General features: G+C 51.8%; 9 protein-coding genes and 3 long non-coding RNA genes across 50 annotated transcripts; 5 read left to right on the top strand and 7 right to left on the bottom strand.

Annotated features, from left to right (window-relative positions):
• Positions 1-9,907: 9,907 nt before the first annotated feature.
• MEOX1 (mesenchyme homeobox 1) lies at positions 9,908-29,372 on the bottom strand. 3 transcript variants are annotated; one of them, XM_070561823.1, is made up of 4 exons: positions 29,141-29,299; positions 28,467-28,794; positions 13,032-13,204; positions 9,908-11,860 (listed from the first exon to the last, which is right to left on the bottom strand). In XM_070561823.1, exons 2-4 carry the CDS (start codon positions 28,588-28,590, stop codon positions 11,738-11,740), a joined length of 420 nt encoding a protein of 139 aa, XP_070417924.1. In that variant the 5' UTR covers positions 28,591-28,794; positions 29,141-29,299; the 3' UTR covers positions 9,908-11,737. The 3 variants fall into 3 exon arrangements, with proteins under 3 accessions (XP_070417924.1, XP_008541098.1, XP_008541099.1); XM_008542876.2 differs by having other exon boundaries at positions 28,467-29,372; XM_008542877.2 differs by lacking the exon at positions 13,032-13,204 and having other exon boundaries at positions 28,467-29,332.
• Positions 29,373-43,258: 13,886 nt separating this feature from the next.
• On the top strand, positions 43,259-66,896 carry LOC103566457 (uncharacterized). Of its 15 annotated transcripts, none has more exons than XR_011523319.1 (8): positions 43,488-43,702; positions 45,740-45,792; positions 46,028-46,984; positions 61,035-61,246; positions 62,506-62,565; positions 62,857-62,897; positions 64,062-64,200; positions 65,666-66,264. It is a non-coding gene; the product is annotated as an uncharacterized lncRNA (long non-coding RNA). The 15 variants fall into 15 exon arrangements; XR_011523328.1 differs by having other exon boundaries at positions 61,117-61,287; positions 65,666-66,263; XR_011523320.1 differs by having other exon boundaries at positions 43,532-43,702; positions 45,702-45,792.
• Positions 66,897-104,899: 38,003 nt separating this feature from the next.
• Positions 104,900-110,441, bottom strand: SOST (sclerostin). Its single transcript, XM_008542409.2, has 2 exons — positions 109,595-110,441; positions 104,900-106,879 (listed from the first exon to the last, which is right to left on the bottom strand). Exons 1-2 carry the CDS (start codon positions 109,947-109,949, stop codon positions 106,458-106,460), a joined length of 777 nt encoding a protein of 258 aa, XP_008540631.2. The 5' UTR covers positions 109,950-110,441; the 3' UTR covers positions 104,900-106,457.
• Positions 110,442-117,149: 6,708 nt separating this feature from the next.
• On the bottom strand, positions 117,150-129,833 carry DUSP3 (dual specificity phosphatase 3). Of its 2 annotated transcripts, XM_070560395.1 has the most exons (5): positions 129,710-129,833; positions 129,395-129,442; positions 128,160-128,299; positions 124,950-125,176; positions 117,150-120,823 (listed from the first exon to the last, which is right to left on the bottom strand). In XM_070560395.1, the coding sequence occupies exons 2-5, from the start codon at positions 129,440-129,442 to the stop codon at positions 120,618-120,620; spliced, it is 621 nt and encodes a 206-aa protein (XP_070416496.1). In that variant the 5' UTR covers positions 129,710-129,833; the 3' UTR covers positions 117,150-120,617. The 2 variants fall into 2 exon arrangements, with proteins under 2 accessions (XP_070416496.1, XP_070416497.1); XM_070560396.1 differs by lacking the exon at positions 129,395-129,442 and having other exon boundaries at positions 129,710-129,808.
• On the top strand, positions 129,720-135,489 carry CFAP97D1 (CFAP97 domain containing 1). The gene is made up of 6 exons (XM_008542410.2): positions 129,720-130,035; positions 130,602-130,672; positions 130,931-131,049; positions 132,022-132,145; positions 132,880-132,936; positions 133,408-135,489. Exons 1-5 carry the CDS (start codon positions 129,912-129,914, stop codon positions 132,934-132,936), a joined length of 495 nt encoding a protein of 164 aa, XP_008540632.1. The 5' UTR covers positions 129,720-129,911; the 3' UTR covers positions 133,408-135,489.
• A 2,601-nt stretch (positions 135,490-138,090) lies between these two features.
• Positions 138,091-171,074, bottom strand: MPP3 (MAGUK p55 scaffold protein 3). Of its 2 annotated transcripts, none has more exons than XM_070560394.1 (20): positions 170,930-171,074; positions 170,542-170,630; positions 169,682-169,743; positions 169,322-169,440; positions 168,988-169,065; positions 167,535-167,615; positions 167,156-167,293; positions 163,723-163,804; positions 162,459-162,544; positions 160,698-160,772; positions 157,766-157,962; positions 155,695-155,759; positions 154,313-154,333; positions 153,708-153,749; positions 152,450-152,614; positions 152,265-152,345; positions 149,786-149,879; positions 149,491-149,599; positions 147,965-148,087; positions 138,091-142,259 (listed from the first exon to the last, which is right to left on the bottom strand). In XM_070560394.1, the coding sequence occupies exons 3-20, from the start codon at positions 169,704-169,706 to the stop codon at positions 142,083-142,085; spliced, it is 1,758 nt and encodes a 585-aa protein (XP_070416495.1). In that variant the 5' UTR covers positions 169,707-169,743; positions 170,542-170,630; positions 170,930-171,074; the 3' UTR covers positions 138,091-142,082. The 2 variants fall into 2 exon arrangements, with proteins under 2 accessions (XP_070416495.1, XP_070416494.1); XM_070560393.1 differs by having other exon boundaries at positions 169,682-169,734; positions 170,930-171,056.
• Positions 171,075-171,486: 412 nt separating this feature from the next.
• Positions 171,487-175,892, top strand: LOC139073880 (uncharacterized). The gene is made up of 3 exons (XR_011522982.1): positions 171,487-171,618; positions 171,802-171,949; positions 173,008-175,892. It is a non-coding gene; the product is annotated as an uncharacterized lncRNA (long non-coding RNA).
• An 8,023-nt stretch (positions 175,893-183,915) lies between these two features.
• CD300LG (CD300 molecule like family member g) lies at positions 183,916-197,992 on the top strand. 15 transcript variants are annotated; one of them, XR_548425.2, is made up of 9 exons: positions 183,965-184,457; positions 185,403-185,738; positions 188,305-188,406; positions 189,148-189,433; positions 190,695-190,807; positions 192,187-192,239; positions 196,069-196,188; positions 196,396-196,477; positions 196,688-197,992. XR_548425.2 is itself a non-coding variant. In XM_008542418.2 (8 exons), the coding sequence occupies exons 1-8, from the start codon at positions 184,415-184,417 to the stop codon at positions 196,799-196,801; spliced, it is 963 nt and encodes a 320-aa protein (XP_008540640.1). In that variant the 5' UTR covers positions 183,916-184,414; the 3' UTR covers positions 196,802-197,992. The 15 variants fall into 15 exon arrangements, 14 of the variants coding, with proteins under 14 accessions (XP_008540640.1, XP_070416472.1, XP_008540636.1 ...); XM_008542418.2 differs by lacking the exon at positions 196,396-196,477 and having other exon boundaries at positions 183,916-184,457; positions 189,352-189,433; XM_070560371.1 differs by lacking the exon at positions 196,396-196,477 and having other exon boundaries at positions 189,172-189,433; positions 197,740-197,992.
• An 8,552-nt stretch (positions 197,993-206,544) lies between these two features.
• MPP2 (MAGUK p55 scaffold protein 2) lies at positions 206,545-244,872 on the bottom strand. 6 transcript variants are annotated; one of them, XM_070560369.1, is made up of 13 exons: positions 244,649-244,872; positions 230,719-230,782; positions 225,772-225,890; positions 214,264-214,416; positions 213,995-214,144; positions 213,384-213,611; positions 212,422-212,553; positions 212,206-212,311; positions 212,052-212,120; positions 211,689-211,850; positions 210,805-211,007; positions 210,342-210,470; positions 206,545-209,086 (listed from the first exon to the last, which is right to left on the bottom strand). In XM_070560369.1, exons 2-13 carry the CDS (start codon positions 230,747-230,749, stop codon positions 208,910-208,912), a joined length of 1,659 nt encoding a protein of 552 aa, XP_070416470.1. In that variant the 5' UTR covers positions 230,750-230,782; positions 244,649-244,872; the 3' UTR covers positions 206,545-208,909. The 6 variants fall into 6 exon arrangements, with proteins under 6 accessions (XP_070416470.1, XP_070416468.1, XP_070416467.1 ...); XM_070560367.1 differs by lacking the exon at positions 244,649-244,872 and adding an exon at positions 236,057-236,145; XM_070560366.1 differs by lacking the exon at positions 244,649-244,872 and adding an exon at positions 233,055-233,718.
• On the top strand, positions 243,582-245,031 carry LOC139073879 (uncharacterized). Its single transcript, XR_011522981.1, has 2 exons — positions 243,582-243,720; positions 244,849-245,031. It is a non-coding gene; the product is annotated as an uncharacterized lncRNA (long non-coding RNA).
• A 3,091-nt stretch (positions 245,032-248,122) lies between these two features.
• PPY (pancreatic polypeptide) lies at positions 248,123-249,705 on the bottom strand. Its single transcript, XM_008520566.2, has 4 exons — positions 249,661-249,705; positions 248,693-248,883; positions 248,416-248,487; positions 248,123-248,257 (listed from the first exon to the last, which is right to left on the bottom strand). The coding sequence occupies exons 2-4, from the start codon at positions 248,881-248,883 to the stop codon at positions 248,233-248,235; spliced, it is 288 nt and encodes a 95-aa protein (XP_008518788.1). The 5' UTR covers positions 249,661-249,705; the 3' UTR covers positions 248,123-248,232.
• A 7,351-nt stretch (positions 249,706-257,056) lies between these two features.
• On the bottom strand, positions 257,057-258,371 carry PYY (peptide YY). Of its 2 annotated transcripts, XM_008520568.2 has the most exons (4): positions 258,253-258,371; positions 257,638-257,825; positions 257,449-257,529; positions 257,057-257,299 (listed from the first exon to the last, which is right to left on the bottom strand). In XM_008520568.2, the coding sequence occupies exons 2-4, from the start codon at positions 257,823-257,825 to the stop codon at positions 257,275-257,277; spliced, it is 294 nt and encodes a 97-aa protein (XP_008518790.2). In that variant the 5' UTR covers positions 258,253-258,371; the 3' UTR covers positions 257,057-257,274. The 2 variants fall into 2 exon arrangements, with proteins under 2 accessions (XP_008518790.2, XP_070419848.1); XM_070563747.1 differs by lacking the exon at positions 257,057-257,299 and having other exon boundaries at positions 257,445-257,529.
• Between the last annotated feature and the right edge of the window lie 21,665 nt (positions 258,372-280,036).

The raw sequence follows: 280,036 nt of genomic DNA, 5'->3' as shown, positions 1-280,036 counted from the left end.
ATCCTCCCACCACTTCAGTGAAGCTGGGAAGAAAAAGGGGCTTTTCTTCCCATTATGTAGACCGTACACTGGGGTTCAGAGAGGGCCTGAGACTTGCCAACAGTCCCCAGCAGGCCTGTGGCAGAACCAGGTGCAGAAGGAAGTGTTCTCCCGCCCCTGCTTCCACCCACCCTGGACTTTTATTTTTTAAACCAGGAGAACGGCATTCCCATGATGGTAGGGAACTGTGTCTGTTTCCTGCCCCATGCCCACCTCGGTACCTTGCAGGGTAGACGGTTCCGCCTTCCCGCGTGCAGCTAGCCCTAGCTTGCCCTGCCCCACGGTGAGATCCTAGGGAGGCTGTGGACACAGCTTGAGAGCCTGAGGGCCCACGGTGGCCAGGGGGAAATGGGCTCCCTCGAAGGGCATGATGGGAAGAATGCCCCTGGGTCCCCCCAGCCTCATATATCCAGCAAGAGGAGCAGACCAGATCTCCTGGAAGGGGGAAAAAGAAAAGAAAAAAAATCTCCCATCTGTTGAGTATTAACCTATGAACCATTTAACCAAACATTGGCTTCTCTTGTCATTTGATAAGGTGTATCCAGCAAAGGGAGATGAGAAAATTGGGAGGTTATTCTTTTAAATTACATCAGCAGGGGGTTTGTTCCTGCCGCAGAGCTCGGAGGGTCCCGTCTGGGCCATCACATCACCAGCAGCACACTCAAGGACAGATTTGAGAGCTTTCCTCTGCCTGGGCGTTCAAGCATTCACAGGGATATAAAAAAAAGCAAGAGGGATTTGAAAATAAAGCCCGTGAGCGGCAGGCTGTCTGCCCTGAGCCAGCGCCGCAGCGACGGTGATTATGGAGGAAGGAATGGTTTGTGTCACCGTCACAGAGAAATGTCCGACAGCTTTTCTGCAGAGACAACACCTCTCAGTCTTCCAGAGACTCTGTGTGCAGACTTCCGGAGCTGTCGGGGACCTCCGAGGCCATCCTGCCCACCCCAGCCCCCCTGGAGTAGAGTTTCTTTGCGGGATGGGCCAGCAAGCAGTCTAGACAGATAGGGTCCGCCAGGGCCAGCCAGCCAGCTTCCGCTGGCAGATCTGACCAGTTGAGAGGACATCAGGCCCTGGACAGAAGGGCGGGAGCCCAGGCTTTGGCTGCTGTCTCTGGTCCCGCCTTCCCTCCTGTCCCTCTCCTGACCTCTAACTGACGGGAGCAGGTGATCCCCCAGGCCCCACCCAGGCCTCCAGGGAAGTGAACTGAGCACTGGAGGGAGTCAGGAGTCTGTCATGAATGCCTTGTATGACCTTGAACTAGTTCCTTCTCTTTGGGCCTCAGTTTCCCCACGAGTTAAAGGAGCTGCATGAGATGGTCTCCAAGATCCTGTCAGCTCTGCTCATGGTGGCATTTGTTCATAGGATTCCTCTAACAGGCAGGAAACACACGTTTTCTGCTTCTCCCAGTGACTCACGGCCCATTTGTCAGAAGTCTTCTCTGCTGTCTTTTCCAGACCTGGCTCACTGAATCCTCCCTCCTTTTCTCCGGCCTTTTCTTCTTGGTTGCCAGAGCCAATGAGGTCTCACCTCATCCTCCCCTGGACTCACTCGTCTTGGCTCTCACATCTCACTTCTTCCTTGGGGAAGAGAAAGGCAATCCACTCCCCCTGAGCACTGACTACACCCAGGCCCTGGGCTGGGCTCTTTCACGCATATCAACTCGTTTAATCTTCATAGCAGCTCAGAGCCAGAGAGGAGTCTCATTTCAGATGAGGAAACTGAGGCTTAGAAAACTTGGCTTGACTGAGTGCTCACACCAGGAAGAGGTGGAGTCAGGATTCAGACCAGATCAGTTTGACTCTAAAGGCCAGGTTCTTTCCACTGTATAACGCCTTCCTGTGTCACTTGGCCATCTCCTTCTTCCTGGGTGAGGCCCCAGGCTCCTTGAGGACAGGGGAGGCAGAATGGCAGAGCAGACAAAGCATGGAAGCTTGCTCCAAAGACTTGACTCCTCGGCAGACAGGGAAGAGGAAGACAAGTGCTCAAATCTCAGAAACTGGCTGAGACATGAGAGTAATGAACTTGAGCCCAAGCCTCCACCGCATGTGAGTTTACACTGATTCCATTCCCCATCTCAGCTCATGCCCAGTTTCGTTGACCAGCCTGGCTCGCCCGAGAGGGCTCTATAATGAGTGCCACGCAACAGCCCAAATGCTGAAAAGCAAGGTGCCATCCTTTCCAACACAGAGTAGGAGTGTGACCTTGGACGAGTTCCTCCAACTTCCGTTTCCTCCTCTGCATAATGGGTGTGAGATCTCCCTCCACCTCACAGGCAGCAACAGTGAAAAGCCTCCACTGGCTCACTGGTAAAGGCGTCCTCACCGTTTTTCTTCTTCTCTCATGCCCATCCCGTGTCACCTGTAGCACATGCCTGGCAGATATATGTTGGATGAATGCTAGTCACCAACCTTGGACAGCCCTTTCAAGTTGACTGAATATTTCCACACTTCCTGTTCCTGTTCCTGCAGACCTTTCAGAAGGCAGGGCTGTCCTTGCTCTTGGCCCTAGTTTACAGATGAAGAAACTGAGGCCCGTCTTTTATGGATCCCTGCCGGCTGAGGAGTGAGGGAGCTTTTCCCTAACAGCTCTCTGTCATCTTGTCATTTGGACAGAAAAGGCCTGTGAGGGCAGCTTTGTGGCCAGCTGTGGCCCAGATGTGGAGGCCTGGCTGGCCACAAAGGAGGTGGGTGGGTGGGAACATCCTCCCATTTCCTCCCTTGAAGACAAATGGCTCAGGGGCCACTGGAGGCTCTGCAGGCTGTGGCTGGACTGGGAGCCTCCCTGGAGCCTCCGGGAGGCAGGAGCTGTGCTCATCTTGAAAATAGTTCCTCCATGTGGGTGGCTCCTTGGAGGGTGACATCAGAGGGCGGGGGCTCTGTAAGCTGCCTCCCCATCCCTTCTCAGCACGACTCTCTAAATAGTTGTGTTCAGGCCCCGGGTCCTAAGGACCCTCATCCCGGTCTAGGCAAAGCCAGGCAGGCTAAAAGACAGAGCCATCTGGACCAGCATTTTGTTTGTTTGGGTTTTTTTGGGGGGGGTAGCATTTTGAGTTCTCTCCTATGGCTTTGGAGTGAATAGACACACACAGAAAACATACACACAATGCACACGCTCATGCACCCATACACATGTTCACACCTACACACACTCATGCACGAGTGTGTATGCACACGCACGGACATTCACACCTCCCAGGAGCAACTGTGGCTCCCTCCAGCCCCTAGAGCTCCCTTAAGCCCCTCGGGGGAGGAGGGAAGGAAGTTGGGTGTCGTATATCATTTCTCTCTGAACAGGCAGTGTCCTCTTGGCCCAAAGCAGGGGTGGGGGTGGGCGGCAGCCGCGCACTGGTCCCGGGAAGGAGCCCCTCTGGCCCATATTTCACAGACACCCCAGACAGAGCTTGCTGTCAGGAGCGCTGTCTAATTTCCTCCGCTGACTGCCGGCCCAGATCCCCCCAACAAAGAGGGGCATTGTGTCCTCCTCCCCACCCCTGGCATCTGCTCCGCAGAGATCCGTCGGGGACGCATGGAAGGGATTTGGGGGATGAAGGCTCTGCATCCTGCGCCGCAGCCCCCAGAAGGGCCACAAATTCTTGAGCAGAAAGAGCCTGGTCCTGGTTGAGGGGTTCCCCCGACTTTGCAGGCCTCGGACGCCCCAGCGCCCCCCACCCTCCCAGCAGTCTTCACAGGCCCCCCGGCTCTGGAATAGCTCCTCCTCAGGTCTTTCAGGGAAGAGCTGGGTGAGAAAACCATTTCAGGGGGAGTGGTTGAGGATGAAAAGGCATTTGAAGGGCACTGGGCCTCCCCTCCTGTCCCCGGAGGAACACAGCCTTCAGCCCTCGGTCTCCCCTCCTTGGGGGACTTGCAGGCAGGGCAGGCTGCTGGGAAGAGGCCACTGTGCCTGGTTTTTCCTGCCTTGGGTCTTTCACAGGTTGGACATTCTGGGAAGGAAGAGTGGGCTTCTGGGGGGCAGTGTCGAGGGAAGACAGCAGGAAGGGAAAGTGGGCGGGCCAGAGAGGGCTGTGGGGCCGAGAGCCACTGCAAGTCTTCCTAGGAGAATGCTGTCAAGCAGTGCCCTGGGCCTCCACTTTCTGGGTCCCTCCCAGGGACACCTCCAAAGAGGCCATTCCTCCCCAGTCCCAGGCCACTGGGTCAAGGTCCAATCAATGCCTCCCGTGGAGTATGTTTGTGTTGGTGGCGGGGCCGCTTTTAAAGCTGAGTTGCTGTCTCAGGTGCACTTGGGCTGTTGTGCGTGGCCACAGTGTGGAAATAGATGGGGGTTCTGCTCTGGGCCAGCACACCAGGAGAAAATCTGGACCGAGCATCCTCCAAGCCCTTGACCTTCATCTCTATCCCCTGCTGCTTCTCAGCAGAGCTTCTTATCTGGGCAGCTGGGTGCTTTGAAAGCTTGTTGCCCATAGTGTCTGTTTATCTTTTGTACTCAAGGCAGAGCACGATATTAAAATGCTCTGTTTTTAGAGAGTCAGGAAATTGGTCCAGAGAGGGTAAGTGGCTTGCCTAAAGTCGCATTGCAAATGAGTAGGAGAGTAGATAGTAAACTCAGGCCTCCCCCTCGTTCTGTGCTTTGGTTGTCATTGGGTTGCAGTTTTCCTGTAGGAGAAGCAACTCTGTCTGGAACATGGGGAGGGTGTGTGTGTCTGTGGGGGAGAGAGAGATCTGCCCCTAGTGAGGGCCCGCTCTGAGCCAGGCGCTGTACCAGGTGCACTGCACACCTCACCCCATTGTCCAGGGGACATGCCCAGGACTTAACACATAGTTGGCACTCAGGAAATATTTTTGTGGAATGAATGAATGAATCTAATCCTCCCATCAGCCTGTGAGTAAAATATGACCTCTACTTTGTGCAAGCATTTTTCAACAAATGTTTTTGAGCACCACAACTTCTGTAGACCACTGGGCTCAGAGAAGTTAAGTGACTTGATGAAAGCCACACAGCCAATTCATGGGAGAGCCTGTGTTGGACCCTTAGTCTGTCAGTCTCCAAAGCCCGTGTGTGTGTGTGTGTGTGTGTGCGTGCATGTGTGTGGTGGGAGCTGGAGGAGGGAGGGTGGTAAGGAGTAAGGGATTTCTCCCACTGCAATGCAAAGTGGAACAACTTGAGGAGAGTGTGGTCCCAACAGGCAGGAGGCCGGCTCAGACACAGGCCTGCAGCTCTCTAGCCAGGTGTGCTGGGTGCTTTAGACAGGATTTGTGTTTCTGGAAAACTGGTTTTAAATCATTTTCAAAAACGCAAGTAAAACCATCCTTTCCAGGCACTGGGGAAGCCTGAAGCTTGGGGGAAGGCTGCAGCAAGCTCCCTTCTGTACTGCGAGCAATTCTTTAGACTCTGAATTTGCCCTACTGGCTTTTCTCAAAGCATGGTAAACCTGCTGGATGGCAGAGGAAATTGTCAGGCTCTGGCCACGCTGAGCACAGACTCGACGGTAGCTGCCCTTCACAGGGGCTCTCAGACCGGCTGAGCCTGCTCCCTTCCCAATAATGCTGGAGTTAAGCCCAGCCGTGGGCCCCAGCTCCGGGGACAGGCTGCAGTCCTGAGCCAGCAGCTCCAGTGAGGAAATTAATAAAGAAAGAGAAGCTCTTGCAGCCAGGCCCATGGTGAGAGACGAGTTAGGTCATGTCTCTTTCTGTTCAATCGGATATTAGTCCCGACCCTGATGTCACCTTTAAGCTATTAAGCATCACCCTCAGAGACACACTAAAGCTGCTCACAAGCCTCTTATCAGGCGTGCCTCTGAGTCTCGCTGTTGTCAGTGGTCAGGCCCTGGATGCTGTTTCTTTGCAACTGCAGGTCAAAGGGGAGAGGCTCATTCAGACTTCTGACACGGCTCAAGGGTGACAGTGTGTGTGTGTGCATGTGTGTATGTGCGTGTGTGTGTGTGGCAGGAGCTGGGGGAGGGAAGGTGATGAGGAGTAAGGGATTTCTCTTCCTGCAATGCAGAGAATATTAAAGGAGAACGAGCTGAGGACAGCATGGTCCCACCAGGCAGGCAGTCCTGTGGCCAGAATCAGAGACAGTTTCCCTGGGCCACAGAAACAGGGTGAGTGTCTAGTGCCCCTGTTCTGGGCAAGGGCATGGCCTACCAGTGCTGTTGGGCTCTAAAGGCCTGGACTGCATCAAGCCAGCCAGTCTAACCAGCTTCTGGGCCAGAGCTTCCCCTACACGGTCCACATGGCCAGCAACGGGCACTTGGGAGCTGAGAAGCCAGGCGATACCACTAATTTAACAATTCTCCCGTCTACCCATCCATCCATCCATCCATTTATCCATCCATCTGTCCATCCATCCATCCATCTATCCATCCACCCATCCATTTACCCATTTATCCATCCATCCATTTATCCATCCATCTGTCCATCCATCCATCCATCCATCCATCCATCCATCCATCCCTCTATCCATCCATCCATCTGTCCATCCATACCATAACCACCTATTGAGCATTTATGAGGTGCAGGCATCATGCTAGTAGCTGGGAATAAAACGGTCAGAGACACACATCCCCTTTTCTTCCTTCCAGCTTGGAAAGCAGACCACAAATGAATAAGCAAACAACAAATAAAAGAATGATAAATTGTGGTGAGGGCCATAAAGGAACCCACACAAGATGGGAAGACAGGGATAGAAGGATAGCAGTGGCTGGGGGTGGTGGTGGCATTAGAGAAGGGCATAGATTTGAGATATTTTGAAAGTGTCTATTCAGGGTTTGCAGCAAACGGGACTGAGAAGGTGCAACCAGTGAGGGAAGGAACATGGTGAGAGCCCAGTGCTGTGGTGGCCAAGAGAGGACTCCATTGGCAATCCTGCGTTGGTAACTGTAAGGGATTAGCTGATACAGGCCCCCGGCCTGGCTGGAGAATACCTATTTCTTAATGGAAAACTTTTCCACTCAATACAAGGAAAGAAAGCCACCTAACACAGGTTCTCCTAGAACTATGGTGCTTTGGGGTCCAAACAGGAAACAGTGGACTCCTGCCTGACATCAGTTCTCTTCTTTGAATAGGGGCTGTCAGAAATACATGCATCCGTCCCAGGGCCTGGCCTAGCCAGGTGGGCAGATTTCTGAAGCCCTGAGCGCCCCCAGGCCTTTTCATTTGGAAATGGGTTCTCTACTTGCTTCATCTCTCTTTCATCTTTCTGCCTCTCTCCAAAGGGCAGCCACACACTTGCTCGTCCTTGATGTTCTCTCAAGGATGGAGGAATCCATTACTGAAAAGTTACTGTCCGGGAATTCTTGGTTGTCTGGATTCCTACAAAGCCACCATCTCTGGTTAAAGTGACTGGTTCACATCAGGGAGTCGCCAGTGGGTGGGCTTGATTCCCTGGCACAGCTTTGCACCCAAAAGAAAGCCGAGGATTTTTACCAACTTGGGGAGCAGCTGGTCCCAGCTACTGTTCACCCAGCACTGGTCGATCAAACGCCAAGGCTGAAGGGTGGGAGGAGTGGAGGGAGCGTTCAAAAGAAACCAGAGAACACTTGGGTGCACCTTCAATTTCATGATCAGACTCTCCTCAATGGACTTATTAACTGTGTCTATTGGGGAGATTAAAATTCTCATATTGAGAGAGCTTTTTTTTCTGTTGATTTTAGAAATTGGCTCATGTTGCTCCCTGATGTCAGGCATTGGCCTACTGTTGAAAATTAGTTGGGCCGTATTTACATGTTAAAACTTCCTCTGTGTTCCTTTCAAGTTGTTCCTGTAAGTGCTCCTGGAATGGGTAAGTTGGGGGTCCAGGTCTGGGAGAGCATTCCAAACGGAGAGAAGGAGCGAAGGAATGTAGGAGAGAAATCACATGGCGGGGTATACGGAAGGGGGAATGGCTTGGTATTGCTGGAGCATGGAGTTTGTGGCAGGCAGTGGTGGGACGAGGTTGAAGGGGTAGGCAGGGGCCAGAGCATGGGGCCCCTGGAGGCCTGTGAAGGGTTTTGGACTTCATTTTGTAGGTGATGGTAAGCCCTTGATAGGTTTCAAATTGGGGGTGACAAGATTGGATTTCTGTGTGTGCATGATTGTTCTAGAGGATGGACTTTGAGGAGCTTCAGCTCAGAGGGAGGGAGAGCTATCCGAGACTCTAATTCAAGTGAAAGCCGTTGACAGCCTGAACAAAGGCAATGCTGGGGGAAGACAAAGAATGCAGTGGATATACGAAATAGCTACACAGGAAGTGAAAGGGGCAGGACTAGGTGACTGATTGGTTCTGCAAAGCGAAGAGGTTAGTACCAAGGAGATGTCCCAGGTTTCTGCTATGAGTGAATGGGTAGGTTGTGGTGTTGCCAACTGAAACAGACGATTCCGAATGCAAGCAGAGGAGCCAGCCTATCTGGGGGAATAGAGACTCCCTTTCAGCTATTTTGAGTTTGAGGGGCCTGTAGTCATCAGATGGCAAAGGGCAGTAGACAGAAGACTATGAAAACTTAAGCTCCCAGATCCGGGTAGGGGAGTGTGGGCCTGGTGCCAGAATGCCAGGATCCAAATCCCAGTGTCATCACTGGAGTAGTCAGTTCCACAAGATGGTACAGCAGTGACAAATGACCCCCAAATCCCAGTGGCCTACACAACACATTTTTATATCCTCACTGGTATACATGAAGCTTGTGGGTCAGCTTTGGCTTTGCTCCACGTCTTTCTCATTCTTGAACCCAGGCCAGTGGTGGAACCTCCATCTCAGCCTGGTGCAGGGAAAAGCACAACAGCAGAGCCACACGATGACTCTAAAACTTCTGCATAGACAGGGCACCTGGCACTTTCGCTCACATTCCATTGGCCAAAGCAGGTCACACGGACAAGCCTGAAGTCAATGAGGTGGGAAGGATACCACGGGAGGTCCAGCATGTGGCAGTGGTCAGGGAGCAAATTCCCCTAGTGGAGAGGGAAGAAAGTAATTGGGCCCAATCATACATTCTACCACTAATTGGCTATAAAATCTTAGGGGCTTACTCAACTTCTCTCTGATTTGGTTACCTCATCTGTAAGACAGGAAGAGCAGTACTACGTGTTAAGATTGTTAAGAGAATTAACCTAGTTCTTACGTGTAAAACACTTCGAAGAGCGCCCAACACAAACACTGTGTAAATGAAGGTGGATGGAGGGGAGGGGGCGGGGGAGTTCGTGTTTAATGGGCACAGAGTTTCAGTTTGGGAAGATGACAAAGTTCTAGAGACGGACAGTGCCAGTGGTTGCACAATGTGAAAGTGCTTAATGCCAAAGAACGTACACTTAAAAATGGGTAAAATTTTATGTTATGTATATTTTACCGCAATAAAAAAAAATATAGGTATGTGGGATCATCTGGGGAGAGGCTGAAGAGGGGGAAAGGCAGAGGGCAGAACGAGGAAACCTTGGGAACCAGCAGTGAGGGCAAAAGCATTGAGAAACGGGCTTGCATGGCAGACAGAGAAGGAACGTTCTGGAGACAAGGAAAATCAGGAGAGGTTGATGTCCCTTGAAGCCACAGGAGCCGAGGTAGGAGGGAGTGTTGCAGTGCCTGAGGGTGTCATTTTTTCTTGGCTTTGAGCCCAAGCCTTCCCTTTGGCACCTTGACTTTCGTGGATCTGCTTTACTCTACCAGCACCTCATGATGTCATTTCTGGTCCCTGCCCACCCTAGGCCCAGACTGCCTCGGTGCCACATCCTGGGTAGCTCTCCTCTCCTGGCTCCCTCCTTCCCCTCTCTCTAGCCAGTTCTGTTCTATCCATTGTTAACATTTTGGTGTGACAAGTTTTTTTAATTAAAAAGGCAGAATTGGGGACATTTTTTCTTGTGTCATTTTTATTACTATTGGTGTATATTGTTTTATCCTGAAAAACAAAACTCTCCAAACTTTGAATTTAAAAATTAGGCACGATTACTTTACGGTCAAGATTCCTTTATTAACAAAAGAGTTCATCTTTTTTTTCTTTACGGAGCTCAGACTATAAGCCATAGGTTAGCAAAACTGAAAGATAAATTTGACAACGGGAAAAGAAGACAATGCAGCTGCATGGGAGGAAAGACTTTTTTTGACAATGACTACATTTGCACCCCCACATTTTGAAGAACATAAAGGGGGATACCTTATTCTAGATGATTTCTTCCCTTTTTTCATTGCTTCTAGAAACTGGCTGATCATCACTTGAGCAAGAGAGGATTGCACACAGAGCTGTTGTTCTCAGCTTTGCAAGGAACAAAGCCTGGGAACTTGGCTTTTTTATGGATTTTATTTCTCCGAGAGTTTTCTTACTAAGTGACTTGACCTTGCACGGTTAATTTGATGTAATCTTAAGAAAACATATGAAGTATGCTTTAGAAAAAGTTACACACGCTCTAACCAGCCATCTTATTTGGCAATCATTTTCCACGGCGTTTGTCCTTTCGGGATGGGACGGTGGGGTCCTTTTTACACGTGAATGTTGAAATCTACATACAAGAGCTCCAAACTCCTGCTGACCTCCTCTGCGGCACCGCTGGTACTGAGAGACAGAGCACTGAGGCCGGCAGGGGGGTCTCCCCCGAGGTCTCAGTCACCCCAGGCTGTTTGGCCATCAGTCCTGGAGTGTCACGCCAGAGGATCTGGGCAGTCCACACACACAAACTTAGCAGCTCCTCCCATAATATCAGCATTTGTGAAACACATAGGAGGGGCTCAGATGCATCCGGTGGAGAAGGAGGGACTGCTTGCTTGTCCCCGTTTGCAGTCAGAGTCCTTTGAAAGCACAGGACACTGCAGCGGGAGAACCTTCCTCTTCAGGGTTCCATGGCTCTAGTATCCTCTCTCCATTCTCAGAACACAGGGGACACTCTCCAGCCCTCAACTCAACAATGTGAGCCCCTGGATAGGTTTTCAATTCAGAAATTGCGGATTGAAAAGGAACAGCTGCTCTGTTGTTCTGGGGTGCTGCTCAATAGTCCCAGTTGTGTCCCTGAATTGATCCTGAAGAAGAAGGTGCTTTCCTGGGTCCATCCTCCCCCACCCAGCCAAGCCAGTGTGAACGGGCCCGTGTGGGCCACAGAGACTTACACCAGGCTGCTTTTCTGATTGTCTTCTTCCAGCCACTGCTCATAAACTTGCCCACTGAGCCAACAAATTTGGAGACAGGGACTGTTTCTGATTTGCAGCAGCTGAGTTTCTGTCCCCAACCTTCCTCACACTGATTTCCCCTGGGGTTTTAGGAGAACCGAGGCCGCCGCAAGCCTCAGATATAGAGCCCGGAAAGGAAGGGTGGTCTAGGGTGTGTGTGTGTCTCAGTCACTTCCTTTCTTTTGGAGCATTTTCACGAGTCGCCAGCTGGTCCCAAGGCTCCTCTCCCAGCGGGTCAGGTGGTGTCCAGACCTGGCGGAGGCCTGGCTGGTGCAGGAGAAAGGTGGCAGGAGGAGGTGTGGGTAGTGGCCAAGAGACCCTGAGAAGCGGTGTCCCTGGAGCTGTTCTCCGGATTCACTCGGGTCCAGTCAGGCCACTGTGTGATTTCATGAGAAGCATGGGAAGCAAAGACTCTGGGGAAGGGGTGCTAAGACACAGCAACGATGGACAGAACTTTCTGGGAAACTTCAAGGCTCCCAGGAGCACTGGGCAGCTTCATATCCAAGAGTCACTGCGAGATGTAAGGAGGCTGTCCTGGGGTGGGAGAAGGTGAAGCTGGGATTGGGGGAGGGGAGGTGGGCAGGGGGCTCAGTCCTCAGTCCTTTATTCTCCATGGAGACTCTCACTCTGAACTTGGAGAGGCTGCAGAGTCCCCATCCTCGGGGTCCTGCCCATGGGGGGAGATGGGCTGACCCCCCTTCACACGCTTCCACTTCATTCTTCGGTTCTGGAACCACACTTTGACCTGACGGAGGAAACAAAGGAGCCCAGTCACTTCAATGCAGGTGAGACCAGCTTCCCACATTGATGCTCAAGCTAGCCAGGGTGCAGCTGCAGCGACCTCAGTTCGAATCTCTGCTTGCCCCCCCTCACTTCTCCAAAGGCTCCAAGAATTGAGACCAAAGGAGGACACACCAATCTGCCCAGAGGCCTGTCTTGTGTCTCCAGATGCAGAAAGGCCGACAGACCTGGGAACGGTTCTATAAGTCACTCTGCATGGGCCCCACCCCCTCTCAGATGCCCTCCCCCCCCATCCTGTGCAACACCCCTTCCCTCTGGCTTCTATTACCCAAGGGTCTGGGAGCAGAGGATCACCAGCCTCATCCTTAGGCACATTTACAAAGCACCTTTCAGCTCAGACAGCTCTGGTCTGCACATTCTCTCATCTGAGCGTCTGCATTACTGCAGGGTGGGGTTATGACCCTGTTTTACAGATGGAGACCCAGAGAGGTTAGGAGACACGTCCCAGAGGTCACAGGGCTAGGAAGCGGTAGAGGCAGGATTTGAATGGAAGTCTTCGGATTCTAGATCCTCACTCTGGCAGAGTGCTTCAGCAACTACAAGCTGCTATCAGCTGTTATTATCATATTATTTTACTCCACGTCAGAGCATGGGTGTGGGTGGAGTGCTCTGAAGGAAAGCCCCAAACAAAGGGCTAGGAAGTTTCTCTGAGTGCGCCCAGGAACCAGCTGCACATCCGAGTCACCTGGAGGACTTATCAGAAACACAGATTCCCAGTCTCACTCATTATCACAGCAAAACCCCTCCCTGGAGCTCTGGAATCTGATTTTAAATCTGCATTTAAAGACCTAGGCAATTCCAATGCACAGTCAAGTTTGGGAGTAATGAGATCAGAAGGTCCAACCCTGGCTGCACATGAGAATCATCTGGGGGACCTTTGAAAAGTTCTGAAGCCTGGACTCCATCCCGGACCAATGAAAACAATCTCTAGGTGTGGAGCCCAGACATCAGTGTTCCTAAAATCTCCGAAGGTGGTTCTCAGGTACAGCCACAGCTGGGAACCACTGGACTGCGTGGAGGGAGAAGATTCAGGGAGGGGTGGTGGGAAGGGAAGGGGATGAGAAAGCGGAGGAAAGAAGGGCTGGCCAGAATTGAGGGGACCCCCTGGGCCACACCTGGCGCTCGGAGAGGTCCAGGTTCACAGCGATCTCGTATCTCCGGAGCCGGGTCAGGTAGTTATGGTGCGCGAACTCAGCCTCCAGCTCCCGAAGCTGCTCCTTGGTGAAGGCCGTCCTCTCCTTGCGGGCCTTGCTGCCGCCCTCCACTCTCGCTCGGTTCTCCTGGTTGTCTGGGGAGAGAGGGCCCCAAATGGGAAGATGTGAGCGTAGGGGCCTCGGTTCCCTTTTGTCCTCAAGCAGCACGGCAGCCTTTCCCTGTCTGTCTGATTTTTAAAGGATGCTAAGAAAGAATCCACATTGTCCCTTTATCATTCCTTCTAGTGTCTTAACTCCCTGAGAATTGGGTAGTTTTTTTGGTTCCTAAACTTAGGCGCCCCTCCAATTTTTTTTTTATGAGGAAGATTGTCCCTGAGCTAACACCTGTGCCCATTTTCCTCTATTTTGTGTGTGGGATGCTGCCACAGCATGGCTTGATGAGTGGTATGTAGGTCCACGCCTGGGATTGGAACCTGCAAACCCCGGGCTGCTGAAGTGGAGCATGCAAACTTAACCACTACAACACCGGCTGGTCCCTCCCCAATTTTTTTAATTCCCAAAGCACAAGAAGCTGCCCTTGGCTATTTAATGGTCTCTACCCCGCAGCTGGATGTTATTAGTGGCTGTAAGCTTGCGGGGCAAGATGCTCTGAAACAGAGGTTCTCTGTCATCAGCGACATCAGTATCACCTGGGAACTGTTAGAAAAGCAAATACTGGGGCCTCACCCAGAACTACTGAATGAGACGCTCTGGGAGTGGGGCCCCACGATGTGTTTTAACAAGCCCTCCAGATGATTCTGACGCGCGTCAGGTTTACAAACCACTGCTCTAAGACCTTGCTATTCAAAGGGTGCTCGGCGGCAGCAGCACGGCAGGAGCTGGTCAGACTCGAAGGATGTCAGGCCCCACCCCAGACCTACTGAAGCAGAATCTGCTTCTAAGAAGATGGCCCCGGGAGCAGCGTGCAGGTATAAATTGAGAAGTGCTGCTTTAAGCGTCTTTTCCCCCTCTGACACCGAGAGGGGCCTGGAAAGCTCATCTATGAAGGAGGCTCTGAGTTAGACACAGCAGGGGCTCAATCATAACTGCTAACAGGGGTGCAGGGACCACGCCCCCTAGTCGGATTAGCCACTTGATCCTCAAAATAACCCAACCAGGCGAGTTCCAGTGTCAGCCCTATTATATAGACCAGGAAACTAAGCACGGAGAAGTTAAGCAAGTTGGCCACGTTCATCCAGCCAGTGAGTGGCTGAGGCGGGAATCAAACCCAGGCAGTTTGACTCACATACTGTTCACACGAAATACGTGTAGGAAGGGTTTACAAACTGTCAAGCGCTGTACAAACAAAAGGGACTGTACCTTACCTGCTGAGCAGGGTCTACTCTACGTTCCCTTTGGTGGTGGTGGGTGGAGAGGCCACAGGAAGGAGACCCACACACCTACGTTTAACAATGCGCGCCAGGTGTCCGCCGGATGGCTGAAGGACCCGCCCTTCACGCGCGGCGCTACCAGTTGGAGACGTTCCCCTCACTGTCCTTGTTTTACAGACATGGAGGCCGTGGGACTGCCGCATGCTTTAGGGTTGCGTGTGTTCTGGGGGAGACTCTGCTCTCAGAGGCCGAGTCTAAACTGACCCGGTTTTACACCTTAGACTGGTATGGGGCGTATGGCGGGGAAGCCGCCCACAGTCCCCGCTAAGCAGCCAAATTGCGGGGCGGGCTGGGCATGTGGAGACCCTCGTCGCCCTCGAGTTCCAGTTGGGAACTTCGGCCCGCCGGTCCCTTCTTAGCACCTCCTTCTCCCGCTTTCGCTCGCTCGTTTGTCAGTTTCCACGTCCCCCGCCGCCTGGGGCTCCCTGCGCTGGGAGGGAAGAGCAGCGGGCGCCGCCCGCCCGGGAGCCCGAGCGGCCCGCCTGCCGGGTGCGCCCGGGGCCAGAAGGGGGCGAGTGCTCGGCCTGGGCGGCCTGCCCGGCGGCCTCTGGCTCGCGGCCCGAGAAGGCCGGCCCGGGCCCCTTCGGAAGCGCGAGCGTGGGCTGGAGGGAAGGACGCGCAGCCCCGGGCCGGCGCCCCCAGGAGTCCGCCGGTCCCGGCACGCGGGCCCGGGAGGGAGGGGCGGTCACGCAGCGGATGGACGGCCTTCCCGGAGCACAGTCCGGCGCGCGAGCCGAGAGAGAGGCCAGGAAGCCCGCTCATACCCAGCCCTTCCTGTCCCGGGGCTCAGAGCGGTTCCCAGCCCTTCCCTTGAATGGCGGAGGGATGAAAACCTAGCGGACTTGTGCCGAAGTTTGACTCCTGGACCTCCTCGCTGGAGCCTTTCAACAAGTCACTGAACGTCTCTGGGCTTCAGTCGTCTCATCAAGAAATTGGGAAAAACAGAGCACCTACCTCCCAAGGGTTATTGGGAAGACTGGATGAGCTAATGTGTGTGGAAAATGGTTTCAAAACTTTAAAGTTCTGAACAAATATAAAATATTCTTCAACTCCAGAGATGCCATCTGCGGGGCGGGAACAGTAACAGCTGGTGTTTCTTGAGGGCGTCTCTGCTCAGATTCAGTCACTGCTTCAAAACTCCCCACACAACAGCCCCACACAGCCTTAGGAGTACGTTATCATCCCCGTTAGCACTGTCATGTGGATTCGTGTGGTAATTTGATTAACAGCTTTCTCTCTCCCCCCAGGGACACAACTGCTTTTTCTCACTTGCTACTGTACCTGGCACATAGGAGTTACTTGCTAAATCCTTCTCAGTATCCAGAGGAGGAGGCAGCCTCAGAGAGGCCCAGGAACTTGCCTGGTGTGCTAGGCAGCTTTTAAGCAGCAGAACTGAGATTCGAACCCAGATCCACCTGTGTAGGGCATGGCGGTCAGCCCTGGCATGGGGGTCTCCATCTTGCATCTGGCCGGCCTGGGGCTGGACCTGGACCAAGCAGCTGTGCTTGTCTCTGCCTCCAGGGCTCCTGGGGGCCCTGTCTCTGGGTGATAGCCGCACCCACCCTCCCGTTCTCCCAGGCCTGCTTAGGTGTGCCCAGGTGCCCTATAGAATCCCCGAAAACAATCCCCCCGCCATCACCACGTGCACACACAGTCCTGCACATAATCTTGCCAAGAGAGAAGAGGGGAGATCGCGAGAGGAGCCCTCTGGAGCTGGTCTTGGACTGATTATGTGGGCAGCTGACCACTGTCAACCGAGAAGAGGAAATAGGACAAAGAAGCTTTAGCCGGGAGCTGAGTGTCTCACCACCGTGCAACCCTTGGGCAGCACCCACGAGGGGAGGTTGGATACGGCATTAGGACGTCGCTTGTTCCTCATCTGCCTCCCAGAGGGGGAGGAACTGCCATCACTGTTAGAGGTGACAAAAGGGCCAGACAGACAGCAAGCCAGTTATGAAAAATGAAGTGGAAGATGTGGTTCTCTTTGTTCTGCAAACTTTGCATCAAGATAGAAAAAGAAAGACAAAGAAAAAGTAGGAGCACTTTATGCCATTTGTGTCAGGGGGTGTTCAGTCCGCCGGCTCACGTGCACAGTTCACGTGCACAGTTCACGTGCACATTGTCCCCAAGAGGGTTTGATCCCAGGAGAGGACACCCCTGTTGGGGAGCCTCTTTCCTTTCTCTGGGCCTCAGTTTCCCCATGTATAGAAGATGGGATTGGGCTGGATCTTTCCCCTAGGGAGCTGGTGTCAGAGTTGTTTCCCAATACACAGCCCTGACACCCTCTTCTCCTCTCACTACTCCCTCTTCTGTTGAGAACCCCTGGCCTTGAACCTGAGGCCCCTTCTAGCAAATATTCTTGTCTTGGCCCCTAGTTCCTCCCTTCATTCAGATCTGGGGTTTGCTGTGCGATCTGCCCCAATGCAGTCCGCAGCCTTCCCAGCAGCCTCAGCCCAAAGATAAGGGCTGTGCTGGGGAATTTCTCTCCCTCTGACATGCAAAGCTCCCCGCCTCCAGCTGAGTAGAGGGGAGTTGTGTTTGCAGAGGTGTCTGAGGACCTTTTGGCGAGCCTAGGCCTTACCTGGCTCCAAGGAAGAGCTCTCTGACCTTGGGCAAGTCTCTTAAGTTCTCTAAGCCTCAGTTTCCTCATTTGTAAAACGAGAATAGCTACACCCACTGTGGTCAGAGGCTGTTGAGAAGGCAAAAGGAGGTGGGGAACATGTGTTGACACCCAGCATCTTGCCTGCACACTGCTGAGACTCCCTTGAAAGAACCATTGGAAGAGGTTCTACTGGAGATGACATTGGCAAGATGATTCATAGGCAGAGATTAGAAAAGATGCTCCTCAAGGTGCCATGTCTCCAGAGCTGTGTGAAAGGGATGCCTTTTAAATGTCTGACCTTTTAAGTATTTTCCCTTCCACGCTGCTTTTCTATGTTGTTGCTTGGATCTGTGTCTCTGTCTGCTATCGGCCACCGTTGCTTCAGCCTCCTGGGGTGGGAGGACATCATTCCAGGCACAGTAACCAACAGCCATCAGAATCACAAATTGGTCCTTCTGGTCCTGCTTCTCTCTCAGGGGTAGCAGGTTCCTCTTCCAGGACTGCACTGGGCGGCGGCTGGCACTCAGCTGGCTGCCTCTGTGGTTGAGGAGCCACTCCGCTCCAGGCCCTGCACAACCCTCAGAGCAGCAGGACCATGATGGAACAGTCGACGGTGCCCAGCGAAATGCAAACAGGATGCGTGTGTGTGATTGTGGTTTCCACCATGAGTTTTCACACCATCCAAAGTAAATTATTTCATCAATAGCTGTCATGTTTGGCAGGCCTTCCTAAAGTTAGCAGACAGCTTTATCGGAGCCGCAAGGAGGTCCAGACAGACCCTGGGGAGCTGCCTTTCTGGAGTTCTGTATCCCTACTCCCCAGCTCTTAGCCATTTTACATAAATTTCTATCCAAGACCAGTTAGAAAGCCGTATGCCCTGTATTCAAATAGCACTTTGCAGTTGACAATGGATTTCCTTCCCCCAGAGAGAACCTGCTTTTGGGCTTTCATATATCCTACAGAACCACAGACTAGTAGAGCCGGACGGGGGCTTAGAGATGATCTAATGCCACCTTTTCCTTTCACAGGTGAGCAGAGAGAAGGTAAGAGACTCGCCAAAAGACACACGGCAAATTAGTGGCAGAATCAGATCTAGAACCCAGATTTCCTTAATAGGAAGCTATTTCCACACTATTAGGCTGCTTCCTATTGTATCCTCTTATTTATTCTGTGAGGTAGGTAAGGTACACATTAGCCCACTGAACTGATGAAGAAATTAAGACCCTGGGACCAGTCCAGGGCTATAGCCACCATGTCACACTGCCCTGTGGGGACAATGAGCACGGAGGCTGTGCCTACTTCAGGGATGGCACCTGTGTCTGGGCCCAGGTCAGTCTCCCTGGAACTGTCCAGGGAGGGAGGCCGGAGGAGATGTTTGGGGCATGATGTCAGTAGATGAGACCTTGGCAAACCCACTGAAAACGGTGTCTGTGGCTTCCTGGGCTGTCACAATAAAGACCTTTGTTGTCTTCATTAGTTCTCATATTTTCAACCTCAGAAGGAGGAGTCAAAATGCATCAAAATAGACAAGACCTGGATGGAGCCAGCTCAAGACCAGCTGGGCGTTCGCATCCCTGGCTTCCTGGGATTGGCCTGCCTTTCTCATTGGGCCCCACTCACCTCAGTGTTGGGCCCTTCCCCTCTCCTACAGGTGCCTAACAAGACATGCTAGGGCTCCCTGCCTCTTTGAGGAGCCCAGCAGTGGGACGGGGGATTCAGGGTATGTTTTCCGGGAGAGAAGCAGATTCTTCTGGAATGGGAGTGCCTGGTGCTAGAGTAGTCTTTGCTGAGTCCCAGGTGGGGTGGGGCAGTGAGGGTGGGCGGTGGTGAGGGAGGGGGGAACAGACTGGGCCATGAGATGGGGTGTGGGGACCTCGGCGGGGGGTCAGGCGGGGGAAGCAGAGAAGTGGAGGGGGAAGGGAGGCAGTGGAAATGAGCGGTGGGAGCAGCAGCAAGCCTCCAAGATGGGTTGGGGGAGGTATGGGCACACTGGGCTTTGTTTGTGTTTATAAGTTCCAGATGTCGCCCTCAGCTGTCACCAAAGGAAGTGTGGGCTTCAGGACCCAGGCCCCACCCTTCTTACTGTTCTATCACCGCATTTAAGGAAAACAGGGGAAAACATGAAATATAAAAGGCTGGGGTGGGGGCTCGGGGAGGAATTCTGGCAGAGGCCAGGGGAACCTGATTTGGTGAGCAGAGAGGGCGCTGGGGAGGGGGCTGGCTCCGGGGGTCTGCAGGGGCCTCAGGTCCTGCCCCTCACAGAGCATGGGCTGCTTGGCCTCTGGCATCGTCCCCACCTCCTGGGCCCAGGTGCCCTGATTTAGTCAAGCTAGAGTTGTTCTTTCTCCAGAACTTGCAGACAGTATCTGGGGGTTGGGGAAGCTGAGCAGGCCCAGGCCCACGGCTTGTGCTGATGCCTCTCAGTGCAGACAACGGCCAAGGTCTGGGGTCTTGCTCTGGGCCCTGACCTCTGCCTGTCAGAGGAGGAGAGGCAGGAGCTCCAACATGCCCAGAGGGACGGAGTTGTGTCTCCTCCTCCCACACCGGCCACTCTGGACCTAAGGCTTCATCCTCGCTGGGGATTCTGGGTTGAAGTTGGGGTGAGAGGGGCTGCAGCAGGTGTGCACCCCTGAAACTGCACCCTGCCCAGCACCGCAACGATCCTGGGCCAGGGAGCCCACAGGGACAGGCAGGCCTGACTGGCCGCAAGGTTCCCTCTGAGCTCGGGTCACGGCCTACTGGGCTTTGAGCGTGGGTAACCTGGGCTGCAGCCAGGATCAGGGAAGACTTTGAAAAGAGAAGGGTGCTCACTGGTAGGTTTGGGGCAGGTGGGTTGAGAGGTTCTCGAGTGCTGGCTGTGGTCTTTACATCTATGATCTCCTCTAGTCCCACAGCCCCCTTCTGAGGTAGATAGATACCCTTATTCTCACTTCTCAGAGGAGGAGACTGGGATTCAGTGGGGTTTAGGACTCGCTTGAGTTCACACAGCCAGGAAGTTGTGGATCCTGGACTTGAATCAGGTCTGCCCCATTAGCACACTTAACATTAATCTCTCACCCCCGCCCCCATTACTAGGCTGCAGCCCAGCATGGGGGGGGGGGGTGGGGGTGGATATGAGATCACGCAGCGTGGCCCTCAGCATCACGGGGGTGGGGGGTGGATATGAGGTCACGCAGCATGGCCTTCAGCATCACTCCAGTGACTCAGGTGACACTCACTGAGGTCGGCCATTTATTTAGTTATCACCTCCTTTCCTTCTTCCTCTGTCAGACAGCCTGCTTCTTTAGAGATTCCTTCCTAAAACTGTCTCCACTTTCCCCTTCTCTCCCTGTGGGTACAAGGTCAGAATGCAGGGAGCTGCGTGTGTCCAGAGACAATGCTCTATCCGAGTGGAAAAGCTCTAGGAGCCAACGGGACCCCGGGCTAGGAAAGCTCTGAGGCGCACGTCCCTGAGACGCTGCTTTCCCCACAGGGGTTTTTAACTGGAGCATTCGTGCCACTGTTAGAACCTTGTCCCTGTCCCTATACCCCCTCTTTGTGGGCTGAATTTTGCCCCCCGTTAATGTGCTGAAGTCCTCACCCCCAGTACTTCAGAATGTGACTGTATTTGGAGATAGGGCCTTTAAAGAGGTGATTAAGTTAAAATGAGCCCATTAGGGTGGGCCCTATTCCAATCTGACTAGTGTCTTTATAAGAAGAGGACATTAGGACACACAGACAGCAAGGATGCCCATGGACGGAGGAAAGAGCATGTGAGCACGTGGCCAGAAGGCGGCCATTTGCAAGTCAAGGAGAGAAGCCTCAGGAGAAACCAAACCTGCCACTGTCTTGATCTTTAACTTCTAGCTTCCAGAACTGTGAGAAAATAAATATGTGTCATTTAAGCTATCCAGTCTATGGTATTTTGTTACGGTGGCCCCAGCAAACTAAGACACCCCCCATAGGCCGGGCTCAGTGGGCAGAGGGAGTGAGGCCCTGAGGGGTGCCTGGAAGGCTGATGCTAGGCCATAGGAGACCTCTCTAGATTGGTCCTTTCCTCTAGATTGGAGAACACGCCACACATCCATGTGACAGCTGGGCCCTCTAGCTGCCCAGCTGTGGCCGCCTCCCAACTGCCCCACGGTGGTGGGTCCATCTTATTGCCCAGCCACAGCAGCTCCACTTGCTTCCCAGCCGTGGCGGCCTTGGTACTTGGGAGCTGATCCCAGTACCCCGTGGAGGATTCCTGCAGAGTCAGCCCAGCCTGCATGTGGCTGTTTATGTGCCTTTCTGACCCCAGCACTCACACTGACCCTGGGCTGGTTTTCTGATTGAAGTCTGGCTCTCTGCACTTTTTCATGAGTGAGGCTGTAAAAGTGCTGATGCATTTTGCAGTAGAACACCACACATGGCAGAAACGCTTGTGCTGGACGGTGAAGCCACTCTCAGAGAAAGAGAGAAAATGAATGAATAAATGCCAGGCTGCAATAAAGACTATTGACCAGACATTGAATGAGATCCTCCCATGTGAAAAATTTCAGTAGGTGCTAGAGAGATTGCACAGGTAAATCAGATATCATTCCGGCCCTCCAGATACTTCAATTTTAGGGAGAAAGGCAGCCATATGCTTCTATAACTCTGGATGCAAAGCCAACTGTGGTTTGATGCTAAAACAGAGGTGTAAATAAGGCATGCTCCACATGTGTGGAAAGGATTCTCAGACACTCAACAAACTAGGAGTAGAAGGAAATTACCTCAATATAATACAAGCCATATACGAAAAGCCCACAGCCAATATCATACTCAATGGTGAAAAACTGAAAGCCTTTCTCTAAGATCAGGAACTAGGCAAGGATGCCCACTCTCATCACTTCTGTCCAACATAATGCTAGAAGTCCTAGCCAGAGCAATCAGGCAAGAAAAAGAAATAAAAGACATACGAATTGGAAAAGAAGAAGTACAATGACCTCTATTCATAGATGACATGATCTCATATGTGGAAAACCTAAAGATTCCACATAAAACCTCTTAGAACTAATAAATGAATTCAGCAAAGTTGCAGGATACAGAATCAACACACAAAAATCAGTTGTGTTTCTATACACTAACAACAAACATTCTGAAGAATAAAATACTTAGGAATAAACTTGACTAGGGAGGCAAAAGACTTGTACACCGAAAATTACAAAACAGTGCTGAAAGAAATTCAATAAGACACAAGTGAAAGACATCCCATGTTCATGGATTGGAAGACTTAATGTCGTTAAAATGGTCATACTATCCAAATTGATCTACAGATTCAATACAACCCCTACCAAGATCCCAAAGACATTTGCCAAAATAGAAAAAAAAAATCCTAAAATTCACATGAAATCTCAAAGAACCCTGAATAGCCAAAGCAATCTTGAGAAAGAAAAATAAAGTTGGAGGCCTCACACTTTCTGATTTCAAAATACTTTACAAACCTACAGTAATCAAAACAGTATGGTACTGGCATAAAGATAGACATATAGACCAAGGGAACAGAATGGAGAGCCCAGAAATAAACCCTCACGTATATGGTCAAATGATCTTCAACAAAGTTGCCAAGACTACACAATGGGGAGACAACAGTCTGCAACAAATGTTGGGAGCACTGGATCCCCACACGCAAAAGAATGAAGTTAGACCCTCACTTTCCACCATGCGTAAAAGTTAACTCAAAATGCATGAAAGACCTAAATGTTAGACCCATAAAACTCCTAGAGGAAAATATGGGGGAAAAGCTTCATGACATTGGGTTTAGCAATCATTTCTTGGCCATGACACCAAAACCACAGGGAACAAAAGCCAAAAGAGACAAATGGGACTACATCAAACTTAGAAACTTCTATGCAGCAAAGGAAACAATCAACAGAATGGAAAGGCAACCTGCAGAATGGGAGGAAATATTTGCAAACCATATCTCTGATAAAGGGTTAATATCCAGAATATATAAAGAACTCCTAAACGTCAACAATAAAAGTCAAACGATCTAATTAAAAAATGGGCAAAGAACTTGAAAGGACATTTCTCCAAAGAAGGTATACAAATGGCCAAACAAGCATATGAAAAGATGATCAACAACACCAAGCATTAGGAAAATGCAAATCAAAACCACAAGGAGATATCACCTGACATCAGTTCAGAGGGCCACCATCAAAACAAAAAACAAACAGAAAAACACCTCCCCTCCCAACACACACACGCAAAATAAGTGTTGGTGAGGAGATGGAGAAATTGAAACCCTTGTACACTGTTGGTGGGATTACCAAATGGTAGAGCTGCTGTGGAAAGCAGTATGGAGGTTGCTCAAAATATTAAAAATAGAATTACCGTATGAGCCAGCAATCCCACTTCTGGGTATACACCCACAAGAATTCAAAAAGGATCTCCAAGAGATATTTATACACTCGTGTTCACTGCATAATTATTAAGAATAGTGAAGAGGTGGAAGCAACCCAAGTGTCCATCAACAGATGAATGGATAAAGAAAATGTGGTATATACATACAATGGAATATTACTTAGCCTTAAAAAAGAAGGAAATCTTGCCACATGCTACAACACAGGTGAAGCTTGAGGACATTATGCTAAATGAAATAAGCCAGTCACACAAAGGCAAATACTGCATGATTCCACTCATATGAAGTACCTAAAGCAGTCAACGCTTAGAAAGTAGAACGCTGGTTACCAGGCCTGCGGGAGGGAAAAGGGGTGTTGTTGTTCAATGGATATGGACTTTTAGTTTCACAAGTAGAAAAACTTCTGGAGATCTGTGCCACAACAATATGCATATAGTTAACACTATTGTGCCGTACACTTCAAAATGGTTACTACGGTAAAATGTATGTTACATGTTTTTGACCACAATATAAAGAAAGGAGATTTCAAATACAATATGTCCCATGGTAAGAAATCTCAGGAGAACTCCTTTAGGAGGTTTTAAGCTGTATTCAGAAAATCAGCACAGGTTCTAGCAGATCCTATAATTGGAAGCTTAACTATGGCTTTCACTGAAATGATGCTATGTACCAATGGAGTCATAAAAAAAAGAAAGAAAGGATTCTTGGAGGGGGTGGCCTTTGAGCTGGATGTTAAAATAGTAGGACTTCAATAGGCAGAAGAGTGGGGAAAGGGAAGGGTATTCCGAGTGAGGGGGGAGAAAGAGCAGCGTGTTTTTGCAGGGCAAGTAAACTGGTGTGACTTGTGGCGAGGTGAGTGAAGGTGGAGGTGGGAGGGGCGGCCTGGAGGGAGAGCAGGTGGGAAAGGGCGACAGGGGCTGATTTGTGGAGAGTTTTTAAACCTCAGGCGAAAGCGAGAGTTCACGTGTTTGGCAGAGGCAGGCACAGATCAGATCTTGCGGGGAGAAATCCGGGGAAGGACAAGCCCCAGGGAGGCGCACGTGTTAGAGCTGAAGGAGGACGGGACAAAGCGAGTTGGATGAAGGCAGAGCGAGGGCGTGAGCCGCCAGCGGCCGTGCTGAGCCCAGCACAGCGGCTCTCCCAGGCGGCGACCAGATTCCCCCGCAGCCGGGCTGATGCGCAGCCTTCCCTTGAGCCCCGCCAGGAAATCACCGCGAAATCCCTCGTGCCCATAAATTAAAGACGACCACGGTAGCAACAACAGATTGGGGGCAAGCAATAGTGGCCTCGCAGCTGTCCCCGCCAGCAGGGGTTTTTAACACCCCCTACCAGGGGCTGGAGAGAGACAACATCACGCTGTCTCCTAAATCAGCCTTGTGCTGTGAACCAACAGAAGGTCTCAGGGTGGGGGCCTGGGACCCCCGCTTTCCTGGTCGTTTTCTTGAGCAAATCAGCTCCACCTCCAGTGGGAGTGACGCCGAGGCAGCTGGGGCTGGCAGAGGGGAGAGCAGAGAACGTTCCTCTCGAAACAAACTTTGAGTAACTTTCTGTTATTGGAGCCTCAGGGACCAGCCAGGATGAGACACATATGCCAGACACAACTCACCCCTCACCTCTCCAGCAGATCTCTGAGCTCCAAGCTCCTAACTGATGACAACTGGATTTTAGGGCCAACAGTGATTGCGAGAATTTCGGAGATAGTGTATTTGAAATATTCAATTTCATTGACCCCCTAAATATCAGGAGATTTGTCAGACTGTGTGTTCCGAAGGCTGGTTCTGGAAACACGGGCCTAATACCAATCACAGCTGCTATTTATTGAACTCACGTACTAGGCACAGGGTTAATTTCGTGGATCATTGCGTTTAACTTTCACAGAGACTCTATATGGAGGTGCTATTGTTATAGTCCAATTTTACAGCTGGGGAGACAGAGGCTCCAAGAAGTTAAGAACTTTCCCAAAGTCGTGCAGCTAAAAGTTGCAGTGCTGATGCTGGAACCTGTCTGTCTGACTATGAAGCACCACAGAGAACACGTTTCTTTCTTTCTTTCTTTCTTTTTTGAGGAAGATTAGTCCTGAGCTAACATCTGCCACCAATCCTCCTCCTTTGCTGAGGAAGACTGGCCCTGAGCTAACATCCGTGCCCATCTTCCCCTACTTTATATGTGGGACACCTGCCACAGCATGGCTTGTCAAGCGGTGCGTCGGTCCCCACCTGGGATCCGAACCAGCAAACCCCGGGCCGCCGAAGTGGAACATGCGCACGTAACTGCTGCACTACCAGGCTGGTCCCCAAAAATGCCTTTCTGATCAATGCTGGTTAACCCTCCCGAGGTGGCTGATAGGGCCCGGTGAGGCGTGTGAAGCACTCACGTTGGGCACAAAAAGGAAGGGGCACCAAAAACCTCAGAATCAGGAGAAATAGTATTTTAATGCAATGTTTTTAAAAATCAAAATTAATGCAAAAAAATTTATGGAAAAAGAGAGTATCAAAATTTTAAATAGAGAGAGAATCCAACCAGTGACTCAGGATGGGTGGGGTGGGGTGGGGGTTCTCTGTGGGTTTGTCTCTTGTGAACTGAATCCCAGATTCCCGGAGTTGGTTGTGAGCTTGCTCATCCCTTCCCTCTTTCTTTAGGCTCTTACAAAGCTAAGCTTTCCTGCCTTCTTCCCTTCAGCTAAATTCCAGAGGAAGACTCTAGCAACTGAGTGATAGAGATTTCCATGCTGAACAGAGAGTGGGCCTGGAACCCCAGAGAAGGGATGTGAGTCAGCTTGCTGCGCCCTGCCTGGTGCAACTGCTGCCATTGCTGCTGCGACTGAGGGGACCTCAAGGGAGAGCCCGGGGCCCCTCCTGCATGGGAACCTCCGCCAACCAGAGGCTGACTCTGAGGACTGCAGGGCATTCAGCAGAGGGTGTCCGTGTGCCCTTGGGGTGGTCAGATGCCTGGCACGTGAACTTACTCCCTAATGAAGTGCTATGGGCCACTGGCCAAAAGGGAAGATGGCACATTTGGGTCTTGCGGAAACACGAAATGATTTTGCCTAAGCCCAGCTGTTGGCTTTGCCCACGCCTTCCCGAGGCCTTGGCTCCCAGTTCCCTGGAAGGTGGCCGGAGGCAGCCGAGGGAGATGCGGCAGAGACGGAGGAGCCACAGTGGCAGGCGCCACGGAGGGGAGAGCTCTTCAACCAGGCACAGAGCCGAGTCTCTGAGAGCTCCTTGGAGAGAAGAAGCAGAAAGTGCCCGTTCTCAGCAAATCTCCAACGAGGGCTAGGAATAGTTCCGGATTTAACCGGCTGGGGGCTTAAAGGGCCCTTCCACTGAGCAGCCGGGAGGGCTGTGGTCATTATCATGCGCTGTGAACACATGGAGGGGCTTCTTCAAGCGGGGAGACTGAATATTTCAAAATGAGGATTCTGCTTGAAGTCTATCGCAGGATGTGGGCTTTGGGGTCTGAAGTCTGGGGTTTGAGCTCGCTTCTAGGGTGACCAACCATTCCAATTTGCCTGGGGCTAAAAGGGTTTCCTGGGACACTGGACTTCAATGCTAAAACCAGAAAAGTCCTGGGTGAGTTGAGATGCGTGGGTCACTCTATTTGGACCCCATTCTAGCAGTGTTCCCCTCAAACTTTCCCTCTGTCCTTTCCACACAGGTAGAACCGAGATGCTGATAAGACCTGCCATACTCACCTCGAAAACTTCTGAGACTCCAAAGTGCTAACATATGTCTCCCACAGCACCTTGAACCTCTGATCACAGCCTGTCTTCTGCCAGACAGGCCTCTGCAGGCCTCTCCTCCCTCTCACTGTGAGCTCCTTGGGGGAGAGACCACCCTATTCATCTCTGCATCCCCAGAAACTGGGCCAGTGCTTGGCAAAGAGAAGATGCTTGAGAAATCTGTGCCACATGGAAAGTTCCTTGTAAAGCAGAGCACAGAGCGTTCTCATTGGTTGGTTGGCACTGTCATTTTCTGCCTGCCCCTGGTTAGTCCCATGAGGAGGTCCTCCATAGGTTCACACAGACAGATGTTGCCCCTACAGTGGCTGTCAGAAGGACATAGTGGGCAGCGGGGGCAGGAGGCACAGGCACTGCCTTGTTCAGGGCAAAAGGTGCCCGGTGGTGAGAGAAGCCGGAGCCAGCCCCGTGTGAAAACAAGGAAACAGTGGGTCCCCACCACGAAGGGGAGATGGACTCCAGCTGGGCTCCTAACACGCAGGCCAGCTCCATCCTCTGGCTTCTGGGCCTCCAGGGCTGAGCTGGGCTTTACCTGCACGCTGAGGTCCAGAGCTTGCCCTGGCCTGCCTGCCTCCCTGCCTCTCCCCAAGGCTGGTGATCCCTCAAGAGGGCTCCTCAGACAGGTGGTCTTCCCTGGGGGCCACCCAGGCCTTAGCATGCTGATCTGCCCCCTTGGCCTGGGCACGGCCCAGCTGGCCAGGGTGATACCTCATGGTGGTCTGCCCCAAATCTCAGTGCTTCAGCTCCCCCTCCTCCCTTGCCTCTCACATCCCAGCCCTAGCCCTGCTTCTCTGCCGTTAGGGTCCTGGAGGGTCCTGGCTCTCCTTGACCACCTAGGGTCCCGGCCTCAGTCCCAGCCCTCTGAGCCTCCATCTCAGCCGACTCCCCTGGTGAGCAAACCCTGTGGCTCTGGGACTGTTTGGAGCCGGCTGGGGCACGGTGGGGAGAATCGTGATGCAGAGGCAGCCCTTGCCAGCCTGCACCCAGACACTTCACCCCACATGTCCCCAAATCTTTGTGGATCCTGTTTCATTCTCTTGCTGGTACATCCTTCCTCAAGCCCAGGAGTGTTGGGCACACAGACATGGCCCCCATTACCAGAGAATCCTAGAACTCTGAGCAGAAGAAACCCTGAAGTTAATTTGTGCCTTCAGGTAAGTTAGTATTGTTTGCAATTCATGGTCAGAGCAGCTAGGCTCAGAGAGGGCAAACAATCTCCCCAAGGTCACACAGTAAAGGAATGGTCAGCTGTTCCTCAGTTACCTACCTGAACTCTCCTTTTTCCGTCTGGTTGACTTCTTCTCCGTCTCATTGGCAGTGCTCCCAAGGACCTCATAGTCCTCGCCTGGGCCTCCCGTGGCGTCTACCAAGCCTGGGCTGCTGGCCCCCATCTCCCTGGAGCCCCCAGCTGGGCCCGGATTGGGCCTGCGCCGGGCCTCCGAGACAGGGAAGTGCCAGTCGGGGGGCTGTGGAAAGGCGGGGTGCTGCTCAGTGAAGACGCGCTCCTCCCGGGGCAGGCTGTGTGGGGTGGCCGCCAGGCAGGAGGCCGAGAAGTCGGGGTACGCTGCTGTCGCTGTCGCCGGGAAGTCTGGTTTCTGGTGGAAGGAGAACGGGGTCGGCGGGTAGTGGGGGAGCCCAGAGACCCCACTGCCTTCCGACTGGGGATTTCGAAGGCAGCCCCACACAGAGGCAGGGGGGCGGGGGCTCCTCATGCAGCTGCTGGCCACGGGATCCATCTGCCGTCTGCCGCACGCCTCAGTCTTTTCGGTATGATTCTTATACTTTTTATATTAAAGTTTTTTTTAATGGAAAAAAAAATCAAATAAGAGAGAAAAATGTTCAACAGAAAATTCACCCCAGGAACCAAAACCAAAAACAAAACTAGTCTTTCCTTAAAGTACGCACATATGTGGCCAGCTACACATATGCGTGTGCACACACCTATGTCAGACTTCACTCCTGGCTTGCCGTCCCCCGACACACCAGCCTGCCTATTGGGGTCCCCTGTACGTGTATTTGTCGCCGATGACACTAAACATTGTCACTGTCCCGGCCCAGATGCGCCAGCTGAGCGCTCGTCCTGGAGCCCTGCGGAGGGCTGGACCAGGGCTGCCGAGACACACTTTTAAATCCTGCGGTGGGGAGAGAGTGACAAATTTCTGAAGTGAAATGTGAGAGAGGAGAGGGAGGGGTTAACCCGCGCACACACGATCCCCTCCAACCAAAACCCGAGCAGGGAACTATTAATCATCAGAAACCTTATATGCACATCTAATGGGATTTGCAGATGGAGACTTTTAAAGAAACATTGTCTGTATTTTTTTTTTAAGGAGGGAGAGAAGCACACACACACAACTTCTTTAATGTGCCTCCTGTAACACTATGAAGTTATTTTATTGCACTGTTAACAAAATTCCCCGAGTCTTGGATTTGGAAAAAGCCTTAAGTCAGATCCAGAATCCGTCAAGTGCCAAATTCCAGGGAGTGAAGCGGGGAATAAGCGTAAGAGACAAGTTTGCTGATTGCATTTGATTTAAGGGCCCTTCTACCGCTGCTTGCAAAAAAGGAAGGTGGATTAAAGGAAATCTTTTTTTGCAAGTCTCAGTGGCCCACTATGGTCTGTAATATAAAGAAAGACACACTCCAGAAAAAAATGGTTTCTTTCTGCCCAAAGTGACAGACTCACTTTCTCAGTAACTTAAAAAAACAAGCAGATTCTTCCTTCCGCTCTTTAACCCCCAACTTACATGCCAATTAGCCACACTCTTCTCTAGAGGGGTTTCAAGTCATTTTTCTCTGCGGTAAAGGAAAGGCTCTTAGACGAGGTCCTTGAAGTTTCTCCAGGCCTCCCCCTCCCTCCCCCCGGCTCCCTGGCCCCCTAACCTTCACCCACCTGCTTCCCCTGCCCCACCCCCAGAGGCCAAAGCCTCCATGGAATCCGGAGCACGGAAACAGGAATCGGGGGGTTCTCGTTCCCAAAGGAATTGTCTTTGGCAAAGCATCACCCGGTCTTCCTGGCTGGTGCCTGGCACAGGAGGACCAGTGGCCATTTCAACCAATCAGTCTGCTTAGTCCCCATGGTCTCTCTGGAGGATGACATTCCAAGCACACAGGGCCAGAGCTCCTCTCCCACTGAGTGTTTCCACGGCCCAGAGCAGCAAGATCAGGCTGAAGTGGGCATGAGCCCCAATAGCCGTGTCTCTGCTGGCTGGTTCTGAAGATGCCCAGGGCTCCCTGAGGAGAGGCCGCGGGCCTCCGTTCTGCAGCCCGGAGGCTGCACACACTCTCTTCGTGAACTAGGCATCCTGCATTCTGGAAAGGGCAGCCATGGAGTTGTAGGCCAGTAGAGGAGATGGATTCATAGCCACAAACCAGACTCAGCTCTCTGCTTTGTCCAGGACTTAGCTGTTGCATACACGTTTCTCCTCTCAACCTCACAACTCCCCTATTATGGGTACAGTAAGAATTATGTTCGACATTTTACAAATGAGAAAACGGAGGCTCAGACAGATGCCGTGGGCTGCTCAGAACCACAGCTAAGAAATGGCAGAACCAGGGGTTGCCCTCAGGTGTCCCACTGTCCAGTCTGGAGCAGCGTGATGCAGAGGAAGGAGCATGGACTTTGGGGTTTAGACAGGTGTGAGTTCAAATCCTGGGTCTGCCACTTTCTGGCTGTGTGCCCTGGGACAAGTCGCCTCACCTCTCTGAGCTTCTGTTTCCTCATCTGAGATGATAGCCAGAGCTGACACTCACCCACTGATCATAGCACCTCACACATATCCCCCCAAAGGATCGCCACAAAAGCCCTCTGAGGGCAGTGCTTGTCACATCACCTCCGTTTTTCAGAAGAGGACTCGGAAGCACAGAGAAACTGTGTAACCTGCACAAGGTCACACAGCTGGGGAGCAGAGGATCCAGGATTCTAACCCAGGCAGCCTGGCCCCACTGCATCAGGATGCCCGCCCCATAGACATTCGAGAATTTTAAATGAATCATTTATGTGAAGTGCAAAATAGGTGATAGATAAATGCGGCTCCCTTTCTAGTTTAGCTCATTCTCTTTAAGTTGATGATTCCCAAGGGGGTCTGTGGGACTGGGGAGCACTGAGGAAATTCTACAGAAACAGCCCTGTGAGGGCCCTCGAGGCGTCCCAGGCTGTGGGGCTCTGGAAGGAATCCATAGGAGGCTGGAAGGAAGATCTGGCCTGTCAGCTTCCCTAGGAAAAGCTCCGGGGGTCTGGCCCGCAGGCTGTAACCGGATTCCTGCTCTGGCTTCCACATCTGGCCCAGGGACCCCATCCCAGGGAGGCCCAGCGCCTGGCCCTTTGCCCCTGGAAGGGGTGGGCCCTGGGTCGTGGTGGGGTGGGCGCAGAGGTCAGGAGAGGCAGCGGGCGGGGGGGGGGGGGGCATGGCAGGGTGCTGTGCGCTCTGTGCAGGAGGCCCTGGTACCCCGGTGCCCCGCAGCTGCTGGCGTCTGTCAGCCACCCCGCGGGGCGCGGCCGGGGGCCTGCTGGCCTCTACATCTTCCTGACAGGCCCCTCTTCTGAGGCCAGGAAAAAACAACAAGGGTTCCTCCCCTCATGGCAACCCATTTGTTAGATGAAGGCCGGGCACCAGCACCTTTAACCTCCTCAAAGTCAGCATTTCCCTGTCAAGGCCCCACAGCCCGCGGGACAGAGATGGATGGAAGTGGCTGTTTGTGGAAAAAAGCCCTGTGGCTGTGCGGCCAAGGGGAGCAGGGTTTTCAGGAAGGGAGGGGACCCCGTTTCTAGCTGTTGTTGGGGGTGGCAGGGAGAGGAAGAGGAAAAGCGTGCGTCAGGAGGAGGGTCCCTGTGGGGCCCTAAGGAGGACGATCTGTGTGGCCACACCTGAGCCATCCCAAAGAACTTTTGGAATTTCCCCCATTGTGCGCAAAAGCAGGCACGTCCTGGCGCCACAGACCTGCTTCCGTGCTTGGCCACCCCACCTACCTGTGCCTGGAGTCGCAGGATGTCTGAGGGAGAACCTGGGGCCTAGAGGCAGAAAACTCGGGTTCAAGATGTGGCCTTGCCTTTCACAGGCCATGTCGTCTCAGGAAAGTCACACATACCCTTTTTCTGAGCCTCAGTTTTCTCACTGGCAAAACAGAGATGACGGTACCAGCCTTGTGGCTGTTCCGAGGATAAATGGACTGATGTCTGTGAAAAGAGTTGTGAAAGGTTGTGCACATGGGGAATTATTATGCCTTTTCTTTCCTTACTCTGCTGGACCACTGGGCAAGTCATGTCTCGATGGAGGACGAAGATGGCTCATCCAGGGCTGGCCCCGTGGCCGAGTGGTTAAGTTCTCGCGCTCCACTTTGACGGCCCAGGTTTTCGCTGGTACAGATCCTGGGTACGGACATGGCACCACTCATCAAGCCATGTTGAGGCGCCATCCCACATGCCACAACTACCAGAAGGACCCACAACTAAAAATACACAACTTTGTACCAGGGGGCTTTGGGGAGAAGAAGAAGGAAAAAAAGATTGGCGACAGATGTTAGCTCAGGTGCCAATCTTTGCAAAAAAAAAAAAAAGAAGATGGTCCATCCTAGCCCCTCACCACCTTCTACGGCAGCATAACAGAGGGTCAAGAGCATGGCCTTGGGAAGCAGGTTCAAATCCCAGCTCTGCCACTAGTAAGCAGAAAGGATTTGAATAACTTACTTTATCACTTGAACGTCAGTTTCCTCATCTGTAAAATGGGGATAAACACTTTCTTCTTTCCCCATCAGGTTGCTGAGAGAAGTGAGAAAGCTTTGGTCACAGCCAGGTCTACCGTTCTTAGTGGTACTATCTGGATGATGATGATGGTGCTGATGACAACATCTGAGATTTTTGTCTGAAAGGCAAATCCGGAAGGCCCTGTGAAATATTGATATGCCACCCAAGAGGGACAGGATGAAGCCATTAGTATTTTTTTTTTTTTTGAGGAAGATCAGCCCTGAGCTAACATCTGCCAATCCTCCTCTTTTTGCTGAGGAAGACTAGCCCTGAGCTAACGTCCATGCCCATCTTCCTCTACTTTATATGTGGGACGTCTGCCACAGCATGGCATGCCAAGCGGTGCTATGTCCGCACCCGGGATCCCAACCGGTGAACCCCAGGCCCCTGGGAAGCCGAAGGTGCACACTTAACCGCTGTGCCACCAGGCCGGCCCCGAAGCCATTAGTATTAACTCTCATAGTACAACACAGTAAAACAGACGAGACACCTCTTCCCGAGCAAGACCTCAAGGGCTGGGACGGGAGACAGACAAGCTTTGAATATGGTGGAAATCGCTCTGGACTAGGCTCTTTACCGCCAGGCATGGGCTTTATCTGGAATGTATATGTCCTTTGCTTCTCAGAAGGCTTTGAGGCAGGGTCACTACTGCTCTTTAGGACTTTTGTGAGGTTCAAATAATAGGATGGATGGGACAGAGTTGAGTAAACCACGGAATACAGTTCTCATGACTGTCACAGCTGCCTGTGAGGTGGGGCCAAGACATTTCACCCCAGGGGACCAACGACGGGGTCTTTCCCTAAATCCCAGAAAACACTGAGTTGATAGAGACAGCTTTCTCAGATGAATGTTTTCTCTCGTGTATATGTTTTTAAACCTCTGGTGATGAAGGCCATCACTTGTCTGCTACCAAGATCATGGGCAGATGACTAGAAAACACAATAACATACAGAGCGGCCTGCATCTGAACCCTGGCTCGTGAAGGTCCCGTGACCTCGGGTTCCTTAACTGAAAGTGGAGGCTTGCTGTGTAGGCGACGTACAGGCTCTCAGGCGCTCAGTAAACATGCCCCTTTTGGGGCGTCTGTGCCTGAAGGGATTAGAGGCAGGCTGATCAAGGAAATGCTCTAAGTAAGGGCAGCCGGATAAAATACAGGGAGCCTGGTTAAGTACATCCCATGCAATATTTGGGACTTGAGCTAAAAAGTTATTTGTTGTTTATTTGAAATTCAAATTTAATTGGGTGTCCTTTTTTTTTCTCCCCTAAATTTGGAAACTCTAATCAAAGGCAAAACTCATCTTCGAGATGGAGAAGGCTCTGGCCTTACCTTCTGAGCCAGGATATTTGCACTTTGACAGAAGGTTCTGGAAGGAAACTCTAAAGGGGGCATTCCAGGGAAGGTGTGGTAGTCAGGGAGGTTTGCCTTTGGCCGTGGGCTTTCTGGTTGCAGGAGGAACCCAGGGTCCCCCAGGAAGTTCTCCGTGGAGGCCTTTGGAACGAGACAAAGCAGAAGGGGGTGGGGGTGTGCAGGTGGAGAGAGTGAGGACAAAGGTGAGTGCCCCTGGGCAGGAAGCGCTGAAAGAGAGGAGGGGGGAGGCCCCCAGTGCCTGGCAGGGTGCCAGCCTGGAGGACTCGGTCCGCCACTTCCGGGGGTGCACTTTTCCAGCCCCTGCTCTCAAGGCAGCAGTGCCTTTATTTGGGGGAACCAGCTAATCAGATAGGACAGCAGACTGGGGATTTATGTGGTGTGGGAACAGCTCGGTTTTCCCTCACTGTTTACCCAGCAGTATTTTTTAAAACAGAAATCAGCACGCGGGTAACCACAGCTGTGAGTTCCTGGCTCTGGCTGCGAGGTCTGTGGGGGGGTCTCCGCAACAGCACTTTGCTCTGATCAGCTTGGAAACCACTGAAGGCATGTGCCCCTCCCCAGCCAGGGGGCCAGGTGGGTAGGGTGGCTCTGGGCGGGTCCCAGGTGGCTCTCTCCCCTAGGATGAAGGCCAGGATCCCTGGGGTTGTTGCAAGGGGTCAAGGCCTAAAGCCTTAGAGATCACTTAGTCTAGGGGTCACGAACCCACGTGGGGCCAGGCAAGTAAACACAAGCCAGGGAAGCCAGCTGGGAGGGGGACACGGGGGTGCAAGGAGAGACAGAGGCACCCCAACAGCTACTTTGGCCAATTTTGCCTTGCAAGAACTTGGGCCTAGCTCTACCAGATCTTTCTATTTTTTCAAAAGACCCATGATTCTAGATTTTTATAGGTGATCCCTCAATTTTTAAATCTTGGTAACGAATTTAAAGCCCCGCTGGTCAATTAAGAGAGGTCTGCGGGCTCGATTTGGTTCTCGGACTGCAATCTCTGGTCTCCTCCAGGTCTGCCTGCTCTCTAATTTACTGAGGACAAAGCTGAGATCCAGGGATGCCTGGTGGCTTACCCAAGGCCACACAGTGTGCTATTGGGAAAGCCATGGGTCCAGGAGCCTGTCCGGTGCTCCTTGCCCACGCTGGCAGTTTTGCTGGCCGAGCCCGGGGTCCCACCAAGCAGTTCTCAAGTGCTTCCTGGGCATCTCTCATTTGCACAAACATGACATTTACAGACACACTCGTAGCTTACTTGATTCCAGCGATGACCCGGGGGAGCAGGGCTGGCATTCATCCAGTTTTACCGGTGAGGGAACTGAGGCTAGGAGAAGCTGGGTGAATTGCAGTCTTAGGAAGGGCTGGAGCCACGGCCTCCAATTACAGATCATGATTTTTCCACCCCCAAACTCTGTCATCCTTGGGAGATACAGCCTGAGATGGATAATAAACTCTGCCTACAAGGGAACAGAAAATGGATGGGATACTGGGTAAACGGAATATTCTTCGTAACTTAAAGTTAATTGAAAATCCATAGGTTATCAATTTTCCAAGCAAGAGAATAAAACAGAAGGTATTTCAAAGAGCAATTATACCAGGCGTGGTCTAATCTTTCTTTGATGATTCCGAAAGCATTTCTGGGGGACGTAATGCCGCAGGGCCTCATTAGGAACACCAATAATGACTGTGTAGGGCTCAGAGACAAGTTCTCATCAATCCCCTCCCGGCTGTTGGGGCTTCTAGGAGAAGTCATGGCGCACGGTGCACGGCGCTGAGTGTGTGTCTGTGTTCCGTGCTGCTGTCTCCGTCTTTGTCTGTTTCAGGCTGGTATTGTGGGATGAGCTGCGGTCCAGGAGGGATGTTGCCAACTTTCACCTTCTCCTGTAAAATGGGGAGAATACCTTCTACACTCACTGTGCAAGAGCCTACTTAACCAAGGGCTCCGGTCCCACAGCGTGAGAGCAGGAAGCAGCTTCAGATCACAGGGTGCACCGGCTTCACTTTACCGCGGAGGAGTCTGAGGCCCAGCGAGGTTAGGGGCCCTGTCTAAGGTCACTCAGCCAAGGAGGGGGTGCTGGAATGTGGGTTCTCTGCTTCCCAGACTTTCCTGAATACCACACTGAGTCAGGAAAGACCTGTGGAAACTGGAAGATTAACACATGGTCACATGTGCAAACAGAGACCATGGGGTCTCTCTGGTCATAGAGAGGAAAAAGTCAGATCTCCCCAGCCTCCGGAGAGGGGCTGCCCAAGTCTGGGGAGGAGGCGAGCCCCTTAGCTCGGGCCACGGAGGATGCCGGGCCTTGGGGAGCTGAGACACTACCGTGAGCTTTATGGTTTCATGAACGTCGGAGCATTTTAAAATGTGATAATTTCGAATGCGCAGCCTCTCAGGGCCTTCCTTCTTTTAATTGAAGAAATAAACAATCTTCCCTAAGGCACACTTGGCCAAGGAGAAAGGCAGGTGCAGGGTTCACCCGGGAGAGCGGCGGCCTGGAAGGACTCTGTCACGAAGAAGTAAAACATCCAGGAAATAGAGAGCAAGCTGGCCTTGCCGGAGCCCCAGGAGAGGCGGGTCACAATAAGCATACATATCACATATGCACACCTCCCGCCTGGGTCCTGAGAGTCCCTGTGGAGAGCCCATGCATGCGACCCATGTCACAGAAAAATGAACACAGAGAGGCTCGCCAGCACTCACGTGTGTCTGTGACAGACGCTCTCAGAGCTATTACCGCGTGTCCCACTCACCCTAATGGCAGAGCCCCTGTCGTCTGGGCAGAAGGATCACAGCAGGGGAGGCACACATGCATAGAATGGCCACAAATGCTCCATCCAGGTACCTCCAACTGCACGCACACACAAACTGGACACACTGGGTGGCACATCAGGACAGAAGTGTCCCCACATCCCTCTCCCTCTACACACGCAAACGTTCACCGTCACCGGGTGCCATGAGGAACAGTTTTATCAGTCCAGACTCTCAGACAGCTGGACACAGAGATGAGCCCTGAAACCCTGATGCACACGGGCTCTCTGGTTGCACGCACGCACACTCCTGCACACACTGTCCTCAGCTTTGGGTTAGTTTTGTGAGCTGATGTGTGGTTGCATTTTCAAACAGTAACAGCATTCGTCTCCTCTGGCGGCTTAACCCACATCACACTTCCACTTTCTGCACCCAGTTAATGTCCCGGTTCTTGGACCTTCAAAGCATCTCACACTCTGGTCAAAAGGTCCTGCCTTATAGTCTCTGGAGGAGCTTTCACCTACACGGAGAGGAGGAAGAGTGAGAAAAATCGGCTCAAGGGTTTAAGGCTGAAACCGGGAACGCGACAGTGGGCCATGGGGCGCCATCTGGTGGTGAGAAGGAGAACTGCAGCATATTCTGCCATTCTGCAACGAGCAGAAGCCGAAGCTTCCCCGTCTCCAGAGCGTGAGGACCTGCTCCTGACCCTAGAATGGTGGGAGGGATGGGGTGTCAAGATTCTATGGGCCCTGCGGCCCCACAGCTGCATGCAGACACAGAGGGTGGGAAGAGAGCTACCTGGAGGCTACTGAGCTCCTCCCCTCCCATACAGCCCCAGGCTCATGTCTGCCCCCACTTCTATTTTCTGGATTTTCAGTGTAAGATACACGAAAGCCGGTGGGCTGGATGGCTATCCCCACTAAAGGGCTGTGATGTCCCCTTCCAGTGATACCCAGTGGCAGAGCTGGGAGGCAGATGCTATCAGGGCCTGCCTCTGCCTTGTTTGTGTGCACACGGGCACAAGAAATTGCCTGGAACGGTGGGCATCTCTAATGTGGAAAGAGAATTCTCCTCCCACCAAGTTCAAGGACTGCTTTGAGAATTAAACATGATGATGTATTTTGAGGTCCTTTTGCTTTTTTCTTCTTTTTTTAAGACTGGCACCTAAGCCAACATCTGTTGCCAATCTTTTTCTTCTTCTTCTTCCCAAAGCCCCCAGAACGTAGTTGTATATTCTAGTTGTGAGTGCCTCTGGTTGTGCGGAGGCTCTTTTCCTATTGTAAAATGCTGCAATGTGGCTAAAGGAGCTTGGAGCGACCTGCTGCCTTAGGTGGACCACCGAGCTTGGCCGTGCCTTCCCACCAGATCCTCCAGAGATGCTGCAAGGGCAGACCCTGAGACTGGCGGAAGTCCTGGTCTCCGCTGGATGGTGGGTCAGTCGGCTTGGCCAAGAAGCCCTCAGTCGATGCTGACAATTAGATTCTCTGAGGCCTCTTTACTTCGTTCCACAGCCACTTACCGGGAGCCTTCTCCACTGCAGGCGGGGGCTAACTGGGCAATGGAGGGGCCTGTGTGGGGTGTGGAGGTGGGATGGGGAGGGGGCAGGCAGGGCCTGGGCCACAGGGAGCTCCTGAAGGGCTGAAAGGCCGAGAGCGGCATGATCAGATCTCCATGCTGGAAAAATCTCTTTGGTAGTATCACCCAGAGCATTTCCATGTTAGCAAGATGGAGATGACCATCACGCTGCTGAGAGCCAGACTGCACTCAGTTCTGTGCGTCAGGGTATTGAATGCTCAGGGCCCAACTCAACTCAGAGTCCAAAAGGACCAAGCAGCTAATCAACCAGTCAGTCAGACAGTCAACACGTCCAGGCAAGTGCAGGCAGGGTGGGCAGGCCGCCGGCCTGGAGCCAGGTAGCCAGCGTTCATGTGCTTGGCCTGCCTCGGACAAGCCGCCTGACCTTGGGCTTGTGGTTTAGCCTATTCAAGGTGGGTTTTCTTATCTATTAAACAGGATAACAGCTAAAACCTAAATTAGATACTGTGGGTGAAAGTGCTCTGTATATTGTATACAATTATGTAGGTTAACTGTACACAATTAGGAAGGTTTGTTTCTTTCTTTTGAAATGTGCTTATTTATTCGTTACTAGAGTTTTCCAAGACCTCATCAGCTGGCAGGTACAGATGGGGTCATGCTAACAGTTACTCCCCGCATTTCCCAGGCACTGTCCCCGCCAGCCACACAGGCCTGGGCGGAGTGTCACTCCAGCGGTGCCCGGAAGTCCATGTGGCGTCTCCCGAACTAGTCTGTCAGACACAGTCCCCTCAGCATCCCCACGCCCCTCCTGGTCTTTGCTCGGGAAGCTACTGGAGGGGTCCCCCCTTCTGCTGCTGCTGCCAGGGCCACCGAGGATGTGCCTCTGCCCGGGGAGGCCCTCAGGGCTCCCACACTGCTGATCCTCGAGGGGCCTGAGCAGGGTCATCCCCCAACCTGTGGAATAGAGGGTCATGGGGCCCTGAAGCCAAGCCCAGTGCCACGATGTCACCGAGGCCCTCGTGATCACTGCTCACAAGACCAGTTATGATGGAAGCAGAGCCTGGGCCAGCACCCTGCTCCCACCCTCTGCTGTTAACAACAGCCAACAGGCACAGAGTGAGTCCCCACCACGCTAAGTGCCAGATGAAGTTGCTGCCCTCATGGAGCTTACATTCCAGGGAGGGTGGAAGAGTGACACACACACAAATCAGACTGTGTCAGGGGGCTAAGTGCTGACATGAGACCTAAAGCAGAGGAAGGGGGTAGAGAGTTAGTGTGGGTGGCGGCTGTGTCCTCTCACATAGGGTGGGCAGGGATGGCCTCTCCGATAAGCTGACATTTGAGCAGAGACCTGATGTAAGTGAGGGACAGAGCGAGCCTGTTGATGTCCAGCAGAACAGTTCAGATCAAGAGAACAGCATCAAGAGAATGCCTCGAGGCAGAGGAGCACTTGGAGAGCTCAAGGAATGGCAAGGAGGCTGGAACAGAGTGAGTGAGGTGGAGAGCGGTCGGAAATGTAGTCAGAGACAGAGCTGGGTGGAGGAGGGGCACACACGGCAGGCCACTGTACATTCTCACCCGTATCTTGTTCCAAAATGGAAAGTAAGGCAGCTCTGGGTATTCACAGAGAAACTGCCCTGGGCTCAGCACTACCCTGAACACTTGGTGATATGAAACCCTAAGCCCTGGTCCCTCTGTCTGTCATACAGTCCCACTTCAGGGACGAGACATATTCATATAAAGCCATAGCAAAGCACACAAGACAACACAAGATGTCAGTGCTCAACAGTGTGGCGCCCACAGGCATTTGAGGCCTGGAAGGTCATTCAGGGCTGGTCACAGAAGTCCTGCTGGAGGACATGAAGACGTGAGCTTGGCATGGCTGCATGGAGGGGGAGGGGGGAATCAAGAGGCGGACAGTCTGGGCAAAGGATGGCAGGGGGTGGGGAGTGTCACTTTGAGAATGAATGTGCCACGTTTCAGGAACAAGAGAAAGTGTCTGGATCATTTATTTAATGTGTATTTCTTGAGCCAGACACTGATCCCCAGTTGAGCCACTTACTGACTAGGTGACCTTGGGAGAGTCCCCAAACCTCTGAGCCTTAAGGCAGTGTGGTAACAACACCACCAGCGAAGCCGGTGCACACATGTGGGCCCACAGTGACATGCTGGGAGCTGAGGGGACAGTGGGATGAATGGGACACAGTGCTGGTCCATTCGCAGTCCAGAGAAGATGGAAGACCCCTTAACTCCAGATAGAGATTGTGACTTGCTGCTGAGACCGGGTGAGGGGAGTCCACACTCAGGATGGAGTGGCCCTGCCTGCCTCTCCTGCAATAAACTTTTCCAAGCAGGCTTGTTCCTCCGAAATGCACAATGGAAATTTCTCAGAACCAATCTTATTCTCCACCCGCTGCTGCGGGAGCTGGCTGCTCAGAGAAGGCGAATGTAAGAATCACTGAGCACCCACCTAGGAAATCAGGGGAGAGGCCCTGGCCTCGGGCTCCTGCAGGGGCTCCCTGGGGGCCCAGGCAGCTCTTGAGTTACAGAAGGAGCCAAGGGAAAGGGGAGCAGGGTGTGGGGATTGTGGTTCAGAGGGGAGAGGGGATGGTCCAGGGAGGGTGGGGCTGGAGCGAGGCTGTGAAGGAGGGGAGGAGTCGGGAGGCCCAGAAGAGGAGGAAAGGGTGTGAGCGGAGGCGGGGTGTGTGTCAGGAGGGATGGGAAAGAACAAAGCAAGAATGCGCTGGGGCATCCCACTGTCAGGACAATGGGGAACAGGAACAAACCAGAAGGGAAGGTTCTGACGGAAAGCAAAGAGAGAGAATGTTGAAAGGTCACTGAGAGCCAGAATGCAGAATGGAGCATGCCGGGAAGAGTCCAGAGGGCAACAGAAGGCGCCCAAGTTGGGGGGTGGAGTGGGGGATGTTTGCACCAGGGCCTGGGCTGCCCCGAGGGTGGGGGTTGGGGGAGGCAGGGCCCCAATGGGGAGGGAGGAGGCAGTTAGGGAATTGGGAGACAAGTAGGGCCCCAGGGGCAGGTGGAGGAGGGGAAGGCAGCAGGGGGACGAGGGGCTCAGAGGACTCTGAGGAGGCCTGCAGCAGTCTCGTCCTTTAATGCCCCCCTTCCTCCCCCAGGAAGCAGCCATGGGTTCAACAGCTCTCTAGGATTTGCCACTGGAATGCCCCTCGGGCTGGCAGAAGGCTCCTTGTAACACTGCCACAGGCCCCTGAGGTCTGGGGGTCTCCCGAATTCAGGGGTTGGGGCACCCGTATCTGGACGGAGCAGTCCAGCCTGCCCCGAGTATCGAGTATTGTCACTGAACTCGCAGAGCAATCAAATCCCAGGCAGGAAGAGGGCCAGAGCGTTGCCCCCTCCCTCATGATGGGAGGACCAGCCTGGAGGACTCCGGAAGGAGCAGCTGGTGCTCTTCTGGCCTCTAACATGTCCTGCTCTCCGTTCTTCACTGTCTCCCTACCTCCTTCTTTCTTTCTTGACTTGAAAATCAGAAAAGCAGTTTCAAGGCCTGGCTTTGCCCCCCACTGGCTGTGTGACCAGGGTCAAGCCCTGCGCCATCCATTGGAGCCTCCTGATTTCTGGAAGCCCCGCCGCCCAGGCCGGAGGAGTAATGGAGCCAAGTGGGCTTTGAAAACCCCAGAGGGGTCTGCTGACACTCTTCAGCGCCCTCTTACTTCCTTGTTTGAAGACCTTTTCTCCTCTGACAGGGACCCCCACCCCTTGTGCCTCTGCGCTCACTCCCACCTCTGAGGGGTCATGCTGCAGTGAAAGGTCAAGGTGAAAGTTCAAAAAGTCCAGCTGCTGCTGCTTCCCTGGGGTGAGCAAGATTCCCAGGGAGGCTCTGAGGCCCGGGCAGTCCATGCAGAGGCTGACCCAGGGTCTGGTGAGGGGTGCCCGGGGTGACTGGAGGATTTGCATCTTTCCTCTGCCAGAGGAGGGTACTGTGGTGCCTGTTCCTGGGTCCTAGGCCACAACAAAGTCCCTCTGGCTCCCCACTGCTGGCCACACGAATGGCCTCCTCCAGGCCCATGTCGTCTCTCCCTGCACTGGAGGAGTTTGCTCGGCGAATTCCCCCCTTGACCAGGGGAGGCTGGTAAAAGACACTGCCACAGGGATGTCCCAAGCACCCCGATTTTCCTCCAGAGGAGGCCAGACCTGTGGGGCCTCACCCTCAGCCCATTTCGTTCCTCTGAGAACAAAGCCCTGTTTTCTGGAATTAGGTTTGATGGCTTTGGCAGTGGGGAGGACACAGAACGTCCAGGCTTAAGAGACTCATGACAATTTCTCCCTAGGGAGGAGAGAAGGAAGCCACAGAGGAAAGCTTGGCAGGGTTGGGAGAGCCGGAAGGGGATCCCACCTCTGCTGGCCACTGACTCCGGACTCCCCTGGACTCGGTGATTTGATCCTCTTATTTACCAAAGAAGTTGCATGTACTTGCATTTAAATTCTTCCCTATTTCTTGGTTTTGGATCACAGAGGCCACCACTATCTGCATGGTGGTCGCCCCTTGCCACTTTGCTTACTCCAGGCAGCCTTCCAGAGGGTAGATGCGCCCCTTCCTTTGGGTTTTCTGAAATGGCGGAGGACGACCCCCACCTCCTCCACACTCTCTGCTTTTAGGGGCTCAGGAGTCTGGCGTGAGCTAACCTTGCGATTTCACAGATGGGGAAACAGAGGCACTGAGAAATCCTCAGCCTTTCCATCACCGACTGGGACCAGAATCCAGGAGGCAGGCCCCGGGAAAGGTCCCCTCCTCACCGTGTTTCTGCAGCCAGCCTGCGCACGCCCAGGGTGCGGGCAGCGCTGTCCGGGGCACGCCCAGCTTCTGCATGCAAGAGAAACGCCCTGGCCCGCCCTTGCCCACGGATTTTGGCTCCAGAGCAGCTTCTGCGGGAGGAGCCGGGCTCTGGGCGCTGCGAGCCCAGGCAAGACAGCCTTTAGGGCGGGTCCGCCGACCCCCAGGCCCACGGCCACCCACAGCCTCCGCTCGCCCCCTGCCGGCCGAGCCCAGAACGACAGCCCCGCCGGCCTCGGTCTGTGGGCAACACCCCAGAATCAGCGGGAAGCGACCACCGGTCCCACGGGGATGAGGACCCGCCTGGACAGGTACTCTGCCTTGCTGCTTTTCAGCCGCATGACCTGGGACAAGCTAATTAACCTCTCAGAGCCCTACCTGTGAAGTGGGAATAATAGTGCTTACCTTTCAGGCTTGGTGTGAGGATTACATAGGAGAACATATGGAAAGCGCCCAGCACGAAGGAACTGCTGGTTTTCGTTTTGTTTTGTTTTGCTGAGGAAGATTCACCCTGAGCAAACATCCGTTGCCAATCCTCTTGCTTGAGGAAGACCAGCCCTGAGCTAACATCCATTTCAATCTTCCTCTACTTTGTATGTGGAACACCTCCACGGTGTGGCTAGTGGGTGGAGTACGTCTGCACCTGGGATCTGGAGGGCGAATCCAGGCCACCTAAGCAGAATGTGCAGAACCCTAACCACTCTGCCACCGGGCTGGGCCAAGTAGGTGGTTTTTAATGGTAACTATTATTAAAAAATGCCCATCTCATATGTTGGCTGTGAAAGAAATGAGGTCTGAGAAGGCTCCTTATAAAGATAAAATGATAACCACACGTTGATGCGAGGTGGCTGGTGTGGTACTTCCCCAGGTGGGGCCTCTGGGGGCTGTCAGGAGCCGTCCTCTATTTTATGATGGACACTGACCTGTTTTCGTTTTCTTCCTTTTATTTACTGCTTATTCTGGGGGTTGAGGGTGAGGAGAGGGCATGACTCCAAAAGGGTAGGACACAAATGCCTCACCTCCCCCGGAGGGTTTGACGCCCAGCCACCCGGCTTTCAGAGAAGGGCAAGTGTCTGTCCCTAGTGATTTGGATCTGGCTTTTAATAGGCCAACAAGATATATAGTGAATGAAAAGTGAAGGAGCTTTTTCTGTGGAGAGGAAAAAAGATGTGGGGTGGGACCCCAGTGGAGAATGAAGGGAGGAGGGGTAAGCCAGGGGTGCTGGGGGGGTGGTCCTGGACAGGCCTGGGGCTGTGGTTCCCAAAGCCCCTCCCTGAGGCAGGAAGGGCTGGTGAGTGGACGGTGGGGAGGGCCAGTGAGGACACTACTTGCCGGTCATCACCAGCCCATGCCCACGCTGAGCCTGTCTCACAGTCTGTACCCAGGGTCCTGCCATTGGAGCACCCAATCTGCACCCAGGATGGGACATCTGCTCTGTCTCCCTCTGTTACCTGAACCCCTAGAGCCCTAAGGCAAGCCCCGGGACACCTAGGCAGGTGTAGACAGGAGTTCCCACACTTGTACTTGGGGGGAAGTGCTCAGGGGGACACAGGGAACTCCCTTATACACAGGTCTTTGGAGGGTCTTATTCAAGGACTGAGTCCCCTGGGAGGAAGGGGTCATGCCTTCATCTGAACTGCTCAGCAAGCAGTCCCACCCAGGAAGGACCTGGAGGGTGAGTAGGGACAGCTAAGAGAGGCTGAGAGATGGAGAGAGGGGCATAGGGAAGAAGAGAGGGAGGGAGAAGCAGAGAGGGAGGGAGGGCATCTATGTTACTTCTTGGCGGGGGGGGGGGAGCAAGCCAATTTGCTGCTCCTCGACAGTTTGCCTAGCTCTTTTGGGGTGGGCAGACAACCCCAAGTTGGGCCACACTAGAGTGGCCTTCCTGCCCCTCCTCTGCATTCCTCGGCACTGGAAAAGGGCTGGCAGGTGGCAGAAGATGCTGCAAAGGGAGGAGGCACAGGCTGCCCCGGGCATTAACATGATTTAGGAGATACGCAGGTCACCGTCTCCTGACTGAAAGCCGTCCTAGAGTGAAGGTTTGCAGCTATTTCTGGGCAAAACCGTGTGATGAGATGAAATAGCTCAACTGCTGACCATTAAGTCAGAGAGGCCGTGGCCCTCGTAAATCTCATTCTCTCCGGCCCTCTCTGTGCCGCATGGGAGCTCAGCCCAGCCAGTGCCAGCTGCCTCGTGGGGTCCTTGTCTGTCCTGGCAGTGCCTCTGAGGACCCGGCGGGCTTTGGTGCCAAGCACTGTGGCTGCACTTGAAAGCCGCCTTGCATGTTGACTGTTTTCCTGGGTGACCTAGAATTCCTCCGAGTCTGTACCAGCTCAAACCCTCCACAGCTCACGTGGGACAAGCTGGCTTTGCCGCCGACATATCTGACCACTTTAGACAGGTAAGTTTGCCTTCCTGAATCTTAATTTCCTCATTTTAAAATGTCAGCAATGATAGCTCCCTGGCAAGGTTGTTTGTGAGGGTGCAATGAAATGATAAACACAGAGTGCAGAGTGCATCCTGGTACAAAACATGCCTTGTGTCCTTTTCTTACAAAGCCGGGCTCAATTCCGTCCCCTCTTCCTGGGGTGTCCTTCCCCTTTTGTCTTCCTGGGCAATTCCTACCCATCCTCCAGGGCCTCCTCCCTAGGGAGCCTTCTTGACTCACCTGAGCACAGCTGATCTCCTGCTTCCTGCTGTGACTGCACTTGAGACGCTTTGGTATGGTGGCTTCAAGATTCAGAGGCGAGGTGACTCTGAAGAATGGAAATGGTGGGTTTGCTTTGTGTTTGTGGAACTAGGAAAGGAAGATGGGAGATCGAGAAGGTAGTGGTTAGGGGCAATCTCAAATGGAGGGATTTGGGATTAGGGGAGATGGGATTATTGGAGTCGGGGGAGTAGCTCTGCTCCCTGGCTAGCAGATGGGAGGAAGATCCTGCCTGGTCCCTCCAGGACAGTAGGCCTGCAATTCCACTGGTGGCCACGAGGTGTCAGTGGTGTCCCTGGGGCAGCTGGGTTGAGAGAGGGAGCTGGTAAAACAGAAAGCACTGCTTTTTGAAAAATTCAGCATTTGTCCAATCCCATATTAATGAGGTTAGAGCTGCAGCTCTTGCTTCTCCTGCCCTGCCACAGCTTATGATGATATTCACTGGTCCCCATTCTCCCAGTAACCTACACTGGGGACTGGGCAGGGCCCTCATGCTGGCTGTGTCCACAGCCCTTTCTCCTGCAGTCAGGAAAGCCCAGAGTGTTGCAAACGAGTGAAAGTGACAATGCTTGAATCTGCCCTAATTTTTTTTTAAAAGTTCAATTATTCACAGACTTTGGTACTTTAACACGAGTAATATGATACCAATGACATACTTCAAGATGGTGTGTGGTGACATTGTAGGTAAGAAACACTGAGCTAGAAATGCTGGGCAGGTTGCCCTCCTGGGACAGCAAAACTTCCAGCCAGGGGGCCGTTGCTGTCGGGCTTTTCCTGGTTATCTTTTCAGAGAGGCCGCCGAACAGAGTGATCAAGAGCACGGCTCTGGAGCCAGGCTGCCTGGGAGCAAGGCTTTCTCTTCCACTCGCCAGCTCTGAGATCTTAGGCAAGACTTATCCTCTCTGTGCCTCAGTTTCCTCATCTGTGAAAGGGGAGTAATGATAGTCCTATCTCATAGGGTTGTTGGGAGGATTAAGTGAGTAATTACAATGTCAAGTGCTGAATCAGTGCCTGGCACATGGCGAGGGCTGCATAAGCATTAATTAACTCATTATTATTAGAAAAGGCCCCCACCTACCCACTTATTGTTCAGTTGCATCAGATGCTAGGTTCAGAGTATCGTTCTTTTCAGATCAGAAATGGAGAGATGGGTGGGAAGGGGTTGGTCAGAATGGACCTCTCACCCAAGCAGAGAGGGCTGGCTTCACGGGTGGGTGACCTGCACAGGAACACAGGGCCCTGCCCTTAGAAGGGCCTTGTGCCTGGTGTAATGCTCTGCTGTGGCTGTCTTGACATTCTTTTTCTTTTTTGAAGATTGGCACCTGAGCTAACAACTGTTGCCAATCTTATTTTTTTCTGCTTTTTCTCCCCAAGTCCCCCCAGTAATAGTTGTATTTTTTTTCTTAGTTATGGGTCCTTCTTGCTGTGGCATGTGGGACGCCACCTCAACGTGGCCTGACGAGTGGTGCCATGTCCGCACCCAGGATTCGAGCCAGCAAAACCCGGGCCGCCGAGGCAGAACGTGTGAACTGAACCACTCGGCCATGGGGCCGGCCCCTTAATATTCTTAATAACATAGGAAGAAGGGACCCCGCATTTTCATTTTGCGCTGGGCCAACAAATAACGGAGCAGTTCCTGCAAGCAGATTCCTCTGGTGCAGAAGCCCCTTGCCTTCCTCCTCGTCTGCTCACACTGGTTCCCTTCTCTCATCCCAGGCGGACCCCCCACCCGGGAGCTTTCCCACAGACTGAGCCTTTGTTTTCCTCCAACATTTTCATGAAAAAGTTCAAGCATATAGTGAAGTAGAAAGAATCGTAAACACCTGTACACCTGCCACCTAGGTTCTGCCGTGAATATTTCCCGTACCTTCTGCCTTGTGTGTCTATGGCAAGGCTGTTGCTGTCTTACCTACCCTCATCCTGGACCCTGTCCTCACCTACTGGCCTCTCGTCTCTTGCTGACGGCTCTAAAGCTTCCAGCCCCGCTGTCTGGACCCAGAAAGGCCTCCCGGGCTGGGGTGGGACGGCGGCCTGCAGGAAGGGGCTCTGCGGCTGCTGGAGAACCTGCTGGGGAAAGGCTGGGACCCAAGTCCCGCCAGCCCTGTGGAACCAGGTGCAGAACAGACTAGGATGTGTTCCAGAAGAGCAAGGAAGGTGCCATTCTGGAGTGCGTGGACTGAGATTCCTACTCGTGACCATAGTCCCTGTTGGTTCCTTTCATAGTTTCTTATGCCTCACACAGTCTTCCAAGCGTTTCTCACAAACCTGGTCTGCTGGGCAGACCCCGGTAGCCCTGGGAGGGAGGAGGGAAGAGATTTTTCTTTCCTCTTCACAGCTGGGGAAACTGAGCCTCAGAAATTCCTCGCTGACCTGCCCAAGGTCCCGGGGCTCAAAGAGGCGATCTGGGAACCACACCCAGGTCCTCCGACCCTAAGACCAGGCCTCTTTCTTTTGATCTCGTCGGAGGAGGGCAACAGTGTCACATTCCCCTGGGTAACTTGAGAGAAAAAGAAAAAAAACTTTCTCTCTAGGGAAAAAGAGGGTGTCTGGGCTGTGATTTACCTCTGGGAGCACTTGGGCCAGGAGCGATCACATTTCAAAGGGTTAGAACTCATTTCTTTACTTTTCCAGCTTGGGCCCAGAGCTCAGAACCGGGTGGGCTTCTCCAGGCCCCTCCCAGCATGCCCACCCCCTCCCAAGTGCCACAGGCAGGTGACACCTGTATTATTGCTAAGGGTTAAAAAGCCCCCGAATCAATAAAACCCATTAATGAGTGTTGGTACCTCGAAGGCTACAGATAAACCCCTTCTACTCGGTAAGTTCAATCCCATAAAACAGCTCTCCTCTTTCGATCCTGGCATTCATTTGATAGAAAATGTGCAGAAATTTTTAAAAGGTGACTTACTAATTGCCTGTAAAATAAAAGGCAGATGGAAGCTTTATTACAGTTGAAGGAAGTCGGGAATATTAAGGTAAAATGTCAAATAACAATTGATTTTCCTCAGACATAAAGGGGCGATTTATGGCTTCCTAGTTACTACAAATGAGAAATTATTTGAAGTTTTAAAAAGTATGAGGCGAAATAAAGATTAAATAGAAGATGAAATCATAGGGATTTCTCTGGGAGGTGACTTCAGTGCCCCTGGGGGCTAGAATTCGTGGGGGGGTGGGGCGCCAGGCCGCTGGGCTGGGCTTGGCATGGCGCTGTCTCTGAGGAGAGTCTGCTTTGCGGGAGGACCCAGGAAAAGGAGCTGGGGTAAGAGCTGGGGGCGGCCGGGGGCGATTTCAGACCGAGGGGTTTGGGATTAGGGGCGATGGGCTTATTGGATTTGGGAATACAGCTCTGCTCCCCAGCCAGCAGATATTGGGAAACTAGGAAAGGAAAGGGTGGGTTGGCCTCCCTGGGACCACGATGGCCTTCTTCCAGCCGGGTGGGGTCCATCATTGCTGCTCCCTGGACAACAGCAGTTGCACATGCCCCTCCAGGCCACAGCACAACCCAGGGCCCTGTGGTGACTTCACCTGGTCTGGGCTGACCTGCTCTCTGCACTGAGAGGCAAAGGGGAGGAGAGGAAAGAACGGTCACTTCCTGGCTGCCAGACCCCGCATTAGGGCTTGTCTTAGCCTGGGGTCCCCCAGAAGCTGACTTGAGACAAGGATTCAAAGGCAAGGCATTTATTTAAGAAATGCTCACACACAACTCCAGTAGGAGAGTGGGGGAGTGAGGCATAGAAGGGAGGACAACTCACAAAGGGTGTGTCGTTAGGCGTTACCCTGTGGGTGGCTGGGGCTCCACCTCGCTTGGTGACTTGGGTGGCCTCAGAGTGATCCTGCCTGAAGGACGAGGGAGCCGGGGTATTTATGCACCCACTCCATCCTGTTATGGGGCGGGCGAGCCTGCCGAGTGGGGTGGGCCTCATCCTCTGGTGCTTCCAGGCTCACAGGCTGTCAGAAGCTAGGTCCTTCGGGCTCCAAGACGATGGTGCTCCGGGGAGGGGGGCAGGGCACCCACAGCCTTGGCCTCTGTGCTTTATGTATTCATGTCAATCCTCGTAATTCCTGCCATGTGCATATCAGGGTGCCCCCACTTTCTGGAAGAGACACTGGGGCTCAAGATTTTCAATACCTTCCTCACACCAGGAGGGTTTGGCCCCAGGGTGCTGACTTCACGGCCTTTTCTCTAATTTCCGTGTAGAGGACACATCGGGGAGCGTGATAAACTGCAGGTTCCCGGGCCCACCCTCAGAGGTTCTGCTCTGGCCAGGGGTCGTTTATGGGGCGACAGGGGTGTTTGGGAATATGCACTTTAATAAGCCGCCAGCCAGGCGAGCGGCCACTGGCCAGCCTTCGAGAACAAGAACGACTTGCCACAGCCCCTGCGGCCTCTTTTGCACAAGGGCCTCCTTCCCTCCTCCCGTCCTTTTGGGTCTGCTCCCCCATCGTGCCGCCTGGGGGTTCTCTGAACCGCACCTCTGTCCCTGAGGCCCAGGGGTGGAGAGAGGAATCGCTAGACTGGAGCAGGCCCCCAAAGCGGCATGGAGAAGGGGTGGCCCTGCTCTCTGAGGCCATGAGGGGTGGGGGGGATGGCGGCTGAGAACAGGAGAGGCTGCAGGGGAAATGCCCTGGACGGGGTCTCTGTTTCCTTAGCTCTCAGAGGTACGACGGTCCTTGAGAGGAGGGGATGGGGGCCGTGAGGGTGCAGTAATAACCCTTGGTGGGGAGTGGGGTCAGGCTTCAGAAAAACTGCAGGTGAGGAACCAAGAAAACGGGAGCAGACCGCACTGCAGCCCGGCATGAAAGGGGAGAGCCACCAACAAGGGAAGCGCAGGGGGGAGGCAACGGGCCCATGGCCTCGGGACAGGAGGAGCCACCTGACGCCAGGGGTGACCTGGGGAGACCCTCGGGGGCAGGGGGCCCCTCTCTAGCACTGTCCGCAGACACTGCCAGGTGCAGTTTCCTGTGACAAAACTTCTAGCACCGTGTTAGTTTCCTCTTGCTGCTGTAACAGGTCACCACCAGTTTAGTGGCTTAAAACAACGCACATTTAATATCTGACAGTTCTGGAGGTCAGCAGTCCTGAAATCACGGCGTCAGCCAAGCTGCGTTGTTCCTTCTGGAAGCTTTAAGGGAATCTCTCCTTCCTTGCTTTTTCCAGCTTCCAGAGGCCACTGCATTCCTTGGCCCGTGGCCCCACATCGTTCTGGCCTCTGTTCTATCCTCGCCCCTCTTCCTCTGACTGTCCTGCCTCCCTCTTTCCTTTATAAGGACGCTTTTGATCAGAGTGGACCGTCCAGGATAATCTCCACATCTTAATCTCCTTCATTAATCACACCTGGAGAGTCTCTTTTGCCGGGTGAGGTCACATATTCACATCGGGGCAATCTGGGGATTAGGACGTGGACGTCTTTTGGGGTTCCCGTCTCACATGAGCCTTAGCAGTCTGGGTGACCATGAGGAAGGCACGTCCCCTCTCTGGGACCTTGGTTTCTCCACCTGTGCGATGAGGGTGGGTCCCTCCAGCTCTTTCAACCTGAGTTTTTCAGTGGGGGAGCGTCCTGGGGGAGAGTGTATAGTCGCTCCATTTCAGGACCTGCCAGAGTCCCACCATGGTGTGTGCTGTGTGTGGAGCGTGTGTGTTTAATCTTCTCCATTTGGATGTGGTCCTAATCCAATAAATGCTTAGGATATTTCTATAGAATAGATTAATTTTCACTAGAAAAAAATATAATTGGTTGATGTTAAGGCTAGTGCCCTGACAAATCCGCCTTGGCCATATATCAGAGGAAGCAGAAGACCCAATACGCTCGCACATAAATATGCCATCGTCCCCGCAGGCCCGCCGAGCGCTCCGGGGAGGCTCCCCTCACTGATTTATTCTTCATTAATAAGCTCCATGCTATATTAGGATCAGATTTATGACTCTGCCTTTCCAATATTTCTGACATTTCATCTGCAAAGAATTACAAATGAAATCTTGAAACTTTGCCGCTTCCCCTGGCTGGTGCGCGGGCACCGTGTGGCCGAGGGGAACAGGCAGGAGGGGAGGCCCCGCGGTGCGCGGCACAGAGGCGTGTTTCCAGCGGAAAGAAACGTTCAGGTTGACTTTGGGTGGCCTTGGGTTTGTGAACAGCTCAGGAGGTGAGCAGGTGAGGCTGGAAGGCTGCGGACCACGGCCACAGCCACAGCAGTGACACCAGCGACATTTCATAGAGGCCTGCCGTGGTGCCAGGTACAGGATTCATTCATTCAATCATTCGTTCGTTCAACAAATATTTGTCGAGTACTTACTGTGTGCAAAGTGCTGTGTGTGTTGCTTGGTGCTTGGGATGCAGGGAAGACACAACGAAGCAAAGATGAAGGCCCTGGCCCTCAGGTGGAGGATGCTCTAGCGGAGGCAGGGAGTGTCCAGCAAGAAAGCACGAATTTCATAAACAAGGAAGATATATAGTACCTTCTCGGTGAGAAGGGCCTTGGCAGAAAGAGCAGGGTGACGGGAGCCAGGGGTGCGGCGCGGGGCAGGGGGCAATGGTGATCAGGGAAGCAGTTCAACTCTTGAGCTCAGGGAACCGCGACCATCCCGTTTCGCAGATGAGGAGACAGGCTCGGGGGGATGTGTAGCTGCGCTGTGACGTGAAGCGGCGGTTTGCAAAGTGCTGTCTCAGCCCTTAGTGTCTGTCCTCCCCCTTGGCTGCACACCAGAATCCCCTGGGGACCTTAAAATTGCTGTTGCCTGGGTCCCACCCCAAAAGGCTCTGGGTGCAGCCTGGGACTTGGGGTGTCTGAAGGGCCCCCATGATTCTGTTGTGCCTCTGGGGCTGAGAACCATGGGCCTGAGGGCCAAGCTCAGGCATTGAAGGCAGAGAGGGCTGCTCGTGGGTTCCAGCACTGCCTCTCAGGCCTCCAGTTTCTTAAGATGTGGGCCAAAATATCTGTCCCTGTGCCGTGAGAGGATGGCATGAGGGTGACATGTAGTGAGTGCCCCAGGCCCCTTGTCCTCCTCCCACCAACCCCCACTTCCAATTGGCCCTCCTGACCCCAGAGTGGTTCTTTTTTTTTTTTTTTGGTGAGGAAGATTCACTCTAAGCTAACATTTATTAACATCTGTTGCCAATCTTCCTCTTTTTTTTTTTTTTGCTTGAGGAAGTTTGTCCCTGAGCTAACATCTATACCAGTCTTCCTCTATTTTGTATGTGAGACGCCATCACAGCATGGCTTGACCAGCGGTGTAGGTCAGTGCCCAGGATCCACGCCCGCGAACCTGGGCTGCCAAAGCAGAGCACGCAGGACTTAACCACTGCACCATGGGCCTGCCCCCCCCAAGAGTGGCTCTGATTATTTCACTCCCACGTCAAAGCCTCTGAGGCCACTTGCTCAGAGACACAGAGCTCGCATGTGGCTGATGGAGACAGAGATGCAGAAAGGGCAAACAACAGGTGAGAGAGGGGCAGAAGAGGAGCCCATGAGAGGCTGTGGATGCTAAACCAAGGGCAAGGAGGCTTCCCGGAGGAGGAGGGGCTGGTAGGGGCTGAGGGAGTGGGGCCAGGCCTGGGTGTTTGGAGGGTGTTGTGAAGGGGACCCACCGCCAGGGGGCCAGGGGCCCATGCAGAGGACCACCTCCATCCGCCGCAGTGTTATCTTCCTCTCCAGGGGGTGCTCTGCAGGGGAACAGCCTGAATGCAAGCAGGGAGGCAGGGCGGGTGAGACAGACGGAGGAGAGCCCCGCTGGGTGTTGGGAAAGGCGGGGAAATACAGGTGGAAGGGAAAGTGGTTCCAGGTTGTGGGCCTTGAAGCCAGGCCTGCACACCTGGACGTGATTGCTGGGGAGCCGGAGCAGCTTCCTGAGCAGGGGAGGGCAGGGCGAGACCCTGACTAGGGGCTGAGGGAGGAACCGAGAGGCCACAGGTCGCAGGAGAAAGCTGCACAGATGCTCCCGTTTTCTTGCTTTGTGGCTTGGACAGTGTGGCTGCCCCAGGCCTCAGATTCAGGCTTGTGTGCTTAAGGGAGATCTGACGACGAGGCTTCAGGATGCTCGGGAAGAATCAACAGATAAAGGACGGGAAAGGGGCTTTGAAAACTGGAAACCGCAGTGGGGAGTCTGCTGTCGCTGGTGTTTGAAGGACTCACCGGGGCGGTGGGCAGGAGAGTCTGGGAAGCCCCTGGGGGGGCCAGTGGGAGACAACTACACCCGCCTCGGGCCAGTGGAGGCGGAGAGAAAGGATGACTCCAAGGGAAATGCTGGGACGGAGACAGGACTTGTATGGGAGATGAAGGTGAAAATCCCCACTTCTCAGAGCTGGAGAAGGGAGGGGAGGAGCTGCCATTTACTGAGTCCCCCCAGATGCCTGAGTGGTGCCAGGCAGGTTCCAACAGCTGGGGAAACTGAGGCACAGAGAGGTTAAGTAACTGGCCTAACATCACCCAATTAGTAAGCAGCAGAGTCTGGATTTGAACCCAGGCAGCCTAACTCCAAAGTCTTTCTACTAAAGCCAGATTGCCCAATTTATCCAACCTGGGAGTTTATTACGAATGTGCATTCCCAGGCCCTTCCCTCAGAGGTTCGCACTGGATCCAGGACCTCCTGCCTCTGTCTGCTGCATTCCTCATGCTTCGATATTCCTCATGTTCAAATACAAGGTGGGTGATAGCTTGTCTTGGGCAGTGCAGCAGCCACACAACCAGTCCAGACAGGAATAATAGTAACGCCAATGATAGCTAACATTTAATGAGCACGTACAGGGCCGGGCTCCAGGCTAAGCATTTTATGCACATGGTGCCATTTAACCCTCACCACAACCTGTGAGGAGGTGTGTTAGCCTCACTTTACAGAGGAAGACTAAGGCCCAGAGAAGTTGTGTGACTTGCCCAAGGTCACACAGCTTGGAGGACCTGAGAGTTGAACCTGTTTTATCCTGGGTCTGAACTCTCCTTATCAGTCCACTCTACCCCATTCCCAGGTGGCATTTGGCCCAGGTGGGCACTGCCCAGCTAGAGGATGAGATTTCCAGCTTTAGGAAGTCTGTGTCGTGTAGATGTGTACCCAGAACTGTGTAAATCTTCTGGTTTTGAAATGTGTCCATGGCAAATATGTTCCCTCAAAGTACCCCTGCCTGCACTCCTGTCATTTAGTGTACGCTGAGAACCTGCCCTTGCCAGGCCCCAGTCGGGGGACGAAGGAGTCAGAGTCCCCACCCTCAGGGGACCTGAAGATGGGAGCCCTTTGTGCTCCCAGGGCCCCGAGCCTCATCAGTATTGGCATTTGGACTGGATCATTCTTTGTCGTGGGAGGCTGTCCTGAGTATTGCAGGATGTTCAACAGCATCCCTGGCCTCTGCTCACTAGATGCCAGTAGCACCCACCTCCTGTGACAACCAAAAGATGTCTCCAGACGTTGTCAAACGTCCCCTGGGGGGCAAAATCGCCCCAGCGGAGAACCATCGCATTAAAGGGAAAAAAATGACTCCCGTATTCTCTACCCGTGGACTAAATTTCACTGACATTGATCTAAAATGACCGATTCCATTTTGATGTTAATATTTTTCTACCAGCTGCCATTTTATTTCCTAATAAAGGACAAATCAAACTTAAGCGCAGCTGTATTTCCTTTTGTAAATAATGCCTAATGGATTTAGTTTTGTCAGCTGCCTGGAAAGTTCCGGTAGCTCACACAGAAGTGAAACACCAGTTGGAGGTGCTGCAACTGAGAAGTTCTTCTGACCAGCACCCCGGCACCCCCTTAAAAGCCATCTGTACTTGGGGTTCTCCGCCAGGCTGCCACGGAATCACCAGGGCCTAAAAAACACAGATTCCCCGCTCCCACTCCTTGAGGTTCTGGTTCTCTAGGTCTGGGCTCAGGCCCTGGCACCCGTGTGTTTTAAAAACTCTACAAATAATTTAGATAACCATCCAAGTCTATAATATAATGTTTCCCGGCATTCTTCACTGTCCTCTCCAGCTGCCCTGGAAACAGGCTGGAGTTTGGCTGGGGTGCAGTTCTAAAACTGGCCACGAGATGTCGCTTTTTAGCCACAATTCCCCACTGGGTGGCCCTGCGGGGAGGCAGGTGGCTTCTGCAGAGCAGAGAGAGATGCGGCCTTTGCTGATGGGCCAAGGCCGTGGCATCCTGGCTCCTTCCTGATGTACAGCTTCTGGAGGGATGTGAACTGTGCCCACTCCCTGCCCACCCCTGCCTCACACAAAGCCTCTCGGCAGACAAGAGCTGGGAGCTCCCACTGAGCTATTACTAGTTCCTACTGTGTTTGGAATCACCAAAGGCAGAATTATTAGGGCTGAAAGGGACCTCAAGAACCTCTGGCGCAGTGGGCTTCAAACTTTTAAATAAATGATGTGGTTTCAAACAAGTTATCTACTCTCTCTGCCTCAGTTTCTTCATCTGTAAAATGCAATAAGAATCTATCTTGTGCAAACAGTTGCTATGAGGACAGAGATGAGCGCAGGTGAGGCATGTGGCTATGTCCTCCATAAACGGAAGCTTCTGTTGATATTACCCTTTCACATATGGGTTAGCTGAGCTCCATGGAGGGAAGTGGCTGGCCCAAGTTCGCATAGCGAGATAGCGCTGGCTCTGGGGCCCCGTCTCAGAATTCCTGATTCCCAGTCTACCACTGTTTTCAATGCTCTGATTCTTCCCTTACAGAAAAATCCAAACCCCAGAAGACGGCACAAAGAACAATAAAAGATGGCTTTTCAGGCAGTGAGTTCTGCCTGGTGTTGGGAAAAGCCCTGATCCTGGCTTGGGGATAGCATAGTGAGTTCCACCTCAGCGTTTCTCTGGCTGGTGGGTGAGGATGAGTCTCTATCCTGGGGTTTGAGGAGAAAAGTAGCTATGCGTCCAGGGTGCAAGTGAGGATCAGACCAGAACATCAGGAAAGCATTGTCAGGGCGCCGGCCTGGTGGCGCAGCGGTTAAGTTCACATGTTCTTCTTCGGCAGCCTGGGGTTTGCCAGTTCAGATCCCAGGTGGGGACCTATGCACCACTTGTCAAGCCATGCTGGGGCAGGCATCCCACATGTAAAGTAGAGGAAGATGGGCATGGATGTTGGCTCAGGGCCAGTCTTCCCAGCAAAAAAAGAGGAAAAGAGGAGGATTGGCAGTGGATGTTAGCTCAGGGCTAATCTTCAAAAAATGAAAAAAAGAAAAGCGTTGTCAGATGTGAATCCTCAGTGTAATTAGAGAGCCACAGAACCCTTCCTCAGTCCCTAAGAGAGATGGCCTCTCTCAGGAGGGCATGAGTCTGAGACTTGGGCACCAAACTGGGAGCCCAGGGACCTCAGCCTAAATCTGGTTCTGCTGCAACTTGCTGTTTGGCCTTTGTCAAATCACTTTCATTTTCAAACTGGGGGAGATGGATGAAATTATTTGGGGGGTTTCCTTCTGGCTGTCATTGTCCTTACGTGCCCATCTCATCCTCTTCAATTTAGCTAACAGGCCCAGAAAGGGTTAAGCAATGGGCTGTCCTTCTTCCTACAGGAAGGTCAGGGGTGAGGCCAATACAGGAGGTGGCCCTGTCGGTGGAAATGATAATATTTACTTCCTAGACTCACATTTGTTCCCTCTGTCCGACACTTGCCTGCAGTGCCCTTGTAAAGACGTTGGAATGGGAGAGAGGTAAAGAGTGAGGGACACAAGAGAGGCTCGGCCCCCCTCTGAAGTGGATAAGCTGGTCGCACCCCCTCAAGGCTGGTCTCATTTGCCTTCTTCATTTTTAGACACATTCCAAACTTTTCAGCAAATTACAGTGTTTGCCAACTGGCTGTCTGGGCCCAGCAGAGAGGCTATTCATAGCCGTGCTGGGAGGCTGCCATCCTGGAGCAGCCCGTAAGAAATTGGGCCAGAGTGGCTGGGAGTGGTGTCCAGCACCCTGGGGAGAGGCTGGAGCTCCTGGAGCAGGGTGGCAGAGCAGCGCAGCCCTCAGCAAGGCCCGCCAGGACGTGCCCACACCTGGGCCCTGGGGTCTGCCCCCGACACCCTGCACACCAGGGGGCTGCCTCCGTGCCCCTTGGAGATCCCTGAGAGCCCGTGACAGACAGCCACGCAGCTATGGCACTGAGCAGAGTTAAGATTCACCACGGATCAGCTCTGCATCCTGCTGGTTGCTGCCCCATTTCACTTCGTTCATTCCCTCCCTCCAGCCTTCCTCAGGGGCTGAGTGCTGGCTCTGTCACTACCTAAGAATGTCAAATCGCCTTTGTGAAGCTTGATCTTCCCCATCTGCATAGAGGGTGGATCTGAGCGCCCAGGGTCTTCTAGCCATATGTGTGAGCCCCCCACAGGGTGTCTAACACAGGGGCATAATAAATGTGTTTGTGTGCCCTCCCTGCCCAGGGCTGGGCACTAGGGCACACAGAGGAGAAATAGGAATAAAAGCGCTCCTTGTCCTCCAGAGGCTCAGTACCCAGACTGGGATGCGGGCACAGACCAGGGCCTTGCCCAGGAGAGCAGCACGCCCTCGCATTTGTGCCGGGTGCCACAGTTCACGAAGGGTTTTTGTGGCATTTGTTCCTCCCCATGACTCCACAAGGGAAGCCAAGCGTGGCGATGCTCATTCGCCTGGGGAAACAGCATCTCAGAGAAGACCAACACTCGGTCAGTTCAGTATATGGGCAAGGAGCCGGGGCCCCTGGCACCTTTTCAGGGCTCCGCTCTCCACTCTAACCTGCTCTCTTGGACTTGCCACCCCCCAGACTCTGGCTTTTCCCTCTGTGCCCCCCAACCCAGTTTCCACTAAGAACTCGATTCTCTTATGTTCTCTCTTCTCCCCACCCCAGAAAATTCTTCCCACTCTCAGCAAAGGCTCTGATTAGGTCATTTGCACTGTAACCTGTGCCCAAGTTTCTGGCGTCCCCCACGCCGGCCTCATCTCCCACTGGGGAAGTCAGGCTGCTTTCCTCTGCTGGGTAAGGATGGTAAGGGGAGCACCTGGAGACACCTTTTTTTAAGGGAAGCCTTAAATATTCTGTTATTTTTTCCCTCTTTCTTTTCTGTATTTTTCTTATTTTCCACAATGAGTATGTATTACTTTACAATTAAAAAAAAGGAAATCTTCATCTAAAAAAATAATCAGGGGCCAGCCCCATGACCGAGTGGTTAAGTTCTCATGCTCCACTTCCGCAGCTCAGGGTTTCGCCGGTTCAAATCCTGGATGTGGACATGGCACCGCTCATCAGGCCATGCTGAGGCGGCATCCCACATGCCACAACTAGAAGGACCCACAACTAAAATACACAACTGTGTACTGGGGGGTTTGGAGAGATAAAGCAGAAAAAAAATAATAATCAGACACAAGGCAAGATATGCTTAGTGCCAAATGGCCAAATGACAGAGACGCACTGGTCACTGAGGCCCTGAGTGGCCCAGACGTGAGGGAGGGGTAGGAAGGAGAAGTGCAGGGGGGGCAGTGGAAGCACCCTAGGGGGCTCTGGGGACTGCGGGCTCCATGAGGACAGGGGTCTGCCGGGTGCACCTCTGCACTCCAGCACCATGGACAGTACCTTGCACACAGTAGGCTCTCAGTAATGCAGGGCCCTCAGACTGCAGTGCAAAGCAAAGACCTGGGTGCAAAGTGTGCCTGAGGCTGGGGCCGGGAGGGAGAGATCTATCTAGACTGGAGGGGACGGTTACCTGAGTGAGCTGAGACCCAACCGGAGAAGCCCCTCAGTGCCGGGCCCAGGAGGGCTCCTTCATCCCAGGAGGAAGAGCAGCCACCCAAGGCAGGGGCCCAGGAGTGACATTTTGAAATCAGCATTTTAGGAAAATGGGGCCAGTGGCCCAGCCAGTGCTGACTGTGAACTAGAATGGGCCCAGGAGGGGTCTATGAAGCTCCTAGGTCTCAGATAGTCCTCTGAGAGCCACTCCCTGGTGACAGGCTCAGTTTAAGCCAAGTCCAGTGTGAGAGGACCACAGGCCATCCCAGGGGACATGTCTAAGCAGGGCATTATTGGTGGAATGCTCAAAGTCCCAGGGACAGAACGGGGCTGGAGAGCTGGGAGTTATCCCACCTCAAGGGCCAAGTTGGGGCTGACAGGGAGGAGCAGAAAGCTGAGGGCTAGTGTCGGGGAAGGTCCAGTGAGGAGGGCGGAGCAGAGAAAGCAGTGAGGGTGTTGGAGAAGTGGGAGGGGAGTAAAGCTAGGGAAGGGTCACGGAGACAAGGTGGGGACAACCTCCAGGAAAAGCAGGGGGATGAGGGCTGGGAGAGGCCCTGGGGCCCCAGCACGACTGGAGACAAGGTGGGGACAACCTCCAGGAAAAGCAGGGGGATGAGGGCTGGGAGAGGCCCTGGGGCCCCAGCACGACTGCAGCCGACACTGGCCCTGTCCTTACAGATCCTAAACCAGGGGGCTCAGCCAGTGACCCCCTCCACCCCCACTCTGCCTCTGTTCTTGGGCTGTTTCATGAGACAGCTAGGAACAAGTTATACTAGATGATGCAAATAAAATTCCATGTCCTTCCCAAAGGATCTAGCCCCAGCCTCCTCCCTGAGCCGTCTGTCACCCCCGCCCTGTCCCCTGCTGGCTCCTGCTCCAGCCACACAGGCTCGCTCCTACGTGAAGCTTGTTCCTGCCTCAGGACTTTTGCACTCGCTATTTCCTCTGCCTGAAATTCCCTAGCCTAGATAACCACATGACTCATTCTCGACTTCCTTCAGATCTCTGCTCCCTTTTCGGAGCACCTTCCGTGGCTGCCGTATCTCGCGGCTACCCTATCTACAAGAGCACCCACGCTCTCTTCCCCTCCTCCAGCTTTCCTTGTCTTCCTGTTCCCTTCACCACCTGCCATGGTACATTTATTGGTTGACTTGGTTAGTTTCTGCCTCTACCCATCTTGGTCAGCTATTGCTGAAATAATGCTGTGTAACAAACCATCCCAATACTCAGGGACTTAAAATAACAAGCATTTATTTTTCTTATTTATAAGTCCAGGGGTGAGCCAGGGCAGTGCAGCTCCAGGCTGTGGCTTGGGTGCAGGTCTGCTCCAAGTGTTTCTTCATTCTCCTTGGACTAGCGGCTCCTGGGGCACATGCTTCTCATGGAAAACGGCAGGAACTGAAAAGCCAGGCCGACCCTCACAGCACATTTGAGGGTGCTCATGACACGGTGCTAACATCCTACTGCCAAAGCAGCGTCATGGCCAGGTCTGTTACAGTGCAGTGGGAAAGGATCTCCCCCATAACAGGTGTGCGAATGTCTGAGTGGGGCGGGGTGGCTAAGGGATTGACTATTTTCGTAACAATAATCCAAAGGATTACCTCCCCCAATAGCACATAAACCCCATGAAGTTAGGGCTGTAGCCCAGCTTTATCTCCAGCACCTGGATAGTTCTCCGTACTTCACAAGGGTGCAGTAAACACTTATTAGGTGACTATACAAACTAACCACTTGGCATGTGGATGACAAGGCTGTCTTTCCCCTCCCAGCTCCTGTGCCTGAAAGGGGCTGTCTCCCCATCTCCCTAGCGCAGCTCTCCTACCCCACCCCTCTGGGCCCAGGGATCTGCTGCTGTAACACAAGGCGTGGGAGCCTCCTGTCTGCCTTGGGCTCCCAGTACCTTCCAGAACCTGTGTGCCCCTTCTTCTGTTCACCTGAACTACCATCCCCCGGGACCCTCTGGAAGAAGCTTCCAGGGCACCTCAAACTTAGCCAGCTCTTACATCTGGCCCCACTTGTCATCCCAAGATTGGCCTTGCTTTCTGACCTAACCACAGCTTTATCCCTCTTACTGACTGCAGAGTCCTGGCCGGCAGCGGGGTGGGGGGCCAAGGGAGCCAACACCCTGGAACGCTAACTAATGAAGAGTGTGTCCAGCTGGATTGAAAAAAAAGTTGCTATAAAGGATGATATTGGACAACTGGTGGAATTTGAAAACGGACTGTATGTTAGATCCTAGTATTGTGTTGCCATTCAGTTTCCTGACGTTGCTCATTCTCCTGTCGGAAGGGAAGAGGACGTCCTTGAAATATTTGGGGGGAAGGTCATGATCTCCGCAACTTACTCTCAAACGATTCAGCAAAGTAAGAGACAGACTAATAACGTGTATATTATTATCTTAAATATACATACATATAGTGAGAACGAACTTAAGCAAATGTGGCAAAATGTTAAGAATGGGTGAATTTAGGTGATAGGTGTATGGGAGTTTATAATATTCTCGCGACTTTTCTATAAGACTAAAATTTTCAAAATCAGTAAAAACAAAAGCTGACAGGTGGGGCCTTTTAAGCACTCTCTGGGGGTGGGGAGCTGGGGCCCCCTTATTCTGTCCCTTGTGCTCTCTTGAGCATCACGGGGGCCCCCACCCCCACCCCAGGCCAGGGTCTTGTTTACTAAACATCTCAGCGATGAGCCATCGCCCCCTGATTTCATCAATTATAAATGTGCTTTCTGCTCACCACAGGGCAATTTGTGACGGACTGTGGCTTGCGGTGCATGCAGCACATCCAAGTTCACCGCAGCCGTGAGTAGAGAGGAGGGTTGGGGCCAGACACGGGGCCGCGGGGGCGGGCAGGGGCACCCAGGCAGCCCTGCCCCCTTCCTGTTTGTCAGCCAAGGGAGGCTGCAGAGGGCAGCGGGCAAGCGGGCCACTGCTCAGGCTGCTGCTGCCAGGCCAGCCTCGTCAGGGAGGTGTCCTGGCTCCCGGAACCAAAGCAAACACTCGGGCTAACCCTGCTTCAAGCGCCTATGTGTATAAATGCATTTAATCTGCAGAGCAAACCTAGCAACAGCTGTTATTATACTCATTTTGCAGATGAGGAAACTGAGGCACAGAGAACTTCCTCAAAGTCATTGGTAAGTGACAGAACCAGGTCTTACTCTCTTAATCATTATGCCTTATGGCTAAGTAATTTACACTAGTAGATACTATGTATGTATAGTTGACACCTAATGAGTAAAAGTCACCAGTAGCAACAATGTAACTGCTGTCTGATTGACCTGCCTGCACCCCACGTGGATAAGATCTTTTCTCTGTGTAAAAGCAGGCATTAGCTCCTACTGCCCATTTAAAAAGTAGAAATCCTTACTCTGTTCTACAAAGCCCTCTTTCTTATCTAATTTCCCATTTCCCCTCCCCCCTTCTTCTGGCAACACACCTTTCCCTATCTGCATTACCGCAGTTCAGTGGCAGTTGACCCCCCCCCCCCCCCCCCCGCTTGCCTCGCCTCGGACCAAACATGTGACCTGGGCCTGGCCAATCAGGGCACGAATCCCCTGCTATAGTGATTGGTTTAGGGAAGGACACATGACCCTTCAGAGCCAATGAGGATCTGCTCTGGGACTTCTCTCTGAGCTCCTGGGAAAAGAAAATCTCTCCTAATGTTGGGGCAACTGAGAGGCTGAAGGTGAGCCAGGAGCCGCGCAGCTGTTGTGTTGTTCCCCTCAACTTCCAAATCGTTTTCACTCCTTCTAACAATTCCAAATCTTACTTTTCCCCTACATTCTTCCTCTCACCAATAACATCACAGCACTCTAGAGCTTATGTGGTTTCCTAAGTTTTGGGGATTAAAAGCTGCCTTTCACCTTCTGGCTTTCCTGGCCACAGTGATAGATGGTCTGAGCCCCGGCTGCTTTCTGGTGATGGGGGATCTAGCCTGCCCGCCCTTCCTCTCTGGTTAGTTCTCAGAGTGCAGATTCCCCTCCTCACTCTGCTCCCACACAGGTAACAAAAGAGAGTCAGATCATGGCCCTAAAGGCATGAGCGGCTGGTGGTGAAGCAGAAAGCTCCAAAGTTGGGGCTGGAAGGCTTTGGCTAGAGTCTGAACTTTGCCACTTACTTACTGAGCATCATCAGTCACGTTAGTTAATCTCGCTGAGGCTCAGTTTCCCCATCAGTAAAATGGGTACTGCTGAAGGTTAAGTGAGATGGGGTCTTCAGAGATGTTCTCTAGACTGTAAAGCACCATGCCTCCTGACTGTTGCCCAAACAGAGATAGAAATGGGTTTCTCCTCTTCCAGGGTGTCACTGAGCTTCTGGTCATGTGAGATGGGTGACTGAGCACAGGTTTTCGAACATCCAGACAAGCTGCCTTCTATAACTCTGGAGCCTTCCCACCGTCAACCACATATGGACCCTGGGTCAGAGTTTGCGGAATGAGTGAGTAAATAATAATTGTGTCAGAATACAAATGTAGATATTGTCTTATTTTAGTTATCGTTAGTCTAAGGGACCATTCTTGCTACGGTAACATTGCATAGAGCCCAGAAATTCCAGAGTCTGAACTGAGACTTTGTTTGTGACTTAAAGTGAATTCACGGGAAAGTCATGGGCCTCCGGGAGTTTTCATTCAGAAACAGGAGAGATTATTCTCACTGAAGAAAATTTAAAGGAAGGTGGGAGACAAAAATAAAGCTGTGTTTTGATGATACTAGGAATTGTACTTGTTCGCTGTCCCAGTTACACCTGCCATTACAGAGGTTATGAATTAAGGACTCCAGGAGTCTAAAATTATATGCAGAAGGCCTCTGAGGGCATGGGAGCTGGGTGGGGGGGGAGCCTTGGTTGAAAAGTGTGAATTAAGCCCCAAGAGCCTTCCCAGCCTGTTTCTAGGGACCCCGTCCTTGAATCTCGCTGCTTCTCCCATAGGCTGCTAGAAGTCTGAATACACCCCCCAAAGCCCCTCCCCCAGGCCTCAGTCGTGGGAAGGGGGGCCCCTGAGCAGCAAGCCAAGCCCTGTTCGGCCTGGACCCCAATTCCCATCCACGGGGTGGTCTGGGCAGTGGCCAGCCAAAGAGTGGTAATGACTGCCGAGGTGCAGGGGGCTCAGGTGGGCCCCCCAGGCCCCCACCTCCATGTGGGCAGTGAATGGCCCTGGCCCAGGATAAGACGGTGTCAGCAGGCGCCTGCCCACCCCTCGCTGGGTTCCCAGGCCCCTGGAGCCCTCTTGTAACAGGAGCCATTTGCCCCATAACCAGTGGGTGACCAGGTTTTTAATCTTGCAGGCCCCTTGGATCTCAGCTGGGAAGTGGGATTTGTCAGATGCGTAGGCGGGGCCTGTCTGGGAATGCCAGAGGGCTTCTCAGCAGAAGGGGGTCGTCCGGGAGCAATATGTCTCCAGTCCAGACTAGTCCCCTCACCCCTCCAACCTACCCCATCCCCAGAAGATGGCTCTGCTCCTCCCGGGGGTCTCCAACATGCTCAGCAGTTGAGAATAAATGAAAGCCTGAATTCGATGTCGGGGTGGCTTATTTCTTACTAACTCAGGCACACATCAAATTGGGCTGCCTCTCTGCTTGACCCTCATCCTCTCTCCTTTGAAACTTCCTCTCTGGCCTGCTGCCCATCAACAACTGCCCTGTAAAGACCCTCTGCCTGGCCACTGAAGAAGCTGCCTCCTGGCTATCAGGAAGACAGCCGTCAGTGAGAACACTGGGCCAAACTCTGCCTACTCTCCTTGCTGTGTGACTTTGGGCCCATCACTTCCCCTCTCTGGGCCTGAGTTTCACTAGGGGAACAGACTTGGAACTTCTGGAGTGCCCAGTATCTACCAAGCTCTTGACACCCATGATCCCACACAACCCTTGTCAATGACCCTGTGGCATAAGTTTTTTTTTGGTCTCAGTTTACAGGGGAGAAGATGCCACCAGGGAGAGGTGAAGCTGTTGTCTCAGGCTGCACAGCAAGTTGGTCCAGGGCCAGGATCTGAAGCCAAGTCTCTCCAACGCCACTGCCTGAGCACTTTCTCCTCTGCTGCAACCTCTGTTGCTGGAGGGTGCCTTCCAGCCTGAAGGAGAGAGCTGAGATTCCAGCCCCTCAGCTTCCCGGACTTCTCCGTGGCATTTGCTGCCTGACCGCTGGCACCTTTCCTCCTAGATTGTCCCTCCCATCTCGTCTTTCCCGAACTTTCGCAGCATGTGCAAGCTGCCCAGTTTCCTTATCTGTAAATTCAGCTTCCCAGGGTCCATAGACTCAGATGCCACCTCCTCAGAGAGGTCTTCCCGGATCACACCATGGGACCCACAGCCCATCCCTCTCGCAGCGGGCGGATTATTTTTCACCTTCATTTGTTTCCTGCCCACTAGAATGGGCGTGACACAGAGGTGGGGGGTTGATCCAGCGCCCTCACTCTTGCATCCCAGCACCTGAGCCCATGCCCGGCCGCACAGTGCTCAGTATATAATTGCTGAGTGAATAAACAAACGAATTTATGATAATAACAGCCACCGTTTCTGGAGTGTTCACTGTGTGCCAGGCACTGTGTCGATCTTCATAACAACCCCACGAGGAAGGTCAATGATTACACCCATTTTACAGATCAGGAAACTGAGTCATACAGAGGTAAAATAACTTGCCGGTGGTTTGCCTCTGGCCGTCTGCATGTCTGACTCTAGTGCTCATCAGAATGCGTTGTCGCCTCAAAAGTGCCCTCAAACTCCAGTGGCTCGTATCAACAGAGCTTCTCCTGGCCTTGCTAAGAGCTGACCTCTGGCCTCAGTGGAGCCCCGTGCATGGCTCGCCCTCTCCCAGGCCCCTTGCTCTTGCCAAGAAGAGACGCACTGAGCCCCCACTGGAGCCCGGGGTACAGACATCCTTTCCCTCTCACGGGTGATGGTCCAAAATTGAAAACAAACACTTTAAAATAAAAGCCATATTAAAAAACAAAACCAACTTTCTGCCTTAAAATATTGTGAGCCAGGGGGCAATTAGCAATTATGCTGTATTTTATTATGAGAAGATGGAATTCTAATTGGACTGATTTGAATTCCACACACCTCCACAGATTGTTTTGGAAATTAAGGTATCAGTTGTATCGGTAATTATGGTTTACCATTAAATTACCCCCCCGCAGAAAACTGTTAAATTGTCTGTGACAGTGCTTAAATTTAGCCCAGACCCATGTCCTGTGAAGACTGTGCGAGCCAATACAAGCCACCCGCAAACCACTGGGTGCCCTGTGCCAGGCACTAATTAGGGGTTGAGGTTTCCAAAGTCTTATCTGAGACAGCACGGACAAGCCCTGGGATGGAGGACGCTCACGTGGAGGGCTGGGACGCCCCCCAGGGCGACATTCTTGGGTCCTGCCCTGCTTTGCTGGCCCAATACCTGAGCTGCCGCAGGCATTCTGGAAGGCAATGTGGTTTCAGCTGACGGGCGACACTTTGCCGAGGTGCCACCAGCACAGAAGGAGCCCTGGGGCAGTGTGGACAATGTGTGGCTTAGGGACATTGCCATGAGACACATGTGGGATTGAGTCCCTGCTCTGCTGTTTGGGGAGGGAACTCAGGAGGGCCATTTAATCTCTTTTGAGCCCCTGTTTCCTCATCTGTTGAATGGGTATACTACCAGCCTCACACATGGGTTGTTGTGAAGATCAACTGAGACTATTAATAGTGACAATGACCGTCTCTGGTGCCCGTGCGATGTGCCAGTCACGTTCAGTCATCTTTAAGCTCTACAACAAACCTGTTCATTGGACAGAAGTGCTGTATTGGGAGGACTGTTTGATTGCAAGCCATAAACCTGGATTCCAGCTCACCTAAGCAAACTGGGAATTTATTGGAAGGGTGAGGGGGAGCTCAGTGAATGGAGAGGAAGGCTGGAGAAGAGGCTTAGAGCGGACAGGACTCAGTGAACGCCAGCAAGCCTAAGGAGCTTGAATTCCTCATCATGCCCTCCCAGGTACCCCCAAGGGAAGGAACAATCTGATCCCCTCGCCCACCTCTCGGTCCCCACTCAAGACCATGGTTGAGTTGTAGAGCCCCCTTGGCTCCAGAAGGGGGAGGCAGCAAGAAGAGTTCCCAAAAGGCAGGCCCCTGGATTTCCTATTCCTTAAGACGATACAAACAGTGATGAGGGCAAATTCGGGTGCTGGGGAGTGGATACTGGGCACGATTATTACTATCCCCATTTTCTAGACCAGGAAACCAATGGTCAGAGCCATTCACTCACTTACCTAAGTTCACCCAACTAGTGAGTAGCAGACTTGGGACTTGAATCCACACCTCTCCTAAGAAATAGCTTCCTTTCTTCAGCCCCCTATCTGGACTTTTCCAGGGCAGGACAAGACATTGGCATTCAGGGCTGTGCTGTGGGCTCTCATGCCAATGTCTGGTGGTGGGGGGAACAAGGGGGTGGGAAAACCTCAGAATGGAGGGAAAGCCACCCTTGCCCAACTCACAGGACCAGCGGACCAGTGTGGGGATCTTCTTTCTGATCCTTCTGTGTGGGAAACAGACGGCTGTCAGGATGCGCCGGGAGGGAGGGCTTGTAGTCACAACATTGAAGAGTTTGAGAGGTTGTCAGATGTCCAGAGGTTGTTCTGATGTGTGAAACAGCTCCCCCACTCTTACCTCCATACTTTGGCTTCTGCTTTTTCTTCCACCTGGAATGATGTCTCTCCATCAAGCTTTTACAATCCTACACATTCTCGAAAGCTGGACCAAATTCCACATTATCAAAGAATAACGTGGATTCCTCAACCAGGGCAGACCTCTCCTTCCTCTGGTCCTTACAAGCTTTGCTCTCATGGCTCTGGCCATGCTCTGTGTGGCCAGGAGCTTGTTGTCCCACCTGCCACCCTGGCTGCAACTCTGAGAGGTCTCACCTACCCCAGCCTACAGCACAGTGTGGGATCCAGGGGACAATCACAGGGTGTGTGTTAAATGGAACAAAACTGCTTTTTTCCCCTATCAAATTGCATTTTTTTTTTTAGTACTCACTACATGCTGGATACTTTTATAAACCATCTTCTCCAATCCTCCCAACCCCTATGAGGGGTTATTCTCTGTTTTACAAATGAGGAAACTGGGCACAGAGAGGTTCAATAACTTGCCCACGGTCACATGACCATTAAATGGGGTGGCTGGGGTTCAAACCCAACAACCTAGCACCAGAGCTGGAGCGTGAAACCACCACAACAGATGCCCTCGCACCCGTCCCTCTGTCTGAACGTGCCTTGAAAGGATCCAGCCAAAGTGGGAGGCTGTATTTTCTCCTTTCAAGAATTCCCCCTACCCACGAAGAGTCTGTGGGCAGTTCCTTTCCCCTGAATGCAGAACCGAGACATAGGAAGAGGAAACTAGATTTTTAATACGCAGGTGCAAAGGAGCTGGTTCTGCTGTGGGCTCCCTGAAGCAACCTGCTAGAGCAAGGCTAAGACGAGCCACACCCCACGAACAATGGAGGTTACCATCCATGGCTGGGAGAGGGAGGTGATAGGGAATCCTGCAAAAAGGTACAGTCTTGGGGGAGATCAGGATCCGGCAGGGCATGGAGTGCTCCTCTTCCTTCTGGCGCCATCAGTGATTGACTCATGGGCTTTGGTTCAAGTCCGGGGTCTACCAATTTCCTAGCTGTGTGATCTTGAGCAAGTCACTAAACTTCTCTGATCCTCAGTTTCTTCCTCCTCAAAATAAAAACAGTGCTTGCCTTATACAGCTATTGTGAAGAATCAAGGAGATAATGAATGTAATGGGCCTCGTATAAAGCTTGGCATTTACTATGTTTTAGACATATTAGCTGTTTTCACTGTGTTATTCAAGGCCTCCTCATCTCTGCTGTGGACCACTGCAATAGCCGTCTTTGTTCCCTACATTCCAGTCACCCCAAGAAGCCTTGATGGCCTGAGCACCTCTGCCTTTCTCATGTCTCCATGCCTTTATACACGCTGTCCCTTCTGCCTGGAGCACCTTGCTCTTTTTTCTACCCCCTTGAGTCAGTCCATCTACTCAGCTCTCACACCCAGCTAGATGGCAGCTTCTCTGTGATACAGGCAGGCCTGCCTCTCCCTGGCCCTTAGCCCCTTAGTTTAGCCCCGCCCCCTGGTGAGGATTAGATGGGATGATGTCTGAGAAAGCCCTGGACAGTGCTTGACAGAGTGAGTGTGCCACAAATGACAAATGGAGCTGGGATTGCTTTCCCACCAGCTTCCCTGCCTGGCTGGGGCCTTGCTTCCTCATCTGCACATTCCAGCCCCAGGGGAGCCCCTGGCACACACTCAGTAACTGTTAGACGTTTGTCATTTGAGGGGCTGCTCAGCATCCACATTGGGGTGTGGAATCTCCCATGGAGTAGGCCTGATGGGGGAAGTCAGGGATCCCACCCCAGAAGTTGGGGGTGCCACATCCTCCCACCTCTGTCAGAGTTGGACACGTGACCCAGGCTTGGCCCATCACATAGTCCCCCATCTGGCCCCCAGAATTCACGTGTGGCAATCATCTCTATGGTGGTGGCAGTGGTGGCCAGCAGGGGTGGTGCCTGGGCAGCCTCCTCACCCAGTTCCTGAGATGTGCTGCCGGCTGGTTACTGGTCCCCTGGCCTCCCTTGCCCATTGCATCCTGGTGCCAGCCTTCCTGTGGACTCCTTGTGCTCACTAACATCCTTCCAATCAACTTCTTTGCCGCTTCTTAGCCAGTGACAGTTTCTGTCACTTGCAACCAGGAGCCTGGTCAGGTGCAGAAGGAGTTGGATAAGCAACTGAAATTGATTGACATGCATTTCTGAGCATGCTCTGAGAGGCAGATCCTGGACTCGGCACCACGGTGTCCAAATGATGTGTAAGACATGGGCAGTCCCCCTGGGGTCCTGCTGTACTGCGGAGACAGACTATACATGAGACCACGAGCAGGACAATGAAGTGAAACCAGGCTTAATTCGGTCTTGCAGACACTTGGAGAAGATGACGTTGAGTGCTCACTGGGTGGTGCCATCACCAAGTACAAAATGAATTAGAATGTGAGAACTGGAGGCACTCGGACAATTAGGGACTTGAGCTGAAGGAGCTGAAAATGGCTGAGTGGGGCAGAGGGGGAGGAATGGCTGCCAGGTAGTGCTTGTGCGAAACCATGGCCCAAGGCAGGAGAGGATCAGTCAGCTCCCCCAGGTTATACCATTTTCACCCCGTGGGGACCTAAGGGTGTACCATTAGCAGTCTAGGCAGCTCCCTGTAGGTGGGCTTCTGTTTGCACATGGGGCTGAGGAGCCTCCGAGAAGGAGCCTTGGTTGGAGCTCATGAGGCACCAGGCACCCCCTCCCCCCCCCACCGCCCATCTCCAGGCTGCTGGAGCAATAATGGCTTCCATCTGTCCTCTCAGGCAGAGTAGCCAATGGGCACGAAATTTACCCAAGGGGAGGGAGAGTCAGAGGCACAAGCTGGAGCTTGGGACTGGAGCTGGGGGTTTGGGCAGAGAGGTGATTCTAAGTGTGAAAGCCTCCAGTGACAGCTTGATGGTTTCCCAGCAGCCCCTTGGGAAGCAGACTCTGGAGACGGAGCTGTGGATGTGAGGGTCAGAAGAAAGCACTGTGACCTCTGTTCGGGCTCCTTGGCAGGTAACAGTTCACCCCAGGAGGATTCAGACTCCCCGTCCTGCCCTCTCCTTCCCCTGTCAGAGGTTCAGACCTGTCCCTCCCAAGCCCCCGCCTCACTGTCCATGCCCTGGGTCCCTCCTGCCAGGACCACCTTCTGTCCACTTCTCCATGGTGCGGCCAAGGGAGGAAGACCTGGGAGCGTAAATAAGACTCTGTCCTGGGCTTTCGGGTCCTAGGGACAGCACTGATGTGGCAGATCCATCCAGAACTTCATCTTATCAGCAAAGTTGGGACCCACGTTCCCTGAGTAGTTTGTCTCCATAACACATGGTTACTGCAGAGGAGGAGAAGTCAAGTCTGTTATCCCTTTGCCCAAGTGTCTCTACAAGGGCTTTCTTCCTACAGTGTCACCTGGAAAGTAACAAGACTGTCCATGATGTCGGCTGGGGTGATACCAAACCAATTGTGGGAGAAATGACATCAGCGAATCAGATAGTTGGGGTGTGGACAGCAGAGTTTCGTTGTCAGTTTCATCTCCCAGTCTTGGTCTTTGCAAATATAGAAGATTCCACCATACCCCATCCTGGCAAGGACTGGATGACATGGTCCACCCCAGCTGGTGAGATGGATGGCTGCTCCCAGAGCAAACCCCGATGCCCCTCCTTAGCCTGTCATTGAGGGGTTAGTTCTGCATCAGAAAAACCAAAGATGACAAGAAGCCAAAGGTGCGAATAGCTCCCGCGGGTTTCATGATAAGCTGGCTCAGCAAATCATGCTATTTCGGGGTCCAGGCCAGGCCAGTTTCCAGGCATCCCTGGAAGGAGGAACTCTGAGGAGAGGACAATGAGATGGGGGCTTGGGAGCGACAGATCTGAACATCTGACAGAGGGGACAGAGAGGGCAGGAGAGGGAGCTCAAAACTCAGGAAGCCTGCCCTTCCAGAAGGTACTGACACTAGGGTGAGGGCTCTCCCAGCACCCACCCTTCCCAGTCTCTTCACTTGTACCTCTGCCCCACCCCCAACTGAAGCTGCCCCCAGGGACCTGCTCTTCTGATCCCCAAAGTCACGCCCTTGGTGTGCAGATAGGGAAGTGGAGTGTACACATTTGGTTAGCTCCTCTGTTAAAACTGTAAATTATCAGACACCATCCTTTTGGAAAGCAATTTGGCAATAATACCAAGCGACATAAAAATGTTCATAGACTTTGGCCCAATAATCTTCCTCCTGGGAATTAATCCTAAGGAAATAATTCATCAGGAAGAGAGAACAATTCTGTATCTACGAAGACATTGACTGCAATGTTATTTATAATAGGCTTCAACTGGAGGCACCTCTCCAGCCAACAGAGAGGGATGGTCCTATACACGCCGGGCACATGCAGCCAATGAAATACTAGCCGCTGGTAAAAAGGGTAAATTGGGCAGCCGGCCAGTGGCATAGTGGTTAAGTTCGTGCTATGAGTTGGCAGCCCAGGATTTGCGGGTTTGGATCCCAGGTGCAGACTTGGACACCACTCATCAAGCCATGCTGTGGCAGCATCCCACATACAAAACAGAGGAAGATTGGTGCAGATGTTAGCTCAGGGCCAATCTTCCTCACCAATAAATAAATAAATAAATAAATAAAATGGTAAATTGGAAACTTACGTAACAAGAAGAAACAGTATTTAGAAATTAAAAGCATGTGAAAAAAGGAGCACAGCATTGTGTATATACCATGCTAATTAAAATGCTGACAAGTCTGCCTATGCGTCAGGGGTGAAGATGGGTGAGAAGCTAGAGAAATTAAAATAGCTGTTGTGTTGCGTGTAGGGGATGGGAAGTGGGTGTAACCGTGCTCACATGTCCTCTTCCATGGCTGTAGAGTCCTATTGAGAAATCATTTGTGTAAAATTGTAATTTGTCACCGCAGGTTTGGGCTGGCTTTATTGCCTCGTGGGAGGTGGCCGAAGTAGCCCACGTCAGCCCAGCCTCGGTCCACCTCCCCGCACAGGAAGATGCTGCAGCCTCCCAAACCCCCATTGCAGCGTCTCCCGCTTTACTCTGAGCTTTCCGTGGCAGACAGAGCCTTGGGCACTTTTTCGTGATCATAATTCAAATTACCTGTTTAAGTCGGTCAAATGAAAAAATAGCAGCTCCGCCCGCGCGCGGGCGCTCACAGCGCCGGGGCGGCTGCAGCGCGCTCTCGGCGGCCGCCGGGCGTGAGCTCATTTCCTGGGGCGCGCGCGCCGGGCTATTTCAGCCTGGCGCTGTGCAAACAGGACAATTTACTGCGGCCAAAAGGGGCCCAAATTACAATCGTATCACACACAAATATCCGCCACGCCAGGCCTCCGGAGGCCGGGGAGGGGCCTCTCTCCCGGCGCTGGGGGCAGCGCGGGGTCGGGGCTGGGAGGAGGGGGCGAGCGCGGGGCCAGGACTGCGGTCCCTGCTGTACCCGCTCCCTGAGGCAGGAAGGGGACCCCCGGGAGGTCATTCTGATCTGGGTTCTGGTGCAGAAAACGCTGCTTCTCCCCAGGTTTCTCCCTGACTTAGGGCCCCCTTTTATTCGGCTGCTTCTCTGCCCTAATGATGAAAACATCTCTCCATCCAGCGACCCCCAGAGTTCAAAATCCTATCTCCTTGCTCAAAACACTCAGTGCCTCTCCATCATTCTTAGAGAAAAGTCCTGAATCCCTACCCTGATGGTCAAAACACCCGTGTCCCAGCCCAGTCCACTTGCCCAGAGTCAGCCCCCCAAACCCCACCCCCCCGCCCCACCTTCCTCGAGCCACTAGGAGCACACTAGACTTTTTCACAGTTTCATGCCTTTCTATTTGCCTTTTTACTCCACCTAAATGTTTCCTGTTGTCTCTGCCTGGTGAACTCATACATGTTCTTGAAGACCCAACTCATAGGTCACCTCCTCCGTGAAGCTTTCCCTGCCCTCCAGGCAGAGTCAGCTCTTTCCCCGCCTAGCACTGTGCAGAAGCATATGGTGCTTCTCCCAACCTGTCATTATTTGCTTGCATGCCTGAGGTACGCTGTCCCGTTGTTCACAGTATTCCCTCCTCCTCTCTGGAGAAGGATACCACTGCCCTGACCCATTGGCCTCGCTCAGGCTTGGCCACGTGACTTGCGCTGGCCAGTGATGTGGGACATATGAGTCAGTGGGGAGCAGAAGCTCACAAAGCCAAGTATGTTTCCCCACGCTCTCTTTTCCCTCCGCTGCAAGGATGGCAGTGTCCCAGCCAGACACCACACTGCCAGCCGGGCACTGGAGTGAAGCAAGTGTGGAGTGGGGCAGGAGCCGACTCACGACACACAGGAGGTGTGAGAGAGAAAGGAGCTTGACCTGGGTGCTTGAGGCCTCCGAGACCCTGGGATCATTTGTTACTGTGGCACAAACCAGCCGATCTTGACTTCTGCAACCTCTGCCTCTTCCCGGGCTTTACTGTCACAACAGCAATCTCATCTGACCCACGTTTCAGGGCGGGCCTCCAGCCCACGTGCTCTGAGTGGCTGAGAATGTTAAAGCTTCGGTTTGTTGAGCACCAGTGTGCACTCGGCACCGTGCTCCGCCCTTGCCAGGCGTTACCCCATTTTACCCTTTCAGCAGCACCGGCCGACGCATACTGCCCTTATGGAGAACTTGCCAAAGAGAAAACGGGCTCAGAAGAGTTTAGGGGTTTGCCTGAGATCTTAAAGTTGAGAGAGGTGGGGCTGGTTCTTGAGTTCAAATCCGTCTTACACCAGAGACCTGGAACTTTCTGCCATTCAGCGGTATGTGTTGTCACTCCACCTACACTTCCTGCGGAGGACCTGTGGAGGCTGGAGGACGATGCGCGCTTGTACCCAACGTTCACACCTGTCTCTTCCGGGCTATGAGCTGCTTGACAAGAGGGGAGATGGCCACGATCCCCGATGTCCCGTTCATTCAGTTGGTCAATAGGGATTTATGAAGTGCTTATTGAGGGTCAGGCGCCATCTTATGTGCTGGGGACACAGAAATAAACAAAACAGATAAAATCTCTGCTATTAAACTAACCTGTAGTGATAAAAGGCAGATGATCAGAGTTTGTCTGGGGTGGGAGTGGGGATGACTGCAACTTTTGGGGGTGATGGAAAATGCTCGGTACCTTAGTCGTGGTGGTGGTTTCTCGGGTGATTCTCTAGTCGTCCAACAAGACTCAGGATGGTACACTTGAAACGGATGCAGTTTATTATATATGTAATGAGACCTCAATTAAGGTGATTTTTAAAAATCCTTACTCTTAGGGAGAAACACTCTACTGGAGGAAATAGGCAATAAGCACACAGATAAATAAAACATCTGTCAGAAGGAGGTAAGCAGTGCTGAGAAAAATAAGGCAGGGCAGGCGTCAGGAGTGCTGGGGTGCACTTTCAAGTATAGGGGCCCAGGGGAGGCCACGTTGAGACGGGCAGGTGGCGCTCCACCCAGCACACGGTATTCTCCCTCACCCAGGGGACTGTCCCCCCAGCCTGCAAGCCTTTTTGAGGCCACCTTTAGGGAAAAGGCAGGGAGAGATTGATTCCTAGATCCTGGAAATCTCTAGGAAAAGATAGTGTCCTTTAATTACCCCACAGCAAGCAGCTCTGAGTCCAAGATTCTGCGTGTGAAATGGCGTTGACAGACTTCTGGAGCTCTGGCCCTCCCATGGGGCTCTGATGAAGCTCTGTCACAAGTCTCCGTGCTGGGCCTCAGCGCAGCCCCCTGCACAGAGCGAGTCCACAGCACATGCGTGTGGGATGAACACACTCCTCTTCATCCGCCCTCTTTCTCATGCAGTCCACACGCCCTGTATCTACACACCCAATTTGGCTGCTTCTGATGCCACTAGTCGGTGTCGCCTGCTCCTCCTACTTGAAAGTGCACCTCAGAGGTCTCATTGTCAGCTCCAGGCGGATGGGGTCTGATGCTTCTTTATCTCCATACAACCCACCCATTCCCACCTCCAGGTGAAACCCTGAGCTAATTTTGGTCTTTCCTAAACTCCAGACTTTCCTTTCTGTGCCTCTTCCTTCCTTGTAAGACCCCCTTCCAGCATTTGGTTCTCTCTTTTTAGCTCTTTTTATCCTCTTACCAAGCCGGAGTTTAGGAAAGAATCCTTTATCAGTCATTTACACCCTAGTGGGAAATAATTTAGCCCAATGTGTCTCCTCTTCCAGGCAGTTACCTGTTCGGCCCTCTCTCTGATTATCAGAAGGAATGTTCACCTTTTGTTCTTAAAGAAATTTCAGGCGCAGCTTGGCTGGGGAGGGACGTATTTCAGTGACAGGACCCTGAAATTGCTCTGCAGAAACAGGCACTCTCCCTCTCCCCTGCAGGCTCTGATGGCCACACCCTCTCTGCTGCTCCTTGAGACCTGGGCTCAGCAGAGCAGGCTGGGCTCTTACCAGCTCCTTCCTACAGAACATGCAAAATGTGGAAAATCCCCAACACTCAGCTTTCTGGTCAGAGAAAACCCAAACATCGGCATGGCTCAAAATTCAAAGTGCTCTTCGAAAAGACAAGAGATAATAAGTGCTGGTGAACATGTGGAGAAAAGAGTAGCCTTGAGCGCTGTGGATGGGAGTGGCAGTGTATATTGGCGCAGCCACTGTGGGAAACAGTAGGGAGGTTCCTCAAAAAATTAAAAATAGAGCTTCCATATACTCCAGCAATCTCACTTCTGGGTATATACACAAAGGAAATGAAATCACTATCTCGAAGAGATATCTGCACCTGAATGTTCATTGCAGGATTATTCACAACAGCCAAGACATGGAAACAACCTAAGTGTCCGTCACTGAAAATGAAGAAAATGTGGTATATAGTCCACATACAATGGAATATTATTCTGTAATAAAAAAGAAATCCTGCCATTTGCAACCATATGGATGGAACTTGAGAATGTTATGCTAAGTGAAATAAGTCAGACAAGAACAAATACCATATGATCTCTTACATGTGGAATCTAAAAAAGCCGAATTCATAGAAACAGAGGGTAGGATGGCGGTTGCTAGGGCCTGGGGTGGGGGAAACAGGAGATGTTGGCCAAAGGGTACAAACTCCCAATTATAAGATGAATAAGTCTTTGGGGTCTAACGTGCAGCATGGTGACTATAGTTAACAATACTGTGTTACATACTTGAAAGTTGCTAAGAGAGCAATTGTAAGTGTTCTTACCACAAAAAGGAAAAGGTAATTGTGTGAGGTGACACAGGTGTTAACTAACCTTATTGTGGGAATCATTTCACAATATATCCGGGTATCAAATCATCACATTGTACACCTTAAACTTACACAGTTATATGTCAATTATATCTCAATAATCCGGGGGGGAAAGAAGATTGGATATATATTTTTGAAAAAAAAGATTTTTAAAAAATGCCCTATAAAGCATCCAAGAGAGAGAAGTAGGAGTCTGAGGTCATTTCAAAACTCCAAAGCTAAAATCTGTTACCTCTTCCAGACCTTCACGATTTGGGAATTTTGGCAGGTTCGTGGGCCCCCCTTGCCTGATGTAAACGACGGCGAAGTCATCCGTTCAGCCGTTGCTGATTAAGTGCTATGTGCCAGGCAGAGGGAAAGCAGCAATGAGCAGGGTCTCTCTTCAAGGGGCTCAGAGTCTCTGGGGAACAAGGACCTGTTGGCAAATTAGAGCACAGTGGTGTGCTGACTGCGTTAATAGCCACATGCAGGGGCTGTTGAGAAACTGCAGAGGAGGGAGCCACCAGCTCTTACGGGAAGCCCAGGAGGTTGCTGGGAGGAAGTCCGAGTTGAGCTGAGTCTTAAGGGATGAGGAGGAGTTCCTCACGTAGAGAGGATGGAACGGTGTCCTGAACATGCTAGGAGTCAAAACATTGAGTGCTTCCCAAACTCAGGTAGGTTGTATAAATGAACGGGGCAGGAGGGAGTGAGGCAGCAGGGATCGCTGGAGGTGGTAAACTGGAAGGCCCACATTCTGCCTACAGGGCCTCTGCTGGACAGACAGACTGGTCTGGATTCAGCTTCCATTAGCCCTATCTGCCAGGTGCCTTCATGCAGTGCACAACCCTCGCAACCTCACATGCGTGCCTACACTGGCCATCAGCTGCATATTGCCCTGATGAAAAAGAGGGCTTGGTTTTGCCACATTTTGCTTTTCCAAGAAAAGCCAGAAACTCAGGTTTTTATGTAAAGTTTTCTAATTTGTCAAACACTGTTGAGGCCAAACAGTATCCAGCCTCAGACTGGATCTGCCCTAGAGTTCTAGTTTGCAGCCCCAATGGGAACCAAGCCCCAGGATCCATCCCACTCTCTCTCTTTCCCGCTTATACCGCACAACACAGTCCTTCACTGACACTTGACAGGGAAAGACAGAATTGTTGCTGAATTGCCCACAAGCTGCTGCTAAGCCCTGGCGGAAAGACGGCATTGGCCTCTGAACAAGAGGAAAACAACGGGGCGCTTCCCGACAGCGGCCACCCCATAAGATCGGTGGGTAAAACTTTAATTTATCTGTGCACCTTGTTTGGAGAAAGCCTCCCCTGCCCTCTTGGCTGCCCCCACCCCCAACCCCTCCTGCTTTGCTAATGATAAATGACAAGCAGTGGACGTTATTAATTAAACTGGCCCCAGCAGCCAGTGTTAGAATCCAAGGCCACATGCGGAGGAGGCATTCGAAGCATTCCTGCCGCCCAGCCCAGGCCAGGCCCCAGGCTCGCTCCGCCCCTGGCTTGAGCAGGCCCCAGCGGCCACGGCCTCGAGCAATGGGCCTGCCTAGGAACTGTCGGGGCTCTGCTCTGTCAAATGGAAATCACCAACACGGGCCACACAGTAATTAAACTCTAGCATTCTTTTGACAAAAAATCTTCCTCTTAGGACATTCCCACAGGCCACTGAAGGACTGTCTGGGGCCTGCAAGCTCCCAGCTGATTACCAAGGGATTTTTGAAGTTGGCCTTGACTGAGGATCAAAAGGGGGTGAGCGTCCAGGGGATGGGAAGTGCCTTATAATTAAATTTATCATTTGGTCATTCAGCTTGAAGCGCCAACATCTGCTTCCCCAGGACCAAGATGGGCAGAGAGATAAAAACATATCTTCAAGGCCCATTTACTTATATTTATATTGCTTTTCACGGACGCATCCAAAGCACCTGAACAGAGCTGACATATGGTGGGTGCTCAGTAGATATTTCTTGGCTGATTGGCAGGAGATGGATGTGCTGATGCCAATTCTTAACAGAAGCGGCTATCAGGAGCAATTCCTAATTAAGGTCCTAGAACCAGTGGCTTCTAATTGTTTGTTGCCACAAGATTGTAAACACGTTGAGGACGAGGCCAGTGTCTTGGTCAACTGGCTGTCCCCAGCACCAGGCACAAGTCCAGAGCCTCACATAGTGGTTTCTTAACAGTGTCTGCTGACTGAAGGGCTCAGGGGCAAACCACATTCCAGGGCTGGGCCAGGCAGAGCCCCACTGGGACACGACCTGTGTATACTTAGCCAGGCCCTTGGGCTACAGCAGCAGCGGAGGCAGCGACTGGGTCACAAAGCCCAGGGATCAGACGCACAGTGGATGTCACAGCTAGCAAGGCCTGAGATCTCAGCCAGCCCTTGAGTGGACAGAAAGAAGAAATAACTACAATTTAGGGGTTTCTAAAAAATGCAAGTTAATTTCCATATATCTCTCTTTGAGACCTCCCATTGTGCCCAATAGCGGCAAACTTAATTTAATCAGTTTCAGCCGAACTCAAAAATTTCAGATTTAAATTCAGTTTATTCAGGATTTTCTCATCTCTCTCCCCAGGGCAGCTCCTTAGTTCCAGGGGCTTCTGTGGCACAGGAGGGGGAGCTGGAGGACGAGGGGCACTGAGCCATGGTCATTGGTATCTGTCCTCACCAGCCTCTGGAGCATGGTCATCTCACCTCATTGGTGTCTGCTAAATCCATGTCCTTTATTTAGTGACCATCAGTCCACACACTCTGCATCCTCCTCACCCTCCAGGGCCACCTGCCCTTACCCAGCACCTTCCATGGCCTCCTGGGGAGCATGGGAAATCCAGCCGACCCCTCATCACCCCAGGGCTCAGGGAGGCCCTCACTGCCCCTGGACGCCACAGTAGAGCAGGGTTACCAGCCACTCAGGGTCCCCGATGGACAGTGGGGACATAGTCCCCTCTGCTCTGATGTTTCCCAAGCTGGTTGGGAGGGTTCTGTTGGTGCCCCGCCCCATTTTGACCATTGTCTCTGTTGTGAACTGTGGAGGCGCAGGTAGGGGAGGGTCACCAGCAACAAGGAAATGCAGGGAGGGACTGCGGGGGGTCTTGCAGCGTTGTACCCCCTGAATGTCACATGGGGAAATGGAGGTCAGGCAAGCGGAGAGGACCCACCCAATTCCATACAGCACGATGAGCGTCAGTGTCCGGCCAAGAGCCCGGGACCTCGTGAACCGGCCCTGCGCCCCCTTGCTGAACCAGGCCCTGCCCCAGGTTCTAGCACATGCAGTTGCAGCCAGCAGGGCTTGTGGGACAGTTTTAAAACACGGTCATAAGTTCTCTGACTCCTTCTCTTGAGATGTGGGATCTATGCCTCCTTTCTTTGAATATCAGCAGGCCCATGACTGTTTCAGTCAACAGAGTATAGAGAAGGGATGCCACGTGACTTCCAAGTCTAGGCCATCATAGGCCATCAGCCCCTGCCTTGTTAGCTGGCACACTTGTCTTTGGAGCCCTGAGCCTTTGCGTAAGGAGTCCAATTATCCTGAGGCCGCCACACTGTGAGGAAGCCCAAACCCCAGAGAGGCCGTGTGTAGGCACTCAGGTTGACGTCCCTGCGGAGCCATCCCAGCCCGGGCACAGGACATGTGAGACAAGAAGCTTCCACTTGATTTCAGCCCTCAGCCTTTAGAGGCACCTCCAGCCATTCAAGTCTTCCCAACTAAGGCCATAGACGTTGTAGAGCCAGGACAGTCACCCCTTTTGGCCCCTGTCGAGTTCCTCACACTCTGAATCTGTAAGCCTAATAAATGGCTGTTTTGGGTGGTGGTTTTTACACAGCCGCAGATGACTAGGGCAGGGTGCCATCTCGGCCTGCTAGGATCCTCCAGTCTCGGATATCTATGCTTCTGCCGCAAATTAACCCGTATCTGCTCCCACCAGAAGGCCACCAAGAAGGCCAGGGAATGTGTGGTGGTGGCCCTTGTTTCAGGGAACTTGGGTGGATGCGGTTGTTGCTGTGCATGGCTGCGAACAAAAGATTCCGTATTCCATATACGCGGCCCTGTCTTGGGGAAGTAGAGGGAGAGAATGTACTTCACAACCAACCCCATTCCCAGCCCTGCCCATCCTCATCCCATTTACTCCACAAGGGGTCTTGGAGCTTCTCCTAAGTGCCAGGCCCTGTTAGGCTCTGGGACGTGGACACAGGCCTGGAGCCTTGTGGTTCTCCTAGTCCAGCCAGAGACAAACGTTAAACAGTTATTTAATGCACAGCTTTGAACAAAAAGCACAGGGTGTCCTGAGAGCGGGTGGGGACTTATTTCATCCTCATAACATCTTTCTGAGGTGGGTGTTATCAATCCTATTTTGCAAGGGGATGCTGAGCTCAGAGACATTAAGTGACCTTCCCAGGGTCACCCAGCAGAGGACACATCAGACTGAAGAGAAGCCTGAGCAGGGCCCTCAAGTACAATGAGAAAAGCACAGGCACAAATGGCTGACTCAGCTGGCTAAGTGGGACACAGCCGGGCCAGTGCCCTTGGCCGGGCGACTCTCAACAAGAGCTGGAACACAGCTTGGAAGCCAGGGCCACGCCCATCTTCCCAAGAGGAGATGGCCCTCTACAGGGAAGGGCTGAGGGGGCTCCTAAGTCACCTACAAATCCCTGGGCAGCTCTCATCACCTGTTAATGAAGGCAGGGACAGCTGGCTGAGGTATAACCGCCCCGAGGCTACAGCTGGGACCCCTAACCCATGTCTTGATTCTGAGTCCCAAGAGCTGGGGGAGGGACATCAGGAGGTGAGATGGGAGGCCCAGACTCCCCCGAGATACCATGGAGGAGTGGGTTCCAGACCTTGGGAGGTGCAAAAACCTCCCCGAGAACAGGTCAAAATGCTTGGCTTCCACCCGGTGGAGCTGGATTCAGTCAGTCCAGAGTGAAGGCCGGTGTCTGTATTTAAGTTCTTCCTCGTAGTCTGATGCCCAGCGCCCATGCCCCAGCATTTGGGGACCACTGCCTTAGAGCGTCCTCTCTGGTGCCCTTGGCAGACAGAAAACTGAAGGTAGAGAAGGGATGTGAGCAACATCCTCACCTCCATCAGCACAGGCACGGGGCTTCCCTCCCCTTGAAAGGGCAGACGGGAGGGACCAGTGTGGACATTCAGCCTCTGCCTCTGACCTCTAACTCCAGCCTTTTCCGATTCCAGGAGAAAGCCTCTCTTTTTTCATCTCACTGAAGGGAGGAGCTCAAAGTCATGGGCAGGGGAATCAGATCGGCTGGGTGTGAACCCTAGCTCTCTGCTCACTAGTAGCAGGATCCAGCAGCTTTGAGAAACAATCAGCAGGCCATTTAAAAGATATATCCTCAGATGAACTTTCTATAAAGTCCTCAGAATACTCAAAAGAAGAGGGAAAACAAGGATGCTGAATGATGCAAGCAGGTGATTAGGCAAATCAATCATTAGATAAATTGGCTTCAGGCTAATGGTTCCCCTCCATCCATGGTGCTGGGGAAGTTACTTATCCAATCCAAACCTTGGTTTCCCCACCTGTAAAATGAAGCTAATTAAACCTTTTTCATGGTGCTGTTGTATGGACAGTGTAAGATGGCATGAGCTATGTGCCAGGTAGATGGTAAACGTTCAATGAATTCGACTTCCCTCCCTTCCCAAGCGTTTGGACCACACAGAGGCCTCCCCTGCTCTTGGCTTTGGCTTTAAGGCTCTTGTGGTCACTGAGAGGATTTCGCGCTGGAAGTACATGCGTTCCAGATGGATACCTAACTGTATATTTTCCGGTGTAAACTATACGTCGACTCTAACTTTAGCCTGGGGGAGCGTTATTATTTGTTTCTCTTTCACGAAAGCTATAATAGAGGAAGAGAAAACCCTGCCTCCTACATTCCAATTCCTAAATACACAATTTACAATTTTCTGGGATATTATTTAAGTTTATTTTAGTTCTGGAGGCTCACCGTCCCTGTGGGGTGCTTATTTAAGTCCTGGGTGGGCTCTGGAAAGGCCTGGAATGTCTCAAAGGCAGGGAAGCAGAGCCTTCCCATGCATTAAATATCAGGGCCTGGGGTCTTTGCAGGCTCTGGGGCCTTTGCAGGCTCTGGGGCCTGGAAGCTTCCCTGATGCCAGCGGCGGGATCCCAGCTGGGGGCCGAGCTCAGGGCCTGGAGCTTTGACAGCTGGGCTTCTTTCTGGCTTTTCCATCCTCTGCTCATAGTGAGGCCAATGAGAGGGACATGCCGGACTGTGATCGGGCCAGTGGCTCCAGCTTCCTCCTTTCTTTCCGGAATGGTCATAGGGCCTAGCTGCCCGACCTGTGCCCCTACTTGTGAGAAAAGACTGCGGCTCTCATCATGTTCTCAGAGGGGCCAGGGGCCTCCAGAAGCATAAACGCCATCAGCCAAATGGTCAATGTCTACCTCTCTCCCGCCTGTTTCCTGCACTCAAGTCCCGTTCTTGGGTCAAGGCCTTCCTGGCACTCAACGGCAGGTCCCTGAGGATGCCCCGGCCTTGCTGAGCCTTGCCCCAGGAGGACTTTCACTCCTGGCCCCACAGCGAGTGCGTCCACAGCGGCGGAGGGTGGAGTGGGGCAGCACACTAGGCTTCTCCCGCCTTGTTCTTGTTGCAAATTATAAGCTCCTATTCTGGAATTCCCCACTAGGGCTCCCAAACCCCAGTGTGCAGAAGACTCAAGTGTGCTTTCAAAAGCACCCCAGGGTGTTCTGGTGCGGTGGACACTTGGAGAAACACCAGTTGATAAAGTTGCTGGAAAGCTGTTCTGAGTTGCTTGGTGTCTTTGAACTGTTCAAAGTCAAAAAAGAGTAGGTGTCCTTTAAGATGGCTGATCATGAGGTAGAAGACCCATTCTCAAAGAGGGCAGAGGGCAAGCCTCTGAGCACGTCAGCAGCAGTAGCAGCTGACGCTGATGTGGCACCACCACGTGCTGGGCGCTGTTCTGAGCACTTATGAACCGCAGCCCCAGGAGAGAGATGCTTTTCACGTGCTCATTTTACAGAAGAGGAAACAGGCACAGAGAGGTTGAGTGGTATATACAAGGACCCACAGCTGCCCTGGGGGCTGGATCCCAGTAGTCTAGCCCCAGAATCCCTGCTCTTCCCCACACTCCTGATGGGCTCAGGAGTCAGGGCCTCTATTTCAGGAAAGGCCACTTGGACCCTGCAGGAGAATGAGAGGACCAGGGCCAACAGAGCCTGGGTAGGTGAAGAGGAGCACCGTGAGGCTGAGAGAAGTCAGGAGCATTGAGCATTTAGAGAGCACGAGACGTGGTGACAGAATAACGTCCCCCTCCCCCAAAGCTCCATGTCCTAATCTCTGGAACCAATGAATGTGTTCCCTTACGTGGCAAAAGGGACTTTGCAGATTGATAAAGGATCTTGAGATGTGGAGATTATCCTGGATTATCTGGATGGGTCCTTAAGTGTGGAAGAGGGACGCTGAGGGGTAAGATGTGAGATGCCATGTGAGAAAGACTCGGCTGGCCATTGCTGGCTTTGAAGATGGAAGGAATCACGAGCCAAGGAATGCAGGCCACCTCTAGAAGCTGGAAGAGGCAAGAAAATATATTCCCCTCTAGATAGGAACACAGCCCTGCTGGCACCTTGATTTTAGCCCAGGGGGTCCAGTTTGGATTTCTGGCCTCCAGAACTACAAGGTAACAGATTTGTTTTGTTTTAACCCACTAAGTTTGTGATAACTTGTTACAGCAGCCACAGCAAACTAATAACAGGAAGAAAAGGAGCTGTTAAGAGAGATTTTGCACATTGCTTCAGTGACTGGAAATAGATGAGAAAACAGGGAGAAGGTGGCCCGGAGCGGAAAGAGGGAGAAACAGTCTCCCTCCAGGACTGAAAAGCAGTGGGGCTTCCAAACAGCTCTCAGGAGTTCGTGTCATGATGCTTTTCAAGACAGAGTGGAAATAAATCCATCTCTGGGCTGCATCTTCATACAGAATATTTATTCGGGAAGAATTATGGTGAGTCATTTGTATTTTTTTAATACTTCTCCTAGCCTGCCAAAAATCTGATGAGAGCCTGGGGTTCAAATCTCATTAAGAAGCTGACATCATTCACCTGGTACATTCTCTAAACTGTACACAAAACATCTGGGGAGAGTTTATCATAACACTTAATAGCAATCAATTGCTAACACGCATCCAGTGCTTGCCCTTTGCCAGGGACATTACACGCAATGACCCTTGAAGCAGGTCCTACCTTGATTTCCGTTTTGTAAATGAAAGGCATCGCGTCGAGATGCAGCCAACAGCGTTGTTGCCCATCAGCCTTCACTCTTCACTGTACTTGCCGAGACACCATTTGACGGTGGTCAAGAATTGGCCTTCACGTGCAGTGAAGTTTGACTAGTCTAAGTTAGTGCCTCTTATGCCCAACTAGGAGTGGTTAAAAAAAATCCCAATGCCAAGGGCCCACCTCAGAGCCATCAAGCAGAGATCTCTGGAGTGGGCTCAGGAAGTTGTTAAAAGCTTCCAGGTCATTCTAATGTGCAGCCAGGATTGAGACCCACTTATCTAAGGCAATGAGGGTAATACCTTTCCCCTCGGGCAGGGGTTGGCGCATGCACTATTCTGGCCATGGAAGCATGAAGTTTGTCTCTGAATGTTGTCTTCTGCAAATGACACGTAGTGTGGTGGCTATCTTGGCACCACGAACAGGAAGGAACCTGGGATCTGAAGGTCCTGCTGAGCAGCCATATTGGCCTTCCTGGAACCACACTATTTCCAGACTCATTGTTCTGCGAGGAATGAGTGTCGTCCTGGTTTAGGACAGGAGTTGGCAAATCTCAGCCCAGGGACAAAATCTGGCCTACTGCTTGATTTTGTAAATAAAGTTTTATTGGCCTATAGCCATGCCCATTCATTCACATACTGTCTACATACTGCTTAGCACTACCACAGCAGGGACGAATTGTGACAGAGACCTCGTGGCCTGCAAAGCCTAAAGTGCTTATTGTCTGAGCCTTAATAGAAAAAGTCTGCCTACTCCTGGTTTAAGGGTCCTTTGGTGGGTTTTTCTAGACCTGCAGCTGAGGGTATCTGTCAGTTTGGGGGTTTGAGAGTTTAGCTTCCCCAAGATGGCATTGTTAGTGACAGCAACCTTTGACCTCTTTAAGCCATTTTTCATGAGGGTTATCACAGAATGACCTTTCAGGGATTTCAATAATAGCATCCAATCCAACTCCCCATGGGGACACCGGGTGGCAGAATGGAGTCGCTGCCTGGACTGCAGACACACCTGGATTTATGGCCTGGTTCTACCATATAGAGCCAGTTGCCTTTGAAAAGTTCCTTAATCCTCTGATCTTCAACTTTTTTATCTAAAACGAGGACAACTATACTTATGTGAAGCTGGGTAGATGGAGGAGGAAATTCCAGACAAAAGAATCAGTGCTAGGAGGAAGCGTCCAAACCCTTGAAATTTCCCCCATGACGGGAGTGTCATTGTTATTCATGGTGGTCCCTTGGGTCGCCCTGTTTGTATGCTGACAAGGTGACACCAGGTGGGCCCTGGATAGTTTCAGGTTAGGGGCTGGGCATCAGAAGGCCCATGTGATTAGAGGGTTGGGACTTTGAGCCATGTGATATCAGCCTCTGGGGACAGAAAGGGACTAGTGACTGAGTTCAGTCATGTGGCCAATGATTCAAACACTAATGCAATGTAATGAAACCCCAATAAAACTCTGGGGCTTAAAAACAGCTCGGTTGAGCTTCTTAGGCGGTGAACACATCGATTTGCAGGGCGAGTCACACATCCTGATTCCACAGGGAGAGGACGTGGAAGCTCTGCGTTTGGGACCCTCCCAGACCTCACCCTATGGGTCTCTTCCCTTGTCTTGTCTTGATTTGTGTTCTTGGTAATATAACTGTAATTGTAAGAATAGCGCTTTCCTGAGTTCTGTGAGTCATTCTAGCAAATCATCAAACCTGAGGGGGTCGTGGGAAGCTGCACATTAATGGCCAGTTGGTCGGAAGTTTGGGTGGACTCTCAAACTTGTGGTTGGTGTCTGAAGTGAGGGCAGTCTTGTTGGGGACAGTGCCCTTAACCTGTAGAGTCGCACTAACTCCAGTGGTGTCATTGTGTAGTAATATTGTAGCCTTAGATGCGTGAATGCCTGATTCAAGAGATGGACTTCATTTGGTGGGTGGCTGGGAGTCACAGAAGGTTTATGAGAAGATGAGTGACAGAATTAGTAACTGGGATCCTGGACAAATGATCCAGCAGAGACTGAGGCTGGCCAGAGTTCTCCCTGAGTCCCAGACCCCCTTGGTCGTGCAGTCTCAACGTGGACGTTTAATGTTGGTCACCAAAGATGCTTCCTTTCAAAGAATAAAGAGCAGCTACAAAGCAACCCACACATGTTGGTAGGGTTGGTGCCATCCCAACGTAGCCAGCCAAGGAGCAGCAGAAAATGCTCACTCCCAGGGTGGGAGTTCTTCCCGGTTTACCCTCTGCAGACACTGAAGCTCACGTAAGAGGCCGGGATGCACACCCAGCCCGAGCCTTCTTTGTAAAGCGTAAGGGGTGTGCAGCAGAATTGGGGTACAGCTTCCCCTTGGGTGTTTGGGGAACCTGGAGCTCCTTTTCTTAAACTTGCTGTGCTCTCCAGCCTGCTTCTCTCCAGCAACAGCTAAATACTGGGAAATTATATTTCAACATTTCTTGAACACGCCCTGCAAGCTAGGCCCTGAGCTGCGTGCTCCCTCTCACGCGATCTGATTTTGCCTTCACTGAAACCCTGCCTGGGGTGATGACTTAATCTTTGGGCCGAGTGAGTGGAGCCACGAAGTTCAGATGGGTTTTGCAAGACAAAAACCTAAATCCATTTTGTGGCCGCCGCTACACATTCTGACTTCACCACATCCGTGGTCATTTTAACCGCAAACACAGAAGGCGCTATAAATGCTTTTCCATGCGGTATTTGATTGTGTCTGGCGTCATTCATTTCTTGATAAGGCGGCCAGTCAAAATAGCCAGACCAGGCCCGTTGATCCCGAGAGCACCATCCCCATCGTAGTATCCTTGATTTACTGACAGTGTTAGGTCTCAATTGTTTGCAGCTGTTTCTTTTCACAAACTCTATTTTCTCATTGACTTTGATGAGAAAAAAGTTTGAGAGAGTTACTAGTGACAAAGTTTGTGCTCACAGAAGCAGCAGTCTTTTTTAAAAAGTATTTTTATTAAATAATGGTCATCAGAGAAAACTTGAAAAATATGGAAGTATCAAGAAGAAAACAAAGTACCCATAATTTCATGACCTAGAGATAACCAGTGTTAGCTAGTTAATATCCTGGCGTGTTTTCTCTGTCTTCTTTCTAGGCACACACACACAGGCTTGAATGTAACTGGGAGTATCTACATATGGTTTCACCCTTGGTCCCAGCAAGCAGCTGAAGCATCACCTGGGAGCCTGTTAGAAATGCAGAATCTCAGGCCCCACCCCAAACCTACTGAATCAAAACCTGCATTTTAACAAAGTCCAGGGAATTCGTATGTGTATAAAGGTTGATGAGCACTGGTTTACCCCATACTGCTTGCACTCTGTATTATATTGCAAGTATTTCCACATGTCATTAAAAATTCCCCTAAAATGTGATTTCTAATTGCATAATATTCTGTCATGTCTATGAACTGCAACTTACTTATCTATTCCCCTCTTGTTTTCCATATTGTAAGTAACACTTCAGTGAACATCCTTGAATCCACTTTGCTCCCTGATTATTTCACTGGAGCAATTCCTAGAAGTGAAATTATAAGAGTAAAGGCTATGATGTTGTAGAGAGTGTCTCTCATGCTTTTGGACTGCTCAGCACCCTTAAATACCTTTCCCATATTTCATAAATTTCCCACCACGTGAGTGCCATCTCCCCCTGGTAAAGACCCAAACTCACTTTCTTGCGTTACTAGAAACTAAGGGTCAAGCCGGCCATCTGAGCTCCACTGGTGAGATGCACCGGGCAAGAGCCACTCAAAGGAGAGCAACGAGAAGAGGGAGGCACCCAGCGAAGTCCATTCTCAGGAGAGCATGATGGAGCCTTGCCAATGACTTTTTTGCAGAAATAGAAAAATCCATCCTAAAATTCATATGAAATCACAGTGGACCCTGAAGAGCCAAAACAATTTTGAAAAAGAACAACGTCAGAGGTCTCACACTTCCTGATTTCAAAACTTACTGCAAAGCTACAGTAATCAGTGTGGTGCTGGCCTAAAGACAGATATTTAGAACAATGGAATAGAATAGAGAGCTCAGAAATAAACTCTCATATATATGATCAAGTGATTTTTGACAAGGGAGTCAAGACTATTCAATGGGGAAAGGATAGTCTTTTGCGCAAATGTTGTCAGGAAAATTGGATACCCACAAGCAAAAGAATGAAGTTGGACCCTTATATTACACCATATACAAAATTAACTCAAAATGGATCAAAGACCTAAATATAAGAACCATAACTCTTAGAAGAAAATATAGGTGCTAAGGGTTCCTGGACCCAGTTCCAACGTGTGTGTGTAGGCTTCCCCACACCAACAAGCAGTTCTTGGAGGCCAGCAGAGTGTCTAAGAATTCAGCTCAATTCTGACGCTGTCTACCCGGAGATAGTGTCAGATTCCACAGGGAAAGGCCTCAGTCCCACAGGACGACCCTCCGCTTCAGAGGCAAGCCCAGGTTGTTACCTGTGCTTCAGACTGACTGACTACAAATGGGAGGTTCTAACAAGCCCCTCCAATCAGGATGCCAATCCCCAGCCCAAATTGTTACCTGACTCTGATCAACTGACTATAAATCAGGTTCCCACGACCCCTTCCTCTGGCTCAATTAATTTGCTAGAATGGGTCACTGAACTCAAGAAAACCTGTTTACTTGCTAGATTACTGATTTGTTACAAAGGGTATTAAAGGGCATGAGTCAACGGCCAGATGAAGAGATACATAGCATGAGGTCCTGAACAGCGGATATTCTGTCCTCATGGAGCTTGGGGCCTGGCATGGTGGCACACGGTAGCATTGTGATTCCCTAACATGGAAGCTCTCCCAAAAAGGCCCGACATGCTGTCCTTTGGGGTTTTTATGGAGGCTTCATTAGGTAGCCGTGATTGACTAAGTCATTGGCCACTGGCAATTGTTTCCACCTCAAGCCCCCATCCCTCCCTGGAAACCAGGGGGTGGGACTGAAGCTGGTTCTCCTGACAATCAGCCCCGACCCCTGACTGCAGTCCAAAAATCACCTTCATAAACAAGACGCCCGTTTCACCTTCAAGACCCTGGAGAGTTTTCAAGAACTGAAAACAAGAGACCAAACGTTATAACAAAAGATGCTCCATCGCTCTTACTGCCTAGGCAATTCCAAGGGTTTGGGGAGCTGTGAGGCAGGAACTGTGGCTGAAGACCAAATACGTCTGAGAAATATATACATCTGACTAACCAAATATATACGGTTCCTATAAATCACAATGTCGCAATAGGGGAATCATTCGGCAATGATTTTTTTGGATACGACACCAGGAGCACAGGCAACAAAAAATAAATAAATATATCGGACTACACCAAAATTAAAAACTTACGTGCATCAAAGGACAAAATCCACAGAGTGAAAGACAGCCCACAGAATGGGTGGACAAAAGTGAATGCATAAACAAAATGAACAACGAATGAATGGCGTACAGTGGAATATTATTCATATTATTCAGACTTAAAAAGGAAGGAAATTCTGACACATGCTACAACATGAATGAACCTTGAGGACACTGTGGTAAGTGAGATAAGCAAGTCATGAAAGGACAAATACTGTATGATTCCACTCATATGAGGTACCTAGAGTAGTCAAATTCATAGAGACGGAAAGTAGAAGGATGGTTGCCAGGGGCTGGGGGAGGGAGAAATGGGGAGTTGCTGTTTAATGGTATAGAGTTTCAAGATGAAAAGAGTTCTGGAGAAGGATGGTGGTGATGGTTGCACAAGAATGTGAACGTGCTTAACGCCATTAAACTGCACATTTAAAGATGATTAAGATGGTAAATTTTCTATGTATTTTACTACAATTTAAAAAATCAATTAGGCATACAGGTATAGGTTTGTAGAAGCTTTTAAAAAATAATTTTAAGTACATCTTTCAAATACAGAAAGAATACGCTATCTTTGGTTCAAAGTAAGTCACAAGAACACGTCTGAAAGTGAAGTTCCAGAACTACGGTGGTATTTTCTAGAACTTCCCTTTCAGGATTGCATTCTTGTCTGCTTCCCAAGGTGTATCTGCTAGAGCCTTATTGCTTAAAGTGTGGTTTCCGGACCAGCAGCATTAGCCTCACCTGGGACCTTGTTAGAAACTCTTTACCCCACCTCTGACCAGGGAATCAGAATCTGAGTCTGGGGTCCAGGAATCTGTTTCAACAACCCTCCGGGTGATTCTGTGATCACGAAGATCTGAGAAGCGCCGCCCTGGAGCAGGGGGCGGCAAACGTTTCCTGCACAGACTCCGATGGACAATTGATTGAGTCAGATAGTACGGAGTGTGGGCTTTGTGGACAGAGGCAAAATCAAGAATGTTACATAGATACCTTTTTTAGCAAGAGAGTAAACAAATTTCCACAAGTTTTTTATTGACACAATTTTAAATGTAATCAATAATAATCGGGAAAAATTTTTTGTAATGCAGGTTTACTAATGAGAAGAATGGAATTTTTTAAATAACTTTTCATTAATTGGGACTCATCAAATTGCAAACGTTCCTCTGAGGAACCATCCTTCGCTCAGAGGCAGGGGGTGGATTTGGCTCGTGCCTGTTCTTCAGTCGTAGTGCATGGCAACTGCCAACGTCTTAGCAGCTTGGCTGGTGGCGAGCTGATGCTTTTGCCTGCATCCTAGTTTTTCTTTGAGCAGTTACCTCTCTCCTGTTCCTTGCAGTCCCAATGTGACTGTCAGCTGTGGGGGGCTGGCATCTCCCGCCCCTGCCATCAGTGGGGGAGAGCAGTGGCTGCAGAAGCCTTCTGTGGTGGGCCCTGAGTTAATTCCTGCTGTGAGCATCACACTGCGAAGTCTAGGCCTTGTGGGATTTCTGAGAATCTCAACACGTCTGCCCCCGCTCTAAGATCTGCAGACAGCTTCGCCATATCCATTTATCGATTCCGTTTGGCGACATCTAGTATTGACCCTTAAATCCTGTGCAAAGGTATCTGAAGTGGCCCCCAGGGGCTAACAATCTGAATGTTCTCTCTCCAGCAACAGCACCGCTGCCCCACAGCCTGGGAGATTTTCTGTTCTGCTTGCTATTAAACCTTTATTTGTTGCATGTTAATATGTGCCAGAAATGGGATCCTCTCTTGGCCTGTTGGGTCATGAGATTGTAAAGTGATACTTATTTTCTAGAAAGTCATCAGGCAATATATGTCAGGAGCCACAGAAATGTCCCCCTTCTTGGAAAATAAGTAATCCTAAATACAGAAAATCTATCTGGGCAAAGATGTTCGATGCCCAAAAGTGGGTACAGGCTCAGCCCACCACCAGCAAGTACCCGACTGCACTCACTCAGGATGCAGAAGATTCCCGCCCTTTCCACTCGGTTGCCTTCCAGAGAGCAGTTCCGTGATACCCAGCGGTCTCCATGTGCCTTGGTCTCCTTCTCCTCCTCCTTCCTTTTCTAACCTTCTTCTTAGGAAACCAGCCTCATCCCCTTCGGTCAGGAGCCAGTAAATCTGGATTGTTCCTTGTGACCCTTGTGCCCAAGATGGGCACAACCACCTGCCCTGCACGCCCCATCCTCCAAGTAGAGGACTCTTGACATAACCAGGCTCTCTGGTTGGGGTGGAATCTCAGTGTGCCCCTCTATTAACGTATGGTGTTCCGAGAGTCCCTCCCCAGGAGGGATGAGGTTGGAGAGGGGAAAGGAGCTGACAGGGCCAGAGAGCCCCATCCACCATATTTATGACAGTGAAAATATTAGAGACCATCGGATTCCCACATGCCTGCTTGCACAGCCGAGGAGGTGACCCCGGGCAGGATCCCAGGGGCTGGGGCTGGGAGAGGGAGGTACTCCAAGCAACAAGGCACACATGCCCTCTTCCCCGGCTAACCGGGTCCGAGATGCCGTGGGGACAACGTCTTCCTCCCTGATGTGTTGGAGAAAGAATCTGCTTCCTGTTCCAGCTCCCTGGGAGACCTGCATGGGCGGCCCCGCGAGCACAGGCTGCTGCGGCACATGCGCTGAGCCCCCCACCCCCCAATAGGCCTGAGCCCACCCATCACCCACTCAGCTCTTCCCAGCCAGTGCCTCCTCAGGGCATCTTGGAATTCCCAGGAAGGCAAGGAGACCTTCTTGGGGCTGAGGTATTCTTGGGCCACTGTGTCCAGGTCAGGCCCCTGGCAGGGCTCCACACCTAAACTCTACACTTGTCCCCACTGGCTTCTCCTGGCATCCCCCCTTTAATGCATCAGGAAATGTGGAAATTCTTACATCCCATGGTCTGGGCTTCAGGGATTTCAGTGAAAGCAGAATGTGACCTATAGGGACTTATAAACATTTTGACAGTAAGTGCTGTTAATAAACTTTGTAAAAGTCATTTATTTTGTTGTTAGAAAAGGCAGAACTTTCTCTGATGAAAGAATCAGACTTAAACTGTAAAAAGAAAAGATTCAGGCCGGTCAGAGTCAACCTGGTGTGATGAAGAATCATTTGTGACATTTGCTTTAAAATGCAGATTCCTGGGCCCAGCTCCAGAGACACTGAATCAGAATCTTAGGGAGGGGAGGACTGGGAGCCTGAATTTTTAGCAAGCTCCCCAGGGCATTCTGAAGCACAGCACACCAGTGATTAAGTGGCTTCCATGCCAGGGGAGCCTGGCTCCCTCCCAGGGAACCCCACACCCCCAGCACTAGCTCCTTGGGCGCCGGCACGCTGCTTGTTCCTAAGATACTCCATGACCCGGGGGACCAGGAAGACACAGCAGGCCACTGGAGGTACATTATGAGTTTGTACCAAGTTCTCAGGGAGCACATGGGAGAGCGGGTGTCTCAGAGAGGAAAGACTTCCCAGGGAATGGGTCTCTGGGGCCAGATCCTGAGGTTGAAGTAGCATTGATCAGCTAAAGCAGGGAGGCAGGGTGTCCAAATCGAAGGCACAGCATAGCGGGGGCACGAATAGTCTGGGACCAGGGCATGGGTTTGGGGTGGAGGAGAGCAGGCTGCAGGGATGCGTGGGGCAGGAGCTCACCTGATTTGTGTCACAGCAGTTTGGTTAATCTGGGAGTTACATATCTCAGAATCCCCTTCTTTGTATGGGGTCTGGGAGTTGGTTGAAAGAGGAACTTGCCTAAGATTTGGAAAATCAAAGTGAAGCAGCACCGTGACTCTCAGAGAGCTGCCATTGTCAGATACTGTACAGACAGAGGTAGCGGTGCCTGGCCTGTCCCAGCTCGTCCTCTCCTCCTCTGCTCCCTGTCCTGCCTGCTGGCCTTGCTGAGCAACGGCTCCCCACACATTTCTCCATGAGCTCCCTTCACTGCCCCTCTTGGGCAGCTGGATATGCTTGGCTTCTCTGATTTCTCTGATTGGTGACACTTTCTCTGATCATCCGAATCCTCTTTCAGAACATCACTGCCCCAGCTCCTCCCACATTTGGGTGACGTCTAATGCCTACAGTAAATCCCTTATTCCCACATATGCTCCTTCCCTGGCTGGACCCTGATCAATACAGACCTTCTCATGAGTTTCTTTTCAAGAGCAGGAAAAATCCTCCTCATCAGCATCTCTCCCAATACACACAGACACGCACACACACACACAGACACACATGGCTCACCTGGGGTAGACCTCTTCACACCCAGGGCTGGAGAAGGAGAGGTCCTTTGCACACTCATATGTTAGAGAGCTGTGCCCTCTTTCAGGCCGTCTGCCAGGAGGAGGAAGAAGTGGGTTGAGCCCTTCAGTGGAGGGCTTTCCTCAGCTTCAGGTCCTCTCTAGAAGTCTTGGAGGGCTGTCCTATGGCGTGTACTTCTGGAACCCGGTCATGCCTGCTTGAAGACAAGAAGATCAGACAACAGGATGCTTGGGGCTCCTCCTGCACATCCAAGTCACAGGATTTTCCTATCAGGGTCTTCTCTACAGCCCTGAGCACGACAGCCAGTCTCTGTCCTCACGAAACTCCCAGTCTAAGAGAGGAAATAGACAGCAAGTTGGCAATTAAAGGGTACTGTGCCCAGGGCAACATGAGGGACACTACAGTCTGCCGTGAGAACACAGGGGAGGTTCTTAGCCTAGGCTGGAGGCTCAGAGGGGGCTTCAAGGAGGAAGTGATGTTAGCCGAGGCAAGAGGAGCAGGATTGCAGGTGAGAGACCAGCTGCACAGGGGCCAAGGTGTGAAATGGTGTAGGACTTAGGGGAACCGAGAGGTGTCCAGACGTGAGGCACCTGGGAGGTTGCTGGGCAGGAAGAGAAGGAGCTGGAGAGCTGGGAGGTCTGATCAGGTCTGACCCGGAGTCTGGCTGAGGTGAGGGCTCACCAGCTGAGGCCACGGGATGCAGAGGAGGGGCAGGATCCTGCAGGAAGACTGGCGTGGAGGAGGTGCGTCCAGAGGCCAGAAGAACATGGGAGGCCGGGACAGGGGAGAGGGCAGCTGGACCAGGGGCTAGTATTGGAGAGAACGAACGGACTCAAGAGACATCAAGCAGATGGAAGAAGTAGAAACCATACTGGTGGTGGTTGGATGCAGAGGATGAGGGGGCAGGAGAAGTCATGGGGGGGTCCCCGGTGTCCAGCTGCAGCCCCTAAGGGGTTGGAGGCCCCCAGATGGTCAGCCGAGGAGAAGCTGCAGTGTGTATGAGCCCCACACCGACCTCAAAGCGTGCGCCAGCATCTCCCTGGACAGCACGAAAGGACCAGGAAATCATGAAATGGATTCTATGAGCAGTATTGTTAGTGAAATGAAGTCTGTAATGAAGGTGTGACAACTGGAAAAAAAGGAAATAAAGTGACTGAGGGGAAGGAAAGCTGCTTGTCCACAAAGAAACAAAGAAGGACAAATAGAAAAGCTCCAAACATTTTTCCAGGTCTGGGGTCTCTTACCCGCTCTCCAGGAGGAGGGCTGACCGAAGCTCGTAAGTGTTGAGGTCTGGTATTTAAATGACCCCTACAATGGTTGTGTTCTAGAGGGAGTGTGCTGGTGGCCCACTTGCCCCTTGCTGGGCCACATTCAGCAAACAGTCACTGAGCATCTGCTGTGTGCCTGGCTCCGTGGTCTCGGCACACAGCACGTGGCAGGGAGTAAGCCTGCTCAGTCCCTGCCTAATAGGGCTTACCAGCGGAAGCAGACATGACCTGCCACTTACATAATGACAAATCGTGACAAAGTTTGGGGAAGAGAATAGCAGGGTCCTGTTTCAGAGGGGTAGTCAGGGAAGGCCTTAGAGGAGGTGGCATTTGAGCTGAGATCGGAAGGCAGAGAACTCAGGAGGAGCGTCCCAGGAGGAGGGAACAGCATCGCCATCAGCGATGAGCCCGGTGCTTTCGAGGAACTGAAAGCGCGGCAGCGTGGGTGGAGAGGGGAGCCAGGGCCGGGACGGGGGTGGGGGACACGACAGGAGACCAGGCTGGACCGAGGTGGAGGCTGACTGTGCAGGAATTGGAATATTTCGGTGAAGTCCAGACCAAATAATTCCTCAGGGCCCTTGTTACTCCAGGTTTCCACGACATTTTAAAGAGCCATAGTGACTCGATCCGTCATCAAAGGCTCGGGAGTCTGTTTCCAGCTCCAGCTTTTCTTTAAGAAGAAGGGGCACCCAGGCTCTCATGCAACAGGTGACCCAGAAGATGCCCCTTAGTGCCCTGAAAACTGTCCGGCGACATTTTTAGAAACCGTTCCCTTTTAGATTCAACTTCTCTTAGCCAAATTGACCAGGGAAAAATAAGTCCCTACAAATAGCGATCACCGGAGAATGAGGGGAGTCATTATCTTAAATTAAGGCTGGTTTCTAAGAAAAAGGAAAAGGAAAAAAAAAAAGCCAAATGTCACTGGGCCAAAACCTCACCCCCACCACCCCCAGCGCATACGTGAGGACCGCGGCTCACCACCCTCCTTGCAAGTATGGGGCTCAACACCGGCCTCTGAGCGAAGAAAAGGAAACAGGCAGAGGAAGGCAGGCCAGAGATTAGAGAAGCTGACAGATGTAAATAGCCTCAGAGGAGCCACGCTGTCCCGGCCGTCCTCCCCAGGGAGCCCTTTGTACCAAGGAATCTGGTTGCCTGAATGAAAAATGATATCATTTATTTCTTTAGTCAGAGAGTAGCTGTTTTCTTCAGACGTGGAAATAACCTAACACCACAACACCAAATTGTTGGCCAAGTGATAGAGACGTCTGTAATTTGGCTGCTTGATAATGTCCTGGGTAAATAACCATGGACTTGGTTTCTTGGGAGGGGCCCTTCTCCCCTACACAATATTGCAAAGCTACAGAGGAACTTGAATGAAAGAAATGCTTTTGAAAAGCTTGTCCCAGAGCTCTGGCCTGCTGCTGAGCTGGAAAGAAGCTGGACTTTTCATTCCTACTGCTCAAATCACGCCCCACTAGCCAAACATCCATTAATTCAACAAATATTTATTGAGCACTGATTCTGGCTGAGCCTGTGCAAAGGCACTGGGGCTACAAATGTGCAAAGGCTGGGGCCCTGCCCTCAATAGGCTCACAGTCTGGAGGGGAGGAAGTTAAGTTCAGCCCATGTGGCTGTCCCTGTAATGCAGTATGTGTGTGGCACTATAGTTCACCCCCATGGAAGAGGCAGTGTTGGAGGTGAGACTTGAAGATGAAGAGGACTTTCCAGACCAGAGAAGTGGGAGGACGGTGTCCTGGACAGACTGGACAGCATGTGCAAGAGCACAGAGGTTTGAAATGACCTGGAGTTTTGGGAACTTAAAAGAAATACAATATTGCAGAGAATAGATTGCTAAGGAGGCCACTGGTTGAATGTATGGCTGGACAGGTAGGCAGAAACCAGATCATATCCTTGTAAGCTAAGGAATTTAGAATTTATCCTTTAGGTAATAGGGAGCCATGGAGGAATTTTGAGCAAGGCAGTGACATGATCAGATTTTCATCTTAGACTACTCATTCCTTTCTGTCTTGAAGAAATTCTATCACATGTCATATCATGAGACCAGTGCAGGCAGCTTCCTTATAGCATTGCTTGTGATGTGAAAACATTGGAAATAACTTAATGTCCACCAGTAGAAAAACAGATAAACAGATAAGGTATAGCCATAAAATGTAATAGGCTTCAATAGCTAAAAATGATCCAACATGACTAGATCTTAAAAGCATAATTTTGAGTAAAAAAAGGTGAGTTTCAGGATAAGTATAGTATGATAAAATGCATGTAAGATTTAAAGTCACACGTTTTATATTGGTTATAAATAATATATATGTAGAAAAGCATAGAAACATAGAATCTTGCTTCTGGAGAGGGAGGGAAAGCATGAGGAAGGGGAGAAATACAAAGAGGATTTTACCTATAATGTTCTATTTTATATAGAAAAGAAATCATTGTGCAAAAACTCAAAAACATTGTTTCCTGCATTTAAAAAAAATTTGAACTTTGTTTTTAAAAAATAAAGGCCCACCTGGTAGTGGTATAGAGGATGGAAGGGAGGACACTGGGAGAAGGGACCCCGAGCCGGCCTCTGCCTCCACACAGCTCCTCCTGGACGGAGCAGAGCTGGAGGCGGGTCTTGGGGGCCCCCGAGGGCAATGTGTACAGAAAACACCCCACCTTCTTGGTTTGCTTTTGGCTTCTGGACAAAGGCACAGTCTTGGCCTCTTGTCTGGTGTCCCTGGAAGACAGGGGGCTCTATCTTGTCCAAAACTGGCCACCGTTCCCATCTGACGTGACTTCTGGATCACAGCATCGTTCTCAGTTCCCGGATGCCAGTGCTGTTCTGGGACACCTGCTAACCGAGGGGCAGAAACAGAGGGCTTTTAGAATACCTGGGAGTGTCTGGCATCATGCACTCAGAGCAAAGATGGCATGTGTGGGCACAAGCAGGCGTGCACACAGCTGTGACCACATGTGCAAAACCAGAGAGCAGAGTGAAAGCGAGCCTTTCAGAAAGAGGTTTGCAGTGGACGCTGCGACTGGAGCGTGCGCACTGATGGCGACGTTCTCACACAGTTCAGAGAGTAAGAATGAGCCTTTCCAGAAGGAGTTCATTTCTAGGCTCCTTCTCACCCTTCAGATCTCAGTCCCCCGAACTAGTCTCAGCTGAATCGAATAAACATGTCTACACCGACATACACTTATGTGTCTGGGCTTTGAGCCACGGTAGGAAGAACAGCTAACACACTCATGTTCGCACTTTCCCAAGCCAAGCTAATCCTTGCTTTTATCCCAGCTTGGATTTTGTGGGCATCCAGCAAAGGAAAACTGCAAACTTTTCTGCAATTGTATATGAATTTCATAACTTATATGTGTCCTAGACAGAATGTATTGGCCTGATGCCCACAGCCTCCCTTCAGGAAACCAATCATGCACTTTAAGAATAAAGGCATGCAAAACTACATAATTAATAACATGCAATTTATTCTCTTCTGGGGGCCTCTTGGTCTTTAACATACAGGGCCAGGAAGACGTACAAAAAGACTCTCTCTCTCTTTTACACACACACACAAACACACACACATCTCTCCCCTATAATTATAATGACCACGCTGGCTTCCAGATCAGGGGTTAGCAGCCCTGGCATGGAGACGCCTGAAAGGCACCCAAAGCAATTAGTGGTGTCCCTTCACCACCCCCTACATACCTTCAAGGTCTCCGCACTTGCTGTTCCCCCTCCTGGCACATGCAGCCCCAGGTCCTTGTGTGGCTCACTCCTTCACTGCATTTAGGCCTCAGTTTAAATTCCACCTCCTCGGAGAGGGCTGACCTGGCCACCTCCGTCTCTCTATCTGCTCTATCTGGCTCTCTATCTGCTCACCAGCTTTATTTTTCTCTACAGAACTTTTCATTCCTGGGCATTGTGCTGTGCATTTCTTTGTCATCTGTCTAACATTCATCTCCCTGCCAGCACTAGAGCGTGAGCTCCATGAGGTGCCATGATCACAGCCACATGCCCAGAGCCTAGGGCAGAGCCTGGCACACGGCTGGCACACAGTCACTGTTAGTGGAAGGAATGAAGATGACCCCTCTTTTCCTCTCCATGTCTACCTTCTCCTTTCTCCTACTTCCTCTCCTACCCCCATCTCTCCTGCCTCCACCTTAAACCTGTTGGCAGCATCCGCCCTCAGGAAATTGTCAGGCAGGTGAGGTTCGTGGTCTGGGCACCTCTCCTTCCCTCTCCCTTTCCTGCCCTCCCCCACGGGTACCTATCTCCCACCTGCAGCTGTCCATGGCCGGCTCTGGCCTTCTCAGCGGGAGGACCCTAGCTCAGGCACCCCAGATGACAGTAGAGAAATTGGGAAACGGGGATGGAGGGAGATGGGAAGAAAGGCAGCCAAAGCAGCCTGCCGGGCTCACGGAGAACAGACTGCCATTCAGGGCCCCTCAGCATCCGCAACCCAGCTTCTTGCCTTTCCCATGGGAGTCGACGCCACCATGGTGGGGCTCAGCCCCGGCCTTTCCACTCTGTGCCTTCTCTCTCCTGGCATGATTGACAGTATCCGACTCTGTCCCCACCCCATGTGCTCTCTTTCCTGGCTTCTGCTGCTTCCTCGTGTAATAAACTTCGATAGAGAGAGCCCACTGTGTGCCAGGACACACGCCGCCACCCCCTCACTCCATTCAGTGTTGCCCCTCTTTCTCCCTTTCCTTCCACTGCCTCTCCTCTCTGTCCCTCTGAGTCCAGGCAGCCTTCGACGTCAGCTGGACCCCATCCCTGCTTCGCTCCCCTGAAGCCCCCACCCCCTCAGGTCTCTACCACTCAGGCGGCAGATGATCACCTACCCACAGCAGGGCCTCGTGCCCTCATTTGCCACTCAACTCCCCAGCAAGACGGTGAACTGCTTGAGGGTAGGAGCTGTGTCTTATCCTCGGAGACCTAATATAAAATGATCCAAGCAAACAGCCTCTTTGCACAGATGTCAGATAGTCCGCTCCCTCCTCCCACCATCATCCACGCATCCCACTCCATTCCATCCACTTAATCTCACAAGAGAAGAAATCCTAAACAAACTGAACAGCCACCACGCAACCACAATGCATATGAGGCGCCTCCTGTGTGCTGGGTACTGGGGTGCAGCGACAGTTAGGCGTCACTGTTTCCTGGGTCTTACAGTCTGGGCGAGGAGAGATTAATCAAATACATGAATAAATCCATAATTACATAACGACAGTCATGCGTCGCTTAACGACAGGGATACGTCCTGAGAAATGTGTCATTAGGTCATTTCATCATTGAGCAAACATCACAGAGTGCACTTACACAAACCTAGATGGTGGAGCCTACTCCACACCTAGGCTACTTGGTACTGATCTTCTGGGAGCCCCATCGTATATGCGGTCTGTCGTTGACCGAGACGTCGTTACGCAGCACATGACTGTGCTGAGATAAGCTTTCTGAACGAAGGGAGCCTTGCTTAAGAAGGACAAAGCAAAGGGGTTTGGACTGGTCTGGTTGTCATGGGGAGTGACACTTGTGTGAGACCTGAAGGGTGAACAGGCCTTGAGTGGGCACACAGAGAGCACCCCAGACAGAGGGAGCAGCATTTGGAAGTGAGCAACTGGGCCCAGCTATTCCATGGAAAGTTGAATCTGTTAATAGCAGGGGAAACATATAGTTTATTGCGCAAACTGGGACATTTCTGAGAATAAAAGAGGGAGATGTTACTAATTACGCTGAGCCAATAGGTGTCAATGCCTGGGCAAACCAGGTACACGGTCACATCAATTAAGAGCAACAGATCCCTTGCCTCCTGCCCCTGTAGCCACGAAAGGAACTTCAAGCTGCCAGAGACCTGAGCCCTTGGACAAGGGAGAGGACAGAGGGTGTACTCCAGGAAGTTGAGGAGGGGGACAGGAAGGACTACGCCGTTCCCAGAGCTAGAATCAGTGATCAGGACGTAGGAGCCAGGGCAGGCCTGTGGTGGGGAACAGGTGGGAGGCGGACGGGCATGGGACACGGCATCAGCTTTCAGCTGCTATGTCTCTGAGCTTAGCTGACACAGGTAGCTTTTGCAGGTTCTCCACCCTCCCTGGCTGCCCAAGTCCTGTCTGCTTCAAGGACAGCGGGGAAGGGTGGATTCCTGTGCCTTGAGTTTCTTTTGCTCTACCCCCTTGTGCCAAAGTGGCCTGATGTGTACTTGCAGTGTAAGGAGAGCCCCCATGGAGTGTGTGTGCGTGTGCGTGTGTGTGTGAGAGAGAGAGAGATCTATTTCCCTCTGTCCCTCTGTCTGTCTGACTCTCAGACTATTAATACAAGCCCCGCGTCTGGCTGCACCCCCAGAAGGTGTGCTCCCCGCAGCCGAACGCTGCCCCTCCCAGCCGAGCCTCTCGTCTGGTCTGTTTCTGATCGGCGCCAGACTCATAGACCCCATGTAGGTAGAATATAACTTTCCATAAATAACCCTTAGCCTGACCTACAATTTAGCCTTTGGGTTTTTTTTCCCCCTGGTGGTAATGGGATTGTAGCCTGGGCTGAGCCCTCCTGGATCTCTGGGTCCCAGAGAGCATAGCCTAGGCGTATCTGGGGTTGGGGCATTGCTTGGAACTCCTGGTTCCCCCACGCTGCCTGGCAAGGTGAGGACTCAGTACGTGTTGAGAAATGGTGCTGGACCGAGTCTCATCCTCCTGCAACAGCCGTGCCCCTTCAGCCTCAGTGCCTTTGCTAGAATGCCTGTGCCCTCTTCTCCACCTGGACAACCTCTAAGCAGCACCCGCCTCTGTGAAACCTTCCCTAAACTTTATCCCTCACCCCTGCCACAGAGTGAATTACTCCCATCCTTGGTCCCAGAACACTTCGTACAGAATGATGCGACCTGACTATCTGTCCACGTGCCCACCAGGTTCTAAGCAGCTTGAGTGAGTGTCAGGATGGGGAACTGAGCCCACATCTGGCTGTGGACAAAACATTTCACCCCTTGGTGCCTCAGTGGCCTCAGATTCAAACACAAACCTGGCTCCAGAGCCTGTGTCCCAGGCACTGTAGCACACTGCCTCTGGGGGCTGGACAACGTATCCCTTTCCTACCTGCTCTCCTGTTCCAGGCTCTGGGACACTCTGCACGAGACACGGATTCCCTGCAGGGTCTCACTGAGGCCTCCTTGGGGCTGGAGGCAGCAACACCCACTGACACCTCTCAAAGACTTGATGATGATAATGAATTTATAGGGGTTCCTTGGGAATTACAGTGAAAAGTCATCTGGGGGGACTTTAGCTTACTTTAGGGGGTGGGGAGGGCTCTTGGGGTGGGGTTACCCCAGGATGGGCTGGACTTGATTTAAAGCTTTGCAATTGATCATCCCTCCTTATGGCTACAGAAGAGTATTTCTTGAGTCTCTGCCAGCGTCCGGGACTATGTGGCACCTTGTGAGGCAAGACTTTGAGAAAAGTGCAAGACATTGTCCCTGTGTGACAAGCTTACATCTTCACAGGGAGGCATTCCTGGATCACTTCACGTTGGGAAAAAACGTTGAGTGAGCTGCTCGTGAGCTGGTCCTGAACTGTACTTGGCTTTGCATCTATCCCAGGACTGAGCAGGGCTTCGCCAGGCAAGACGGAGAGATCCAGGAGTGAATGTTGAATGGAAGACGTAGAATCAGGGACCAAAGCAGTGGCATGGACAAGAGGGGCTGGACATCTGAGGAGAGAGGGAGCAGCGGGATTGGAACATTTCTAGAAGGTTCAGGGAGAAGGAGACAAGGAACATGAACCCCCAAAAAAGAGCAGGAGTTGTTGGAGGTGGTCAGTGGGGGCCGCAAACCACGGAGGCACGGATCAGGATAGCGTTTGGCCGCTTGGAGTCAGCAAGGAACTTGGTGGGGTGGGGGATGGGCGTCAAGCAGGGGAAGGTCTTACATGTTTGACTGAGAAGCCCGAACTTGACCCTGGACAAGAAGGAGCTATTGAAGGATCTTGAGCAGAGGTGTGACACAATGAGAACAGTGATTTTGGGAGACAGTGTGAAGGGAGGCTGCTTAAGAGAGACCAGACTGAGGCGATTACAATGGCCCGGGAATGAGGAAGGAGGTCTCGGTTTGGAAAGGAAGGGATGAGCGTGACTTTTCAAAGGAAGGAGTGCCACAAGGGCCACCATAGGGCAAAGTGCATCCGAGGGTGAAGCCCTAGTGACCAAGAGAAGGATGTTAACTTTGACAGAAATCACTGTGTGCGGTTGACAAAACCAGACCACATCCTCTCCATGACGATCCATTGTCTTTATTAACAATGCCTCAGGATTCTGAAGGAACAGACTGGTATTTCATAAAGCAACATTAACATTGTCGTTCTCTACAAGAAAAACTTTTGCATAAATAACTTAAGTGAGAAAATAAATATGTAACTTAACTCTTTTTAAAAACCACTACTTTCATTCTCGTGGACAAATCCCACATGAAAGGACCGCAAAAAACCACCAGCCCAGCAGGCTTTCACACGGCAGGTGCTGCTGTTTAGAAAAAGAATTTTGTAACAATTAAAAACTACATAGAAAGTACGAGGTACCTGGAAATGGTTTTCAAAAAGATGTTTAGATGAGCTGTCAGGCTTTGTGGTTTCTCAGCATATGTACAGCATTTGTCTTTTTTCCCCAGTAATATTATTTTAATGTAAGATATGCCATCACGCGTAACAGCAGTTAGAAGCTATTTTCTAGACCGAAGTGTGTCTGGAGCCGTGGGCAGGAGGAGGTGCCTCCGGAGGGATCTGCTGGCTGCTCCCTTGGGCTGCAAGCCCAGTGTCCTGGGACCCTGAGCTTCTCTGCAGAAGGTCACTTTAAAATATGGGCATGGCCGGGGGAGGGGCTGGTGCGACTTGGGAATAGAGGAATGATTTCTGTCCCTCCTGCCACCCTTGGGACCTTCTCCTTCTCTACCCCAATTGATGGTGTTGTTTCTGCATCCTTTGAGAGGGAGGAATGGAGGTACCCAAACATCTGGGAGGCCAAGCTGAGAAACAACATGGGCATCCTTCAGGAGTTTGTCATCTAGAAATAGATTCGTTTCTTTTTTCCTGCTTGTTTTCATCTCTGTCTGTCAGATCAGAGGATTACAACTCGGAATTCTGGAAATGACCATGGCAAGGATTCAATCCAACATCTCTCACCCTGCCCATTTAAAGGGCACCTGAGTCCTTGCAATCAGATGCTAGTAGCTTCCTCGAGATCCTAATCCCGTTCCCCTACCTCCATTTTACAGAAGAAATCATCCAGGAAGAGAATGGCATAGTCACCCAGCAAGCTAGGGGCAGAGGCAGGACTAGAAACTCTATTCGGATCTCAGTCCTGTGTTCTTGGCACAACGTGGCACTGAAGGCTTTGTAACGGGCAAAGAAGTGGAGGGAGAATCTCCTGGAACTTTCTTAACCAGTCCTCGGCCTTTCCTGACTCCCCACCGCTCCCTTAAACCGCGGGGGTGGGGGGGGGGGCAGTGAAATGTTTCCCTTTCAGCCTCCTGGGAAGTGGGACCAGCCAAGGTAGGCGGCCCGGTGGGCGGGGCTCGTGGCTCAGTGTCTGTGACTCTCAGCTCCCTCCCCTGCCCTGCAGGGACCCCTTCGGCGGGCGGGCGGGGAGAGGGGGGCTTTGCGGGCACCCAGGATCCGCAGGGCCTGGCTACCTCCTGAGGAAGCCAGGAAGGTCTCGGCCCCCTGCCCTGGCTTGCAGGCATTTAAAATGAAATACAAACAATCGGACCGCGCGCGGAGGGCAGAAACCTGGGGCGCCTGGGTCGGGGGCGCCGGCTGGGGAGGCGCGGCGGGCTCTAATAGGCGTTCTCCAGCTCCGCGTGGTTGGCTTTGGCGCCCCGGGCGCTCGGCCGCGGCTTCCGGGCCTTCTGCGGCCGCGCGGCCTCGGGCCCGAAGTCCTTGAGCTCGGACTGGTTGTGGAAGCGGGTGAGGCGCTTGCACTTGCACGAGGCCACCAGGCGCACCTTGCGCGCGCGCGGCGCCGCGCCGCCAGGGCACTGCAGCTGCACCCGCTGCGCGCGGTAGCGGTCGGGGATGCAGCGGAAGTCGGGCCCGCTCGGGCGCCACCACTTGCCGCGGCCGATGGCGTTGGGCAGCAGGCGCGCCGGGCCGCACTGGCCCGAGCACACCAGCTCGGTGACCGGCTTGGCGCTGCGGCACGGCCCGTCGGTCACGTAGCGGGTGAAGTGCAGCTCGCGGCAGCTGTACTCGGACGCATCTGCGGAGAGAGGCGCGCGTGAGGGCGGCGGCCCGCCCGGCCCCCCATCCCCGCCCCGCCCCGCCCCGCCAGCCTCCCTCCAGCTGCCCGCGCCCTCTCCAAACCCGCCTCGCTGCAGACGCTTTCGCCCCTGGGCGTCTGTTATGCAAAGGTCCCGGGGCCTCTGGGGCTGGTGGAAAGATCCCTGACCCACCCTCTCACCCTGATTCTTTGGAGCCAAGTGACTGCTCCGGTTCAAACACCGGCTCCATCACTGTGTGGTCTTGGGCAAGTTACTTAACCTCTCTGTACTTCCCATCTGTACAATGGGTTGTCCTGAGTATTCAGTGAATTAATCCACAGATAATCAGGGGACACCACCCGGCACACAGGAAGAACTGCAGGGGTTGGCTGTTGTTACGTGTTTTTATTATTCCTAGGGGTGTCCTCTTCACCAGACTTAAGTCACACCTGTGCCACGGGGTCCCTGGCCATGGAGCTTAGGTACTAGCCACACCCTCTGTATGGCTCTGGCTTCTCCCAAATTTCTCTTCCAGCCGCTTGGGAGGAGTGGGGAAGGGACGGAGAAAGGAGTGGGGGTTAACAGGAGGTAACAAGCCAGGGCAGCTGCTGTGAGGAGAGGGCTGGAAGCGGAGGGGGAGAGAAGTCATTAGACTTAAAAGGAACCAAAGGCAGCCTGTCCAACCCCCGCATTATCACCGAGGACTCTGAGGCCCAGAGAGGGAAAAGGGCTGGCCCAAAAGGCAGAGCTGGGTCTCCTGACTCCACCTCCCTGGTGCCCCAGCACCTCTCGGCTGCCACAAGGGTGGAAGCTGTAAGTCCGAGCACCCATGGGACGCTGGGCTGAGGGGAGGGGGAACAGGGCTGCTTCTTACTACAGTTACTTCCCTGTCAGAAGGGGACTGAGCTTGGACTGAAAGCCTACAGATTTGGCTCTCACAAAGATTAAGCACCTGCTGTGTACCAGGCGCTCTGCTGGGCCATTTGATGGACACCTGATGGTGGCACAGCCTTGCTCCCTGGGTCGGGGGAGATTGGGCTTTGAAGCCTGGCTTGGTCACCTGAAGACATCTTGATCATGTCTCCTACTGTGGGCTTAGACGACTGAGAGCCTTTTAAACAGCTGGTCCTCATGTGAGCATCTGTCTTCCCCTAAGCATCTCAAGGGGACAGTTCCCATGTGACACGAAGAAATGAAAAATAGTCGTAAGACCAAAACCAGAGAGGGGGCAGAGAAGGCCAGGCCCCCACCCCCAGGCCCTGGAGACCAAGTCCAGCAGGGCAGTTGTGGGGTTTGCCTTCCTCCCGTGGCTGGCGTTCTGGTTTCGGGGCTGGTGTGGCCTCCTCACCCCGCTCCCAGGCTGCAGGTGTGGTGTCTCGGGGCGGCCTGTTTGCCCAGGGAAGGAGGCGTTTGGGCTTTCCAAGAACAGTGACCCTAGGTCAGGCGGCACTTCCTCTGGCAGAGGGTGACTTTGTTTTGAGCATGTGGCTTCCTCGGGGCTTGTGCCTCTCAGGGGAGCTGAGGGATGTGGATGTCTTGTACTTGGGTCCCCTACAGCCATTGCTTGAGCTTGGTTGAACTTGCCTGGGGGAGCGCGGGGGAGGGGTTTCGAAGACCCGAGGTCCCTCTGGCCTCCTCTAGGGTTGCCCTTTGCAGAGCCCCCCATTCCCAAGGGGTCGTGAGGCAGGGAGGGATGCGATGCAGGAACCTGGGCTGCAGACTCCTCTCCCGCCAGGACAGTGGCCAAAGGGCAGTGAGGCCCTCACTCTGAAGTGTCATTCCAGCCCCTGCTTCCAACCATTCCTGCCAGCTGCAGAGCCAGCTGTGCACAATGCCCCCCGGGCTCCTGTGTGCAGACCTGGGCAGGAACCCCGGCGTGCCCTCCACTGGGGCCATTGCCTTTTCACTAGGGCCGGGCTCCCTCCCCAGGGATGAGGCAAGGCTGAGTCTGGGGTGGGGACTCAGGATACAGTGCCACCTATTTCCACTCCCTGCACAGAGGATGCTGCCTCCCTTTCAGGGCTTGGACCCAGCTGCCACCCAGGTCGGAGGCTAAAACTGTGCCTAGGACTCCCATTCTTTCAAGTGCCAGCTCAGTGGGCAGACCGTGGGCAGGGGGAGGTGAAGGGGAGCCTTTCTGGCATCCCTTTCCCACTGCTCTGTGAGGACTTGCTCCAGCTCTTGGTCCCTGACACCCCCTACACAATCCCCCACCAGAGTGGTCTTGGAATTGGCTCAAACTGGATTCAAATCTCAGCTCTTCTACTCACTACCAAGGTACTTAGTCTCTGGAGCCTCAGTTTCCGGGTCACCTTCTGGGGCTCCCACGCCATGGGTGCCTGGGCACAGGACAGGCCCAGTGGCGGAGTGTCTGGCTTCTAGGAGGCGCTCAGCTGGAGGCTCCCTTGCCTTGTCCCCTCCCCAGTGCTGCCTGCAGCTGGACTTGCGCTCCTCTGTTCTCAGGAGGGGATTCTGTGAAACCTCCTTTCAGAGCCCTGAGCCTGCCCCGGGCTCTCACTGCCAGCCCCCACCAGCCCGCGCCCCTGGGCTCCAGGTCCAAGGCCGCACTGGCATGCCATCCTTCCCCTGCCTCTAGGCAAGACTGTCCCTCCACCAGCGCTGGCAACGGCTGACAGTCTACCCCAGTCTTCACAGCCTCCCAAAGAGAACCCGTCCAGGAGCCTGTGCTAAGAAGGCTCGCCTCGGCCCCATACCTTTAGTCTCAAAGGGGTGGTGGGGAGGCCTCCCTCCGTTCTCCGCCCGGTTCATGGTCTTGTTGCTCTCCGGCTCTTGTGGGGGCTCAGGGTACTCGCCCAGCTCGGGGATGATTTCTGTGGCATCGTTCTTGAAGGCCTGCCACCCCTGGCCCTCCACCACACGGAAGGCTGCGTGGACCAGCAGGGAGACAAGACACAGGGCAAGAGAGAGCTGCATGGTGCCAGCCGCAGGAGGACACCCGGCCTTCCAGTAGCACAGGCTCTGGTCCCCAGCCCGGACACGGTTCCTTTTTAAAGCCCCCTCTGCCTCATGCCAGCCAATGAGGACAGGCTGGGGCAGGGCTGGTCCCATGCTTCCCTCAGCCCAGGGGGAGGGAACGGGCTGTGCTCCGAGCAAGCCCTCTCCAAAGACTTCTCCTCAAGCCCTGCAAACTCCCAAATTGCTGCTGGTGCTCCCAGGTGACCCCAGGAGAGGGGGGCGTGTGGGCAAGGCTGCTCTCCACCACCTCCCACGTGCAGGCGGCTGTGGTTTTCAGATATCAAATGAGTTCCGGCTCTTCATCTCTACCTCCCTGGATCCCTTGGGCTTTCTCAAAACAAACTGTGGACCAGCTTAACAAAGAAGACTGCAGCTCTGAGTCCTCCACAGGGCTCAGCCCAACGATCCCATTTCTCAGGCCAAATTCATTTGTCATCTCACCAACAAATGGCCCTAGGGGTGTATAGTTGGCCCCCACAGACTCAGGCAGAGGCAGAAGGATGCTTTTTAAGAAATCTCATCGGTCCCAACTCCATGAGGCTCAGCATTGATTATCCTGGCCAAGAAAGTGCCTCTTGACATTCTCTGAAAGGCAAGAGAGAGGACTAGGGGTTATACTGAGAGTGCCCACTTGGGCAAGGGACAGGGATTCTGGTGACAAGGTCAGGATGAGGAAGTCAACAGGCACTGGTGATGGAGCTCGAGGAAACCTCAGCTCATGCTCCTCGGGGATCCTGCACAAGGTGACAGGCAGTTCTTGGCCAGGACGCTCAGTCTGGCTTGCAGGCTGATGTGCCAAAGGCAGTTATTTCCCTGGCCAGGCTGTGGGTAGGAGCGGAGAGCACAAAATCCCTTTTCTTAGCAAAAGCCGGGGCCAACATTTTTAGTGCCGACATTTTTTTTCTTGTCTCCCAGCCCATTACAGTTTTCAAAAACTGCTTTGAGTCCTATGTGGAAAACCTTATTGGTGTTCATGTCATGGGCTGCATTCCATGAAGCCATCGCAGGTCCAGCCAGCCACAAAGAAACCAAAAGGAATTGCTACCCACAGCCCTGGAGCAGAATGAGGGGCCTGGGAGGGGTAGAGGCGTGGGGAGGAAGGTTCACACCTGAGGTGCAGGAAAAGAAAGGAGGGCCAGCGGAAGCTTTCATTGCAGATGGACTGTTTGAGGAGGCGCAGCCGCTCCTGGCCCTGAAGGGAGGCTGGGAAGAGGGCCGTGGCCCAGGTCCCCTTGGTATTTCCACTAGGCAATGAATCAGCACGCCCCACCTGCAGAGCTGTCGCAAGGCTTTTGCCACCTGCCTCGACTTGTAAGTCACTGTGTCCATCTGCGGCCGTCTGTCCCTCCTTTCCATCATCCATCACTCGACACATGAATGCAGCTGCTCTGACAGTTTTACAAGCCAGACAGAAGCCCCTGCAGGAAGGGCCCTCTCTGATACCTGCTTCCTATGTCAGTTTCCTTCGGGGCAGACGAAAACAGCTGTGGCCATTGTTGGGGTGATCTATCTCTCCCAACAGAGCTGGCGGTATTGTGAGAAGCTGGCCCTCTGCACCCCTCCCCTTGTCTGTGACCTTCCAGCCTCCTTTCTCCTTGCTCTGGAATGTGGACCGTTAACCCTACCGTGGCTGGACGACTGCCTTCTTGGCCTGGACTTCAGAGAGGGCAGTTCTGCTGCCTGGATTCCTTGAGCTGGAACAACTGATCCTGGAGCCCCACCTGCTGCTGGGAGCTGCCGGCCGGTCCACATGAACCCAAGCCTGTGAGGGCCATCTTTGGAACACTTCTGCCACCTGCTGGAGATGGAAGGAGGAGCCAGCAACCGAAGGACGGCGAGGCTCAGGATTTTATTTATTTCATTATTTTATTTGAAACTGAAGTAATGTTAAGAGAAAAAAGAGAAGAATCCAGTGGACTTGAACCTCTAAATTATCTCCATCCTTTTGAATGATTCTCTGCCAGTGTGTAGCCACGCATTTTACAGAATGGCTCAGAGAGAACCTGCTATGATACCATCTGCTTTTTCACTTAACGCTAACTCAGCTTTACATTTACTCAGTCCACAAGCTTATCGTTGTTCAGAACTAAACACTATTCCCCAAGGTTAAACCCCCAGGGTTTTAGCTGACTTCTGTTGTGGGTAGTTTAGCTTATTTCCAATGCTCCCCTATCCTCAGTAGGGATGCTATGAACATCATTGTACAAAGTAATTTTTTTTAGAGGATTTTACTTTTTTCCTTTTTCTCCCAAAGCCCCCCGGTACATAGTTGTATATTCTTCATTGTAGGTCCTTCTAGTTGTGGCATGTGGGACGCTGCCTCAGCGTGGTCTGATGAGCAGTGCCATGTCCGCGCCCAGGATTCGAACCAACGAAACACTGGGCCGCCTGCAGCGGAGCGCGCGAACTTAACCACTCGGCCACAGGGGCAGCCCCCTTGTACAAAGTAATTTTTGAATTAAAAAATTTTATTTTAAGATCTTTGTAAATTCACATGCATTTGTAAGAAATAATACAGAGAAAATTCCATGTACCCTTTACCCAGTTTGTCTTAATGGTAACATCTCGCAAAACTATAGGACACTATCACAGCCAGGATATTGACATGGATACAATCTCCTAATCAAATTCAGATGTCCCCAGTTTTACCTGTACTTGCGTGTGTGTGTGTGTTTAGTTCTATGCAACTTTATCACATGTGTAGGGTCAAGTGTCCACCATCACGGCCAAGATGAAGAGCAACTTGTGACCACAAAGATCCCTCTCATGGCCCTTTTATACCCACACCCACCCTCCCCCCAAGCCCTCCTTCTCCACCCCTAACCCACAGTACCACTAATCTGTTTGCCATTTCTATAATTTTGTCACTTTGGAAATGTTATATAAACGGAATCAACCCGTATGTAAGCTTTTAGGATTGGCTTTCCTCACTCATAATTTTCTGGAGATTCATCCAAGTTTTGCATGTATCGACAATCTGTTGCTTTTCATTGCTGAGTAGTATTTCACAAAGGAATTTTTTTTTTTTTTTTTTAACTTTAGGGTTATCTCCAGAAGTGAATGCTGGGCCTGAGAGGGTCAACAATTTTGTGACGTATTGCAGGGTTGTTCTTCAGAAAACCCAGCCAGGTCCCCAGTCCCACCAGCAACGTACAAGTGGGCATGTGCATTAGCTTGCGAGGGCTGCTAGAAGAGAGCAGTACCACAAACAGGGTGTCAACAACAGAAATGTATTGGCTCACAGTTCTGGAAGCTGGAATTCTGAGCTCAGAGTGTCGGCAGGGTTGGTTCATGCTGAGGGCTGCGCTGAAGTCTGTTCTGTGCCTCTCCCTGGGCCTCTGGTGGCTTGCTGGCATCTCCGGTGCTCCTTAGCTTGTGGAAGCTTCACCCCAATCTCTGCCTTCATATTCACCTTGTGCGCTCCCTGCGTGTGTGTCTGTGTCCTGATTCCCCCTTTCTATAAGGACATCAGTCATACTGGATTAGGGCCCACTCTAATGACTTCATCTTAACTAATTACATCTACAATGACCCCACTTCCAAATAAGGTCACTATCGGAGGTGCTAGGGGTTAGGAATCAACATATGCACTGTGGAAGGACACAACTCCATCCACAACAGCGTGTTTCTCCACAAGGCTGCCAACACACTGGCTTTGAGCTGTTAACATTTCTTAAACAGAATTTAATAATTTAATAGTTGTGCCTTAACTCCTAGCAAAGCTGTTTTCCTATGTGATGATTTACTGGTTTTCGTTTCTACCAAGCTGCCTGTTCGTATGTCCACTTGCCAAACACTGAATGAAGCAAGGCCTTCGCCAGGCCCTCCAGGAGCTCCTATTGCAGGGAAGAAGTAAATTCTCCATCCAAATAACTCCAGTACCAGGTAGTAAGGGATTGGTGCCACTAAGAAATGGTTTAGATGCATTTTTTTAAAAGGACAAAGTGTTCGGGGCCTTCGGAGGAAAGAGCTATTTCTTCCCCGCTGCGGTGGACCTTGGATCATCACGGAAGACGTGGCATTTGGCCCAGACTTTGAAGGACAGGCCAAATATGGAAAGTAAGCTATGCTCCTTGGACCCCTTGAGATCATTAAATCTTTGATCCAAAAGGAACCTCAGATGTCACCGAGTTTCACTCTCTCCTTGGTTCTCAAGCCCTTCTACTCATGGAAACTGAGGATTCTCCTCACTGGCTCCATTTTAAACAGATTTTGCTTCCACAGGTCAGGGGTAACAGTGGAGTCTCTGGACTTGGGGAGCAGGCTCTGTAGGTTGTTGCCTGCGTTGAGGGAGGTCCAGATCACCCTGCCTTTAATCGCCACTGAGAACTTGTTCTCTGAGGAGCTCAGGGTCTCAGCACTGGTGGAAATCCCCTCCTTGTTCATTCAGCAGCTTCTGAGGGACTCACCCTCCTGCTTAGAACAGGCAAATGGCTCCCAGCACTAATGGGATAAAACTTCCACTCTCTTCTGCCCGGCAGACCAGGCCCTTCAAGGTGGGGCCCCAACTCATCACCTGCACCTCCCCAACCGCCATCCAAACTACCACCCTCTGCCTGCAGGGCGCCTGTCTGCAAACCTTTGTTAAAGAAAAATTAGGGGCTGGCCGTGGACGAGTGGTTAAGTTCACACGCTCCGCTTCAGCAGCCCAGGCTTTCGCTGGTTCGGATCCTGGGCGTGGACATGGCATGGCTCGTCAGGCCGTGCTGAGGTGGCGTCCCACATAGCACATCCAGAGGCACTCACAACAAGAATATAAAACTACGTACTGGAGGGGCTTTGGGGAGAAGAAAAAGAAGGAAAAAAAAAGAAGATTGGCAACAGATGTTAGCTCAGGTGCCAATCTTTAAAAAAAAAAAAGAAATTATTTATGACACTTGTTAAAAATGTAAAGAAGACTTTATTCAAGGGAGTACTGTGGTGGTAGGTGTAGGACCATTGCAATGGGGTCTTGCAGAGGGGGAGAGATTGGGCTCCACTCCGAATACCAAGTGAAGTAGGGGTCTATAGCCAAGGAGCAGGGTGGGGGTCAGTGAATGAAAACTTACTAAGAGAAAGCATTAGGGGTAAAGGGCATTCTGGCTACACCAACCTAATAGGATTCTTGGTGAAGGCAGGCCAGGGTGATCAGACTTCACTGGGGGATGGTGGGGGATGAGGAGCCCGATTAGACATTGAGGGTGATCAGATATGGAGGACAGGGGATTCTTGCTAAAACTGAGCAATATGGAGACAAACATGAAAACCTAAAAGTCAAGGCCTAGCCGAAAAAAGCTCAGAGGAGCCTGACAAAGGTTTGGCCAAAGAGAGACTCTGTCACCCTGTATCTTTGGAGACTGTCTTCCCCTTCAGAGCCTGGCTGCACCTGCCCTCCACTCTTCCTTCTCCTTTCAACACCTCCCCCCACTCTCCTTTCTGCCCTCCTTCCCCTCAGGGTGGCCGCACAAGTGCTCCATACTCTCGGGATGTTAAAGCGGAAGGTTGTCTAGTTCACGGGCTTTCAAACTAGGTTCTTCCAAACCCCAGGTTTCCACAGAGGTGGCTCACGGTTTTAAAAATACATACACATTAATCAAATGTGTTATGCATTCACTTTCAGTGAACTGGAGACCATCCACTCATTCAGTGTTGCCTCCAGGTTAGTTCATGTTAATGTAGACTTCAGAAGTTGAATGTCTGTGCATTTGAACTTCTTAAAATGGGTCATCAATTCAGAAGGCCATAGCTTGGAGACTGTCTTTTTAAAAAATTGGGCTTGAGCATGTCCACTCCCAGAAAATTACACAAGCGAGCACAGGACACGCCTCCTTCGCTCTCAGTATCGGGACAGGATTGACACTGTGCCACCACAACAGACAGAAGGTGACAGGATTCAAGGCAGATAAAAAACTGCAGTTGTCATCCGTAAGTCGCATTTCAACATTCTGTGCTCATTAAGGCAGCCTGGGCCTTTAAAATAAGAGTACACAGAAATCACAGCCCATCCACACACAATGGAATGCTACGTAGCTGTTCAAATCAATGGGGGAGAACTGTAAGAAATGGCAGGTGAAAGATACTGTCAAGCAAAAAAAGCAAAGTGCAGAACATTTTCCACTTAGGGAGAAAAGGATCTCTCTCTATACACACACATATACATATGTGTGTGCTTACATTTGAGATTTTTCTAGAATGATAGACTTTATAGTGGCTTCTGGGGAGAGGGATTAAAGGTTTAGGGTAGAAGATTCACTCTCTAAGTCTTTTGTTTTGTTTTGAGGAAGATTAGCCCTGAGCTAACATCTGTTGCCAATCCTCCTCTTTTTGCTGAGGAAGACTGGCCCTGAGCTAACATCTGTGCCCATCTTCCTCTACTTTATATGTGGGACGCCTGCCACAGCATGGCTTGCCAAGCAGTGTCATGTCCACACCCAGGATCAAACCCTGGGCCTCCGAAGCAGAACGTGTGCACTTAACCGCTGCACCACCAGGCCGGCCCCACTCTCTAAGTCTTTGGTATTGTTTGAATTCATTACTATGTATATACAGTATTACCTTTTTAGTTAAAATGTTTTCAAAATTATACTTAAAAAACATCTTTACCAGTTTTATATATCAGTGCTCTGCCTTAAAATTTTGCGTAAAAACACACAGATTATACTGTCAAAGAGGTTTGACAAATAGTGAGCTAGTCTAACCACATCATGTTACACATGGGGAACTGGAGATGAGAGATGCTATTTTTCTGCCCAGGTTTTTCCTATCTGGGAGAAAAGGCACCCAACTTTCTCTGCGTTTTTTTATTCATAGGAAAAAAGCACTGCTTAGCCTAAGGGAGATAGTGCTGCCCTGGAATTTAAGGTATCTGGGGGCAGGGGTATGACCTGGAACTGCCTGTTTGCAGAACGACTCAAATCCTAATGCCACCCAATCATCTTCATGTGAGGGCACCTTGAGACCGTCGGCCCAATCCCCTGCTTTCTTAGGAACTTAAATCTTACCTCCTTTATTTGGAGTGGGCCACTATCCTCAAGAATATTCTAGTCAATTATACCTCCATAAAGCTGAAATTCATATAAATAAAAATAAAAGAATAGAATAGGATATTCCTAACATATAAATTTCTGGCCCTGGAAAGAAGTGCAACAAACACCCAATGCATAAATATAATCATCGTGGAACCTATAACTAGCTCACGACGGGTAATTTTTAAATGATGATTATCTTGCAAAAGTTAGACAATGCCGACATAAAAGCTAAGCATAAAAGAGTAAAAGAAAATCAACTGTGATAAGAATAAAAGAAGACCACTGCTTTGTAATGTAAGACATTTATTTTGGTTACAGTTTTAGTGTTTTAACACTGACTTGTGATACAGCAGACGTCAAACTTACAATTTTTTAAACCAGTTTGATATCTTCCCTTTTTCTGTCCAGAAAATTCACACTTTCAAATTACCCTAAAGCTGACAGGAGGTAAGTTAAGCTTCCCAGCAATCTGTTTTCCCACCCAGAGATGGCCTCTATTTTCAATCAGGATAAAGTCTTGACTTGGAAGGACCAGTGATTCATAACACTGGTTTTGTGACAAAGAAAATTTCCTGTGAGGAAAGCTCATATCTTCCTTATAAGATCAGTGCTTACTTTGATTAAGACATTAGCATTAACTTGTGACACAGAAGGCACAAACCGTCCATCACCACGGGTGGAACACAACGCCACCTGCTGGTCACCATGCTTTTACATCCCCTATAATTTCCAGGTGGTGTTAAATTCCAGGGAGGGATTCTTAGAAAACCCTACACTGTCAGAGCCAAAAAAGGACTTTAGAAGTCTCCTGGATGAGTCCCCTCCTTCGCTAGATGATTTCTGCTCTCAAGATAACTCAGAGCGGCAGGGAAACAGACCAGCCTGTGGAAGGTGTGCTGCTTTAGAACTGAGAAGAAAACCATTTGGTGCTTTAATTTTGCCCAGATGGGGGTCTGCTAGTCACAGAAAGGGATCAGGTCAGGGGAGGGGGCAAGGGGCACCCTGAGTTCCTAACCCATCACTTCCCAGGGGGTGGAAAGCTGTGCAGAAACAGCTTCCAGTCCCAGCTGGGCATGTGTTGGCTCTTACACAATAGAATTTGATTTTATTTTACATAAAGAACTAGGAGCTAAAACTTGTGAAGTAAATATGGGGTTTCTGGGACTAAAGACGATGAAGAAATTTCAAGTTATCAGCATAAAAGTAGCCCCAAAGTAAAGGCAGTAATTGTCCCAATGGCCTTTTCTCCTCACGTCCTCACAGAGAGGCCCTCGAGAGGTCCTGGGTAACTAGCCACATCACTCTGCTGGGTTTGCCTAAGTGGCTGTGGCTGCCGTGGGGTGACCACTGCCTGGGCGTGGGAGGGGAGCCCCAGCTCCAGCTCATGAGCCCCTTCCAGAAGCAGGGCAGAAAGCTCCGACCCAGGCATGCCACACGTTCCTGGAAGGAGAGCCACATACTCTAATCAAATCAGGAACCCACGCTCTCTACTTCCTTTTCCAGGAGCAGGGACAGGTGTGTGCCAACTCCGTCCCACCCTCGTCCAGGCCCTCTTGGCACCACAGCTTGAATCTTTGTACTCTGTCCAAAGCTGACTGGCCTTTGTGTGCACGGGCTGGTCAAAGACACGTGCAACGGACCTGGACGCTCCCGGGGGCTCATTTCTTGAGGAGTATAAGAGAAAGAATTCAGCTTCTGGGAGCCGCAAACCTGAAATCTTGCCTCAGCTCTGCCTTCGAGCCAGGCAACAACCCTGAGGGTCACACCCTTAATGATTCTGAAGCCCAGTTCCTTTTTTGTAAATCCATGAATAAGCTCTACCAACTTGACAGGGTTATTGTGAGTATCAAGTTAGATTGAGGGGCAAAGTTATCTGAAAACTGTGAAGTGAGGTACACAGTTTAGAGGGCGGCCATTTCATTTCGGTGGGTCTATCTGGGCAAGAAGGCAGATGCTGTGGTCACAGAGAAAAGGGGACGTCCAGGCTGCGCAGCGCTGCCCCCGCTGTGACGAAGACCATTAACACCTGTGAGGGAGGCCCTGGGACACGCCTGCTTCTCCTTGTCCTGGCTGGAAGCTCCCGGTCCACACTGAAAAAGGCACATTCCCCACCCCAATGAATTATAAATATTCAACAAAAGTCCCTGAGAGTTCACTCAGGTAAGACTTCTTCACAAATCCTTGATCTTACCATGAATTCAGGCTTCTGGGAGTTTGAAACACCCACCAGAACAACACCCCACATATATTTGGTGCTCAAAAAAAAAAAAAGTTTTAATTCCACAAACTTTTACCAGACACCTATGTGCTAGGCACAGGGGGCACGGCTGAGGACCACCTCTCTGCCTTAGTGCACCTGAAGACGACAGCACTGTCACTTCCCAGGATGACAATCATGCAACGTCCTAACAAGGTTCAAAGGGTTCAAAACAAAACTCCCATATTCTGACAAACATGCGTACACAAACGTGAGTGTGAGTGCTCGTGCATTCTGACAACATCCTAAAAAAAGTCCTAGAAAAGGTGGTTTCTTTTTGTTTGTTTGCTCTACCACCAATAAAGGCTCCATTTGGATGCTCCGCCATGTTTCATTTCTGCCTGGCTGAGTCATTTTTGCTCCCAAGCCTCCAGGATCTTCTCTGGCACCAGAGAGCCATCAGAACAACCTGTGAGTGGGCAGGCTATGAGCCTGGGGCCGTTCATCTCCCTGCTCGGCTGTCCTCTGGCTGTGTTTCTGAGAGACACACACCCCACACACACCCACACACACGCGCTGTAATTGGCCAACTTCCTCCTTCTGTTCTTGGAATAGCAACCGAGACAAAAAGCAGTTAGCACGAGTGGCTCGGGCTCGCCAACACTATAATTCAGGACAAAACCCTTGTAATTCTCCAAATGGTGGGGTTTTTAAATAGGCTGGACTTCAACACCCTGTTTTCTAAAAAAGAAAAATAAAACCATGCCCAAGGCATCGCTCTTCGAACAAACCAAGTGACTGAGGGCAGTCCAAGGGAAACAGTCTAAAGTAGTGGATTCTGAACTCAAGCCCTCCAAGACTCGCATTTTAAAAACTATTGATTTAGGAGTCCTCCAGGGGAATCTGTTTGCCCACCTGAGGGCCTCTTTCTTTAGATATCTTTAATCCTAAAGAAATAGTTAAAATGCTGGCTCTTTGTGGGAATTTCCATCCACTAACAACTGACGGCTACCCCCAGCTTCAGACCTCCTGACGTGACTCTGCCTGTGAGCAGAGTGTGGACGGCTGTGAGGAGACGGGGGGACAGACGTGGTGGGGAGAGAGGGGCCTGTGTTTGCATAGTTCCTTTGCATGGCTCGAGGCGCTGTGGTCCCCACTCAGGAGAGGACCCAGGGGTGGAAGGTGGGAGGCGGGGGAGGTCAGGAGGGGCCCCTGTGGGCGTCTCGAGCCTTACACTTCCACAGACCTCCTGCCCTGGGTCCTCCAGGAGAAGCATGCATGTCACAGGCCTTCCCCCTCTGCACCCCCACCTCAGGGAGAGGACATCATACATTACAGGCACAGGACACACCAGAAAGCAAGAATGCCCTCCTTAGTAAGCTCCTTTATGTGGCCCCTCCGAGGGGAAAGTGGCCCAGGGCTGTGTTGGGACAGACTTGTGGGCAAGTGCCTGGTGATGCTGGGAGCAGGGTACACTGTGTTTCCTAAACATGGCGGCTTGGGACACCTCAACCAAGGCCTCCCCCATTCGACCTCTAGAGAGGCAGTGTGGGTGCCCTAGAGTTTCAATTTCCCCTCCTTGACTAGTCTGTCATTGAGCTGGCAGAGCTGGGCCAGGAAACCATCGTTGGGGCCAATCTCACGGTTCTGCCTCACGATGCTCAGGGCAGACTTGACATCCATCTTCTGACGCAGCATGAGGTACGCGATAACTAGAGTTGGGGAGCGGCTGTAACCTTCACGGCAGTGGACAAGCACTCGGCCTGTGAGAAACAGGGGGACACGGTGAGCTGGGGCCATCCAATCACATCACAACTCTAGTCAACGCTCTTTCAGGAAATGCAAATGAAGACTACAAGGCAAGGCCATCGCGAACCCATCAGAATGGCTAAAATGAAAAAGATGGAAAACACGAGGCATCCGTGAGAAGGAGCAGCGAGGACTTTCACATGGAGGTGGGGAGGGTGTGGAAACTGGCACACCACTTTGGAAAACCGTGCAGCAGTATCTACTCAAGCTGAACACACGCAGCCCTACGGTCCCGCAGGAATGCGTGCACATTCGCCAAAGACACATTATTCATAACAGCCTCAAGCTGGAAGCTCTCAAAGGCCCGTCAATGGCAGAATGGATAAATAATAAGAATGAACAATCTACAACTTACCAGGAACAACACAGGTGAAACACACAAATAGGATATATTATGATTCCACGGAGTAGGAGAGCAGGCGAAACTGCTCCCGAAGTCTGGACAGGGGTCAAGGTGGGCGGGGGAGATTTGCGACTGGGAGGGAACACGCGGTGGGCTTTCTGGGGTGCTGGTGGTGTTTTGTTTCGTGATCTGGGGGCTGATACATGGGTGTGTGCAGTGCACTGATCCACACACTTGGTGATACGGGTACTTCTCTAAGAATTTTATATTTCAATCCAAAGCAAAACAATGAAAACAACCCAAATGTCCATCAACATGTGATGGATAAACCATCTGTGGTACAGCCATCCGATGGAATACAATGCAGCATTAAAAAGGAGTGAATTATTGATAAACAACACGGATGAAATCAAAATAATTATGCTGAGAGAAAGAGGCCAGACCAAAGAAGCGCACATTCTGTCATTCCGTTTATGGAAAATTCTACAAAATATACACTGATGTCTAATGATAGGAAGCAGACCAGGGGCCGCTTAGGAATGGAAGGCAGAGAGGGGTGGACAGAAGCGGTCCCAAAGGGACATGAGGAAAATGTGGGGGCTGATGGATATGCTCATTGTGTTGGTTGTGGTGATGGTTTCACAAGTGTATACATATGTCAAAACTTATCAAACCGTGTGCCTTAAATATGTGTAGTTTACTGAAGGCCAACTATAGCTCAACCAAGCAGTTTAAAAAGGAATAGGCATGTCAAATACAGACACAAACAATCAAAACAAACAAACACACACAAACACCCTCTCAGGGCTCCCCAAATGGCCACGAGGCCCTGCAGAATGTGGTCCCCACCTCCGACGGCACCTCCTCCTCAGCCTTCTCCCTGGATCCCAGGGCCCCGCTGCCTGCAACACCTCTTTTCCCAGGTGTTGGCTCAGATGTCACCTGCCCACCCTCCATAAAGCCACAAGCACCCCCCCATCACTTCTGCTCCGTAATCCCCTTCTCCCTCTTTATCGCTCCCACCCCCTGACAGGCCATATCTCTTTTTCACTTGTTTACTGTCATCTTTCCCTGAAATGTGAACTCCACAAGGCAAGGATGTCCATCCGTCTTGCCTCCTGCTGCATCCCCAGCATTCGGTGAAGGAAGGAAGCCATAGTGAGGAGATGCCGGAAGACATGATCAACAAAGTCCTGCGTGTTGCGGACTTTGCTGTGAGCCACAAGCCACAAGCCTTGGCTTCTCTCTATCACCTCCTCCTCCCCTTAGTTCTGGTCTCCATCACCTCTCACCTCTAGCCCCTCCACACTTCCAAACTGAGCTCTCGCTCCACCCTCACCACCTCCAATCCACTCTCCACCCAGCAGCTGGAAGGAGCTTTCTAAAACACAAGTATGACCTGTCACCATTTGCAGAGTAGGCTAGTCTCCAAGGTGTGGCTCACAAGGCCAAGTGCCTACAGCCTCAACACCTTTCCAGGGTTTTTCTCACCTCTGAGCCTTTGCACACATTGTTCCCTCTACCTGGAGCCTCCTTTCTCTCTTGGCTCCCTGGCAAACTCCTACTCATCCCTTAAGACCCCAATTCAAGTATTTCCTTTGTCAGCATAGGGATGTAGAACTCAAATTTTTGAAGTCATATGAATCTGGGTTTAAATTTTAACTTGCTTGTTGTGATGATTCAATGTGTCAACTTGGCTAGTCCATGATACCCAGTTGCTTGGTCCCACAGTAGAAGGTATTTTGTAGATGTAATTAACACCTATCATCAGTTGACTTTAAGTAAAGGAGATGACCCTTGATAATGTGCGTGGGCCTCGTCCAATCAGTAAAAGACCTTAAGAGCAAACACTGAGGCTCCCTGGAGAAGAAGGGTTCTGCCTCCTGACTAATACAGAAGTCCTGCCTGAGTTTCCGGCCTGTGGGTCTGCCCTCTAGATTGCAGATTTGGCAGCCCTACAATTGCGTGAGCCAATTCCTTAAAATAAATCATATACATTGCATTGGTTTTGTTTTTCTGGAGAACCCTGGCCAATACACTGGTTATTAACTCTATGACCCATCTAACCTCACAGTGCCTCAGTTTCCTCATCTGTGTTAAGAGGACCCACTGCACAGGTGTTGGGAGTTAATGGATGACATATAAAACCCTTAGGCCATGCCTGGCATACGTGAGCACTCAATAAATAAATACAGCCAACCCTAGGAGTCCTCTGGTGGCACCGAGTACCTCCTCGACCACAGCAGCCTGGCCCTGTGTTACGGTTGCCCACGCGCAGGTCTGCCCTCCTCTGCCACAGTCTGAGTTCCTCAAGGGCAAGGACGGTGGGGCATTGATTTTCGGATGCCCTTTGATCTCTAGCATACACAAGGGGCTCAACAAATATATGCTGACTAGCTGAGTGAATGATTTCCCACCAACATCTCTATGTAGGCATTCTTTAAAGGAAATCTGCCAGCCCAGAGTCAAACAGAGTCTCTTCTGTTCCCATCACGCTAGCCCCAAAACAGGACTCTCTTTTCCCAATGCCTTCCAAAGCAGGAAAGGGGAGTCCTCCACTTTCCTACCCATTCACTCTCGGGCCAGTGTACCCAAAGGATGCAGAGTGGGGCTTTTCCTGCCTCCGCCCTGGCAACCAGACCCTCTGCAGAGCAGCTGCCTCACCACCTGGAACATACTCAGCATGCCCGGCACTCACAGAGCCAAAGGGGAAGGAGAGGGTGTGACTGCCATCCTTCCAGGCTCCGCCCAGACGCCACCTCCTGCATGAGAGACAGGCTAGAATCTGGGGACAGGGCTGATCACGCTTCAGTAGGGGTCACTTCCCCTGGGACTGTTTGGGCTAGGGAGAAAGGAAGAGGCTGGAGGAAGCAGCACGAAGATAAAGGGAGTTGCTGAGAGACACAAGCTAAAAGCAGAAAGGGCAAGAGGCCCAGCCTGCTCAGCTGATGTCTGCCCTCTGGCCTTCTAGGATTTCTCTCCAGAACACCTTGCCCGATTGCCAGCAGCTCAGCAGTTCTGCTTCAGTCTTAGCTTACGTTTGGGACCTACCGTAAACATTTAAAAACTGGGCTGAAGTTTGCTGACCCCCAAGCTAAGCCAATCATGGCGGCCCCTTTGGCCTTGCCAGGTATTTATGTGACCCAACTCTAGCCCGTGAGATGTGAGGGGAATGCCATGGGGGCATTCCTGGGGAATGTTTTACCTGCTCTTAAAAAGAGAGAGAAATATGAGGGAAAAGAGGGCTGCCTCATCTTTTGTTATACTTTGTCCTTTTGGGAGGTAGTGACTGGATCTGCCATCTTGGGACCACTGGGGGAGTGCCATCACTGAGGGTGGCAGGAGAGAGAGAGGGAAAAGCACCTAGTCCTGATGCCACCATTGAGCTCCTGAAGCAACTAGCCCTGAAGCTCCCTCGCCTCAGGACTTCTTACGGTGGAAACAATAATTCTTCATTATTGAAGGTATTTGCATGGGGAAATTGACCCTTAGCCAAAGTCAAACCAAACACAAGGACCCCAAGGCTGCCACTGCGTGAAAGGTTTGTATGTCTTGTGTAACATGGGGCCACTCGACAGGCAGACAGGTGAGTGGAGAGAAACCTAAAGCTCCCAGCCATTCACCCCAGGAGAAAGCAAACAACAGGCTTTCCAAAGGAGGCTTGCTGTGGGCTTGTTTTCTAGAAAAAGTCCAGCCCAAGCCGCCTCCCAATGCTTCCTGGGCGACACGTCCCTTACCGTTCTTTTGAGCCAGGGCCTGGTCAATGAAGTCTGCAGCCCTTTCAAAGTAGGCGCTGAGGTTGAACTCCTGCGTGTCGTTGGCCTTGATGCCCAGGTAGGTGATGCCGGAGTCCTTGTAGAAGTTGGCGTTGGTGTTGACGTGCATGAAGGACCTGCCCTCGGCAGCGTTCAGGACATGGGTGATGCCCAGTTTCTGCAGCTTGGGGATATCCTGAGCCACAGACCTGACAGGAAACAGCAGCAGCGGATGATTAACTGACCCACTGGCAGCTCCAGGGGGAGGAAGATGGAGAAGATTCTAAGCCTCTTGGCAAAGCAAGGAACCCTCCATGCTCTGGCCCTGCCGGCTTGTCCCCGTCTTATGAGCCTCCTCCCTACCCCAGTCATATCTAATTACCAGCAGCCGCCCCAAATAGACTGAGCGGTTTCAGGCCCATGCTGTCCCTCTGCCTGGAACGCCCTTCTCCACCTTCTCCGTGGACATGCTCCCTCTCATTTTTCACCACCTTCTGCAGTATTTCCTGATCTCCCCTCCATTCCATTTGGCATCATGCTCTCCCCTATGGTGATAGGATCGCCAAGTGGCTAAAAGTGGGCTCTGGAGCCAGACTGCCTGGGTCTAAATCCAGCCCTGCGGCTTACCAGCCAGGCCACCTTGACAAGTCACTCAACCTTTCTGTGACTCAGTTTCCCTGTCTATAAAATGAGGATGACCACAGCATCTATCCCCTGGGGTTGTTCTGAGCATTAAATGAACCAATCTATAGACGGAGCCTGACCCCAGAGTCAGTGCTACTCCTCTGATGCTTGACTGTGCTTATTCACTTAGATGTCCAGGCTGTGAGCTCCTGAGGGAGGAACCCTGTCTGCTTCAGGTCTGTACGCCGGCACCTACCATGGCACCTGGCGCAGTAGATGCTGAGTGAAAACACAGTGAATCAGTGAAGAAGAATGCAAGCAGCACATCCCAGGCAGCCTCCTTCCTTGGATTATCAAATGCAGTAGCCCCTCTTGTGCCCCAGAGGGATCTCCCCTGCCCCAGTCCACTAGCCACGTTTCTGAAGCTCTCTAGGGTGAGTAAGCACTTGGGGAGCAAGTGGCCCCAACAGAACTACGGGGTTTACAAAACATTCGATCTGAATAGTCAAAGGGCTCCTTTATTTCATCCCACAACAACATCCCGATTCAAACAGCAGTTTACACTTTACAGAACGCCTTCTCCTACATGATCTAGTGTGCCTGTCACAGTGGCCCTGCGAGGAAGGAAGCAGAGAGCTTCAGCTCCGGCCCGGCAGGACAGCGGAAGGATGTGCACGCGCTCACACGGGCCGCTGGGCGGCAAAGCTGGGCGGAGACCGCCTTTCTCCTGACACCAGCCCTGCTCGGCCACCCCTCACTCTGCCTCATGCCCCATCAACTGCAAGTCCTGAGACCTAGAAAACATGGCTCATCCAGCTCCTCGCTGCCCTGGGAGCCTGATCAGGAGCCCTGATTTTGTTAAGGGGCTCCCGATGCTGGAGGAGAACTGGGTGCTCAGTGGATCATCCGTGCTGAGCGCCCCACCCCAACCCCTGGCTAAGTCAAGGTCAGATTTGCTTAGAGGGCAAGGGGCGTGTTTTCTGCAGGGGCCATCAGCACTTGCCACTCTGGCTGCCACCACGCGTTCACAACCTTGACTTCCACTTGGGAAGTGGCAACAGCTGAATGTGCCAAACTGCCCAAGAGAGCAGGCTTTCCAAGGCTGCCAAGGCCACTTGCTGCTTGGGTGCCTGGAAAAGTGGTTATCCTCAGAATTTTGCAGTTACTGAGGCCTTTGGCTGAGACTCTGGGACTGTTTTAGCCGTCTCTGCTCACAACACTGCACATGACTGTGAAGCAGTGGCTGATTAAAAAACAAACAACTAACTTTGAAGAGTCACCCCCATTCGTCTCCCTTCTCTAATACTACTTTGACATGCAACAAATTCACTATTATCATTACTATGAACGAACGCTGTAGAGTGCCTGACCCATAGTAGGTCTTCAATATGGTGAACAAATGTTGGAAGGGATGAGACCGTCCCCCATGAGGCTGGGACCTGCTTTATGGACTTCCCCTAGCTCTGTAGTGACCCCCATTTTTGTGACAGCCTTTAGCAGGGTAAGCAGAAGGTCCTGTCCATGATGGGGACACAGACATGAACAAGACATTGACCCTGTCCTCACAATCCCTCAGCCTCCACAAGGTTGGGCCTCCATGTCCTCCTGCGGAAAACGAGAGAAGGGTTAGTTCTCCGTTTCCAACACGCAGCCCCTGGGCCCAGGGAACTCTGGGCTCTGGTACCAGGGCCCTCAGGGTCTCATGAAAATCCATCCTGCGCCCTCCCGAGGCTGCACAGGCATTTCAACTGGTGTTTCAGCACCTCTCAGAATGGTTAACAACTGGTTCTCTCCCGCTGCTGAGAAATTCTTACTAGCAGTTTGGCTAATGGAAAATAGGAAAATCAATTTGGAGAGAAGAACTCTAAGTGATAAATAATAAATGCATTTCCTGGTGGTGAGAAGGCTGAGAGCCTTTTGTAAGTGATGGCTCAGTTCCTTACAGGATTTATCATTGGGCATCCTAGAGTCCCATGCATATCAAATCCTATCTGGAAAGCGGGAGAAGTAGCGCGGAAACCCCAACCCAGCTCTCTGGACCCCTCATTTGGAATATTTCGATTCCATGATCTGGCCTGCCCAGCCGGGGAAAAGCTCCACGCCCGGACTGTGACGTCAGCTCGTTGCCATGGCAGCGAAGGCAGACATTCCGCGGTGACCTCACTGCAGAACCAGGCAGCTGTCACATGACGCGCGGGGTCGGAGACCGGCCGGGCGACAGAGGGCCACCTGTTAAGTGAACCTGGTAGCCCCGACCCCGCCCAAGGCCGAGCCCTAGCGGGTGGCGGCTCTGGGCCGGACGCTGAGCAGGCCGAGCGGCCCCGGGGCTCCGCGCACCCCGCGAAAGGAACGACCGCGCTGGGCCGGAGCGGGGTCCACCCTTCCGCCCCACGCGCAGGGGTGGGCGGCGACTCCAGCCCCCGCCCAGCCCCCGCTCGTGCTCCGGGGGGGGCGACCACGCCCCGGCTGCCCCCGCTCGCGCCTGCCGACGCCCCCACCCCAGCTCTCGGGTGGGCGGGGCGCCCAGTGAGGGGCCGGCGGGGTCAGGGCTCGGGAGCAGGGACTCACGCGTTGCCCACGTAGATCCGCGGGGTGACCTCGTTGCAGGGCTGGCTCGGGAGGCTGTAGCAGCCACTGCCGTCCGAGAGCAGATCGTTGAGGTCCTGCACCGAGAGCTCGAACGGGCCCGACATGGCGGCGGCCGGGCCCTGCACGCCGGGGCAGCAGCCAGCGAGGGGAGAGCGGCCGGGTCAGCTGGGCGGGGGCTCCTGAGCCGGGACCCGCCCCGTCCCGCCCCGGAGGCGGGCCGCCGGGCGCGGGAAGCGGCGGAGCGCGGGCGGCCACGCGCGCTCCACTCCCGGACGGACACGCGCCGCCGGGCGCCGAGCAGACGCTCCCGAGACCCCCTGGGCATGTCTCCGGGGACGGAAGTGCCACCACTCTTGAGTTTCGGGGTCCTCTCCCACCCCTAGCTGAGGCATTTTCTCTGTTATTATAAACTGCGGAGTGCAGTCACTTCATTGGACCAACTGCAGGGCGCAGTAAATGTTCCTTTGATCAAGATACAGCCAAGTGTCGCTTATTTTTTTCAGGAACTGGGTTCCGCTTGTGAGCTCTAGCTCTGCCTGCTGCGGACCAGCGGCGTTGGCATCACCCAGGAGCTTGTCAGAAATGCAGAATCTCCGCCCTAGCTCAGAACCAAATGAAAACGTGCATTTTACAGGACTCCCTGGGGATCCCCGGGAGGGTTAAAGTTGGAGAAGGCCAACTCCGAGACATGTTTCTTTCAATATTCATTGAGAGTCAGCGTCGTGCTTAGACGCTTGGGCTCTGTGCAACTGGCCTTGGAATTCTGACCCTGGGAAATTACTTAACCTCGCTGAGCTTGTTTGCTGAAAACAATAAGGGTAATAATAATAGTGGCTAATTCCTAGGGTCGTTTGGAAGATTAAATATGACATTCAGGAAAAGCGCCCAACACTACATACTGAGCACTTAGCAGGTGTGTACTCTCTCTCTCTACATCAGCAAACGTGTGGAGCACCCACGAGGTGCTGTCTGTACCCTGGGCTAGTGTGGGGATGAATCAAGCCCCTCTGCAGCCCTTCCTGGAGCAGCTGCCAGCCCACTATGAGCCACACAGTGTCAACAACTCATCCTTTACTGGGGTCATACTAGGAGCAAGAGACAGTCTCTGTCCTCCCCCACTGCCATGAAAATGGCACATTCTCCTTCCTCCAAAAGGCAAATATGGTCCCCAGAATTCAGGAAACCCACATCCTGAGCCCTGCTCTGCCACTAACTTGGTTCGTGAACAGCTTGGCTGCTGCTCTGGACTTCAGTTTCCTCATCTGCAAAATGAAGAAATTGGATCAGATTATCCTTAAGGTCATCTTTCACCTCCCCAAAAAGCTTGTGGTTGCACACCTTCAGGGAAATCATTGCAGTGGAGACTAGAAGACTACTTAGCTTATAGGCCAGGGTGTGTACAAGGCTGGATTTCTCTCCCCCCGACCCCAACCCAGCGCCTTCCCACCAGGCCCAGAACACCACGCTTTTTCCCCTTGGTGTTGGTGGCATCTGCATTCCAGGCAGGTGGGAAAGCTTCTGAGTCTCACCCTTCGTCTTGACTTGGACCCAGGTTGGCTTTCAAAGAGAAGCCCAGGGGTAGCTGGACATGCTCTGCTGCTCCTCCTCCTTCCCCAAGAGCTGTCCCTGATGTCATAACTGGGTAACTATGACAACCCATCAGAGGGACAGTGGAGTACCTCACAGAGGAGCCTGGGGGCCTCATTCCTGAAGTGAGACTAGGAAGGGAAGATGAACAGTTCCCTGGATTATCTAGCCTACCCTGTAATCGTCTCGAATCATAGGCAGAGCACAACCTTCAGGAAGAAACTGGACTTTGGCCACTACATATTTCACAAGAATCGAATACAAATAGGTATGTGGGCTGTTTGGGCTGGACACTGCCATTAGAGGTTCTGGAAGTGTCCACCTTAGAGATATTGACGGGAAATCAAACCAGTGCACAGCTTTGCAATGATGCGGTCTTCTCTGCTGACTTGGGTCAAGAGGACATTAGCGTCAGTGACAAAATTGATCTTCTGCCAGGGAGTTCATTTGATGAAAATGCTCATTTAAACTCTTGAAAGCTAAAGGGAGCTAGAAAGAGGGTAGGACTTCAGCACTCAGTACCCAGGCTAGTCATCCTGGGAAGGGCGGGGGCGGGGGGGTGGGGCGGGGAGGCTCTTTCACTGGATTCAAAGGACATCTATTTCTGTAAATTTTACTTTTTCTAGCCCTCACCATCCTTTCATTTCTGCTCAAAAGTCTTCAAAGATGTCAGTTTGGGAAATTAAGCTAAACTAAAATTCCTGAACTGGACTAAGGTCAGAATTTAAAATCGGAATGCTGACTAATCGGGGCTGTTGTCTAGAATGTTAGTAGGTTTTCTGAGGCTGCTCAGACTCCCGTGACTCAACCGTGCTCTCTCTCATCCTTCTCCAGTGAAGCCTACTGTCGATACCAAACCTCCAGTGGCACACACACATCACATCTTAAAACTGAGCAAACTACAGGTATTCTTGCCATCCGCAGATGTTCTTTATTTTTATCTATGTCCTAAAGAGGTCCAGTTTCCCAGAGCCTTCTAAATACTCACCTAACCCAAAGATTCGTCCATTCTCCTCCTCTCCATAAACACTACCCCATTTCCCAGTCTCTACTGAGGCCCTCCATTTTCCCCTTTCCCACAATCCCAGAGGAGAAGGATGCTCAGCCACTGTGTTGGAGCAGCGTAGCAATGACGTCACTGGTGGGGTGGGTTTTCTTTCCAGAGCGAACAAAAGAGAATCGACAAAATCGAATATGAAAACAAGCAACTGTGTCAGAAAATCGCGAATGCTCATCGCGGCCCTGCCAAGGTGGATTGCTGGAATGAATATTTTTCCAAGAGGTAACGTTCTTTCTCTTTATTTCATTAGTGGAAAGTCAAAGTTGACTTTCCCCTTGTTGGGTTGTAGTGGAGGTTCTCCTGAGCGGGAGGAATACAGAAATTATCTTGAGGGATAACCAAAGAGACCATGTTAAGGAGAATGAAAGATACCAAAAAATGGGGACCTTTCTCTAGCCTTGAGCTAACTTTCATTTCATCTAAGAGACTTTTTGGGGTCCTATTCAGAGTTTGTCAAAAGAAAGCACTATATACTTTCGTAAAATGATGAATATAGCTGGGACTACGACGCAGCCTTCTTGAAATAGTATCTACAGATATTTCCTGAGCAACCACTATGTGCTGAGCAACAGGAAGACAGAGATGACATGAGCTGTCTATCTCCCAAACTCAAAGAACTTGAGGTTTGGCAGGGAGACACTTGTATAAATAATAAGGCGTGTGGTCAGGGCGACAAAAGAAGTGTACGCAAGGGAAAGAATTTGGCGGGTGTGTGTGTGTGTGTGTGTGGCAGGCAGTGCCAAGATGCCTTTGTTGTATCCTTGCGCATCTGAAACAGAGTTGAAAGCTGAGGGGAGTGAGGTAAACCAAAACTTGTCATCCGCCATTTGTGATTTATCCACAGGCAAGACCTTCCCCCAGCTTGTAAACCAGACGTTCTCAATCGTGGTTTCACATAATTCCTGGGGAGCGTTTACAAAATGCCGATGCCTAAACTCCACCCTAGATCAATAAAGTAGAATCTTCTAGTGAACAGCAGGGTTGAGAACCACTGACGGAAACCTGTAAATGCTTTGCATGTTTCCCAGAGTGCAGTCTGGCTCAACATGGGGGCAGGGTGTCAAGGCTCAGCAGGAGAGTTTGTTTCCTGCTCTCAGGCAGCCTAGGTTTATGACATCACAACTTCATCTCCCCCACTCCCATCCAAGAGGAGAATTTTATTCTTCATGCGTCTTGGGGTTTTGTGTTTTTCAGCTTAAACAGAGAAACAAGGAACCGGGAGCTAGTGAGAATCACGGTGGAAAACCAGGGCATTCTGAAGAGGCTTGGTGATCGCAAACCCCACTATGACCGCAAGTCATCCGAGATAGACTGGCAGGCACGTGGGCACTCTGTGATATTCTCGGGTGTGCACAGAGTTGGTCTGTGTTCAGAGTAGAGTTAGTCTCAGGAGGACCCCTAAGGAGCTGAGGGCGAGATCATGAGAAATGCAACAGTCAGTAAAGGAAAAACCACCCAGAGCAAACAAGGCTGACGACGGGAGCAAACCGTCCCCAAGCTAAGAAGATCTCCTTGGTAGCAAAGCCAGTATGCGTCAGTTTCAGAAAATACCTGGTAGCATCTTCCCTCATCCCTTAATTCATTAAGAAAGGCTGAAGAGGGGCTGGCCCCGTGGCGGAGTGGTTAAGTTCGCGCGCTCCGCTGCAGGCGGTCCAGTGTTTCGTTGGTTCGAATCCTGGGCGCGGACATGGCATTGCTCATCAGACCACGCTGAGGCAGCGTCTCACATGCCACAACTAGAAGGACCCACAACGAAGAATATACAACTATGTACCGGGGGGCTTTGGGGAGAAAAAGGAAAAAATAAAATCTTTATAAAAAAAAAAAAAGGCTGAAGATACAAGCTAAGAGGATGAAGGGTATGGGATTCAGATGTGGTTGATTTGCTTCCACAAATGATCCTTCAAGCCTTCTACAGTGTTTTTAGGAAGCTTCACTCCCTGGCTTTCGTCTGTAAGCCTTTTCTAAGCCATCTTTAGGATTTAAAACTTTAACTTTCACACCAGTATCCTGGCATTGACATACATCTTTCTGATTTTTTTTCCCTTCAAGAATTCAAGGCGCTATATCAGAAATACAACAAGATATCTTCTCTCCCAAGAGGAATAGGTATGTCTTAACACAGCTGCTCTTTATTACAGAACACGGCGATCACAGCTGGGTCCAGAGAAGGAGGGGCCCAGTGAAGGGGTGCGTTTTGCCCTTCTGTACTATCGACTGGTCATACATTCAGGGAACCGATAGCCCTGCCTTTGTTTCCTCTCTCTGTACAAATAGGAAATGACTGTCTTTTGTCACCAGCTTTGAGGCTTTACATGAGTCTAAGGGGAAGTGATTTGTTCCAATAAGACTTAAACAGGAGGTCTCATGGCTTTAATGTTGTGCCAAAGTTACATGACAGGTCTCTGCACTATTCAGAACTACTGTTGTGTTGGCATTCTATAATATTTAACATTATTAGTAATGACTATATTTTTCCCCCCGGGGAGAAGGATAAATGGACATTCAGACTTTCCAAAGAATAGTTCTGTATAATTGATGGTTCTCCATTTCTCTCCCTCTCCTCTCTCTCAATACAAGGTTACTCACCGTGGAAAAGATACAAGAGGAGGCCCTAGGATTCCTTAGCCGCTTAGAATCCCAAGACACTTCTAAGTGGCTGAATGTTCCATCTTAGGATGCTACAATAAAACTTGGAACATAAAATGAGTAAGTTACATTTAAGGTGCCCAAAGGTTTTAAGTCTCACCCCAAAATGGAGACAGAATGGGGCAGACAGAAGGAAAGATGCAACAAGCATTTTTACTTAGGGCTATGAAAAGAAGTGTTAATGAGAGAGAGACAACTTTTTAAAACATACACCATCACCACTACCATCCTGGGGGGAAGAAAAGATGGGGTGATGATCCAGCCACAAGTTCAGCTCTGTCAAAATGGAAAACAAAAGCACACGGCAAAGTTAAGGTTCAGACAACACAGAGAACAAATGCCATTAGTTCCTCTGAATACACAGAAGTGGAAAAGAATGCTTCATTGAAGTTTCCATGTATCTTGTTCATTTATAGGGAGCAGCAACAATGAAAATGTCAAAAAAATCTCAAAACATATAGCAAGGCAATGTTGCATGGCTTCTATGACTGGTCATGCTGGTTTTGAGCCGGACTTTTTAAACCTTTTATTTTGAAAGGGAGTAGATCTTAAGTCTTAAATGTTAAATCTTAAAATAAACTTTTTTATTTTAAAATAATTAGATTCACAGGAAGTTGCAAATAAACGTACAGAGGGGCCACCTGCACCCTTCCCCCAGCCTCCCCCCCACAATGTTAACATCTTGCATAACTATAGTACACAATATCAGACCAGGAGGTTGACATTGGTACAATCCATAGAGCATATACAAATTTCACCAGTTATCCATGCACTCATTTGTATGTGTGTGTACAGCTCTATGCAATTGTATCACATTTGTAGCTTTGCGTAACTACAACCACATTCAAGGTGGTTAACTGTACCATTATCAAAAGACTCCATTGTACCACCCCTTTTAACCACAGTCACCTTCTTCCTCCCATCCCTAACTCCTGGCAATCACTAATCTGTTTTCCATCTCTATAATTACGTTATTTCATGAGCGTTACATAAATGGGATCATGCAGAATGTATCCATTCTTTTGAGACTGGCTTTTTTCATTCTGTATAATTTCCTTGAGGTTCATCCAAGCTGTGTGTACCAATAGCTCATTCCTTTTTATTGCTGAGTAATATTCCACGGTATGGATGTACTACAGTTTATTTAACCACTCACCCATGAAAAGACATTTGGGTAGTTTCCTGTTTTTTGACCATTATGAATAAAACTGCTATGAACATTTGTGCACAAGTTTCTACATGAAAATAAGTTTGATTTCTCTGAGATAAAGGCCCAAGAATGCAATTGCTGGGTTGTATGGTAAGTCCATTTTGAAGGGAACTACAAAACTATTTTCCAGAGTGGCTGTACCATTTTACATTCCCACCAGCAATGAATGAGTGATTCAGTTTTTCCACATCCCCATCAGTATTTGATGTTATTGCTATTGTTTATTTTAGTCATTCTAATACGTGTGTAGTGACATCTCATGTAGTTTTAACTTGCATTTCTCTAATGATTAACGAACTTGAACATCTTTCATATGCTTATTTGCCATCTGTACATCCTCTTTGGTGAAATGTCTGTGTATATCTTTTCCTATTTTCTAATCAAATTATTCTTTTTTTTAATATTGAATTTTGGGAGTTCTTTATATATTACAGATACAAGTCCTTTGTTGGATATGTGATTTGCAAAATATTTTCTCCCAGTCTGTAACTTCTCTTTTTGTGTTCTTAATGGCGTCTTTCATAGAGCAAAATATTTTAATTTTAATGACATCCAATTTATCAATGATGAAACCATTCGTATCTTGAGTGTATCAGTGTCAGTATCCTGGTTGTGATTTTGTGCTATAGTTTTGCACTGTGCTACCCACTGGGGGAAACTAGGGAAGGGGTACACAGGATCTCTCTGTCTTGTTTCTTACGCACACGTAAATCTGCAATTATCTCAAAGTAAAAAGTTGAAAGAAAAAAATCAGTAAGTCCAAATATAAATTCATCATTAATGAATTTCTAGTTTCTATTCTAGTATTTAATGAATTCTACTAATTAATGAGATGAACTAGTTCCAGTTAATCTCAGTTTGAGGAACCATCATTCTTCTAGACATCCAGCTTAGAAACCTGGCCGTCATCCTTGACTTCACTCCCTCCCTCCCTTTTATCCCTTCCCCTCCTTGTATGTTTTAAATCTACCAGGCCTACTTCTCAGTCTCTGTATGTGTTACTGCTCAGATTTCAGCCACTTGTGATTTACGACCAGTATGAGTAACACAAAAATATGCCCATATCACTTTCTAGCGTAACACCTTCAGTGACTTGCCATTCTTTCCAGAATGAGCCATACTTTTAAATGTGGCATACAAAATATGTACATATGACCCCCCCCATGATCCTGTTGCTCCTGTCTTTGCAGACTCTATCAATATGAATTCTTAGTTTCAAGCAACGGAAATTGACTTTGATTTAAGTAGTGGAATAATTTATTAAAGAATATGAATCAGTTAACAGTATTTGCTAGAAAACCACAGAACCGAGCTTCAAGTTGCCCATCGAGGAACAGCATCCACCATCTTGCTGTGGAGCTGGTCTGCGGGTGTGGTGGCTCGCCCTGCTGCCCCCGCTTCACCTAGATCTTGCTGACCTGCTACAGCTGCCTTTGACAACCACTGTCCCTGCCATTTTGTGTCACTAGTTCCCAATTCCACATCAGTAAAGGTGTACTGATTGGTGTAATTCCTCAGCTGCAAGGGAGGCTAGGGGAATGAGCGTCTGGCTTTTCCCACTCCTGGGCATGGCATCTGCTTCTCACCAGAATTCACAAGATAGGAAATTTCCCCCAAATTAGAATAAGGCTCAGACACTAGAATTCCACAAAAATGACAAACGTCTGTAAGCTTGTGTCTCATCACTCCTTGCCTTTTTCAACTAACAGAAGACACAGCTTCTTCTCATCCCATTTATTTTCCTGTTGTCTCCTCTCACTGGAAAACCCATACTTCTGCCTCTTTTCCTGGACAACCCCTATCCATTATATATCCAGGAGAGGCCATTCTCCAGGAAGTCACCTTGAACTGCTCAGGTTATATTAGGTATCTTTCAAATATTTGGACATTTTCCTGTTGTCTTTCTGTGATTTCTAGTTTGATTCCATTATGGTCAGAGAACACAGTCTAATTTCCAACCATTTGTTAATATAGTCTATAGATGAATATTTCATGGGCATTTGAAAAGAACGTGTCCGTACTGTGCTGCTGTTGGCGGGATTCTGTAAATGTCAGTTCAACCCCGTTGGCTGATGGTCTTCAGTTCTTCCCTATCCTGGATGACGTTCTGTTCTGGTTCTATCAATTGCTGAGACTAGGGTGTGAGATCCCCAATTATAACCGTGGATTTGTCTCGTTCTCCTTTCAGCTCTATCAGTTTTTGCTTCATGTATTTTAAAACTCTGGTGTTGAGCGCCTACACATTTAGGATTGCTATATCTTCTTGGTGGAGTGCCCCTTTCACCATTATATGTGTCCCTCTTTGTCCTAGCAATTCTCTTTCTCTGAAATCCACTTTATGTGATAATACAGCCACTACTGCTTTTTAAAAACTGTTTGCATAATACACCAGTTTCTATCCTTACTTTCGACCTACCTATGTACGCTTGTAGACAGTATATAGTTGTCGTGTTTTTTTTATCGACTCTGCCAATTTCTGTCTTTTAAGTGGTCACTTTATCCTCCTCACTTTTAAACTATAATTACCATATGTATTTCCTCTACATGCATCGCATACCACATCAGATGGTGTTATAAATTTTTCTTCAACCAGAAAATATCCATAAAGAAAATCAAGAGGTGAAGAATAATCCATTATGTTTACTTCTATTTTCACCTATTCTGTTGTTTTTTTTCCTTTCTAAAGGTCCCGGCCTTTTGCTATTTTCTTTCTGTTTGGAGAACTTCCTTGAGCAATTCTTTAAGGGTAGGTCTCAATAAATTCTGTCAGCTTCATCTGAGAATGTCTTCCTTTCCCCTTCATTCCTGGAGGATAGTTTCATCACATAGGATTCAAAGTTGACAGTTCTCAGCACTTGACACACGTGTCACTTTTTCTAGCCTCCATAGTTGGCTTTATGGGCAATACTAAAATGGAACCTGAATTGGTGTTGCTTCCGGGGTGTTCCTCCCTGTTTTTAAGATTTTTTTCTTAGTCTTTAGTTTTCAGAAGATTAATTAATGATGTGTCTCGGTATGCATTTCTTTGGGCTTATCCAATTTGGAGTTTATCAGCTTCTTGAATCTGTAGGTTTATATCTTTCACCAAATTTGGGGAGTTCTCACCCATGATTTCTTTGAATACTCTTCAGTCCCACACTTTCTCCTCTCTTTCTGGGACTCAGTTGATACAAGTGTTAGCTCTTTTGTTAATTGTCCCACGGGTCCCTGAGGCTCTTTTTTCTTTTTCAGTCTGTCACTCAGATTGAGTAAATTTTATTGATCTGTCCTCAAGTACCCCGATTTCACCTTCAGTCATTTCCACTCTCCTATCAAGTTCATCTGCGATTTTTATTTTACAATAATTTTTCATTTCTATAATTTCCATTTGGTTATTTTTCATAACTTCTATTTCTTTGCTAAGATTTTCTATTTTTTAATTTTTTTTCAAGATAATTTCTAATTGTTGAAGCATTTTTATTACAACTGCTTTAAAATACTTGTCAGATAAATTCCAGCATCTGAATCATACAAATATTGGTATCAGTTAATTATCTTTTCTTAGTTAGCCTGGAGTTTTCCTGGTTTGGGAGATGATGAGCGATTTGCTATTGTATCCTGGACATTTGGGTTATTCTGTTAGGAACGTCTTCATCCTATTTACATCTTTTTTAGCACCCGTTTAGGTGTAGTGTATAGGTTCTTACTTCTTTTATGGTTTTTATTTCCAATGACAATTCAGTTTTCTGAGCCTTTGCGATACAATTCTGGTTTGCTTTGTTCTTTGGGTGCTGCTGGGTCCCACTCAGTCCCTGCCAGTGTCTTCTGTGGTGGGAGAAGGTGCTTCCCTGGGCGGCACGGTGTGGCTGGGCCGCCTTCTGCAGAGGGGCAGGCACACAGTGCTGGGCCTGCGTCTCCTTGTGCCACAGTGTGGAGGGCAGGGAGACACAGGGCTTCACTGCTGCTGTGAACGAACTGGGCCATGTGCTGATGCCCCGGTGTGGAGCTGGGAGTGAGGCTCCCCATAGGTCCCTACTGGACTTCCCCATCCTTTGGCACAGAAAGCACGCTTTTCTTTCCTTTTTTTTTTTTGTCCTTCCCATCTATGCCTGTTGGTGGTTCTGGGTTGCAGGCCTCTCCAGAGCCCAATCTGGGGTATATGGAAGATGAAAAGAAAACCCAGGAAACTCACCACATTGCTGTTCCTCAAGTCCTGACGTCCCTGGTCAGCCCAGCATCTTCTTTCCAGCTTTCAGAGTCCTTTTATCTTTTTAATAATTTCCAAGGTATTTAGTTGCATTTAGATGAGAGGAAGAGAGAAAAGTGATTCTAAATCATCTTGTTCTGAAACCACAGGCCCAACTTTTAAAGGAAGCAAGGGTTTGAGACTGTATTCAGAGAGTAGGAAAAGAATGGAGTAACAAATTGATTCACATTAACTCCACCAGATAGAGAAATGCTGCTTATTGGTTCTGAACAGTAGGATTCAAGAATGGGCTTTGTGCATATGCTGGTCTGTAACTGTTAAACAAATGGCCAAGTGCTATCATTTTTTGGATGCATGATTCTGTGATCGGTGGCATAAATGATGCGACACTGGATAAACGGATGCAAAATTTTGATGGGCCACGTGTCTTAAAGCATGTGTGTATTCGAGCATACAACAGTCAAAGCACAACGGATCATGTTTAACATAGCTGAGCACTGCTTGTGGAGGAGTGATGGTTGTGACCTTCTTAACCCATCTCTTGCAGGGGGTGGCAGAGGTTATAAACTGCTGGAGCAGGGATGGCAAATAGGAGTAACTCACTTGCTAATTCTGCTCAATTGATACTGGATACTGTGTCCAGACAGGTCCAAAAGCAGAGCCTGGATTCAGGAGGACAGTGCCATGGTGAATTAGTACTGTCCACCACGGGTGTAAGAATGGGCCGAGGCAGCAAATAGGCCCCACCCGTTTAACATCCCTGACCTAGGAAAGTCCTCTAGAGCCCAAATTCTCTCTGGTTGTAGACACAGGCAGACAGCTTACCTGAGTTTGAAGGCCTGAGAAAACAAACCAAAAAAGGACATCTTCAGGGTATGGAATGTGGAGATTTCTTGGTGTAGGGGCCCAGAGTGATCAACTTTGTAAAAATTTTGCCCAGGGGCTCAGAATGTACAATGCTAGCTGGAAGGGGACTTGGGATTCCATTTATACACATTCCACCAATATGTATTTGTAAACAGGTACTTTTTTTTTTTTTTAACAAGGCTTTTCTGCTTTTTACCAACAGCAAAAACATTTTACACATGACCTCTGTCTCTGTGGCCTTATCCACTCTACTCTCACAGACTTAAGAGCAGACAAATGGCTGTAGACACAGCCCGTCTTAGGGGTGAGGAGGCTACTGGGACAGGAGGTACAGCAGCCATCACATTTTAATGCCTTGCTTCATAATATACATGAAGAGAATTATTACCATTTCATCTGAAAATTGCGTAAAAATATTAAGAAGCAGAAAATGTCTTTTGAGAGGTATGAAATGCAAAAAAAGTCATCTGGTGCTCACCACTGTGTTCCTCCACTGCAGGCAAACCACCCAGATGGGACTTGCTAAGAGCTGGTTAGGCTCTCCACCAAGGGGATTTTTCAAGAGTAATTTTGACTCACGTGTTTTTTGCCTGACAGCTGACTTTAGCTTCTGGCCCTCCTGTATCATACACACAACTCTGCCTGTGCCATTCACACTTGAAGGGGCAGCTGCTGTTCCTGCCCTGGGTCCATGTGGAACAGCTCAAGACTAGTATCACTTGATAAGAATCCAGTACTCTGGAAGTACCGAGAAGTCCTCATCCTTTGGCTAGAAAGGTCTGAAGAAGGTGATCCTGTTAGGTGGACCTGCCAGGTTAGTGAGCTGGAAAATTGCAAAGGTGTCCTTGTATCAGAAGCCTAAATGGAAATTTCTAGACGGGCAGCAAATCTCCCTGCTGTTTCTCCCTTAACTTGGCTTCCTTTTCTTCTCGTGAGGAAAAGAGCTTGAAAATGTACATGAGTAAGCAGCCTCTTTCCAGTCTTAGAAGTCACAGCCACACTGCACAGTACTGTAGATTCTACCTAGGAACACATCCCCCACTTAAAGGTCAATTATTTAACAGGTACCCTCAGTTACGGAGCCACAGAAGGAGGCAGCACAGTTCAGTGACTAACGACCATCTCTGGTATTCGGGAGACCAGGGCTCAAAGTCTATAGCTCTGCCATTTTTTTTTAAGCTGTGTGAGCTTGGACACGTTATCTAAGCTTTCTAAGCTTTATTCTTCTCATTCATATAATGGGGGTTAAGAATCCTACCTTATAGGCTTAGTGTATTTGTCAAAGTAATGTATATAAAGGCCTTAGCATAGCCCCTGGCACAGAATAAAGACTTACCTACATTGCCTATTAATAAGAAATAAAATTCTCTGAGCAGCAAAGATATGTCACAAATCCTGTGCGACCCTAAACACTTTTGCTCAGAGACAACCAGTCAGGCCCACACTCAGAGTCTATGTACCTTGACTTTGATGGTCAGGACTGAGTTCTCACGGCTTAGACAGAGTGTTGGTGGGGGAATCAGCTAGTTTGATCCGGCACAACAGGAGATTAGGGCCCAGATGATCTGAAGATGGGGACAGGCGAGAACCAGGCAACTGTCAGTAACAAGAGGGACAAGTGATGGAATAGAATAATCGAACAAAGCCAAGGGCTCCATTTTAGGCTGAGGATATTAGAAAGGGGACCGGCAGCCTCACATTCCTCGAGAGTCCCTGAAAACAGCATTGTATCATAGAATAGTACAGTAATTCACAGTGAGGGTGAAGTGCGCCTCAGTCTTCCAAAAAAGCTCATGTATGCTCACTATTTAAAAAGGCAGAGAACCAATTTTTCCATTGCCAGGCAAGCATTCACCATCAATAAGGTTAAAATCAACATTTTAGGGCTTGAAGACAAGGGAACTTCAGTTGCCTGGAAAATCCCCTTGGGCAAAACAACTCCTTTCCAGCAAAGCTGGGCGAATAAAGTGTCACTGTTTATAAAGCTCAACCATCTCTGCAAATCAGTAGTGTATAAATTCACCACCGCCACCCCCAAAAGACAGTGGCTACTTGACTTTGGTACAAAGAATCAGGGTCAACTTGCCTGTGATAATTTAATGAATGAAGTGTGTTTCTTTGTGACACGCCCCTTTCAACTCATGTTTTCTGCTCCAAAAGGGTGCAGTGAAAATCAACAGACAAAAACCAACAACATGACTTCCCACATAGACTCTCCTCGATGACGGAGTTTACGGAAAATGCTGCCCCTCTCCGTGCTTGAGATACCTTCGTGGTAACATGGGGGAGGCTGGACGAGGTGGTCTTTTAGGTCCCCTCCAACCTGGATGTTCTAGGATGCAGTTACCTGACCCAACTAATAGGTACCCAGTGAGAGTCCTGGCTCAGCTTCTCCAAGAGCACTCGGAGCTGGCTGTGTGCACTCTGGAGATCCTCCTTCACCAGCACAGCGTCCACCAGGTGCCCGTAATGCTGCTCTATGAAGGCGGCGGAGGCGACCATCTCTTGCTGCTCCTCATCCTGCAAGAAAAGAGGCAGTTATGGGGCAACTGGGTTGTTCTCCCCCCAAATAACAGTCCTACAGCTTTTGTCTTGGGCAATGTTCCAATCTCTAATTTTTAAGTGATGAGTGGATGACAATGGCCCATTAAATCCAACTGTGTACACAAGAACAGAGTGTAGTGACAATATCAAACTTCCAAGAAAGTTAATGGGCAGTAACATAATCAGCGTTCAGTCATTCACTCACAGAACATCTGCTAAGGACCTGTTAACTGCCAGCCACGATACACAGCGCTCTGGGGGATGCTGATTCTAGATCCGCGTGTGCCTATGTGAGTATCACACTTCTATCCGAGGGTATTTCCAGAGAAGCAGTACTATTGTGTTGCATGACAGTTTGGCTAAATAATTACAGGAAAGAATTATAAATAATATTAACTATGTAAAAGCAAAGCAAGCATTTCTGGAATCAATTAGGGGAAAAAGACAGTAAGTAACTCTAATGCCCTCTGAAGACTCCTAAATTCATAATGTAGAACTCAATTCTTCTTTTCATTTCCTCATACCAGGGCCAAACACTAGCGCGGCAAAGGAGTTACTGAAGAAAGTGCCCAGACAGCCATGATCAAATTCCCCATTTCCTTAGGGTACCTGATTTCTTTAATCAGATTGCTTTCCTGACACCTAACACTAAGGTATAGGCGGGCAATGACCCTCCTTCACCCAACCTGCACAGTGTTTCCTCGCTCATTCAAAAGAACCTCTAATAAGTAGAATTTCAAGTGAGTAGGTGACCGACAATTAGCTTCATTTTTGGAAGAAAGGAAAGTGGCAGATCCACTCTAAGTAAAATTGAAAAACAAAATTTGTCCCTGGCGTTCATCCACCTCCCTGTCTCTTTCCAGTCCTCTGTTCCCTTCTCTCCTCTGCTGCTGGGGGCTCAGTGTGTTTAGGCTGCCATGGAGGGGGGTGAGGTCTGTCCTCCCTCAAGGAGACCCACACCCCAAAATATTCCCTCCCCCTCTTCTCTACATCACGGATCAAAACCAGATTCCCACTGTAGTGAGAGCGCTGCAGTTTCAGAAGGGAAGTTCTAAAGGTCTAGGAAACAGTTTTTAAGCTACTACAAGGACAGGAGAGACCTAAGAGAAGGCTGAGATAATTTCTTCTCCTTAAAAACTAGATTAAATTGAGAGAGGCTTCCCAATTCTATATTGTGTCTTCCAGGGCTCCTCTCACACCCAAAAGCACTCTGCAGTGTCCCAGTCTGTCCACCCACCTCCCCCACCCACTTACACACACACACACACCCCCTGTAGCCCTGTCTGCTGCTTCTGGAGGTTCCCCCTCCTCCAGGCACCCACATTGTTCATCCTGGAAGCATTTAGCTATTCGAGAAATTATAGAGGGAACATTTTTGCCGCTAAGAACCTCCATCTTTCTAATAAATACTTGCATTTTGAAAGAACTCAAGCAAATCTCTAATGGAGTAAAGTGTGTGACATTTGCTTTGCAGCCATAAATCCCCTGAATCCTTTTCCTGGCCTGTAAAGGTGGAACTTACCACCCACGGCTTCTGCAAGGGAGGCACAGTCCTGCACAGCACATAGGTAGACTCCCTCCGTACTGCCCCTCACCCCCATGTTGGATTAGCTTGCCGGATCCCAGGGCAGAATGCCCGTTCACTGTGGGCAGCAAATAAATGTGCAGAGGATGTGCCAGAAAGGTGTTTTATCCAGTAGATTCCCTGACTTGGAACTCTGGTGCCAGACAGTGGACAAATATTTAATGTTACGCAAAACTCAGGCCTTTATGAGGAATTTCCCCAAATGTGGTCTGAGTTCTGCCTACCTCCATCAAAATCATGTGAAAGGGTGTGTGTGAAAAATGCAGACGCCTGAGGCCCACTCTAAACCTCCTCGGTCAAAATCTCTGGGAGTAGAGCCGAGGACTCTGTATTTTAATAGCCTCCCTGTGACCTTGATGCCCCCTTGTGGTGAGAAGGACACAGGCTTCAGGACAGGAGAACACGTCTGGAGACGCTAGAGGAGCAAGGTGAGATGTCACCATTGGTGGGCGAGCTGACCCGCAGACAACGAACATTATCAGCCGGGTGTGTTCAGTCATCAGCCTGCCTGCTTGGAATGCAGCATTTCGGTGGGTAATAAGAGAGACGGATACATGATGAAACTGGTCAGGCTGAAAGGCCACCGGTAAGAGACTGCACTTCTGCTTCTTTTGAAATGACAGCCATGGACGGGGCGGGGGGGGGGGGGGAGCGGGGGGCGCACGTGGTTCTGACTCCCAGAAAACTGACATCTCCTGGGGCCCTTACAACTCGGCTGAACTTTCTTTGTGCCCTAGGAAACTGCCTCGTATTCTACCTTATGTCTTCTTGACTCTTTTTAGATAAGTCTTTTCCCCCTGGTTATTCTTTTAATCCTAAAATGCTTGTTAAAAAAAAAAAAACATAGTAAAACAAATTGACAAGCTGATCCTAAAATTCATATGGAAATGCCAAGGGCCAAGAATAGTCAAAACAATCTTGAAAAAGAATAACGTTGGAGGACTCACATTTCCTGATTTTAAAACTTACTACAAAACTACAGTAATCAAGACACTGTTGTACTGGCATAAAGACAGACGGGCATATAGATCAAAGGAATAGAATTGAGAGTCCAGAAATAAACACATTTATGGTCAATTGATTTTTGACAAGGGTGCCAAGATAATTAAATGGGAAAAGAACAGTCTTCAATAAACGGTGCCGGGACAACTAGGTCTCCACATGCGAAGAACGAAGCTGGACCCCTGCCTCACACCACAGACAGAAATTCACTCTAAGTGGATGAAAGACCTAAATGTAACTGCTAAAATGATAAATATCTTAGAAGAAAACAAAGGAGTAAATCTTTATGACCTTGGATTAGACAATGATTCCTTAAATATGATACGGAAAACATAAGTGATAAAAGAAAAAATAGATAAATTGGACTTCATTAAAATTTTAAAATTTTGTGCTTAAAAGACCATATCAAAAAAGTGAAAGACCAACTTACAGAATGGGAGAAAATATCTGTAAGTCGTACATCTGATAAGGGATTTGTATCCAGAATATATAAAGGATTCTTACAACTCAAAAAGATAAATAATCCAACTGAAAAATGGACAAAGTATTTAACAGACGTTTCTCCAAAGAAGATAGACACTTGGCCAATAAACACATGAAAAGATGCTCAACGTCATTAGTCATTAGGGAAATGCAAATGAAAACCACAATGAGATACCACTTCACACCCACTGGGATGGCTGTAATCAAAAAGACAGTAACAAGTGCCGGTAAAGATGTGGAGAAATTGGAACCCTTGAACACTGCCGATGGGAATGTGAAATGGTGCAGCTGCTGTGGAAAAGAGTCTGGCAGTTCCTCAAAATGTTAAACAAACATAGAGTTACCATGTGACCCAGCAATTTCACTCCTAGGTAGAGAACCAAGAGAAATGAAAACACAGCCACACAAAAACTTGTACAAGAATGTTCATAGTGGCATTATAATAGCTAAAAAAGTAGAAATAACCCAAATGTCCATTAATTGATGAATGGATAAACAAAATGTGGTATTCTATACAATGGGATATTATTCAGCCAAAAAAATAATGAAATACTGGGGCCAGCCTGGTGGCATAGTGGTCAAGTTCACATGCTCTCTTTGGCGGTCCAGGGTTCAGAGGTTCGGATCCTGGGCATGGACCTATGCACTGCTTATCAAGCCATGCTGCGGCAGACATACCACATATAAAATAGAGGAAGATGGGCACAGATGATGGGCTAATCTTCCTCAGCAAAAAAAGAAAAAAAAAGAAGTACTGATACATGAATGAACCTTAAAAACATCATACTAAGTCAAAGATGCCAGATACAAAGGGTCCTATATTGTATGATTCCATTTATGTGAAATGTTTACAATAGGCAAATCTATAGAGACAAAGCAGATTAGCAGTTGCCTGAGGCCAGGAAGGGGTTGGGGGGTAATGGAGAATGGGAAATGCTAATGGGCTCAGGGTTTCTCTTGGGGATGATGAAAATGTTCTAAAATTGATTGTGGGGATGGCTGCATAGATCTGTGAGTATATACTATTGAATTATATACTTTAAATGGGTGAATTGTATGGTATGTGAATTTTATCTCAATAAAGCTGTTAAACCTCCCTCCTAGAAAAAAAAATATACAGTAAAAAATAGAAAACAAAAATTAGTCATGAGCCCAATATTCAGAGAAAAACACATTTAGCATTTTAGTGTATCTCCTTTGTGCATGACACAAAATTAGAATCACACCTTTTAATTTTCTGATTTATTTCCATTTAACATTTTATTGCATTTGGCTATATTATCAAATATTCCTCAAACATGGGACTTTTACTTGGCCATGTAATATTCCACTCCACCCTGTGAACGTCACGTTAATGTGGTGATGTATTGAGTTGATCCCCACTATGGGATATTTAGGTTGTTTCTGATTTTGTTGTTATTAGCACCACCATGAGGAACATACTGTGTATTTCTAAGTGGTTCTAGACTCAAGCTGATGTTCTCTTTAGAGTTTCTAAAGGGGAAACTTCTAATGTTCCTTCTAGCCATTACTTAGTCATTCTAATTCTAATTTATCTAAGCCATTCTAATTTATCGGTATGGACAATTATAACACAGAGTTAGTATGAACTAGGACTGCGGCAAATCTTTACTGGGAGGGAGCTTCTTGACCAAGGAGGAGGATCCAAGAGGGCCTCTGTCAGACAGAACCAGTCATATAGATTAGACAGCAAGCCAAGTCTATACTGGAACTGGATTGCTTCTGACCCCCTCCCAGTAACAACTGCCAGCGGATTCCTCTGACTCTGTTGAGAACCAGAAAAGAAGAGTCACCAAGCCCACGTCTCCTGAGAGAACTGTGCCAAATATTTAGGTTTCAAGTGGTGGTCCTGACACAGACTGGGCTGAGCAAGGAATCCATGACAGGCAAAGAGAAGTTCACTGAGACATACAGTGGAGTATCTCATCCACTAGCTTTACAAATAGATTAATTCGCTGATGGTTCAAAGTGGTTTGAAAGCAATGATAATGACCATGTTAGGTGGTGTTTCAATGAAAAACTGCTCAGGGGGCCAGCCCTGTGGCAAGTGGTTAAGTTGGTGTGCCCAAGTTCGTGGGTTCAGATGCCAGGTGCGGACCTACACCACTGTCAGCCATGCTGTGGGATGACCCACACAGAAAGTGGAGGAAGACTGGCACAGATGTTAGCTCTGGGCTGATCATCCTCCAGCAAAAAAAGAGGAGGATTGGCAACGGATGTTAGCTCAGGGCTAATCTTCCTCAGGAAAAAAAAAAAAAAAAGCTTGGGTTTGGTTTAGGCGTTCAACAGATTAGTATGGCTTGTCACATTCAGATTAGGTCCCAGAGAGATGTCAGGCCCTTATTTTCCGGGACGGTGCTTATGTGAGGGACTGGAAAGTAGTGAGCAGAGGCAAAGCCACCTCATCTGAATTGGGAGGCACTCCTGGCTGCCCCACTTGGAGCCTTTTGGTCACATGACCATCTAAGACTGGCCAATTGGCAAAGTGGAAAGACGGTCTTGTGCAGAAGGCACGAGCACCCTTATGCAGCTAGGAGGCCTGTAACAGGCCCCTTAAGGACTTCAGAAAAGAAATGATCAATAAACTTACAAGTGGGGAGGCTGTATCCTCACAACCTGGGGACATGGGTGGTGTCTTCCTTTTTTCCTGAATTGCAGGCTTTACAAATACAACATAGGGCTTGAACTCTGAGGTCCTCAATTGTTGCAGTGCCTGAGAAAGAAAGTTCAGGAATATTATATACTTTGGAAATCTTCTGTTGTGAAACATCCTTTGCAATTGCTTGATAATGGTGTGCTTCATCACATGACCTCGATAGCAAAGGTCGCGATTACAGTGGTCACGTGACCTCACCTGGGCAGACAAACTGCTCATTTTCCTGCCCTCCACTTTGACGATGGACTGAGCTGGGCCCTGAAGGCCCGCTCGCCGAGGACCAAGGGTGCCTGAGCCTCGGCTCTGAGAGTTGCCATCTCTCTTTGCTCTGACCCCAAAAGTTATAATTAACCTTCTGACGCCCTTCTCCACCTGCCCACTCCTGACAGAGGAGCCAGCAGGATTCCACGTTTATCTGTTTAGTCAAACGTCATCGATGTGACCTACACGGATGCAAAATGTGGGCTATCGCACAGGCCTCTGGATGATATTCAAAAAAAGAGAAGGTTTGAGAAGCAAATGAAGAGATTAAGAGACCACTTGAAACAAACTGTAAAGATTTTAGAAGGTTTTCAATACGCAAATCGTCCTGTTGATTTGTGCATTTTATCTATAAGGTCAGGCCTCTATTCGGAGACACTGGTAGGAAACTGCTGTATACACAATGTACACCCCCCAAAGATCAATAAAGTCACTTTTCAAATAAAATTTTGACATTTAGACTTCTAATTTCGACTACCAACTCCCTGTAAGTCCAAACTAGTGAGGCTTTTCCTTTACAGACATAATGCACTTTTCAGACTCTCCTTCAAGCAAACTTCTGTAAGATAGAGCCTACGGTTTCTATCATAAAACCAGAGCTCTGTTTCTATAGAGGAAAGAAAACCCCCAGACTGACTTGAAAGCTTCGAAGTTCTTCTCAAAGGCAAGGTTAAAAAGACGGTGAAGCCCCGTCCAGCACACAGCGTGCAGGTGTGCAGAATGCAAACGTTCCTGAAGCACTGCCCAGGGCCACGTCTCCTTGCCTTTCTCCCTTTCAAACTGCCCTCTGACCGCCCCACTCAGCGGTTCTTGAAACCACTGATCCTACTTGTCGTGGTCAGGAAGGGGGTGGCCTGATGCTCAGAGCCGAGCAGCTGCTTCCCCCTGGGCATTTACACGTAATTCCCTGACTGTCACATCACTACTGGCCAGTCAGCCCACCGTCTACTGCAGGACTCACTCCATACAGAGGCTGCTGCGAGGGTCCAGGAGCTCCCACAACGGAGGCAGTCTTTGTGTACTGAGGTATACGTTTTGGGGTACAAAGCTTTCATTAGATTCTCAAAGGGAGATCCAAGAAAATCTTAACACCTGGACTAAAAATTCCTTAGACGGAGGCCAAATGTTCTATAAAAGGTACAATCCCCTAGTTTACAAGTTCTGTTAACAGGAAACACCCAACTGGCCCAGGAACTCACGTCTGGCTCCACATCCACCAAGCAAACTTTGTTTTTGGCCATCACAGCCTGAATGGCGTCCAGGCTGGTTCCATAGAGATTTTCCTTATATTCACCATGTTCCAGGAACCTAAAACACCACCAAAGGGGGAAAGGCCTTTAGTGCCTGAGCTTGCCTAAATTAGCACGGAAAGGCGAAGGGACTTCCCACCACGACATCTCTCCCGCTTCCCTCCTCTTTTCCGGAAGCCCCCCCAGGAGGTCCAGTGGGACAGGGGACAGAGGTGGACCACAGCTGCACGGAGGGCAAACATACCTGTTGTGATGTAAGTCGGCCTCAAATGCTTGCTTCGAGACGAAGTGATATTCCACCCCCTCCTTCTCATGGCTCTTTCGAGGCCTGGTGGTATCTTTTAAAGAAAGAAGAGGAGAGCTGGGCAAAGAGACGTCACCTCGCAGTGAGCGAGCACAGCAGTGAGCCGGTGTCTCAGTCCTTTCAGGAGGTCATCACTGATGTGTGTGCAAACCACTCCCATTCAGCCAGTGTCCCCGGGTGTCAGGCACGGGGCCCTTTCCAGGCACATCACTGATAGGCATGACTCTGCGATGTAGGCAAGAGGAGGCCTCCCACTTGGAGGTGAGGAATCTGAGAGGCGCGGAGAGGTTAAGCGCCAGGCCAGTGTCCACAGCCAGCAGGAGCAGAGCCAGGCTCTGATGGCTCTCTGTCTCATGCCAAGTGTAGGCCCTTGACCACTCTGCCAAACTGCCTCATTAGCGCCGTGGCGTTTAGAGAATCGCCAAAGGGATCCCCAGTCCTAAGCTTTTATTTCCTAATCGTTTGGTTTTTTGAAAGCCAGTGGGGCACAAACACGGATGACCCTGCAGTATGCTTTTAACTCTTTATCCAATTATTTCTCATTTGGAGAGAAAAGGAGACATGCAGACAGACAGTCCGTTTATGGACTAGACGTGTTTCAGCAAAGCTGGCTCTCACACAAATGACTTTAAAACACATAACGTGTTTCCACTGATTTCCGTAACACAATTGAGACCCACACTTCTGGGGAAAATCAGCGCCTCCACGGAAAAAGAGTGCATACAAAGCAACACACAGCTTCTTCCAGAACATTCCAAAAGAAAAGACGGTGTCTTGGGGGACTGTTTTCTGGCCCCCCAGGGGGATGCGCTGTGCTCTCTCTACAGGCAGCATCTGCTAGGGTCACTTTTCTGACTTTTCATTCCCTTGCTTTAAAATTTTTATTCACCCACTGATTACTTAGATGAGTATATGAAACCCAGCCTCCCGTCAGCTTCATCTCCCCCCACATCATCCATACTAACTCTCTCAGTCCCTAACAGTCCTATGCTGGGTCACACCTTTGTCCCTTTGCATATGTTCTTCCCTCTGTATAAAAAACTCTTCCTTTCTTCTCTGCCTGGAAAACTCCTACTTACTCCTCAAAACCCAGCATAAAAGTCACTGCCTCTGGGAAGCCTTCCCTGACACCCTCAGTTCCTAAAAGCAAGGAGGAAAGTCAGTGAGGTGCCTGGAAGCAGGTAGGCCTGACCATCCAGGTACCCTCTCCCCCCCGGAGATGGATCTGAGGCTTTCTGAAGGATCCATCTGTGAGCAACTTCTGTATGTCCTGTTTCAGTCCATTCTATCAGCCTAGAAGGCTGTGGTCCCCTGAAGCCTACCAGGTCCATCACAGGTGTGCTGCCGGAGTGGCCTCCCTAACCACCCCTGACCCCTGCCACTTCAAGGGCTCTGGAAGACAATTCTCACGACCCCTACACTGAGCTATGGGCCCCGAGGCCCAGGGGACCGGTATGGAAAAAGAAAGGCTTTGTAGTTACTCTTCCTCAGAACACTCTGGAAAGCTGTGTTACTGCCACCACAGCATCTCCTCTCAGTGGCCACCAGGTGCCACACTGCATCCCTCTGAGGCCAGAGGGCCTGAGAGAAAGTCCCAGAGAGGAAAGGGAGAGCCAAGGACAGGAAGTGGCGGGCAGCAGGTGAGAGGCTGTTGTGCAGCCTCGTTAAGAATGTGACTGGGGCAGGCTGCCTGGGTTTGAATCTTGGCTCCACCACTTACCAACTGTGTGACACTGGGCAAGTTACTTAACCTCTCTGAGCCTCAGTGTCTTCCTCCACAGCATGGGATGATGATGGTTCCTCTTCTCAGGGGTACTGGGAAGGCTGAAGGAGTGACCACGCATAAAATCTTTTCGTACTGTTCCTAGCAATCTTTCTCATCTCATTCCCCTCTTCCTCATCACATTCCGAACCAGGACCTCCCGCCTTCTGGATATCAGCCTCCCCAGCTGCCTCTAGACTCAGGAGTGTACCTGGCTGCCCTGATGGGCCAGACTCAGCTACAAGGGAGTGCCCAAGCAACTCTGCTCACCAGGCTCTCTGGCTTCTCCGACCTGCTCTCTTACCCAAGCAGAGAGCAGGGGCCTCAGGAGTCAGTCACTGGGCAGAGGAGTCTAGAATGCCCCACTGCTGGGGGCACTTGGCTTTGGGTCGAGGTTGCCACTTTGCCTGCAATGCACTCTAGACTCATCTCCCATCCCAGGCAGGAACTGGGCAAGTAGTCCTCCAGCTTCTGCCTCAGAGGGTCCTAGTGGACCACTGAGAGTGGGTCTCTTCCTATCATGCCTGGGTCCCACAACCTGCCCATAGGAGGTAGTGCCTGGCAGTCCCTCAGACCCAAAGGAAGGATTAGGATGAATATGAGGAGTCGAGTCCCCATGAAATGTTCATGTGTGTGCCCACGTGTGGGCCCTCTTACGTGGAACGGCAACACCAAAGTGCTGTGGGTTCTCTGCCACCACCTTCTGCTTCAGCTCGTGCAGTCGGGCTCCCAGAGACCCTGGGAAACAGAGGGAAGGCTGACTGGGGTCCCTGCTGAGCTCCCTTCCCACACATCTAGGGAGGAAACCTGCCCACTTCCCGGAGACGCAGGACGTCACCTACCGATCAGAACCACCAGGCGGGGCCGCTCGCCGGGCTGGTGCTGGTACCTGGTCACCTCCTCGTAGGTCAGCAGCTCTGGAGACTCAGCTACCGAGGCCGTCTTTCCTTCCTGCGGGCTTCCCAGCCTCTCCCTGCGGCCCAGCCGGAAGCTCCTCCGAAGACCAGCTTTGGGGGCAGGGCAGAGGGAAGCGTGACCTTTGTCCCAGGATCTCCTGGTAACGACTTTCCCCACCCAGCCAGACCTGGAGGTGGGGTGGAGTCCCACTGGCCTCTCCCGACCACCTCCTGCTACAGGAAGGGGTTGATGGGGATGCACCGTAATACGATGAAAGGGTGACCTCTGACATCCAAAATTAAGGTTGAAGGTCACAGTTTTACTTGGCGTGTCACTGACTGACCTTGGGCAAGTCATCACCTCTCTGAGCCTCAGTTCCCTTATCTGTGAAATGGGAACACAAATCTACAAACGCAATGTGTGGTCCTGGATTGGATCCTGGGTCAGGGGAAACGCTCTAAAGGACATTATTGGGACAACTGGTAAAATTTAATATGAACAGTAAGTTAGACAGTAGAATTGTATGCATGCTAAATTCCCAGAGTTTGCTAATTGCCCTGGGTTATATAAGAGAATGTCCTTGTCCTTAGGAAATACACGCTGAGGTATTTAGGGGAGAAGGGACATGATGTCCACAACTAACTCATGTGACTCAGGGGAAAAATGTGTATCTGTAGAAAAAGGGACGGATACGAAAATACGGCAAAGTGTTGACAGCCGGTGAGCCCGGGTGTAGAGGACGTGGGAGTTCTTTGTACAATTCTTACACTTTTCAGTAAGTTTGAATTACTTCAAAATGAGAAGTTAAAAAACTCTGCCCATCTCTAAGGCCTCTGAAAAGATCAACCAAAATAAAAGTGAAGGTACTTTGGAGGCTGGTGAAAGGCTCCCTCACTGTGTGGGGTGGCGTAAACTTTGAACGGAATACAGTCGAGACCACGATAATAATAAAATTGGTATTAATGTAGCGGTCCATGCCCCCTTCCTGCCAGGGCTCTGCTCCCGGTGGCTGGGCGAAAGTTGGGGGGGCCCCAAGGTCTGGGCAGGTTCGCCCGTCCTCTGGCTGAGAGACCGCAGGGAAATGCGGGGCCCACAGGCCCAGCTGCTCTTGAAGGGTTCCTGGGGCTCCGATCACTCTGCCTTTCTCTTCCTCACGCAGAGCCCACGGCGGGCTGTGCGTGGGATGGGGGTCTGTCTACTCACCCACGTAGTGCCCCCTGAGGTACCCCTCACAGTCGCAGGTCTCTGGGAACCAAACAGAGAGAGGGAGGCCAGTGAGCCAGGCTGGACACACACCCTGGCCCAGAGGTACCCGGCCGGGGATGGCCCAGCAGAGCCCTCTGGGATGGTGTCTCAGGGGAGCTTGGGAGAAATGCCATGTCCTGGCCACCCCAGGAAAACAAGTTCTTCTGTTTCGCTCAGTGCTCTGTGCTTAGGGCCCAAACAGCCCTTCCAGGCCCAGGCCAGCCCCTGTGAATGGGATCAGTGCGACTAAGGGGGGGACTTTTGCCCCCCGCCCCACCCCCTCGTCTCTTGCCTTCTATTGGGCCGTCACATGGTCAGCCCGGCCAGAGTCCGGGGAAGGCTGGGCCCCGCGTGCCGGTCAGCAGGCAGGAGCTCTGTCCCCACTGGCTCCGCGTGCCGCAAGGACACAGGCTGGTCCGGCTGGCAGCGCAGGGAGAGGCATGGAAAGAGCCAGAAGGGCACAGCCACCCCAGAGCAGGGGAGGAAACAAGCCCCCTCCAGCCCCAGACATTCCACAGAAAAGGGACCTTGTCTGTGCGCGTAGGGGACAAATACCAGCCTACCTTTGTCACAAGGCTGATCATCTGTGGTTTGCACAAAAGACAGATGGAACAGTGTTAGTGGAGGGGAACCCGGAGGCCCTGCGGCTGAGAGGCAGCCACAGCCTCGTGTGCCTGAGGAGCCCCCATCTGTCCCCTTTCTTTCCTCCAACAAGCCTGTGATCTGAGCTGCAGTACATTATTAAACCAAGACTTTCTCTAATTAGTGTTCCTGTGTGTGTCTCATTAGCAGCCCAAAGAAAGCCAGCTCATCACTGGCGTGGGCAGCCTCAAGGCCAAGTTACTCAGCAGCGCTTCCGACTTGGGAGCAGGTCGGGGAAAGTGGCCGTGGGCAGCGGCCTCCGAGCCAGGGGAGCAGCCCACTCCAGGATGCCTGCAGTGCGACCAGGACCTGCTCTCTCTTTTCTGGGATTTCAGACTTGCCTGGGCAAATGCAGATACCAGAGGATGGAGCAGCGCAGAGCCGAGCTGTGGGCCAGCTGCACCCTGGTCACCTGGCGCCCATTCCGGCCCCTCACTCGGCTCAGAGGCTCCCGGGCCAGAGAGGCTGCACCCTGGGAAGCTTCCTCTCCCCACTGGGCTGTAACCTGGAGGCTCTAGCCAGACCCTTGAACAGGCGACCCCAGCCCCACTCCCTTGACCTCATGAGCCTCCGTTTTCCCATCTTGGAAAAGGGGATGCCCCGACTCCACCACTTCACAGGGCTGTTGTGACGATTAAAAGGCAAGAAGGTAGGTAGATGTGTTTTCTAGAAGGTAAAATGCTACACAGAGTAGAGTTGCCAGATAAAATACAGGACACTCAGTTAAATTTGAATTTCAGATAAACAACAAAGAATTTCTTAGATAAGCATGTCCCAAATATTGCAAGGGATATACTAAAAACCACTTTGCTGTTTATCTGAAATTCAAATTTAACTGGGCATCCTTTATTTGCGGCCGCTGACACACAGGCATGAGATCACTCATAGCCATCTCCGTCCCCTTCCAACAGTGGTGGCTCTTAGATCAGAGGGTCAGAGAGCTCCTCAGGAATCTAATGAAAGCTATGGGCCCTCTCTCTCTCTCTCTCACACACACACACACACACACACACACACACACAGAGGTTTGCACACAATTTTGGGAGAGGTGTTAACATGCCCCCCCAGTATCATCTATGGACCCCAAAGGGAGAAGCTCCCCTCCGGGGAATAGCTCTCCCCAGCTGCCCCCCATTTCCCCTCCTCAGGCCTCTCCCAACCTCCTCCTCCCGCTGGAGGCCTAGAAGCTCAGACAAGACCCTTGGTGCCCCCTCCAGCCAAGTGCCTGCTTCTTCCCCACACAAAGTCCCTGAGTCCTAACCCCAGCCCCTCCCTGAAGTGCCATCCCTGCCAGTCTACTTACAGGTGGGCTTCTTGAGGCTCTGGGGGCTCGGCAGGGTGCCTGTGGCTCTCCGGTAGCTTAGTCGCCTGCAAGGACACAAGGGGATGGGCAGGCCCATGAGCTGGGCCAGAGAACCAGTCAGAGGGAGCCTTCTGGAAAACTTGAGGAAACCGAGGCCCGGATCCCACAGGTGGCACAGCCTGGCACGCCAAGGGTCTCCTGCTTTGCACCGAGTTCCATTGAAGAGGGAAACTTTCACAAACACGGGTTCGAGTCTCTCGTTCTGGGAGAAGCTCACACAGTCCAAGATGGTCACACCCAGGGATCCAGCCCAGTGCCCACGGTCAGTGATTGGTCATTACTTTCCCGTGACTGATTCTCAAGGAAGGGAGGCCCCTTCTCCACTCTCACTCGGCCTTCCCATCTCTGAGGAAGCTGGAAAATGGCAGAACGATGCCCAGGAGAAGCAGAGGGCAAAAGTGACCCTAAGTCGACACTCTTCTCCCCTCAGCCTGGCACATTATCCAACATGGCCGCCAGCACAGAGGCAGCCGCCAAAGCCTCGTCTCTGAGCTGAGAAAACGCCCTGGGCTCTTGGAGGAGTCTAGATTTCTACACTTAAATGCAGCTAACGAGCTTTCCCTCAAGACCTGTGAAGCCAAAGGAGCAGATGGGGCTGGGGCTCCTCTGAGAAAATAGAGCAGGAGTTCTCAAACTTCAGCACCTCAGCATCACCTGGCACGTCTGCCAGAACACAGACCTGAGAGTCTGCTCACGGCGTCTCTCACTCAGCGGGTCTGGGGCAGGGCTCAGGGACCTGCATTTCTACCAAGTTCCCAGGGGATGCTGATGCGCCCAACCTGGGGACCACACCATGAGGGGCACTGAAACGGCTGAACCCTGAGGTCTCTCGTTACCACATTCCAGACCCAAAAAGATGGAAGAGGGCTACAAACCTCAGGGGAGGCAAGGCAGCCATAACTGCCACCCCCTCCGACCCAGGATTTACGCTTGGGAAATCTCTCCTGAGGAAATCATTTGAAATATGAGGAACAGCCTATGTGAAGATCATTATCGTAGCCTTGTAGCAGTGAAGCACCAGGGACAACTGGAGGTGTTCAGCCACAGAGAAGGAGTGAAGCCACTTAGGTACGACCCTTCCTGGAGAAGGCTTCCCCGAATGCCTGGACCAGGGCCAATCCTCCTACCATGGCCTGGCAGAGCCCTGCGTCCTCCTCCCGCACACCCATCACACCTACAGCAAGTGTCCATCTGAACCAGGTGTGACTTTCCCGCTAAACTGATGCCTGGCACAGGCCAGCTCAGCTCCTGATAAATACTGGCTGCCCAGGAATGAATGGTGTATCCCCCGATTAAATATTTAGCCACTAACATCACACAATAAAGAATAGGCAATAATGTGGGAAATACTAATGTCAAAATGTTGTTAAAAAAAAAAAAAAAGGAAGACGTCGGGGCCGGCCCCCGTGGCCAAGTAGTTACGTTCACACACTCCGCTGTGGCAGCCCAGTGTTTCATCAGTTCAAATCCTGGGTGCGGACATGGCACCACTCATCAGGCCATGCTGAAGCAGCATCCCACATGCCACAACTAGAAGGGCCCACAAATAAGAATATACAACTATGTACCCAGGGGCTTTGGGGAGAAAAAGGAAAAAATTAAAAAATCTTTAAAAAAAAAGCAAGACCTCAAATTCCATATGTAACACACATAAAAGGTACAAGAAGGAAATAAATCGTGCTGTTTAGATAGTGGCAAGACTGGGTCATTTTCTTTTCCTCCTCTTCCTCCTCTGTATTTTTATATTTCATTTCTCAATTTTCTCTAAGTATATATCATAAAATATACACTAATTTAATAACAGATTTCTATATATTTATTTAAATCTCAAAGAGTCATCACCTCTGGTTATGGGTCAAGAAGGAAAAACACAAGCGTAATTGGTACTCACCTCAGGGAACAACACACAGTGGGCCCCTCTGGCTGTGCTGGCAGAGATCGGGGGCTTCGTCATGTACCTATGCCTCTGGCCACTCCAGAACCACCCCCTTACAACACACCCCAGACCCACCTTTCCTGGAACTGCTTGGAGGGAATAAGGCCAGCTCGAAGGTTGGTGTCGCCGACTCGCTTGGCCTGCCACCACGTGGGGTCGTCCTGACTCACCACCTCCAGGACCTGCCTGCGCTGGAAGGGCAGGCCTGCCTCCTGGCAGGGAATGGCCCTGTCCTCGCGAGGGTTGTAGTGGAAGAGGGCCCGCATGAACACCTGCAGAGGAGGGGCTAGTGAGGGGCCTTCAAGCTGGAAGCAAAGATGCGCGACGCCACATCGAAGGCAAAAGACAACCACCGTTCACAGTTACAAAGAACAAGTAGCCTTGGGAATAGAAAGCCAGTCAGAAACACACTGCACCTGTTTCTTCTTCTTCTTCCACCATTTTAAATATTACAGTCAGAAAATCCATCAAGAATCAGACAATGAATAGATGGGCCCCATGTCTGAATTTCTCTTTCCAACCTAAATATTTCCTTATTTACCAGATCTGCTGTCCCCAGAAAGGCCTCTTAGCACGCACAAGGCAACAATTAGTCCTGGGAACAAAAAGTAAAGGCAAGCACAATTTGTAACTCCAGCATTACCTCTGAGATGCTCACTGCCCCCGAGGAAGTCAGCAGCCATCTGGCAAGTAAGTAATCTGGATGCTTCCGTAAGAACATGAACATCAACAAAACTAGTTACTGACTCCTCTTCGTTACTCTTCAGTGGGTAATTGACATCGACGGGTGTTACAACTCACTCCTGCCTCATCTGTCACATACTCGGCCAAACCCCAAGACTCCCCTTTACCCTGAAGTCACCCCCTCTATCATTCAGCGGCATAAATTTATTTTATTTATTTTTATTAACAGTAAATAGAAAAAAAAAGGCTAGAGGGCTTCCTTACATCCAAATCATATTCCTAGATTCAGCTGGACGACTATAAGAACTTTCTGGCCAGACACTGTGAGGATAGATACCCTCATCCAGCCATAGATGTTACCAGGGTCCCAGGCACTCAGAGGACAGTATAATCTTAAATGGCCGGCCCAGATCAAGATCCTGGGCAAGAAGAAATGTTTAGGAAGGATGGGCTAGGGGACAGGATACCCATTTTGTCCTCCAGGAAAACCAAGTTCTCTCCCTGTATCAAGTTAGAACCTGCGAAAGCTGCCGATGAGGACCGCATCAGCTGGTCCCAGGAAGAACCACCCTCCCTCAGGTAAGAGTCCGTATCATGTACACCCTGGGAGTCAACAGAAGAGCGCAAAAAAGAAACGAGCCATGTAAAGATTATGTCTTCATTTGCTGCAAAAACTGACATCAAAGACATTGTCCGTTATCAACCCCCATTCATCAAAATATTTATTGACATGAACTCTGTGCCAGGTGCCGTAATGTCCCTTTTCTCATACTGGGAGGCCGGGGCTGGGAATCAGCTTTCTTGAAAAACTGGCACGCTTCCTTCCATCCACTGATGAAGAGTCTGTAATTCATTACGGTCTCCTTTCTGCCTCGGCTGCCAGGAAGTTCAGATCCAAATTTACTTGAAATCAAAGTAATGCCTCTGCTATCCTCTCTGCCAGCCCCTCAGCTCAGATCTTAATCCCTCACCTGGGCTTTCACGCCAGTCTCCTGCCAGGTCTCCCGCCTCCAGGCTCTACCCACTCCCTGCTTCTCCAGGTGGCTATCCCAGGGGGCTTTCCACAACACAAATATGGTTGCATCACTCCCCTCTTTAAAAAACAAACAAACAACAACAAAAAACACATCTTTAAGCGCTTCTTACCGCCTACTGGGTTGTACTTGGGTTGTGGGGTGCCTTCCCATATCCCGCAGGGCCTCACCATTTCAGTGCACCCCAGGCTGACTTCCAGCTGCCAGCACCGGCATCTCTGCCCAAAGGCTTCCTCTGGCCCCTGGGATTTGCTCTATCCTAATCCAGCAGGCAGGAGCTGCTGGCGATCAAGCCCCTCATGCAGCCTGCTGGGAGGTGGTGCACAGATGCCCCCAGCGACTCGGACTCTGGGGTGGGATGATGGAGGCACGTGTCTACAGGGGAGCCCGAGCTCTCCAGCAGCATGAAGCCCACAGTGGTAATGTGCTTGACGACACACCCTTTGCTGCACTGGCCGCCTTCCCTTCCCCGCTCCTGTACCGGCTTTTCCTGGGGTCACCTCCAAATAAACCATGTGCACTGGAATCTTGGTCTCAGGCTTGGCTTCTGAACCCCAAACTATGTAGGGATTGTACCAAAACCCTTAAAACATCTGAGGCCATTCAGAGGGTAGCCTTGACCCATGTCCCCAGCACGCCCCCCTCCCTGCAGCCCCCTCACAGTTCTCACCAACCCCAAACCACACTGCTCTCCATTCCTCTGAGCCTCTGCATGCGCAGCTCCCCCTAAGCATCCCTCCACCTCTTCCTCACCAGGGAGGTCCTACTCATCTTCACCTGGCTCAAGCCTCGTTCCAACACCCCTACGACGCAACACCTTCCCAGGCGCCCGCAACTCCACACGGACTCCTTCCGAAGCACTCAGCACACAGCGAGGAAAGTCCTGCTCCTAGCACTCCTCTTCTGGACCAGGACCCTCAAAGCTGCTAACCGTCCCTGTCCCCAGCACCTGGCAGAGCGTCCGGCACAGAAGAGGCGCCCAAGACGGTAGGCTCAACGGAAAATTGAACAAATGGCAGCTACTGAATTGGTCCCAAAGCCAGCACGTTTGGTACCTTCTCCTCCGCACGGCCCTGACTTTCTACTTCACTTAAAAGAAGCTTGTCTTTTATTAGTGAGCTACGTCAAACCCTGGTTGGAAAGAGGCAGGGTACAAACAAATGAGTCACACTGTGACTGATTCACAGTTCTCTCCCGAGCACACGTTCCGGGGACCAGACGCGAGATCCCTTCCCGAATGACCGTCTCAGAGGCTGGGCGGGAGCCCTCCCCGCTCCCACCCGCCATACCTTGCTCTCCTTTAAGCGGTCCTCCTCCTGGGTGGCTGGGATGATTTTCAGGGTGATGGATCCCTGCGAGTGGGCCTGAAGGGAGAGAGGGCACAGGTTTACCACCTTCCAGGCCTAACCTTCCATGAGCTCACGTCTCACTTCCCAGCTCTGAAAACTCACGTTCAGAAGGACAGTCAGACGCACTGCCTCCCCTGTGGCCCACCCTTCTACCGTGGCGCTGGCTTGACTTAACTAAAGCAAAACTCAGAAACCAAGTATTTGCATTTTCATGGGACAAAGAGACAGAAGATTTTAAATGAGAACCTGAGGACAATGCAGGCACTGAATTCCAATGTGCCAGCCCTCCTGACGAGGGGTGCCCCGACGGCTGCCCTTCTCCCTTTTCTCTAGGGTTATTTTATTTGTTTTTATTTATTTTTACTATTTTTTTTTTGAGGAAGATTAGCCCTGAGCTAACCAGTGCCAATCCTCCTCTTTTTGCTGAGGAAGCCCGGCCCCAAGCCAACATCATGCCCATCTTCCTCCACCCTACATGTGGGACGCCTACCACAGCATGGCGTGCCAAGCAGTGCCATGTCCGCACCCGGGATACGAACCAGCAAACCCCGGGCCGCCGAGAAGCAGAACGTGAGAACCTAACCACTGCACCACGGGGCTGGCCCCTCTAGGGTTATTTTAATAACCTAGCTCCGCTTCCTTTCCCTCCTTCCTGCCTGATTTGGGGCTGGTGCCCAATCAGAACTTCCCTCTTTGCTTCCATCTTCCCCAGCCGGCTATGCGATCTCAGGCTGCTTCTACCTTGCCAGGGGTTCCCCTTGCCTCTCCTGGATAGAGGCTCTGCACCCCCATGTGGGGGGCCCACGAGGAAGGATGCTGTCAGTCCATGAAATCATCTCACCCCATGGTCTCCCCGGCCCTGCATCGCTCTGCAACACAAGGCACTCAGTGCCCAGAACCAGGGAAAGGGCCGTGGGGGCAGGGAGACCGGAGGGCCTGCCTGCCACCAGCGCCCCCTACAGAGGGGGCCTTAAAGAGAGGGCCTCCTCTCTTCAGATCATCCTAGTCCTGCTCCCCAAACCATGAGAAGTTAGCAAAGAATGTCACACTGCGGGAGGATGCCCGAGGATAAAGAGGACAAAGCTGTGATCGGGGCTTTTCACAATTTTGGTTTCGACTTGAACCCCCAGAATGGACTCAGGTCGCTCTCGTCCCAGCATTTAATACTCTAAAATCCCCTTACAGTTGTGAAGTGCTGCGTCCTTTCCCAGATGTTTTCATCCTAAGGATAAGCACACATTGGTTGAGAAACCATCTGTATGCCAACTTCACAGGAAAGGAAACTGCAACTCAGAAGGACGTGATGACTCGTCCAAGGCTGCACACTAGAAAGTGATTCAAACCCAGGACCAGCTGACCCCAGAGCCCTTGCTCTCGGTCCTCCCTGTGCTCAGCTTTGTACTCCACATTCCTCAGTCCTTTGGAAGAGGGGACTCTTTTGGGGGGCCCTCCCAGTAGGGTCATTGGGCAAGGGGGCTGGGGGAGGGGGTGGCTGTGCTGCAGAGAAGGTTGGAGAGAGGCTGGTGGTCTGCATGCTCCACTCCTCCTGGCCCTCACCCCGCAGCCCAGGCACACTGTAAGGCTGCTTTGCCTGAGGCCTCCCCATGAAAACAAGAAGACTGAGCCAGATCTGTCCTGGCTCCAGGAAGCACCCTGCTTTGTGTCTCCAAAAAACACTCCCAGCACACGTGCAGCACGGACCAGAATCTGGCTGATCTCGTCGGGCCGCTTGTGCAGGACGGCAATCCCGTTCACTTCTCGGAGCTCGTCTCCAACATGGACCAGGCCTAGGAGACAGAGGGGCTGACCGTCAGCACAAGAAGGGGGCCTCAGCCCCCAGAACTTGAGCTCTGGGCACTGCGGGGCCCGCCTGAGGAACCTGCTGCAGGGCAGACTCAAGGTTTAAAAACGGTGAGTGGGACTGTGATGAAGTGAGGCCCTACTGCACACTGGGTGCCTCCCTCAGCATCACAGCCTCACAACCACCCGGTGAAACCCCCAATTTACAACTTGGCAGCTGAGATCCAGAAAAATTATGCAGCTTGCCCACGGCCACACTGCTAAGGAATAATGGAACCAGTGTTCAAACAGTTCTTTTGACATAGAAAGCTGGTGCTCTTTCTGCTATGACCTATGCATGGTAAAAATATCATTAACTCCTCACTTTCGTGGGTTTACAGACATACTCCAAGAACATCTTTCTCAAATCTTAACAAGGAAATGAACGGCATCAGGGAGGATGTCGTCAAAAGTGTTACACCCATCTGTCCGCTGGCTTTAACGACAAGTGTCTCCGTATATTAGCCCCTATTTGTTACTCAAAGTGGACACTGGCCCAGCAGCATCAACGCCACCGAAGAGGTGGTTAGGAGTACAGAATCTTGGGCACACCCAAGACCTGCTGACTCAGAATCTGCATTTTAACAAGATGCCCGGGGTGTTCATGTGCTTGTTAATGTTTGAGAGGCACTGGTCTAGGATGGTCACAACGAGAATTCCCCAGACTTTTGGGGCAACACTCCCCGACCTCAGGAGGTTTGTCTCCCAACTTAGTAGCTCTTCCACACACTAATGATTCTCAATCCATTTTCCACCCAAACAAATCTGGGACAGAAACATCCACCTCGGTAACAGCAGCAACGGGCTGTTGGGCAAGGGTGTCCCTGCCCCAGTTAGGAATTCCCCGCCAAGCCCATGCTGTATGCTTCACTACCTCAGTCCTCGGGCTTAGCCAACACATGAGCCCTTCTGATCACCCCCAAAGTACTCCACACCTGAGATATTTTCAAACAATTAAAATTTCTGCTGTGCTTGGGAAGAAGAGAATTCCAGCTCCACTCCCAGAAAGCAAAGCATATCCTAAACAGAAGACCAGACAGGAAGAGGAAAGGAGTCCTGCGGCCAAAGGGAAAGGCTGGGGAATGATGGCCACCATCTCGGCCAGGCCGGCATTGATGCCACTCACCACTCCGGTCTGCTGCACCTCCTCGCATGATCCTGGCCACCACAACAGCCCCTGAGTGCTCATCCCGCCGGATGGTGGCCCCCTGCATGGGAGACAGAGCGCGTAGCCTCCTAAGAAGCAGCCCCAAACCTCAGCCTCTGACTCTCTGGACCCAAAAGAGCTTCCTCCGTCCCTCCCTCCGCCACCCTAGAGGACACATCAGAGGGGACCTTTCCAATGCTGAGAATGAAATAAAACTGACACCTTGCATTAGTACAGTACAGCACTCTACAGTTTACACAAAGCACAACAGCACTGTGAGAATCTCATTAGGGGTGAGGGACCGGGGCCCAGAGAAGACAAGCATCGAGGTCACCCCACTGGTGAGGAATAAAGCTTTTTGTGATGCCCAAGCCAGTGCTTTCTCTGTCTGATCACTGTCCTTGCTACTTGCAAAGACATTTAATAAAGAGGAGAATATGTGCCAGCACATTTTCAACCCGCCTCCAACCGATCACAGGTTTCTGGGCCTCCTGCTGTTGCCGAGTGGAACCAATTACGCCCCAGCCAGAGCTTCAGGACCAGCACTTGGCCCATGAAGCTCAGCAGAGATGATGTCTAGGATGAGAAAGGCACTAATGAGCCCTCGATTGTGTGCACCGCGTTGCTGGACTGCGGCGAGGCAGGGCAGCGGGCAGGTGGAGAGCTAAACTCTGGAGGCAGATGGCCCTGGGTTTGAATCCACCCTGCCATTTACTAAAAGCATGTGGCCTTAGCAAGGACGCCCCTTATCTTCTCGGAGTCTGTTTCCTCTGCGGGGTGGGACAGCATTTAACTCACGGGGTTGTTGCAAGGATTACATGAGGTAATGCATGCAAGGTACTTAGCACACAGTAAGCGCTCAACAAATGCCAACCATTTTATTATTCGCTGTAACTGCAAACACATTGGCACACTTATAATTCACTTCATTCATGTCACCTATTTGAAGTCCAGTCATGCGTCGCTTAATGATGGGGATGCAGTCTGAGAAATGCACCGTCAGGTCATTTCGTCGTTGTGTGAATATCATAGAGTGCACTTACACAAACCTAGATGGTAGAGCCTACTGCACAACTAGGCTACGGGTACCAATCGTATGGGAGTGTTGTCATTGACCAAAACATTGTTATGCAGTGCATGACTGTACATAAGATAAGTATTGCTGGAAAGAGAGGCCTTCAGCTAAGAACCCCGTGGCTTCTTGCCTGCTAGACCTTCGAACTTTCTAGCATCCCTGTCCATCCTTTGCTCCTTTCCTCCATCTCGGCAGATGGGTTCCTCCCATCTAGGCTGGTCCCTCTAACCCCGCCCTCCCTCTCCCACAATCTCAATGGCCCCTCTCTACTGGCTCCTTCTCCTGGTCCTAAAAATATTATCAAGTCTTTCCCATCAGTAAAAAGCCTGCAGGCCCCACCCGCCAGCAGCCAGTCTTGGCTCCCTTGGAGCAAACTTCTCAGAAGAAGAAGTGTGTGTCTGGTCTCTCTGCTCCCTGTCCTCTGAGTCACTCACCTCCCACAACCTCAAACACACCAGCAAAAGCACTGCCGACCCGCCAGCTGCCAGCTCCATCGCCACCCTCAGCCTTCTCTCCTCTGATCTCCCTCCTGTCTGATTCTGGGGCTCGCCCTCCCTCTGGAATTCTCCCTTAGCCTGGGCCCTGGTGACACCTCTCCCAGTTCTCAATGACAATTCATCTCCTTTGCTGAGTCCTTCTCTATCTGCCTTTTAAATGTTGATGAAAGGGCCAGAGTCTCACCCCTGCCCTCTTCTTGTCTCATGCTGTATACTCCTTCCCCAGGTGGCCTCAACCTCTCAGGCGTGCTTTGAACCCCTCCTGGATGCTGGCGGCTGCCACGTCTCTATCTCTGGACACATAAGCCTTCCACCCCCTGTGCATCTCCACCTGGCCGTCACACAGGTCCCTTGAATTCCATAGGCCCTAAGCTCCTCCTTATTCTCCCTCTTGAATGATGGCCCCAGCGTCGACCAGTCATCCCAGCTGGACACCTGGGCATTATCCTAGGTGCCCCTCGAGACTGCTGCCCAAACTGGGGCAGTCATAAAGTGACATTAATTTTACTTCTGAAATACTTCTTGGATTTCTCTTCCCTGTTCCACAGGCCTGGGTCAAGCCCTGTTTCTGAGCCTCAGGATCTGGCCCCCACCTTCCAATCAGTCCTCTGCTCTGGCCTCATCCTCCAGGCCACTTTCTACTCGGTAGCCAGGGTGATCTTTCTAAGCTGCAAGTCTAGTCACGTTATTTCTTACTTAAAACCTTCCCATGGCTCCCCACTGCCTTTGGGATCAAGCTCAGCAACTGTGTATGGACAATCAGGTTCTTTATCACCTCCTCTGGTCTGGCCTCCCCTCCTTCCCTCAGCCTTGCACCATGTGCACCCCAGGCTGCTCAGAGCTCCTGGAAACACCATGCCGGTTACCTTCCCATGGCTCTGCCCATGCAGTCCTACCCTGTGGGAGGCCCTTCCTCTCCCTTTTCCTCCTGGAAAACTCCTGTTCCATTGTTGGAATTCAGCGTGGGCATCATCCCTTCTAGGAAACCCCTGGCCACTCCCTCCTGTAAACTCCCAGAGGGCAAGGACTAAGTCTGAACCATCTCTGAACTGCCGGCATCCAACACCGTGCCTGGCACACAGCAGGGCTCATGTTTGCTGAGCCGATGGGCGACGGCCCCATTTTGAAGGTAGAGAAATAGAGGCAGAGGAAGGATCCCGTCTGTCTGCAGACACGGTTCATCAGAGGCCATCTGGTGAAAGGGGAAGTGAAGAGAGCCAGCTGTGGCACTATCTAGGGCAAGCACTCGATTCTCTGGCTTCCACTGCTTCCCTCTATCTCATAAACAACTCTGTCCCTTCGCTCCGTAAATCAATGCTGAACCAGGACCAAAATGATAGCAATCTGTCATCTGGGGAGAAGAATGGCTGCTGCCCTGTGCTTCCTCAGTATTCAGGGCAGAGACTGGCAAGCTTTTTCTATCAACAGCCAAATGTAAATATTTTAGGCTTTGTGAGCCACACGGTCTCCATCACAACTACTTAACTCTGTCGTTGCGATGTAAAGGCAGCCACAGACGATACGTAAATGAACGGAATGGCCAGGCGCCAATAAAACTTTATTTACAACAACTGGCAGTGGGCCGGGTTAGCCCTTGGACTGTAGTTTGCCAACCTCTGGTTCAGAGCATGATGATCAAGCTGCCATATACAGCTGTGCAGGTTGTCTACTGCACAAAGGAGCTTGGCCACGGTTGAGGCCACTAGTGGCAGCCCTGACAAAGCTGCCACCACTCACTCCAAAGTCTTCAGGAGGGTCCCTTCCCACTTTTCTAGGTGGGTGGGGGTGGGATACAGGAAGAGGGTGGAGAGGGTGGGGAAGAGAGGTGGATGCCACATACCAGGGGTTCCTTGTTCTTCACCAAACGAACAATCTTCACTGATTCTTCCTCAAAATCCTCTTCAATATTATCAGGCAGAGGGGGGAGAACAGGGTCGAAATTCTTCTGGGCCACCGTGTCGTGTACCATGAGCATGGCCTGTCAGGAAAGCAAGAGAAAAGCAGGGCTGACCCCAGAGCTCACACGGGTCAGGGGTCTGGGCTGCACAGTGGTTGGGGGGTCTCGGATCTCATGCCGGAGAGACAACCAGCCAGACGCTGGCGCCGAGGTCGCCTCCCTCAGGAGTCTCCTCTCCTCAGCCTCCCGACCGAGGGCTCTCTCCTGCCCCCATGCCAGGAGGCACGAGATGCGTGGGTGGGCAGGGACTCGGCGTGACTACCCTGAGGTGGGGGGTAGACAGCAGCTGGAGCAGCTCCCTCTCATCGCTGTGCGCGGAGGCGGCCTGCAACTCCTCCATCACCTGTGGGGAAGGAGACACAAGGTCGCAGACGGCTGCTGCGAGCCTGCACCCCGGGCCTCAGACCCAAGGGCCCTCCCAGCAACCGCCACAGCACCCGGGGCGCCTCGGACCCTCAGCCTCCCCAGGACCGACACCCCCAGGGAAATCCTGCCAGGGGTCAGAAGAGCATGCAGCTCTGCGGGGTAATCCTAACGCGGGCTGACCTAGTTAGCCATGACTGGGCCCTATTCGCCCATGTGGACCTTCTCACGGAACTCTCACGATGAACTCAGTGTAGCTCATACTCGTTATTTTGCCACTTCACAGGTGAGAATTAAATGAGAGAGATTAAATATCGTGTCCAAGGTCGAAAAGCTTGTAAGTGGCACAGCCAGGATTTGAACCTGGGCTTATCTGGCTCTACTGTCTGTGCCCTCACCACTACCCTATTTTATAGATGAGGAAAGTCGGCCTCAGAGAGGTTGAGTGATCTGTTTAAGGTCACAGAGCTAGTAGTAGAGGTGGTGCTGAGCCTGGGAGCCCGGCAACCCACTGTGCCCCTAATACATTCCATACTGGAGAAAGGCACGGAGACCTGCCCCCACAGGCTGCCCCATCCTCGCCAGGCCATCTCCTGCGTCAGGTGAGTTTATTCAGGAGCTGGCTTTAGTAGCCAATCAGGACAGCTTTTCCCAAACCAGGCAACACAAAGGACAGGTCCACAAGACACCAAGAAGCATTCTTTTAAAAAACGAGAAGCCAGGGGCCGGCCCCGTGGCCAAGTGATTAAGTTCACGCACTCCGCTTTGGCAGCCCAGGGTTTCGCTGGTTCGGATCCTGGGCGCGGACCTAGCACCACTCATCAAGCCATGCTGAGGTGGCGTCCCACATGCCACAACCAGAAGGACCTACAACTAGAATATACAACCATGTACTGGGGGGCTTTGGGGAAAAGAAGAAAACAAAAACAAGAAGCCTGCGCCAGTAAGTGGGGACGCACTGCCAAGTCCCTTGACCCCAGGACTTCACATTGGGCCTCCCCAAAGCACAGATGCAAGGTGCTCATCTGACCTATTCACGTCACCAGTCCTCGACAGTTTGGGAACTGCTGATCTGACCAAAACGCTCTCACTTCACAGCTGGGAAACAGAATCTCTCGGGAACACAGAGTAAGTGGGCGTCATCATGTCACCATGGCCTCCGGCCCAGCCCTGGGCTCTCGAGTTCCTCCCTGCCTGTTAGCAGGCCCAGGGAGGAGGAGAAGGGAAGGAAACGCCTCTTCATCTTTGGGCTCTCAAGTCCTGATGTCCCCTAGGCTAAGAAACGGTGACAAGTCAAGACGAAGGAGCTCTACGGGGGGGGCTGACACGGTAAGGAAAACCCTGGGGCTTACATCCTCCGCGAGGGCCACAGCGCTGTGCAGAACGGGGGTTGGACTTTGCGTCTCGTAATAGCGAAGCTTCTCGTGAATCTGCAAAGACAGCGGATTTCAGGCTGGGGCCTCCCAGGCCAGCTGCCCAGATTTACCCTGGACACCACACAACCCACCCACGGCTGTGAGGATGCCTAAGGCTGCAGCCTGGGGCCCTAACGGGTCAGCATCAGAGAGAGCCCTGCATAGCGGGCTAGTGAAACCTTGCTGGGGCAGCCGGATGGCCAGGATGACCCCAAGTCAGCTAGGAAGCCCTCTGGACACCCTCACCAGGTGGATGAACCAGAGTTGTTACCTTCATTAGGTAACTGAGACTTTTTTCACTGAAAACATCCCTCAGGAAGCCCATCTCTTCCTTGTGGTTAGAGTCAGGTCTGAGCTGAGAGGTCAGCAGCGCCAGGGTCTCATGCAAACCTGAGGACAGTGTGACAACAACAAAGTACAGCAAATGCAATGGGGGACCCCGAGTGGACCCCCAAACAACGCTTCAGCCCTGCCATGTGGACATTCTCTGCCTAGGCTCTCATTCCCAGGGCCTGGAGGCAGGGCAGCTCCTGTGAGCCAAGGCTGGCAGCAGCCTGCTTTCCTTCCAGTCCCGGCCTGCTGGCAGGCTGTCTTCAGGGCTATGGCGGGCCCAGCCAGGGGAGGCGCTCACCGGAGTCCTCGGACAGCACCGGCATGTCTGTGCTGGTCAGATCCCAAGTCTGCCTGTGGATTCTGGGAGAAAGGGGGTGGGAGAATGAAGCTCCATCAAGCATATTCATTTAACAAACAGTGATTACACACGTACTGTGTCTGTCCGTGACCACTCTGGGGACAGAGGCAACGGAAACAATTAATTCTCTGCTCACTTTTTTCACAGAGGAAGGAAAGAAAACTAAGATTTTCGGAGTGCTCCCAAGGTGCCAAGCATTGTGCTGGGTGATTTCATACGACATTCTTCTTAGTCTGCCCAAAGCTCTGAGGAATGGGTACTAATATTCCCATTTTACTGATGAAGAAACAGAGGCCTGGAGGAGTTCAGTAACTTTGGGGTCAGCATCCATACTCGGTGGCTCTTCCAGGCTGGTCTCAGAGGTGGGAAGTGGCCCCTGCCTGACAGTGGGTGCTGTCCCCCACAGCATCGCCCCTCCCCTGTTACCTTCTAAGAGGCCTCTCTGAAGTCCCTTGCCTGTGACACTTTCAACAAGTACCTGGCTGGGCCTCAAGCTCCCTCCTTCCCCACCAGCCCCAAGCCCCAACCTGAAGGGAGCGAGCATAGGGAGAGAGGAGGAGGAGAAACGAGAGTCTCCGATGCGGGAGGAGGGAGCCCTGTCTCAGCAGGCCCCTCAACGTGCTCTGCAGCACGTGGACCTCAAAAAGTCCTCCTCCAGAGGGGACAAGGAGAGTAATGATTCATTCATTCCGCAAACAAGGAGCCAGCCCCACTGCGCCCGAGCACCGGTGCCACCAAGATGCATAAATAAGAATCGTACCGGCTCTCCAGCCACCGCCCCCCCTCTACGCCGGACTCACCCTCTGGCTTCTTCTAGCTGTGCCCACCGCTCCCCCCCACCCTCGAGCGGCCAGGCACAGACTCCAGCTCGCCTTCGGAAGGAAGGAACCTGTGGGACGAACAAGGAGCGCGGATGGGAAAAGGACAGACGAAACCGGGGGGGACGCACGGGGCTGCCTCGGAGGATGCCGAGCGGCGGGAAAGGAGCTGGGCGCTCCCGGGGGAGGCGGGTGCGCGGAGGAAGGCTGGGGGCCGAGGGGCGGGGACTGATCCCCCTCCCCCGGGGGGCTCAGTGGGCCGCGAGGCTGCGGTGTGCACGAGGGGCGGTCTCGGCCCATCCTCCCCGCCCCGCCGGGCCCCACCCGCCGCGGCCCCCGTCCCTTGTCTGTTCCCCGCGCGGGCTCCTACCTGGGCGCGCCGGGATCGCGGCTCTCCGACCCGGAGCCGCGCGGGTGCCCGGGGCCTCGGCCGCCGCTGGCTCCGCCCTCCCGGCCCCTCCCTGCCGCGGCCGCGCCGGGCGGGGGTGGCTGAGCCCGAGGAGGCGAGGCGCGGGGAGGGGTAGGGGGAGGGAGAGGAGGAGGGGAAGGGGAGGGGGAGGGGAGGGGGAGGGGAGGGGGAAGGGGAGGGGAGGGGAGGGGGAAGGGGAGGGGGCGAGGGACGGGGCGCGGGAAGGGGAGGAGGAGGAGCTGAGGGAGCCCGCGGCGTCTGGCACCGCCAGTCCTCTGCTGGCCCGGGCTCCGCTCTCCTGCGTGGTACCCCCTCCTCAGTGTCCTCCCACCCGAGCCCTGAGCAGCCCCCTGCTTGTGTCCCGTCACCCGGACTCAACCAGTCTTCTCTTCTGTCCCCACCGCCCCCGCATAAGCTTCCCCCCCCCCCCCAGCGTGCTGCGAAGTGAACACTTGCTTAACATATAATTCGATTTTGCAAACGTTTATTGAGCGCCCTCCAAGTCCCAGCCACTGTGCCAGGGGGTGGGGGTTCAAAGACGACCAAGACAGAGCTGCTGGATTTGAGGGCCTCGCAGGCCGGGGCGGAGGATCGGCCAGACGCGAGGGCCACTCGCCGTAACAATGCAACGTGCTGGGAAAGATTTATCGGTGCGCGGTGCCGGGGCCGCGGAGAGGGAGGGGAAGTCGAGCTGGGGAGACTGCGAGGCTCGAGTCGGCCCCTGTGCAGGGGGTGGGGCTGCGGGGGGAAAGCGGCTCGTGTGCAGGGCTTCACCCGGGGGACCAGCTCTGAAATGGCCGTGACGATCACTGACTTTTATTGTGCTTTCTCAGATAACTCCTCAGATCACTTCCCATCACATTAGCTCCTGAGAGAGAGACCATTACGATCCGTGCTCTGTAACTGCCGTGCTCTGTAACTGAGGAAATTGAGGCTCAGGAGTGGAAGGACGGATGTGGAGGAGAGGGCAGGAGCTGCCGGGTGAGTGAGCAGGTGGTTGTGGGTATTAGAGGCTGAGGAGTGGGCGAGTGAGTCCCCTCCCCTCTCCTCCAGCAGCAAAGAACATGAAGCACACGTCGGGAGCAGGGGACCCCGAGATTAAGTCTGGGAGCAAGTCTTGCATGTCGAGGAGAGATTTTGGTCAACAGACCCGTAGCCTGCAATGCTGGGGAGGCTGTCAGGAGCAGAGGATCATGATGACACTTCCCTCCTTTCTCAATGTTATCTCCACCAGTGCTTCTAAAATGTAAGGTGCCTATGCAGCCCCTGGGGCTGTGTAGGGCTGGAGTGGCTCCAGACTCCCATTTCTGACAAGCTCCCAGGTGATGCGAGGCCCCTTATCTTGGGACCTCACTTTGAATAGAGAGAGACTACATGAGACACATTCTTACCTGGGGTGCTCAGTGTTAGAGAGCTATCAAGAGCGTCCGAAACAGGGTCAAATGGTTTTTGACAAGGACACCAACAAATGGTACAGAAACAACCAGACGTGTGTATGTGTGTGGTGGGGAGGGACTCACTCCCTCCCTCACGCCACATACAAAGTTCAATTTAAGAGGGACCAGGGCCTAAACATAAACTAAATTGATAGAGCTTCTAGAAGAAAACATAGGAGAATATCTTCTCAATCTTTTGGTTTGCAAAGTTCCCTTAGAAAAGACAAACAGTATAGACCCTAAAAAATGTCGATAAATGGACTTCATCAAAATTTAAAACTTCTGGGGCTGGCCCCATGGCACAGTGTTTAAGTTCACACACTCCACTTTAGCAGCACAGAGTTCTCAGGTTTGAACCCCAGGGGCAGTCCTGGGCATGGACCTGCACAGCACTCGACAAGCCATGCTGTGGCAGTGTCCCACATATAAATCAGAGGAAGACTGGTACAGATGTTGGCTCAACAACAATCTTCCTCAAGCAAAAAGAGGAAGATTGGCAAGAAATGTTAGCTCAGGGCCAATCTTCCTCACCAAAAAAAAAAAAAAAAGTTTTCAGTAATAAATGTGATTTTAAAAAAAATTTTTTTAACTTCTGTTCACCAGAATACACTATCAAGAAAATGAATACAGAGGCTGGTCCAGTGGCACAGCGGTTAAGTTTGCACGTTCTGCTTCAGCAGCCCAGGGTTCACTGGTTCGGATCCCAGGTGCAGACCTATGCACCACTTGTCAAGCCATGCTGTGGCAGGTGTCCCACATATAAAGTAGAAGAACATGGACATGGATGTTAGCTCAGGGCCAGTCTTCCTCAGCAAAAAGAGGAGGATTGGCAGCAGATGTTAGCTCAGGGCTAATCTTCCTCAAAAAAAAAAAAGAAAAGAAAGAAAAAGAAATAGGCAAGCCACAGACTGAGAGGAAATATTCATAACAGATATATCTGACAAAAAAATTTACATCTGGAATAAAGAACTCCTGCAACTCAATAATAAAAAGACAAACAACCCAGCCAAAAAACAGGCAAAAGACGTGAACACACACTTCACAAGAGAAGATACATAAAATAAGCATATGAGAAAGTGCTCATCCAATATCATTTTTCATCAGGGAAATGGAAATTAAAGCCACAAGCAGGTATCCGTATGCCTGCACAGAGGGTTAGAGCAAAGAGGACTGAGGACACCAGGCTGGGTGAGGATGCGGAGCAGCTGGAGCTCTCAGACCGCGCTGTGAGGATAACAGGGTACAACCACTGTAGAAAACTGTTTGGTGGCTTCTTTAAAAAGTCAAACATAGGGGCTGGCCCCGTGGCCGAGTGGTTAAGTTCTCGCGCTCCGCTGCAGGCGGCCCAGTGTTTCGTCGGTTCGAATCCTGGGCGCGGACATGGCACTGCTCGTCAGACCACGCTGAGGCAGCGTCCCACATGCCACAACTAGAGGAACCCACAACGGAGAATACACAACTATGTACCGGGGGGCTTTGGGGAGAAAAAGGAAAAAATAAAATCTTTAAAAAAAAAAAGTCAAACATACATCTACCCTGTGATCCAGCAACTCTGCTCCTAGGTATTTATCTGGGAGAAATAAAATCATCTGCCCATAACACAGGTACGACAATATTCAATGCATCTTTAATTCATAATAGCCAAAACCAGAAAACAATCCAGATGTCCATCAACAAGTGAATGGATAAATAAATTGTGGTATAGCCGTACAGTGGGATATTTACTAATCAGCAGAAAGAAACAAACTACTATTCAAAGATTATCCCCATCAGGCAACAACATGGGTAATGTCGGAATATAGCATACCGAGTGAAAGAAGGCAGACACGAAAAGCACATACTGTATGATTCCAGGGGTGTTGTGATCTTGATGCTGTCACTGTACTCAGAGGCCTTGACTTGGCTGGTCCAGAAATCCAGTTTATTATTATTATACAAATTACCTAAATGACTACAGAAGATAGAGAAATATTAATGGATCAATTTCAATAGAGTTGTCAAAGACTTGCTCCTTTCAAAACCCCAGATAGTTCCACAGAATTCTACCAGACACTCAAGGAACAGATCGCTTTAACTCTTCTAGAATATAGAAATAGAAGGAAAGCTTCAAGATTCTTTTATGTAGCAAACATAGCATTGATACTAAAACCTGTCAAAGAGAGCCAAAACTAAAAACAAACCCTACAAATGTCACACTTATGAAAAAATCCTAAAAACTCTATTAGCTGACAATTTCACCAGAACACCAAAAGAATAATCCACTATGATAAAGTAGAGTATATTCTTAAAATGGTTTAATATTTGGAAATCGATTACTCTAAAAAATCTATTACTATAAAAAGTGGAAAATTCATATGACTATCTCCATAGATGCTGAAAAGGCATCCATACATGATTTTTTTAAATATCTTTCAAAAATGAAGGTGAATAAAAGGTTAAACATAAAGTTACCACGTGATCCAGCAACTCCACTCCTAGATACACACCCGAGAGAAATGAAAATGAAAGTGCGAGAACTTGCACAAGAATGTGCAAGCAGTATTACTCAGAATAGCCAAAAAGTGGGAAAAATCCAAATGCCCATCAATTGATAAGTGGATAAGTCGATTGGGATATAACCACACAGCGGAATATTGTTTAGCAATTGAAAGGGAGAAGTACTGACGCATGTGTCAACGCGGAAGACCCTCGCAACATCCTGTCCACTGAGAGAAGTCAGTCGCAAAAGACCACGTACCACGTAGTGTATGATTCCATTGTTATGAAAAACCCAGAACAGGCAAATCTACAGAGACAGAAAGATTACTGGTTGCCTAGGCTCGGGGCATGGACGTGGGGGGTCACTGATGATGGGTACCTTTCTTTTTAAGGTGATGAAAATGTTCTAAAATTAGATTATGGCAGTGGTCTTACAACTCCGTGTGTATACTAGAAACCACTGAAGTGCACACTTTTAATGGATGAATTTTATGGTATGGAAATTATATCTCAATAAAGCTGCTTTTGTAAAAGGTAAACGGTCTAAATCCTCCAATTAAAAGACGGAAATTGTCAGACGGGGTTAAAAAAGCAAGACTGAACTATGTGCTAGCTAGAAGAAACTCACTTTAAACATAAAGACACAGATATGTTAAAGGAAAAGGAACGAAGAAATATTTCCCATGGAAATACTGATTAAGAAAGCTGAAGTGACTAATATTAGGCAAAGTAGACCTCGAAATAAGAAATATTACCAGGGATAAGGGGAGATATTCATAATGGTAAGGGATCAATTGATCAAGAAGACATATCAACTGTAAATGAGCTTGAATGTAATTATCCAACCTCAGGGGCCTCCCGTCACCAGAGTCATTTAACGTCCCTCTGGGCCTGTTGGTCAATGTGAGTAGAGGAGAAAAAGAAATGACAGGCGTAGACACTAGAAAGAAGGAGGCAGCCCAGGTGATACACGGTGTACCTAGAAACGCCAAAGAATTGGCTAAAAATAGCAATGATGAGAAAATTAAATAAGATGGCAAAGTACACAATTGATATTAAAAAGTCAATGACTTTCCTATGAATCAAAATAAATAATTATAAGGAAAGAAAAAATGCCAACCAAAGCATTAAATACCAAGTTATAAACTTAAGAGGAAAAGAGAAGGATCTTTCGATATGTGGGGAAAAAAACCTTTAAAAGTCTAGTAAAGGACATGTACAACAAGCTATAACTCAAATAGGTAAGGACAAAGATAGTTCAATGCTGTAAATATGTCAATTCACTTTAAAATAATCTCCAAACCCAATGTAATGCCAATTAAAATATAAAAAGGATTTTCAGAGGGAACTTATTAATGCTACTAAAATTTATCAGGAAAAATGAGCATTGGTGAATATCAGAAAAATTCTGAACAGGAAGAGCTATGGGACCAGGTGGGGTGGGTGGCGGGCAGCGCTAGCCCTATCAGATCCGAAACACTTCTGATGTGAAAACAATTTTTTAAAGTTTAGCACTGAAGAAACCATCAACAGCTAGACAAATAGAACAGAAGAGAAAGTACAGAAATAGTCCTCATGTATATGGTAATTTAACTTTTTAGAAAGATGACATTATAAATAAGTGGGTGAGAGGAATTACTAAAAAAAAATAGTGTGGGGACAACTAGCTACTCTTTATGCAAAAGGACAAAAAGGAACCTGGATCCCTACCTCACTCCTCATACCAAAATACTTTGCCAGTGGATTTATTTTTATAATCTTGGAGTGAGGGAAGGCCTTTCTAAGCGAAATCCAAACCCAGTTTATAAAGAAAAAGATAGAAGGGCTGGCCTGAGGCATGGTGGTTAAGTTCAGTGCGCTCTGCTTCGGCAGCCCAAGGTTGCGGGTTCAGATCCCGGGTGTGGACCTACGCCACTTATCACCCATGCTGTGGAGGCGTCCCACATACAAAATAGAGGAAGATTGGCACAAATGTTAGCTCAGGGCTAATCTTCCTCAGGAAAAAAAAAAAGACAGATATGTCACTAAAATGTAAACATTTTTATAGACAAAAATATTGTAACATGATATATCATATGCAAGATATGCAATCAACAGTTACATCCCTTAATTTAAAAAAGTAAACACAAATCAATAAGATTTAAAAAAAAGAAAAATGGTCAAAGAAAATAGCTGCTACAAAAGAAATACATACAGCCAATAAACACACAAAAAGATGCACAACCTCATTCGTAATCAAAGAATTCTAAACCAAAATAAAAAGTGACGTCTCTTTTCACCTATTAAGACAAAAATGTTCAAGTGTGTTGACATCTAGTACTGTCAAGGATGTAGGGAAATAAACATGTTTACACAGTTGGAAGGAGTGTTATCTGGTGCAAACTTTCTGGAAGACGATTTAGCATTATTTACTAAAATGTTGATATGGACATGTCCTTCAGCCCAGAGGATACGTGGGCAAGCAGGCTGGAAGGAAAAGCAAGCAGGGAGAAATATTTGGATGAGCGAGAGTTTAGAGCTGGAGTGCGAGGGAGGGCTGGCCCCAGGACAGAGAAGGTGACTCAGAGCAGAGTTGACCAAGACAGCTGGAAGCTCAGGAAGGGGCCGCCTCACCCAGCCAGGACCCAGTCAGAATGTACCGGCCGGGGCAGCCGAGGATGAAACAGGAAGATGACTTCAATGTCAGAGGATTGAATGATCTGGGGGTCCATCTTCACCGGGACAGGAGACTATAGGAAGCACAGTCTGGAAAAGAGAGTGTCAATGATCCTCCTCGAAGAGGTGACAGAGAGAATCTGCGTCAGCCTAGAGGTCTGCACCATTTGGTTTGGCATTCAGCCCAGGCACAAACGGAGAGGGAACGGGGAATGATTCCAAGAGGAGAAATGGGCTCCCTCCCCGATGGGCTTCAAGGTGAGTCAGGAGGATCTGAGAACAGGTGGCCTCAGCCCATTTACATCTCAGTGAGAACAAGGAAAGCATTGTGACTACCTTTTTTGGAGATTTTTGATAGCTTTTCCTATTGTTCATTGTTTTTGTTACCCCATCTCAAAAAAAAAATGTGTGTGTGTGTGAAATAGAATGCGCACACGGGCAAGTGCATAAACAAGACAACTTCACAAATTGATGAAAAGTGAACGCCTGTGTAGCCACCACCGGATGAAGAAACAAACTCTGCCACCCTCAGAAGCCCGGTGTGCCCCTCGCAGATCACAGCATCTTCCCACAAAGATAACCACTGCCCTGACTTTTTCAGTGATTGCTTCTGCTTTCTGGTTTTACCATCTAAGTATGTATATTACAACACCGTACCCTCCCGTATGGTCGGTTTCAAAACTGCCTCTAAATGGAATCACACAATATGTCTTTCCAATGTCTGGATTCTTTCACTCGACATTATCTTTTTTTTTTCCTACAATTTATGCCTGTCATCTGTAATGTGTGTTGTTGATATTCTCTCCCACCCTGTGAGTGTGTCTTTTGGCTCTTCATGGTGTCTTTTGAGGAAGTTCTTAATTTTAACGCAGCCTAATTTGTCAGTCTTTTCCTCTGTGGTCTGTACTTTTTGGGTCTTGTTTAAGAACTCTTTTCCTACCCTCGGGCCGTGAAGATATGCTATATTATCTTCGAAAAGCTTTATCATTTTGCCTTTCACATTTAGTTCTATAATCCACCTAGAACTGACTTGTGTGTGTTATGGGGACAGGGATCAAGTGTCATAGTTTTTCGTTGTGGGTACCTGCGTTTCCCAACGCTACTTACTGAAAAGACACCTTCCCCCACTCCTCTAGGGAGCCAACCTCATCATCGATCGTGTCCCATGGGGCTGTACGTCCCATGCCCCAGGCCAGAGGCTTCAGCACCCTGAATATTATAAACACACATGCACACACACAAATGTATTAAAGAACACACGGTGTTTCTTCACATTCGGAACATTCTCAGCAATTATTTATTTCGTTGCTGCTTGTATCACAGCCTCTGTCTGCTCTCACTGTGGGTCTCCAGTAAAATGCATGTTCCACATTCTCACTGTTTTAACCCCCATTTCTCTCACCCTCTCTTCCCCGTTTTCCGTCCTTCGGTGTCTCTGTGTTTCCTTCTGGACAGCTTCTCCTGATACATCTTCTAGTTCACTGTTATCATTTCAGCTGTGTCTAAACTGAAACTCATCCACCAGATTCTTAATTTTAATTATCGTATTTTTTCAATTATAGAATTTTATGTTGTTCTTTTTAAAATCTGCTTTGTCATTTTTTCCTTTTTTCTTAAAGATTGGCACCTGAGCTAACAACTGTTGCCAATCTTTTTTTTTTTTCTGCTTTTTCTTCCCCAAAGCCCCCCAGTACATAGTTGCATGTTTTTAGTTTTGGGTCCTATAGTCATGGCATGTGGGACGCTGCCTCAGCGTGGCCTGATGAGCGAGCGGGGCCACGTCCATGCCCAGGATCCGAACCAACAAAACCCTTGGCCCCTGCTTTGTCATTTTTTATAATTTCCAGTTCTCTGCCAAAAATTTCAAGCTTGCCTTTTACCTCCTTGAACATAGTCAGGACAGTTGTGCGAAGGCTGTTCCCGCTCTTTGCAGTACCTGGGGTCTCCACGGCTCCGTCGGTTGTGGCTGTCTGCTCGTTCTCCTCTATGGAGTCTCGTCTCCCCACACATCTGGTTATCTTTGATTGTATCTTGAGTTGGATGTGAAAAAACAATTTTTAAAATAATTCAAGACTTAGGGTTACACTATTTTCCTCCAGAAGGAATTTTCCATTGGTATCTTTAAGGTACCTGGGGGCTAGGTGTAGGGAGGGTGCTACCAGACTAGTACCATTTTTAATTCAAGTTCAAAGCTTGACGTTTCCTGGGACACCTAAGTGACAGGAAGTTGAGTGAAAGTCCACGGTGGCCCTTCTCTCAAAGTGCAGCCCTTTGGGGTCCTAAAGGGATTAAGAAACACATACCAGGTGCCAACCCGTGGCTGAGTGGTTAAGATCCCGCGCTCCGCTTCCGCGGCCCAGGGTTTCACCGGTTCAGATCCTGGGTGCGGACATGGCACCGCTCATCAGGCCATGCTGAGGCGGTGTCCCACATGCCACAACTAAAATATACAACTATGTACCGGGGAGATTTGGGGAGAAAAAGCAGGAAAAAAAAAAAAGGAAGATTGGCAACAGTTGTTAGCTCAGGTGCCAATCTTTAAAAAAAGGAAAAGGAAACGTACATATACCAGATCCCGCCTTGGAGGGCCCCAGACTACAGGCTCGCGGCTGAACTGCTGCTTCTGAATGAGTAAGAGCTTCCCCAGGGCGAACGCACCGCGCATGCTCGGCCCACCTTTTTGGGCTTCTGCCTGCAGACCGCGGCCTGCTAATCCTTCACGCTCTTGTTAGCTCTTCACCGCTTGTTTTTTTCTTTTAAATAAACTTTATATTGTGGAATAATTTTAGATTTACAGAAAAGTTACACAAGTAGTACAGAAAGTCCCTGAATAGCCTCCCCTCTGTCTGCTTCCCCTCGCATTCACATCTTACACAACTGTGGTACATCGGTCACGACTAAGGAATTAATGTCGGTGCAGTACTGCTAACTGAACTCCAGATTTTATTAGTATTTCACTGGTTTTTCCGCTAATATCCTTTCTCTGCTCTGGGATCCGACCCAAGTTACCACACTGCATTTAGCTTTCAACGTTTTTGAGAGGATTTTAAAGTGTGTGTATTTCGTCGAGCTTCTGAGGGAGGATGGTCCTAATTACGTTGTTTTCCATGGCTGCCCTCCCTCATCATTTCGCTGTCATTCCTAGAAGTAAAAAAATCCTTAAAACAGTCAACATAAAAATCTTGAGGGGCTGGCCTTGTGGTGTAGCGATTGGGTTCGAATGCTATGCTTTGGCAGCCTGGGATTTGTGGGTTCAGATCCTGGACACAGGCCCACACACCGCTCATCCAGCCATGCTGTGGTGGCATCCTACATACAAAATAGAAGAAGATTGGCACAGATGTTAGCTCCAGGCCAATCTTCCTCACCAAAAAAAAAAAAAAAAAAAAAAAAATCTTGAAAGGAGTTTTCAGATTTGCTTCAGCGGAGGAATTTCAAAAATTGAGTTTGTAACTTGCTAGGGATGGAGGAGCTGCTGGTGGAATAGAGGATGAAATGTGTGTGAAGAAACTAAAAACTTTGCGGTGGGTTAGCTATGCCGCAGCAACAAGCCAACGATAAAGTCTCAGTGGTAAAACATCAAAGTCGGCTTGCTCCCCCCAAAGCTGCAGCAGGCTTGGTAGCTGTGGGGGCAGCTTTCTTCCAAGTGGTGATGCGGGGGCCCAGGCTCTTCCCAGCTTGTGGCTCACCCATCTTTGTTGGGGACACATCTTCCCCACTCCTGACGCTTCCTTCCGGGAGGAGGGAGCCCTCCTGGGGTACCACCCCGGTCTCTCTCCACGCCTTCATGTATTTGATGAATGGGAAGGAGAAACCAGGCGTGTGCCATCCAGCCTTCCATCCAGGCGGGTGCCTCTTCATCGCTTTCTCCTGGGAGCCGGCTCGCCTGCAGTGGGGGTGTGATCTGCACTGCCGCTCCACAGCTGGAGGGTGACAGGGACGGCCCCAGCCACACTCGGGGGAGAGGGCTGCCGTTTTCTAGCACTGCCTGTGACGACATAATCCTATAATGCACAGGATACCTGCCCCCCAACAAAGAATTATCTGGCCCCAAGTGTCACTAGTGCTGATGTTGAGAAACCCTGATCTAAGGGGAACAAAGAACCATCTTAGGTCTGTGGAAGTGACTTAGTTCAAGCAAGTCCAAACCAGAGAGAAATTGGACTGGGGTGACTAAGCGGCACCTGTCCAGCTGGCCCTTTTTTGGCCAGATTTTGTCTGTCCTGTTAACAGACCTTTCTAAACCCTACCCTGCAGCTGGGACTTAAGTTTCAACCCGTGTTTTCTTAGATGAGTGGAGTAAACAGTCTCTTTAGAGTTCTGCCCGACCCTCCCTTCTCCCTAAGGGGGTTCTCAGTCCTGGAGGTCTTTAGTAAGCATTGGAGCCTAGAGCAGCAGGGGCAGCCTTCGTCACTGCCTGCCGTGCTAGCATCTGCTGGGTTCTCTGGCTTCCTCTGGGCTCCGGTGTGGCTGTTTCTTCCTTCCCATGTCCGCTGTCCAGCCCCTCATCCCAGCCGTGGGCCTCCAGGCACAGCCAAGCCTCTCCTGGGCACACGCATGTCAGGCAGATGTGATGAGGCTGCCACAAGCCCACTGGGCCAGGAGCCTTTTGCCCCCATCCTATGTGCTCTCTCGTCCTGTGATGGCAGGGCACCTCCCACTATCCTGGACAGGAAGCGGGACACAAGTGTCCTCTCCGCGCAGATCCCCAAACCCACGGCGGCGGGGAGCTATCCATTGCCCCCACACACCCCTTGCAGTAGGACCAGGGGTCCTCAGGCCTAGCTCCCGCTGGGTTTGGGGCTCAGGGGCAGAGGGAAGGACCTCACAGTGTGCAACAAGAGGGCAGGGATGATGCATAGCAGACCCAACACCCTCTTCCTAAAAATAAAATTTTGGGGGCCTGCCCAGTGGTGTGGTGGTTAAGTTCACACACTCCACTTTGGCAGCCCGGCATTGGTTTGGATCCTGGGTGCAGACCTACACCACTCATCAAGCCACTCTGTGGCAGCATCCCACATACAAAATAAAGGATGATTGGCAACAGATTTTAGCTCAGGGCCAATCTTCCTCACAGAAAAACAAAAGTCATAATAAAATAAAATAAAATTTTTGGTAACACTTCCTTTATTCTCCTGAAATGACAATCATAAATAATATGCCTTCTCACACACTTAATTTTTAAAAATCACAATATAATGCTTGAGCTGTAATAGAGAGGAAAATAAAAGGAAAACAGCTTGCAGCCAAATACCACATATTTCAAAATGTCAGTGCTCAGACCCCGTGACACTAGAAAATCTAATGAAGTGTCAGATGCTTGCCCTGCTTATAATAAATAAGTTAGGATTTAAGAAAAGTAAGAAGATCAGAAATTATTCTGTAAAAGGACAAAAAAAAAAAATGAAAGCACAGAAATATACTATCGAACGCTAGAATAAATATTATTTTAATCTGTGTTTTTAAAACTGCAAAAACCAATATCCTTTTGTAGTGTGTACGTGTGCGCGGGGTCAGGTCCTGGGCTGAGATCATTGTCACAGGGTTTTCAGCAACGTGAATCTCTGTTCCTGCCCATTCAAAGCCAGCAGCGCCCCCCAGTCACTGCGAAATCAAAACGCATCTCCGCATGTCACCAGAATCACAGTCTCCCCTCCCAGAACCCCTCAGTTAACGCTTCAAACACTAACCCGCCAGGTGGGTACAATTCCAGCTGTGCACATGGAAGCATATGTGCCAAACTGGTTTTCTAAGGGAGAATGGGAATGACAGGAAACGTTCCCACTCTTTTTTATCTTTTTTTTTTTTTTTGCATTTCTGTATTGCGTAAAATTTTGCTTCCAACCTTTATGAACTTTGCCATCAGAAAAAACCCGACGGAGCTATTCTGGAAAATGATGTGTCCGGGCTCCCCCTAGCGCGCGTGTTTGTTTTGTTCCTTTCAAGGAGCGTTCAATTCTGCGCTGGGAAACCTGGAATTCCGGTTTTTTAAAGGCCGAGTCAGCTCCGCGCGCGTGCAGAGACCGGCCTTGCAGCGCCGCCTGCCGGCGGCTCCGGCACCCCGCTCGGCCCAGCCCTACAGCCGTCCTCACCTCCGCCTGCACCGCCGCCCTGTGGCCAAGGGCGGTACTTCGCCCTCCGGGAGGCGATGGGGAACCAGGGCGCAGGGGTCACGGCTGCAGGGGCCCCTAACCTTTGGACCATTGACCGCTTGGGCTGTCTGAGAAAACTTATGGACCCCCTTTCAGAGCAATGGTCTTTTAAATATACGAAATGAAATACATACACTTAAGAGAAAACCAATAATACTGAAGTGGTTATCAAAATATTTATAATTGTGTAACATAGTAATAAACGTGCTTCATTAGCGCTTTAAATAACCAGCTCTAGTGGTGGGTCCGGTAACTAATTATTTTCCGAGCACTAAGGAGCACACTTGATATTTCGAGCTATGGGCGACAACTTGATGTGTCAGTGTCTGTAATTTTTTATTGGTGACAGGCGTAGCTAACACTCAGAAGGAAAAGATAAATGCTATAGTCAATATGTAATTTTTAAAGGGTAGTGAAAGTCAGTATGTAATTTTTTCACATCCAAATTCATGGACTCCCGGAATGCTACACACAGACCCCGCGGGGCGCACCGCTGGCGGGGTGGTTAAGACCCCCTGGAGGGGTGCGGCTTTGAGAGGGGCGCTTAGGAGGGTTTTAGGGCGGGGAGGGGGAGGTGAGCCGCGGGGCTGTAAGGAAAGGGAAGGCAGAGGCGCCTCCCCTCCCTTCCTCGTCCTGATCGGGCACATCTGGAGGAAGTCAAAGCCGCGCGGCCCAGAGAGGAGCTCCCAGTTCCCGGCGTGTGCTCCGCGGGTCCAGCGCCCACCATGCGGCCCCTGGTCCTGCTGTGGGGCTGCCTCGTGCTCCCAGGTGAGATGGAGCAGGGGGAGTGGTGGAGGGATGTGGGGCTCATCCCCGAGCTCGCCCCTCGGGTCCACAGAGAGAGGACCTCCTGAACCAACGTTTTCTTTCCCCAACGCGCGCTGGTGTGACCCAGCCCCGCTGTGGGCTCCTCGCAGGCTTCACCCCACCCCACTGGTCCTCAGCCCTCAGAGGGGCCGCCACTTGCTGTTTCTGGAATCCAGAGCCAGATCTTCTCCCAGACCCATGGGTACCAACCCCTTCGGGGCTGGGTGGCTGAGAGAGAAGCTTTACCTCCCTCGTCCTTTCCCTATTCTGCACCAAGCCTGGAGCCCACCAGACACGCCTATATGGTTGCCGTGTTAAACTCAGCAAATATTTCTTGAACCTCTGCTATACCACTCACAACAACCCTGAGAGACACAGAATTATCCCATTTCATCAGTTCACAGGCCTGCTTTTCTTTCTTTCTTACTTTCTTTCTTACTTTCTTTCTTTCTCTCTTTCTTACCTTTTAACATAAAAAATCAGGATGCATCTTACAACTGATGTCAGTTGTTCAGTCGAAAATGTTTTTTGTTAGTGGTATGCAAAATTATGGTACATCTTACATATGATAGCATCTTAATTCAATGAAATAGGACATTATCGTCATCTATAGATGAGAAAACTCAGAGGTCCAGAGAGGTCAAGCGACTTCCTCAGGGTCACACAGCTATGTAGTGGCAGTGCTGGGATTCAAACTCCGGGCTGTCTGAATCTAGAGCTTCCCTTCAACATACCAGGTTTGGGGAAGCAGCCACAGCTCTGTCCCAAGGTCCCCTGGTGGGGAAAGGGAGTACCAGGTCTTACAGGGCTGCCCCCAGAAGGGGATGACTCAGGAGGTGCCTCCTGGTCTTGACCCTGGTACTTGAATCCAGGGAATTCCGACCTTCATCGCTGCTGTGGTTTCAGGTTATGGAGTCCTGGTGGGCCCGAAGGAGATCAGCGGATTTGAAGGTGACACCTTGTCCCTGCAGTGCACCTACGGGGAGGAGCTGAAGAAGCACAAGAAATACTGGTGCAGGGAGGGCGGTCTCCTGATCTCCCGCTGCTCAGGCACTATCTATGCGGAAGAAGACGGCCAAGAGAGGACGGCAGGCAGGGTGTCCGTCTGGGACAGCCCCGAGGAGCTCACGCTCACCGTGACCCTGAGGAACCTCACCCTGCAGGACGCCGGGAAGTACTGGTGTGGGGTCTCAAGACTGGGCTTTGACTGGAGTTTCTTGGTGTCTCTGCGCGTCCTTCCAGGTAACACATGTCTCTCCTTCCCGGGCAGGAGATGCAGACGGGAGGAGGGAGTGTGGGTGGGTAATCACTGGTGGACTCGGTTTCCCCGTCGCAAGGGGGCGTAATGCTCGCACCAACCTCATCAGGGGTCTGGAGGACTCGGTGAGATGTCAGAGGTCCAGTGCTCAGCAGCATCGGGGGCACAGACGGTGTCACCCGAGCCTCGGCTGCTCTGTCACTCCTGCTGCCCAAGGTCACAGTAGGTAGCAGAGCAGGATTGAACGCAGACCTGTCTCCTTCATGCTCAGGGCCTTTCCTCTCTGCCCAGATTGGGGAGAGAGATTGCCATGGGCTGGGGACAAGATGGACATGCCACAGAATAGAAAGACTCCCTCCCTGGGGTCAGAGAGATTCCTGAGGATTCCTCAGGCTCGGCCCACCATCAGTGCCTCTGGGACCCGCTCCACAGCGACACCTAAGCCATGGCCACACTGGCCTCATCCTGCTGTGGCCTCGGCTCTCCCTTCTGGCCTCCCCTTCCCCAGATCTTCAAGTCCCAAGGGCAGGTGCGAGCAGTGCCTGGGGACCAGCCTCGGAGGGGCTTGTGGGGCTCGGGGACACTAGGGGGCTGGGGCTGGAGCCATGGGGCCCGGGCTGGGGCTGGAGCCCCTCTCTGGGTGCCCAGAATCCCACCTGGACCTGCTGAGCAGAGGAGAAGGAAGCCAGAGAGGGCCCAGGGGAATGGACAGCCCCAGTCTGCCGGCCGGTGAGGGCGAGGTCAGTCTTTGTGTCCCACTTCACAGATGGGAGACCAAGGCTCCAAGAGATGAAATGATTTTCCTCTAATCTCCTGGCAGGAAGTGGTGGTGCTGGGATTCGAATGCAGGTCCCTTCAGGCATTGGTGTCTGCTCTGTCCCTCTCCTGGCCCCATCGCTCGGATTCATCCCATCCCCAGGCCCATCCCCACTGCCAGGTCCCCGTCAGCCGTGGGACTTCATTTTAATTTAAGGAAATAAAGATAAACTCAGCAAGTAATAACAGCAGCACCAAAAACACATTGAACTTGTTCTCCATTATTTACAAGATTCTATGATCTCTTCCAGTTCTTATCAGTATTCAGACCTCATTTTTACCTAGTGTGATCAATTTGACCTATATTTTCGGCTCTCCTGTTTTTATTCTCACCCTCATTTATAATCATTTATTTATGTATAATATCTGCAGAATTATATTATCCTCCTGTATCAGACCTTGTGGGCCTCTCTCTGATGACAGTTGGGGTTTTGAAAATAAAGAAGGCTAAAAATGTTTAGCCACTGGCAGAGGAGACTCTGACTTGTAGTGCCTGCCAATTTCTGTGGTGTAAATGCCCCTGGCTTGGCCAATTTCCAGCTACTAACAGTTTAACAACTGGCTCCCCAAATCCCTGAGAAGTGAATGCTCAGCTCTCCCGAGCCAGCATGAGCCGTCTCCAGCACACCATTGAGTCTGGGGAAATGTTAGAAGAATTTCTAGGAAGGTCAGAACAAGACCAGAGGACCCACTATCATTTCTTTTGTTCACCATTGCCTGGAGGCCCTAGGCAATGAAATATGGCAAGGTAAAGAAGTATAAAGATTGGAAAAGAAAAAATAAATGCTCTTTATCTGCAGAAGATTTGATCATCTACTCAGAAACGTTGGAGAAGAACTGGCCTGGTATCACAAGAGAGAGTGGCAGGGAGCGGGAGAGTGTGAGGGCATGAAGGCAGAAGGGGCCGACTGATGGACGTGGGGGAGCCCGGAGCTCGGTGGCTCCTGGGGATTTGGCCACACGGGGTTTCTGCCCACTGCACTGGGCACAGAGAATAGGCGTTTTGCCCTTGAGGGGTCCCAGCCTAGTGGGGAGACCCAGGAAACGACCTGTTGCAGCATCACTGGGTATCAGCTGCCTCGACGGTGCGCAGGGTACTGTGGGCACACAAAGGACAGGGATTTGCTCCTTCTGGGGAAGGCGTTGACTTGTGAGCTGGCCCCGGAGGACAGAACGAAGTGTGTTAGGCAGAGATGGAAAGGAAAAGCATCGCACACAGAGGAACAGTATGTCAGAGTCGTGGAAGCGGGCTGGAAGCTCACTTCATTGGGAATAGAGCCGACTGCGTATGGCTGGCGCACCGGATGGGGAAGAGGTGAAGCTGACAAGGTGGGTTGAAGTCTGAGTTTGAAAGGCACGCTAAAAAGTTGGAACTTCACTTATAGGCACTGGGGAGCCACTGGCTGTTCTGAAGCAGGGAGCGATGCGATCCAAGATGTATTTTAGAGACAGAGCTGGCATTGGTGTGAAAGTGGCATAGAAAGGGCAGACTGGTGGGCAGTTGGAGGACAAAAGAGGCAGAAGGTCTGAGCTAAGCAGGAAGCCAAGGGGACTGCAGAAGGGGAAGAATCAGCTGGAATCTCCTGTGCGTGGCTCCTGAGTGGCTGGGGAGAGAAGAGGCGATGCTCTGAGCAGAGGTGGGGGTGCGAAAGCGCTGGCTGCTCCCAGGACAGGAAATCTGGCTCAGAGCAGTGATCCTCTCTCCCCTGAGACCAGCCTCTCTCCTTCCTCTAGGTCCCTGCTGTCTTCCCTCCCCCACGCCCTCCTTCCAGCCTCTTGCCACAAGGAGCCTCCAGCCCAAGGCAAAAACTTGGCAAACGCAGCCCCCAGAATTGAGTGAGTGAATGGTTTCCCTGCCCCTCCTCTGCTCTTTTTTAAAGAAACATCCAGTGAATGCCTGCCTGGTGCCAGACACTTTATGGCCCTCACATCCTGGAGCTGGACTCTCAGCCCAGGAACCGGAGGCTCAGACGGGTTGGGCCACTTGCTCAAGGTCACACAGGAAGCAGCAGAGCTAGAAAGTAGACCCAGCCTGTGCCCTGTGTGCTCCCCCTGGGGTCTGAGGGGAGAGAGGAGAGGCTGGGCCTTGGGCTCTGGGCTCTGGACTGGTCCCTGCCACCCTGCCCTGCCGACCCCATGGCTGTTGAAGGAGCTCAGCCCTTCCCGAGGCCTAGGTGGTGAGTGGGCATGTGATGGTGACATGAGGACCTTCCGGTGAGGGCAGAGGTGCCAGTTGGCTGGGACTGTAGGGGGGGCAGGAAGGTGTCTGCTTAGTGGTCCCTGGAATGGATCATGGAGGTGGGGGTGATTGCGTCTCCTGGCAGAGAGAACAGGCTGCCGGCCCGAAAAGGGGCTGGAAGCTCTGCAGAGGCCTGGGGCGAGCCTGAGGGGTGGCCTGCTCCCTTCAAATGGCTTCATCTAGGCCTCTGTTTGCTTCCTGGGGTGTCTTCTAGCTGCAAATGTTCTGAGACATTATTCTCAGGGAGCCTAGGGTTCAGAGGTCAAGGGTCAGAGGTCTGGGGAGGCTGGGATTCAAGGGTCAGGGAAGGAGCTGAGGCACTGCTTTTGGACTTGTAGCTTCTCCTGGTCTCCACCCGACAGTCACCACAGCCAAGCAGAAGACAGGGGCCGAGGCCTCTCCGTTCACAGGGACCTCCGCGTCCAGGCACACGCAAGCCTCCCCGTACGCGGGAACCGCTCCGTACGCAGGGACCTCTCCTCACGCAGTGACCTCTCCGTTCACGGGGACCCCTCCTCACGAAGCCACCTCTCCTCATGCAGGGACCTCCCGCCCAGCCACGCAGCTGGACTCCACCTCGGCAGAGACCAGTCTTGTCCCCAGCAGCCGCAGCTCCAAGTCCAGGTGAGCCCTTGGTCTCCTTTCAGGCCATCCCCAAACCACAAGGAGCCTTTGAGCAAATAGAAACCTGACACTCCTTCCTCCGGGCAAACACGGCTTCTGGTCGTGGCCACAGCTCGTAGCACAGAGGGCAGACTCAGTCCCCATCCCCCTCAGCAGGGCCCTCGAGTCGGGGACAGCCTACACTCAGGGACCAGCAGCCCCGTTGCTGGACACACAGGCCCACCACGGTGAAGGGTCCACCGCGGCCGCAGTTCCCACCTCTCTCCCTGCTTCCGCTTCAGGGACAGCCACCCAGTTCAGTAGCTTTCGCCTGTCCACTTTGCACTGGACCTGGTGCCAAGCATGTGTGGGACCCTCTCCCTGGTCTAACGGGCGAACATAGCAAGCAAACTGGAGAGGCTTAGAGGCAGCACGACAATGTCTGTGCTGTCCCGAGACACAGCCTCAGAAGCCTGCATCAAATGACCTTGCAGCCCCTCACCTCATGACCGAAGACACCAGCGGGACAGACCCCCCACAGGAAGAGACAAAGGGTAGCTGGCGCACACATTTCCCGAGGGAGTTTCTTAGAGACCGAGGGACTAATCAACAGCCCTGGGCCTTGCCTCCCCCACATGTAGACGTCGGCATCTCTGACCTTGTTTGATGTACAACCAAGACATTCTTGTTTGTGTACCTTCCGTGTATAATCCAGAGAAAAGCCCGGATGTCCTCTCTCTTTTTTGACATTATGAACTCTGGTTGTAAGGCATTTGTCCTGCCCTCTTCCCTGTATGTGCACTGTTTGTGCAAGAGTCGCAGCTGCACTTAGACTCAGACGCCTCAGAGCAGGTCCTCAGAATATGCTGTTGAATTGTTTCCCGGGGTTCAAACTCCTCACTTGCGTTATCAAATAAACTCCCTTAATTAACCTTTACCCAGACTCTTCCTTTCAGTCGACATAAGAAAATTTTCTTTCTTACCCACCTGGAGTCCCAGCCTGCAGGGTTGGCTCTAGGGGGTTGTATATAACTGTGCTCGGGTGCTGACATCCAGGTAGCTGCTGGCAAGTTCAGACCCGGCCGAAAGTGTCTCCTGGGGTTGGCGACGGGGGCTGAGGTCCCTTCCATTGGGACCGACCAGGCGTTGTGGTCCCTGGTGCCCTCTGATCTCCTTGGGAAGACAAGGGACATGGCTGGGACTCAGAATGAGAATGCCGAGGTGCACGACGTGCCACTGATATCTGGTGACAGCCACCGGGCTCCTTCCGTCCCTCCCGCAGGGTGTCCATCCCCATGGTCCGCATCTTGGCCCCGGTCCTGGTGCTGCTGAGCCTTCTGCTGACCGCAGGCCTGGCTGCCCTCAGCAGGTACCTGCTCCGGCGGAGGAAGGAAGGTGAGCAGGGCAGACGGGAGGGCGTGGGAGGGTCTGGGCCACTGCAGGTCCAACTCCTTGCCTGAGGGCTGACTATAGGGAGGAGCACAGGACCGAGGACTTGAACTTGAGCAGGACAGACATCATGGCCCCACATCTACTGCTGGGTTTCTAGAGCTTCTCAGTCCCTTTCAAGGCTTGTGTTCAAATCCCAGCTCTGCCACTTTTGAGCTATGTGACCTTGGGCAGATCACCTCACTTCCCTGAGCCTCAGTCTTCCTCAGATATGGGTGCAACAGAAATAGAGTATGGGCCACATATGTAATTTAAAATTCTCCAGTAGTCACATGAAAAAAAAGTGAAAAGAAACTGGTGACGTTAGTCCTAATATATACTTTATTTAACACAATATATCCAAAACATTATCATTTCAACAGGGAATAAATATAAAAATATTAATAATACACATTCTACATTCATTTTTTTCCTTGGAAACCTGGTGTCATTCAGAGTAGTCACTTTTCCAGTGCTCCGTGGCTGGGCGTGGCTCGTGATGCCTGTGCTGGACAGCACAGATTAAGAGCATTAACAGAAATAGCAGTAATAGCAGCCATGACGGGCCAAGCATTGTTGGGTGGCTTACATTGCTTCTATCTCCTTTAATCTCCATACTGTGGAGTTAGTTAGGAACTACTTATTACAAGTTCCCCCATTTTACAGGGGAAGAAACTGAGGCACAGAGCAGCTGAGTAGCTTGCCCTGTGTTTGCACAGCTAGGAATCAGAGGCACCAGGAAGATGTGTGTGAATGCACTTTGCAAGTTGGCAATGTTGTCCCAGTGTGGTAGCCGTGGGGGGATCCTGGGCCTGCCTCCCGACTCCTCCCTGTGTCACCCCTGGGAAGAACTGTCGGCTTTACCAGTGTCCCCAGGCTCCCTCAGAGAGTCAGGGAGGACACAGCATGGGAGCGTTCCCGTCGCCTCAGAGCCTCTTAGCACCTTGCCTCTCAAATTGTGGTCCCCAGCCAGCAGGAGTGACATCCCCTAATAGCCTGTTAGAAATGCAGACTCTCAGGTCCCACCCCCCACCTACTGAATTAGAATCTGCGTTTTAATAGAATTTCCCAGGGTCCTGTATGCACCCTGAGTTTTAAGAAGCAATGACCTAGTGCACAGAATTACGTCCCCAGCTGGTTTCTGCCCCACAGGGGGGTTCCGTGTACTGATCCCAAAGGCTGGGTCATTGCCAAGGGTCCCAGCTGGAAGGGGCTACTCTGCCCAGACTGCCTGCCACCTCCCTCGGGGAAGCCCAGGTGCACAGGCCGCTCCTCTTCTGTGGGAGCAGCTGCAGGCTACTCCTGGCTGCCCCTGGCTTCAAGGTGCGGCTTCCCGTCTCTTTCAGCTCAACTGGCCGCCGAGACACAGAGGATGGAGAAGGTGCACCTCCCACACTCGGTAAGGAAGGAGGCGGGGCTGGAAGGCAGGCGCCTGGGCCCCCCCTCTGCTGCTCCCTGCCTGGTCCTCCACCACTGACCTCAAGGCCTGGCTTGTTTCCCACCTCTGGGGAGTCTGTGTGAGCCCCGAGACCAGCCCTTCAGGCTGTGAGCCAGCAGAGTCCCCTCCATCACCCCAACTTCCCAGCAGGTGCCAGGCAGGGCTCCTCCCCAGGCCCAGCGCCCTCTGCCCATTGGAGAACATCAGAGCTGGATCCAGGGAAGGCCTTTGACATCATCTAGTCAGACTTCCTCTAGATTTGGTGCAAACCCTCCTTCAGAACACCTGGCAGGGGCCTCCTTCATGCCAATCCTAACAGAAACCTCTCGGGGGGCCCAGGAACGTGAATTTTAAACACAGCCCCCAGGGATTCTGACGGCACACCAGAGTATGACAACTTCAGACTCTAGTCTGCTTTTGCAGAAGAGGAAACAGAGCCCAGATAGGGTAAAAGTCTTACCCAAGGCCACACAGCAGATGGTAGCCCAAATAGAGAGCAGGAGCCAGATTTCTCGACTCTCATCTCTCTTCTTTCCAGAACACCCTAATGTTTTCTTTGAGCTTTCCTCTGCTCTGAGACCAAGGTGGTGTGGCTGCCCTGAGACCCAGGCCAAGGGTGACACTCTGGGGACCATGGGGCAGAAAGAATGTGAGTCCCTGTGCCCATCTTCCTGGACAGGGGAGCCTGCCTACTGCAGGGCCCTTCCCTGACCCCACAAAGAGAGACTGTCCCTCCACACACGGCACTCCTACAGGCAGGGCTGCAGAATCACACTCAGGGAGCTAGCCCACCTGCACCCCATCGCCCCCCCACCTGCACCGCCCCCCCCCCCCCACCTCCAGCCCTCCTCTCCTCCCTTGGCTGTTTACTGAGATGCCTCCACTCTGATTTCCTTAAATGTGAGCACAGGAAAAGAGGACTACCTCTCCTTTCCTGGCGCCAGCGAGGACAAAAGACTCAGGCCCCATCCCCTAGGGATGGGCTGGGGTGGGAACGTGGTGCTGGACCTTGGCACAGGAAGCTCCACAAGGCCAATGGTGGGAAAGGTCCTGGCAATGCCACTGCCACCGCCAGAGCCCGGCCTCCTGGGGCTCACCCCACCCCACTCCACAAGAGGGTCTGGGGAAGGAGGGAGAGCGTCCATGGCCATGGGGAGGACAAGAGGGCCTGAGGCCAGTGCCCTGTGGGAGGGCCAGGAAAGGGCACAGGGCCAGCGGGAAGAGGGGCTGGGGGGGCAGCCCCTTGTTGGGGAAGGATGGAGAGAGTCAGGGGAAGACCCTGTGAATGTGGCTGGCTGAGAGGTTTTGCTTTTCTTTGGTTTATTTCCCTTTTGGCTTCTCTGTAGTTTTTAGCAGAGTCTGGAGGCAGAACTGAACGCGTTTGGGGTTTTCTTTGCCCACATTCAGGTCAAAGAGGGAAGGGGATGCTCTGCCAGAGAGCCCCAGGGGGTGTGAAAACTCAGAGGGAAGCGTTAGGGGTCAGACCAGCATTTTCCTTCCCCAGAGAGCCATTTCTAGAAGTGCTCCTTTCACCCTTTTCTTGAACACCTACTGTGTGCCAGGGGCTTTCCATAGGTCATTAAATCTTCATCACCCCTGCATGAGCCAGGTGTAATTATTTCCCCCTTCTTAGAAAATACCATGTAGAGGCTCAGAGAGGATAAGTAACTTGCCCATAGCAACCCAGCCTGAAAGAGGCAGAACTAGGAAAACTCACTGAGGTCTGCGGGGTGGCCGCAGTGCCCTGTGCTCCTGCCCCCCCACATCCAAGAGCAAGGGGTCTGAGGGCTGCAACCAACTCCTCGGCCCAAGAGTCTCCCCAGACTCAGGAGAAGGCCCATCCTGGGGCCATGGGCGTGGGGTGGCCGGGGCCCTGACTCCTGGAATGGCCCAGGTGGGAGAGCGGGGCTTGGGGCAGGACGCACCCCAGCTTCTCCAGGCTTCCCTGTGGCATCTTCGCTACTATTTTCTGGTGTCCAGAAGCAGAGGTTCTCATGTATATCTCGAGTACCCATCACCCCAGAAAATGCCTCCGGTTGTCCACGGTGTGGCAGAGGAACCAATGAGAGATCGAGACCCACAGTGGACGCAGGGCAGTGGTCCTGGCCGCTGCCTACATGTGTGGTTTGGTCTCTGTGCCATGAGGTTCCTTCCTCAGATTCAGCCATCCTTGAGTGGGTGACACTTCCGTGGCTGCCGGTGGTCAGTGGTCAGCAGTGTGGGTTTCGACTGAATCACAAAGCTGTAAATACGGGATTCGTAGGAAGTGGACTTGATGTCGGGGGTCCTCTGGTCCAGCCCAGCTCTGCCATGTCCTCACCATAGGTGAGGCATTTGTCACCATAGGTGACGGCATTTGTGAAATCTCCTTTCCTCTTCCCCCATTCCTTTGTCCCCGCATCCCCCCAGTCATTTCTCATTCGAGGAATTCTGCTCTGATTTTTATCTTATAAGACTGCAGGTGTCACCAGAGATGACTCAAACAGCCACCTCTGCCCCCAACACCTGCAGCAAGGGTATTGACAGAAGCAGGGGGCCCATGACAAGGGACAAGGAGATAAAGAGAAGTGTGCAGCATGCCCTGCCAGGATGGCAGCATAGTATAGGAAAAGAGCTTGGGTCTAAGGTCAAATGGTCATGAATACAAGACCCAGCTCAGCTGCTCGCCAGCTGTGTCACTTCTGGCAAGTTATAGCACCTCTCTGAGCCTCAGTTTCCCATCTCACAGGGTTGTGGCTAGGGGTGAGTGAGGTGAGACACCTCTAGGTGTCCAGAAAGTGGGAGCTTCTTTCTTTGACTTCAGTGCCCATCGGGCCATGGGATTTGCTGGCCAGGGCACCTGAGGACAGCTGTGCCCTTGGGAGGCTTGCCTTGGGCCTCCACCAGCTCCACCTCTGCTCTGCCCAGATGCTAGGACAAGGAAGGAGGGGGTGGAGGGGCCTGGCTTTCTGAGCTGAGGACCGGTTGGGGCAGCGGGGGCCGGGGCTGGAGATGGGCTTCCCCGCTCACTCTGGACTACCCACGTCTCTTCCCTGGGCTTCAGTTTCCTCATCTGATCAAGGAGGAGTTGCTCAGACTGATGATGTCTTAAGAATTCTTCCTGTGTTGTTTGTTATTCATGAATCTTTGAGGCGTCCGACTTTGCTGTCTCCAGGCTTGTTAGAAAGAACATGCAGCCTGTGCGTTCTTTCTGCTTAAAGGATAGAAATAACAAGAATGAACAATAATGAAAACAAATGATCCAAAAAAATCATTCCAGGAGTTCCCAGTTGTTGAGTGATAAAACATTATCATGAATATTCATTACAACCCTGAGGGGAAAAGTCGTATCCCCATTTGACCTCTGAGGAAGCCGAGCCTCAGAGAGGTTAGGCGGCTTGTCCAAGATCCCCTGAGACCAGGAAACTGGACCTGAGGACTCTGGCCCCGCAGCCCTGCTTCCTCCCCTCCACCCCGTGCTACATTTCCCTCCTCTGGTTCCACTCACAGACCATCCCTGCTGCCAAGAACGGGCGGTTTTTTCTGTTTTCGTTTTTGTTTTTTAAAGATTTTATTTTTCCTTTTTCTCCCAAAGCCCCCCTAGTACATAGTTGTGTATTTTTTAGTTGTGAGTCCTTCTAGTTGTGGCATGTGGGATGTCACCTCAGCATGGCCTGATGAGCGGTACCATGTCCACGCCCAGGATCCGAACCGGCAAAACCCTGGGCTGCCAAAGCAGGGCGCTGGAACTTAACCACTCGGCCACGGGGCCGGCCCAAGAATGGGCTGTTCTGACCCATCTCTGTTTCAGCCGCTGGAGAACTGCTGGGTCCAGGAGTGCGCCAAGATCAACACTGCAGGGCCTGCTGGGCCTCGAGCCAGCCCCCAGCCCTCCTCCAGTCCCTGCAGGGACATCGGGTGCCTAAGCCAGGTGGGACAGAGGGCCCTGGGAGCCCAGAGTCACCTAGCCTGGCTCCTCTGACAATGCAGGGAAGTGGGGACCTCCTTCCTCAGCATCCGCTCCCCAAACTCCGCTGCCCTGCATCCACCCACCTGCCCCACCACAACCATAGGCTTGGGCCATTTCGCTCGGGAAACCAGGGCTGTTGACTTTACCTCCTCTTTTTCCCTGATCCAGAAAATTCTTGAATAGCTTGTCAGGAGTCACAGCTTAAAGAGCTCTGGGCTGGCAGGATTCCAACATCTGCAGCCAGAACCTGGTATGAGGCCATGAGGATGCTCTCTCAGGGGATGGATGGAGGGGAGGTGGGCATGAGTCAAAGCCTGGGGGTTCTGGGGAGGAGAACTTGTTAGTTCTTGTGCTGCTTAGATGAACACAGGCCCAGACAGTGGAAAAGGCTGAGGTGGACCCAGCAGCTACCTGGAGACCCCTCAGCTCGGCTTCTCAACCCCCACTGTTGTCTTTACAGACTTCAGAGGAAGCTGAAGCCTCTTCCCGGGACCCAGAGGGGGCCACGATCCCAGGGCCTCCCCTCCACTTGTCTGAGGAGGAGCTTGACTTCTCTAAGTTCATCTCGGTCTAGCCACAGAATGCCCTCCAGGCCAGGCCTGCTGTGAAGCTGAATGGCTGGATTTGCACCGACTCTAATAAGCTTTCTGCTACAGCTTCAGAGTTCACCTGCCAGACTCCAGGGCTCCCCCTCCCCCTCCCCAGGCTCTCCTCCTGCATGCCCCAGCCTGACCTGGGAGCCTTTGTGGGCCGTGGAGCCCACAGTGGTGGCCTCACAGTTCCGGCAGAGACTGGCACCTCCCCAATGTGTTCACATCCCTGGGCAGGGCTTGCAGCTGCTGGACCTAGACTGTCACCAGGGCCAGGCAGGGCTCAGGAGAGCTGGTCTGGGCTTGTATCTGCTGCAGGAAATCCCAAGGGCCTGGGTGCCCAGCAACATGCCTCCCCCCACTCCACCCCACCTTCTCCTCCCTTCCTTCCCTCCTCAGCCTCAGCACCCCTTTCTCCTGCATAAGCTGGGGAGGAGGGAGCGTGCTGGCGTTGGACTGGGTTCTGATTTCCTGAAGCGTGGCTATGAACCACCTGCATCCCAGTCCTTCAGGAAGCTGGTGAAAAATGTGATTCCTGGGCCCAGGACTCTGCATTTCTAACAAGAGCCCAGTGATTCGAATACTCGAGTTAGAGAAGCAGTGGCCCTGTTGAACGCTCAGGTCCCTCCAGCTTTGAATCTACACTTTGTGTGTGGGGTCTCCCACCTGCCCCCTGTAGGGGTTGCTGTGCCCACGACACCATGAGCCAGCTGGGGGCTTTCCGGGGCCTGCCTGAGTCCAGATCCAGGGCAGGGGCACACCGGAAGGGGTGAATCCAGTAGGGGCAGGAGAGAGGGGACAGGGCAGGAACCTAAGGAGAACCTGAACGTGACCCTGACTCAGGCTCTCTGGAGATGGGGTGGGAGTGAGGGGTTAGAATTACAGAACTACTATTGTTTCTTTTTCTATTTTCTTTAAAAAGTGAAAGGAGGGGTTGCTCAGTATACAAAACTTAGAAAGATAGAAGAGGAGAAAAGTCAGCCATGGTCTCGCCATCGCCCGGACAATCCTCACTGCATTTTGTTGTATTTCCTTCCAGTCTTTTCCCTTCCCGTCGTTTGCTGGTGTTCTTTTACAAATATTTTGTATGTACAACTTTGTATCCTGCTTTTTTTCACTTAACTATTATATCATAAGCATTTCTCCATGTTTTTATAAACCTATTATAAATTAAATGTTTGTCGCTGTGTAATGTTTCTTCAACTTATGTCAATTCTCTCTGACTAGATATTTAACTTGTTTCTATTTTTGCTATTGTAGCTAACAGCACGGTGAACCTTTGCCCAGGCTTTGTCTGCATTTGGAGGTTTCTTTGAGGAGGATTCAGGAATGTGCAAGTGCCAGGCCCCAGGGCAGGAACCTTTTTGAAGTTACTGAGACCCACTGCTGAAAGCTTTCCCAAACGGCAGAACCAATTTCATTCCCACCAGAGCTTTTCAGTCAGTGTTTCTCCAAGTCCCCAGCAGCCTCTACACCTGTCCCTGTTGGTGTGGCAGGAGAAACCACTGAGGAATGCCCCCGCAAGGGGACACCAGGGGGCTGGGAGAGCTGGACGAGGGGGAGCCGGTCTGATGAAGCGAAGGAAGCTCACCAGAAGGTGCCAGGCAGTGCCCGACGCCCCTGGAGGGGCGAGCTCCACTTACCTTCTCTACCTGAAGAGGGAGCCCCCCGATCTGAGCTCTGGGGCTCTGCCCAGGATCTGGGCACAGTGTGTGCCCAGATGTTGGGGGGGGGTAGAGAGCAACAAGTTTCAGGTGGTCTCAGACCCCAAAAGTTCACCCAAAGCAGACTTCCCCCTTGAGAAATCCCTCAGCTGGAGGCTGGTGAGAACTTTGGGAAACACGACCTAGAAAGGGAAGAAGCCTCCTGCCCTCTCAGCCCGTCCGTCCGTCCGTCCTGCAGCCAGGGCTTCCTGGGGACCCGAGGTGGTCAGCCAGGTCACTCCAGTCCACCTCTTGCCCACTCTCAGACCAAGGGCCCACTAAACAGATGGGTGTCTTTTGTGAGGCAGAGCTCTCTCCAAAGCAACCTGGGATTGGCGTCCGCGGGATTCCAAGTTTCTGTGGGTTTATCAGACACTCAGGAATCATTCCGAGACTCCCCTGCTCCCACCACGGCCGTGGTGCCCACCCAGCTCCGCCCACCAGGCAGTTGGAAAGGACCACTTCCTTACCAGTTGCCACTTCAAAGTCCCCTGTCTTGATACACTTTGTTCTATGTTTGTACACCAAAATATTCCGCTCTGCCGTCTGTAGATGTGTGAGATTCTGTTCAGTCCCCTTCAACAATGTAACAAGTCACTGCTCGCCCATCCTGAGAGGAAGCATTTCCCGTTTGGGGACTTGCTGAGAGGTAAAACTTCAGAAAAAACTAGGGGAACATCAAAGAGTTGCTAACATTTAGTTTTGCCAAATTGGGATATTAAATATGACAGTCATTATAAACTATTCTTTATCCTCCCATTTGTTTCTCTAAAAGAAACATTTTATCACCAAAAGGGATTATTGATAGGAAAAATGAATGATTCGAGCTCTCTCTTCCCCACCCTACCCCTCCATGAAGAATTGGATGTTATGATCCTAATCTATTGAAGCCCATTGAGGACAGATTTTCTAATTCATCCAGGAGGTTGTGGCTCGTAGTGGAAGAGAAGACAGAAGCAGAGAAGTTGGAAAGCCCCTAAGAGTGCAAGGCGGTGTGCTGTGCTTTGGGGACCTGCCCCAAAGTGAGAGGGATGTGCTTTCCATCTGTAGCCCTTTGAGAATGTGACAGGCACCCGCACTGGGAGGGGCTCTAAGGGGCTGGATCCGAGAGTGGGGCCCCCCAAGCCTGGTGCAGAAGCAGCAGGTCTGCCCGTCTTGAATGGACCACATGGTCTTATCAATTTGTACCCCAAAAAAAGCTCGCTGGGATTTTCATTGGGATTATATTGAATACACAGATCAATCTGAGGAGAACTGACATCTTAACAATATTGATTCTTGTAATCCGTGAACACAGTATAACTCTTTATTTATTTAGGTCTTCTTTAATTCCTCTTGGCAATACTTTATAGTTTCAGTGTGTAGGTCCACGACATCTTTTGTCAGATTTACCCCTGGGTTTTTCATATTTTTTTGATGCTATTGTAAATGGTATTACTTTTTAAAATTCAATTTCTGATTGTTCGTTGCTAGCATATAGAAATACAATTGCTTTCGTGTGTGGATCTTGTACTGTAACCGCCGGTCCTCCAGGACCAGCTCAGCTGACGGCATCTTATCAACAGAGTGATTAGGAGGCGTTTTTCAGCAACTGAGACCCCTTGTCCAGTTCAGGCTGGTTGAGGCTACCAACCCCTCACCTGGGCCTGCGCAAATGCTCAATAGGTGACCTTTTTGATATCAAGGAACTAAAAACTCCCCCTCAGATCACGGTAATACTGCTGTTTTGTGAACATGCGTCCTATGAAGGGGCATGAAGCTTGACTACACTTGCACAGATCATCAGTGTCCTCACTTCTTACCTCCAATCGTGCATCTCCACACTTCAGACTGCTCTGCCCTTCATCCTATAAATTGCGCCCCAAGCCCTGGATTGGGGAGAGAGATCTGAGGGCACATGCCCCCTGTCTCCCTGCAAATCGATCTTGCAGAATACAGCTGATTTGTCTTCCCAAAAGCTGATGCCTTGGGGCCGCCCAGTGGCACAGTGGTTAAGTTTGCAGGTTCTGCCTTGAAAGCCCAGGGTTCGTGAGTTTGCATCCCAAGCACGGATCTACACACCGCTCACCAAGCCATGCTGTGGCAGTGTTGCACATACAAAATAGAGGAAGATTGGCACAGATGTTAGCTCAGCGACAGATGTTAGCTCAGCGACAATCTTCCTCACCAAAAAAAAAAAAAAAAAATGCTGATGCAGTAATTAATTGGCTTTTTTATGCACATCAGTAGGAGAACCCCATTTGTGGTAACAGTATCCTGCAATCTTGCCAAACTCATTTCCTAGTTCTAGTAGCTTTTTTTTTGTAGATTCCATAGAATTTTCTGCCTAGACAATTGCATAATCTATGAATAGACAGAATTATTTCTTCCTTTCAATCTGGATGCCTTTTATTTCTTTTTCTGGCCTTTTTGCATTAGCTAAAACCTCCAGAAGAATGTTAAAAAGAGATGGTGAAAGCAGACATTCTTTCCTTGTCCCTGATCTTAGGGGGAAGGCACTGTTTCTCACCATTAAATACAATGTTATCTGTAGGTTTTTCATAGATGTCTTTTCTCAGGTTGAGAAAATTCCTTTCTATTCCTGGTTTACTGAGAGCTTTTTTAAAAATCAGGAATAGATGTTAATTATGTCAATGATTTTTCTACACCTATTGAGATGATTATATGTTTGGGGTTTTTTTTAAATCTATAAATATGACTCCATTCTTTGATTTTCTAATAATAAACCAACCTTGTATCCTGGGGTTAACTTGACTTGGTCGTGAGGAATATTGATACGGAGTTTTCTTGTTTTAAGGTGTCTGGCTTTGATATCAGGGTAAGTTGGGAATTATTCTTTCCTCTTCAATTTTATGGAAGAGTTTGTGTAGAATTGTTAATAGTTCTTCTTTATCTCTTTAGTAGAATTCATCAGTGATGGCATCTGGGCCTAGAGTTTTCTTTGTGGAAAAGTACAAATTAGACATTATTGTTAATTGCTCTTTCACACAGACAGCACTTGCTTAGATTCTTACGTTTCAGATTTTCTTTTTTAAAAGCTCTGTTGGTGGTAAACTCAATCCATTTTTATCTGAAAATCTTTTTTTTAAAAAGATTGGCACCTGAGCTAACAACCGTTGCCAATCTTTTTTTCTTTTTTTCTGCTTTTCTCTCCAAAGCCCCCCAGTACATAGTTGTGTATTTTTAGTTGTTGGTCCTTCTAGTTGGGGCATGTGGGATGCTGCCTCAGTGTGGCTTGATGAGCGGTGCCCTATCCTTGCCCAGGATCCGAACCAGCAAAACCCTGGGCCACTGAAGTGGAGTGTGCGAACTTAACAACTTGGCCGCAGGGCTGGCCCCTGAAAATCCCTTTACTTCATCAACATTCTTGAAAGAGTTTTGCTGGGTGTCCAATTCTAGGTTGACATCCATTCTCTCTCAGCATTCTGGAGATACCTGTGTTCCTGTTCTGCCTTCTCCGTTTAGGTGTTGCTAGTGAGAAGTCTGCCATCAGACTGATTGTTGTGACTTGTCATCTTCTCAGATTGCTTTTCCATTTGTCTTGGCATTCTGCAGTTTCACTACTGGCTGTAAACTTTTTATTTTTCTTGTTTGGTGTAAATTATTGTATATGTGGATTCATGTCTTTCATCAGTTCTAGGAAATTCTCCTCAAATGTTTTCTGCACTTTATTCTTTTTTAATCTCCCCATTGTCCAGGATTAAATTTTTTTTAGACCTCCTCTTTATAGCTGCCATATCTCTTAACCTCTCTCACATTTCCCTTTTCATCGCTCTGTTCTACGTTCCGTATAACTTCTTCAATTCTATCTTCTAGTTTTCTACTTCTCAAACCCAAATATGCCTATGAATCACTAGGGAATCTTGTTAAACTGCAGATTCTGACTCAGTAGTTGTGGGTGGGGCCTGAGAGTCTGCATTTCTCAGGGCTGATGATGCTGCTGGTCCAAGGACCATCCTCAGGGGAGCAACTTTCTGGTTCACTAATCTCTTTTCAGTTTTGTTTAATTTACTGTTAAACCCCCAAATTTAGTTTTTATTTTAATCATTATATTTTTTTATTTCCAAGAGTTCTAGGTGGTTCTCTTTCAAACCTGACTAGTCATTCCAGTGTCTTGTTGCTTGTTAATTTTTGTAATGCCATCTTTTATTTCATTAAACATTTTACAGGTACATAGTTAGTTTACGTTTTGTGCCTAATATCAAAAGTCCTTGGAGATACAAACATGTTATTGTTCATGTTGACTATCACTCACAGTGTTTTTTCTTTGTATTTCATGATCTGACTCTGTGAGCTCAAGTTTGGATGATCTTAATCTATGGAAAATCTAGGGGCTGATATTGAGGATACCTTCCTCCAGAGAAGATTTGCATTTGCTTCTGTCAGAGTCCAGGACGTGACAGCAACTTAGGGTCAGATTAGCCCCCTCCCAGCTCCCTAGTTACAGAATCTCAGGTCACCTCACCTGGCTCCTGGCTTCCTACTTAACGTTCCAAATGTGATGCTAATATTGGCATTTGCCTCTAGGGCTACTGCACCTTTCCTGTCCACTCACCATGCTTATGAGGGTCGTTTTGTTTTGTGGCCCCTTGGAAATTTTCCTTCCCACAAGCCCAGCAACACAATAAAAATTGTTTCACATAGGCTCTCATTGTTTAAAAGCACAAGGAGCCTTGTTCACCGCTCTGCCTGAACCAGAACCCCTGACTCCCGTTGTCCAGGCACCGTGTAAGCCCTTTAGACGTTCATGTGACTCCAGGGAAGGGAAGAAGCCCCCAAAACAGGACTGAGATTGTACCTCTTTCCACTCTGATGAGCAGGGGTTCAGGGAAAGATTTGATTCAAGTTAGAAAAATAATGGAGTATTACTTACACCCCATGCAATCGAATAAAATTTACAAGCACTGTATCGGAATAAAGGATAATCCTCAAAAGTAAACGTATTCAGCTTGATGATAACTTTCTGCACTGTTCTTAGTTTTCTCATATTGCCACAGCTGAAACGTTCCACAGACCAGCGCTTGGCACCACTACCACACTCCGCTGCCTGGTGCTCCCATTACAGCCTCTCATTACGTCCTGATCAAGACCATCTTCCATTTGCTCTGTTTGTCTCTGGGCCTCTGGATGTAGGGACTTTGCCTCGTTCAAAGGGGCTCAGCAGATGGTTGTTGAATGAATGCTTAAGTTTCCATGCCATAATTTTTCAAGGAACTGGATGATGTATTAGAAGACATAATAGAAAAAAATGACCCTGTTCACAATAGCAACCCCAATACAAAATACCCAACCAAACACAGAGCACCTGTGTGATTAAACTTACTGAGAGATCTAATCCAAACTTTGAGATTTTGCAGATCCACAAAATTTCCAGACTATATTTTGTCAACTTATACATTTAGAAACAAGAAAAAAATCTAACATCACAGCTCTTTTATAAAAGGACGACCATTTTAACCCCAAAAGTAGGGGTAGGAGACAGAACCTTGGGATAAAGTTCTTTAAGAGGAATGAATTTTGTTTTATGAGGAAGGCACTGTCCTGTCTTTTTTATCACATTGCTGCTGATCAGAGAACACGTCAGTCTGAACAGCGCTGCTTGGCAGACAGGTAGGTGGGGGACCCTGGGCTCAAAGGAGCGGCGTCCATGGAGAGGCAGACCGTGGTCGTGGAGGGGAAGATTGAGCACTGCAGAGTCCTAGTTCTTCCCAAATTAATGGACCAATTTAATGCAATTCCAGTCAAGACCCTGATAGGAAGAGGATGTCCTCGGACAAAATGATCCTAGAGTGCACCTTCCAGAATAAACAAGAAGGCATGACTAAGAAAATATCATTGATCAAGACAGTAGTTGGAAATTTTTCTTAGCAGATCGTAAAACAGAGAAATTTCTAAATCATTAAAACTTTGATAATAGCAATTAGCTTAGATAAATCGATCAATGGAACAAGCTAGATGGTCCTCCCTGCTCTCTTGCACGGCTGCTCGTGTCCTTCCCAGAGGTCTGTGGTCACCACCAAACCCAGCCCTGAGGGAGGTGGGCCGGCGCCAGGCGGCTTCAGACTGTGATACTTCAACCACTGGTGGCGCCTGGATCTCTTGAAGAGCTGAATCTGGGGATGGCAAGGTGGCCCCCACTTTCCCTCATAGTCCCTTTCTTAGCCCACGGTCCTCCTCCAGTGGTGCTTTCTTCCCCAGCTGCACTCCCACCAGGGCTTCCAGTCAATCCCCTTCCATCTCTGGGAGGCAGCATGGGAGGGGGATGGGGAGCCCCAGACTGAGAGCCGGGATTCTGGGGATCTGGTTCCAGCTCTGCCAATGACTTTCTGCGTGGCATTGGACAAAGCCCTTCAGCTCTCTAGGTCAGTTTTCCCAACTATAATAAGAATCCATTCTGCCCTTCTAACCACATGCTACTGTGCCAGGAGAGAAAAGGGATTAAAACAACAACAAACAACCGGTAGCACAATTCCTCTTAGAAATTCAATCGTCTTTATTAGGAAGATACCTTGATGACAATTTGGGGCTAAGAGGAAATTTGCCCCACCCTGAGGGTACGGTTGGAACAGACAAGCAGTGGTCAGCAAACTTGGCTACACATTAGAATTACATGGGAAGCTTTGAAACCATAGGGCTTCCCAGGCTTCACTCCCAGTCTGGCAGAGACTGGCTAGATCCTGTTTCCTTTCCTGAGCACCAAGAAGACTACATTTCCCAGACTCCCTGGCAGGAATATAGAGCCACGTGACTAGGTTCTGGCCAATGGACATGGGCAGACAGGCCTAGCTCATAAAATCCCTGAGCAATTTCCTACTCTCTGTTCTTCCTCTATGACACCTGTGGAGCCTGCTCATTAAAGATGGTGGTGTCACAAGATGGAAGGAGGCAAGATCCCTGAGTCACTGCTAGGGGTGCCACCCAATCCCCATCAGTTGTGACGTGAGCAAGACGTGAATAATAAAGGTGTCAAGCTGCGGAGATGTTATGGTTCTTAGTGACAGCAGTTAGCCTTTCTGGAACTCCTGACTGGGTCCAGGCAATTGCAGTTTTTTAACCCCTCGGCGATTCTTATGTGCAGCCAGGATTGAGAGCCAAAGGTACAAGCGCAGAGTTGTAGTTGCTCAGCACGGTAAAGAAATACTGAGTTTCCAGGGGAGTCCCAGGAAATGGGAAGAGGGTTGTGCAGAAATGAGAGAAGAGAACAGGAGAGGGCCCAGCAATATGGAGGGAGGCAGGGAGACCCAGGGAGAAAAGAGGACCAGGGAAACATTCTCTGTGCTACGAATGATCAGGGGGCTTTTCAGATTGGGGTGTTTAATATTCGATTCTGAATTCTCATCAGAGCGGTTAAGTGGGTGACATAAGCCCCTATGGCTGCCTCCAAATCACTAGTGAAGTCAGCCCCACGCTCGTCCCTGTGTGAGCAGATGCTTTGGGGGATTGAAGGAAAGGGGTCAGTTCCACATTGGGTTGTCACAGTGAGAAGGGCACAGCCAAAGCCCCCTCCTGAGAATCCTCAGCAAGCATCCAGGGAGAACTCAAGGTGGGAAGGAAGGCTGACCCCTTAACCCTGAAGGATTTGACACACAAATACCCCCATGGTGACATCTGGGTGACATTTCAATCAGCTCTCTATGGCCTCTGCTGTTGAGTACCTAGAACGAATCCTAGCATTAGCACCGGAAGAGTCCATGACACTTTTGCAGAGGGTGAACCTGAGGCCCAGAGAAGGAGAGGGACCTGCTGAAGGCAACACAGCAAGTTCCAGGTGAAGCTGAGTGGATTAGCCATGGAATTCCTGGGTCCCCGGGCCCCCATAAATGCTCATAGACTCCTGGATACAGGCATTTAGAAAGAGCATCTTCTTGGGATGGGGAGTGTGGAGGGCAGGGCAGGAAATTTCAGAAGACATCACAGAACACAAGACATGTCACTCCGACTTCCATTCCAGAATCATCTGTGCTGTGCTCCCCACTCTCCCGACCATCCACCCGACCCCAACCAAAGACAAACAGAGCCCAGAAGCCTTTGCTTTCACATTTAATCAAAGGAAAAGAAAGAAAACCAGTCAGAGAGAAGGCTCAAGAATTAGATGGCTGAGGGAGGGGAGAGGGAAAGGGCAACCAGGCTGGGACTGAGTGTGGACAGCGGGGTGCAGAGTCCTCATTATCCTGAGGTCCCACAACCGTTCCAATGTAGAATGGGGCTTCCAGGGGATGGAGGACACAGTTCAGAGAGGGATGGAGACAGGAGAGGGGCCCAGCCCTCCTCTCAGGCATCACTAGAGGTGAAAGTGCCAAAATAGCATCAACACTGGAGATTGGCCCTAAAGGGCCAGGTGCCAACTCCCCAACAAAGTGCCCAGCCCCCCATGCACGGCTGCCCTCACCCCAATCAGAGAGGATGCCCTGTGGTCCAAGGAGCTCTGGAGGTTAACCAAGAAGGAGAGAGGGGCCACAACCGCAGATCCTTGCTGCTTCTACTCCCAAGTCCCCACAAAGAGAAGGCGCTAGCAAATGACGCTGTGACCTCAGGCAAGTGGCAAAACTCCCCGTTTTCCTCCCACTCCCAGTCCCCTTAGGCTCACGGTGAGGGTGAAGCAAGGGAGAGCTGAACTGAGAATAAAAGAACACTGACTAGAGGGAAAAGATGAACATAAACATCACTGCATAGTGGATGCAGAGCTATGCAAATGAGATGGGAGCAGGCTTGACCTTTACATCTCATTTGCATATCCTATGCAAATGCAAATGAGATCCCTAATATAATAAATATATTTCTAACTTTGTAATAAATATTCTGTTTCTTCTCCCTCCCCTTCCCTAGGAAATGGGCACACAGTGGTTCAGGGGCCAGCTTGGGCTGACACTGCAGCGAAGACAGATTAGACACTCAGATCCGGGAAGCACGGGGCCTGGGGTGGGGCGCTGGGGTGGTCCCTGCAAGGACAGGCTCACCCCAGGAAGGATCACAGAGAGGAGGGAGGAGATGCCTGGGGGTGTCTAGGATGGCATTCTTTTCTTAAAAGAGATTCTCCTATTTTACACATTGCCCTCCCCCAAAACTGGAGAGTGGCATTTAGGGTTGGGGGACAATAGGAGAGCTGGAGGAAGACACCTGGGGAGGGCCAAGCCTCTGGAATCTGGGATAAGGGTCTCATAAGAAATGGGGGCTGATGGGGAACCCCAAAAAAGAGGCCCCAAAGAGTGACCTCCAAAGCAAAACCACCCTTTGCCTCTCCTCACCAAAAACCAAGCCTGACACACACACGCCAGGGACAGAAACACAGACCAGGCCCCACAGCATACGGAGCATAAACTGCACAGAAAGCACGTGGAGGGCGCCCCCTGGAGTTGTGCAATGAGAACTGCTAGCACACAAACGTCCTTCGCCAAGCCCAAGCTCCACGGCCTGGTGCTCGCAGGGCTTGCTCCGCATCCTTCCTCAGCCCCCAGGAAGCCCTGATGTGAGTGGGCCCGGCCAGAGAAGACCGAGATGGACAAACGGGCTGGAGAAGCAGGACGCGCCCCTACCAGGGGCCACGGAGAGCCTGGGGCTCTTCAGTCAGTAGAAGCAGGCTCCTCACAGGGCTCAGCCTTCACCCCACCCCGACCTGGGCTGCTGACCCCTGCAGCCCGGCCTTGCGAGGAGCAGAGCCAACCTCTCAGGGGCACGTCGGAGAAGTCTGTGGAGAGACTCCGGCAGTGAAAAGCTGTGGATGAGGGAGGGACGGGGCTACGTCCTCTCGTGGGACACCGCCCCATGCCGAGAGAGCCGAGAGCTACACTGCCCCCGGCTCCGGCTGTGGCCGCTGGCTGGTGCTTTGGCTCCCCCAGTCTTCAGGATGGCACCAGGCTGGCACCAGGGCCTGGGCCTGCTTGGCGGCCATGGGGCCATGCACTCTCCTGACCACATGGAAACAGCCTACAGCCTGCTCCTAGGCCACAGGGGTGAGAGGCGGGAGGAACAGAGGAATGGGGGGGGGGCCAGTCCAGAGGAGAAAAGGTGACTGGAGAGAGATGGCAGGGGGCAGTGTACTACTGACCACATGGTCCCAAAGTAGTTTTTCTCTCTCTGGACTGAGCATTATGGAAGTGACTCTGACACACTCCTGGGCACAGCTTGGCCCTCAGAGAGGGACATCTGGTGGCCAATGGGCATCGGGAGTGGGCAGCACCTGGGCATAGAGGTACCCCATGAACGCCCGCCTCCCTGGCAGTGCATGCCTCTGCGCTGGAGCCAGACTTCGGGCCCGCCAGGAGCCGTAACCCAGGGAGAGCCAGAGCGCCAGGGGAACTAAAGATTGTGGCTGGGGGTCACAGATGGGAAGGGGAGGGATTCAGGGTTCTGGGTGACACGCCAGAGGGCATTAGGTCCGGGTGATCAGGCTCAGTACACCCAGCTGACAGGCACCCACTGGGGCTCGGTCCGCAGCTTCTCCATGGCGGCCTGGAGCTCCCGGAAGGTCCTCTCCAGGTTGCTGTTGACCAGGCTGAGGTCAAAGTAGTGCCCGTAGCCTCTCTGGATGCGGCTGCTCTCCTCCACTGTCCGTCTCAGGTCCGCCTCCTGCTGGGCACAAGGGGGCCCGTCAGTGTCCCCCACTCACCCCATCATCAGGGGCATCTACAACTGCCCCATCTAGCCCCTCCCCAGAGCCCAACCATGGCAGGCGAGGACTCCCTGGCTAGGGAGGCAGGAGCCCCTCCCTGCATGCCCCAAGGTGGCTCTCCTGCAACCACGGACAGACAGACAGATGAGTGAAAGGAAGGAAGGAAGGAAATAGCTTTAGTAAATGCCAAGCACGGCCCCACCTGCTTTGCAATGGCCTAATCTTCGCTACAGCTCTAGAGGGCAGCATTAATCATCCCCCATTTACAGCAGAGAAAACTGAGGTACAAAGGGGTCACACAGCTGGCCAGTGGCTCAACAGGGTCTACGTGACTCCGAAGCCAGTGCTCCCTCCAGTCTGACTAGGCCCCTCACCTAGGCAGACTGAGAGCCTCGCCTGCCACTCCGGCAGCCCACAATGCCCAAGGCAACCCCGACCCCAGACCGAGGGGGAGCGGGCCAGGCAGGGGTGGGAGGGGAACTTGAAAACAGACTTAAATAAGCTGAGGCAGGAGCTCTCGGGCTGGCCCGGCTGTGTCCCAGCGGCTCCAGTCAGCAGTGTTTGTGGCCAAGGGGCTTGTAGCAAAGGGGAGCCCAGCCCAGCCAGCCTCGCTCCGCAGCGGCCCTCTGACCTGGGGCCCGAGAGCTGCGGTACCCCGTACGGCCAGCAGAGGGACCCCTGAGCTCAGAGCGCTGCAAACCCTACAGCTCCCGGGAAAGGCTGCTCCAAGGGGTACCTGGAGGTGGGGTGACCTGGGGTCTGCAACGCCTGAGTTTAGCCTTCCTCCCAGCGCTGCCCGCTCCCTGCTGCTAACTCCTCCCTCCAGCCAGACTCCCAGCCTACCACTTCCCCCCTCCCTCAGCCTTTCCTCCCATTGCAAAGACCCTGAGCCCAGCTGGCCCACCTCTGCCACAGATCTCCAGCTGGCCCTCTGGGCTCCCTTTGGTCAGCACTCTGTCCCTGCTGAGTGGGCCGAGCAGTGGGCCTGGCAGAAGCCCCTGCACCTTGGACTACCTGTGTCCCTGACTCTACGAGACTTCGGGCGCTTCCTCCCTCAGACCTGTTCCCATACCTGTAAAGCGAGACTGTCAAGTTCTCCCTCGCTGACACCTCGGGTGGGCGCCTCTCCCACCTCCTTTTCTTCACCAGCTCCAGCCTGCCCCGACCCGGGCCAGGATCAGGCCCCTCCCACCACACCTTGGAGCCCCTCACCGTCAGCTGCTTGGTGGACACCCCACTCTCCAGCGCAGCCCGGTTCATGGCCCGCAGGGTCTCAAAGTCAGGGGCCTCGATGAACACCACATAAGGGACAAACTCAGCTGTTCTCAGCACCTTCACTGCCTGCAGGAGAGGAGGGTGGGGGAGTATATGCCCACAGGCATCTGCGTGATGGGAGTGAGGACGGGTACCTGGGTTCTGGGACGCAGGTCCTGGGGATGACTGGCAGAGGGACAGTTGACAGGGGCTGGGCCTGGGGTAACTGGAGGAGACTACAGTGGGGGACCCAGGAGGCTGAAAAGGAGGCTGTAGGTGGGCTGGGTCCCTAGCAGTAGCTGAGGGGTTTTATGGGGGTGCTTGAGAGACAAGTGCCTGGAAACATAAGGGGCAGCGCTGGGGGCAAGCAGAGTGAGCAAAGAGGACATCGGGCAGGCAGGGGGAGCAGGCCGGGCGGTACCTGGGGGTTGACATCCAGCACGCACACCTTGCCGGCAGCAACCACACCCCGGATGGAATCGATCCGTGTGCCATACAGGTTGCCCTCATATTCGCCATGTTCCAGGTAGCGCCCAGCACGGATGTCGGCCTCCATCTCCGCACGGGACACAAAGCTGTAACCCTGGCCTTCCCGCTCTGAGTCCTTGGGCCGCCGGGATGTGTCTGGGGGAAGGAGGAGTAGAATGGGCAAGGCAGGCCACACCACTCAGACACACATGCACACGTTCTACATGGGCTGCACAGCCCTACCTTCGCAGCACGGCCGCCCTCCCACATACTGCCCTCACCCTCACCATTGGCACACACACAGACTCGAGATATCCAGACTGCCAGGACCTTCGGAGATCACCTGCTCCAACCCAGTGCTCACAGACGGGGGGCTGAAGCCCAGAGAGGGCAATGTGCAGCCCAAAGCCACAGAGCAAGGCCAAGCAGACCTGGGGTCAGCACTCAGGTTCCTGCCTCCAGGAACCAGGAGCTTTCTCCACCCCAACTGGTTCTGTCACCAAGAAGCTCTGTCTTCCACAAGGGCACTCAAGGCAGCTCACAGCCCTGTTTCACATGGGTCCCTAGCTGGGCTTTTAGCAAGTGAAACATGAGAGAAGGAAAGGAGAGACCAGCCCAGCCCAGCCCACCTGGCCACAGGTTCCAGCGACAGGTAACCCAGCCCTTCCCAGCCTGTAGTTCCCCCAGCCACCCACAGAGGGCGCACACCCACACCTCACAGCCAAAGGTATCGCTTGACCTGGTGCCCATGCAGATGTCCATTGAGTAGACCCAGCCCTGGCCCCAGGGCAGTCCCTGCTCCCTGCCCCCCACCCAGCAGGCCCAGCTCCCACTCACAGGGCACCGTGGTGCCGTAGCGGTCTGGATCCCACATGATGAGCTTGTTCTTCAGGCTGCGCCGACCCACACCCTGAGCCCCGATCAGCACCAGGGTTTTCCGGCGGAAAGGGGGCATGCGGGCCACCTCCTCATAAATGAGCAGCTCGTGGCGGTCAAACTCTGGACACAGGGAGATGGCACTGCTCATCAGGGGCTGGGCTCTCGGGGAGGCCAAGGGTAAGAGGGCTGGGGCCAGGGCAGCAGGGAGGAACCGGGCGTGGCCTAGGGACAAGGCTGGTGGCATCAGAACCAGCCATCGGTGGGGGAGGGAGGGGCATGCCATGTCAGAGGAGGACAGGGGAGGGGGCCTCCAATACTCACCTGCATTCTTGGTGGTCAAATACATCATTCGCTTCTTCTTCTTTCCTGAAAGGCTGCCACATAGCGTTCCTGGCCACAGGGAGATGGGCTGGTGAGGACAAGCAGGGCCGTGTCAGATCCCAGATTAGGCTCTGCCGAGGGGGGGACCGCATACCTGAGGTGGGCGTCAGCTCCAGGTCGCGCTTGACGAAAGCCTTCCGCTTCTCCTCCAGCAGCTGGCTGGGAATGAGCCCTGCGCTGCCCCCTTCCACGTGGCATGCCTGAAGTGGACGTAGGACAGAGATCTGCCTGAGAGAGAGGACACCTCCTCGAGCCCTCAGCTCCCTCACACGCCATACCTGGAGAGCCTGTACGGGTGCCCAGGGCTCACCTGCCACCAGTTGGCGTCGTCCTGGTTTACAATCTGCAGCAAGTCTCCAGCGCTGAAGCGCAGGCCCGCTTCCTTGCAGGGGATGAGGCTGTCTCGGGCAGGGTCATAGTCAAAGTGGCATTTCACAAATACCTGGGCCGGGGATCAGTGAAGGGTCAGGGGAAGAAGTAGCGGAAGGCAGGAGGGGATGTGCCCTCTCCCACCCCCACCCTGGGGTGGGAGGGCGTGTCACACGGTCCACCCTCTGCCCCTTCCCCTCACAAAGATACAAGCGGCCCTGGCACTGCCTCTAGAGCTGTGATGCCCCCAGGGCTGCCTAGACGGGCTGTCTGGTACCAGCCTCCCTTGGCATCCAGAACAGAAGGACTCAGATGGAGGGATGGGAGATCTGCTCAGGCCTGGGGCCGTGGCCCCACCCACTGAGAAGGCAGGATCACTGGGTGAGGGACAGGACCCTGGCATCCAATGCAAGATCCCTCCATCTTTCCACCCGTCCTGTTGGAGGAGAGGGCTCTGGCAGACGCTAGAGAGCCAATAGGAGAGGCGGGTAGAGCAGCCAAACTTCCACAATCTACCAACCAGGAGGCAGCTATACAGGACACGTGACCACACATCTCTGCACACCCACGGAGACACATACGCACGCGGACCACTGCACACGATGCAGGCGCTCACGTGTACAATCGGGTAGCCCAGGGCTTGGATGCACACACGTCCCTTGCACATGTGCATGACTGTCCAAGACCAGGGTAAATGCATGAAGGTGCATGTGCACCACACGCGGAGGCCTGTAGGTGGCTGGGTCGTCCGCCCCAGCCCGCAGGTCCAGCCCCATGTCTTGCTTTGAGAACACCGACTGGAGAGCAGAGGATCCTGCCCCGAGGCCTACGACCCTGTCAGCTGGGAGGCTCAGCCAACCCTTGGGCCTTGTACCGGGTGAGGGGCCTGGTGCAGGGGCCCACCTGGCGGGGCAGATGGGGCTCCTGGTAGCTGGGCAGGATCTTGAGGATGACGCTGCCGCTGGCGCTGCGCAGGAGCTCCTGCAGCGCGCGGGGGTCGCTGCCCACCGGCTGCCCGTTCACCTCCTTGATGATGTCACCCACGTGCAGCAGGCCTTGCTGAGCCACCATGCCCCCATGCAGAATGCGTGCGATCACCAACTCACCGCCCTCCACGCGGAACGTCACACCCTGGGGGGGACAGAGAGCGGGTGTGATGAGGCCCCAACTGCTCCAAGTCAGAATCTTCAAAAGGGTCTCCTAACAGCCTCTCCCTTCCCACCCCCGCCCTTCCGCCCCTGCCCTGAGTCCTCCTCTTCCATCCTGCCACCCGAATTCTTCACTTACAGGAGCACTAATGGAAGGAAAGTGGCAGAATGGAGAGCGCCCAGGCGCCCGGATGTGTGCGGCTCATAGGCACAGCGCCTGCGGGCTCCTGGGTCTGCGTGGGCCCCTCCCTGGGAAAAGCTGATCCCATCCGCCTCTTTAGCCCTCTCCTGACCAGATTTGATCCCCGTCGGTTACTCTGAACCCCGCCTCCAAACCCCACCTCTGGCCCTGCCCGACATCCTCACCAGATGCTCTCCAGCAGTCTTGCGAATGCCCACCATGCGCACCGCGTCCGGAGGCACAGGCTGGTTGCTGAACGTTGGGTCCAGGCCGGGGCTGGGGGGTGGTGTCTCATAGGTCTTTGAGGCCACAGAGTCATGGGTCTCCAGGAGGGACTGGAGAGATGGTGGAAAGAGGAGTGACCATGGGGCAGTGCCCTGCGGTCCCTGCCCCATCCTGGCTCTAACTTCCTGCCAGCCCCTCCCCCAGTCGTCACGCCAGCCTGGGCGGAAACCTGGAAGTGGGGCTCCTGGAGGATGCGGGCCAGCTCCGCGGCGGTGCTGCTCTGCTCGGCCAGCTGCGCCAGGTCCCGCAGGATCTCCTGCACGAGCTCCAGGTTGTTGTCTCGCACAGCCTCCAGCTTTGTCTCCTCAAGCCGCTCGTGGGCCTGGGGGTGGGGACGGAACAAGTGAGGCCTGACGCTTCCCCGAGAGCCATGATTGTTTCCTCCTGATTAGACTCAGGTTAATCACTTTGGCAAGAGTTCTCTGTCAGTGATCTTGTGTCTTCCCCACACCTTGCGACCTGAGACTATTCCGTTCCCCAACAACGTTTCACTAATGGATTTAGTGTCCATTTATGACCCTTGCCTGAATCAATTACTATCTTGGGGGTTGCAAAATAGTGATTACCTTACTCCATTATTCTTTTGACATTTATTCGTTGGCATCTTACTACAGGAAAGAGCTTTTCCTTTTTCTCTCCCACATGCTCCCCCTCCCCCGCCTCCCTCCCTTTCTCTCTCCATATCACTACAGATTTTTTTTACTCAGTGTATTCTAATCCATCACCATCACTATTCTCATCACCTCAATTTATCCCAGATTTGTCCAGTAGGAGCCCCAAGCACAAAAGGCCTGTGTCCTTTTCACATGTTCCCACTAGTCCTTGGGCACCTTCCCTCTGCCACAGGCTCGTCTCACCTGCCCCACCCCAGGTCTGGAATCAGCAATTTCTCCAAGGAACTCTGACTCCTTTCGTCAGGGAATGGTGTTAGAAACCAAGACCCGGGCGCTCAGTGCTCACTGCCTCTGGGTTGTCATGTCTGCAGCAGACACTCACCAATACTGATAGTTCTGAATAGAAGCAAACTCTGCAGGATTTTCCCCCATTCCATATTTGTATCACCCTTCTCCTTCTCCGAGAACTTATTTCCCAGTAACATTAATATATTTACTTATTCTGTCCTTCAATATTCAAGAAAGTTTCAGAATTGCTAAACTATTTCTACTACCTATCACAAACCCACTACGTAAAAATCAAGATTCATCTGCACTTCTTTCTGTCTTCAGAATAGTGCTGTCTAAAAGAACTTAATGGAAATGCTCTTTTTCTGTGCTAATACAGTGGCCACTAGCCACTTGCAGCTATTGAAAAATGTGACTAGGGGAGCCGGCCCGGTGGCCAAGTGGTTAAGTTCGCGCGCTCCGCTGCAGGCGGCCCGGTGTTTTGTTGGTTCGAGTCCTGGGTGCGGACACGGCACTGCTCATCAAACCACGCTGAGGTGGTGTCCCACATGCCACAACTAGAAGGACCCACAACAAAGAATATACAACTATGTACCGGGAGGCTTTGGGGAGAAAAAGGAAAAAATAAAATCTTTAAAAAAAAATGTGACTAGGATGACAAGGAACTGGATTTTGAGTTTTATACCAGCATTTTTGTTTATTTAAGTATTTGAAGTATTTAATAGTCACATGTGGCTAACAGCTACCATATTAAAGAGTACAGCCTTAGCATCCATCCCACGTAGGGTACAGTCAGAATATTGTGAGAAAAGCTACCTGTATTAATTCCTTTTTCAGTATGATCATGCTAAAAATTTGCTATATAGATCGATTCACTTATCTGCACTTAATTTCATGGTTTGCTTTTTTCATTCTTTTAATTTAATCTTATTTTTTGAATACGTGCAACATTCACGTGGCTCAAATTTCAGATCTCTACAAAAAGGAAACTCAAAGAAGTTTCACCTCCATCCTCATCCACTCCCACACTCTAGCGGCAACCGTCTTCATCAGGTTCTAGTTTATCCTACCTGTTTCTTTTCACAAAAATAAGTAAATAATTCCCCTTCTTCCTTACATAAAAGGTAGAACACTATACACACTCTTTGATAGCTTGGGTTTTTGTTTGTTTAATGGATTTGGTTTATTGTTTGGATTTTTACTTTATGATACGCCCTGAAATCACTCTATGCTCTACACAAAGAGCTTCCTTTATCATCATTTTTTAATTACTGCATTTGACTCATTGCGTGACTGGAGTACCACAGTTTATTCAACCAGTCTCCACAGGTATTTAAATTGTTTCCAGTATTTTACTATTGCAAATAAAGCTGCAGTGCATAACCCTGGCATAGCTGTTCTGCAGCTGTGGACAACATCTTCCATGGCAGTTCCTAGAAGTCCTGCTGGGTCAAGCAGTAAATACAGATGTGGTTTTGTTAGATATTGACAGGCTCCCCTCCATGGGGCTTGGGCCGCTTGCCCTCCCACACCACTGAGGAGAGACTTTCCTGAGGCCTTGCCACCGGAGAGTGCAATCAAGCCTCTGAATGTCTGCCAATCCCAAGGATGAGAAACCATCTCTCCCTGGGGCTGCATTTGCATTTTGCTTATTGAGTGAAGCTGAGCATCTCCTTGTATGTTTAAGGGCCATCTGTGTATCTTTTTCTGCAAACTATCTGTTCACGTCTTCTGCCAGTTTTTCTACCAGGTGTTAGTTTTTTTCTTTTTCGCAGTTTTTAAACATTCTCTATGTTAAGAAGAGAAGCACTTTGTGAGATTTCTTGCAAATATTTTCCCCCAGTTTGTCATTTGTCTTTTGATTCTGCTTATGGTTTTTTTTGTCAATGCAAAAAAATATTTAATGTAGTTAAATTTATTAATATTTTATGCATCTGAATTTTGAAGCCCCCTTTTTTTTTTTAAAGAAAGGCTTTCCTCACACACAGATCCTTGTTTTCTTCTAGTACGTGTATGGTTATTTTTTCACATTGAGATCTCTGATCTGTGCAGAGTTCATTCTTATGTTTGGTGTGAGGTATGGATATACTTTGATATCTTTCCAAATGACTATCTAGATGTCCCAATACCATTTATTAAAAATTCAGGGGCCGGCCCCATGGCCAAATGGTTAAACTACTGCACATTCCACTTCAGTGGCCCAGGTTCGCAGGTTCAGATCCCAGGAGCAGACACGCTCCATTCATCAGCCATGCTGGGAGGCATCCCACATACAAAGTGGAGGTAGACTGGCACAGATGTTAGCTCCTGGCTAATCTCTCTCAAGCAAAAAAAGAGGAAGATTAGCAATGGATTTTAGCTCAGAGCGAATCTTCCTCACCGAAAAAAAAAAAAAGAAGAAGAAAATCCATAAGAAAACTATTGTTTAATTTTCTACATATGATAATAGTATTGTGATTATTTTTTTTAAATTATCTTTCAGATACACATACTAAGATACAGATAAAATTATGTCTGAGATTTGCTTAAAAATAATTCAGGAGAGGGGGCTGGCCCTGTGGCCGAGTGGTTAAGTTTGCACACTCTGCTTCGACAGCCCAGAGTTTCGCCGGTTCAAATCCTGGGCACAGATATGGCACCGCTCCTCAAGCCATGCTGAGGCAGCATCCCACACGCCACAACTAGAAGGACCCACAACTAAAAATACACAACTATGTACTGGGGGGCTTTGGGAGAAAAAGGAAAAATAAAATCTTAAAAATAATAATAATAATAATTCAGGAGAGAGGGAAGTGGGTGGAGGTATGGATGAAACAAGATTGTTCAAGAGTTGTTAAATGTTGCAGTGGGGTGATGAATGATGAGGGATCAGGAGATATTTTCAAAAATTGTCACAACAGAAAGTTTTCCAAGCCCATGAGATGGGGAGATTTTAATGACACCTCATAGGGATAATCCGAGGAATCAGTGAGATGGACACAGTGGCTGGCACAGAGCAGGTGCTCAATAAAGGCTAGCTCCTTTCTGCACATTGGCCCCAGAGTCACCTAAACCACCCTCTCCTAGGTGGGCAGCATTTCAGACTGACTCCCACAGCCTGGCTGGGCAGAACGTTCCTGCTGGGGAAACGGACAATCGAAGGGGCAAAGGGGTAGCACTCGGAGACCTGTTATGCCCTGATGTCCCTCAGAAGCTGGAGGGCAGAGACATGCCCTGCAAGGGTCCACCGATCCCTACGTGATCCCCAGTCATTTAGCTCAGCACAGCCCAAGGAACTTCCCCAGCTCTGTGTTACCACATGTCTGGGTCAACGCTGGAGTCCAGGGCCCCAGGAACCGTGTCTGAAGAACGAACAAAGGCACTCAGGCCTGCACTGATCTCACCACGGCGACCCCGGCTGGCCTCTTTCAGGGTAACAGGAGCTGGCTCTGGCCCAGGTGTCCTGACATGAGGGCAGAGGTCACTCATTTTAGCTTCAGCATCTTCTGCTCCATTGATGGATGGAGAACTAGTTTCTCTAGGAGGCCTCGCATGACCAAGCGGGAAGCCAGCCCATCTCCCAAGCCACCTCCCTCCCATCTTTGACTTGATGACCCTTCCCCAGGCTGATCCATTGCTCCTCCTGAGGCCGCTCCGGTGTCTCACTCACAGACATAAAAGCTCAGGTCTCGAAGTTCTACCTTCGGGGCCCAGAGGAAACTTTGAACATTTAATCATTCAAATACAAAACACACGACCCAGGCCAATCTGAACAGCTGACAGCCCAGGGCTGAGAACACCCAGCGTGTATCACAATCTGCACTCCACTTTTCCGGGCTTTGGACACTCAGAGTGGGATTAAGCACAATCCTTGGGTCATGATATATTCTCATCGCTGGTGCATGCACGGCTTCCTTTCAGTTAGTCAGTATTAAACTAGATATTTTTAATACTATAATGAGGATCTAAGAAGCCACCACTGAAATCATAAACGAGGATCTTAGCGATCTCCTACATCTAACCACTTGCCCCACCCACCCATCCACCCACAGAAACCACCATCTTGATTCGTCACGTTCATCGTGTGGTAACCTCCCATTTTACATAGTTTTATTGTACCTATATGTATTCTACATATTCCTAAAATGAATATTGTTTTTATTTATTTTTGCCTTTAAAAAATGGGAATTCTAACAGGCCGGCCTGGTGGCGTAGTGGTTGAGTTCGCCCCTCTGCTTCGTGGCCTGGAGTTTGTGGGTGCAGATCCTGGGTGTGGACCTGCACACTGCTCATCAAGCCATACTGTGGCAGAGTCCCACATACAAAATAGAGGAAGACTGGCACAGATGTGAGCTCAGGCCAATCTTCCACAAGCGAAAAAAAAAAAAAAGGGAATTATGCCATATATAATCCCTGGGAGCCAGATTTTTTCCCACTTAATAACAGTAAGTGAAAAATTATTTCACTTACTATTGTTTACTATTATTGTGCTAAGATTTATTCCTATGTTTCATATTAGGTGAAAAAGTATTTTGTTTATTAATAATTACTACTAATAATAATTACTAATATTAATTACTAATAATTATTAATAAGCAAAATACTTTGCTTATTATTAATAAGCAAATAATTATTAATAATTATTAAGGAACAACTTTTTCATTTAATCATATGAAATAAGCATAAATCTTAGGATAATAATAGTAAACAACAGTAAGTGAAATAATTTTTCACTTAATATTATCTTGCTACGATTCATTCTTCCTTCCCACGTCACGTTAGTTCCTCCCTTTTAATCGCTGTATTATATTCCGTTGTGTGAACAGGCCACATTTTATTTATCTCCTCTCTAGTTGGAAGGCATGTGGGTCATTTCAGGCTTTACCATTACGAATGATGCTGCTGTGAACATTCTAGTCTGTGTCTCCTGGTGCACATGTGAGAGTTTCTCCCAGGAGCAGAACGGCTGGGCCGTGGGGTATGTGCATGTTCGATGGCCAAACAGCACACTTGCAGAACATCGTCCCCTTTACACGTCACAATGCCCCTGTGAGATTAGCAGCATTAAGTCCAATAAAGCGTCCGAGGACCGAAAGGATAGAATGAATTCATTAAGAGCACGCAGTTCACTGGCATACCCCAGGGACTCCAGTCAAAGTCTCCTGACTCTCTGAGTTCCCCACAGCTGTGGTGTCACTCTCTGGGCACCTATTTTTGGAAAGCCATGTTGTTGGTACAGCACACACTGCAGTAAGACAGGCACAAGGCCCAGGTCCCAAAACCAGGAGAGTGGTTTTGAATTTCTGCGGTAACCCTTTGTTTAATTGTCCTCTGAAAATCATCCTCAGCACAGCAGAGGCTCAGATTCATCACAGAGCAGAAGCTTGGGCCAGGGATCCAGCGAGCTAACAGTGGAGCCGGTACTCGAACCCAGATCTGCCAGCTCCTGAGCCAGAGCCAGCAGTAGACTGCAAAAGCAGAAAGGCCACACAGCCATTTCTCTGGAAAGCTTTTCCCTCCGCCCTCCCACTCCAACCTCTCTGATCTCGGCAGAAGACAGGGAGTTTTCGTTTGAAGCCCCGCTCATAATTAAATAGTTCATACCGAGAGAAGCCTGAGACGGGTGTGCAGGAGGTAAGGTTGCTCTTCAATCCGGATCTGACCGTGTGACTTGCTTTGGCCAACGGGACATTAGCAAACGTGATGCAAGCAGAACCTTGCAAACTGCTTGGCATTTGGGGCTTGTCCCCCCTTGCTGCTGAGACGGCCATGTGAAGAAACCTGGGCCACCCTCCCAGGAGGAGAGACCACCCATCCTAGACGTGGCAGCCTTTCCAGCTGAACCACCAGACATGTAAGGCCATCTTAGACCACCGGCCCCAACACAGCAAGCCCAGACCAGAAAAACCACCCACCAATCCACAAAATCATGAGAAGTAAAGCACAGCTGTTTTAAGCTATTATGCGGCGGGGTGCTTGGTTACACAGCAAGAGCTAACTGACCCATCTGGCTCCCCGCCACTGTAGCCTCTGCTTGTCACGTCCCCTGGTCAAGAGTCTCTATCTTAGTGACCTCCCTTGACCCTCATTCTTCTAGGGCCTTGTCTTACTTTGCTAGCTCTCTCACCCCAGCCTCACCATAGGACTAGAGTCCTCCCTATGAACTCCAGGCCGATGGCCAAAACTACATTATAACAACTCTTTATGGTTTAAAAAGCACTTCCATGTCCATGACCTCCCCTCTCCCACCATGACTCTGAGAGATGGGCATCATTATCTCAACTTCTCAGAAGAAAATAACTGAAGCTCAGAGAGGTTGTCAGACATACTAAAGTCACACAGCCAGTCAGTGAATCTTCTGACTCCAAACCCTAATCTCTTTCCTCTTCATCTCATGTGGATCAGTTCCCAGGCCTGCCAGCTGGCAGATGTCCCCACTGGCAACAGTTTGCCTGAATTTCTGAATGTCACCTGCCTGGGATTCCTCACCTTGGCCTTGCTTGTTGTTGAAACACCTGCTGCTGGATCCATGTCAGCCCTCCCAGATGCCACCCACCTGCCAGGGCTGCCACCTGCTGTCTGCAGCCAACGCCCTGGATTTGCGATCTGCCTACCAGATTTGACTTCCCTCTAGTGTTTAACTCTCTGGGTTAGTCCCCTCAGGCCCTGCCCCTCCCTGGTCCCAGATCTACCCAGGCTGGCCCCTCCCACACCCTCTGTCACGTCCCCAGAGAAGAGAGTCAAGCCGCTCCATAAGGCAGAGGGAAGGAGGTTAACAGCCACCACACGCAGATCCAACTTGATTCCCTTCCTGAGGGTTTCTGGGTCACTTCGCCAGGAGAACCAAGTGTTTGCAGCTGGATCTTTGATCAAAGTACTTTGTCTATTCGGTTAGAAATTTACCTATGTAGACGTAATCATTAAAATTGCTGAGAAGGAGTAAGAAGTGGGTCCCGCTGTCCAAAGCAAGTCTCGTGGTCAAGCCCAGATTGAAGAGTGGAGAAAGAAACTCTACCATTGAAGAGGGGTGGCAAAGCCCCCCTGCAGTGTCACACACACACACACACACACACACACACACACACACGGAGGAGCTCAGACCGGCCTTTATGGAGATTCACTTCCTGCTCGTTTCACAACTAGATGGAGAGAAGAAATCACTGGGGTTCCTCAGCCCAGGAGCCTCTTACTGGGGGTCTCAGAGTTGGAGAAATGTCCACACCACCTTCTATTGTGCTTTGTGCATCTGGAACCACACTAGGAATTTCTTGGGAGGAAATTCTGACCAGCTATCCCCAAGAACATTTCTGGAGAAGGGAGTTTACTCTCCATCTGATACAGCACATGGTAAGTTCTCAACTAGGCTGAACTGTGAGGCCCCAGGTCTGGGACAATGCAGAGCTCAGCGAGAAAATGAGACTTGGGCTCCATCGGGAGAAGAACAAACTCTCTGACAGCTCATCGCCATGGCCCCAGCACTGTGCCTGGTACTTGGTGAGCATGCAACAGATGTTTGTTGAAGAGCTGATGGGTAACTGAATGACGGAGTGAATGACATAGCCAGCCAGCCAGCAGTCCCATCACGGGAGAGCTGTCAAATGGATCAGACAAAGCCAGCAGAGAGGAAGGCTACTGAAGGGGATCATGCTTTGGAGGGGGCTGGCTAGAGGACCTTCTCACCCTGAGAGTCTGCCATCCCGAGAGCCCCTCCACATTTCACTGGCCGTCTCATTACTGAAGCAATGGCTAACGTGACCCAGAGACGACGTGGCCTAATACACCCAACTCTGAAATCAGCTTCGGAAGGTCACAGATGTTGAGGTTCAAAACACACGTATCCAGCAATTCCACTGCCAAGTGTCCACCCTCAAGAAGCTCTCACACGTGCAGCAGACGGCCATGAGGACGTTCCCTGCAGCGCTGTCCCCAGCAGAGGTAAGTCAGCACCCAGGTACCTGTCTCTCAGCAGGGGAACTCATCAATGAAGACGCTGGGCTCTGTCATACACTGGGATTCCTCACACCAGTTACCATGAACCCATCTCTCTCTCTGTCTACATCCACACTCATGTCCGTACCCACACTCCGCATATGAGCCAGAAATCTCAAAAACCTAAGCAGCTCGCTCTAGCATCCCATTATGCAAAGCTGAAAAACACATATGCGGGGCACACTGTTTACATAAAGTACATACATAGGCAAGACATGAAAACATCAGGGGTAGGACATCATCAACCTCCAGCCAGCGGTTATCTGTGGGGAGGGAAAGCAGTGGAAACGAGGAAACGCAGGGAGGCACTGACTGTGTCATACTTTTTATTTCTTAAAAAGGAAGAGCCAGAACTCAAGCGAATATGGCCAGCCAGCACACCATCATGGAGATGGGCACTCCGAGGTCTGGTATGTAATTTCCTACTCTCTAGTATTCATTCATTCGCACATATCCAGTGAGCAGCCACTATGTGCCAGGCACTGTTTTAGGCTCTGGGGACACAGTAGGGATCCCAACAGACATCCTTGCCCTCATGGAGCTCCCATTCTCTGTGTCTGAGACATGCATAATTCCTTGTTTCTATTTTTAATACATGAATACAATCCTTGACCACCCAGTGAAGAGCAACCTGCCTTTCTCCAACCTCCTCCAATCTGCTCAGCTTTCTCTTCCCTAGAACCTCCCACTATGGACCCTCTCAGCCCTCTCATCTTCTGTCCTTAACAACCTCCCCACCTCTTTAGCCACTCCACAGATGACAACGTGACGAGGCTGTGTCCCCTGCAGCAGCTCTCTCCCTCCACTGGGGCCTGGTCCCCCTCCACACCCCATGCCAGAGCCAGTCATAGCTGAGTCCCCATCCTCACCCTGTAGCTGCCTGTACCACCCTCTCCCTCCCCACTGTCACTGTCATTACCGACTTCCTAGTCACCCCCACCACCATGCAGACCTGGGACTGCCTCAGTCTTCTCCCCACCTCAACAGCTGCTGTAGCCCCAGATTCCAACGCCATCCCACATCCGAGCCTTCCATCCCTGGACCTCTGCCCATCCTTTGCAGCCACACCCTAGATTGTCATGTCATCCCCCCAGAACTGTCCTTCTTGGAAATCTTTCACCTCTCACCTCCCTCTCTCTGACCTCGGCCTTCTTCTCTTCCAGCTACACTCTCTCTCCAAACACAGCAACCTCAGAGAGCCCCCAGGCCTGCGCCTCCATTCTCTCCCTGCCTCTGTCTCTTCCTGGTTCCTCTCCCCTCCCTGGCCTGCCTGGGCTTTAGAGGTGATGCTCTCAGCCCCTCTCCCCTGTCCCCTTCACACCATCCCCTGCACTCAGCCTCCCAGAGCCCCCATCCAGCACAAGTCCTGGACCAAAGCCACCCCTTTTATCTCCGCATCTCTGGACTGAGTCACCCCCACCCTGGGCAATCGGGTACCTGCCACAGACAGCCTGGGGCCCTGTCAATTCTGCTCCCTGGCTTTGGCGGAGTCCCTCTCTCCTCCTCTTCAGCAATTAGTCAAACCTTCCCTTCCAAATCCCCCCCAAGCTCTGATCCCTAACTCCCAGCAGATGGCTGTCCCCCTCCCCTCAGAAATCTGAGCAAGTAGGCATAATTCCCTGCCACTCCCAGCCTTGCCTCCAACACAGCTATTCACACCATTCTCACCTCCTCCCTCTTCCTTGAGGGGTCCGCCTCTCTCCTCACCATGCTTGCTTCTTCTCTCAGTTGAAGGCGGCCCCAGCCTCACACTCCCCCCACCCCCACCTCGTGCAGAATCCCAGGGGCCTTCCACACCCACCCCTCACCTCTCACACCCAAACACCAAGTGCTGCCAATTCACTCCCAAAATATTTCTTCCAGCCTCCCCTCCCTCAAGCCCTGTGACACAGGTCTAGCTCAGCGCCACCCCCAACTCTGGTCTCTCCAACTCCAGCCATGACCCTCCCTCTGTCCTCCATGTGCTGCCAGAGGGATGTGCCTAAAACGTCCACTGCCATCATCACGTCCCTGCTTAAAGCTCACGAAAGGCTCCACGTCACTCACAGGACATCACGGGACGATGCCCAAGCCCCAGGCACAGCCCCCAGCACCCTCCACACCCGCCAACATCTGCGCAGCTCACACTCCCTGTCTCACCCCTGCAGCTCCAGCCTCACACCGACACTCACAGCCCCTGTATACTTCTGGCTCTTTCTCACCTGTTTCTGCTCAAGCTCTTCCTGTGGCCTGGAATGCCCTCCCTCCTCTCCTCACTCTTTAAGACTCCGCTCAAGTGGCCCTTCCGCCAGGAAGCCTTCCCTGCCCACTCCGGGCTAGGTGGGGCATCTGTCCTTTATGTTCCTAAAATGCCTAGTGTATCTGCCGCTATCACTGCCATGACCAAGTGGTTTTATAACTTCCTCTTTCAGCGAGTCTTTGCTCCATCCAATACGTGGCAGGTGACCTTGAAAAGATGTCTGCACAGAACGCCCAACGGCAGAGGGACAGGCAGGATGAACTCTTGAGAGTCCGACACATAGGCACGCTGGCCCCCACCACTCACACCCTCCACAAGCTGGCAGCCACCAACCGTGCATCCACACAGGCGTGTCCACACACTCACTAGCCAGGTGTGGGGGCAGACCTCCTACCTCTAGTCGCTCAGATTCTTCACCTGGGCATGGATGTTCACCTGGGCATACCCCCCTCCACAGGTCTCCTGTGCCACATGCTCCATTCCCAGGGCCCCCTGTGGCTAACACCCCATCCCCACTGAGCCTCCCCAGACCCAGTGCCCTTGTGCCCACCTCCCTGGAGCACTATACCTTGGCCAGGGACCTGACTATGGGACTTTCCATAATGCCTCGAAGGAAGATCAGGTCCAGTTCCGCAGCCCCCGTGGCATTGGGGAGGGATCCCAGGTTGTCCAGGACTTGCTGCATGGCTGGGGGGAAGGTGCAGGTGGTGAGACACACAGGTTCCAGCAAGGCACAGGAGACCAAAACACACCACACGACCCCACCGCGCCCACCCCACATCCCACAGAAGACAGCCCCTGCCCAACAGCACTTCCCTCCCTGTCAGCAGGGGAACGCCTGGGGCAGGGGCCCTGGGGGGCTAGGGAGAGTCTCCTTGGCCTGTTCTCTAGACTCCAGGTTATGCCAGCCTGGGCAGGCGGGAGGCTCCAGGTAGCAGGAAGTGGACTCTGAGGTGGAGGAGAGGAGACAGGGAAGCAGGTGTCAGGTTCCAGGTTCTGCCCTGAACCAGAAAACCACAGGTGCCTCACTCAATCTCTAGACGGGCTGAAGCCCCAGGACTGAGCCACCCGCACCTGGCGGGCTCAGGAAGGAGAGAGACAGCATTTGGAGCATGTCCCTGAGTGCAGGCCTAGAGTCCAGCAGGCAGTCATGCAGGAAGCCAGGGTTGTGCAGCATCCAGCACCAGCTGCACCAGTCATTCAGTGTAATTTTGCACAAGTCACTGTCGCTCACTGGCCTCAGTCTTTCCTTCCTGTAAAATGGGTAGATTTGACCAGATGGTGTCTACAGGCCCTTCAGCTCTGACAGACAATGATCTGTAATCACTGAGAATTTAATATAGATCATGGGAAGCCAAAGCTGAGGCCTGGAACATTAGCAGGAGTCGGGGAAATAGGGTCCCTGGGGCTTGGGATGGCTGTGGGCACCCAAGTGCAGTGGTCGGACCAAGTCATCTCAGGGATCAGCAAACCCTTAGCCTGGGACGGGACATAACCAAGGACATGAGAACACCTGGTGCTGGGCCACAGCACTGGCTGCTGAGATCTGAAGTGGGGGTTGTCTTCACCCACTGGCAGAGGTGGGAGCTTCCGGCTATGGCAGGTTCTGGGAGAAGGAAGGAAGAAGCAGAGTGTGCCCAGCTGGGGGCAGAGATGGGCAGGGGGTATCATTACTCTGCCACTCTGCCACCCACGCCTACATCTGCAGAACAGCACCCAAGCCATGGAGGAGGAGGGGCGGATATGGTTCCTGGCACCTCTCACTGCTCTTGTCACTGCCCCCTCCTCCCCATCCCCCTTCCTTCCTGGAGGAGGGGGCAGTGACACTGGAGCAGGCAGACAAGGTTCAGGGACTCCTGGACTCTCACCCTCTTCCCCCTCCTCCTCCCTACTTTCTCCAGAAACAACATCCAAGCTGCCCTCCAGGCTTCTCCTGCCCAGGCCTGGGCTTGGCATTGCTCAGAGACCTGCAAGGCCCTTAGTGGGCTCAGAAAAAGGCCAGGGCAGGACCCTTCCCACTCTGCCAGAGTATCCTGGGATCCACCCTCCCCTGTCATCCTCCCCAGCCGCCAGCCATGGGGGAAAGCCGGTGCCCTCTGCCCGGGCCAGCACTCCTGGTGGGCCATGCCCTTACACCCTTAGGTTCCCGGGAGCCCACTCCTAGGGCACCTCTCCAGACGTCCCCAACCCCCGGTCCAGCTTTCCCCCCAAACTCCCCTTCCTGCCTTCCCCTACCTTCCCTCCGGAGCTCGGCTTCCTCAGAGGAGCCCAGGGATATGCCCTCCAAGGAGGCCCCGCTGCCTGGGCTGCCCGCCATGGCCGCCTCCACCCGCCCAGGCTGCCGGAGTGGCCTCCACGCCACCGTGGGCGCCTTCCCAGCCAGAGGGGGCTGCGCTGGAGGAGGCGGGACTCAGGGAGCGCCCTCTGCAGGATCAGCCAATAGCAAGGCTCAGCCGCTCTAACCGCCTTGCTGATTGGCCAAAACCCCGACTGGAGCAGACAGGTGGGGAGGGGGCAATGGGAAAGAGAGAATCCCTCTCCTAGGACTGCCCGATCTCGGAAGCTCGAAACCCAAGGGGGTGGGGACTTGGCACCATCTAGTTCCCGCCCCCTTTTCCTGGAAGTCCCTCCTCAAATACACCCTGTGCCACCTCCTCCTCCTGCCCTCAGACCTCTACTCTATGTCCCCTCTCCAGGCCCCTTTCCAATGACCCCCTCAGGATCAAAGGAAGGCCCCAAGAACGACTCTCAGTTCTCCGCCAGGACCAGTGGCACCACTCTGGCACAGGGCAAATGCCTCAAGCCCCAGTTGTCTCCCCTTGGCTGCCAGCCATGGGGCAGGGTGGGTGAGGGGACAGGGAGGAAAAGGAAGGCGGGTAGCACCACTGTGGGCAGGGAAGGGTACCTCAAGCCCTTCTGACCCTACATCTCAGCAGCGGCTTCTCCCCTCCCCCATCTCCCATTAGCTCTTGCCCTTAGGTAAGGGGGTGATGCCCAGTGGGCAAGTCAGGCATCTTGGAATTGGAGGAGTGAAAAGGTGACAGCACATTCCCACAACAGGGACAAGGGTGGGCAGGAAGGGGGGACTTGACAGTTAACCCCAGCCCAGAACCTTTATTCCTCTGAGACCCTGTACCCATGAGGCCAGCAGCCAGTCATTCCCTGAGGAGTGGCACCAGGTTGCACTGCACCCCTGGTTGCCATGGCAGCAGGCGGGCTTACACACCAGGACTTTAACCCAGGGATGAGAGAGAGATTTAAAGGAACAGCTCCACCTGAAAGCAGCCCACATCCCTGCCTTATTCAAAGAAAGGAAGGAGTTGGGTCAAGGGGGAAGAGAGGGCGAAGCTGCAGGTCTGGAGTCTCCAGGGGCAAGTTCTCTAAACTCTCAGCCCAGGCCATCACCCATACATCTCCACCCTGCTTCCAACCCTCAGGAAAAGGGCTTCTCCACCTTACTAGAAATAGACTTGGGGTCTCTCTGCAAGAGGAACACATTTCCCTCCCTCCACAATGACAACGACCATGTTGATCAGTGGGGAAGGGTGGGAGAGGACCTTGCTAGCTTCAGTCTCTGCAGAGCCCAAGGCAGGGATCTCCCGGGGCAGGGGGTGGTGAACCTGACCCCAGAGGCCAGGGCGCAGCTGTCTGTGGGAAGTGTAATGACCGTGAAATGAGAAGGAGCAGAACCCACCACTAGATTTTTGAGGCCTGGAGCCCATCCAGCCCAGAGCAAGCAGAGAGGGCTCCCTGAGGGGGAGGCTAAGAAACTTAGAGCCTTTTGGTCTCACATCATCTCTTTACAGGAGAGGAAATGCAGGCTCCAAGAGGTTAAGCAGCTTGCTCCTGACCTTCCTTTGGATATGGGAAGGCAGAAGCAGCCCATGGCACAACACCGGGGGACCAGGGGCCCCAGGAGTTCTCAGAGGAAGCAGGCCCCATACCCACACCCCTGGGCTCCATTCCCTGCCCTGTCCCCCACCCCATCCTACCACACCCCCATCAAGCGGCCGGCAGCAGGGAAGCCAAATTGTGGAGCGTTTTCACTCCTGTCAGGCACTATTAATGGGTTTACTGGGCAGCCCCAGATTGATAGACCTTTAATCACGGGCTCAGGGATGGGCTTAATTAACTCCTAAGCAGCTTACAGTGGGGCCCAGGCAGGCTAGAGCAGGGGGAGAGGCCCCGGGGGCGCAGCAGGCTGGACAGGAGGTGGAAGCACTGAGCCCTCCCAGGCTGCAAAAGCTGAGGGATACTGGCCCAGTCCCTCCACTGCATAGAGAAGAGGCCTTTCCTGGGGGGGGACAAGGGTGTCACAGTTTGGGCTCTGGCCTACTCACAGCAGCCTTCGCTTTCCTGGTTCAGTTTCTCAAAGGGGAGGGACAGGGGAGCCACCCACGCTAACCAGAATGGGAGAGACTGGGCAACATCTTGCCGAGGGAGCAGCAGGGCCCAGAGTGAGGGAGGAGCTGCAGGGCGGCAAGCATGCAGGTGGGGGAAGTTAGGATACATCAGGGCAAACCACAGCAGTTTCCAGTGGTTATCAGGCCGCTGAGTGAGCCTCCAGCACAGGGAACTTCACCTGGCGGGTCCCTGAATGCACTTAAGGGGGCCCACGAACCCCCGGAGTGGAATGCAGATTTCACACATAGAAGCATTTGTCTCCAATGAGGGCCTGTGGCTGTCACCAGATTCTCACCTGGATCAAAGGATCCAGGACCGATAAAAGTTAAGGACACTAATCTTGTCCCATCACCTCATCTTACAGATGGGGAAACCTGGGTCCTAAAAGGGAAGTGACTGACTCAAGGTCACAGGTGAATCAGCCAAGGTACCCCAGCAGCACAGCACAGCAACTGAATATTCTTAACAGTACTGCGCTATCCCACCACAGCCTGGGAGATTCACTCGGCCTCTTCATAGGAGAGGAGACGCAGGCTCCAAGAGGTTACGTAGCTTGCTCCTGAGGCTTCCGAGCTTGTCTGGGTGGCCCACTCCCCTGCCCCCAAACCTCCTACAGAACCAAGTTGAGGCTTCCTGACCTGGCATTCTCCACGCACAGCTTCCTGCACCACAGCACATACACGCCCCCATCTCTACCATTCGCTGGTCTACCCCACCCATCTGGTGGGCACTGCTCCACAAACTTCTGAGCCCCAGGCCTTGCTGCTGCAGTCCCTCCATCCCCAAGCCACCCCTCAAGGCCCAGCTCCTAGAGGCCCCTTCTCTAAGCAGCCTGGCCCCAGGCCATTGCCTTCCAGCAACAGTGTGGATCATCTCTGGGGCACGCATCCCCCTGCCCTCCACAGAGGTGAGTTGCGCTGTGTCTCCAGCCCCACCATAGGGCAGGTGCAGCAGAGTCATAGAAGCCAGCTGAAAGAATGGCTGAGTGGCTGGGTGGAGCAGCGGTGCAGGGCAGCTGGTTCTTGCAGGGAGCTGTGGGGCTGCCTGACGGCTGTTCCCCACCCTCAAGTCCCTGCCTGGCACCCTCTGAACATCCTCACCCCCTTCTTACCAGTCTCAGAGTTGGTGGCGGCCACAGGCATGGTGAGGTCAGCAAGGGCTCTGAAAAGTCTCTCCTGGAGGAGAGGAGAGAGGAGGATGAGAAGGCACAAGGGCAAAGCAATGGGGAAGGGGTTCCCCCTCAGGATCAGCTAACAAGGTAGGGGACAGGGCATTGCCCAGAAACTGGATGATCCCACAGTCCTGGGAGGCAGGAAACGCAGATATTACATGTCCATTTCTCCAAGGAGGAGGAGACAGAGGATCAGAGAGGTTAATTCATTTTCCCAAGGTCACAAAGCTAATACAGAAAGGGACAATGAACACCCAGGCTTTGTGACTCTCAAAAATAATTAAGTGTTTCTGCCTGCCATCTGTTTGTTTCTTTTTTTTTTTTTTTTTGGAGAGAAAGTGGGTATAGGAGTCCAGAATTTGAGTCAAAAGCAGGAAAGATGGGTACTCCCAGACTGTAAGCTCCATGAGGTCAAGAGCTACACCTATTTTATTTGCCTCTGGATCCTAGGCCCAGCACAGTGTAGATGCTCCGCAAACACTTGTCCATCTGGCTGAGAGAAATGGTGTCGTACCTCCCCAAGGCCTCTCTGGCTTCCTCATTCTCCCCTCACCCCTTCTTAGCCCAGAGCTGGGACAAGGACAGCAGGGGACTGTGGGCAGAACCAGCCATGAGTTTACAGCCCCAGCTCCCATCCCATGGCCTTCCCAAGCTGAGGTTGGCTCCCTCATTCTCCAGGGGCGGGGGCAGGGGGGTAACCCACCACCCTTCCTCCCTTTGCCTTCCTGGGCTGTGCTGTTGGAGAAAACCCTAATTCCCAGTTGCCATAACAACAGGAGGCAGTGGCTCACAGCAGGGGTGGGGGTGTGGGGGGAAGCAGCTGGCAGTGCCCACTTTAGGACTGAATGCCTGCTGGGCCCTGGAGGTGGGGGAGCTGCAACTTCATCTCCTCCCAAAAAAAGATTCTCCCCAGAGGGACCGCTACCTGATTTTAATAAAACTCTCTCTGCTCCCACCCCCCTCCCAGACATGAGCTGGTCACCTGAGTCCAGGTAGCAGAAACTACAAAGGTGAGGGGACAGCTCCCCTTCCTCCAGGATCTGCCTCTGAGGACATGAAAGGAGAGAGCCTTCAAGGAGAGGAAGGGCACCCCCCCTCAGGCCAGCACCCCAGGCTGGGAGAAACGCTCAGGATCTACTGTGCCAGCCAGTGCCTCCGGTGCCAACGTCTGCTGTCCCTATTCCTAGACAGCTGCCAGGAAGGAACCCTTCCTTCCCCATCCCAGGTCCTGGCGAACTGGAGCCTGAAGCCTTCTCCTAGCTACCTCCGCTCTCCCTGACAGAGGTAGTGGCAGTCAGAGGGGACTCCTTACAGCCTCCTTCTCTAGAGGGTGAAGGGAGGGAAGAGGCAGGCGGGATCCTGTCCCCAGAAGTATCGCCCAGCCTGCCCAAGTTTTCTCCGTGGGGAGTCGGTTCCCACGGTATCAGCTAGCTCTGCCGCACCCCCACCCAAGCCTCTGAGAGGGCGGGGCCCGGCTCTGCCCACAGGAGAACAGCAGTGCCAGGCGAGCCAGCCTGGCTCCGTGCCAAGGTCAGGGGCCCAGGCATCTGGGAACCTGCACCTCGACTTCCAAAAGCCTGGGCCCAGGTGCCCTCTCACCCCTACCTCCAGGCTATCCACATCACCCAGGGTCGGTAGGTGATGCAGGCCAGCGTGAGAGGGGGAGGTTTCCTCCAACCTCACACCCACCCCTCCATCAATACACATACAAAGAGATGCAGAGGAGAAAGGTCTGACAAAGGCGCTTTGAAGACCGACAATTCATGGGGAGGGGTAGCTAGACTGAGGGCCGAAGGATGGGGGTCTAGAGGCCGGGCGGACCTGCACGCACCCACCATGAGATCGCCCCCGCCCCAGGAGCAGCCTAACCCGCTGGGCGCTAGGACCTGGGGGGAGGGGGGCGTGTAGCGAGCCATCAAAGAAGGCTCTTTGCGTGCGCGCCCGCGGGAGACCAGGGGGGATGAGGTCACTGAATGGCTGTCCCCCCCGCCCCCGTCCTCACTCTGTCCCCTTAGTTGACCTAACTTTCCGACCCTGGCTCCTCGCTCCTGGCACGGATCCCCTCCCAGGTCACCAGACCCTAACCCTGGCCCCCGACCCCGACCCGACCCCCCTACAGCCTGAGAGGCGGAAGAAGGAGCGCACCCCTTCCCGGGACCCCCTCCCAGGGAAGACTGAGGTGTTGGCCTCCCAACGGAACAAGGGGGCCACGGGGACCCACGAAACCCCTGTCTCGCGCCCCCACCCCCCGGAAGCGCAAACAGCGCGGTTCTTACGTAATGCCCGGCTCCAAAGTCCCCCGAATGCGCTCAGAGCCTGGAGAAGCCGGGCGGACACCCAGGCTCCGCACAGCTCACCAGCTCTGCGCCCTACGTCACTCTGGAGCCCTCACCGCGGGGGCGGGGGCCAGCGTCAATGGGCAGCGGGTTTGGTCTCTCTCTCGGAGCACCCGAGGAAGGGGAGGGGGGAGCGGGAGGTGGGAAGGGAGGGGACGGGCCTGAGAGAAGGGGCCGGGGGAGATTGGACCCAGAGAATAGGGCCCCAAGTGCCGTGCAAGGATGAAGAGGAGACAGGGGACCTGGGGTGGGTACCGGACCAGGGGGCGCCTACCTGCGCCCGGGGGAGCCCCTATCTCCCGGCGGCTCCAGCACAGCCCGGCGCTCCGCGTTTATTGCTTGTCAATCGCTACCAGGCTCTTAAAGCGGAGAGGCCTCCTCTGCGCGAGGGGGCGGAGACCGAGAGGGGAGAGAAGGGGAGGGGGATGTGGACGCCGTGGGACGACCCTGGGAAAGTCGTCTTTCCGAACAGCTAGTGGGTAGGCGGGGAGGTGGGGGTTTGGGAGACACCGCACAGCCCACGACCCCCTGCTCGCTTCCCACTCGGGGAAGCACGAACTGGGACCTGTACCAACTGGTGTCCCTTGGCGCCCAGAGATCCCTTAAAAGGGCAATGGTGAAAGATTACTCCGCCCCCTTCTCTCAGCTTAGACCCGCGTTCCAGTCCCAGGCATGCCTCACTTTCCCTGTTATCGTGCTTCCCAACTGGGAAGGGGAACCAGAGGAGTTTAGGGAGACCCCCAAGCAGCAGGAGACCCAGCCCCATAGGGCCTCCGGCTCAGGGGCACCTTTTAAGGACTCGAATGGTGGATACTTGGATCCCAGATTCTCCAGAATAATTTGCAAAAAAAGGGGAAGCGTCTTCGCGAAGGAGTTCGAGACCCTACAATAAGCCTGCACGGGCGAGCTGGTCTATCTATCTATGGAATACAGAAAGAAGTAACTCGCTATCCTTCCTCAGAGTTCGATCTCAAGAAGTAAATAAAGCGTTAAACCCAGTTGCCCGCCTTTGCCCAGCCTCTGGCTCCACCCCAGACCTGCTAGTAAAAGATACTGTGTGGCCTCAGAATACTGGAAATTCATCCCGGAGACCACCCTTCGCTCAGTGCGCTGCGCATTTGGGGCCTACCGCGGTACTATTCCGGTCTCGATGTCGTCGTCTTCGTGTCGCCCCCCCTCCTCCCCGCCGCCAGTTGTCCTCTGGAATATGCAGGGGTTATCCCTGTTCCTTGCTAGCTGGGCTCCTAAGATCAGAAGTGGCCTGCACCTGGAAAACTTGCTTGGCAATCTCAGAAATGGGTTTTATTTCGGAATCCATCCCTGAAGCAGGGAACTAGTCCCCGGGTCCCAAGAAATTCAGCTCGCCCCGGAACTCGGGAAGGAATATGTTGAGGTACGGAGAAAGCCACAGAACCAGGCCAAACTACTCAGAGCCCGGATGTTTCGAGGCCCTCCACCTTAACAGAGGGAGGAGAAGATAGCTAGTGACCCCAGATGGCGGGGACTGGAATTGCAGGCTTCGGTCTCGGACCAAAGAGGCTTCCTGGAGCACACTGCTTCCAACCCCCTCTGCCTTCAAGTCAGAAGATCCTCCTAATTCAACTCAGGAGGAAGTCCCCTTCCCATGATGAAGGACACCCTCCACTCTCACCTGTCCACCTCTGGGCAGGGAATCACTCAGTTATTTGCATTTGGTTGGGAAGTGGAAGGATTTTGAAATCCTCCACAATGTTAATTACTACTCAGTCAGGCAACTATTACCCCACAACAACCCGCAGCAAACCTTCAATTCCATTCAGGATCCCCAAGACAGGGTGGGATCCCAGATTCTGGCCCACTAGGGAGGTGGAGCCCAATTCATTATTCTTACAAGCTGCCTCCCCCAGTTAGTCAGTCAGCAATCATCTCTCTAATAAGGGCCTTGTAGAATGCCAGCCCATCACATCTGTTCAGGACCTTACGATTGATAAATTGTTTGGTTCTTTACAACAGCCCCGGGGAGGTGACAGAGTGGAGAGAAACAGTTCTCAATGCAGAGCAGGATGCTCCTGTTCTGTTCCAGACAAGGTGCCAGCTTCAGTCTCCCTCTGTCTTCCTCCCTGCCTCCGCCTCAGAGGTCACAAGGGTGCAGGCAGTGTCACTGCTTCCCCTGAATCAAGGTTTCCCTCTGGTGGATGTTCATCCTAGGGCTTTGAGAGTCAGGGCCGCGAGAGAAATGCAACTCAGAGCGGGCGTTCTGAATTTCCAGCGGATCAGACTCTGTCTTGAGTGATGTTGCACTTCCGGTAATGCCCAGCAGGGGCCGCCAACAGCTATCCCGAGTCTATCTTCCTCCCGGACATCCACCCCCTTCGGTTCCACGCCCCCACCCTGCGATTCGCCAGTCTTGTTCTGGAAACCTTTTCTATTGGCTATATATCTCAGTAGAAAAAAGTCTGGAACTCTTAGAGCGTGTATATATATATTTACATATGTTTACATTTATGTTTTAGTATATCTATGCTATTGAACTAAAATATGCATTTAAAAAGGGAAATTTAAAAATGAATATGTTTTTAAACTATAAACAGAAGTGCCAGCATTTTCTTACACCCCAAAGGATCATCTTGTGCACCTCTAGGTGCATGCTTACTTTGGAAACCACAATTCTAAAGAAAAAGCTGTATCCCCACCCTCCCCAGCCCAGGCTCAACAGGGCATCCAGACAGGTAGCTTTGCCTTCCCACCACCACCAATCCAAACCCCCATTGGAGGACCAGGTGTGCTGGCCCCTTGCTCCCCTCACAACCTTCAAGACCCTGAAACCCCCTCCACCACCACCACCACTAGCCTGCCCTGCACCCACATCAGATTGCCCGTTTAGAAGACAGAGACCCAAAACCTCTCCCAGAAGCAGCCTCCCTGCCCTTGTCCCCCCACCCCAGCCCTGGCCCACCACTCACGCTTCATCCTGCCTGTCTGCTTTACTCGGCCACAACCCCATGGAGTGGGAAGTTCTGGAACTAGACAATTCTGTATTGACATACTGACTCAGCCACGTGGTGTTTGTGTCCTAGGCTGGTTACATAACCTCTCTGAGCCTCAATTTCCTCATTGTACAATGGGGCTAACAGCCGCCACCTTGGGAGAGGACAGATGTAGAGCGGCCGCCACAGTGCCAGGCACACAGAAGCTGCTCCACAAATGTGCTTCCCTTCTGGGAGTAGGTCTAAGCAGGCTCTAGCTAGGTGCCAGCTTGGCAGTGGGTAGTTAGTCTCTCTCTGGCTGTCTGATGTGCCCTTAACTGACCTCAGGTCCTTCTGGGGAAGGTGGGGGTCCACCCAGGGCTTCTGGAGCCCCAGGTATCTGGTACGGATAGCATGCCCTCTTCCCGCTGCCCACACACCCATTAGTGGCATCTTGCCCAGCCCTATCTGAGCCACCCACTTCTCTTATCCTCCTCTCCCTCCAGTGCCCCCACTGAGGTGCCAAGGGCTTCGCTATGGGCACCATGTAAGGGAGCCAGGAACAGGTAGCCCATCGCCAGAGTGGGGAAGAGCTTGCAAAAGGCAGGGCAGACCCTGGGAGTGAAAGGGCATCCTACTAGCCATCTCAATGACCCACTGCCCATTGCTGAGACCTCCCCAAGCCGACTGTGCCTTGGAGCTCCCCTGTAGACTCTGGAGAGGGCAAGGGTGGGGGCCAAAGGTGAGGGAGTGGAGGGAGGCTCCGGACAGTGGGAGTAGATGCCCTGGGGACTATAGGAGGCACTTGAGTTGCTATTTGGAGACAGAAAGAAAGGAGAGAAGAGTGTCTCCACTTGAACTGGTGACCTGGAGGAGGGCTGCATGTACACATGTGCGTGCACATGCACACACACACATACACACACACACACACGCCCTGTGCTGCTTCCCTCCCCCTTTGCCCTGAGCCAAGGGAACACTTACAGAGTGGGTTGGGGCAGAGACAGAGGGGACAGCCAAGGACTGTGGAGAGCACTGGGACAACTTGTTGAGTGGCCTCAGGCAGGCCTGGGCTGGGCAGTATCCACCCACAGGTTCCGTGTAGACCTGAGGGGATAACCCATACAAAAGTGCTCTGTGAACCATGGTGGGGGGAGGGGAGGGCCTGGCCACCCATCCTGGGAATGCAGGGAGGTCCCAGTCCCAGAGCCATTCTCTGTCCCTCCCCTGCGCCACTGCCCAGCAACAGCTCTTTTCTCCAGCCCTGTTTGGTGCCAACTGCTCAGCTCCAAGCTCCCCCCAGGATCTTCTCCTGCCCTCTGCATTGGGGTTTAGCCACCCTGGGCCCGCCCTGTGCACCTGTCCTCTCTGAGGTGCCTGGGGGCAGAGTCGGTGCCCTCCTGCCCATCCCACAGGGGCTCTGAGCCCTCTGGCTTCTCCACCTCCAGCTGCCTGTCCCGAGGTGCTGGCGTGGGGAGTATGTGGGGCCCTGGGAGAGGGAGAAGTCTAGATCATCTGTGCCCATCACCACCGCCACTGTCCTTTTCCAGGCCAGATCCATTGCAGCGGCTGCCCTCCCACCCCCACCAATACAGAGAGTGGGGGGGTGGCCACCATCACCCAAAGCCGACTGGGAGTGCTCAGGTCCTGGCAGCAGGCCTCAGGGCCTATGATGGAGGTGCAGGGAGAGGAGGGTACAGTCAGTGCTGATGGCAGGAACTCCCTGGGCACTCCCCCTTCTGGTTGACCCCTACACCCTCCCAAAGGACCAGCCCTGGGGTAGGCAGAAAGAAGTGCTCAGGTGGCAGCGTCCCCTTAGGAGCTCTGGGCCTTCCTGAGCCAGGTGGGCAGAAACCTGTGAGGTGTGTACTAGCACACACAGACAGCAAGCATGGGTCTAAGTGTGCCCGAGGTGTGTGCAAGGACACATCTGTGGGTATGTGTTTACATGTGCATGACTGTGTTCATGATGCATTTGTGTGTCTGTGTGCACAGATGCACATATGAGGGTAGCAATATGCTGTGTCTGTGCATATGCACACGTCTGCACTCACAGCCTGCGTGGGGGTGTGGGGGTGGGTGTGTGATGTAGGGAATTGCTGCGTTCTGCCACTGTGGGATCCTGAGCACCCCTCCCCAGTAGCCCACTCCTGCTTCCCCCACTGCAGTTACCAAAAATGACCCATTCTTGGTAAGAGTTAAAACCTGGGGAGTTTGTCTAGTGCTGGAGGTCTCCCCTCCTGAGTCCACCACAGAATCCTTGGGCAGCCAGACCCAGGACCCTGGAGTGGTGAGCATTCAGCCTCGGGGGGCCAGGAGGGAGGATGCCATCGCTTCCCTGCGTGAACCAGCGTTGGGGTTGGGGATAGGAGGTGGGGGAGGGGGCTCCCAAGCACTGTGAGAGAGTCTCACTGGGCCCCTCACTGCCCTTCCCAGGACTGACCATCTCTTTTCCTGAACGCTCCTCCCTAGCCCACCACGCACCGTGTTTCCTCTCACTCCTATCTCCCTGTCTTATGCACTGGGATCTTAATTCTTTGGAGGAGGGCCTGACCAGAGTAACCCAGCATCCCCCCACCCAAGCCCTGAGTCCCTGCTGTCAGAAACTGGGTTGCCATAATCCAAGGGCCCAAGTGGATTTTCTGAAAAGACTATGACCTGGAGGCCTGAACTTCTCTTTGGACCTTCTCTTCTCCCCTGCACTGAGTGCCCTCAACCTCCAGAGGGACTGGAGACAGATCAGCCACGTGGTGGTCAACCGCGCCTATGTGAAGGGGCCCCAATAAATGAGGGAGTCTGGACACCCAGGCTCGGGTGAGCTTCCCCGGTTGGCAGCAGTCATGCATATTGTCACATATCATTGCTGGGCAGGTAATGCTGTCCACAACTCCGTGAGAGAGGACGACTGGAAGCTCCATGGTTGGAACTTTCCTGGCCTCTGCCATACATGTCTGTTCTTGTGGCTGTATCCTTCAGCTGCAATAAACAATAATCATGAGTAAAACAGCTTGCCTGTATTCTGTGAATCCTTCTAGCAAATCATCAACTCTAATGGTGGTCTTAGGGACACCTGAACTTGCAGTGGGTATCAGAAGTGAAGGTGGTCTTCTGAACTACCGTCTAACTTCATACACGTGCTCCAACATGGATGAACCTTGAAAACACATGCTAGGTGAAAGAAGCCAATTACAAAAGACTACACATTAGGGGCCCGCACGGTGGTGTAGTCGTCAAGTTCGCACGCTCCACTTCAGCGGCCCAGGGTTCGCAGGTTTGGATCCCAGGCATGGACCTAGCACCGCTTGTCAAGCCACACTATGGCGGCGTCCCACATAAGACAGAGGAAGATTGGCACAGATGTTAGCTTAGGGCCAATCTTCCTCACACACACACACACACAAAGTCTAGATATTATGTGATTCCATTTATATGGAATGTCTGGAATAGACATATCTCTACAGAAAGTAGGCTGCTGGTTGCCTGGGGCTGGGGGCAATGTGAGGTGACTGCTAAAGGGCATGGGGTTTCCTTTTGGGGAGATGAAAATGCTCCAAAATTGATTGTGGCTATGATTGCACAGCTCTTGGAATATACTAGAAGCCACTGAATTGTGCACTTTAAGTGAGTGAATTGTATGGTATATGAACATATCTCACAAAAACTTTTACCCCCCAAAAAGGGGGTGTATGTGGAATGGAAGCTCCTGGAAGGGGACTTTGTTGTGCTCACTGCTGTGTCCCCAGCGCCTGCAGCCCCTCCAGGAGGACAGGTGCTCATTAAATACTGTGCAATAAATATGTCAAGTGGCCCCCGAGGACTCCCAGTCTGGACTTTTCCAGACCACTCCCCTTTGCAAAGACAAGAGCTGTTTTTAGCATACCCGCACCCCCACTCTGCCTCGAGATCCAGCCAAAAGGCTTAGCCAGATCAAGTAGAGGCCTGTGGCCTAGGAGTGAGGGAGGGACAGAGGGGGATGTGTGAGGACATCAAGAAGATTGACCCTCTGGGTCCCAGGCATGGAAACAGCCCCTCCTGCCTCCCAAGGGTTAGACCAAATCATTCACTGGGGCAAAAGGTTTGAGTCTAAGGCTCTCAGACCCAAAGGCTGTGAGGAGAGACCCAGGCCTGTCTCCATTGGGCGGGGTCTCAGGCTTGGGAGAAGGGGCTTTGGATGTGCCAACCAAGCTCAGGCAGGAAGAACTGGGCTCAAAGACTGACTCCCTCCTTTCTCTCGGAGCCTCTCTGATCCCTCCCCAGACGGTTTTGGCTCCAGCTGGGAGGTGACCCACCTGCCTTCCCTCATCCCCCTCAGGATGAAGTGAAAATCCACATCCTGATTTTATAGAGTCTGTTTCTCAGGCAAGACAGTGCTCAGGCATCGATTCTATTCCAGGCACTGGGCCACGTCCATGGGACACGGAGTGAGTAAGGCACTGTTCCCTCTCCTGGAGTTCAGTCTGGCCCAGGAGCCAGACGTGGGCTTCACCCGGCAGAAGACCTGATAAATGTCATCACAGCCACCCAAGTGGAACGAGAGCCCCAGGAGCCCAGGGCAGGGCGGGAAGGGGACCAGGGAGGCATCGTAGAAGAGGAATTGCTGGAACTGGGCCCCGGGGTTGAGGGAGTCTGCCAGGCAGAGGAACAGAAGCGCTCGTTCCAGATTGAAGGAGCGGCCCAAAGGCTGGAGGATGCGGAGGTGCAGGGCTGTGCAGGAGCCACTGGAGTCTAAAAGCTGGAGGGCGGACAGGTGCAATGAGGGAGGAAGAAAAGCAGACGTGGCTAAAGAAAGTGGGTTGAAAGGCAGATGTCCAGAACAGGGGCGAGATAAACAAACGGCGGGGCCTCCTCACAAAGGACCAGTACTTCTCTGCAATAAAAGAGAATAAACGACTTATGTACCTAACAGTACAGAGAAATGTCAAAACCTTATGCTGAGAGACAGAAGCCAGACACAAAAAGAACACGCTGTTTGATGTCATTTATATGAAGTTCTAAAACAGGCAAAACTAATCTACAGAGACCGGATCAGTGGCCGCGGGGGCTGGATGAACCGGAGAGGGGCAATAGGGAACGTGCTCGGGGGATGGAAGAGTTCTGTGTCTTGACTGTGGGGTGGTTACACACACGTCAAAACTCATCCAACTGTACCCTTAAAATGGGTGAATTTTACTGTGTGTAAATTATACTTCCATACTACTTTGTTTTCAAAGGTGCTTTTTTTTTTAAGTGGGCTGAGGTCAAATTGTGAAGGACCTTAAACATCACACTAAGAAGGTTGGACCGAATAATCCAGGGAGTAACAGGAGCCTTATTAGTCAAAGGCTTTCCAGTTTGCTTTGCTGTGTTTTGGGAGCAAGTAAAAACCCAGCGCAAGCCAGCTGAAGCCAAAGAACTCAAGGAATTCAAAGAAGACTTTGAGGCTGGAAGCCTGAGGACCTTTCTCTCAGCTTTGCCCTCCAATAATTCCATGTTCCAGCTCTAGCGTTCCCCCATGGCTGAGGACACCATGCTCAGAGAAGCAAAGTGAATTGTCTGAGGACACACAGCCAGCAAGTGGCCATGTCCAGCCTGGAACCCAGGTCAGTCTGATGCCAATGCCTGTGGCTTGACCACCAGACCTAGAGGAGCAGAGAAGAATTCACTCAAAAAGGCTCCTGTGAGGAACACAGCCAAGCAGATGGAGGGAGAGGGGGCAGGAGGAGGGGCCACATAGCATAGCAAGCAGCCCTGCCGAGTCAGGAGCGGCTGATGGGCCAAGGGACTTGGAGGCGAAGGAGGGGGACTGAGCAGTGCAGATGGCCTGAGGCATGAAGAACAGAGAGGCACGGAACTGGCTGGGGGTAGCTTTCCGAGAAGGTGGGACTGCTGCTCCAGATCTCATCCTGAGCTTGCATCTCAGCCCCACGGGTCTTCAGTAGGTCTCCTAACTTCTCTGAGCCTGTTTCCTCAAAGGCAAAAGGAGTTAATGATGTGTTACAAGTGTCATCAAAATTAGAGACGATCCTGCAACAGAATGCTCCTCCCAGTACCTGGCCCTGAGCAAGTGCAACGATGGGTCAGTTATTAGCGTGTAACTATATAGTCATAGAGCTATTATTGTTGATATTAATAGTGAGGCCTTTGTGCCTCCTACCCCAACCTGCTCACCCCATCAAGCATCTTCTCTTGTTCTGGGCCAGGAAGGAGGGTCGCTGAGCACTATCCCTCAGAACTTGGCAGTTCCTGGAATAAGTGAGTAAGCGTGGAAGAGTGAGGTACTGAGATCTTGATGCCCGTGGAGGTGGCCTAGGGTTTGTAAGGCAGCCTGGCTTCTCACAGCCAAAGCTGCACGAGGCTACATCATTTGAGCTCTTTCTGGGATGGGGGTGTCAGCACTGGGCTTGTGCCTAAGTGGAATAAATGGTAGCCTGTTTGTTGGGATTTGGGGTACACTGGCCCCTGGATCTCTCCCTCCACCTTGTACTATGGAATTTTATCATAGGAATCCCGTTTCTTTTTCTGGAGAGTCTTGGCTCCATGGAAATGCAGTCCTGGTCTCACTCGGCTATTGAGCTATGCCATAAACTTCAGTGACATTGACACTGAGTTTCTTATCCCTTCCCCTGAGGAAAATGTGTGGATGGGGACAAAGAACACATCCAGGAGTGGAGGGGCTCACACATGTTCATCAGCTGACATGTGCCAGGAGCTGTCCAAAGGCTGGAGCTATGTCACCTGACTGGATCCTCCCAACAGCCCTATGCCATGGGTGCCTGTCACAGATGAGGAGACAGAGGCTCAGGGGAGATAACGCCCCTTAATCAAGGTCCCACAGCCAGGAAGTGATGAAGTCAGGATTCCTACCCAGAAGCCCCTGCTGTTTCTACTGTGCCCCTTCTTGGGGTGGTGTGGGCATGAAAAAGCATCAGCACACATTTCACAACCTTGTCCCAGAAAAGCAGCACTGTTGAGCAGAGAGAGGGCCCCTGACGGGCCACACAGCCAAAGCTCTGTGACCCAAGGCAGCCCAAGGGCCTAAGTTCATTATTCAAGCAGTCAACACCCACCACCCTTCAGAGGGCTCTGCCGGTCATCCATCAGGGGCTCCAAAGTGGCTAGGCAGGCTGGGAAAATCTCCAGGATGAGCAGTAGGGCCTGCACCTGAAGGTAGAAACCTCAGCTTCACCCCCTCCCCATGCCAGCAGACCTAGAAGCCAGGAAGAGGGCTGCTGAGGCCCCACAGCAGCCCTGCAGGGAAAGGAGAAACCCTGGATCCAGCTGGATGGGAAGCATGGCCCCCTTCCCAACCGCGAAAATAGCCCCTGGGAAAAGCACAGCCTCTCTCAGCCCCTCTCAGCCCCAGAGACAGGTCCTCCATAGGAGCTGAAGACTCGGAGCAAAATGTCACCCTACTCCCCAGTGCCTCCCGCCTCTGCCACCCATGCTCTGGGCCCCTGGCAGGGACTGTGCCCTGGTCAGGACAGCCAGCAGACCGTGTGCTTCCACCCCCACCCTCTCCCTGTTCCTATCTCCCAGGTTATGACACAGGGGCAGGAGAAGGAGGCCAAATCAGGGGCGGAGCCTTAGAGGAAGAGGACACAGATCTGAAGAGTATAAAGGGCCTCAGAGGTCCTGTCCAGAGGCCCTTTTGCTGAGCCACTCTGCACCTGCCCAGCACCATGGTAATGTCTGTTGGCTGAGTCTGGGACCCCTGTCAGCTCTGTTCTCCAGGAACTTGGGGAAGGGGGCCTGGCACCAAGGGCCCCTCCCAGAGTATTAAGGGCACGAAGGAGAGAGGTCGGGGCAGCCCCCTCTGCCAGTCTGATGGCCAGGACAGCTGTTAGGGTTTCTGTCCCTGCTTTGGGTTTTGCGGATGAGGGGAGTTCCTGGCCAGGAGAGGGTCAAGGGTCTCGGGGACTCTGGGGGTGTGTATCATGTGTATGGACATCATTGTACGTGACTCACTGTGTGTTGCCGGCACAAAATTCTCTGTGCACAGCTGGGTGTGTTTTTGGAGATCCCTGGGCTGGCATCTTGTATGCAACTATTAGTCATTCATTCAACCTGTATTATTGAGCACCTACCAAGTATCAGGCACTGTTCCAGGTGCTTGTGATACATCGGTTAACAGAACAGGCAAAGAGCCCAGCTATAACGGTGCTTATATTGTGGGAGTGCTGCTGGGGAGCGACGAGGACAATAAAAAAATAAGTATGGAATATAATACGTTAGATGGTGCAATGGAGGGGAATAGAGCAAGAGGAAGGGATGGATTACAATTTTAAACAGGGGTCAGAGCAAGACCCAATTAGAAGGCGAATTTTGAGCTGATGTCTGAAGGGTGCTAGAAAGTTGGCCATGCGTACATCTTGAGGAAGGATATTCCAGGCAGAGAGAACAGCCTGTCTGGCATTTTTAGGAACGGCAAGGAGGCGAGTGAGGCTGGAGGAGGGTGAGCAGGGAGTTTCGGCAAAGGCCAGTGAGGTTAGGGAGCTGACCAATGGCTCTAGGCCGTCCTCTTATGTCCGTCTCAGGATGTGCCACCCTGTCCATCCCCAGCCCCAGCCCCATCCCCCGAGTCCCCGTTTATCCGGTGCTTTGCGCACATACCTGTGCACGTCCAGGGGTGCACCATTCGGCCTGGGCACCTGGACATCCCTTACGGCGCTCGTGCACCTGTCTACGTCCCAGAGGCAGACACGTCCCTGGGTCAGAGCGGTCCCCGTGCCCCAGCTCGCCCTGCCGGCCACAAGTCGCGGGTCCGGGCGTCACATGACCGCCCGCCCCTTGGTCTGCTTCGCCGCCTCCAGGCTCCGGTTCTGCGGTGCGCGTGCGCACTAGCCCTGACGTGCCTGGTGCTGCTGTTGCTGGGGCCGGAGGGCGCCCTGGGGGAGGAGCTGCAGCTGGAAGATCCTCCCAGGCCCAGACTGACTGAATGGCTGACTGGCTTCGGCCCGTTCAATAAGTTCTTGGAGAAGTTCTTCAACGGCAGGTGGGCAGGCGGAGGGCGGGCGGGAGGGAGGACGGGTGGGGGAGGAAATGGACGCCACCTGGCACCCCCTCCCCGCGCATCACAGACCCGAGCTGGGCTCGCTGAGCGGCCCCATGACCTCTACAAAGACGTGTTCCCCAGCTTGAAGTCTAAGGACACCAAGAAATCTAAAGATGTTGAAAACCACAGGAAAACCGCTAACGCCACAAAAACCTCACCAGCGAACGCCACGAAACTCCCCCCGCTGCACACCGGGAAAGCCGACCATGAGTCTCCTCCCAGGGCCCCAGGTAGGAGACCCTGAGCACGGCGGGCACCAGTCAGGGGCCTCAGAACTGGGGGGAGCGAGAGGAAGCCCTGGGGGGCCGGGGGTATAGGCCCCCCCCCCACTTCCTTCTCCAGTCCGGACCTTGACCTCCAGACGCTCAACTCCAGTCTCCCTGCCCACCGACCCCTTTGTATTCTGAGAGAGGCCTTAACTCCTCCCCACTTCCCAGTGAGAACAATAAAGAGAAATAAAATCTCTCTTGTTTCCATGGCTTCCAAGGGCCCTTGGCAGGAAGGGACCTGTTCTTCAGCGGGGAGAGGGGACGCCAGAGCTCCCGCTGTGGGAGAAAAAGACCTCAGCGGCAGGGTCTTCCCTGCCTTCTCCCTCAGCCCCTCCCTCTCCTCCACCTCAAACACACACCGTTGGGGGAGGGGGAGCTCTAACTGAGAGGGAGAACAGAAGAGAGAGAAGCAGGTCCCAGCAACCTCAGAGCCAGACCACCCCCTCCCTCCCAGTTTCTACCCAGAGCAGGGCAGCTTTGATGCCAGCCTTGGATGTCAGTGTGGCACAGCGACAAACAGAAGTGCCTTTGCCTCCGGGGCCCTCTCATCCCCTCTGGCAGTGAGCAGAGCAGGGGAAGGGGCAGGAGCCCAGCCAGGGCCTGTCCCCCAGAAGCCAGGAGCGGGGTGGCACTCTCGTCTGGGGGCTGATGGCAGTCAGATAGGCCTGGGCGGTGGCAGAGGCCCTCAGCAGCAGAGGCCCCTCTCAGGATGCAACTCACACGCAGGCATGTCCAGAACAGGGTCCCGATTCCTGCCCCTGGGAAGTGTCTACACTTCTCCCTACTCAGAACCCATCCCCTTAACTGCCAGAGAAATTTCAAACTCAACTCTGTTCTGCTGAAATGAGCCCCCATTGCAGATACCAGCTTGGATTTAAGCATCCACCTGAGCCGCGCATTTCCTGGGAGCTGTATCCTCTCCAGCCCTTTGCCTTTTAGGGCCTGGCTCCAGTTTCAGGTTATTTGCACACACCATAGCAGCCAGGACTTGAGGGCAAACATGATTGTGGTGTCATTGCCATGGGGTCAGCGTGAGGTGCCAAGCCAGAAAGTGGACCCTCTCATCCACCAAACCCACAAGGCCCATCCTTTCAGGCAGAGCATGGCGGGGAGGCAGGAGAAGCCATTCCAGGAACCAGAAAGGTTCTCATTCTCTCACTCCCCCTCACCCCTGCCAGGACTTTCCCTTACCCACAGGTGCTCCCAGCCCCAGAAACAAAGGAGAGCAACAAGCTCACTCCCTCCTAGTCATACACACACCACCCCCTCCCCACCTAATCGGGGTACCTGAGAAGGGCAAGGGCTGGCGAAGGCCCCTGGCGCCCCTGGGACTCCGCCACAGTGCAGGCCTCCCCAGGGCAGCATCCGGGTCCTTGCCCTCCCAGAGCTGGAGTGTGGAATTCACAGATTGGACCCCTGGAGGTGGTCAGAACTCTGGAGGTTAATCCAGCCTCCTCCCCAAAGGCCACATCCCCCCTGCGGCCTCCCCTCCTGCAGCGGCTTCAATAGCTCCTCCTCCCAGGAGTTCACTACCTCTCGGGGCAAGTTCTCACCAAGCTTCTGGTTCTTCAAAGATGCTTCTGTGTAGTCACAGAAAGCCTGCCTTCCTGAGCCCCGTCCTGAGCCACGTGGAGTTAACCCCAACCCTCTTCCATAAGATGGAGCTTCACATGCTTGAAGAGAACGTTGTCTCTCCGCTCGTCTTCCCAGCGTGCTTCATGGACACAGCTGGTCGGCCAAGGTCTGCATCACGAGGCTGCCCCTCAAAGGTTCCGGTTCACTGAGCGCTCACGTGGGTCAAGGGCCATGCAAAATGTCTCGCATGCATCATTTCATGTCGTGCTCACTACAACCCTATCATTCTTCCCATTTTACAGATGGGGAGTCTAGGCTCAGTGAGGTTATATCCCCGCCCAAAAGCACACAGACGGAAAGTGGCAGATCCCAGATTCAGCCCCAGGTTCATCTGACTCCAGAGCCAGTGCCGTAATTCTATATTAGATTGCCGTCTGCTCCAGGACCTTGGACAAGCTGCTGTAGCTCTCTGAGCCTTGCTTTCCTCCTCTGAAGAGTGAGGATAGCAATCTCTTCCTCACAGCATTGTTGAGAGAGTTCAATGCCCCTGGCACACAGTAGGCTCCTTTTCCCAACAGTCTGTGTGTGACCCGTCTCCAGACCCCTCCCCATCAGAGCGCCCCTCCTCCTGCCATGCTTCCGTGGGTCCTGCCCTGTGCCCCCTGATGAGCTGTGCTCCAGCTGAACTTGCACAGTGGCACATCTCTGACCTGCCCAGAGGAGGGCAGCTCTGATGCCACCAATGCAACCGGTGACTGTCTTAGCACCAGGGCCATCTCCCCTGCCCCCATGCCAAGACACTTTAGTATAAATGAGTACTCCATCTACTGCCCAGGCTATAGGAAAGCATCGAGGCGGGGGTGGGGGAGGGTGGGGGGGGGTCACGGGGAAGGGGGAGTTATGTCTGGAGAGAGATGATCAGGAGGGGCCAGAGGTGCTGAAATGGGAAGATTCACTGACTTGCTGAATGACCTTGGGGGAGTCCTTGCCTCCCTCTGGCCACAACGTGCCCCTCTGTAAAGTGGAGAGAATGAGCTGAATGGTTCCGATGATGGTACAGACATTCTGGATCATTAACGACACTCTCCTTTAGCTTGTTCTCTTCCCCTCCCCCCTTCTTTCCTATGCGTGTGGCCCCTCCTGCCCCCACCAGGGGTCCACAGAGACACACACACACAGAGGCTCTGCCTTTGATTTGCTTTATTTAGCCTGTGTGGGAACAGGGAGCAAGCTTTGGTGGGAGCCAAGGGTGCAAAGGGGAGAGCTGCCCCTGGAGTCCGAGGAGGCCGGAGGTGGCATTACAAGTCCATGGGGCTGAGCTCCCTGTGAGGAGAGGGCAGAACATGGCAGTGTGAGTGGGTGGTCCTCGTGCCCTCGGGCCAGCCCTGGGCCCCTGTCCTCCCCACCACCACCTCTGCCTCCTCTCCCACCCCCGTTTCAGCCCCAGGGAGCTGGCAGGCAGGGCTGGGAATCAGACCCACCTGGGGGCAGCTGCATGGGGGGATCCCCACTCCAGGAAGCCCAGCGTGTCTTCTTTGTCTCTTTTTCCGTACCTGGGGGGAGAGACAGCTGGGGCCCGCGCTGTGCCCAGGCACCAGCTCACCTGCCCCCTGCCTACGCTTGGGCACCATCCCACTTGGGGCCCAGGCACGGTCAGTAGAGAAGCGCTGCTTTCCCAGGAGCACGGAGGGGGCTGGGGCCGGGATGGTGGCCAGGGCCCCAGGGGCTGAGATCTGTGTCCCTCTGTCTCGCACACACCTGGGCCTGGTCAGCATGTTGATGTATCTGCGGAGCTCCGCCGCGTACTGGGCCATCTGCTCTGGTGTGGCATTGTCCCCTGGGTACACTGGCTCCATCGGGGCCCCCTGGGCACCCAGTGGTGGCTGCAGCAACAGAGCCACGCATGTGGACAAGAGCAGCAGGGAGAGGCAGCGGCCTGCGGCAGCCATCTGAGGAGCAAGAAGTGGGGGGATAAAGGCAGAATAGAGCCCACCCACCCGGACTTTTAGCCCCTCACCCATTTCTCCATGCCTGGGGACCAAGGGGCAGAGCAAAGGGCTACTCAGACCTGACCCCCCCCCCCCTCCTAGACTCTGCCTTGGGGAGCACAGCCAGCCCCCTCTCACGAGCAGCACAGCAGCCAGAGCTCAGCCAGGGCCTTGGCAAAGTACAAGAATGCAGCGGAGAGGGTGGGGACATGGGGCAGGAGACACGCAGGGCTGACGGCTCTTAGGAGGCAGATGTGGGGTGGGAGTTGGAGGGAAGGGGCTGGTGGGAAATAGGGGTTCTCCAGCTCACCTACAGGGTGGGGGCACAGAACGAACTTGTGAACCAGAGGACACAAATCCATTCCTTGTGGGTCTGCTCCCCCAACCCCACCTCCAGGGGTAGACATGCAGATGCAGGTCTTGGAGAAGACACTGTTGCCCATGTCACTCTGGGCAGACAGGCACAGTCACACACACGGATCTCAGTCACTCACAAGGTCACAGTCACTCACACATTTGTGTTCACAGCCACCACCCCTTCCCCATACACGTTTGTGGTCCTCTAGTCAGCAGACTGCTCTTCTGGGGTGACAGATTTGTCCAGATGTAGAGCCAGACCCAAGCAGGAACTCAGGCCTCCCAAGGCCCCCAGCCCTGCAAAGCACTAATTCCTTGCCCCCATTCCAGGCCCTAGCTCCAGGAGCCCCCCAGATCCCTGAGCAGGTTGAGCCCACTTACCCTGAGTCCTGAGCAAGCAGGTACTGAGCCAAGCGGTGCCTGCCTCAGGCTGGATGGGTCCCCCTGCCCTCGGCTGTGCCCCTTTATAGTCCTCAGCCCCCCAGAGTCCCCGCCTCCTGTCAGCCTCTCTCGCTCCCCAGCCTTCACCCCCTCCTCCCACCGTCTCCCTGGTACCTGTAACGCCAGCGCTGGGGCTGGGGACAGGAAGGGGACAAGGCAGTGTCATGGGTGCCAGACCAGCGGCGTAACAGGTAAAAGTGAACCTGATGAAAGTCCGCTGTGGGCCCCTCATCTGCCTGTGGGCACCCGTGCAGGCTTGGTCCAAGAAGGACAGAGTTCTGGGACCAAAGGATGGCTAAAAGGCTCTGGTCGCAGCCTCAGAACAGCTCCTCCTGCCTCCCAAGGATCAACCCAAATCATCAAACGGACTCCTCAGGCAGAAGATTGGGACTGCAGCTCTGAGACTCCAGGGATGAAGGATGGAGACTCAGGACTTCCGCTCCAATTTGTGATTCGAACAAGGTGGGAACAGGGAGATGCCTCAGGCACGAGGCATTGTGGAAAGGAGAGAGGACCCAGACAGGGAGAAACCCACTCCCTGGCTGGTGCACAGGCTGCAGAATGAGAACAGATGTGCCTGCATTCGGGGGAAATGGGGGGTGCCGCTGTCTAGTCACCGTCTCCCAGAGCCCCCATTCCAGGGGAGTGATAAAAACCAGCGTCACTTGTAAATCTTTGAGTTTTCCAAAGTGCTCCCAGCTTCATCACCTCCCTGAGTCACTACAATAACCTGTTTTACGGATTCAGAAACTAAGGCTCAAAGACATTAAGTAACTAACCTCAAGCCACATAAGCAGTCAGTGGGAGATCCACGGTTTGCAACAAAGTCTAACTCCAAAATCTGGACTCTCTAAGTGAGGTTGTCAAATTATTGCTATAATTTCCCATTTGGGGCTGAGAAACATGAGGCTCACAGAGGTGAAGACGCTCGCCCAAGATCACACAGCTGTCTGGACTCAAGTTCTGGCTCAGATTCCAACCCCACCATCCCGCCCCACCAGGAGCCTCTGATTCTCCCTGCTCAGGGTCCCTTCCCCCAACTCGCAGCCCCCTCCCCAGTCAGGCCAGGGAGTAGGAACGGGCTGTGTCTGAATGACACGCTGAAGCCTGACTAGGGAGCAAAGGACCTCTCACCCCTGCTGTCCCAGATCAGGAAGCTAAAATTGTGTGCTGGGAGAGGAGTTTGGGGGCTGAGGACCAGAGGTGATGCCACAGAGATCTCAGCTTCGATTTTCCCCAAGATAGGATAAGGAAGTCTCAGTAAACATCAGTGTTCCGCCGTGTTCCTCTCAGTTCTGATTTCTGGTAACAAGAAGAACAATAATGCTTCACCTGACAACAATTTTCATTCCACATAGCAAACATGGAGGTCCATCTGTCTCCGCAAGCCCCAGCCCTTCTCTGGATCTCGGTTCCCACTTGCAAAACAAGGGTGGTGGATTAGCGGCTGGTCCCAGGCCCGTCTCTGGTGAGGCTGGAAGAGACTGCAGCCTGCCACCAGGGGGTGCCAGGCTCCAACCCCAGCCCAAAGGTTCTGGGCTCCCTTAGGACTGTAGCCTGGTGGGACATGTTCCGGCCACTACCCGCGTCAGGAACGAGTTCCTGTCGACAGATGGTAGATCTGGGGATTGACTCAAGTGCTGGGCCATTTATAGTTTGATCTTGTCACAGAAGTAAACAGCTTTGTCAGTGCCTAAGAAATGACGGGTACTCCACAATGACAACTCAACCTGTAGCTTTCATTTTTCTCCTTTGCAAACAACAGATTCCTCCTCTGGGTCCTCTCAGGGATGTTGTGACAATCGAGGTGGAAGAGCTAGTGGATGTGCTTTCTAAACTATATGACCATGTCCAGAACTGAGCGACGGTTGCGTCTCACTCGTCTTCATGTGTTCCTGGGGCTCGCCATGGAGCCCTGTGCGGAGAAGGCACCAAGTGCTTACCTGCAGAGGGACCAAGTGAAAATGATACTGGTCCCCCTCCCCTGCCCAAACCCACACCCTCTGGGACAGGAGGCTGCCACTGAGCAGTGTTGGGGATGGAGTGAGGGGTGTGATGAGGCTGGGGAAGGAACACCCCAGAAACACCTGGGGTCACAGAGGGAAGGTGAGTATGCAGTAGCAAGGGGAATGGGGGTCCACACACATGGGACTGCAAGGACAGGAAGTTGACCGGCATCATGTCCTCCATCACCCACCTCTCACAAGTGTGTCTCCAGAGCAGCCTGGCCCAACTCTTAGCCAACGTCTCACTGCCACACTGGGTGGCAGCAGCAGAGGTGGGGAAGGCTGGGGCAACTTCCCCCAGATGCCAGGAACCCTTGGGGTCCCTTGGGCTGAGGATAGCCATCTCACACACACACACACACACACACACACCTTGAGCCCATATCCCGCCAGCTCAGGACCAGCTCAGGCCCAACTGGGGCCTCAGGTCACTAACTTGGAGACTGGACTCTGCCCCTACTTCCCTCTGCCGTGGGGACTCCATCTGCCGCCAGGGCCCCCTGCAGGCCCAGGGGTGCTCAATATTTTTCCCTCCCTGCACACAGTGCCTGCAAAAACAAACCTTTAAAGAGGAAGCCCTCTTTCTTGCTAAGAGAGAGGCTAAACCAATCTACGAAAGAAAGTGTTGGGGAGGGGGTGACTGAGGAGGAAGGGAACCATGGGGACTGGGTGTGGAAGGAAGGGAATTTGTCCCTCGGGGTTTTTGAAAGGGAGAGGTGCCAGAGCAGTCTTGAGATGGGTAAGCAGTGAGCAGGAGAGTAAAGGAAAAGCAGGGGCATTTTAGTAAGCATTGCTGTAGACCTTAGGATGGATCTGTGATGTCTCCTGAGGACTGGGGGGAAAACTGGAGGTCCCTTCATAGCTTTTGGTGTGGAGCTGCTGTGCCTTAAATGCAGTGCTCCTTGGAACCTGTGGGGCTCTAGGTTACAAGGGTTACACACGGGCCAGCCTGGGCCAGGCTGATCCGGACTATAGATTCAGCTCCACCACTCACTACTCTGCCATTCATTAGCTGTGTGACCTTTGGCAACTTACATGATCTCTCTGAGCCTTAAAGCAGTGAACTATCATTATTAATTAAGGTGTCAGTATCCTGTTTAACCAGGGAAGAAATACATGCAGTGAAATGAAATGTCTAGGCCAAAGTCACTCAGCCAATTAACGGCAGAGACGGGACTCAAATGCCAAACTTTTGTCTTGGAAGCCACTACACCAACTCTGGGGTCTCTGCCCTCGAGGGGCTCATGGTGTAGGATAGTCCTGTGTGAAGGCTCAGATTCAGGCTATAGATATACCAGGGCAGGGCGGGGCAGGAAGTTTCCTGGAGGACATGAGGCTTGAAGTGGCCTTCAAGAATGATGGGAGAGGGGCCGGCCCGGTGACGCAGCAGTTAAGTGCACACATTCCGCTTCGGCGCCCAGGGTTCGCCGGTTCAGATCCCGGGTGCGGACATGGCACCGCTTGGCAAGCCAGGCTATGTATAGGTGTCCCATGTATAAAGTAGAGGAAGATGGGCATGGATGTTAGCTCAGGGTCAGTCTTCCTCAGCAAAAAGAGGAGGATTGACAGCAGTTAGCTCAGGACTAATCTTCCTAAAAAAAAAAAAAAAAAAGAATGGTGGGAGAATGTTATTTCACAGAAGTAGGGAGGTGGCAGTGGGACTGAGCAATCCGGGAGCACACAGTGAGGAACTGTGTGAAATGCCACGAGAGGAGAAAGCGCTGTGTTGTGGGGAGCCTTGCGTTTCTGATAGAAGAGTTTAGACTCAACGGTCAGTGGAATCAGAGCTGGCTTGGAGTGGCTCTCTTACTTTTGTCCCCAACTATTTGGCCTCCTGCAAGTCTCTGCCCCTCTCTGGGCCTCGAGATTCCAGTCTGCTCAGTGAAGGGATGGGACCAAATGATTTCTAGATCATGCTCAAAGGAGATCCTGTTTGCAGCAGGTAATGCTAGTCGCCCAACATCCACTCTCTCCTTCCATGATGTGAGAGCTTGAGACGGGCACATGGCCACTCAGCTGAAGACATCTTTAGGTTGTGATTGCAGCGAGATGGGGCCACGTGACGAAGTTTTAATCAATGAGATGGGAGTTTAAATGACTGTGCCATTCTGCTTTCAGGAGCGGACGCGCCCTCCTGTGGCAAACTGCACCAAAGACCAGAAAAATCCCCCCACCCCACACAGAGTTCTCCAATGGGGTCTGTGTCCCCTCGTCCTGACTGCGGCTGGACCTGTGACTGCTTTGGCCAGTAGACTATGTGACTTCTGAGGCTAGGTCATAAAAGGCAATTATATGGGTCAAATTGGGTCCCCACAAAATTCATACGTTGGAGTCCTAACCCCCAGCACCTCAGAATGTGACCTTATTTGGAAATAGGATTATTACAGATATAATTGATTAGGACGAGGCCATACTGGAGTAGGTGGGCTCTACTCCAATATGATTGTTGTCTTTATTAAAAGGGGAAATTTGGATACAGAAATGGACATGCGTGGATGATGTGAAGAGACACAGAGGGGGCACCCGTCTACAGGCCAAGGAGGGAGGCCTGGAACGGACCCTTCCCACACAGCCCGCAGAAGGAACCAACACCTTGGTTTCAGCTTCTAGAGTCCAGAACCGTTGTTTAACCCACCCAGTTTGTGGTACTTTGTCACAGCAGCCCTAGAAAACTAAGACAGCAACGCAGCTTCCTCCTGGTTCTCTTGGCGCACTCAGTCTGGGAGCCGGCTGCCGTGTAAGTCCCGCTACCCCGAGAACATCACACCAGAGAGGCCATGCGTAGCTGCTGGGTCAACAGCCCGAGGCAAGCTCCCAGCCCACAGCCAGCAGCCCCCGCCAGGCATGTGCGGAAGTCCTCTCAGGTGTCAGCCCAGTGGAGCCCTCCGATGACTGGAGTCCCCGCCAACCTCTGACTGTCACTGCATGAGAGACTCCAAGTGACAACTGCCTAGTCCAGCCCTTCCCAGTCCTGACCCACAAAATCGTGAGTGAAATACAAAGGCTGTTTTAAGCTGCTGAGTTTTAGGGTAACTTGTTACACAGCAGAGTAACTAGCACGCCTGCCCTTTCCCCTTCTCTGGCTGAACATCTTCAGTCATGGAGGTGAGGGCATGGGGAAGCCACAAAACAGGACCCTGGGCCCTTGGATGCCCTCATGGAGCTGAGCTGCCAACTCCCCAGGTGCCACTTGCGTTTTATGTAAGAGAAATAAACTTCTATCTTGTTCAAGCCATTGTTAATTCTGTCTCTGTTTACAAGGCCAAATCAATATCCTAGCAATATACTGAATGTGTGTGGAACAAATAGCTCAATGTCTAGCGTGGAAGTGTGTGCTTTTTTAAAAAGGTGGCCATTGCTGTTGTCATCACTAATATTACACCTAAGGCTCCTTCCCGCCCCGACATGGGGTGAGTCTGATCAGCAGTGGACTAACCGCCTGCTCAACGCTCCTCCACGTGAACATGAGGGGAGCCCACGTCACTGATGGTCAACCAGACGCGTGGAACTGGGGAGAAATTGTCTGTGGTCATGCATAATTCCTACCATCCATTAGCCTCCTACTGACAACAGCTCTCCCAGGCAGACCGACAGACAAGGGATCACGGACACCAACACAGAAGATGGGTGGGGGGGAACAAGATGGGAAGTGGATCGCAGACAATGAGGAGAGGGAGCCAGAGAAACTAACTCTACCCTCAGAAACAAGGAAAGGCTTCTGGGAGGAGGTGACCACCACCCTGAAGAGGTTTTCCAAACTAAAGAGAAGGAAAGGGCTCTGCAGGCATGGGGAGTGGCCTGGGCAAAAGCTTAGAGCATCAGAGACCACATAGTCATGACTGCACCAGGCCCGGGACCCGCCTCCACCTCGCCCTTCTGGCCCTACCTCGTACCTCAAGGGAGCCTGGGAGGCAGTGCAGGGGATGACAGGAGGCAGAGGCCCATGGGCCCCTAGGGCAGGTGGTGTCCAGCAGGGGCCTCTCCTGCAGCTATGTCAGAGCCAGCTCTAGGGTCTTCTCCCAGAGCCACCTAATTGCAAATAGTCCTGCAAGGCCCCCGTGCTCCAAAATGACACCACCCAGCCTTCCTGCCCTTCTTACCCTCTCTGAGTCTGGGCCTTTGGCCTCAACTTGATTCTCCCTCTCGTCCCCCAGCTCCCTTTCTCAGGCTCTGCCAGGTCTTGCTGAACTAGAGGCCTAGGAGAGAGCCCACAGACGGAGGAGGCCGTGTCTGAGGGAGGAGGCATAGGCCCTTCCTTCAGGGGATCCCCAGACCTAGAGGGGAGCCAGGACAAAGAAACATGGACAGAACTGAGCAGTGGCCATGGGAGCTGGGCAGCCACAGGGGGCAGGAAGAGGCAGATCAGGGACAATCAAGGCAGGCTCCCTGGAGGAAAGAGGCTGAGAAGGAAGGGTGTCAGAGATCACGCTGCAGCCAGGCGCGGGGCTTCCTGACAGTGCTAGGTGCAGAGTGGTGAGGGATTTGGGGTAGACTCCAGTTTGAACATCCAAAGTGCCTTCAGCCTTCAGCTTCTAGTCCAGGGCAAGGGGGGGTGCACAGGAGGGTATCCCCACGGCCTGTCACCAGGAAGGCACAATTAGTGACTTACTCACAGAGTGTGAATTCAACAAGGTGGGGGAGGGCGGATAATGAGGGAAAGAGCAGAAATTGTCTGTGGTCATGCACGATTCATCGCAGGGGGCTCTTCATTCCCATCCCTTCACATTCCCATTGCTCCTCCTGCCCAGGGAATGGGGGATGTTAGAAATGACCCCTTCCCGCAGCACACACCCCCGCCTCGTCCCCCAATGACTCTTCCTGCACAGCCCCATCTTGGATCCCATCTCCACCTCCAGCCACTACAGCCCTGGGGGCTAGTAATACCTCTCCTTGGTAACCCCCCTGGAGTGTTGGTGCCTAGCGTGTGCCCCCAACCGCCTTCACCTTTGAGGGGATGCAGCTCTGTCCCCATCTATCCTCCCAGGCTGCCTAGCATGCTCCTTTCCGCCTTCCCCATCCTCCTTCTTGGATGACTCTTCTTCCTGCTCCTCCTTGGCCCTTTTCAAGAACTTTCATCCTGACCCCACCCTCCCGGCCCCTCCACCGACTAGAGTTTCATAGAGGTCCCTTGTCTGGGTGCAGTCCACTGTCCGCCTGGGCGGTAATGTCTTCTCTTGGCTCAGAGTAGAAGGAGCCCCTCACTCGCCCCAGCCCTGACCTGGGGCGCCTTTGGTCTGAGGTGCCGAGTCTCGCGCCTCTACCCTCCACTCCCACCTGGATGCCACCTCCACGAATAAGAAGGGAAAGGAAACGCAAAAACACACATTCCGTTGCAGTGAAATTTGCTCTTTATTTGGGGACCGGGGGAGGACCGCGCACAGCCCTCCAACCTGGAGGGCGGGAGCAGCGAGAAATGGCATGACGACCCCACCCGGGACCCTCCCAAGCCGCAGCCGGCAGGGAGAGGAGTCCACGTTCCGGGGTCAGGAGCAAATATGCAAATGAGGTCGGCGTCGTTAGCATATCTCCCAGGAGGCATTGGGGGTCGTCACCACACGTAGGCGCCTTCTGACCTGGAGGAGGGAAAGGAAGGGAATCTGGAGCCCGGCCATGGGTCCGGGGGAAAGTACTAGGTGGCGGGGCCAGGGCTGGGGCTCCGTGGGGCAGCTGGACCAGGCCGCGCCCCGGGGCGCAGGGCATGGGGCGACGGGGACGCTTTTACCGCGACTTGAGCGGGCGGTCCTCGCCGTCGGGGAAGAGCAGTTTCGAGAGGAGAGCTTCGGGGCTGTCCCGTTTCCCATACCTGGGGGCGGGGCCGGAGATGGGCGGGGTCAGGACTGGCCACGCCCCCGGGTGGGTGGGGCGGAGGGCAGAAGGCCCGGGGACCCCAGCCCGCCCGGCACATGCTCACCGCTGCCGGGTGACCAGGTTGAGGTAGTGGCGCAGCGAGGCGTAGTAGCGGCTCAGCTCCTCGGGCGAGGCGCCTTCGCCCGGAGCCTCGGGTTTGGCGGGGTAGGCGTCGGCCAGCGCCCCCAGGCAGGCGAGCAGGGCCAGCAGCACGATGGCCATGGCGGGCCACGGCCTGCACACCAGCACCATCTGGAGAGCGGGCATTGGAGCGTGGGTCTCCCGGAGCCTCGATCCCGACGGCGGGAGGCTGATTCTGCCGTCAGGCCCACGCTCCAGCGGCCTGCCTGGGGCTGGTACCCGACCAAGGCTCCGCCACCCGCTCACTGTGTGTTCACTGCACCGTCTCTGGCCTCCGTTTCCTCCTCTGTCAGAGGGGCATTAAGCCCTACCTGCCTCCCCTGTCCCCACACGCCGCTTCCCAGAACGGTAGATGGAGGAAGAGAGCTATGCTGGCAGCGGGGGCTCCCGGGCCTCTCTCCTTCCCACTTCTGCTGGCCCCCTCTCAATCCAGCTTCCCATCACTCAGTCCCAGTTTCCACCCTCCCAACCTCGGTTTCCCCGCAAAACAGCCGGGGTTCCCCAGCAGGAGACCATTCCTGGGCCCCGGGCCACTCACAGCGACAGCTCCCGAAGCAGAGATGAGCAGGAGGTGGAAGGCAAGAGGAGTCCCAAGGGCGAGGCTGCTGCAGTGCGGCCTCCTCTGCTCAGCGCTTTCCCTGCGGGGCTTATATCCCGGCCTGGAAAGGGAGGGGGAGGCCAAGGCGGAGGGGAGCCCGAGGGGGGAGGGCCCTTCCTCCTCCTTTCCTCCACCCCAGCTAGATCAGCTAGATCGCGGAGCCCACACCCAGACAGTGCATGATGCCTCCACCTCACAGGAGCTGAGGAGGAAGCCACCTCTGGACAGGGTACCTAGCCTGAACTCTGTCTTGACCCCGCAGACCCCCACAGCAGGTCTAGCCTCCTGAGGAAGTGAAGCATTTGGATCTAGACTCCTGGGGCAGACCAGGGATGAGGGTCCATCTTCCCAAGCCTGTCCATGGGTGGGAGTGGGAGACGGTAGGCTAGACTTGTTTCCTCCAGCTTATGGGAGCTGTGACAAGTCCTTCCAAAAGGCAGCCTTTTCAGCCCCTGCTTGGCAATACCTTGGAGAAGAGCGGAGGAGTGACAGGACTGTCAGGAAAGTCTCTTTCTCCTGGAGGCCGAGATGGGAGCTCTGACCTTGGCTCTTGACCTGCTGTTCATGATGTCCTGGAGGAGAGGTCTCTCTGGATACCCCATTGTGTCCCTCTGCATTAAAGAATTGGAGAGGGGGCAGGAAGAGGCAGAAGCCAGTCCCCTCCCCAGAAGCAGCTGAGTCTGCCACCTGTGCATCCAGCTTGGCACATACAGACCCGGGTCCAGCCGGGCCTGGCATAGAGACCCCTGCCAAGGCAGTGTGCCCCCAGCCTCATCCAGGTGTCACTGAGGGCACTGGTGTCTTCTGAGCATGAGTAATGCTGGGACTGCACAAGCACGTGCTACTGTCCCCAGCCCATTGCAGTCTCCACTGGGCTCCTGGGCCTTTGAAGGAAAGAGGAAAGGACTAGTGTTTATTCAGCACCTACTGTGCACTGGGCAGTGCGTGATTTCAGGCACAACCCACCACGAGCTGCGTTTATCCCCGTATTACAGATGAGGAAACTAAGGCTCTGAGAGGTGAGGGAATAGCCAAGGTCGCCCAGGGTTCAAAAAGCCTTTTTCTCAAAGGCTGAGGCAGACCCCAGGGAGAGGCCCTCTCACTGCCTGGGCTAACCGTGCGGCTAGGAGCCAGGAAGGGGAGCAGGGCAGGGAGGCGAAGTGAGGGCCTGCCACCTGCTCGGAGAGGCCAGGCTGGGGAGGGGCCTGGGACACCAACCCCGGCAGAACCCCCTGCCCCACCAGGGGAGAGCGCCATTGGGGAGTCTCCCACAAAGCCCTTGCCAGCTGCCTTTCCCTGGCCTGGCTGGAGCCTCCAGTGCTTCCAGCGGTCCCATCAGTCCAGGAGGGCGGGAGGGGCCATCTTGTCCAGGCCCTGCTCTGGGCCCGCTCCTCCGCCCTCAGGACAGATGGCCGTGGGTGTTGGTTTTAGAGCTCTGCTGAGGCGGAGTGTCCAGGGCCCCCTCAGTCACCTGTTTATGGGTTCAGTCACCTGCACTCTCAGGAAATGGCTCCTTATCAGCCAGTCAGGCCCCGTGGGCCCCTCACATCCCAAGAAAGGCCAGGGCACTCTGCTGAGCGTCAGGGTAGAAGAGGATACCAGGACGAGGGGACGTGGACCCTATGCTCAGAGGGAGGAGAGAAATCGTTCTTCCCAGGGAGTCTCATCTAGGGGACAAGCGCCAGCCCTGATCTCCAGGAACCCGTCTCAGAGGAGTCACGGCCGCATCCTTGGCTCTCCTCGGCTGAGGAGACGGGCGCAGCAGGATCACGGGGAGCCCCAGCCTGAGGGAGGAAGCTCTCCACTGTCCTTGCAGAGCCTAGTCTGAGGTGTCCCCCACAGAGAGAGAGACAAACACAGAAAGACAAGTCTTGGTCCAGTTTGGAGAGAAGACAGCAGAAATGAAAGAACGCCACTCCTCCAGAGGCCATGGAAAGACAAGACAGGCGCTCCTCCCAGGGATGGAGAGGGCAGCGGGAGGCGGGGAGTTAGCACAGCTGTAATCCCTGGGGTCAGGACCTAGGCAAGGACCCTGCAGGCTAAAGGGGGCAAGGATATCCGAGACTGGGGGGCTGTTTGCTCTTCTGACACTGCCGCACTAGCCGGGGTGGTGACGGGGTTTCTAGCATGCTGATCCCGGGCTGAGAAAGATGGCAGGAGTTGTGAGATGCCCACAGGGAGTCTGGGGCATCCCTGGAACGTCCTCACGCCCTGGGGAGTGTGGGGTCCGAGGACAGATGGGAGGAGAGGAGAAACAGTGGAGAAGCTAGAAGGCCCCGATCAGGGTACAGCCTCTAAAGAAGTCTCTTCCTCATTTACTTTAGGGTGAGAGTAAATGGGACACGAGGAGGTCCCTCAGGGTGGACCAGGAGCCAGCCTCCCAGATCTCACCAGCCCTCCGTCCCTCTGCATCATGCCCCTGCCCTCCTTCTCCACTCCCCAATTACAGAATAAGCTGATCAGCTCAGTAATCATCACCGCCTCACTGAGGAGTTTGTTAGCTAGTTCCTTAGTGGGGAGGATGTCTCAGCCCTCCATCAATGGGCTCAGCTGCCACTCATCCACGTACCCACCACCATCACTGACTCAGGACTCAGTCACTATGAGACATGTCTGGGGGTAGCAGCTGACATCTGTGAGGGGAGAAACTTCAAAATAACTGTTATTGTTGACTTGGGACCAGCTCCTGCCTCCAACCTGTCTTCAAAGAGTAGAGGCGACAGAATCACTGGAGTTCCATTGATTCCCATTCTTAGAGCTCCTGGCAAGGCCACCCCAGGGGCCATGGAGGCCATGGACTTGGGACCTTAGCTGACCACTCCCCTTGTCCGGTGGGCTCAAGGGCCACTCCTCAAGAGAGGGGGCCCATGCCACTCATCTCCAGAGGCTTAGCATTCTGGACCCCACGCCCCACCCCCCTCCCCAGTGCCAGCACTCGAGGCCTCTCTTTGATACACCACGCACTGGGCAGCGCTAGTCCACTGCCTTCCCCCCTGAGGCCAGGCCTCCTGCCCAGGGTCAGATAGACAGCAGGTTGCTGTGCAGCAAGAGTGATTCGGTCCTCATTCATCAAGCACTGGGGACAGAGCAGTGGACAAGCAGGCAAAATCCTTGCCCTTGTGGGGCTTACATTCTAGTGCCAGGAAATAAAAAATAAATGAATAACCAAGGAAAAAAGTGGTATGTCTGATCATAAGTGCTAAAGCGAAAAATCAGGGTGAGGAGGATGAAGAGTGCTGGGATGGGGGACCAGTTTTATGTTGGGCGGTTAGGGAAGGCCTCACCTGTGAGATGGCGTTTGAAGGAAGTGAGGAAGCAAACCATGAGGATACCTTGGGAGGGATGTTCCAAGTGGGAGGAAGAGCAAGTGCAAAGGCCCTGAGGAGGGAGTGCTCCAGGCATTCCACGTGGCTGGAGTGGCGTGAGAATGGGGAGGTCAGAAGAAGATGAGATCAGGGAGGCAGCAAGGGGATCAGATGATGCAGGGCCTCGTAGGCTGCTATAAGGACTTTGGCTTTTGCTCAGAATGGGATGAGAGCTTCGGTTGGAAGAGTGACATGATCTGACATGTTTTAAAAGAAGCATCTGGCTGCTCTGTTAAGAATAGACTGAAGGTGGGTGAGGTCAGAAGCAGGGAAGCCAGTTAGGAACCTACTGGAATCCAACCAAGAGATGGTGGTCACACGCACACACACACACTCCTCACAGCTGAAAATGGCCCACACTCTTCACTCAGGAATAACTTCCACTTATGTCCGTACAGTACTGACAACCTTTCACCTAACAGAAAAACTCCACTGGAGAAGATAGTGGAAAATCAGGGGATGTCCCCAGCAGTTGGGTGGTGGATGCGTCTGCTCTCTGACTGTTAAGGCACCTCGTCTGTTAGTCCATGTGAAACTCTCTGCTACCTTGATTACTGGCCGCAGCCCAGGAAAATATTGGCTACTGTGATGGTACTTATGGAAAAGCAAGCTTGCTTATTTTGTCATGAACATAAATGTCCTCTTACTTAAAAACACTCTGGCTCCTGGCGGGGAATGAAGCAGAGAATGAAGATTAACCTTGACACCATGGGAAAATGGCCACATCCCTCCCAAGGGATATTAGCCACATCCAAGGAAGCTTGGTCATGTCCTGGCACAAATGGGAGGACAGCAGGCAGAGATGCTGTAGGTTTCCCAGAATCTGTGACCGTGTGCAAATCACCGTGGGGGCAAGTGGGACCACGGGCGAGCACGTGAGGTCAATGGGAGTTGTCCAAACTGTCACACCGTGGATTCTGGTTATATCCAGGGGGTGGGTTTGAGAGGCAGTGAAGCCAAGAAAGAAGGGATTTTCACTTTTTATGGGAGGAGTTCTCCTGCGAGACCTCCGCTCCCCCGAAGTTGCGGGTCCTTCTGTAAAACACAGCGACAGATGCCTGTGGCGTGCACACCGCAGACCCAGGCTTCTCTCTAGGATGGGTATCGGCAAGCTCTTTCTGTAAAGCACCAAGTAGTAAATATTTTAGGCTTTGTGGGCCAGATATTCTCTGTCACAACTGTTCAACTTGGCTTTCGAGCACAAAAGCAGCCACAGAACTGTGCCAAAAACGAATGGATGTAACTGTGCTCCAGTAAAACATTTTATTTGTGGACATTAAAGAGTGAATTCCCTAATAATTTCCAGGTCGTGAAAAAATTATTCTTCTTTCAATTTTTTTCAACCATTTAAAAATGTACAGGATGTGTAAAAACAGGCACTCAGGGCCACAGTTTGCTGACCCGTGGTCCAGAAAAGGAAGGACGTTGGCTCCCTCCGGGTGAGATGTGTGTTTACTGAGAGTCGCTTGGGTGCGTTTTCTTGCCTGTTTGTGCCATGTGTACATGTCACTGTAATCATATAATCGTATAATTCAAGTGAATATTACACAAGCTGGTGAAATATGAGTGCATAAAGAGTCATTTCCTTGAAAACTAAGTTGAATGCTTTGGAAAGACTAAACTAGGAGAATGGCTGCAATGAAGTGAGTGTGAGGGATAACTATAAAATATTCAGCAAAAATCCTAAAACATCGAGGGCGATTTCGCATCGGATTGTTTCACACGTGTCTTTAAGTTCTCACCCCGCTTAATGAAACTGGAAATAGCAGGTGCCGGATTGTAGAATTGTGGGTGTGATTTATGCAAGAAAGACAAGGGGAGCTCAAGTCTGGAGACCCGAAGAGAGATGGTGCCTGAATGTACATTTATATGTTTGAAGCAAAAACAAAATGATGAAGGCATGTATGTGTCTGTTGTTATGACTACCCACTTTAACTGACTTTTTCAAAAGACTGGCCAATGACCCAGTCCTGCTTACATCTAAACAAGGGCTTCTCCAGTACTGTGTTTATTTTCTATATAGTTTGAATGTTTTTATAGGGTGTATATATTACTTTAATAATTCAAAGAACTAATGAAGATTTTTGTTTGTCGATAAAGATAAAATGCTGGTGTGTGTTGTGAACCCCGGAAGCAGATCCTTGGAGGGGCCCGTGCACATCCCCAGCGTGTAAGTGCTCCTCTTCTTAGGGAGGAGCCCTGCGTCTGAGCCGGAAACTCCTCCGGGCCTACAGTCACAGGAGGCCTGTGCTGCTGGTGTGGAAACTCAAGTCCTGAAAGCGGCATGAATTTGGAGAGAAACTGTTATAACTGATGTCAGACACAGGCAGCTCCCTGATCCCCCAGACCCTCTGTCTGTGACCCTTGATGTCTGCCATGGTGCCGGCTCACCGTGGGCCCCAAGGAAGTGGTCACTGAGTAAATCAACAAGTGAGGATATTAGTTAAGATAGTGGTGCAGCTGCCTTAATAGAGACCAAATAACAGTAGCTTAAATGCCACTGAGATTTATTTCTCTTGCATATAAGGGTCCAAACTGGCAGATGGTCCAGGAGTAGGGGGCTCTGATCCACAGGCAACCCAGGCACCTTCTGTCTTGTTACCCCAAGATTGTTGCATCACAACCACAATTGTGGATGGGCAAAAAGTGTTCATCCCCCACCTCCACATTCCAGCTCATGGGAAAGAGAAAAGAGGAGGCAGAGGGCAAGCGTTTTCCTTTCAAAAATACGATGGGGAAGCTGCACACATTACTTCTGCTCCCACCCCAGGGGCCAGAGCTTAGTCACATGGCCATTCCTCACTAGGAGGGACCCCAGGGTATGTAGTCCCACTATGAGGATATCATCTCCTCCCATAGTTTGTACCACCTCTGTGGTGTTTTCCAACACTGACAACCCATTCTCTGATTCTCCTGATACCAACAGGGGGTTCCACCATTCAGTTCAATCCTGACGCTAACTGTCTGAAGTTAGCACAGGCCCCGCAGCCTACGGGCTCCGTCCCACCAGACCACCCTCCACTTCAGACACCATCGCAAGGCCCAGGCCTCCTGTACTTCTGACCAAGTGGCTATAAATCAGGGATTCCCACAACCCTCTCCTCAGGTTCGATAATTTGCTGGAACAGCTCAGAGAACTCAGGAACACCCTTTGTTTACATTTACACACTGCTTTATTATCAAGGATCCAAGTGAGCAGTCAGATAGAGAGGTGCTACACAGGGCGAGGTCCAGAAGGGCCCGAGCGTAGGAGCTTCTGTCCTGTGGAGTCGGGGTGCGCCGCCCTCTGGGCATGTGGACGCGTTCACCAGCTCGGAAGCTTTCCAAACCCCTTCGCTTAAGGGTTTTTATGGAGGTTTCATCACTTAGGCATAACCGATTATTAACTCAGTTTGCAGCCCCCTCCCCTCCCCGGAGGTTGGAGGTGGGAGTGGGGCTGAAAGTTCCAGGCTTCTAATCAAGGCTGATCTTTCAGGTGACCAGCCCCCATCCTGAAGCTATCTAGGGGCCCGCCCACCAACAGTCACCTCACTGGAACAAAGACGCCCCTATCACCCAGGAAATGCCAAGGGATTGAGGAGCTCTGTGTCGGGAACTGGGGACAAAGACCAAATATGTATTTCTTAATATGCCACCACCCACTATGGTAATGACCCCAAATCTCTGTAACTTGCTCCTCTGCTGAGCTCCTGACCCATCTAATCCTGTGTCCACTTGGGTGTCTCTCAGTCAACCAGAACTCAATGTAGCCTAAATAACAAAAATAATGTCAATGTTTCTCAACGTTTCTTCCATCGTGTCAGATACTTTTCACATATTAACTTAGTCTTCACAACAAACATAATTAGCCCCTTTTTACAGAAGATGAAATTGAGGCCCAGAGGAGTCAAGTCAGCAGCTGGCCCTTGTCCATGCTTGTTACGTTAACGCCCAGATCTCCAGGGACCTCCAGCTCCACAAACGGAGCCTCCGTCTCTTCAGGCGACTGAGTTGGAAATCTCGCTTCACCGCACAAGCCACTTGAATCCCTCTTCAGAAGTTTGAAGAAGGGGCAGTGCAGATCCGAGATGGGCAGCAGGTCCAGGAACTGCCATGTGACCACAGGGGAATTCCTCACAAAGGGTTTACCTTTTCTTTGCGATTTTCCCCTGGAATAGAGGAAGTCATATGAAATGCACAGGTTAGGAGGCGCCCCCCCCCCGCCCTTAATGCTTGTGTACCGCAGGTTTTTCCATAAATGTAGAATGGGATATACCATATTCACTGTGTTTTGGCTTGCTTTTTTCATTCAACAATACACCACAGACATCCTTCCATGCCGATAAATATATATCCAACTCCTTCCCCCAGCACCCCCAATCCTGCTTCCCTGCCCTACTTTTTCCATAGCACTTACCACTTTCTACCAGGCCATATACTTAACTTACTCATTATGTTTATCATCTGTCTGCTTGCAATGGACCGAATGTTGATGACCCTCCAAAATTCATATGTTGAAATCCTAACCCCAGCGTGGTCACATGAGGAGGTGGGGCCTTAGGGAGGTGATTAGGAAATGAGGGCAGAGCCCTTATGAATGGGATTAGCGTCCTTATAAAAGAGGAGAGCTCCCTCATCCCTCTGCCATGTGAGGACACCGTGAGAAGATGGCCTTCTGTGTGACCAAGGAAGGGTCCTCACCAAACACTGAATCTGCCGGTGCCTTGATGGTGGACTTCCCAGTCTTCAGAACTGCGAGAAAGAAATGTCGCTTTTAAGCTACCGAGTTTACGATAAACTGTTATAGCCGCCAGGACAGACTACGACAGCACTAGACTGCAGGCGCCATGGGGACAGAGGTCTGCTTCTGTTTTCTTCACTGACGTGTCCCCAGCACCTAGAACAGCGTCTGCGACAAGGTGGGTGGTGTAGCCATACCTGCAGGATGAACGAATCCACATCCTCACTTTCAGTGGCCACATGATTTACACGGAACCACATATATAAACGTGTATACACACGTGTACACACACATGCACACAAAAGCCTATTCCCATCCCACTGCAGTCTAGATCTTTATTAAGGAAGAAAGCACCCCTCTGAGCACTATGCACTCGGTTACCAGAGGGGAACGGGGCAGGGCGCAGGCGAAAGGGGTAAAGGGGCACATATGCATGATGTACGGGGACGGATAAAAACTAGACTGTCGGTGGTAAACATGACGCAGCGTATACAGAAGCTGAAATATAATAATGTGCACCTGAAATTATGCAATGTTATAAACCAATGTGACCTCAATCAAATAAACAATAATAATAAATAAATAAAACACTATGCACTCGCCCTTTGCACACCCTGAGATGAGAGGCTGGCTGCTATCAGGTTCTGTCCACAACAGAATGGGTGCCACACCTCACCCCGTGGAGCTCGTGTTCCGCTCCTGTTGAGACCGCAGAACTAGTGCCTGACACACAGGCTCTGGGCCAGGAGGACTGGGTTGGCCGCTTACTAGCTGTGTGATCTTGAGCAAACTACTCAACCTTCATGGGCCTCAGTCTTGTCATCTTCCAGATGTGGATGACGACAGTACCTACTTCACTCGGTTGTGAAGATTTTAAAAGCTATTCGGTTCCGGGTAAGAGGGAGTAAGCCCATCCATGCTGTCGTGCCTACTGAATGCAGCCTTAACACTCGGACAGACACGCACGGAGCGGCGACCTGAGGAGTCTGAAAAGGACAGAGCAGCAAGCGAATTGGGGAAGAAAGCCAGAATTTGAAGTAGCCCTGAACTGGCAGTGAGGGTCTCATTGTCCCTCTGGTGTACCCCAGCCCAGACGCAAGACAGCCCCAAAGCCAGAATGAGCACTGAAGCGGGGAGACAGAGCTGCAGCAGAAACTCTGGCTCTGCCTCCAGGAGAGGCAGAGGGAGCTCTAACACTCACAGACAGCGGGAGGGACCCTGTTTCTCTTTTCCACATTCTCTCTGCCCCAGCCCCCAGGCAGTTCCAAGGTAGTGGCAGTGGTGACAGCAGTCTCAGTGTTTACAGGGGTCCACAGGCACGGAACACTCTGAGGGAGGGGAATCTTCCCCCTCTGATTAAAAGATCTGTAGTCCCAAGAGGGTGGGTGAGCCCATTGCTTTTCCTCTCTGTCCTCCTGCCGCACGGCCGGAACATTTTCTCACTGGAGAACAAAAGAGGGAAGGCCGCAGAACCAGGACTCACAGAGGGAAGAGCCGCCTCCCCAAGCTCTTCAGGAACTCCTGAGCTTCCCCTCAGCTGCTCTCGAGCAGATCTCGTCCTAAGCAGTAGAGCCAAGGCCTTGAGAACTGGCCGAGGGCCCAGACCGGCCCCTGCACGCTCCGCACACGGCCCAGATCTGAACAGCACCGCAAAAGCTTTGACACTGAACTGCACGGAAACTGTAACCCACAGAAGTCTGGTCAGGACGTGCGGCCTGAACCCACCCGGGTCGGTTGCCTGCTAAAACAGAATTACCAGCATCCTCTCAAGAACTGAAACAACAGCCAGATTCTTGTAACATGTTATTTTGTAAATATCCAGAATACAAGCTACTATATTTTTAAATATCCAGGAAAATCATCAACTCATACAGACAGATGCAAATGCTAAGATGACACAGATGTTGGATTTATCTGACAAAGACTTCAAAGCAGCTATTTAAAATGCTCCAGGGAGTAAGGGCAAATACTCTTTAAGTGAATGAAAAGATAGACTCTATTAAATAAAAGCTATAAGAAAGAACCAAATGGAAGTTTTAGAACTGAGAAAAAATAAAGTAACCAAAATAAAAATTCACTGGATGGGTTCAAATAGCAGAATGGAGATAACAGAGGAAAGAACCAGTGAACTTGAAGATAGATCAATGGCAATTATCCAGTATAGTCACAGGAAAAAAATGCTGAAAAAAACGTGAACAGAGCCTCGGGGATACGAAAGGATGATACCAAATGGCTTAATATTCATGACATCAGAGTTCCAGAAGGAAAGCAGAAAGAATGAAGTACAGAAAAAAATGTTTGAAGAAATAACGGCTCAAAACTCCCCAAATTTGGCAAAAGACATAAATTTACAGATTCAAGAACCTCAGCAAAACCAAACAGGACGAATTATGAACATAATCATACTGCTGAAAACGGAAGACAAAATATCTGGGAAGTAGCCAAGGAAAAAAATTGTGCTGCTTGTAGGAAAACAACTATGCAAGTGACCTCAGATTTCTCACCGAAAACCATGAGACCAGAAAGAAGGGGAATGACATTCGATAAGTGCTGAAAGAAAATGACCGTCAATCCAAAATTCTACGTCCAGTGAAAATATCCTTCAAGTATGAAAGTGAAATAAAGAAATTCTCAGTGAAGGAAAACAGAGGATTTGCTGCCAGCAGCTCTGCGCTAAAAGAGTTGCTGGAGGAAGCTCTTCAGACACATGTCTAGAGACCCTGGCATTTTCTTCTAAAGTTACGCATACAGTTACATATGATCCAGAAATCCCACCCAAGGTATTTGTCCTAAAGAAATGAATACATATGTCCAGACAAAAACCCTTACAGGAATGTTCATAGCGGGTCTGTTCATAATTGCTCCAAACTGGAAACAACCCAAATGTCCTTCAGTGAATGCCTGAATACACTATGAGACATGCGCGTATTGGGATATTTACCCCTCGGCAATTAAAAGGGATGAGCTATTGATACACAGAACAAATTGGATGAATGTCAAAGGCATCAGGCTGAGGGAACAAAGCCTGTCTCAAAAGGTGACATACTGTATAATTCCATTTCTATGACATTCCTAAAAAAGATAAAACTGTAGTAATGGAGAACAGATCGGTAGTTGTCAAAGATTAGGGCTAGGAGGAGGAGTGACTAGAAAGGGATAGCCCTGGCGGTCCTTCAGAGGATGGAACTATTCTGGGTCTGGACTACGGTGGCTATGACAGGAATCTACGCACGTGCTACCGCTCAGAACTGTACACCAACCACGAAAGTCACAGAAGTCAATTTTACTTTTATGATATTTCAAAAATCTTTTTTTTCTAAAGTTATTGTCTCTAAAGTGCTTAAAACAGCACCTGGAAAATAGTAAGCTTTCCAAAAGTGTTTGTTACTTAAAAATAAAACAAATTCCTGGCTTTTGCCGAGCCGAGGCACCTGCCCGTATAAGACACATATGAGAAACTGCTTCAAGTCCAAGAGAATCCCCGGCTTCACGAGGGTCTGTGCCTTCCTCGAGGTCACCACATCCTCGGCGGTGTCCTCAGATGGTTCTGTGCAAGCGGAAGAGAAGCAACGGGAAGATCCGTGAGCATCCTGTGCAATCGCCCCCCTCCCCTCCCCGGTAGGTGTGAGGTGGGAAGGCGCGGACCTCGGAGGGCGGGTCCAGGCGCACTCGTGGAGGAGGGGGCCCCGTAGAAGCTCAGAGCCCAGCTCTGGAGTCACACAATTCCGGGTTCAAACCCCGCTTCAGCCACTCACCCCACCTCTGCGGCCAGAGCAAGCTATTTCGTCTCTGAGCCTCGGCTTTGTCAACTGTGAAAAGTAGGTCATAAAAGTGCCCGTAAAGGATTATGAGGATTTAATGCTACGATGCCCGTAAGACGCTCAGCGCCGTTGCCAGCTCGTCGTAAGTGCCCAATAAACCGCTGCACTTTACCGCTACTATTTGCAGTAAAGAGACTGGCAGGACGCACGCTCAGTGTGAGCAGTGGGTTACCTTTTGTGGTGGGATGTTTATCCCCAACATTTCATTATGAAAACTGTCAAAGTTACAGCAAGTTGAAAAGACTGTTCAGCAAGTAAGTTCTGTCAAAGTTCAGCAAGTTGGTAGTGCGATTTTAGGATGCTTTTTCTTTCTTTTTGCTTATCTAAAGTTTATATTTTTCTACAGCAGACATATGTTACTTGATTAATAAAAAATAAATACTGGAGAGAGGGGCAAAAAATACTGGTAAGCAGAATGGGACCCAGGACAGAGCCCTGTGGTCCAAAGTCACCACCTCCCACTGTTGCCTCGGCTCAGCCATCAACCCCACGTCTGGTCAGAAATCCTTCCACTCATTGAGCCGCCTTGCCCACGCATGCCCTGCGTCCACAGGACGTCAGGACACATTTGCAGCTACCTCCAAAGTCCAGGCACAAGCCTGCGGCACCTCCACCCCCAACCAAGTAATTCCATCAATGGGGCAAATCAGATGAACCCAGAGTAATCCGTTCTCAGTGGTTTCTGATCATGTCCTCCCTTTCCACCTACGTGCAAACCAGGGGTAGTGGAAAAGGCATGGATTCTGGAGTCAGACTGCTCTGGATTTGAATCTTACTTGCATTTCTCACCTGTGTGACTTTGGGAAAGTTGCCTGACCTCTCTGAGCCTCCCTGTAAAAAGGGAATAATAAAACCCACATCACAGACTTCCTTTGAGAAGTGAAATAATGGATATATATGTCTCCCTCCCCACCCAAATTGTGGTCTCCTCAAGGCCAAGGCCTGGGGCTTCCTACCTGCATTCCAGTACCTGGTTCTGAGGGGCACCCTCACTCCACTCCCCACCCCCAAATATCCCTTCTCCTCCTCTCTCTGCGTCTCTGCCACCTGCGTCTCCCCGTCTCGCTGCACAGCTCCCACCAGCTCCCTCACAACATATCCTCCTCCCCTTCTTCACCCAGCACTCCCCCTTCCCTCTCTCCGTCCTCTAACTCCTTTGCCCAGCCCAAGTGACAGACTCTACCCTCCACTCCATTCCATGTCCCCACTGTCCGTGAGCCGCTGGGTGGCCCGTGGCCTGCTCCGGGGCCCTCAGTGGAGAGGGCTGTGGGGTGGCGGACGTGGTGAAGCGGTGTCGACTCATTTACTCCCTCACTTGTTAGCAGCTTCGTTAGTCCTGAGGGCCCCAGGGAAAGCCATTAGTTGTGACGCAGCCTGTGCCATCCATCAGAGAGGGGGGCAGAGGGTGACAGCAGAGAGAGGAGAAAACAAGAAAACAACCCACCACCCATCCTCCTGGTGCCTCCTAGGGAGACCAAGGCAGGGCTGGCTGCACAGAGACTGGGGTTCTGGGGGCCTCTCCTCGACACCCCCTTGTGCCAGGTCCTTTCACCTCTTACGGGACGCAGAGGGGTGCTGCCCCACCCTGACGACGCCAGCCTGAAGCCTGTTCTGATGCCCACCCACCCCCGGCACGGGCGCTGCAGACCTGCCCACTCTTTGACACGACACATTCATGGCCCTCTCCACTTCCATCCTCCTTTGCCCCTCTGTCCCCTTTCTCCTGCCTCCCCCCAGCCTGCTCTGCTCTGTCTCCTCTGCCCAGCTCTGGGGCCCCAGGAAACTGCCGCCCAGTCTCAGCGCCATCTCTGCCACTGCCACCGGGGTCTTCCTGCTTAAAGTCCACAGTTGGGGCTATTCAGGAAAAACCGCTTGAAACTGCTGTCCCAGAGCCTGGGGCTCCTAAAAACCACCACTGGCCAAGACGGAGATCATCTCTACCACAAGAGTTCTTAAACGGGGTCCTCTGCCGGGCTTCAGGGACGCATGAACCCCTGGAGGTTGCATGGCGAAATTTGGGTGAAAGTACATCTTTCTGGGAAGCAGCACCCATGGCCTCCAGCAATAAAGCTGCCACCACTCCCCGCCCCAGATCCCCTCTCCTGCTGGCAAGGCTTGGTGGCATTGGGAGTTACACCCCACACGCCCAGCTTGGGTCTGTGCCTCAGAGAGAAAAGCAACAAACTTCTGCACAGGACTTTGCTGGGTGGAAGTCACGCTCACGTCTGTAATTTTTCCTTGCTCCTGCCACAACACTAAAGGTGCGAGGAAAGCTATTGGTAGAATTCACCCCTCTCCCATTCCACGGCTGGATGGGGCCGCTCCCCGTGCTGCCCGCAGCATAGCCCTCAACGCCCTGCATCAGAAGGGCAGAGGTGTTTGTCCGTCTGCCCCCTGGACTATGGGCACCTCACGTTCAGTCCTTGACTTGTTCCTCACCATCCGGGCTCCCAGCCCGGTGCCAGGCGGGGACAGCCTCAATAAATGTGTATTGGATGAAGACATGAATGAGTCCCCATTTCACAGACAAAGATGTGGGATCCAAAGAGGTAAGGCGACTTGCCTTACCTGAGGTCACCTAATCTTCACCTGCTGCCCCTGGGCCCGGGCCCGGGCCCCTGCCACAGGCCTGGCTTCCTGGCCCTGGGCAGACGGGGTGAGGCGGGTTATGCTCTCTGGCTCTTCCTGGTTGTCCCCAATATCTATTCTCCCTTCTTCATTAGTCAGATAACCCCTGACTTAGCTGGCACCTGGTCATCCTGAATAAAAAAGCATAGTCCCAGCTTCCTTTGCAATTAGTTATGTATGTATTACTAAGTTCTGGCCACTGAATTACAAATGGAAGTGGTGTTATAATTTTCAGGAAGTGTCTTTAAAGAGACTTTAAGGCACCATAATGTTATGGGTTTTTTCTGCTTCCTCTTTGCTGGAGGAAGACCTAATGGCTGGAGCTCAAGCAGCCATATTAGATCATGAGGCAAAGAACACATCTTAGGCAGCCAGAGTGAAAAGCTGGAAGGACACTGGGTCCCTGACAACTCACTGCCACACCAGCCCTGGGCTGCCAATCTCTGGGCTTTTTACGTGAGAGAATAAAACCTGTGTGTTTATGGCAGTCATTCTCAAAGTGTGGTTTCCAGATCAATGACAACAGCATCACCTAGCAACTTGTTAGGAAGATACATTGTGAAGCCTCATGCTAGACCAACTGAATCAGAATCTGGGGGTGGGGGCCAGAAGCCTATGTTTTAACAAGCCTTCCCATGATTCTGATGCACGCTCAAGTTCGAGAACCACTGGTTTAAGGCATCGTTCATCTGACTTTTTCTTCATTCAAAGCTGAACCAAAGCTGATGTTGATAAAACAGCAAAGGGGAAACAAGCCTTCTAGGCAAGGATGGCACTTGCTTATATAGCATCTATGTGAAAAAAATTTAAAGCATTCCTTCCACTAACAAAAAAAAAAATTTTCTAATATATTTGAATATAATTGCACGACCTGAGCAACCAGAAGCAGGCCAGCCTGGGGAAATGAGAATGTGGGCCTCTAGATAAGGCCCGGGAATAGAGGAGGGGGGAGCGGAGGGGGGAACAACAGGGCAGAGAGTTTAATCAGTGGCATGAGAGATTAAATTTGTCCAAATGGTAGCTCCATCAACGACAAAAAAAAAAAATTTTCAACTTTCTATTGGAGAACAGCACGCATACATTAACATGCACAAATTCTAACTGTTGGGCTTAATGGGCTTTCACAAACTAGACACAGCAGCGTAACCACCACCCAGAGTAAGAAACAGAGCACGTTACCGCCCCCAGCAGTCCCAGTGCCCCTTTCCGTCGCTTCCCACGAGGGGATCACTTTCCTTACCCTTCAGGCAGCAGTGCACCCCACGGTAAGTGGTCTTTCGTGTCCAGCTTCTTCCGTTCAACAATGTGTTTGTGAAATTCACCCATTTTGGTGTGTGTAGCTGCTCATCCTTATGTCTCTCTAATATTCTGTTGTGTGAATATGTCACAATTTATTTATCCGCTCTACAGTTGATGGGCGTTTGGTAGTTTCAGATTTGGGAATATTATGAATACTGAGGCTATGAACATTCTTGGAAATGCCTTTTGGTGAGTACGTGCACGTATTTCTGTTGAGTGTATATACTGAGGGATGGGATGTTGGGGTATGACGTGGGTATATGTCAAGCTTAGCAGATATGGCTAAACAGTTTCCCAAAGTGGTTGTACCAATTTACACTCCCACCAGTAGCATACGAGAGTTCTGTTTCCTCCACGTCCCTGTCAACACTTGGTGTTATCTGTCTTTCACATTTTAGCCTTTCTGGTGGACGTGTAGTGGTATCCTATTGTGGTTTTACTTTGCATTTGCCTGACGACTAATCAAGTTGAGCTTCTTTTCATATACTTATTGACCATTTGGATATCTTCTTTCATGAATTGCCTTTTCCAGCCTTTTATCCATTTTTCTACTGAATTGTTACTTTTTTCTTATTGATTTGTAAAAGTTCTTTATATATTTTGGCTATGAATCCTTTACAAATATCTTCTTCCACTCTGTGGCTTACCTTTCCTCTCTCTTAGTGGTATAATCAACACAGTCCAATGTATCTGTCTCCATAAACACTCTAAATCAGCAGCCAGAGAACACATACATTCTCTTAGGACTTGGATGAAACTGTCATTTCATAGATGCGCTCCCAGCTCTGTCCACCTCTGCCTGGGAGAACATCCAGAGCACCAGGGGATGGCAGCCCTAGCCACACGCACACTTGGACTCACATTCTCACCCACACGCATCACCTCTGAATCCGAATGCCAGGTCAACGCTAATTAGCAAGCACGTCCACTTCAGAGTGGGGGGGCTGGGAATCATCCCAGAGTGGCAGGCTGTCAGGAAAAGCCAGAATACTCTGGAGCACAGCGTGGATGGAGCGAAACCACTGGTGTGTGTGCGAGCCAGAGAGCGTGTTTTCCCAAGCACACGCATGGCGCTGGGTGCCTGTGTGGGATTTTGTAGGAGAGAGTGCCCTACGGCTCCAGGACTTGATGGAGAGGCCAGCACCTGCTCATGCACACTACCCTATGTCTACGACATAAATGGTGCCCCTGAGATGCAATGCTCTTGTGCAGTACACAACTTGAATGCTAGTACTTGACAGCCTTGCTTTCAGGCAGGAGTCAGGCAAAACAGGAGAAAAGTGTAGCCAAGGTATGGCAGAAACAGGAGTACTAGGGTAAAAAAGAAGATTTAGGGGCCAGCCCCATGGCCCAGCGGTTAAGTTTGCGTGCTCCGCTTTGGCGGCCCAGGGTCTCGCCGGTTCAGATCCTGGGCGCAGAAACGGCACCGCTCATCAGGTCACATTGAGGCGGCGTCCCACATGCCACAACTAGAAGGACCTGCAACTAGAATAGACAACTATGTACTGGGGGGCTTTGGGGAGAAGAAAAAAAAAAGATTGGCAACAGATGTTAGCTCGGGTGCCAATCTTTAAAAGAAATTAATGGGGCCAGCCCGGTGGCGCAGTGGTTAAGTTCACACGTTCTGCTTCTCAGTGGCCCAGGGTTCGCTGGTTCAGATCCTGGTGCCAACATGGCACCACTGTGGTAGGTGTCCCACGTATAAAAAATGTAGAGGAAGATGGGCGTGGATGTTAGCTCAGGGCCAGTCTTCCTCAGCAAAAAGAGGAAGATTGGCAGTAGTTAGCTCAGGGCTAATCTTCCCCCCAAACAAACAAACAAAAAAAAAGACAGGACTGGACAGACAGTCTTTCAAGCTGATGAAACGTCAGGCTTATGCTTGAAGCTGGGCCAGGCTGGATTCTGTGCTCAATTGGGTGTCTGGTCCTGATGCCTATGACCAGTTCTATGTCCCTGGTCTGGGGCAGCTGCTCATTTTGTCCTAAATAAGATGGTTTCTCCCTCAGCCCACCTCCAGTGAGGGGTGTCCTAAGGAGAAGGAGGGTGGTGGCCCTGAGTCCCTAGCCTCCAGCAGTGTGCTGAGGTCCTGCAGGCAGCTGGGAGTGGAAGACAGGGGCCCAAGGAGGGACTTGGGAGCAGAGCGCACAGTCCGGTGACAAAGGAGGCAGCGAGGGGTGTGGGCTGCCTCCCAGGGGTCTCTGGCCCTGGCCCTTGCCTGGTGCTGCCCCTAACTCTGGGGCCTGCTCAGTGTCCCAGAGACCCAGCCCTGCCTGGACACAGGCAGTCTGAGCCGTTCACTTCCAGAAATCCAGAGGCCTGGGTGGGGAGGAAGGGAGGTCTGTTAGGGAGCAGCTGTTGGAGGCCCACTGCTGGAGCAGAGGGGGAAGGGCCTGGCTGGAGGGGACACTGCCTGGTGTGAGGGCTGGGCCCTGGGGGCTCCCACATCGCAGGAAGGGTCCCTCAGGTACCCATGAGGACAGCCACTGCCCACACCCCACAAGCTCATGCACCCAACCCTCACCCTAATGGACTTAGACACTGCACAGTGACACCCTCAGACCCACTGGTACAGGCTACTCACGGACTTGACACCCCACGGGCTCCTCTCCCCACCCCACGCTCCCACTCCACACATTCTCCCACCTCTCACCCCACACCGTGCCGCTCTTGCCTGTGACCGCCACTGTCACACCTGCCCCGCCCGCCCGGGGTGCCAGCCCGGGTCAGAGCGTCCCCGGGCCCGGAGAGACAGGTGTTTGCGCAGCTAAGTGGCGTCTGTGTACCCAGCGGCGCTTATCTCGCGCAAACACGGCGCCCGCCGCCCGCGCGCTCATCCGGCCACCGCTGATAAGGACCGGAGGAGCCGAGGGCACCGCCCCGCCCGGCAGCCCACCCCGCCGCCCATCGCCGCGCGGATCCGGAGAAACGATGCTGCTGTCAGTGGGGCCCCGACCAGGGGAGGCCGGGAGCCTGCCGGCGCCCTCCCCCGCGGCCTCCCGCCCCCGCCCTGCGGCCACCAGCCCCGGCCGCCCCACGGACCCCCGTCTGTCCAGGCCTCCGCCCCAGTGGCCATCTACACAGCCAGGGACCTCCGTCTTGACCTGGATTCCCACAGGATGGGTACAGGATGCTCGTCAGAATTCTTAAACCCTACCACCACTATGGCTGCTCCTAATAAGGTCTCGCTCGGCTGAGGCTTAACCGGCGCAGGGCTGTCTGAGAAGCATTCCTACCATCCGATCTCGTTTTCCCAACAATTTCCCAACAATTAAGCGAAGGAGGCCCTGTTATCGCCCCATCTTATGCAGGTGGAAACTGCTTGCGGGGAGCTTGGAAACCTTAGCACATGGATTTGAACCTTGCACTGTCTGAACCCAGAGCAGGCACTGGCCTCCTTTTAAGAGACTAGCCGGTTATTCCAGCCTCTTATGTTTACCAGTGAAGAAACTGGGGCACAGCTGGGGAGGTAGCTCCCAGGCAGGCCTCTGCATTGCCACTTCTGTGCACGGCCCACTGCCTCTGGGTGTCAAGAACAAGTGTGGGGCCGGTCCCGTGGCCAAGTGGTTAAGTTCAGGGGCTCCACTTCAGCAACCCAGGGTTTCACTGGTTCAGATCCTGGGTGCGGACATGGCACCACTCCTCAGGCCATGTTGAGGTGGCGTCCCACATGCCACAACTGGAAGGACCCACAACTAAAATATGCAACTATGTACTGGGGGGATTGTGGGAGAAAAAGCAAAAAAGGAAAAAAAAAACGATTGGCAACAGTTGTTAGCTCAGGTGCCAATCTTAAAAAAACAGAACAGAGTGGGCTCCAAGGTTACTGAAATTGATTATCTTAAGTCTAGACCGGGGGCCTGGTGGATTGTTAAGTCTTGATTTTGCTCCTAATTAAATCCTGTCTGGTTGATATGAGGTGGTAGTACCTGGCATGACTTTGTTTCTCTTCCAAACTTGCAGAAGAGTGGTTATACAACTTTTATAATGAAAAAGACAAGGGTGTTCTAAATACAAAAACAAATGAAATAAATATAAAGAAAATTTTTATAAATTGGACTGCATTAAAATTTAATGCTTTTCTATATAATAAAAAGCTAAATTAAAAGGCAGCCCTCAAAATAAAGAAAACATCTTCACAACAGGTACAACCAAAGAAGCATTAAGATCTGGAATATGTAAAGAGCACCTACAAATCAATAAGAAAATGTCAGAGACCCTTGTATTAAAAAGTGATCAAGGACAATACACAAATAACTACAATTGTGAAAAATATTTATTCAATCTCAATATTAATCAAAGAAATGCAAATTAAAATAAAGATACTTTTTTTAATTAAAAAATTGGGGGTAAAGCTTTTTTTAAATGACTGACACCCAGTGTTGCCCAGGCCATGGTGAGCCCCCTCGCAAACACTGGAGATGAGACTGTAAAAAGAACTTCCAGAAGGCTAGGGGGATGTGTGTCTACCCTTTAGTCCTAGGTTTGCATTTCTGTAAATGTAACCAGTAGATACGTCCAGAGATAAACACAAGGATACTCATGGGAGCAGCGATCACCAATGGCACACACACGAAAGGGGAAACAACACAAACTTCCAAAATGTCCAACACCAGTAAATTATAGTTTCTATGAAAGATGCACTATTTTAATGAAGCCAGTAAAAATCATGTTCTACAAAAATGTTAAATGACATGGAAATATTTTGATATATGTTCACGTGGGATAAAAGCAGAGTACAAAAATAGTACATATAGAATGATTCCAAGTCTGTAAAAAATATAAAATGTCTACGCATAGGAAGGAATCCTGTATGTTCTGTACGTAAAAATGTTGAGGGCCGGCCCGGTGGTGCAGTGATTAAGTGCGCATGTTTCACTTCTGCAGCCCGGGGTTCGCCGGTTCAGATCCCGGGGGCGGACATGGCACCACTTGGCAAGCCATGCTGTGGTAGGCGTCCCACATATAAAGTAGAGGAAGATGGGCACGGATGTTAGCTCAGGGCCAGTCTTCCTCAGCAAAAACAGGAGGATTGGCAGCAGAAGTTAGCTCAGGGCTGATCTTCCTCAAAAAAAAAAAAAAAGTTGAGTAGTCACCTGGGGATGGGGTTACAGGTGATTTGTTTCTTTCTATTTCTCTGTAATTTTTATAGTTGCCAATGAATATGTACTACTTTTATAATCAGAAAAGTTTTAATTGAGAAAATTAAAAACAAACAAAAGAAATGAGAACAAAAAGTGTGTAATCCATAAAGCACTGTTTCCTCTGTCTGTCTGGCACTCTAGGCCCGGCCAGGGCGCCATGTTGTTGAAGTTTACTCAGGGGTAGGAGACCCTACTTGCCTCTCCATGGGGCCCCCAGACTTCCCGAAAGCTGCCTTCAGGCGGGCCTGCCGGGAGGGACCTCCACCCCAGCCCACCATTGTCACACCCAAACGCCGCCTGCCGCCATCGCCTTCTTTCCTGCCTTCCCTCTTCGAGGCGGGGTTTGTCCCGTCCACCAGCTCCCTGTCCCCTCTCCCCTCATCTTGTCATAAGGCCTTAAAGTCTCTCACCACCACCTTCCTGCCCCAGCGCCAAAGCCCGTCCCCCTTCCCCACCCACTCCAGCCTCTGGCCAGGAATGAGGGCCCGAGGAGGGACCAGAGCCCAGAGCGGCTGTGGTCTCAGCAGGGAAGAAGCAGAGGCCAGACCCAGTGCCTGGGACAGTGGGGAGGGGCAGAGACCCAGAATTTACCAGGATTAGGCAACAGAGTGGGGACATCCCCTCAGCCCATAAAAAGAGAGGTGAGCGTGCAGGTCTCTCCCCCTGAAGACATGAGCCGAAGTGTATGTCCAGGAGGGGTGGCATTTGGGGTGTCTGAGGAGGAAGCTAGGTGCCCCACTGGTCCCCACG

This window comes from Equus przewalskii, chromosome 10 (assembly GCF_037783145.1).
Source record: "Equus przewalskii isolate Varuska chromosome 10, EquPr2, whole genome shotgun sequence".
NCBI lineage: Eukaryota > Metazoa > Chordata > Mammalia > Perissodactyla > Equidae > Equus > Equus przewalskii.
The sequence above is the reverse complement of the archived record's forward strand: the minus strand, read 5'-3'. Positions and strand labels throughout refer to the sequence as shown.

Bases quoted from the DNA above. Each gene is read 5' to 3' on its own strand.
- MEOX1 (XM_008542876.2), bottom strand. From the start codon at position 28,935: ATGGATCCCGTGGCCAGCAGCTGCATGAGGAGCCCCCGCCCCCCTGCC. The intron at 13,205-28,466 runs GTAGGTAACTGA...CTCTCTCCCCAG, and splicing joins ACGGAAAAAGGAGAGTTCAG to ACAACCAGGAGAACCGAGCG. The intron at 11,861-13,031 runs GTGTGGCCCAGG...TTCCTCCGTCAG, and splicing joins TGGACCTCTCCGAGCGCCAG to GTCAAAGTGTGGTTCCAGAA.
- PPY (XM_008520566.2), bottom strand. From the start codon at position 248,883: ATGGCTGCCGCAGGCCGCTGCCTCTCCCTGCTGCTCTTGTCCACATGC. The intron at 248,488-248,692 runs GTGTGTGCGAGA...CTCTCCCCCCAG, and splicing joins AACATGCTGACCAGGCCCAG to GTACGGAAAAAGAGACAAAG. The intron at 248,258-248,415 runs GTGGGTCTGATT...CTCTCCTCACAG, and splicing joins CCCCATGCAGCTGCCCCCAG to GGAGCTCAGCCCCATGGACT.
- MPP2 (XM_070560368.1), bottom strand. From the start codon at position 225,984: ATGTGGGGTGGGCGCGGTGGGGTCGTGTGGTGTGTTTTGGTCTCCTGT. The intron at 212,121-212,205 runs GTATGCGGTCCC...CCCTGTGGCCAG, and splicing joins GGAGCTGACGCCCACCTCAG to GAACGCTATGTGGCAGCCTT. The intron at 210,471-210,804 runs GTACCGCCCGGC...CCTCTCCTGCAG, and splicing joins TGCTGGATGTCAACCCCCAG to GCAGTGAAGGTGCTGAGAAC.
- SOST (XM_008542409.2), bottom strand. From the start codon at position 109,949: ATGGGACCAGCCCTGCCCCAGCCTGTCCTCATTGGCTGGCATGAGGCA. The intron at 106,880-109,594 runs GTATGGGGCCGA...CTCTCTCCGCAG, and splicing joins CCACCCCTTTGAGACTAAAG to ATGCGTCCGAGTACAGCTGC.
- CFAP97D1 (XM_008542410.2), top strand. From the start codon at position 129,912: ATGAACAGTTCCCTGGATTATCTAGCCTACCCTGTAATCGTCTCGAAT. The intron at 130,673-130,930 runs GTATTCTTGCCA...TTTTCTTTCCAG, and splicing joins TAAAACTGAGCAAACTACAG to AGCGAACAAAAGAGAATCGA. The intron at 132,146-132,879 runs GCACGTGGGCAC...TTTCCCTTCAAG, and splicing joins CATCCGAGATAGACTGGCAG to AATTCAAGGCGCTATATCAG.
- DUSP3 (XM_070560395.1), bottom strand. From the start codon at position 129,442: ATGAGGAAACTGAAGTCCAGAGCAGCAGCCAAGCTGTTCACGAACCAA. The intron at 128,300-129,394 runs GTTAGTGGCAGA...CCCGGCGTGCAG, and splicing joins CCAAGCTGTTCACGAACCAA to GGCCCGGCCGCCGCCATGTC. The intron at 125,177-128,159 runs GTGAGTCCCTGC...GTTTCCTGTCAG, and splicing joins CGGATCTACGTGGGCAACGC to GTCTGTGGCTCAGGATATCC.
- PYY (XM_008520568.2), bottom strand. From the start codon at position 257,825: ATGGTGCTGGTGTGCAGGCCGTGGCCCGCCATGGCCATCGTGCTGCTG. The intron at 257,530-257,637 runs GTGAGCATGTGC...CCCCGCCCCCAG, and splicing joins AACCTGGTCACCCGGCAGCG to GTATGGGAAACGGGACAGCC. The intron at 257,300-257,448 runs GTAAAAGCGTCC...TCCCTCCTCCAG, and splicing joins GACCGCCCGCTCAAGTCGCG to GTCAGAAGGCGCCTACGTGT.
- CD300LG (XM_008542413.2), top strand. From the start codon at position 184,415: ATGCGGCCCCTGGTCCTGCTGTGGGGCTGCCTCGTGCTCCCAG. The intron at 189,434-190,694 runs GTGAGCCCTTGG...TCCCTCCCGCAG, and splicing joins AGCCGCAGCTCCAAGTCCAG to GGTGTCCATCCCCATGGTCC. The intron at 190,808-192,186 runs GTGAGCAGGGCA...CGTCTCTTTCAG, and splicing joins GCTCCGGCGGAGGAAGGAAG to CTCAACTGGCCGCCGAGACA.
- MPP3 (XM_070560394.1), bottom strand. From the start codon at position 169,706: ATGCCGGTGCTGTCCGAGGACTCCG. The intron at 169,441-169,681 runs GTGAGCGCCTCC...CACTGTCCTCAG, and splicing joins GGTGCTGTCCGAGGACTCCG to GTTTGCATGAGACCCTGGCG. The intron at 157,963-160,697 runs GTATGGCGGGTG...CCTCCTCTGCAG, and splicing joins ACCGCTTAAAGGAGAGCAAG to GTGTTCATGCGGGCCCTCTT.